This window comes from Neoarius graeffei, chromosome 23 (genome assembly GCF_027579695.1).
Source record: "Neoarius graeffei isolate fNeoGra1 chromosome 23, fNeoGra1.pri, whole genome shotgun sequence".
Taxonomy (NCBI): domain Eukaryota; kingdom Metazoa; phylum Chordata; class Actinopteri; order Siluriformes; family Ariidae; genus Neoarius; species Neoarius graeffei.
In genome coordinates this window covers 2,623,500-2,911,857 of record NC_083591.1, presented here as the reverse complement: position 1 = coordinate 2,911,857, position 288,358 = coordinate 2,623,500, and the positions used below count along the sequence as shown (strand labels likewise).

The window sequence follows — 288,358 nt, the reverse complement described above, 5'->3', positions numbered from 1 at the left end:
GAGCATTTTTATTTTTTGCAAATTCGATCAATAAAAACTTTATACAAAACGCCCGACAAAATCATTTCCGCTTAAACAAACCAGCGAAATGACAGTCGCAATTTGTGAAAAATGCGATAATAATAATAATTCTTGAAAAACAAACAACAAAAAAAGATACTGTATGTTCTTACCATCAAATACTTTCATTCCATATTTTGTTGCTGTCAGTAACGGCTCGGAGAACACGAAGTTGGAGCGGCCTTCAAACATGGCCGCTCTGGACTACAAACCCCAACAACCACAGCGCCCTCTGTCACCTGACTATTAGTCACACCACCTGTAGGTCATCATACAATCAGCAACACACCGATATACTGTAAGTCCCGCTCTCAAACCATCTCCTTGCGAAGTATTGTTTGGTGTTCTCTCCCACTCATACCAAGCCATTTGTTTTCTGATAGCGTTCTCAGTGTTTGACCTTTATTCCCATTTCATCCCGACCTTGCCTTATTGCCTGCAGCTCTGTTCGTTGATCACCCGGCCCTCGTTAGTTTTCCGACACCGCTTCCTGAATGCTGATTTGGATACCTTTGACAGTTTGCTCAGCCCCGGTCTCCTCTTCACCTGCATCCATAAGTGCCTGCCTTCTGACAGTTGCTTTTTTTGTGATTTTTGGGGTTTTGTTTTCGAGTAGAGTTTTTATTTCATTCTCAGTTGGTTCAGCAACACAATCCGCCATTTTGTTTTTCTCTACTCATGGTATATGAGCTGATATCTTAGTATGTGTTTAGAGAAGCCAATCAGAGCGCCCGATTGCTCATATCCAGTGAATGTTGGACGGAATAATTTACGGTATATAACATTTTATAAATTAATTCATTATAAATGCGTGATTCGTTGAAAGTGTTACTAGAAGTGTTGCCTTACATTTATTTTACAGAGCAACTTGTTGTCTGTTAAAGGTCCAACAGTCAAATTTTTTTTTATTCGATTATGTACTTTTACAAGTAAGATATGTAGGTACGGTTTAAACACAAAAACAAACAAACAATGGATTAAGCCATGGCTTTTACAACATTCGCCGAGAAAACCCAGTTGGAAAACTGACTTCCGGTCCGGAATACTTGTTTGCATTTGGATGAGGATCTTCATGAGGAAATGTGGGAATAATTTGAATGTCTGAAACTGTTAAAGATCTAATCTTGAAAAAAATAAAAGACTAATCTTACCTAATGCACCTTTAAACAGATTATTCTTATTAGATTACGTTCATTATGTCTTATATTAAATATAGTTAGTTTTTTTTTCTTTTTTATCAGACATCTAGTTTTTAGGTTTGTTTACCTGACATGTTTCGACGTACGACTGTCGTCTTCCTCAGAGTGTCACCGGATGTTAATTAGTGACGCATCTTTTATCAGCTGATGTTTCTGAAGGCGTGGCCTTGGAGGCCATGGAGATCCGTAAGCGAAGCCCGAGGACCATCAACCGGGATGAGGGAGCATACATGCTCTCCCACACCTGGAGTGCCATCTTGCAGGGGACGAACAGACAGTAGAAGGCGTGACCGACCTGTCAATCCAGACAGGAAGGCCACGCCTTCAGAAACATCAGCTGATAAAAGATGCGTCACCAATTAACATCCGGTGACACTCTGAGGAAGACGACAGTCGTACGTCGAAACATGTCAGGTAAACAAACCTAAAAACTAGATGTCTGATAAAAAAGAAAAAAAAAACTAACTATATTCTTATTAGATGCGCAAGTTTTCGAAGCTCCGCAACGCATTCCGGCCATAACTCAACATCAAGTCAGACAATTCTGTACGATGTTTATGCAGTTTGTGTACAATCAGGAAAAGGTAAACTCATGCTATCATTCAGTCCTCCCTCCCTCCCCCACACTGCAGGCGATGCCAATTTTTCTTTTTCAGAAACATCAGAAGCGTAAAACAGCACATTACATTCCCTGCCTCAGCAAAATTCCCCTCTTTGAATCTAATGAGGAAAAACTTCACAGGAGATTTCACAGAGGCGGCGATACATATCGGAAAATTAGTGCATCCACCCTCGCTACAGAAGAGGAGGAGGCTTCTTGGAGGTGAGCCAGGTCGTTTTTTGCAATATGGCGCAAAGACAAAGTGAAACACTAGAGAGAAGAAAAGCTCGTAAACATAAATAGGGCTTGGAAGATGATCTGAAGATGTTGCGTTTTTTGCTCATCAGTGAGTTAATGGAGCGAGAGCTGCAGATCAGTGTATCGGAGTTTCAAAGTGTGCTTTAAGTCTTCAACTTTCACTTTCTGAGAAGCCCATATTCATAAATCCTTATAACTGTGCTTATTCATTCTATTCCTTCGATAACCTCAAATAACGCCACAGCAAGCTCGAATAATCTGCTTGGAAATGATGTTATAACACCAATGTCATGTCTTTGTTTTTTTTTTTTTTCATTATTCATTATCATTATAATAACGATCTGTGAATATTTATACAGCAAAACTAATATTTATTAACAGTGATCAAAACGTGTCCTCAAGTGATTCAAGTAATATTAAATTATTAACTGAGGTAAGCTGGATGACATCATTTATTTACAAAAAAAGCTAAAAATAGCTTCATTTTTATGTTATAATATGGAAAGATTAAATTCAAAGCAACATAAATACACAAATGTAATGTTAAAATTAAAGCATCAGCACTGGGGATTGTCTAAAAGCTTGACATAACTACAACGTCACTCTGAAACGTACGTATCGGCTGTTAATGCCCTCGAAAACCCTCTGCAACGGCGTTAACTACAAAATTATACAACTGTCTGAAACAACTAATTCATTTCTTTTTTTTTTCCTTTTTAAGTCCACACACATCCTAATGAGGACACTGTAGGGCATTGCTTTGTACTGAATGGATGCAGTCATGAATTTTTAGGATGCGCTGGATCAAGTGCTATTCTCTCTGCAGCTGAAGGATAAATGTGGAAGCCGTTTTGTGAAATTAATTCATATATCATATTGGCGCTTTTTAAAATTTTTGTATTTTAAAATTGTCTCCTGCTTTTGTTGTTTTATATAGTAAAGGGAAAAAAAGGACTTTCTTCTTCAGTCCGTATTTTCTATCCCCGATTTTTTTTCTGTGTTTAAAGGTGAGCATTTGGGTTTATAAAAGTTAAAAAAGAAAAACTCAAGTCTGAACTACATGCAGGGAACTTTAATAATCATTCATTATTAGAGCATTTAGAGGCATTATTAGAGTAAAATGCTGACATGGAATCATTACCAAAAAAAAAAAAAAAGGGTCTAGGCTGTGAATAAAAAATATATTTTTTTAATAACCTGATTATTCCAAATTCCTGTCTGAATTTGAGTCTCCTTAACATTCAGGGCGAGTCTGTGCCTCTGCCTGATGGGGTAATGAAGCCCACACCTCCTACTGTAGAAAACACTGTTGAATAAAATACAAACCCTGGCTGATTTTTTCCCTCTTGTTGTATTATAAGGTTGCATTAGCATAGCGAGGTTAGCAAGCACAGCTGCAAACCAGTGCAGTGCTTAACAAGCTGTTTCTCACCTTGTGCTTGCAGAATCCCAAAAAGGATGGCTCTGACTGCTTTTAATTTCTGCAAAACCAGAATTTTAATCATCTACTGCCTACACGTTATCAAGATCCAGCTCCATCAATCTCGTAGTTAATCTTCCACTAAGCTCTCAGAGAGAGAGAGAGAGAGAGAGAGAGAGAGAGAGAGAGATGGGTGAATTTTATACTCCATATACAGAACAGTCACAAACTTCACAAGAAATTTCCATGAGGTTTTTGGGCACTTTGTGTTTGTGCTTCACACATTTTTCACATAGCATGGGTGTGTCTTTATTCGAGGGCCAAGCACCAAAGATGCATTGTATTATTATTATTATTATTATTATTATTATTATTATTATTATTACACTTTGGCATGGGGGTCTGTTGGTAAGTTCACTCTGCAATGCCATGTCATACAAATGCGATTCCACTTTCCACTGATTTTTTTTTTTTTTTAGGTCATGCTATAACGTTTTCAGCCATACTGGACTTTCCACCACTTTCTATTTCTTCATAAACTGTTTTTTGTTTGGTTTTTTTGTTTTTTTCCACCTCTTGTCCAACAAATTTGGTCCATCATCACCAGGTGTGGTTCACAGCATCATAAGACCTTTCAATAACCCAATATGTGAGATTTCATCCATGATTTGCAAACGAATTAGACAGCTAAGACTACGTTCAGACTGCACCCTGAAACGACCCATATCCGATTTTTTTGCCCATATGCGACCTGTATCCGGTTTGTTATTGACAATCTGAATGACACAGATCCGATTTTTTCACATGCGACCCAGGCCGCTTGGATATGTGGTCCTAATTCCGATGCATATCCGATATTTTCACATGCGACTGCAGTCTGACCGGACAGGTCGCATTCATGCGACCTACACGTCATCAACAAGAGACAAACGTCACTATTCTGCATTGGCTAATCCCGCCTCTTTGGTGGAAAACAACAACATTTGTACAGTTTTCAGAATTTAAATAGACTTTTATAGAATTAATCAAGCTAATGGTGGATTTGGTAGGGACCTGGATGTTGATCTGTTAGCCTGATTAAATAAAACAGTTTCTATAACTGATTTATAACTTAAACCATCCTGTATTACAAGATTATAAGATTGTTCTGGAAATTTCCAGTAATTTGACACCTTCGGTCTCATTAGTCTGCTGCCCACATTAATCAGATTATTGTGTGAGTTCCGCCGCCGCCACAAAAACCACATCGCCAGGTCTCGCCTCGTCTCCATCGCAAACTGCACTGGTGTTTCTGCACCTTGAGCCAGCGCTGAGAGAAGTTGCAGAATTCAGCTGGCTATAAACAATCTAAATAAATATTTATAAAAATGTAGAAAAAGTTTATTAATATGACGAAATAAATATGTGCAAATTATTAAGCCTGAATTAAGAGTTTGGTAATACAGCGGCCGTATCCCAAATGACTGCCTACTGAAGCTCGAGTGCACTATATAGAGTTTAAAAATCCATTACTTCCTAGTAACATGTAGTGCACTTATATAGAAATTAGAGACACATTTAGGAGTCAACCCTCGTTACCAGGCTACACGTTTTCATTTCAGTTCAGAAACAAAAACACACACGAGACCTCACACTTTAACACTAACCAGATAATTAAACAAACAAACAAACAAAAAAATCATTAAACTTGAAGAGTGCGCTTTTTTTTTGTTTACATATTACGTAGATGTGCTTATTACGTGTCAATTTGCGCATGCGGGACACTTTTGGGTCGTTTTCCATTCATATTGGAGATCGCATACAAGTCTCAGATAATTGGTAATGTGAACGGCCTAACAAAAAAATCGGATTTCACAACAAATCGGATATGGGTCGTTTCAGGTTGCAGTCTGAACGTAGTGTTAGTCATCAAACAGGAAGTGAGGGCATTATCTCGTGCAACACTTTTATGTACTGACACCAAATCTGTTGTGTGTATATATATATATATATATATATATATATATATATATATATATATATATATATATATATATATATATATACTGTATATCCTATCCACATTCACTGGATATGACCAATCGTGTGCTCTGATTGGCTATATTCTACTACAAGGATATCAGCTCATATACCGTGAGTAGAGAATAACAAAATGGCAGAGCGTGTTGCTGAACCAACCGAGGATGAAATAAAAACTGAAAACAAAACCACAAAAAATACAAACAAACAAGCAACAAAATATGGAATGAAAGTATTTGATGGTAAGAGTTTATATTTTTAATTATTTTTCAAGAATTATTATTATCACATTTTTTTCACAAATTGCCTCTGTTATTTCGCCGGTTTGTTTACATTCTAAGCGGAAATTATTTTGTCAGACATTTTGTATAAAGTATTTTTTTATCGGATTTGCAAAAAATAAAAATAAAAATGCTCCATTTCTGAAAATCCAGTGAATGTGGATAGAATAAAACAGTTATTCCACTCAATCTCATCATACATGGATTATAGACAACTCAGTGCTACGCGCCTCATCAGCTATCAGCTCATGTACAACTTGATTCCATGGAATAACTGTTACAGTAATTTTTTTTTTTTTTGCGGTGCGGTTTCCATCAAATCCTGCGCTCTGATTGGCTGGCGAGCGGGTCCATATCCTACGTTACGGACCCCGGTTACGGACCTCTGGCGACTCGCTCATTCACAACAACAAACATAGTAGCATTTTTTGTCAACATTTCTTTTTTTAATAAGATTTATTTATAAGATTATCAAAAATCTTATAAATTTTTGCCAGCATTTCTCAGGAGAATAGCATTAATTTTACAGCATGGATAGCGATAACGACAGTGTTCACAGCAAAAGCGAGTTTTACTACCCTGAGGAAGAAGAAATAAAAGAAAACATTTCAGGAGAAAGCTAAAAACCTCTAACTTGCTAACGCCGAGCAAAAACATGGCTGAATCCTGAATGACTCAATTTTGTATAAATAGGGGACTACATAGGCGGCAAAATGTAGTTTTTTTCCTGCCATGGAAGTGCACTTGTATACCGAGGAGGAAGCCATTTGCATTACAGCCGTGAATGAGGATTCAAAATGGCGGCTCGGCTCGGTTTTCCCTTTCGGGCGTTCTCGATTTCTGTTAGAATTTGGTAAAGAAAAAAATAAATATATTATTTACCAGCTTAAGGTCGGTCCGTATGGTGAAATACCGTGACCTCGGCCTTGAATACTGACCTCGGCCCAGAGGGCCTCGCTCAGTACTTTCAAGACCTCAGTCACGGTATTTCATGATACGGACCTCCCAGCTGGTAAATAACATATATATACCGTATATATTTAGCAACATGACCTAAAATGAGTTCATTTGAAAGTCAAAGCCACTGAAAACAGGAAGTAAGGAAATATCTCAGGAAAAGCTTGACATGTTGCTGATGCTTGGCCCCTTTAATCGCTTCTTGCAGCTGCATTTTTCACAAGTAACTTTATCACCTTGTTAGTTTTTTACCTACCACAACTTTCGGAGGATGTTTACCTCCACATGTTTGTCTGTTCCCAACATAACTCAAAAAGTAGTGAACGGATTTGGATGAAATTTGGTGGACGCTTTATCATCCTCACTTTAGGTGATTTTGGTGTTGATATGGATAACACGTGGCTTGGTGGAGGAATGGACTCTAGTCGACCAAGTGCCCTTCTAGGTCTCATATGTATTTTAAATGATTTGTACAGTACTGTACAAAAGCCTTGGCACCCTGTTATTTTTTTTATACAAACTTTGTTCTAGATTTCTATTTTATGACTTCTACACTCATTATCAAGTCAAAACATTACGAAAACATTTTAGAGTTCCAAACGTTTGCTTTTTTCCAGCACAAAATGAAATGCTACAGAAAAAAAAAAAGTTTGTATCTGAGCAGCGTATTCCATAAGAGAGCACTTATGAAAAAAGAAAGCATAATGAAGGCTGCTGGGTTTTGGTGTAAAATGAAGAAGTGAGTGTGACAGTCAAAGTGTCCAGAAGAACTGTGGCTGGTTCTGTAAGATGCTCAGGAAAACCTACAGATCATTTCCACATAAAACTGACCTCACTGGACCTCAGACAGATTTATTTTTTTTTTAAGCAAAGGAGATTTCATCTCACACCAAATATTGATTTTGTTTCATTATTATGGCTTACTGATTATAGTATTTTTTATGTTGAAACATTTCATTTTCATTATTTTAGGCCATTTTTGGTCGACAGAATTTCTTCACATGTGCCTCAGACTTTCACAGGACTCTACTGTATAATGTATCTCGACACTTTCTTGACACGTGATTCATTCATTTTCACATCGTGTTGCTCAAACATTGATCAGTGTATAAGATAAACTGCACTTTCACATGTTTATTGACGTTACTTATATAATCATGTCAAATGGAAGTGATTTTTTTTCTTTCCTCTAGGGGTTTAAGGTTCTGAAGGGACGTGAGGTCTGAGGCCCGCCACTTTGTCAGAACCTGCACCATTACACAAAGAAGGCTATTTTTCTCCTTATTGTTCTCCTTTTCTTCCTCCACAATGGCTGGCGTGTGCTCACATCTTGCCTTCTTCCAGCAGTTATAATGAGACACTCCTGTCACAGCCGACGGTTTGATCCAGCTTTGAGAACGTGCCAACTCCGGCCATAGTCCAATTAAAATCTTTTAGGTGGAGAGAGAAGAATGACTGAGATCTCATCTCCACTCTGACACCCCACGCTCCAGTGACCTTCGGCAGGATAGCATGGATTTCGAGCCATGTTTGTCACTCGCTACTGTCTCCACCTGTCTGGTGCTTCCACTTCTCCTTTCCTGTCCTTTCCTTTCCCAACCTTTCCTGTCCTATTCCCTTCTCTTGCATAAACTTTCCTTTTTTATCCTATCTTCTCCCCTTCTTTAATCACATCCCTTTCCTTTCCTTTCACATAATGTAAAAATACCATTCTCATAAAATCAAGTAAAAATAAAAAATATATATATATATAGTTAAATGCTTCATTAAAAATATAACAGAATTTTTTTCTCTTTTCTATTCAACCTCATTTCACTGAGACATCTCACTTCTTCTTCTTCTTCTTTCATTTATTATGATGTAATCTCAGCTTTTATGCATTCAGCTCTGTCGAAAAACCCCTCACCCTCCATAAATATCATCCTTTTATGCATGCGGTTCTCTTTAGGACAGAATTCAGATCTTAGTTTGAAGGAAAAAAACAAAACAAAAACCTGACATTCCCATTCAGGACACAAGAACCTGAACCGGATCTTTCCCTCAGGCAGGCGTGAGTCCAGCTTCCAGCCACTGCACTGCACATATTTCATTGCATATTTATCAGTCTGGTTATTTATTTAGCTCTTATTTGTTTTGCGGATGAACAAGCTGACCGAAACGTCCTGTTTTTGCTCATTAGCGTCATAATACTGGCTGAGTTTTATTATGTGTCATCAGCTCGTTATTTTTCATTATTCCTATTTGGATCTGCTTTGTTACACTTCCACTTGAGGACACATCGCTTCCGTGAACATTAGTGCTCAGTCTCACCAACCCACCCACCCCCTCACTCCCCAGAACGACCTTGGGATCTCGAAAGGCGCTATAGAAATTTAACTTATTATTCTTATTATTCCTGAAACGTGATTCGTTCTCCTTTCTCGTCCATTTTTACTCGACTGCTGAGCTGAAAGGATTCTTTTTGCTATTAATATCATGATAAATATAATTACAGGCAGAAGCTGTTCTGCTCTGCGACACTTCATCATTACGGGTCATTACCTTTGAGCATGGTGCTATTAGAATTTCAGTGCACAGTTTCCTTTGAGTTGTGTTATTACCCCTATGGGGCAGCTTACACATGGCAATTATATCTCATGTGTCTTAAAATATCTCACGAGGTTGGAGCCGAGTGTAGGACGGAGACACCTGGACGGACAGGAGATGGTGCACGAGATGAATGCACCTGTATAAATTCAAATAAACTTAACCTTCTTGTCCAAAGGTAACCCTACGTTCACGCTAGTCAGTAAAGTCACTAAGATCACTTGTAGTTTATCCTCGTGGGTGTGTAACGAGTGCTACTTTTGTCGCTTGTTGCAGCATCAATTAAATAACACACCGATCACTGTTAAAATCGGTTGCTTGATTTACATGTTACATGTTCAACTTCGCACTAGCTTCATTGGCAGATTAGCAAAGCATGCTAGTTGTACTAGCCATGTACCGTACGCTCACCAGAGGCGCAAAAAAAAAATCGGTTCCTTCCTTATACAAGCTTTACTTGTGCACATTTAATGAGAGGCTAGATACGACAGGGTAAGGTGAAATCACAGTTATATGATTAAAATCATTTACTAAAATGTTTCTAGTTGCTTGGTAATTAATATGCTTAACTAGCTTGCCAGAGATTATTATATAAAATTAGCTATCACTTTTTCACCTAGGCAGTTACAGTGGTGCTTGAAAGTTTGTGAACCCTTTAGAATTTTCTATATTTCTGCATAAATATGACCTAAAACATCATCAGATTTTCACACAAGTCCTAAAAGTAGATAAAGAGAACCCAGTTAAACAAATGAGACAAAATATTATACTTGGTCATTTATTTATTGAGGAAAATGAGCCGATATTACATATCTGTGAGGGGCAAAAGTATGTGAACCTCTAGGATTAGCAGTTAATTTGAAGGTGAAATTAGAGTCAGGTGTTTTCAATCAATGGGATGACAATCAGGTGTGAGTGGGCACCCTGTTTTATTTAAAGAACAGGGATCTATCAAAGTCTGATCTTCACAACACATGTTTGTGGAAGTGTATCATGGCACGAACAAAGGAGATTTCTGAGGACCTCAGAAAAAGTGTTGTTGATGCTCATCAGGCTGGAAAAGGTTACAAAACCATCTCTAAAGAGTTTGGACTCCACCAATCCACAGTCAGACAGATTGTGTACAAATGGAGGAAATTCAAGACCATTGTTACCCTCCCCAGGAGTGGTCGACCAACAAAGATCACTCCAAGAGCAAGGCGTGTAATAGTCGGTGAGGTCACAAAGGACCCCAGGGTAACTTCTAGCCAACTGAAGGCTTCTCTCACATTGGCTAATGTTAATGTTCATGAGTCTACCATCAGGAGAACACTGAACAACAATGGTGTGCATGGCAGGGTTGCAAGGAGAAAGCCACTGCTCTCCAAAAAGAACATTGCTGCTCATCTGCAGTTTGCTAAAGATCACGTGGACAAGCCAGAAGGCTATTGGAAAAATGTTTTGTGGACAGATGAGACCAAAATAGAACTTTTTGGTTTAAATGAGAAGTGTTATGTTTGGAGAAAGGAAAACACTGCATTCCAGCATAAGAACCTTATGTCATCTGTGAAACATGGTGGTGGTAGTATCATGGTTTGAGCCTGTTTTGCTGCATCTGGGCCATGATAACTTGACATCATTGATGGAGCAATGAATTCTGAATTATACCAGGGAATTCTAAAGGAAAATGTCAGGACATCTGTCCATGAACTGAATCTCAAGAGAAGGTGGGTCATGCAGCAAGACAACGACCCTAAGCACACAAGTCGTTCTACCAAAGAATGGTTGAAGAAGAATAAAGTTAATGTTTTGGAATAGCCAAGTCAAAGTCCTGACCTTAATCCAATGGAAATGTTGTGGAAGGACCTGAAGCGAGCAGTTAATGTGAGGAAACCCACCAACATCCCAGAGTTGAAGCTGTTCTGTACGGAGGAACGGGCTGAAATTCCTCCAAGCCGGTGTGCAGGACTGATCAACAGTTACCGCAAACGTTTAGTTGCAGTTATTGCTGCACAAGGGGGTCACACCAGATACTGAAAGCAAAGGTTCACATACTTTTGCCACTCACAGATATGTAATATTGGATCATTTTCCTCAATAAATAAATGACCAAGTATAATATTTTTGTCTCATTTGTTGAACTGGGTTCTCTTTATCTACTTTTAGGACTTGTGTGAAAATCGGATGATGTTTTACGTCATATTTATGCAGAAATATAGAAAATTCTAAAGGGTTCACAAACTTTCAAGCAACACTGTAGCTTTTGGACAAATCCTTAATTTATTCACTGACCCATAGGACAAGTAAAAGCTCAAGTGTGCTGTCCAGTCCCATGTTTTGTTGGCTAACTGATTAAAGTAACATACACTAGCTAATTAGCACTCTTTTAATGTTAGCTCACACATTTTAACTTCACCATTTAGGCTTCCAGGCAACAAAATGAGGGACTGGGCAGCACTTTGGAGTTTGGACATGCCCTATAGGCTAGCTAATACGTTTAGGGAAAAGAAATAAAACAGTGCATGCTAACTGAAGCCTACTTTCACCCTGATACTGAAGCAAGGCTTATATATTTATTTTAAGAATGCTTTTTTTTATTTTGGACCCTTCAGTATTTATGACCAAGCTGTTTTTGCAGATTTCCTCACAGGCAGCATTTCTACCACCCACACTGGCTCTTTGGCCAGACTGCTTCTTGTTGCAACCTTCCAAATTATTCCAGCACTGCAAGCTGTTGCGTCGTATCCTGTGGGATTCAATCAGTAATGCAGGTCCCTCGCCTGAGAAAATTTCTTGACTGACACTGTTCAATTGCTCAGGCTGTTTCTACGAGGAAGTGGAAAAGCCTTACGCCCACTGCTGCTGCTCAAGCTGGCTCTCGTGTGTGTTACGCTAAAAACAGCAGCTGGGTTTCTGACAAGACTCAAACTGCACTGCCTGGAAAAAACAACCTCAGCCTGTTAATGCTAATTATTAAATGTGGTGACACACACACACACACACACACACACATATGCATGCATGAAACATGGGCATACTAATGATTACATATGTCATTTTACATAAGGGAAGGGACAGAAATATTGTGAAAAGGTCTAAATGTAGACATTCACTGAGGAAAAAAGTAAGCAGTTAGCACATTGCTGTCATTTCAATTCAGTTTTATTTTTTATAGCGCATTTAAAAGTGGACATTGTTACAAAGCAGCATTACAGAAATTTATAAGTTTCAGATATCATCTCATCTCTCATCATCTGTAGCCGCTTTATCCTGTTCTACAGGGTCGCAGGCGAGCTGGATCCTATCCCAGCTGACTACGGGCGAAAGGCGGGGTACACCCTGGACAAGTCGCCAGGTCATCACAGGGCTGACACATAGACACAGACAACCATTCACACCTACGGTCAATTTAGAGTCACCAGTTAACCTAACCTGCATGTCTTTGGACTGTGGGGGAAACCGGAGCACCCGGAGGAAACCCACGCAGACATGGGGAGAACATGCAAACTCCGCACAGAAAGGCCCTCGCCGGCCCTGGGGCTCGAACCCAGGACCTTCTTGCTGTGAGGCGACAGCGCTAACCACTACACCACCGTGCCGCCTAGTTTCAGATATAAAATTTATAAATTTATCCCTAATGAGCAAGCCTGAGGTGATGGTGATGAGGAAAACCTCCCTGAAAGGCCACAAGGAAGAAACCTTGAGATGAACCAGACCCAAAAGAGAACCCATCCTCATCCTCAGCTGGGTAACACCGGATAATCATCATCATCATCCTTTATTAGTCCATGCAAGCATGGGTTTGACTGTCATCTGATGCTTTTCCTCCATTCGACTTGATCTTGTGCAAAGCGACTGGATATTCCTTTGGATCCTAGATCATGATCAACAACTTGACACCAGGTTTTCCGAGGGCAGCCACTACCCTTGGAACCATTCACCTCCAGGCAGTGGACATTTTTCAACCAAACCAACGTAATCAACAGCATTGTACCTCATTTTCAATAGAGTCAATACTGACAAGACTCCTCAGTTCATCACAAGGTTTCATCTCCTCCTTCTGGAAGGAGCCACACATCCAACATACCATGGCCATTTCATTATGATGAAGTCTCTGAGCATCCTCAGCTTTTAATGGCCATGCTTCATGGTCATTCTAGGGAGGTTGTTGAGACAATTAGCAGGAGGAAGATTGATGTCTGTTGTCTGCAGGAGGTGAGATGGAGAGGTACTGGTGCTGGGCTGGTTTCTGGCAAAGCCACTCAGTACAAACTGTTTTGGGTTGGGAAGGATGATGGTAACTCTGGTGTGGGTATACAGCTCGTAATAGTGTGATTATAAATAACTTGCTTCTATAACCGTGTGCTATATGATCAAAAAGTGCAATTGTGGAACCAGGAAATTAATTAGTTTTAACATGAGGTTTATTTTGATGAAATTATCAACTGTTTACTGATGGAGACTTGAGTCCAGGACTGTCTGTAGTAATTTCAGTCCAAAAGTCATGGCAATTGTAGTTCTAGGCCATGGTAGCAACACTGTGTCATTTGCAGTCCAAGGTGTATCTTTAGGTCTTTTGGCTGTCCACATGGGGCTGTCCTCAGGAGGAGCGAGGTGATGATGAGATGAGATGAGAACTCCAGGCAGGAGGAGGGCATCAGGATGGATGGATCAGGCAGGTCTGGAGAGCACAAGGGGTCACTGGTATCTCAGGAGTGGCATGTGTAGCTTGAGAGAGAGAGAAACAAACACAAATAAAGATTAAGTACAATGTACAAAATAAAAGGGGAGAGCCAGAAGGTAACACAGACATGAGGGAGCCCCGGGACATAAAGCAGCAGCCACTCCACCGTCAACAAACCTGAGTGAGCGAGTGAGAGTGGGGGGACGACAGCATCCATACATCCCAGTTTACCAAAACACTCTCTGCCTGAGGATCCTCCAGATCTACTCCTTTACCTCATAAACACTATTAACACAAGGCTTGACTAAACAGATATGTTTTCAGCCAAGACTTAAACACTGAGACTGTGTCTGAGTCCTGAACACTACCTGGAAGGCTGTTCCATAACTGTGGGGCTTTGTAAGAGAAGGCTCCGCCCCCTGTTGACCCCTTCACTATTGGAAGTACCAACAAATATCCTGCATCTTTTGAACTAAGTAGGCATTGCAGATCATCAAAGACCAGACAATCGCTCAGGTACTGTGGCGCGAGACCATTCAGTGCTTTAAAGGTCAGTAGTATTTTATAATCAATGCAAAATTTGACTGGGAGCCAATGCAGTGTGGTTAAGACAGGGGTGATGCGGTCATATCTTCCAGTTCTAGTAAGGACTCTCACTGCTGCTGCTGCTGCTGCCATTTTTACATCAGCAGTTACAGCCTTTTTATTTATTTTCTGTTTATCTCACCCTGTTCACACCTGATTATCAGGATTAATCCCATTTATCACCAACACACCTCCCACCCCACACACACTTTTCCTTCACAGTGATGCATTTGTATGATTTGTTTCAGAGAGACTACAAGGGTTTTTTTTTTTTTTTTTGGTATTTGTGATCCCAATGCCAAACTAAGTCACCTACTGTTGTATTAACTGCACACTCATGCTACGAGGTAAAAAAAAAAAAAAAGTCATATGCACATTTTCACTGCTGATGTAAAAATGGTACATTGTAAAAAAGAAAAGAAAAATGGGTCTCCGGATCAAGGGCGGCTGGTGCATAAGGGCGATTGGGCGACGCACTGCCAAAATGAAAAAAAAGTTTTTTTAATTTTTTTAAAACAAACTTTCACCAGTAAGGCGGCACGGTGGTGTAGTGGTTAGCGCTGTCGCCTCACAACAAGAAGGTCCGGGTTCGAGCCCCGTGGCCGGCGAGGGCCTTTCTGTGTGGAGTTTGCATGTTCTCCCCGTGTCCGCGTGGGTTTCCTCCGGGTGCTCCGGTTTCCCCCACAGTCCAAAGACATGCAGGTTAGGTTAACTGGTGACTCTAAATTGAGCGTAGGTGTGAATGTGAGTGTGAATGGTTGTCTGTGTCTATGTGTCAGCCCTGTGATGACCTGGCGACTTGTCCAGGGTGTACCCCGCCTTTCGCCCGTAGTCAGCTGGGATAGGCTCCAGCTCGCCTGCGACCCTGTAGAAGGATAAAGCGGCTAGAGATAATGAGATGAGATGAGATGAGATGAGACTTTCACCAGTGCTGCTCGAGGCTGTTTTAATCTGTCTCTGGGTATCATTGTCCAATCAGGGTGGTCTTGCTTCTAGAGTACCGCCCCTTTTGGGGCGATTTCAGTCACGCTGAAAATCACCCAAGAGTTCACTGATAGAGTCCCATGTTAATATATTTTTTTTCTCCTGACTGACACTTCAATGCAATCTCTATGGGTTCCGGGGGGGGGCTTGCCCTAACATGCGTAAGTCACTGCGAAGCGCGGCAAAGTTGTGTTCGATCCGCTCAGTTTCTGAGTGAATGGATGCGGGAAGCAATTCAGTGCGGTCCTTAAAAGAAGTTCCATTTAGTCAGCAATCAAATCGAGCTAAATTGGCAACAAAACAAACTGGACCCCCTCGACCAAATCTAAACATAAAACAAATTTCGACAAGGGGGGGGGGAATCATATATTCGAGGTTTTACTTCAACATGGTCCCAGCACAAATCCTGGCGAGCTGGTTGCGAGGATGCCTCAGCGGTTTTCTGCTCCCCCTGCTTACTTTCCCACCCTGGAGGGGCTCCACGGACAACACTGCTTGGACAGTCACTGGAGTTTCGGACATGCGTCATTTGTCGGAGAAAATAAAAAAACATGAGTCATCAAAGATTCACATGGGCAGCTGCCTGAAATTTTCAACTTTTGGGAGAGTGAACATCACTACACAGCTGGATGAGGGCTACAGGCTAGCAGTTCACCACCACAACGATGAGGTGAGCAAGAACAGGCACATATTAAACCGGCTCACCCAATGCGTGAGATTTTGTGGAGTGTTCGAGTTAGCTCTACAAGGCAAAGACGAAACTGAGGGCTCCAGTCACCGTGGTGTTTTTCTGGGTTTGGTTGACTATTGACTTGCTACCCAGGTCAATTTACTTCAGTCCTGTGGACATTTATGGTCCGTGTAGACATAACGGGGGAAAATTGCCCCCCCTGAAAAAAAATTCAGGAGCCACCACTGCTCTGGATCAATACCAAGAAAACAGAAACTATGAGTGTAGGAGAACAAGCTGATTTTTACATCAATGGACAGAAATTTACCAAAGTAGATCACTTCAAATATCTTGGAAGCTACGTCAGCAACAACTTCAAGTTAGACAAAGAGATCAGTGTGCGCATCCAAGCTGCCTCATGTGCTGTTGGTAGGCTCAGAGACAGAGTCTTTAACTGTAGAGGACCAACAACCGAAACTAAACTTAAAGTGTATAATCACTGTGTTATACTAGTGATGTTGTATGGAAGCGAGACTTGGGCTCTATACTGCCGCCATATCAAAAATCTAAGAACTATCCAGCAAAGACATTTTAGATCCATTCCCAAGGTTAAATGGGATGACAAACGATGACGTTCTAGACTGCGCTACATCTGAAGACATTGAAATCACACTTATTAGAAATTGACTGTGTTGGGTGGGACATGCTGTATGCCTGTCAGATGGCCGGTCAGTCAAAGCACTGTTTTATGGTGAACTAGCTGAAGGCTCTAGAAAGATTGGTCACCTCCTTTGTAGATATAAAAATACTATCGAGGATATCGTGAAGCGTGGTGATGCACTCCACAAATGGAAGGATATTGTAACTGAGAGGCCAAAATGGCAGAGGTGCATTTATGACATATGCAAAAAGATTGATATGAACAGAAAAGAAGATAACAAAAGGAAAAGAGCCAAGCACCATGAGAAGAGAGCTTTGAAAGGAAATAATCAATGAATGAACTTTGTACCATTAATTGACTCTCACCAGAAACATTCACATCCATATCTATAGCCATAAGATACATGTACGGCTAATTACCACGTCTCCTGTACTGTAATTCCTCTTCTGCATTGGGTCCTAGGCGTATATTATGCTACTAGGCATATTATTTACAACATTAGCTAGTTGATCTCATCTCATTAGCCACTTTGTCCTGTTCTACAGGGTCGCAGGCAAGCTGGATCCTATCCCAGCTGACTACGGGCGAAAGGCGGGGTTCACCCTGGACAAGTCGGCAGGTCATCACAGGGCTGACACATAGACACAGACAACCATTCACACTCACATTCACACCTACGCTCAATTTAGAGTCACCAGTTAACCTAACCTGCATGTCTTTGGACTGTGGGGGAAACCGGAGCACCCGGAGGAAACCCACGCGGACACGGGGAGAACATGCAAACTCCACACAGAAAGGCCCTCGCCGGCCACGGGGCTCGAACCCGGACCTTCTTGCTGTGAGGCGACAGCGCTAACCACTACATCACCGCACCGCCCTAGCTAGTCGATTTAAAGCAAATCAAATTAGCTAGCTTCCAAAGGTTGCCATGGAGAAGACCAAGTATTGTTTCACTTCGCTTCTGTACAGCTGTAAGTAAAACGCTTTTTCCAGTGTGTCAGAATCTATCGTTGTGAAGAACCGATAGCAGCTGATTATCAAGAATAACGTATTGGAAAAAGAGCTGATATTTTCACTCACCCAGCATCATCTACAGACATTTTTTATTTCACCTAGCTTGCACTTGCAATGAAAATAAGTTTTAAAAAAGCTTTTTAAAAAACAGCACTGTACATTTAACATACTGTATATCGTTCCACAGCAATAGTTAAGCATTAGCGTCATGTTTTGTTTCACTTCCTCACAATAAGAGTATGGACAAAACTTCATCTTTTTTTTTTCTTTTCATCTAATCTGCCTTCTGAATCTCTACCCAAATCCCACCAGGCTCGTTTAATTGCTGTTTTCTGAACACCGCACTGTAAATGCCACGGTACCCAGGAGGATTTGAGCATCGATGCAAACCACGTTGCCTGCTGTGTTCACTCTTTCCCCTGCTCTAGAGCTCATTTTCTGCGATCTGCACCCACTAACTTTCCCCATGGCGCTGATGCGGAATCCTGCAGAGCCGAAACAGTCAAATAAACAATTCTCAGGGAAAAGAGTATGCATTATTTTTCACGGGTCATGTCTGATTTGATAGGACGCCTCACATCGAGGAAAATTCAGCTTATTATAATGCGGTTCAGGGGCTTTGAATACATTTAGGAAAGATTAATAGGCATCATTATTTCTGTTCTTTTTTTTTTTGCTGTTGCAGCTCTGTGTGACTTTGATATGCAGACAATTTGTTAATGCATGAGGATGAGTGTGATGGTTTTTTATATCAAGAACAATGTCTCTAATATACAAGTTCCCCAAATGTTAAAGTTCCTTTTTCATCATGTCATGTTACGCCAAAGCCAACAAAGCTTCACATTGATAATCAGAAATGTAATAATGAGCGCTCGAATGCTAATGTAAGACAGAACACGCACACATTTCTTTCCACTGATGAGCTGGTTAATAAGAGATGTTTCTGTGGAAGGGCTGATTGGCTGATTAATGAGGGCTTAAGATGGAGTAAGACACAGAAAGTCAGAGAGTGTGCAAAAGTCAGAGAGTGAGATATAAAGAAAGTGGGCAGCTTATTAATGCAATTGTGAGGCAGTTTGGGAAAGTTGTCGGATATTATCGAGACCTTTTTTTTCACTGTCAGAGTTTTCCCAGTTCCTGTCATGGTTCCCATGACAACAATCTCCATGTGTTTGTTTAGGATTCTGATGAAACCCCACTGTCTTGTCATTGTTTCATTTTCCTGATGATGCTCACCTGCTCCCTGTTTCACGCTGATTAGATTTTTACATTTTATGATTGCTTTCGCAAATCGTAAAAAGAATTTTTACGAGGTCAGACAGATAACGACAAAATTCTGTCAATGTGAGAAATTTTAGATTAAAATCTCACCATGTGAGACGTCTGAGATGATGAACATGTTGGATTTTCATTACATGTGCCTCTTAGGACTTTTTCACATCTCTTTTTTTTCTTTTGTGAATTTTCTTTTTCCACTTGTTTTCCAGGGTGGCACGGTGGTGTAGTGGTTAGCACTGTCGCCTCACAGCAAGAAGGTCCTGGGTTCGAGTCCCAGGGCCGGCGAGGGCCTTTCTGTGTGGAGTTTGCATGTTCTCCCCGTGTCCGCGTGGGTTTCCTCCGGGTGCTCCGGTTTCCCCCACAGTCCAAAGACATGCAGGTTAGGTTAACTGGTGACTCTAAATTGAGCGTAGGTGTGAATGTGAGTGTGAATGGTTGTCTGTGTCTATGTGTCAGCCCTGTGATGACCTGGCGACTTGTCCAGGGTGAACCCCGCCTTTCACCCGTAGTCAGCTGGGATAGGATCCAGCTCGCCTGCGACCCTGTAGAAGGATAAAGCGGCTACAGATAATGAGATGAGATGAGACTTGTTTTCCATTTTCACTCTTTGGTTGTGGTCCGTGTACTTTTTCGTTCATTCATTATTCTATTTTGGAAGTCACATGAGAAATGAAAAAGGACTTATTTATGAATTTTTACACTTGTGTATGACTTGTGAAATGGAATCCAGAGCCATGTTTTGATGTATTTATAGTTCTTGAAAATGAGTCATTGAACAGCAGAAAAAGGGAAAAAGCAATTTTGCAAAATGCCGTTCTGAATTGCGTTTTAGTTTATTTAGAACTTAGGTTTTGGGTGACCTGGAAGCCTAAGCTTGTGGGCGGGTTGGGAGCGTTATGGTTTGTTTATTCTCATCCGCATGACATGGCGTCTTTGGAGGCATATTCCTACTTAATTTGCGAAATGTTGCGAAGGCATGCTACGCATGCAGATATTTCATGTACTGCATAGCATCCATGATCCATGAACCCGCTGGAGGTCGATCTATCGTCGTCGTCGTCGTGTGTTGTAAGTGAGACATGAGTGAGCACGAGCCAGGCGGTGTAATTTACTTCCGGGTGAAATATAGGATCAGTCAAATGAAATTCAATAATGGAATAAATGAATATTACAAAATAAGAAAACGATCAGAAATGTTGTCCACTTTTCTAATACTACTATTTGATGATGGCAATACATGTCGAAAACAAAATAGAGCCATTTCTGCTTGTATTCTTTTAAATAAAACACCAAGCTGCACCCTTTTTTAAATTTCATCTTTCATTCCAAAATAGAATAATGAGTGAACAAAAAAGTACATGGACCGGGGTTGTGTCCAGTATCGTTTTATTCTCTTCTCCAGCTCTGTGAAAGATCGATATCTTCTGGGCTTCTGGGGGAGTGTTTTTTGTTTTGTTTTGTCTTGTTTATCGTGATTCTCATTGACTTGAAACTCAACTGCTCACAGGAAACTAATTTAAGTTCGAGTTTGATTGAACTGTTCATGCCTTAAATTATCTATATTGTGTTTTAAGTCATTAGACACTTTAATGGGGCGAATTTAGGAAATTTATCAGGAGCATTTTGATCTTGGGGACATTCATACTGAAGATTATACACTTGTGTTCAAAATAATATCAGTCCAACATGACTAACCAGATCAATCACTGTTTTTGGTGGAAATTATATTACTACATGGCAAATAATTTACCAGTAGGTGTAGTAGAGTCATAGAAAACCAACAGACCCAACATTCATGATATGCATGCTCCCGAGTCTGTGTAATCGAATAATTAAGTGAAAGGGACGTGTTCAAAATAATAGCAGTGTGGAGTTCAATTAGTGAGATCATTCATTCTGTGAAAAAACAGATGTCAGTCAGGTGGCCCTAATTTAAGGATGAAGCCAGCACATGTTGTACATCCATTTCTCTCTGAAAACCTGAGAAACATGGGTCGTTCCAGACATTGTTCAGAAGAACAGCGTGCTTTGATTAAAACGTTGATTGGAGAGGTAAAACGTATACTGTAAAGAAGTGCAGAAAATGATGGGCTGCTCGGCTAAAATGATCTCCAGTGCTTTAAAATGGACAGCAAAGCCAGAGAGACGTGGAAGAAAACAGAAGACTACCATTCGAATGGATCGAAGAATAGCCAGAATGGCAAAGACTCAGCCAATGATCAGCTCCAGGGTGATCAAAGACGGTCTGAAGTTACCTGTGAGTACTGTGACGATTAGAAGACGCCTGTGTGAAGCTAATCTATCGGCAAGAAGCTCCCGCAAAGTTCCACTGTTAAAAAAAAGACATGCTGAAGAGGATACAATTTGCCAAAGAACACATCAACTGGCCTAAAGAGAAATGGAAAAACATTTTGTGGACTGATGAAAGTAAAATTGTTCTTTTTGGGTCCAAGAGCCGCAGACAGTTTTTCAGACGACCCCCAAACACTGAATTCAAGCCACAGTGCACTCTGAAGACAGTGAAGCATGGTGGTGCAAGCATCATGATATGGGGATGTTTCTCTTACTGTGGTGTTGGGCCCATTTATCGCATACCAGGGATCATGGATCAGTTTGCATATATCAAAATACTTGAGGAGGTCATGTTGCCTTATGCTGAAGAGGAAATGCCCTTGAAATGGGTGTTTCAACAAGACAACGACCCCAAACACACCAGTAAGCGAGCAGCATCAGGGTTCAAGACCAACAAAATGAAAGTTATGGAGTGGCCAGCCCAATCCCCGGACCTTAATCCGATAGAAAACTTGTGGGGTGACATCAAAAACGCTGTTTCTGAGGCAAAACCAAGAAATGCAGAGGAATTGTGGAATGTTGTCAAATCATCCTGGGCTGGAATACCTGTTCACAGGTGCCAGAAGTTCTCAGAAACCGTGGTTATACAACTAAATATTAGTTTAGTGATTCACAGGAATATTAAATCCTTAAGATTTTTTCAGTTTATACAGTAAATATTTGGAGTTTGTAATGAAAAATGCAGACACTGCTATTTTTTTTTGAACAGCCCAATGTTCATTTTTCTTCATTTTCTGTAAAGTAATTAAAATATTGATACATTTGTCTTCATGTTTTGATGTAGAATATAATGTGCAGTGTTTCCAATGCATGGAAATAAAAACTATTATAAGGATTTTGAGCTTTACTCACGTTTTTAAACACACTGCTATTATTTTGAGCACAACCGTAACAGATTTCCAGTCAGAAAACATCATAAATGAACTGTTCAAGGGACGCAAGCTCCATGTTCCACTCAAAATAACCTCAATTAGCATGTTTAACATCATGAATTCATCATCTCTTACTAAACAATAAGATCTCCTGAACTTGTAATAAGTGTGATGAATGTTGACATCATCACTCAGTTTCCTGTTTGTTTGTTTGTTTGTTTGTTTGTTTGTTTGAAAAAAGGAAAAAGTTATTTTTGCAATAAATCTACAGTATATCTAGACACGTGTAAATTTTGAAAAATTGGATTCATGGTTCTTAAGGAACCCTTAAAGTTTCTAGGTAGAACCCTACAACAAAGTGTTTCTCTATCAGGACGAGTTCCACAGAGAACACGTTTTTTTTGGAAGCTCCGAACCAATAATGATCAAAATGATCCCTTAAATATCTCTCTTTTTGAACAGTGTATTCATGAATAAATTTTGAACTGTTAAGGATCATTTGGGGGCGGCACGGTGGTGTAGTGGTTAGCGCTGTCGCCTCACAGCAAGAAGGTACTGGGTTCGAGCCCCGTGGCCGGCGAGGGCCTTTCTGTGCGGAGTTTGCATGTTCTCCCCGTGTCCGCGTGGGTTTCCTCCGGGTGCTCCGGTTTCCCCCACAGTCCAAAGACATGCAGGTTAGGTTAACTGGTGACTCTAAATTGAGCGTAGGTGTGAATGTGAGTGTGAATGGTTGTCTGTGTCTATGTGTCAGCCCTGTGATGACCTGGCGACTTGTCCAGGGTGAACCCCGCCTTTCACCCGTAGTCAGCTGGGATAGGATCCAGCTTGCCTGCGACCCTGTAGAAGGATAAAGCGGCTTGAGATAATGAGATGAGATGAGAAGGATCATTTGGTTGTTCTTCAGGAATGTTCTATCAGCACTACTCTATGTAGAGTAGAACCCTACAGCAAAGTGACTCCCTATCAAGAAGAGTTCAGAAAGGGACATAAGCTTCTTTTGTTTTTCTTTTAGGAAGAACCCTTAAGTATGCATTGATCTCTTGAAGAGGGTATGTGTTATCAAGTGTAGTACCGTTAAGGTTCCTGGTCCTTTGGTTGTCTCTCTGAAGGAACCAGTTAAGGATCTTGGTAGAACCCTATATCAGTGTGCCTGAAGGCTAGTTTGGAAGTAAAGAACCCTTAATTGTCCAAGGAATCATTAAGAACCCTTGAAGAACCCATCCATGTGGATGTATGAACACCATTAGAATCTTCATGTTTCTGTATAGAGGGCGGCATGGTGGTGTAGTGGTTAGCACTGTCGCCTCACAGCAAGAAGGTCTGGGTTCGAGCCCCGTGGCCGGCGAGGGCCTTTCTATGTGGAGTTTGCATGTTCTCCCCGTGGGTTTCCTCTGGGTGCTCCGGTTTCCCCCACAGTCCAAAGACATGCAGGTTAGGTTAACTGGTGACTCTAAATTGAGCGTAGGTGTGAATGTGAGTGTGAATGGTTGTCTGTGTCTATGTGTCAGCCCTGTGATGACCTGGCGACTTGTCCAGGGTGAACCCCGCCTTTCACCCATAGTCAGCTGGGATAGGCTCCAGCTCGCCTGCGACCCTGTAGAACAGGATAAAGCGGCTACAGATAATGAGACGAGATGAGATGTTTCTGTATAGAGCCTTACAGCAGTGTTTCCTGATCAGAAAGGGTTCTGAGTAGAATGCTATAAGAACCCATCTTTGAGTATCTGAACAAATGTATAATCCTGAAGGGTTCTTCAGCTGTTTCTGTGATGAAACCCAAGAAAATGTTAACATTAACTGCATGAAACTTAAGCAGCGTTATCCAATAAACCAGTAAATCAACATCATTTCCAAGCGTACAGTATGGATGAACAAATTTCAATCTCTGAAGGGTTCTTTGGTTGTTGCTCTGGGTGAACCCTTAAATGTTCTATGTGGAGCCATAAGGACCCTTAATTACTGAATAAACCCTGAAAGAACTCTTGAAGAACCCTTTTTTCGATGTATTTGGGAAAGTGTGTGGTACAAACTCCAAATTATTGCTTATCGAGAATCAGTCTGGAGATATACAGTAGCTACTTGTAGTTTGGTACTTGACTCATTAAGGGGTCTTTAAGGGCTTGTTAAGGGTTCTTTTGAGGGTTCTTTGGATAATTAAGGCTGCTTAGCTTTCTTAAAAGCTTTTTTTTTTCTACCTGGAGCTCTGTGTGATGAAAACTCGACATGATATTTGATATTTAGTTTGGGTGTAATTACATGTGCATCAATAAAGCACAGGTGAACAGAACAGAAGAGCATGGAACACAGAGAGAGAGAGAGAGAGAGAGAGAGAGAGAGAGGCAGACAGGGGTGTGACTGGATGATAGCGCAGAGCAAACAGAACTGCTGGAAAGCAGGCAGAGCTTCTCTCTCTCTCTCACACACTGTCTCTCACTCTATCTCTCTCTGTCTCTCTGATTTATTCTCCCTGCCACATCGTTCCTCTCGTCCTGTGAACGTGATACGCAGAAATACACACGGACGAGGACGAGGACGTCGCCAGGAATCTCCCAGAGCCAAACAGTCGTCTGCGTCCAGCTTGTCTTTTTCACACAGAGCTCTGAAGAAACGGAGGAAGTGAACAGGTAGGGCGCGTTCCTTCTCCTCCTGTGCACTGAGGCACGGCATTGGAAATGGGCTCCGAAGTCTATTGCATTTCAATGATTTTTAGTCATTAAAAAATATTTTCAAGTTAAAACTGTTATCTGTTTGTTTCAATATTTATTTATTTGTGCTTTTTTTGGGGGGTGAGTAAATTAATTGATGGACATGTTGCAGCCTCACAGCTCCAGGTTTGACCCTGAGCTCCAGTTACTCAAACTCCATGTTGAGTTTTGCACGTTCTCCATCTTCTTCTGGGTTTCTTTTGGGTTCATCAAAGTTCTCCGGTTTCTTCCCACATCCTAATACCATGCGAGGAAGTGGCTTGTTGACTCTAAACTGCACCCTCGGTGTGTGTGTGTGTGTGTGTGTGTGTGTGAGAGAGAGAGAGAGTGAGATGCAGCCCAGTGTTCTTGGGAGAGACTCCAGCTTTACTCCAACCCTGACCAGGATAAAGCGCTTCCTGAAGATGAATGAATGAATGAATGAATGAATGAATGAAGATTGGAAAACAGGCACCTAAGCCTGTGTTGTGTCGTTCTGACGCTGTTCAGTGGTGTAACATCAGGAAGCAGATTTCAGGACTGTGTGGATGGATGTGTTTTCACCTCCGCTTCCATGTGATAATTGCATGAGAAACATGTGCATATGCCTTTTTTCACTGTTAAGTATTGCATGTGTGTGTGTGAGTGTGAGTGTGAGAGAGAGAGAGAGAGAGAGAGAAGGAGAGAAAGCATATTCGATCCTACATGCAAACGATGCCTCATTAGTCCAGAACTTTGTGAAACACTTGCAATACAAACCATGTTGTCTGCCAGCATGCCTTCTGCTGCTCGAGCATGAAGCGAATTTGTGTCGACACCGAATCCCTGCCAGGCGTCGGGCATCTGGCCTCGTCTCTGAGAGTAAGCTTTTCCAAAAGGAAAAAAAACACACACACAGACAGGAAGCAGCTTACAACAAGAACCCAGAGCGAGATCTTGATCTAGAACCATTCACCTTTTACTCTGGACTCGAGAACAATCTTTATCTGAGGTTAGGTGTGCAGATAAGAAGCGCTAATCACAGGTGGCTTGTGGGCTTTATTACATTACATTACATATAAATCTGAATGAAATGTTAGCTTGAGCCTAAATCGGTGCAGGGAGGAATCGTGAACAAGTATCGCGTAGGAAAGATGTGATGATGATGATGAGGAGGAGGAGGAGGAGGTGGTTTGACTGGACAGTCAGGTTTGTCCTGATGCTGTTTGTTTGCAACCCAGCAACACTTTGACTCTCAAGCTAATATTTCACGTTGTTCATATGATACTTTAGAACTCACAACTTTGATTCAAATTAAAGCGAGACGGCCTTTCGATTTCATAAACTCTGTGAAATTTAGTTCCGTTTGAAATGTGGTGATTGCATACAGTACATGTCAACCTTTGGTCAATCAAACCTGTATAACCAACCTCCAAAATCCGTATTTCCCTTATAAAATCTGTATAAGATGCAAATTAAAATAATTTACCTAAAATTTGAATGATAATTAACAATGATATATCCCAGTTACTTTTTATTCAATATTAATAACAATAAACCTTCAGAATGAATACAAAGCTCCAATGTTCGACAAAAACACAAAGTGTTATCAGCGTAGTTACGAAGGAAATACTTCGTTGTCTGGAGACAGGTTTCACCGAGCGGCTATTATGCGCGAGACTTCATATTAGCCACAAAGTCAGGAAAATCTGTTCGTAAAATTACGTTATAATGACCAAATACAATGAAAAGTATTTTTCCAGTCTCGCCTGTGAAAGGTAATCCCATGTGATCTCGTTTGGACGGTAAACCTGTTGGTACAGTTAAACGCAGCACATGAATGAGGCATCTTTATTCTCGGCTACTGTCTAGACGCTATACCAGAGACGGTTGAAGAATCTCCACTTTGCCACATCCAATATGGCGGCGAGGATGACGTATGATTCTACGAAGAAGGCGGCGTCTATGTTTATATGTCTATGACTTCCCGGTTGGTGGGATTCTCGCAACGCGGTGTGCGCATGATCAAAAGTGGAACGAAGTCTCGCTACCACAAGATAACGCGCGATTTCATAAGACTCTTTACTGGCTGTCTGTGGTGTACAGTACGTTTGTAAATGTTATGCGCTCTTTTATCATCGTGGGAATTGATTATAGCTCTAAATAAATATTGAAGTTTTTTTAAAGAATCTGTATAACTTTATTTATACGCCCATATACTACGTTTATTGAATCAAATCCGTATAAAATACGGACATTCTGTATAGGTTGACATGTATATGATTGTGATATCTGTTTATTTCTGTAATATCTCAAAATATCAGGCCATTCTGTGGCTGGGAAGTTATTTAATTTGAGGGGATTAAAGCAAATAATGTGCATGAAATCGCTCGCTTGGCGCAGTCAAGCAGACAGAGGAAGTCCGTGTGCGCATGCGCAGGTTTACCTTCTTCTTCTTCTTTTGGGTTTTACGGCAGCTGGCATCCACAGTGTTGCATTACTGCCATCTACAGGTTTCCCTTTGAGCGTGCACTGACAGTTCCATCATTCTGTCGCTAAACGAACAGCTGATCACACCGAGGTGCTCGCTGAGCGCCAATATTTATTAGTTTGGTCCTGCGTTTCCTTTCCTTCATATAGAACATAACGTCTTTTCTTCTCACTTTCTGTTACTGTAGTCGTTCTTTCATGTTTTATTCGCACACTCACGTCCTCCATTTTTCTCTCCTGTTTCAATGCCTTGCGTGAACGTGGAAAGCCCACCACGTGACGTGATGCATGTCGTAGTATCTTGAATTGGGTCATGGTGAAGCAGGAAAAAATAACTGAGAATTTAGGGCCACGTGAGTCTAAATACATTATTTGATCTATTAAAAAAACAATAAAATTAGAAGTCTGTGATTCGAATTCTGTAGCTTTCATTCACTAAACAAAAATAACTGGGTGTCTGGAAAATTCTTTTCATGACCTACACTTGAAAAATCTGAAAGGCAGTACAGCTTTAATAAAATAATGCCAGCGTCTTAAGCCGAGCGGATATCAGCTACGTGTACAGCCCACTTTAAATTCATCATTGTATCAATAACAACTGATCATTCAGCCCTGGAGATCGACACCGTCTCTGATAAACATGAACATGCTGGAAAATAAAAATCTTTCCATGCACTTTTAAAATGATAATAATATTAATGTTTTTTTTAATGAATTAATTCATTAACAGTGTCATATTTATGTATTTAATATTGTCCTCCAACAGAATTTGATCTTTTTTTTTGAGAATATGTAAAGTCAAAATCATACATTTCAGCATTACTGTTTCTAACTGTCAGCCCAGAGAGCTGCTGGATTTCTTCTACTGTATGAGAAAAACATTCTTAAGTTCAAGGTCAGTGTTGTATGTACGGTAACACCTCTTTTTTTTATTCAAACTCCGCCCACTGTGTGCTAACACTGCATTCATTGGTAGGTTGTAAGTCATGATTTCCAACCTCCAAATATGAAGGAAGAACCAAAGTACCGGTAAAAGCTCCGTTTCTTATCTGAGGGTCAAATGAGTTAAACTTTATATACACAAGTGTTAGATTTCGCTCAGTCTATAACCCTGACGATACAGTGTTGAAGACGACAAATAAAGCATCGCCTTCAATTTAAAGGCTTCATTTAACACTAATTAAATAGATCATTCTTCTTCTTCTTCTTCTTCTTCAGGACGAGCTAGCTCGGTTTGTCATAACACAGCCGCCTTCTCCAGGACTCCCGGTCGCTCATGGCAAAAGGCAGGTCGTCCGGCTGACAGCACAGGTCCTCGGTTAGCTGGTCGATGTAGGTTTTAGGTGGCCGACCACGCGGTCGTTTGCCATGGGTTGGGTCCCATAGCACCAGGTCGGCCGCCAGCTCTCTCTTGTTACGCCAGCAATGGCCAGCAAAGCGTAGTCTTTGTTGGCGGATCGTGCTTGTGACAGGAGGAATACTTCCATATAGCTCTTTGTTGGTTTTATGGTCTTTCCAGGATACATTTAAAGCAGCTCGGAGCATTCGTGTAAATGAGCCATCAATCCTTTTCTGGAGTTTAGATGTAAGAGTCCATGATATTGAACCATATAAAAGGACAGACTCGACAGTGGCTCTGAAGAAATTCCTTTTGAGCTTGTCAGGAAGGTCGGATTTCCATATTTGACTCATTCCGTTGAGAGCACCCCATGCCTTGCCAATTCTGGTGTTAACATCCTTTTCGGTAGAAGCTATATGGCTGCCCAGGTAAACAAAATCATCCACTTGTTCCACTGAATCACTGCTTAGGCTTTTCACGCCAGTCGATCCGTCTTGATTTAAACACATGAACTTTGTCTTATCGGCGTTGACATAAAGGCCGATTTCTTGGGCTAGATTCTCGATGTGATGAAGAAGAGAAACAGCGTTTTCCAGGTAGTCAGACAATACTGCTAAATCATCAGCGTAGTCTGCGTCTGTAATCTTCTGTGCAGGGTAACGTCTGCTTCTCCGTTCTTTTAGAGTAAAACCGAGCTCTAGGTTTACATCGAGGGCCTTTCTCAGAACATAGTCAAGGCAGATGATGAATAAGAAAGGAGCCAGGGTATCTCCTTGCAGGACTCCAGCCGTGATATCAAAGAAAGCTGTGTCTCCATCGGGAGAGCGAACCATCGACCGAGTATTCCTATACAGCATCATAATGGCATCGACTGTTTCACTTGGTATCCCATATGCGATCAAAATTTCCCTCATTTTTCCACGATGAATTGAATCAAAGGCTATCAAAATAATCAAAATAGATCATAATACACCATTTTATGTGAGTTAACATCAATACAAGAATAAGAAAGGACCCAGAATGGATCCTGGTGGAGCCTCGAGTGAGTTTTGATTCCATTTCTATAAATCCTCAATTATTTTTTAAGGTTAGTGCTCAGGACATGATGTAAAGTTTAAATGATGTTCTGACTGAGGAATATAATCGAGACACATGCCTTTATTTAGTGCGTTACAGGAGACTGTGAGTTTTACCATCTGGAGTCAGAGCAGCGTGAGGTTTTTCATGGTGTAGAAGTCTGGCTTTGTTCTATAGTGAGTGTAGGAAGAGTAGAATGAAAGAGAAGTCTGGACACCGGGTTCGTGATGGTGCAGTAGCACAAAACATTGTGGTATCACTTTGAACAGGTTTTGATTTTTAAGCCCATGTCCTCATGCTACAAAACTTCTGTTCATTCCCTCTTCAAGTTTGAAGAAATTAAAACAAACAGGTAGCTTTCTCACTTCCCCAGAACTTTTTAATCAGCTCCAATCAGCTGATATGGGTATTTTTGAGTAGAAATGTGGAAGAAATTTGCTCAGGATTCTTCAGTTGAATTAAAGCTAGGTGAGAAATGATGCCTGGTATGAAGAAGAAGCTGACTGAGCACTCAGAAAATATTTACCTGGTGTAGGTAGAAACTTTTTCAAAGAGTTTACATCATAACAGGATAACCGTTATTATTCTATCCACATTCACTGGATATGTGCAATCGTGCACTCTGATTGGTTACTCTACTACTAGGATATCAGCTTATATACCATGAGTAGAGAAAACAAAATGGCAGAGCGTGTTGGTGAACCAACCGAGGATAAAATAAAAACTCTACTTGAAAACAAAACCACAAAAATTATCAAGTATTTAAAAGAATCAGAAATAGCTAAAAGAATATAGTTTTTTGTTTGTTTGTTTGTTTGTTTCCCCCTCAATATCTCCTGTTCCACACTCCAGCCCAGTCGGTGGTGGTAACGCACCTTTAAAGGTCATAGGCAAGGGTCGGAGGTGAAATGTAGAATATCAACTTTACTGTCTAGAAGAACGACCCAAAAAGCGAATTCAATCTTCCTGGTGTCTAATTTGCACCCTTAAATTGAATAAAATGCTTAAAATATATTGTTTTGTCCAATTTCCGAAGGTTTGTTTACATCATACTTCTGCGCACTGACCGCCAGGGGCCCGTCGTCGTGACGTCATTTAAGCCAAACAGACCGGGAGCAGCTCTGTGAACCGAGTGCACGTTTAGGAGGTTCATTTATTTAACCACTTTCTAAATATACTTTATTTTTTTTTGCTGGAGAGAAACATACAGGGCTAATTTTCAACAATTCAATAATAACATATAGCAGGACATTTAATGGGGTTCCCCACTGATGTGCACAGGGGCGCGCACACACACACACACACACACACACACACACACACACACTCACTCCCTGTAATAGAACGTGGATTTGTTTATATTGCTAATATAATTTATTGCTAATATTAATACAAGCATTCTACTATTTATAGCCTACTCTAAACACACAAACATTAATCATGTTAGTCAATAGCATCTTAGCATGCTGCAAATCAGCTTCAACTTGGTGGCCGCTTTATTTGGAACACTTGTGTAAACCCATGCGCAGACATTTACACTGAGCACGGCGGCCACTGTCATGTTAGCAGGCTAGCAGTTAGCATGTTAGCTGTGACTAATCAACTTCAACTTAATGGCCACGTTATTAGGAACACGTGTGTCTGTATAAACACGCACATATATTTAGCATGCAAATGGCATGTGAACCGTTAGCATGTTAGCATGCCCGCAGGTACCATTTTAGCGGTGACAAATTAACTTCAGCTTAGTGGCCACTTCATTAGGAACACATGCGTTCGGACATACATACACACACGCAGACATTTATCATGTTAGTCAATAGCATGTTAGCATGCTGGCAGGTAGCCGTGACAAACTATCCCTTTTGTCTCATTTCCACAGTGATTGTACAGGATCCCTCAGGATTCTTTACTTGAAAAATTGCAAGCAAAGGTAAAAATGTTTACCTCCAATCTTCTCCTTTTTGCTTGAGCGTTTCTGATCCGTTTCTTCTTTGACTGTTTGCTTTTGTGCTCAAATTTTGTTGGAACAGCGTCAGGTTTGAGCTTCTCTGTCCAACACTGACACCTAAACTCTCCAACAGATGGGGATTCTTCAAAAATGAACCTCCTCGAAGTGATCGGAGCCCAGAGCGGCGTATTTACCCGGCTGCCAACCCTCTCGCTTCACACGTGCAATCCACCCTCTCCGCCTCTTTTGGAAAACAGTAAAAACGTCTTCCTGAACCGGTCCCGTTGTTACAGTTCACTGCACAACAATAAGGCATGGTGTTTTTTTTTTTTTTTGGAAATTCCCGAACGCACATCTGCAATCAAGCCGAACGCCAATGAAAATACACGGAAGTGGACTCAACTCAAGCGGTTTGTTTGGCTTAAATGACGTCACGCGCCGAGTGGTCACGGAAATAGTCGACAGAAATTCGCCGCGATCCGTGCTAACTTATTTTAATTATTACTGATTAACAATACTTCTTGGGACCAGAAGAAAATTACAGAGGGTTTTTTAACATATAAAGTTTCAAATGTGCATAAAATTAAAACCGTTGCTTATGAGCTTTAAGTTGGTTCACCAACCACCAAAACCCATGAAGAAGAAGAAGACCCCCCCCAAAAAAAGCAGAAAATAAATATGGAATGAAAGTATTTGATGGTAAGAACATATCTTTTTTTCACGAATTATTAAAGGTCTCATTGCATCGTTTTTTTCATTAATTGTGCGGCGGTCTCTCGTATGAATGAATGCCCTGTGAGCCGGTTTTGGTGAAAAAAATGCTGTGGTTCTCCTGTTTCAGGCTGTTCTAGTTTGGTGGAGGAGCGGGTGGGGAGAGAACAACAGGATTTCAGCTCTTACTCATTAATATTCTCATCTCATTATCTGTAGCCGCTTTATCCTGTTCTACAGGGTCGCAGGCGAGCTGGAGCCTATCCCAGCTGACTACGGGTGAAAGGCGGGGTTCACCCTGGACAAGTCGCCAGGTCATCACAGGGCTGACACATAGACACAGACAACCATTCACACTCACATTCACACCTACGCTCAATTTAGAGTCACCAGTTAACCTAACCTGCATGTCTTTGGACTGTGGGGGAAACCGGAGCACCCGGAGGAAACCCACGCGGACACGGGGAGAACATGCAAACTCCACACAGAAAGGCCCTCGCCGGACCCGGGGTTCGAACCCGGACCTTCTTGCTGTGAGGCGACAGCGCTAACCACTACACCACCGTGCCGCCCCTTTATCAAATTTGCAAAAGATAAAAATAAAAATGCTCTGTTTATGAAAATCCAGAATGTGGATTGAATAAAACAGTTATTCCACTCAGTCTTGTCGTACATCGCGTATAGTCAACTCAGTGCTACGTGCTTCATCGGCTATCAGCTCATGTGCGACTCAATTTTGTGGAATAACGGTTAAATATAATCTGCTAAATGCTTAAAAGTTCACTATTGTGGTACTGAATTTAGTTGAGTTTTAAATCCAAAACCATCTTAAATCTAGAAGCAGCGAAGTCACATTGACGGGTTCATTTCCAAAACCTGTGAAGTCCATTTTAGTCCAGAGAAAAATCTAAAATAAATCTAATCACTTACAGTTTCAAAATTTGTGCCAAGATGGACCTAATTACCATTCGTACAAGTAAAACGATATATTTTAGAGATGTTTTCAAAATATCATACAGTCTTGAGACACGTTTCCTCAAACTGAAGCTCATGCATCGGAGTAATTTCTTTGAAATGAATCCTAACAATGGGAAATAGTAAAAACAATGTTTTGTAAGCCACATTAATGACACACTGAGGAAGTATTTTAATCTCCATACTCAAAATCAGCATTTTTTTTTCTGAAACAAACCATACTGTAACATGTTCATGGAATCTATTGGCTGAAGGACTTAGCGAGATTCGAACCAGGTCGCAGCTGAGACTTCGCAGATTTTGGATACAATATAATTTTGGCATCGACTCCTAATGTTGGACTTCAGCGGTTTGTGATTGTAAGACTTATTTATTCGGATCTTTGGGAATAAATAAGTGGAAATAAACCCTTCAATTCAATTAGCTAAAAAGAAACAAATAAATAAATAAAACCCCTGAAATCTGTGCACTTACCGTACCGTACGTATCTCTCCACGCAGTGCGAGCACAGCTTTCAGAGTTCACACATGCAAACTCTGCCTGCAAGGTTTTGCGAAATCAGGAGTGTGACCTGCTGTAACACCGGTGATAATTATACACAGTCTCACTTCACAGAATCTCTGACTGTTAAGAGCAGTGAAAAGTGAGAGGAAAAAAAGCAACACGCTGAATTCCATACTCGTAAAGATGCTCTGCTTGTAATCGGTGCAGACGTAAAAGAGTATAATGTAGTGTATTAAACATGGATCGACGCAAACAATGATTTAATTAACTTTATATCATTAATCATTTACAGTGTGTGTTTAAATGTGTGATTGTTCTGCGTGTGTGTGTGTGTGTGTGTGTGTGTGTGTGTGTAATGGAAACCCAGTGCTAATGTATAATTACTTCACATTTTCCAAGTGACTGTTTATCAGACAGTAATGAATGCACGATGGTTTTGCTGACTTTCGCTACGTTCACACTGCAAGGCTTAATGCTCAATTCCGATTTTTTTGTGAAATCCGATTTTTTTGTGAGGTCGTTCACATTAACAAATATATGCGACTTGTATGTGATCCTCAGTATGAACGAAAAGCGACCTAAAAGTGTTCCGCATGCGCATTGCAGGATACGACGACGTCACACGCAGTGAGCATGGCCAGTGTTTACGGAAGTAAAACCGCCCGGTTGCGGTATGACTCATCCAATCTAGCTTGAATAGCTGCATCCCCCCAAATGGAAATCAGCTCCCTAACCTCTGCGTCCTTCCATTGAGAAGATTCAGAACCTTCACAGCCCGAAGCGTCCCTCGCATTGATGTCATGCGCAGGGGCGCAGATACGTTTTTTGAACTGGGGGGGGGGGGGACAAAAAACTGGGGGGGACAAAGCTGCCAGCAAACCAACCCCAACCCCGATATGCCTGTCAAACTTGTTGTTAGTAACCACAGCAACCAAGCTCGAGCTCGCAACCTGTGCAGTCTGCGCAGCTCAACCAACCGAATATCAGTCTTTGTTTTGTTTTATGTGAGTTGTTGCAACTATATGTATACACTGCTGTGCACCTCAATAAACCGAATGGTAATTAGTCTTTTGATTTTTCCGTGAGGTTTGCCTTATGCAAAGAAAGACAGCATATACGTTTTTCCTCCCTATAAGTAGGGGGGACCGAACGAGGTGAATTTAAATATGACTCGTCCCCCCCTCTATCTGCGCCCGTGATTATGCGCCATGTTGTTGTAACTTTTTTGAGAGACCCGCCGCCTACTTCAGCGCAGAATAGTGACGTTTGTGGCTTGTTGATGACGTGTAAGTCGGATGAATGCGACCTGGCGGTTCAGACTGAAGTCGCATATGAAAAGAGCGGATAGGAATTGGAATTAGCACCACATATCCAAACGGCCTGGGTCGGATTTGAAAAAATCGGATCTGTGTCGTTCATATTGTCAATAAAAGATCGGATACAGGTCACATATGGGCGAAAAGATCGGATTTGAGTCACTTCAGCCTGCAGTGTGAACGTAGCCTTTGTTGGAGGAGGTTACGTTTTCGCCTCTGTTCGTTCTCAGCGTAACACAAAAAGTACTGAACAGGTTTTGATGAAGTTTGAAGGAACGGTGAGCCCTGGGCTGAGGAACAAGTGATTGGATTTTGATGCAAATCTGAATCTGTGTCTTGGCGAAGGTGTGAACTCTACTAGGTGCCCTTCTAGTGTTTCATCTCTGATGGTATAGTTGGATGTTTTGGTTTCAGTGAATCCACTAATGATATCAATCCACTGGTAGCTTGTTCCTTGGTCAGGTCTTCATCTGTCTTGCGATGGGTCTGCCTGCTCACAATCTCTTAATCATTGTTTGGTGGAACGTAGGACTCAGTGTCATTTAGTTTGATCCTTCCCCATGCACAAAGCTTCCCCATTGCAATATCATAATCCAATCCTGGATACAGCTCAAGATTGTTACCCAGCATCTTCAGGATGTTTAGTCTTGGGTGTCCAACACCTCTAGAGCCATGAGGGGGAACCCAGTCTAGCAGGAATTTAAGGAGCCTGCCATTGGACATTTGTGCCACGTGCCCAAAGTCAAGGAGATGGCAGTAGGTTATGCTGATTCCCAGGCTACAGTGACCAGTTCTCCTTCTTATCTCAAGGTTTGAAATGTGATCATGGAACTGTACCTTTAGGATTCTGCGCAGACATTTATGATGCCATGCTTCTGTCATCAGACCCCTGCAGCTCATCCAGAATGCTTCAGCTTGCCTGGTCTACAACCTCCCTCGTTCTTCCCATGTCACCCCTCGGCTTACTGACTTGCACTGGCTACCTATCGCAGCTCGCATCAAATTTAAGACATTAGTGCTAGCTTACCAGGCTCTCAAGGGGTTAGGGCCAGCATACCTCCAGAGTCTGAGCCACCCCTACATGACAGCCAGATCCCTGTGGTCTGCTACTACTGGTCACCTGGTCCCTTCTCCTCTCTGCTCAAGACTGCTGTTTGTCTTGGCTCCCTGTTGGTGGAACGACCTTCCCATTGAGGTCAAACTGAAGACTCATCTCTTCAGGCTGCACCCCTCCCCTTCTTCCCTGCCCACTGTGTAACTGCCTTTCGGTCTTGACTCGCCCAGGCTGTGTACGGTCTCGCCTGGGTTTAGCTGTTTTGAGTTTTCTCTTTAGTTGTACTTTATATGGTTGGTTTGTTTGCTTGGGTGTTTGAGTTTTGGTATTTCAACTGAATATTACACGAGGTTTTGCTGGCACTCGTTCAGGTGCCACTAGAACTTTCTTGTCTAGGAGTTCAGCACTTTGTGGACCTGACTTTTGCACTCGTTGTACATCACTCTGGATAAAAGCATCTGCAAAATGCCATGTAACGTAATGATGGAAGGCGTCCAGTCAATGTAACTGCTGTTGTTTTAGCGCCCAGGTGACGCAGCCATAGATAACTGTAACTTAGATAACTGTAATAACTCCACAATCATATATTTTGATTTTGGTATCAAGCAATATCCCTCTGTTCTTCCAAATGTTATTGTGTTGAAAGCACTCGATGCTAGACCGATCCTAACATTAAGTTCTTTATCAATGGAGCCATCGCTGGAAATACTGGATCCTAGGTAGCGGAAATGATTGACTTGTTCTCAGTGTTCTCCAGCATCTTGGAGAAGTGCTAAGGGCACTGGTTATGGAACTTTCCAATAAGCATGGTCTTGGTCTTGTTTACGCTGACTTGCAGGCCAGCTAACTTACCAAAATTCGCGATATGAGTGGTGGGTTTGTGAAGTCCGGCAGCAGAGCTGTCCAGAACGACTGTGTCATCTGCGTAGTCTGTGTTGGTAATGTAAACAGCTGGGTACCGGAAACTCCTACAGTTTTGGAGAAGAAAGGTGCTTAAAAAAAAAGTAAAAACTTTCATGACGTAAGGTGGGAAGTATGAGGTCCGTCACTGAAAGAACCCCTGAAGTTAAATCTACAACTCTACCAGCTTTCCTTGACAGCTCAGCTTACATTCTTCAGTCCGTTGTCCCTTAAAGTTCCTAATAATAGAAAGACTGAAGCCATTAAACCCTTAAACCTCCCTGAAGCTCCCTCCAAGGCAAGTGTCACACAGTGATTTTTTTTCCCTTACTCTCCAATTCTTATAAAATAGCTACTTGAGCATCATAACCCAATGTAAAAGTTTCTGAAATGAGCTCCATAACTGCCTCGGCTCGACAGGGAGGCTGGATGGGTCGCCGCTAGGCTGATATTTAGTTCTGATTTTCTACTTGAGTGCTTTTGACATATTTTTATTTCTAAAATGACAGTAAAAGGAAAAAACATTAAAGTTTCAGTTCCACATTTAACTCTGCTTTCAGAGCCTGTGCTGTGAGGAGGTTTGAGTCACGCTGACTGAATCAATAACAACGGGAGAAGAATAAAGACAGGAGCAAGAGTGAAAGAGGAAAGGTGACAGGAAAGTAATCCACAGCAAATCTGTACTTGTAGCGTTTGGTGTTCTGGCTGTTAAAGCACAGCAATTTGCAAATGAATGCATAAATTAAAAGGAATATTTAATTTATTAAAGAGTGACACGTCATAGTTTTACACTAGTTACATTTAAACTTTTGTTCCTGTTATTATAAACTTTAAATAAATGCCTGATAAAAAATAAATCACCACATCGCCAAATATACATTTTGATTCGTTAAAAAACGACACGTTTCTTAACATCTGTTTAACAAGAGCCTTTGATTTTATGGAGTGTCTGCCTTAGAAATACATCTGAATGAGCTGTTGCTTTGGAAACGATGTATTAATATACCAGTGGCAGCTGGTAGTCTTTCAAACAGGGGAGGCTGGTCGGTTACGATATTTCCAGATTTTAAAAGAAAAAACACATCAATTTTGCCCATACTCTTGCCTCTGATCTGGCTGATTGTTGGCAGGGTCACAAACTGTGAAATAACAGGTTCTTTTGGCCCATTAGCCTACTGTCCAATATACATGATGGTGGTGTTGGGGGGGGGTATATTTTAACATTTTATATTTTAAAATTGTGGCATGTTGTTTAAAAATTGATCATTATTGAAAGCAGCTCTTTGTCAGGAACCTCAGCAGTAACAGCAGAGTGTTCTGGAATAGGCACAAGCACTGACCTTGGGGAGCCAAACATAGAGCTGGGGGCCACACATTTCATTCAATGACACTTTCCCTATATTTTACTTATTTTGACTGAGAAATGTTTTATTGACAATTTTGATAACACTTCACTTTTAATCCAGGTCTGTAGTGTGAAATGTTCTCGGCTGTGTTTTTGTTTAAAAATGTTTTCCAAACTGTAGCTGTGTTTAATTCATATCCAGAGAAATATATATTCCAATATAATATACTCAGCATAAACATTTTAAATAGATTCTATATTTTTGGTCCATCCATGACATATTACTAAAGTAGCCTATTTACTGTTGTTGATGTGGGTCACTTGCTGTTAGCCAATTCACTTTCTCGTACCAGGAGAGCTGAAAGGAACGAGTATTATTCCCTACCTTTTTCACCAAGTCAATTTGAGGCGTTGGTCTACCCTGCTCTTTAATTTTAATTTTTTCCTCGAAAGGAAGACTGGAAAATGGCTTCGCCAAAATTAAATCAGCAATGCTTGGCATCCGTGCGCAGCTTTCTTGCTAGCTGACTAGCCCCCTCAAGTTCAAGTTCAGTCACTCAAATAAACAAAATTTCTGGAACTAAGATAGCAAACTTGACAACACTATATTTACACTTTATTTACAATGAAAATATATACAAACTAAAAAAGCTGGTAGAAACCGTATGTAATGAATGAAATCGAAATGTAAGCTGATCTCTTACAATACACCACAGCACTTGGGAATCCGCACGGGACTGAACTGAAATTCACTGCTGCCTGTCTATAGTTGAAACGAGCTGTCAATCAAAGAAAATATCCGTCCGCTTTCACCAATCACCAGTCTCCTCGCGGAAAGCCTTGCCATGTCCCTCCCACTGTGAGGCTGGGAGTCCGGTGGGCGGGCGTTTTCGCAGTATTTGTCCAATAACCGTCTTGCATTTTGAGATTGAAAAGCGCAGAGCTCCCAAATGCCATTGAAGTGCACTGAGGCTGGGCTGCATCGCGCTGTCACGAGGGGAAAAAACTCATGCACACATTAGGCGAACTGGGGAAAGTTATAACGGAATGATTTTGCACTGTAGTTGGGTTGAACACATATATTTCTATGATTCTGGATCTGAAATAGCAATGTTATAAGGTCGGCTATAACATAAGCCTAGCGCAAGTCATCCTACACGATGTTCGTCATTTTTAGAGGAGGCTGAGCCTCCCTCGTTGTCTTAGAGCAATCGCCCATGTAATATACATAAACATGTCGCTCAGCTAAACATGTGACAGCTAGAGCTACGTGGAGTGATACAACAATAATGCACATGTTCTGACCAATCAGGATTGACAGCTCAGCAGCGCAGTGGTATGAATGCTAAAGAACACACACTCACATAAGGAATTAATGTTTTAATTAACAGTAGGCAAACACAAGTGCACGCTGACATCAGTAACCAATCAGATAAAACTTGGAAACATGGAATGTTTCACCATAACGTCCCGCATTACTGGAAATACACGGAGGGTCTGCTGACCTCATGTCATGATTATGGAATGACATCACCAGCTATCTCAGTGTCTTCAAAATATTTTATCTCCGAGCCGTCTCGCTAAACCGTGTTTATTTCCAGCGTTTTCACCATTTGTTCCCAATGGGTTCCTCTGAAAACATGCCTCATGGCCAAACTAATAAAGAAGGAAATAACAATCAAATTAAATAAACCAGAGATGGAAAGCAAAGATGGCACCGGGGTCTAAACAGAGCCCCTTGCTTCCACCTGATGGTGGTGAGAGGCTATGGGGCTAATTTTGGCTAATTTCCACTCCAACACGGTTGATTCATCACTCCACAGGGCAGCTGCTTCTATCACTCACGCTCTCATTAATCAGCGGTGAAGCTGCAGGTCTGTGAGTCAGTGCCAGAGTAAATACGGCTGCGCTGAAGACGCCATCGTCAGCAAGACGCCAGGCTAACGTGGGCGGATGCTAATACTGAGAGCCAAAATTAAGCTTTCGTTTCTGTGCTGCGTGATTTTCTTTTCTGATATAACCCTGTTACATCAAACACTAACGCGACCGGAGCGACCCTCCATAACGGAAGCTCCATGTTGTGCTAATGTTGTGAAAGCTGTTTTTGGAGAAATCCAGTTTACAGAAAATGACAACAATGCAGGTCACCAAATTTCAGCTCAATCAGACTTCCTGCAAAACAGGTGTTTTAGAAAGGATGACCATGCCCCAAGAGGTGAAGATGGCAGAAGTAAAAGCCTTACAGAAGTTATAAAGCTGTACAAAGCCCACACTAGAGTCTATAAATTTGAACTAAACATCATCTTACAAATAAAAAAATATATATATCGGTGAATTTTTATAGAAAAATAATCAACGACATGGTGGAGCGATGAAGCGGTGTTACTCTTACCACACCCAAGTTGATTATTTTCCAATAACACTGGACACCTGATGATGTTTACATACTTGCCCTGATGTGTTTTACTACTCTTACGCAACACCAAAAAATAGCATCTCATACTTTTTATCCATTTATAGTTACACTTAAAGCGAGACGGCCTTTCGATTTCATAAAACCTGTGAAATTTAGTTCCCTCTGAAATGTGGTCATTGTGATATTTAATTTGAGGGGATTAAAGCAAATAATGTGCATGAAATCGCTCGCTTGGCGCAGTCAAGCAGACAGAGGAAGTCCGTGTGCGCATGCGCAGGTTTACCTTCTTCTTCTTCTTTTGGGTTTTACAGCAGCTGGCATCCACAGTGTTGCATTACTGCCATCTACAGGTTTACCTTTGAGCGTGCACTGACAGTTCCATCATTCTGGCACTAAACAAACAGCTGATCACACCGAGGTGCTCGCTGAGCGCCAATATTTATTAGTTTGGTCCTGCGTTTCCTTTCCTTCGTATAGAACATAACGTCTTTTCTTCTCACTTTCTTTCCGTTACTGTAGTCGCTCTTTCACGTTTCATTCGCACACTCACGTCCTCCATTTTTCTCTCCTGTTTCAAATTTGTATCCCACAATGCCTTGCGTGAACGGGGAAAGCCCACCACGTGATGTGATGCATGTTGTAGTATCTTGAATTGGGTCATGGTGAAGCAGGAAAAAATAGCAGAGAATTTAGGGCCACATGAGTCTAAATTCATTAATTGTCCTTTTTTAAAAAAAAACTAATAAAATTGCAAGACTGTGATTTTAATCCAGTAGCTTTCAGTCACGAAACAAAAATGATTAGGTGTCGGGAAAGTTATTTTTATGACCTACACTTGAAAAATCTGAAAGGCGGTCTACCTTTAATGTTGTGGAACGTCCGAGTTCCTTTTCTCAAACAGTCCTCACAGCACTGTAGTCAGTTAAAATATGTCAAGGACGGATAAGTCGTACGTAAAAGAATTTGATTAATTGATCCGGGTCTCACAGCGCAAACAGCAACGGTTAAGAGGAATAACCAGAGGAAGAGCAGAAGGAAAGCAGATAAATACACGGAATACAAAAGAGCAAGTTTTTACTGACAAATATTACGATTGCAAAAATGATGCCTGAGGCTAAAGAAGTAGAATGATTAAAAAATAATAAAAGGTTTAATTGAAAAGCAAAACATTGCTGCTTCACAGCTCGAGGGTGTGAACATTGCTGCGTTTGCGTGTTCTCCGTGTGTCCATGTGGGTTTCCTCTGGGTCCTCCAGCTTCCTTTCGCCTCTCAGAAACATGGCAGGAGGTGGATTGGTTGCACTAATGGTGTGAATAAGTGTGTTTGGTGACCTGCGATGAACCCATCCAGGTTTTATTCCTGTCTCACTCCAAGTATTCCGGATCCAGATGCAATATGCATGTTTTATTTTGACCACGTGTTCATAACCACAGAGTCTGTAGCTCGAGTGCAGCAGCGTCGCTCAGGTGTTGGTTAAAATGTAAAATTCATAAAAGTTTGAGAAGTAAAAATTTGACATATACAGTGATAATGTGTGCTTATACACTCACTGGACACTTTATTAGGAACACCCCTACACCCATCCACCTGCTGTTTGATGCGGTTCTCTAATCAGCCAATCCAAATCAAGAGCTTGAATGAATGAATGAATGAATGAATCCTTTATTATCACTGTTACCAGTGAAATTGTCCATCAACCTGTCCTTACAGAGGGGGAACAGGACAGGAAGACAGGGATAAAAGAAAAGAAAAAGAAACACAGTAGTAACATGAGGAAAGATGAGGAAAAAAGAACACCCCCCACTATGCTCCTATCAGGAGTACAGTGTGGGAGCATTTAAAAACCTCCGCTCAAGCACACAATAACACAAGTACACTTTAAAACACAGGACTTGAGGGGGGAAAGGAGGGGGCAATCAGGGGTGGGGGGAGGGGTAAGGGGGTAGGAGGGGAGGGGAGGAGGTAAAGGTAACCCAGCACAAGCAAGCAGCTGTCCACTCCTGTAGCCATGAGGGCGTTGGTCATGCACCCGCTTGTCACACTGGGGGTGAAAAATGGCGACCACGGAAAATTGGGGAAGAAATGTGAAGAATGCAAGAGTGTCTCCCAGCAGTGACCTTCTGGGGGAAATGTTTCCCAGCAACGGCCTTGATCGAGGCCGGTGCTGTTCAGGGAGCCGAATGTCGATAAGATAGAGATTGTTTGGTCTTTCGAACAGATGCAGTCTTTACACGTCCACACCACTCGTCCATATCTGTCCATTTCGTCCATATCTGTCCATTTCTGTTCAATTCAATTCCATTTGGTCTCCGAAATACTTATTCCTTGCAAAGCCGAAAGCGTCTCCAAGATGACAACCATGTTGTGGTTCAAGTTCTGCCACAGTCTGAGTGCTGACAGCTTTGCCCATCGCTTTAATCATATCGGGCAGCTTTGTGGGACTTTGAACAGCTGTCACCGTTGTCCGATTTCCTCGATATACCAGGGCAATGCCTAATCCAATCAGCAAAAGTCTGGGAATCATGGTTCTGAATAGGTAGATATCTCCAATGTCCTCCACAGACGTTCCGGCAGGACAGGTGGGTACAGTTAAGCTTCAGTTAATGTTTACAATGTTCAAACATCAGAATGGAAAAAATTGTGATCTCACAGTGAAGTGTGACTTTCTTTCTTTCACTGTGGTATGGGTGTTGGTTTGAGCCAGAGGAGTATTTTTGGTTTGAGTATTTCAGACACTGCTGATCTCCTTCCTGGGGTTTTCACACACAACAGTCTCTAGAGTTTACACAGAATGGTGCGACAAACAAAAAACATCAAGTGAGTGAGCAACAGTTCTGTGCTCTATATCCATCCTCCAGGAAGGATATAGTAACTCATATAATCACTCTTTCCAACCGTGGTGAGCAGAAAAACATCTCAGCATGCAATAACAGAAAGAAGAACACGTTGGGTTCCAGTCCTGCAGCCAAGAACAGGGATCTTAGAATCAACAACAAGTTCCTATTAAAGTGGCCGGTGAGTGTAAGTCGTAGATATTGACAGATATTTGTGTGTTGTTTACTAAACGAGTGCGAGTGCATCTCCTGATTGTGAAATGCCGCAGTGTGACAGAGTATCTCCAGTCACCTTCTCCTGCAAACACTGATTCATGAAAGCATCGTTCTGTGACCCTGACAAAGAAAAAAGCACTTACAGAAGAAGAATGAAAAAAGAAAGAAATGTACAGACTTGTTCAGAAGCAGTTTTCAGACGATTTAAAAAGCGATAGATGTCACGATGAGATGAGGAACACAAAGGACATTCTAAATGTCTGGGCTGAAGTCGTTCATGGTTTTCTGTTCTCTTTCACCCATCAGATGCTCTGAGTCATTTATTCATTCAGCTGCATGCAACACACACACTCTCCTATAGCTCGAAGGTTTTAGGTTCACTTATAAAAACACTGACATGGCACAAAAAGCTCTGAGTAAATCTGCCTGAAGGATGGAAAGGCTGCAGAAGAAACAGCATGGCTGGGACTTTCTCAGCAGTTTCGCCTTAAAAGCTCTTTTTCCATCCAAACACTTCACACTTCAATTTAAACATGTATCAAAAGCCTGTGTAAAGAAAAGTGCGAATCATTTTTATTGTGTTTGCAAGTTCTGGGACATTTTTATAAATAAATATTCTCCTAATATTGTATTTCCGACTCAACAGCTCGTCTCAACCAAATATCAAGAGCTAACATGATCGCTCGCTCTTCCAGGACACAGGGATATTATAACACGGGAAATTAAAAAAAAAAATACAGATGTTTTTTTTTTCTCTTAAAAGAAAAGCTTTTTTGAAATCATCCTAAACACACACACACACACGATCATTACTAAAAGCGTTTATCTTTTGTACGTGTTGTTTCACTTGAAACTCTGTGTACTGTTATTTAGTGTGATGTTTTGTTCATTGTCCATCTGAAGAAAGCCGTAAAGGTTCTATTATTCTTTTTGAACCCTACAACAAAGAATTTTCCAATCAGAAATAATTTCAAGTAGAAATTCAAGCTATTTTTGGCAAAGAAAAGCATATAGGACTTTTAAAATAAATGGTCCTAGTACTGAGCTTTGAGGTACTCCCCAAGAAACCAGAGCAACTCAGGATGTTTTTGTAAAGTCTTCATCAGTAAAAACATGCCTGATGTCTGAAGTTTGCATTTTAGTTTGGTAATTAAGCTCCAAGGCTAATTAAAGCTAAGGAATGGAAGCGTATTGCAACCAGATTAGCATGGTGTACTAAACATGGTTACTGATACAACACAGTTCACTACAAACACAGACAAAAGGACATCACTGAGCTAAAAACAGTCATAATGCAAAACCTCAAATGACTTTCATACTTACTGTATCAGTGTTCCTCCATGTGAGCATGGAGGCGTGGCTTATGGTGGAACTGTATTTTGGAACGATTCAAATAAGTGTATATATATATATATATATATATATATATATATATATATATATATATATATATATTTTTTTTTTTAATCAAACCGGACGCTATAAGCTACCGTTACTTTAACACTATATTAGTGTCGTAGCTTGGCTGAAGGATTTGCACTGAACTTTTGTCAAGATGCTTCTCATGATGTGTTCTTCGTAGAAAAGCGAAACAGTAGATAGAATTCTGTTTCCTGTTTCCCATCATACGTTTCCTCACCAACACCTTTCTGCTAAATGGTACCTGCGTATAAATGGCCAGAAGCTAACACGCTCTTCTGAAATATATAAGCCTGTCAGTGCTTGACTGCTAAATGCCATCCGGTGAACCAATATGGTTGCTCTCTTAAACATGGCCGGGGGAGAGCACAGCTCGAGACGCTGGGAAATGAGCAAGGTGGTGATGAATGGCTGTGATTAGTGACTCAGAGCATGTGGCTTTATGGTCTAGCAATGCTGCCGTTATCACTTAAACCTGAGGCGAGGCATTTTATCGCAGGTCTGAAGATTCAGCGAGGACTCACCGAACTATAAAGTCCACTTATGTATGCAAGAAAATCATTTACCTATAGGTGCCATTTATTTATTTATTTATTTATTTATTTAATTAAACTTGCGTCTGGCTTTTGTGGCATCATCAAGCATCGTGCACTGCTTCAAGATAAAGCTACTTTGCCATGAAGTGTGTGGTTCTACGGTTACGTTGGTTGTTCGTTCCTGTTAATACACTGTATTTTACCATCACACTAGTGTACAGTCACCGGACACTTTATTAGGAACACCCATCCACTTGCTGTTATATGCAATTAAAACAAATGTGTTAGTTTGGGGAAAATTGTGATCTCACAGCGAAGCGTGACTTTCTTTCTTTCACTGTGGTATGGGTGTTGGTTTGAGCCAGAGGAGTGTTTTTGGTTTGAGTATTTCAGAAACTGCTGATCGAGTCCTGGGGTTTTCAGACACAAATAACAGTCTCTAGAGTTTACACAGAATGGTGCGAAAAACAAAAAACAGACATTGAGTTGAGTGAGCGACAGTTCTGTGGGTGGAAACAAACATCTTGTTGATAAGAGAGGATCAGAGATCAGAAAATGGACAGATTTGAGGTGGTTCAAGCTTTTTTTGCCAGGATGGATATACCGTAGTAACTCATATACGACCGTGGTGAGCAGAAAAACATCTCAGCATGCAACAGCAGACAGAAGAACACATTGAGTTCCACGATCTTAGACTCAACAACAAGTTCCTATTAAAGTGGCCAGTGAGTGTGTGTCTTGTATGATGACGTGTGCCGTTTGAAGACTTGCTCCAGCTGGCTTTGCAAGTGTTCTTACACATCTACTGAGCCTCACCAATGTTCATGTTCAGGAGTGAATGAAGCGGAAATGCAGGAACCGCGCCTAACGAGCGTGTAACAGTTTGTGCAACGAGCCAGCTTCCTTCCTTACCTGTCTGATTGCTACGTCTCGGCCTTCATCCCATAAATACTGTACATCTGAGCAAATGATTTGGATTCACGTGTTCTGTTTCACCAGGAGTGTAATGCCTATTTCACTGTGATTCATTTCTTGTTCTCTTTTAATGATAACATTCAAACAGATACAGTGCTGAGCGTAAATGAGTGCACCCCCTTTGAAAAGTAACATTTTAAACAATCTCTCAATGAACACAAACAATTTCCAAAATGTTGACAAGACAAAGTTTAATATAACATCTGTTTAACTTATAACATGAAAGTAAGGTTAATAATATAACTTCGATTACACATTTTTCAGTTTTACTCAAATTAGGGTGGTGCAAAAACGAGTACACCCCACAACAAAAACTACTACATCTAGTACTTTGTATGGCCTCCATGATTTTTAATGACAGCACCAAGTCTTCTAGGCATGGAATGAACAAGTTGGCGACATTTTGCAACATCAATCTTTTTCCATTCTTCAACAATGACCTCTTTTAGTGACCGGATGCTGGATGGAGAGTGATGCTCAACTTGTCTCTTCAGAATTCCCCAAAGAAAATAATTTCTTGACACCACAAAGGTGAAGGCTACAAGAAGATCAGCAAAGCTTTAGTTATCAGTCAGAATACTGTAGCAAAAGTGGTACAAAAATGTAAGAAAGATCGAACTGCAACCATCTCACAGAGACGTCCAGGTCGTCCACGGAAGTTAACACCTTGACAGGAGCGTCTTCTGACGAGAAGCGTTGAAAAAAATCGGCATGCAAGTTCACTGCAGTTATCTAAAGAAGTAGAAAGCCAAACTGGGGTGACTATTTCCCGTGACGCAATACGGCGTACACTGCAGAGGAATGGCATGCATGGATGCCGTCCACGAAAGAAGCCTCTCCTAAAGCCCAGGCACAAAAAAGCCCACCTAGAGTTTGCCAGGGCCCATGCTGACAAAGATGAAGACTACTGGGACTCTATACTCTGGAGTGATGAGACCAAGAGAAATGCTTTTGGAACTGATGGCTTCAAAACTGTATGGCGTCGCAAAGGTGAGGAATACAAAGGAAAATGCCTGGTGCCTACAGTGAAACATGGTGGTGGCAGTGTCCTTATGTGGGGCTGCATGAGTGCTGCTGGTGTCGGGGAGCTGCATTTCATTGATGGCATCATGAATTCACAGATGTATTGGTCTATACTGAAAGAGAAGATGCTACCATCACTCCGTGCCCTTGGTCATCGTGCATTTTTCCAACATGACTAAACACACATCTAAGGCCACTGTTGGATTTCTGAAGAAGAACAGGGTGAAAGTGATTCAGTGGCCAAGTATGTCTCCTGATCTGAACCCAATCGAACACCCTATGGGGAATTCTGAAGAAATAAGTTGAGCATCACTCTCCATCCAGCATCCAGTCACTAAAAGAGGTCATTGTTGAAGAATGGAAAAAGATTGATGTTGCAAAATGTCGCCAACTTGTTCATTCCATGCCTAGAAGACTTGGTGCTGTCATTAAAAATCATGGAGGCCATACAAAGTACTAGATGTAGTAGTTTTTGTTGTGGGGTGTACTCATTTTTGCACCATCCTAATTTGAGTAAAACTGAAGAATGTGTAATCTAAGTTATATTATTAACCTTACTTTCATGTTATAAGTTAAACAGATGTTATATTAAACTTTGTCTTGTCAGCATTTTGGAAATTGTTTGTGTTCATTGAGAGATTGTTTAAAATGTTACTTTTCAAAGGGGGTGCACTTATTTACGCTCAGCACTGTATCTGTAATCGTGCACTGTGGCTGTACTGTAAATGCTGCAGTAAAACTACAGACTGAAACATCGTCTGCAACTCGTGTTTGAAATGTTTGCTATCCACAGAATTAGATGCAGAGAATTACATCATCAGTCAGGGTTTTATTAAAACCTCCTGCAGATCTGCTCTGTGATGATAACCAGAACAAGTGTTCACCTTTTCATGTGAGCCAGTTTAAGGTTGTTCAATTTTAAATCGAATGAAGGCTTTTCTTCCTCAAAAATATGAATATTCTTCATAACCATGGGTTTATTTTTTCTTTTTTTTTCTCCTGTCATGCTCTGCTGAAGTCTGAAAGCATTAGAGTGAAAGCCAGGCAAGCTGTGCCCTCCGACATCTGACAATAATGCATCATTACCCAAGGTTAGAGGTTTTTAAACTGCAATCCCAAACAATAGCTGTTGCCTGTATGCCGTGGCGGAAGGTTTCTCAGCTCCGAGGCTCTCAGCATGATGTGGCTCAGTGGAGAACTCCAAGCCTGACTTCTGACAAAGACCGAAAGCACCTGGAGGAACCTTCATTAGCTCCAATTTACATTAGCCCCCTTATTATACAGCGCTGCAGGGGGCCAAAACTTTTATCGAGGCTGGGTGACAGGCGTGATCAAAGTGCTTATTAGCATCTGACAGTCTCACTCGCATACATTAGTCATGTCCAGTTTAATATGAACATGAAGGATGGGGAAAGCTGAATTAGCATCAATATCATCTTTATTTATTAAAAATAAAATGGAGACGGAATTCCTCTGGCTTAAACAGTCAACATTAATATATACAAAATATACAATAGAAAAATATCATGTCATGTGATAACATGACGATAATCCATTTCATAATTGTGATGGAAATTCCGTCTCTTTCAGAGTTCAGTGAGTCAGACTATTTAACTCACCTCACCAATGAGTCGACTCTTTCAGCTCCTTAACTCTTATTTTCTTTTTTCAGATACATGATGTTTTCACCACAGAGGAATATCATGTGCTATTGGATAAATAAAGGGGAAAAAGAACTTCATTTGTTAAAAAAACCCCCTTCAAAATAAACGTCTCGTACATGGGAGTCGACTCTCAACGTTCGGCTGAAGTCGAGCCGAATCACTCAGGATGTAAAGTTATAATGTTAAAACTCTTACACGAGAAGGTGAACAAATCTGTATTCCAATATTTTAGTCTTATATTACAACCCCGATTCCAAAAAAGTTGTGACAAAGTACAAATTGTAAATAAAAACGGAATGCAATGATATGGAAGTTTCAAAATTCCATATTTTATTCAGAATAGAACATAGATGACATATCAAATGTTTAAACTGAGAAAATGTATCATTTAAAGAGAAAAATTAAGTGATTTTAAATTTCATGACAACAACACATCTCAAAAAAGTTGGGACAAGGCCATGTTTCCCACTGTGAGACATCCCCTTTTCTCTTTACAACAGTCTGTAAACGTCTGGGGACTGAGGAGACAAGTTGCTCAAGTTTAGGGATAGGAATGTTAACCCATTCTTGTCTAATGTAGGATTCTAGTTGCTCAACTGTCTTAGGTCTTTTTTGTCGTATCTTCCGTTTTATGATGCGCTAAATGTTTTCTGTGGGTGAAAGATCTGGACTGCAGGCTGGCCAGTTCAGTACCCGGACCCTTCTTCTACGCAGCCATGATGCTGTAATTGATGCAGTATGTGGTTTGGCATTGTCATGTTGGAAAATGCAAGGTCTTCCCTGAAAGAGACGTCATCTGGATGGGAGCATATGTTGCTCTAGAACCTGGATATACCTTTCAGCATTGATGGTGTCTTTCCAGATGTGTAAGCTGCCCATGCCACACGCACTAATGCAACCCCATACCATCAGAGATGCAGGCTTCTGAACTGAGCGCTGATAACAACTCGGGTCGTCCTTCTCCTCTTTAGTCCGAATGACACGGCGTCCCTGATTTCCATAAAGAACTTCAAATTTTGATTCGTCTGACCACAGAACAGTTTTCCACTTTGCCACAGTCCATTTTAAACGAGCCTTGGCCCAGAGAAGACGTCTGCGCTTCTGGATCATGTTTAGATACGGCTTCTTCTTTGAACTATACAGTGGTGCTTGAAAGTTTGTGAACCCTTTAGAATTTTCTATATTTCTGCATAAATATGATCAAAAACATCATCAGATTTTCACACAAGTCCTAAAAGTAGATAAAGAGAACCCAGTTAAACAAATGAGACAAAAATATTCTACTTGGTCATTTATTTATTGAGGAAAATGATCCAATATTACATATCTGTGAGTGGCAAAAGTATGTGAACCTTTGCTTTCAGTATCTGGTGTGACCTCCTTGTGCAGCAATAACTGCAACTCAACGTTTGCGGTAACTGTCGATCAGTCCTGCACACCGGCTTGGAGGAATTTTAGCCCATTCCTCCGTACAGAACAGCTTCAACTCTGGGATGTTGGTGGGTTTCCTCACATGAACTGCTCGCTTCAGGTCCTTCCACAACATTTCCATTGGATTAAGGTCAGGACTTTGACTTGGCCATTCCAAAACATTAACTTTATTCTCCTTTAACCATTATTTGGTAGAATGACTTGTGTGCTTAGGGTCGTTGTCTTGCTGCATGACTCATCTTCTCTTGAGATTCAGTTCATGGACAGATGTCCTGACATTTTCCTTTAGAATTCGCTGGTATAATTCAGAATTTATTGTTCCATCAATGATGGCAAGCCGTCCTGGCCCAGATGCAGCAAAACAGGCCCAAACCATGATACTACCACCACCATGTTTCACAGATGGGATAAGGTTCTTATGCTGGAATGCAGTGTTTTCCTTTCTCCAAATATAATGCTTCTCATTTAAACCAAAAATTTCTATTTTGATCTCATCCATCCACAAAACATTTTTCCAATAGCCTTCTGGCTTGTCCACATGATCTTTAGCAAACTGCAGATGAGCAGCAATGTTCTTTTGGAGAGCAGTGGCTTTCTCCTTGCAACCCTGCCATGCACACCATTGTTGTTCAGTGTCCTCCTGATGATGGACTCATGAACATTAACCTTAGCCAATGTGAGAGAGGCCTTCAGTTGCTTAGAAGTTACCCTGGGGTCCTTTGTGACCTCGCCGACTATTACACACCTTGCTCTTGGAGTGATCTTTGTTGGTTGACCACTCCTGGGGAGGGTAACAGTGGTCTTTAATCTCCTCCATTTGTACACAATCTGTCTGACTGTGGATTGGTGGAGTCCAAACTCTTTAGAGATGGTTTTGTAACCTTTTCCAGCCTGATGAGCATCAACAACGCTTTTTCTGAGGTCCTCAGAAATCTCCTTTGTTTGTGTCATGATACACTTCCACAAACATGTGTTGTGAAGATCAGACTTTGATAGATCCCTGTTCTTTAAATAAAACAGGGTGCCCACTCACACCTGATTGTCATCCCATTGATTGAAAACACCTGACTCTAATTTCACCTTCAAATTAACTGCTAATCCTAGAGGTTCACATACTTTTGCCACTCACAGATATGTAATATTGGATCCTTTTCCTCAATAAATAAATGACCAAGTATAATATTTTTGTCTCATTTGTTTAACTGGGTTCTCTTTATCTACTTTTAGTACTTGTGTGAAAATCTGATGATGTTTTGGGTCATATTTATGCAGAAATATAGAAAATTCTAAAGGGTTCACAAACTTTCAAGCACCACTGTAGAGTTTTAGCTGGCAACAGCGGATGGCACGGTGAATTGTGTTCACAGATAATGTTCTCTGGAAATATTCCTGAGCCCATTTTGTGATTTCCAATACAGAAGCATGCCTGTATGTGATGCAGTGCCGTCTAAGGGCCCGAAGATCACGGGCACCCGGTATGGTTTTCCGGCCTTGACCCTTACGCACAGAGATTCTTCCAGATTCTCTGAATCTTTTGATGATATTATGCACTGTAGATGATGATATGTTCAAACTCTTTGCAATTTTACACTGTCGAACTCCTTTCTGATATTGCTCCACTGTTTGTCGGTGCAGAATTAGGGGGATTGGTGATCCTCTTCCCATCTTTACTTCTGAGAGCCGCTGCCACTCCAAGATGCTCTTTTTATACCCAGTCATGTTAATGACCTATTGCCAATTGACCTAATGAGTTGCAATTTGGTCCTCCAGCTGTTCCTTTTTTGTACCTTTAACTTTTCCAGCCTCTTATTGCCCCTGTCCCAACTTTTTTGAGATGTGTTGCTGTCATGAAATTTCAAATGAGCCAATATTTGGCATGAAATTTCAAAATGTCTCACTTTCGACATTTGATATGTTGTCTATGTTCTATTGTGAATACAATATCAGTTTTTGAGATTTGTAAATTATTGCATTCCGTTTTTATTTACAATTTGTACTTTGTCCCAACTTTTTTGGAATCGGGGTTGTACATCATTAAGCTCTGACATTAGGAAGCTACAGTAAATTAACTGTCATTATTTTTTAGCTCATCTGGCCGACAGGTGATGAGTTTAATGCCATCATGTGTCATCAGTCGTCCATCCAGCAGCATCCACATTTCACAAAAATCGCTTCTTCTCTCTCAATTCTTCACCAATTTTTATTATTTTTGGCAGGACGGTAGGTCTGTCTGGGCTGCATATGGCTTCTATGCAAATTTGCATAATTGCAATTAATAATCAAGATATGGAGTAATTAATCAATCCCTAACGAGCAGTTTCCACACAAATTGCTTCTTCTCCCTCAATTCTTCACCAATTTTGATTCTTTCTGGCATGAAGGTCAGGGTACCTAGGGTGCATATAACTTCTACCCAGATTTGCTTTATTACAATTATTAATGAAGTTGTGGCCTTGAACCTGAAGGTGCATAACTCCATCGTTCTTCCAACACTACAGAAGCGAAACCTGGCTGACACTCGCCAAGCAGCTCCACGTTTTAGAGGTGTTCCATCAACAGTCCTTACGTCGCTTGCTCAGCATCAAGTGGTGGCATCACATCGCAAACACTGAGGTCCTCAGATGTGCAAAATTAACCACCATAGAGCTGATCATCCGAGGCAATAGGCTCCACTGGTTGGGCCATGTCTGCAGAATGGACAACACCCGGATGCCGAAGCAACTTCTCTTCGGTGAGTTAGTGCAGGGTTCAAGGCAGAGGTGGGGACTTGAGACTTGGGGACTTGGACTCGAGTCGACTCGAGTCACTGTTTTCATGACTTGTGACTTGACTTGACAAAACATGAAAATACTTGAGACTTGACTCGGACTTGGAAGTTTAAGACTCGGGACTTGACTTGACTTGACACATGATGACTTGAGTGACTTGAGTGTTTTTCCATCGTGTTTTTATTGTGAAAATAAAATGTAATATGCACATACTTCAGTAATTTTGATTGCACTGCCGTTGCGTTGTCACCGCCCTGTCCATCAGGCACGCTCTCTGCGTGGGCTATATACCGGCACGCCCCATGCCACGATGTGTTCACAGATTTCACATCATATCATCATGTCAGCCATCCCAAGAGTCATCACTTTCGGCTTCAAGGGCTACTGCCTAGAAGGTAAACGATGAACGGCGCAGTGCAAGATTTGCAACGTGACGATTTCTGACAGCCAGACCACGACCTCCAATTCTGTCCGGCATTTGAAGATCCATTCTGCCCAGTAAGTTTATTAATGTGTTGTTATTTGGTGATAGCAGCTAAACTCCTCGTTAGCCAATGTTAGCCACGAGAGTGAGCGGTAGGAGGATTTTAGCCGTTGCAGATGTAGCTAGGGATTCAGTTTATTATTGTGAAATTCTTATGTGAATGCTGGTAAGCAATGTAGTTACGTCAAGTTTAATGATATTGTATATCAGTAGTAGTAAGTTGATTGTGCACTTTGCAGTCGTGATGCTGAATAACATAAGCAGCTTCCTACCCTGTTGTTCTGTTTCAAGGTTAAGCTAATGGTCAGCTTGTGAGCATGTACACATTCATGAGCAGTACAAATTCGTGTAAGTGTGTTCGTGTACATTAGCCAGACTGTCCATAGGGCAGAGGCAGGGGAGTTTATCATAGCCGTTTGAAATAGCAGTGCAGCAACCTGCACATTTTTTTCGTCACACTACCCGATCAAAAAAGAAAAGAAAACTCCGTCCCACTGCCTATCATGCACTATTGAAAAAAGCGCCACGATCTGGATTCCCCGGCATGCCACTCGCTGTTTGAATACAGGCTAGCAGCAATACTGAACTCTGCAAAATAGGCTGACTGTGCGCGGGAGTCTCGGTTCCCGCTGTAACACAGTGTTACGAAAATAAATAGTGCAGTCATCCAAACCATGAATTTACATTTAGTATATCAGGCTACCAGGCCGCCAAAACAATGGTTTGAATGACTACAATTTAGAGAGCACAACTCTGTAACTGAACAGGTGCATTGGATATTTCCCAGTGAGGTCATTTAAAAAGTCTCTGGGTAATTGTTCAAGGAAAGCTGAATCCCACGCGCTGTCCTTTCCGTATTGTTCCCGAAACGTTGCACTTGTGGTAAGGAGGACAGTGCGTTAGCCACGACCGAAATGTTGTGAGCAAAGTTCCTGTGGAAAGGAATGCACGGGATGCATATTTCATTTAACATTTATTTTCGTAACAATCTATTATAGCGGGAACCAAGACTCCCGCGCCAAAGTCGTTCTATATGTCCCCGCTCCGCACAGGCTGAGGCAGCCTCGGAGAGCGAGAGAGCGCTTTTGCACACACCTCTGTAGCTTGTCATATGGGGTGAGATGATGCCACTTTTGCACGGGCGAACAGGTCTTCTTTTTGAGGCCTAAATTATGTCTGACACATTTCTCTATCCTTTGGGGTTTTTTTTTACTGGTGCAAACATACATCGAAGTCACTTCAGGTTTCTCCACGTGTATCTTATTAATAATAATCATCTCATCTGACGTGATTAGAGATTGGAGGAGCTCATGCCCGTGTTAACCCAAGGTGTCGTCCTACCCTCTTTTAACTACGCACATAACAGAATGCCAATTCTCTGCATGAGTAGGCTACCATAATGGGGTGTTTTTTTCATTAATTTTTGCATTTACTATTTATATGTACTTATTTATATATTGTTTAGTTTTATTTTATTGTGAAAAATGAGACAGACAGCTCCCTGAATTTTTCATCTTCCTTTGCTCTTCTTAAACTTCAGGGTGTACAATTACATTAAACATAGTGTGTACGGCATTAGACACGGTGTTCGACTTCGGCCCCAAAATTTCATTTCGGTGCATCCCTAATAATTAATTAGATGGTCTGTTACTGGATCAAGTAAAGGTGTTAGTAGCGGCTGCTGTTATTCCCATCACTGATCAGAAATAAATACAATATAAAAATGAATGAATGAGGCAGTAGTGTGTAGACCTGCAATTTGTGATGCAAGGCATCATGGAATCTGTTGTGCAGGCGAGAGTGAACTATGAAACATAATACTTATAACAAGTTAAAGCAGTAAAAAAAGAAAAAAAAAAACCGAAAGGTCAATCAACTAGGCTTAAGTTGTGAATAGGAATACATGGTAGAGTGTTTACACTATGGACCTGGCACCGATACCTCTGACTTTATCATAGCAAGCCAAGAAGTTCAAAATACATTACTCCTTCAAAATGACTCCTATCGTAATATGTTTTTATAACACTTTGTCTGTTTATTTTTCTTGTTGGCTGATGACAATGTGAGAAACTTAGTTGGCTTTCAATCTTGCAATCAATTTTGCCATCAATAAATAACTTTGTGACATTATTACTGTTTCGTTTTATTCCATGATGTATTTTACAGAACATGAGTATTTAAAATGCAAATATTTAACAGGTTGGGCACATGTGCCAGGGATGTTTACTGACATTTACTTATGTATTGCCTTTTCAATGTATTAAATTCATATTCTGCTGCTAAAATTACGCCAATACGCCTAAGGTGACTTGACTTGGACTTGACTTATTATAGGACTTGACTTGACTTGACTTGCCCAAGACAAAAAAGACTTGGGACTTACTTGGGACTTGAAGGTTAAGACTTGAGACTTACTTGAGATTTGCACATGTGTGACTTGGTGGGGTTGACCAAAGAAGCGCTGGAAAGACTGCATAAAAGATGACTTGAAGGCTTTTGTCTTCAACAGAGACTGGCATGATATTGCCCTTTGACAGAAAGTCCTGGCGCTCCAACATCTGTCGGGGAAAAGTGTTCTTAGAATGCAACCTCGAAGATCGCCAGCAAGCCAGATGGGCGAGACGGCATGGGGGGACCCCAATCATCAAACCTGATGTGGATTATCATGTCACATCACGCCTTAATGCCTTAAGCAGTTCAACAAAAATCGCTTCTTCTCGGTCAATTCCTTACCATTTTGGATTCTTCCTGGTAAATAGGTTGGTATTCCTAGGGTGGATATCGCTTCTATATATAGCTTGTATATAGTGTATATAGCTCGCAACATTTATTGTGCAAGATGGCCCACTTTAGATTGTTCCTTCTGGACTAGACGGGGCCGGAGTGAGCTACGCCATCATTGACGGTCTTGTTATTATTTTAATTCAAGATAATTAAGCTAGATATTGTGTAACTGAAACTGCTAGTAAGCTATCTGACATGAGCTGAATATGGAATAAAACACTCTGTTGAATTACTTTTAGAACCCCAAAGTTGATTATTTTCCAGCAACATCCTGTAAAAGGCCTGATGATTTTTTTTTATCCATACAGCAGTTTTCCAACATTTATATATTTTTATTTATTAAACAACGACACATTTTCCATTTAGAGATTCATTTAATGCTATAGAACGCCCATGAAACGAATTAGTTCCAGTCCTTGCTTTTGATATAGCAGTGATAAATGGTCTTTTCTCTCTCTCTCTCTCTTTCTCTCTTTTTTATTAATAAGATTATATACTGTGTGTGTATATATATATATATATATATATATATATATATATATATATATATATATATATATATATATATATATATATATATCCAGCTTGTCATGTTACTGAGAAACTGCATGAGAAAGCGTAAACTCTTCCATCCTGAAGTTGACACCAGAGACTCTTTCTCTAAACGTAAAAGGAACATTTCCTTCCAGAAAAGTTCACCGGATTATCAATTTTGTGATCCGTTTACGTGAATCAGTTGCAGAACGAGTCCCTGTGAACGAGCCGTTACTTTGGAAAATGTAACATACTAGAACGAGCGCATTAATATCCTGGTGCTGCTCTCAGAACCGCGAGTTGGCCTAGTGGTTAGTGTGTCCGCATCTCAACCGGGAGATTGAATTCTACTCACGGTTGGGTCACACCAAAGATCATCATAGAAATCAGATACAGATGTGAGTAGGGAGTCAAACTCTCGTGGTTGTCAGAGGACCAGCCCCCGACTCTATATAGGAACCGAGATCATTGGCGTCGCCCGGTGCACCTCAAGGGCTTGGTGAGTTTTGGATGGGAGGTTACCTGGGAAAACCAGGTCCTGGAACAGGAAGGACTTTAACTTTTGACTCCTCTCAGAACTGCTGTTTAGAGAAAATTAATCAACACCATCCAGAATCCATCAGCACACCGAGAGCCAGAAACTGTGACTTCGAATAAAAAGCGTCTCCTTGGTGAAGAACTGAAAACACTCCTGTTTCTGTGCTGAACTGAACTCATACAGACTGGTGTGGACTTTACAATCAAGAACATGTGTGATCATCATCTTCACAGCACACTTCAAGGAGCGAAGACATCTGGTGCCTGTGTTCATCCTGATCTAACTTTGTGTTAATGACATGAGATCACACACACACACACACACACACACACACTAGTGGTTGAAAGTTAAGCATTAAAACACTACCTAAGGGCAACGATCAGAGTGTTTTTGACACTGTGGGCGATAAATTCCATTTTTATTCATCAGAGCTGAATAAATTCCTGGTTAAATAAAGAAAACATGAAGCTTGCTGAAATTATACACGCAACAAATATTCTCTGAATCTAAATATGGCCTGTTAGTTCACGCGTGAGTTGGAACACGTGCTTTGCACTTTTCGAGTGGATTCATCAGATTCATTAAAACTTTCTCAACATGTTTGATCTGAAACGAGGAAACAGGTTTATAAAAAGAGACGACAAGATCAATGATCTTAAAGCGTGTCTCCCTCCCGTTGAAACTTTCTGTGTTGAAAAAGACTCATATATTGACGCCATTAAACGAATAAATACCTTCAAATGGTGTATATATATTCCAAAATAAAGAAAATGAAATAGTTTTTGGACCCCCCCAAAAAAGGCGCAGTGATAGGCCTACGAATGATCGCGAAAAAATGAGGTCACGACCCGAGGTCACGTGATCGATCTGACCTCGATATATATTTAGCTGGAGTGAAAATGGCAGAACGAAAGAAGATAGGGAGGCCAGAAAAGTTCAAAACAGATAGCGCGAGGAAAAAGGCAAGAGTGGTATATAAAGCGGCAAGATATCGTATAGACATTGGACCGGTTTCGGAAGAGTGTATACGGCGAAAGGAGGAGATGGGGATGAAAACCCACGCGGATTTCGCAGCATTTCTACTGAACAGGTACATTTTGAAGTTGAAGTTTTGTTTATATGCTCTCGAACACGAGTGTCGTTCTTTTTGTCTACATGATATAACAATCTCTGTATCCACAATATATCATCTGTCTATCTTTATTCATCAAAAATAAACTATGTGTAAATTCTGATTAAGAATTACATAATCAAAGTCGTAGCCTAGTCAGTTTCAGATTGATTGGCGACTCCACTCATTACTGATTACAATATATATATATATATATATATATATATATAGTCTAGTATTTACACTGGGCGGCACGGTGGTGTAGTGGTTAGCGCTGTCGCCTCACAGCAAGAAGGTCCTGGGTTCGAGCCCCGGGGCCGGCGAGGGCCTTTCTGTGCGGAGTTTGCATGTTCTCCCCGTGTCCGCGTGGGTTTCCTCCGGGTGCTCCGGTTTCCCCCACAGTCCAAAGACATGCAGGTTAGGTTAACTGGTGACTCTAAATTGAGCGTAGGTGTGAATGTGAGTGTGAATGGTTGTCTGTGTCTATGTGTCAGCCCTGTGATGACCTGGCGACTTGTCCAGGGTGTACCCCGCCTTTCGCCCGTAGTCAGCTGGGATAGGATCCAGCTCGCCTGCGACCCTGTAGAACAGGATAAAGCAGCTAGAGATAATGAGATGAGATGAGATGAGATGAGATGAGATGAGATGAGTATTTACACTGACAGGCTGACTAACTCGTCATAACTAACACGTTACATGTGATGTGCAGGGTGAACATATTTAGAAATGATTGTAATGTATCGTGTAGATACACTGATAGATTTGGTCAATCCATAGTATATATACTTAGATATTGTATTATATCTATTACTTGTGACTGCTGTTATGAATAGTTATAAATGTGGTCGATGTCACGGTTCCGCGACAGCACGTGTTTGTTTATCGGCAGATAGTGACCTGGATCTTTACTAGGTCGGAAATGAGTGATTCGGCGCTATAATACTACGTGGGCAAAAAGTAATCCCTTTATTCGAAAATTATTTTTTATTTCTAGTCGTTTATTTACGCTCACATTTGATCATTTATGATAATTTTCATACAAAAGAAAATACACGAAGTTTCAACGGGCAGGAGACTCGCTTTAACTGGAGATGAGAAATTATGCTCAGGACAGAAAGATGCTTCCACCACCATGCTTCACCGTGGCGAATCCGTACGTTTTTATTGTGTATACCCCCCTGCTTTAATATTATGGGCTGTTTTGGATTTATTCATGACATAAAATCCCAGTCAGTCTTTACATCTGCAACAAAGCAATACAATTACAGTGTAGTGCTGATAGCAAGTGTGGACACTCAAGTGAAAACGAGTGTCGATGTGAGAGTAATTCAGCATACGGCACAATTTCATCCTTTTATCTTTTATTTGCTGAAGTGGAAATTTCAGAGTCTGTTCTATTTCCTGTTTCACTCGATTCATCTCACTTGTCTGTTTTCTTTTTTGTTTTGTTTTTTACTTCTTTGTGTGTGTGTGTGTGTGTGTGTGTGTGTGTGTGTGTGTGTGTGTGTGTGTGCGTGTGTGTGTGTGTTTTTAGAAGGAAAGATTTGGATTCATGTATTCCTATTCCTAATAAACTGTTCACAATGCACCACTATAAACCATCACACGGTCATATCTGGACTCTCGACAGAAAATCCATGTTTTATTTTTTTGTTTTTTTCTCCATGTTTCTTGTAACCCGATCCAAATTTATGAATTTATGAACATGTCATGGAGAGAGTGTCCAGTGTTTAGTGCAAATGTTACCAGAACATCGAGTCCTGTCAGATTTTTAATCTCGCTGCTTGTGTTTTGAACGTGTCCCATCTCAGCAAAACATCATCCATGTGTGATTATTAATAAACAGGAAGTGAGAAGGATCCCTCCTGGTAATCAGAGTGAAGTCACTCAGTGTTCCATATTTGCCCAAAATTCATGAACAAGGATGAAGTGGTTGTTGAAAATAATCTAAAATGCACATTATGGATCTGTGGATCAGTATAACACTCTGACGAATACGAATCTCCAATTAAAGCTCGTTATTTATGAGTGTTGACTTTTTTTAATTTCAGTATGTCTTCAAGATGTTATAAAATTCAAATTTACAGCTTTAAAAAGTGCTCACATTGGAGACTCCTTCCATCAATGTTAAATAAACATCTCCTTCTGGAAAACTCCACTGTGTCAGTGATTTATATCCAATTATTTCACTTTCAAAGCCTTAACGAACACCTTCTAACCAATCAGAATCCAGAATTCTACTTCCTTTGTGTGTGTGTATATATATATATATATATCGTCACTCAACGGCCACTTTAACTGGAACGTGTTGTTGAGTTGAGTTATTGAATGCTTGCCAGCAGAAAGTCAGACCTGTTCCCAGTGCATGTTGGACTCCGGCAGGGCTGCCCTTTGTCACCGGTTCTGTTCATAATTTTTATGGACAGAATTTCTAGGCACAGCCAGGGGCCGGAAGGAATCCTGTTTGGGAACCACAAGATTTCATCTCTGCTTTTTGCGGATGATGTTGTCCTGTTGGCTTCTTCAAACCAGGACCTTCAGCATGCACTGGGGCGGTTTGCAGTCGAGTGTGAAGCGGCTGGGATGAGAATCAGCACCTCCAAGTCCGAGGCCATGGTTCTCGACCGGAAAAGGGTGGCTTGCCCTCTCCAGGTTGGTGGAGAAGTCCTGCCTCAAGTGGAGGAGTTTAAGTATCTCGGGATCTTGTTCACGAGTGAGGGAAGGATGGAGCGTGAGATCGACAGGCGGATCGGTGCGGCCTCCGCAGCGATGCAGTCGCTTTACCGGTCCGTCGTGGTGAAGAAGGAGCTGAGCCAAAAGGCGAAGCTCTCAATTTACCAGTCGATCTACATTCCGACTCTCACCTATGGTCATGAGCTTTGGGTAATGACCGAAAGAACAAGATCGCGGATACAAGCGGCCGAAATGAGTTTCCTTCACAGGGTGGCTGGGCGCTCCCTTAGAGATAGGGTGAGAAGCACAGTCACTCGGGAGGAGCTCGGAGTAGAGCCACTGCTCCTCCACATCGAGAGGAATCAGCTGAGGTGGCTCGGGCATCTTCTTCGGATGCCTCCTGGACACCTCCCTGGGGAGGTGTTCCAGGCATGTCCTCCCGGGAGAAGGCCCCGGGGAAGACCCAGGACACGCTGGAGGGACTATGTCTCTCGGCTGGCCTGGGAACGCCTCGGTGTTCTTCCCGAGGAGCTGGCCGAGGTGTCTGGGGAAAGGGAAGTTTGGGCTTCCATGCTTAGACTGCTGCCTCCGCGACCCGGTCCCGGATAAGCGAAAGAAGACCAGACGAGACGAGATGAGTGTTGTTGAGTCTAAGATCCCTGTTCTTGGCTGCAGGAGTGGAACCCAATGTGTTTTTCTGTTTTCTGTTGCATGCTGAGATGCTTTTCTGCTCACCACGGTTGTAAAGAGTGATTATATGAGTTACTATATATCCTTCCTGGAAAAAAAAAGCTCGAACCACCTAAAATCTGTCCATTTTCTGATCTCTGACCCTCTCTTATCAAGAAGGCGTTTGTTTCCACCCACGTGATGTTTTTTGTTTTCCGCATCATTCTGTGTAAACTCTACAGACTGTTGTGTGTGAAAACCCCAGGAGGAGATCAGCAGCTTCTGAAAAACTCAAACCTCATACTCATCTGGCTCAAACCAACACCCATACCACAGTGAAAGAAAGAAAGAAAGTCACACTTCACTGTAAGATCACAATCCCCCCATTCTGAATAGAGACCTGCATCAAACAGGAGGTGGATGGGAGGGTGTTCCTAATAAAGTGGCCAGTGAGTGTATAAATATAAAATAACTGGTTTGAATTATTTATTTTGCTGATAAAATTCTGTCCAGAATCAAATCCCGTCTCAGCTACGATGTGATCTTTGCTCCATGACCAAATTATTCACAAGATATTATCCAAATGTCACGTTATACAAGAGGATGAAAAGAGCAGCTCCGTGATCAGAAATATTTCCGATCCTTTCGTCCATGAGATCTGACGGCGGCCGCTCTAACCAGATTACGATTACGTTGCTGATAACATCTCGTAGCGCAAATCAAATCTAATTAGTATTTGCCTTCAGACATGAAAGTGTCAGGATGTGGAGTTTGATTCATTTCATTTAAGTTCACTGGGGAAAAAAAAAACAGTGAAGGAGGAAAGATGATAATTGGTAGAAATCAATGACTTGCAATTCCAAGTTCATTACACTGATTAAAAAGTGTACGAAGCATAAATTCTTACTCCCCACCAGTGCTTTTAGATCACTCCAAATGGCAGCATCGGAGGATAAAAATCTTCAATTAGAATCTCACTAGTTAGTCATTCAGGCTACCAGTTATTTCACATCCTTCTAATTAGAGCTCAACACATCTGATTATTCTTCTAGTTAACTGAACTGCGTTCACTGCCTTCTCTCTCTCTCTCTCTCTCTATCTATCTCTCTATCTATCTCTCTCACTGCTTTTTTCCTCACATTCACTAAATTGTTCCATTCTGCCGTGTGCAAGCATATGACTTACATCCTACGCAGTTATTATCCTGATCTCTCTCGTCTGTTGCTCCTCACACATCTCTGACATTTCCACACTTAACCACCAACATGTCAAGCGTGAACATATGAACTGAACTTTTTCCACTTTTCCAGCTCCATCTCTGCCATCTTGACCACTCCTGAGCTTAGAGCTGTAAATATGAACCGGAGAAATAACGATGTCGATATAAGGGCCCGTTTACACGAGGACGCTGTCGGGTTTACAAAAACGACTAAATATTTTATCGGAAGTGCCTTTCGTCTACACGGGGACGGCGTTTCCGAGGCTGAAAAACGGAAAAAAAATTGAAAACGCCTTCCAGAGTGGATAAATTAAAAACAGCCCCCGTTGCATATCCGTCTAAACTACCCAATACGCGAAACTCTGCTCGGATCTGCTCACGTCAGGTACGCCTTTACGTCATACATATGTCATATACTGCACATGCCAGCCCGGGAAGTAAGAAAGTAAGTAAAAAAGTAAGAGCATGTCTGATTACATCGATCCAACGGACCTTCAAGCTGCTCTGGCAGCTTTAATAAACGTCCAGGAGTCCTTCGAACATCTATACCGAATCTGCACATATACCGTTAATGAACAGAGGCGGGTATAGTATGCTCTTACTTTTTTACTTACTTTCTTACTTACCATAGCCAGAGTAGTCAAAGTTTTCGCGGCGCAGATGTGCAGATCAGACAAGACGGAAGACGTTGCGCATGCGTGCAGACATAGCGGCGGTCTTTCACAGCACCACCTAGCCGCCTGGCATGCACATCCAATTGAATTCCACACATTTATTCGTCACCGTATAGACGCAGATTTCCTCCTTGAAAACGGTCGTGTAGACGCGGAAAAAAGTGAGAACGAAAACGGACTTTTGCGTTTTTGTTTCAGACCGTCCCCGTGTAAAGTGGGCCTAAATCTCCATCCTGAAACATGTTAAACATGTTTGTATTGAAATATTTGTGGTGTTTACAGATTCCGGTGTGAATGTATTGGTCGGTGCAGTATTCTTGTTATTTCTGTGAGATGTCAGTGGTTGTGCATCACACTGACGTCATGCTGGTTTTGTTAACGGAGTTACAAACATAAAGGAAAAGGAATAACAATCAGATTTCACTCTTAGCTCTGAAATCTCCTCTTTGGCACCATTTTCCAGCAATGTTTAACATATTAGTAGGCATGTTCTGACCAGGACAACTTTTTCATAGTTCTTAGGACTGTTACAGGAAGTTCTGTCTGTACTGTAGGAACTGAGAACGATTGTAGTTCTTAGAACACTGTTTTGAGGGACTTTTTTAGTTCTTATTTCAGGGTAGGTTCTCTCCTAGCACAAGAGGAACTATGAGGGATGTACGTAAGTGCACGGTGACTGATCTGTGTAAATCAATTTAAAATATTGTCTGTGTAAATAACAGCGCTTAACGTTAGCATTAAAAGAAAAGAAAAAAAACATGGATAAATGGACCGACAGTTGCCCCTTTTCCACCAAAGCAGTCCCAGGGCTGGTTCGGGGCCAGTGCTTAGTTTGGAACCGGGTTTTCTGTTTCCACTGACAAAGAACTGGCTCTGGGGCCGGAAAAAACGGTTCCAAGCTAGCACCAACTCTCTGCTGGGCCAGAGGAAAGAACCGCTTACGGAAGCGGGGGGGGGGGGGGGGAGTTGTTAAGACCAACAACAATAGCAAGATCGCGAAAGGTCGCCATTTTTAAGCGACGAGAAGCAGCAGCTGTACAAACGCGAAGTCATCCATTATTATTGTTGTTGTTGTTGTTGCTGCTGCTTCTTCTCCGTGTTGTTGTTGCTATGATGTTTGCACCAAGGTTTATACAAACACAGCAATGTAACTGACGTATACAGCGACGTAACTGACATATACAGCGACGTAATGACGTGGCTCCGCTTAGCACCCCAAGCTATGGAAAAGCAAACTGGTTCTCAGCTGGCTCGCAAGTTGAACGAGTTGTGAACCAGCACCAGCACTGGCCCCGAACCAGCCCTGGAACTGATTTGGTGGAAAAGGGGTATCTGAAGTCCAGGCTTTATTGATCATATATGCAATGGAGGAAAGACAAACATGATTCTGACACATCCATCCATCCATTTTCTTCCACTTATCCGAAATCGGGTCATGGTGACAGCAGGCTAAGCAGGGTATTCCAGGTGTTCCTCTCCCCAGCAATGCTTTCCAGTTCCTCCTGGGGGATCCCAAGGCACTCCCAGGCCAGATGAGATATATAATCTGTCCAGCATGTTCTGGGTCTACCCCAAGGTCCACACCTGGGAGCAGGAAACCGGGGCCTCCTCCTGGAGCCAGACCTGGGAGGGGAGCTCACCGGCGAATGTCTGGTGGCTGGGCCTTGGCCCATGGGGCCCGGCCGGGCACAGCCTGAAGAAATTACATGGAGCCACCGCCATGTGGGCTCATCACCCACAAGGACAGGCACCAGGGTCAGGTGCATTGTGAGCCAGGTGGCAGGCAAAGGCAGAGCCTGGGCATGCTGATCCTCAGCAGCGCAGACAGACTAGCATCTAAGCAAAATATGAAAATCATAATTATTAATTAAACTATTTTTATGATTGTGTAAGAAAACCCTTGGCCTATGAAACAATCCACATGAAAATATTAAACATTTTAACCAACCATCAACTATTTTCCACCACAAATTCATCACGCTTTATAATGTAAAATAAAGAATTTACTGTCAGCGCGTAACACTTCCTGGTCTCCCCGCATTCTACGGAGCAGTGGAACGAGCCGTTTCTATGGAAACATGCGAACGAAACACGACAAACAAAAGTGGACAAGTTTAAATCCTATTGTTGCTGGTTTGTTGTTTCACAGCAACACAAGATACAAGAACATAGTGGACAAAACACATTTCGTACGAAAACATCAACAAACTATTGATGTCGCTACAGCAACCATCAACCAAAAGCGCTTGACGGTATGTAGTTCTCGGAGGAGATCCGCAGGGAGTAGTTCCTCTGAACAAGTCCCTAGTTTGGCCTGAACAGCATTGTGGGTAATATAGAAAACTAAAGTAACCAAAGTGATACCTGTCCATGAAAGCAGTTTAAGCTAAAAGAACATTCAGTAACTGTTAGCGCCGTCTGCTGCCTAAGAGGTGAATTGCAATTGACAAGCCTTCATCCTCCTTATAACAGATTATAATACATCTGACCAGCTATCTCTATGCCACTTGTCTGCCACATTGATTGTCTTTTAAGGAAAATGGGTGGACCTGAGAAGCTCTGTTTAAAACGTAGATGGAGCTCATTTCAAGAAATTAAGCCTGAAATGCAAAAACTAGCCAGGCTTCTTGCTTTGCAGTATTGTGAACGACGGGTCCATGATCTCGCCTCTGAGCTCAAATCCCAAAGACACCACAGTCATGTGTGATCAGGAGTCCAAGAGAGCAAAAGCAGCCATGCTGTCTGGGTGGGAGGGGCAAACTCTTTCTTCCCTGTCAATCACAGCAGCATTACCCAGTTGTGGGCGTGTATGAGCTCGTGTATGTGGAAGCAGGCGGATAGCACTTGCCTCCGAGTGTAATAGCAGAGGTTGGAAAAGGTGCAGTTGGCTGGCTTCATGTGTCTCTGAGGAAGCATGCATTAGCCTTCATTAGAGATCAAAGAAAGTGTTTAAAAAGGAGAACAATCTCATTGCGTTTGTCAGTATTATTGATTTATTCTTAGTCATTTTCATCCTGAAAGCTGGGAGGTGAAATAGCGTTGTAATCTGTTATCACTTTTGATTAGCATCTGCTAATCAGTGTTTTATATTCTGTTTTACCTTCCTTCACCTTCTTAATCCCAAAATTAATGAGCGACAGAATTGAAGGTAAGACTGATATCGAGGTGCCAGCACTCTCTCTCTCTCTCTCTCTCTCTCTCTCTCTCTGACTAAATGGATTGCTTTATATTAGACTCATTCTTTCATGGTTATCAAAACGTGGAGCTCTAAATCATGTTATACAAGTTTCATATCTCTTGTCATAATGCCACACTGTGCATATAAAAACCATTAAAGACCATGGATTTGTGAAATTGAAGGGCAACAAAAGCTCTTTATCCACAGAGTCCTCTTTAGTTCTGTAATAAAGCAAATAATTTGTATGAAAATGTTCACCAGAAACACTCCAGCCAGTCAATTAATGTCACGGAACATCACTGTGGAAGTAAATCAAGGCACTGAGTAAAAACACCTTCCTTCAGGTTCAGGTAGCTTCTCTCCCAGCAGATCGGACTGAGCTCAGCGCTCTAATTGGTTTGAGAGGTTGGTGAAACCGCTGTCTGCCATTCACAATTAAGGAGAACGAGCCAAACAAGCTCATCTGCAGACACAAACTCATCTCCACAGGTTCGGTGCTCAACAACATGGGAAAACTCGCTTTCTGTAGTTAGTAAGCATCACTGTGTAAGATCACGTCAAGCTTCTTCGGTTTGTCTCTGTTGGGAAACTTGGAGGTTGTTTGTTGAAGCATCCAGTGGATCTGTGAGAAGCTAAACATGTGAAAAGTGTTCCTCCAGGATGGGCAAATTATACATTCAGTAGTTCATTAAAAGTAAACGCTCCCAGTCGGATCACATGACCACAATCTCATGATTTCATGAATATAGCTAGTCAACATAGTTTAGTAGGTCGCTTTGATAATGTTACTGAATAATGTTATTATTTTGGGTAAATAAGTGGTGCATTAGGCAGCACGGTGGTGTAGTGGTTAGCGCTGTCACCTCACAGCAAGATGGTCCGGGTTCGAGCCCCGTGGCCGGTGAGGGCCTTTCTGTGCGGAGTTTGCATGTTCTGCCCGTGTCCACGTGGGTTTCCTCCGGGTGCTCCGGTTTCCCCCACAGTCCAAAGACATGCAGGTTAGGTTAACTGGTGACTCTAAATTGAGCGTAGGTGTGAATGTGAGTGTGAATGGTTGTCTGTGTCTATGTGTCGGCCCTGTGACGACCTGGCGACTTGTCCAGGGTGTACCCCGCCTTTCGCCCGTAGTCAGCTGGGATAGGCTCCAGCTCGCCTGCGACCCTGTAGAACAGGATAAAGCGGCTACAGATAATGAGATGAGATGAGAAGTGGTGCATTAAGTCAAAATTGTGATTAAATGTTTGACCCAATTTACCTTCACCTAAACTCCACCCTCACCTTTGGTGACCCAGGGATGGATTTTACCCCATAAAATATGTGCAGGATGTGCACATTTCCACTTTGCTAGACGTTCGGTGCATAGAACTTCTCGTACATTGTCGATAAAGCTTGTATCCATCAATCCTCCCATTCCATTTCTTCTCCCATGCTCATGTTTACAACTCTGAACTATTTGCAACACTCCAACAACTTTATGCAACAAGCCAGGACGGCCTGTTTTGACCTAGCCTGGAAAATAGCTGTGCCTAAAGCAGAAGATCTTTGGAGGTTCAGCACAAATCAGTTGAATGTGCAGTTTTATGTTTTTGGTTGGGTTTTTTTGCAAAGTTGCAGTGAGGACGAATAAGCTGCATTAGCCATGTGACCTTGGTAAAGCACAGCAGCTGGCTCGGGTCCAATTGGATAAAGCAGGTAATGAAGGGGTGCTGAGAGGGCCAGCCAGAGTAATGGACCATTTGACCAAAGGCAAGCACTTAGCGCTGAAGATGAACGGGAGGCTTCAGTGTATTATTGTGTGAGCAAAGAGAATCAAGAGAATCAAATTCATCATGCATCAATGTACACTGCACTTTAAAATTGCTTTGCTGCTGCCAATAAAATGCTCAAGCAATTCAACTAAGAGGTTGGTGCCTTCTCCAAAACCAGATCCTGTCTTAGTGAGGACATGGGTATTGTTCCGTCACTTTGGAAGATATGTAAGGAATAAAATACTCCATGTCAGGCATCAAACCTTAAAGTGCTATGTAAATGTCAACTTTTTTTTTTTTTTAGATTAATTGATGTATCCTTCATACAATTAGTGGTTACGATATAAAAGAAAATGAATGGATTCAAATAACCTGTGATTTGTAGCTGCACTATGCTCAGAGCTGCTGTCATTGACTACTTTCCCATTACCCATAATGCTTTGTGCCGGGGGGTTTAACCAAAACATAAACAAACTAAAACATGGCGTTGCACACTGACAGGAATCTTTCGAACTTAAATCTCTCTAAAATCTTCAAAGAAGTGTCAAAACTAATTAAACCAAAGCTTAAAGAAATCTGCAAAGCCTTTTCTGTGGACTTCAAGAAATCAATCAGTAAAAAAGCGCTTGTAAATATTGTATCAAACGCTTTGAACATCTCTACTTTGGGTGATAGTCAACAGCCTGCTTTGTCTGTCAACACGGGTGTTCCAACAATTACTGACCTACAGAAGTTAAAGCGAGACTGCCTTTCAATTTCATGTGCAGGTTTACCTTCTTCTTCTTCTTTTGGGTTTTACGGCAGCTGGCATCCACAGTGTTGCATTACTGCCATCTACAGGTTTCCCTTTGAGCGAGCACTGACAGTTCCATCATTCTGTCGCTAAACGAACAGCTGATCACACCGAGGTGCTCGCTGAGCGCCCATATTTATTAGTTTGGTCCTGCGTTTCCTTTCCTTCGTATAGAACATAACGTCTTTTCTTCTTCTCGCTTTCTTTCCGTTACTGTAGTCGCTCTTTCACGTTTCATTCGCACACTCACGTCCTCCATTTTTCTCTCCTGTTTCAAATTTGTATCCCACAATGCCTTGTGCGAACTGGGAAAGCCCACCACGTGATGCATGATGTAGTATCTTGAATTGGGTCATGGTGAAGCAGGAAAAAAATAACAGAGAATTTAGGGCCATGTGGAAATAAATTCATTAATTGTTCTATTTTTAAAAAAAGTAATAAAATTGGAAGTCTGTGATTCGAATTCTGTAGCTTTTGGTCACTAAACAAAAATAACTGGGTGTCGGGAAAATTATTTTTATGACCTACACTTGAAAAATCTGAAAGGTAGTCTACCTTTAAAAGATTGGCAGAAGAGCTGAGAAAGATCAGCACTGATCATAGAAGAATCCACAGTGAAATGGTCTTTGCTAGCTGCTGGTTATGACAAGAAAGCCGTAAGAAAATACAGAACACTTCGTGTACAGGAACACAAGCACAGAATTCACTCAGTCAAGTAAGGACTGTAAACACAGCAGAACTGTCAATTTTATTTTTAAATTTTAAGGTGATTTTGATTTCCTTCACTCTGATTTGAGCTCATACGCGACCAGATGACGACAATCTTTGGGCTGTTACAGGAAGCTGTTCAGGCTACAGGGTCAAATACTACATTCGATCTACCTACTGTCCGTAAACACTAAAAGGTGAAGTGCATGTAAGCTTACTGACACTGCATCATTTGTGCTTTGTTTTGCGAGTTGATCCTTCAATAAACTCGTCCTTTTCAGTTCTTTGACTTGTCCTTGTTTTTCAGTTTTCACACTTTTTATGACTAAACACAAAAACAGAGAGGTTGTAGGCTTCGTGACTTGGATCATCAGACTTTATTCCACCACTGAAGCATGTAGAACACGGTCGTGTGCTGTCTGTAGGCAATGCCGGGGTGGCCCTATATTTAGCCGGGACCATCCCCGGCCCAAACCATCAATGGTGGCCTGCTTGGAGCATGGGGAAAATAATTTTCACTAATTTTGGTCACTGATCTTATTCTTGCATTAATCATCAATTCAACTGCACTCTGCATTTTCACATGGCAGCCCAGACGCCGACAGCATCGCAGCAGATTAAATAGGTGCTACCAAATAAGGAAATTCTCCCCTCCCCTCTATTGCAGTTGGTTTGGTCCAAGACTCCTCCTCTGTATTGCGGGGAACTTAAACAACATTGGCGCGAAACAGCGCGCGTCAGTGATGGAGGGCAGAAAGAGGCCAGGTGGAACCGAAAGGGCGGAGCTTAAAAAAAGGAAGGAGGTGGGGTGGCAGCAAAATGTGCCAAATTGACAGATATGTTCTCAAGACCAGCTGGTAGGTTACGAAAGATATGGAGTATGATAACCCTGTTTGTCGATTTTATCAGTCTATGCTAGGCCTATAATGTGTCAATAGTTTGCGATGTCAATTCAGCTTTTTGATGTCATGTGAAATCTCGCAATTTACACGGTATAGATGTGGTGTATGTCTTAATTCTAAGAAGAACCGGACATTGCTTTACATCCCAGTTATTAACAATTTTAGATGAACAGGTCCCAAATGTGCTGTTGCGCGTTATTTCCTCATCCAGCCTATTTCATCTCGCTGTCACACCGTGCATTTCCACAGGCGTGCGCACATTGTGGTTATGAACACATAGGCCTAGAAGTCATATTTGATGTTAAATAATTGTTGTTAAATATATAACTTAGAAGAGGTGTATGCGTATGCCAATATTCTAAGCAGAATCGAACACTTGCTTTAGCCTACATTTCATTTAACCATTTTTGAGTTGCCTAATGCACCCTCACGCTTTATCTGCCGGTTGCTGAGTACCCAGCATTGTTGATTTGCCATTATTTTCGAGGCGTATGCGGCATGTAATGCACAAGCATTGGTTCAAATGCACGCGAGATGGGTGCTTTCGTTATTTTAAGACTATGTGACTAAAAATGTGTTGTGTAATTCGTCTTAAATAACGCGAAACAATCAGCCATACTCGCTGCTTCGCTATTTGGAGTGGCAGTCAGCTGGATTTCGCCCCCGACGTAAAAGTTCATTCCCACACCCGGGCCAAAGATGCCGATTTCTGAAGATGCATGTCCTTTGGATGTGTTTTCAAATATTTTCACTAAGGAACTTTGGGACATGTTGGTGACACAGATAAATGTATATGCGGATTAGACACGCGGCCACACACCATCCAATTTTAAGTGGAGCCCCATCTCATACTAGATGAAATCGTTCGTCGGTCTCTGCATTACGTTTGTGGTCATTAAACTACCGCGTAATGGAAGTTTTATTAACCCTAAAGTAATGCAGAGAACGACGAACAACATACATTGTCACTACCTGAATTTAAACCAAATAAAAAGCATTGTGAAAGAACAGTTATTTGTTGTATCTTTTTTAATGTACTCAAATTCCTCCTCCATTTCAAAGTGGCCTTAATGTGAATTAAACTCCTGGACTGAAAACAGGGCCCACTCCGGCCCTGTCTGTAGGTGTAAAATTTTGACAGCGAATTCTGTCTAACCCACGCTTTTCGATGCGTAGACTCTTTAGGTACAGTATTCTATAAAACTTTAAATCAGAAAAAGCCATTTTAATCCGGAATTCAACCATGCTGTGGTAATAATAACACGTTAACCCATGCTATTTGATCTAAATGCATGTTTGATGATTTCTCCAGGGAGCTGACCTGTCTGAAGAGTCGAGATGGATGAACTGCATTCACATTATTGATCAGTAAAGTAGGATGTATTATCCAAATAAGGAGGGTGCTGATGGTGGCCTACTCTATCTATCTATCTATCTATCTATCTATCTATCTATCTATCTATCTATCTATCTATCTATCTACAGCGATGGGAATAACGGCGTTAGAAATAAACGGCGTTACTAACGGCGTTACGTTTTCAGTAACGAGTAATCTAACTAATTACTTTTTATATCGTTATAACGCTGTTCCCGTTACTTACAATAAAATACTATGCATTACTTTATTAAAGCTGTTTTCATCTGGCACGCTGCTCGTTCAGCCTTTCTTTACTCTGCTTTCGTGTGGGGCGGGGAGACGCGAGACAACGGCACAGTAAGCCAATCAGAGTAGATTTGGACAACATACGTAGGTAGGCCACGCCTACTGCACTACTGCGCACTCTCAATCAGAAGACACAGCGATGGCGAGCGGTCAGCCCAGCACTGCGCTTTCACATTGGAAATACAGCCATTGCTTTTCATTACTTGAAATAAAAGGCAAAAATGTGTATGTGCAATGCACATTATGTCGAGGAACAAAGCGTTTGTCCTCATCAATGGCCAGTAATTAGTAATAATTTTAATAACTACAAAAATATATTAAATTTGATCGATGTCTTCTCACATTGTCCCACAAAAATATTAATATAGTGTAGATAACGTTACTGATTGGTTCTGTTAAGTGTCCATTTCAGTCATTAAACACATTTAACATTCACTTTTATTATGATTACACTAATTGAATTTGATTTTTTTTGAGGGGGAACAAAATGTAACGGAATAATTACTTTCCCTGGTAATTAGTTACTTTTATGACAAAGTAACTCCGTTACTAACTCAGTTACTTTTTGGGAAAAGTAACTAGTAACTATAACTAAGTACTTTTTGAAAGTAACGTGCCCAACACTGTCTGTCTATCTATCTATCTATCTATCTATCTATCTATCTATCTATCTATCTATCTATCTGTATTCTCAGTGTGGTTCTTTCCTAACGTTCATTAAATTGTTCCATGCTGCCACGTACGGTACAAGGTGATGGCTTATATCCAAAGCAATTATCATCCTCATCTCTTTCCACTATTCCTCCTCACATATCTCTGACATTTCTATGTTTAACCACCAAGATGTCAGACATGAATGCATAATGTGTTCTTTGCCTTTTTAAACCTTGCAAAATCCATAACATTCATCACTTGTCAGTTGCTACATCTGCATCTTCGAGATCACTATTGTGTTTGAGGCTATAAATAACCCTGTTGCAAGTTATAAGAACTCAATCACTAATAATGTGCCTATAAATATTCTGTTTTAGATGTTCAACACTTTTCTTCTCTGGATGCACAGCAGGCACATACTAACTGCTTCATTTTAAAATAGCTTTGTGCTTCATAGCTTGGCTTGTCACGGCACACAATGTGCGTGCACTAGTCACATTTTTTCTTTTAAATTGTAACTTGTACTACATTACAGGCATTTAGCAGAGACTCTTATCCAGAGTGATGTATAACATTCCCAGAGCAGCCTACGGAACCTGGGGAGGTGCCTTGCTCAAGGGCACTTCAGCCATTCCTGCTGGTCCAGGGAATCGACCCAGTAACCTTTTGGTCCCAAAGCTGCTTTTCTAACCATTAAGCCATGGCTTCCCCATTTTTGATTGTGTATCAACTTCTTGGTAATATTCTTAGACCTTGAAATATTTGATGCTGAAGGTAGAGACATAACCCAGATCCTGTGTCTCCTCAGAGAAGGGAGAGATTCTCCCATTTTGCCTCAATACTATTGGTATCTCCAGATCCCATGTGTCTGAAAGTCTATTGTGAGCCTTAGCCATTGTTGCAGCACCAGTATCCCATTATAAAAATCTGACAAAGGTCTGTAACAAGGTGACAGAGCTGACACCATATGACCAGGACTGATCTATGGTCTCAAGCTTCTTGTTGATAAAACATGGAACAATACCTTCCTAGTCCTAGTCGAGCAAACCAAGGAAAAAAGTACTGCATCGAGGAAGGGCAGGGGGGGCATTCTTGGATTAATGACTGAGCCATGAATGAGGAGGTGGCTGATGCTACCTTTTTCATTCCTGCCTAGTAACCAGGCAGATGCAAGGATACAAGGTCTATTCCAGGTCACACTTCTACTGAGCCTGTAAATTCTTTTGGAATCAGAGCTACAGTAATTTTAGCACCACCTGCAGGCAATAAGAGTAATCAGTAATGATGTTTGGCTTGAGCAGTGCCCATCCATTCAGCTTCTTGAACATAGATAAAATCCTAACCAAAGAAGTCTCTGGAATATGGACCACTGCCACACCAATGAAAGCTTTAGAACATGGACTCATTATTGAAGCCTCCTAAACATCGAGCAGTGCTTCAACAATGAAACATGGACCAAAGAAGTATCCAGAACATAGACCAGCACTCCACCAATAAAGACTCTGGAATGACTATCCTATTAATTAAACCACTGGAACATAAACTAATGCCCTCACTTAAACCAATTCCTCATCCATGAAACCTCTGGAATGTGGATGAACTTCTCAGGAACATGCTTGGACCATTGTGGTCAGGTTCTTGACTACCTCCTGGTATATGAGATAAGAACCTGAGCTACATGAAAGCAGTATTGAGAAGTTTAGTGCTGCACTGAAAAGCATTTCTAGCTGGATCCCAAAGAGCAGTAGGAAAGGATTTGGAGAAGGTTCAGGTAGTCCTGCACTTTCCAAAATGGCCTCAGTGACCTTCCATACTTTTTTAAATTGTTGCCAAACTTCTACCAATGATTCATACATATAACCTTGGCACCAGGGCTGGTCCCAAGCTCCTCTGAGGGAAGTTTTCCTGCCTCCAGATATTACTGTGAAATCCCATCACTGTGGTTCACTGTAGAGCAGTATGAGAAATCTTGTCAACATCAAGGTGACCTGCTAAATTGCTCCCTTGTGGATAAATGTCAAAGAAATTGTCTCCTACAGAGCAGAACTATGAAGCTAGGAACATTAATCTGGTCCAGAGGGAGAGTATTCCATCGGTATGTGGTCTTCATGGACCATCGGGATCTAAAGTACATCTGGAAAGTGCAGCACCTCATTGTCTGCTGTCTAACTTCTAAGTTTATCAGTGTTTAATTATGTACATTAATAGAGTTTTTCTTAGAACTTCTTGTGTACAAGCTGTTTCTTTTATACCTCTATTTACTTTGTCTCAAAACTGGAAATCTATGGCACATACATAAGCATATAAAATGGAAACTATATGACTCATGGGTCAGTTCGAATTCAATGATGATTAGTCTTTAACGACTTCTCTGCTTGATTAATTGCATGAATTAAATCACTGATAGTGCTGTCCTAATTTCAAACCATTGTATCAGTACAATGTAATCATTATTTTTAAAATCTGAGAACATTAATAGCACTCATTTTCACAGCTAGAACATCATTTTGCTATGATGTATGGTTGATAATATAAACATAAATACTATCTGCATCATCACTGAGCACACCTGATCATTTGCTAAGTGGCCTACAACAATGGTGTGCTTTCAAGAAGCTGAAAACATAATAAACCACAAGATAAGTGTCTATTCATGCAAATCAATAGATGCTTTTAACAGTCAGGTGAATTATATATATACAGCTCAACACCAGGGAAAGCAGAGCTTCACCAAGACCTCGTATTGATGAATAATGGTGGCCAGACCAAGGGGTTAATTTCTGTAATGACTGAAATTCAAGAAACAGACAATCTCATCAGGACAAAAGAAAAGATAATGGTATGGTGTGGTCCTCCAAGCATTTCTTAACGATGATGTTCCAGAAGTCTATTCTATTATTTATTTATTTATTTGTTTGTTTGTTTGTTTTTTATAAAACTCTATTGACGATCCATGTCATCTGAACTACTACCCTCATCTCTTTTCACATCCCTCAAACTAAAACCCCATCACGCTCACCACAAGCGTCCCTCAGGATGAATCTCGGCTCAGAATGTGATTTGTTCCGAGTGCTCTAAAAGCACAGCCTGGAGTGATCGGTGGACCTGACATGCCACCAAACGCATAACACATTGATCACCAGTCTGTCTTGTTACGCTGACACAAACCCGCTGGTGTGGACAAGTCCAAGCGTGTGGCTCTGCTCTCGGCTATCAGCCAGACCACCCCGGTGATTAATCCGCGTCCCGGCAGGCGTCAGCGTCCTCAGAAACCGATTCATCAATCACACGGACAGCTGGACTGTCTTAGCCCAAGGACCTCTGCACTAAGTCCATGTAATTGTGTGTTCACGTCCAGGTGTGAAGCGTGACTCTGACAACATGAGGCTGAAAATATACTGCTCCTTACTGATATTCATTAAAAAAAAAGGTTTATATCCTTAGGACAAAGTGAAAAAAAAAGAAAAATAATAAATGTAACTTGACATTTCGGTGAAGGATAAATCACTTATTTATTTCAACATTCTGTGAAACTCAGTTGTTATGTATCAATGACTAGAAAGAACATGACCCAAAACAAATTAATACATGAAGACGAATAAGACTAGGCATTCATTCCATTAGGGCAAAAGTAATGGCTCCCTCTAAAAGGAGGAAGAGGTGTTGGAAAATTTAACCCACACCAAGCTGAGGAGGTGACAGTTCACCGTTTAGTCCTCATTTTATCTTCTTCAGCTTTCCATGAGCTTTGCCTTTTATGGAGTTTTGCATGTGGTACTTCATGGATGATTGGTGTTTATAAACAAAAGAATATGAAGAAAATCAGCAAACTTTTGACACACTTTATGAAAAAATTCATTTCTCGGTTTCAAGTGTTTTGACGATAGATGCTAACTGAATACCAACATTTTCGGTTTGAGATATGGATTGGAAAAGGTCTAGTAATAGGCTAAATGGTCTTAGATTAGTTTTAGAATAATCTCAAGAATATATACTAGAGATGCATTATTTAAAACATATATATAAAACATCTTAATATTAGATAAATTTGCCTTTATTCAAGATATTTTTACTGAATTAAAGTGTAACTCGATGTACATTTTCTTTTGCATTCATCAAGCATGGGGGTACAAACTTTTGCACTAACATACAGTATAGTGATACTTGTGCTGTGCTGAAGGTAAAGTCCTGTTTAATTTCCTTCATTTATTTTTCAAAGCTCCTTGACAATGCTTCATCATCGGCTCCTTCATGTCACTTCACTTCGAGTCGTGACCTGTGAGCTTCTGACTGAAGCCGATGGTTAGATGTTCCACACAATGATATTCCTTGCAGCTTCTCTCCACCTCCATCGATTACAGACAATGATGGCTGAGGTTAAGACAAGTGAAGTGATAGAGGATCAAAAGCGGCAGGTAAAAACAATACTCAGACCTTTGAGTGCATGTCAAGACCAGGTAAAGAGAGAGAGAGAGAGAGAGAGAGAGAGAGAGAGAGATGGTGAGAAGAGCTCAGGCCAGTTTTCATTTCAACCTTCACATAGGTCCAGGGGTAAAGAAGAAAGAGACGTCTGTGAAATAATCAACGCATGACCTTCGCTCTGAGCAACAGCAAAAAAAAAACTTAAAAAGATTGCTTTCTTGGCTCAGCATGCCGACTACAGTTGTACCGGGGCGGAGTCACAGCAGGAAGTTACTGCGGGATACTGAGCATGGCCTGGGTTACATCTGCTTCGTTATCTGGTCTGTGTTGAAGTGTGTTTGTGTCACGACACAGAGAAAGGATTTTTAAATCGCAGGTTTATATTAATGCATAATCATTTCTAAAATAACAGCTCATCCTATTCATTTGTGGGAAAATTATGGTTTCTCGGTCACATGTCAAGCTGAAAAGAGAAGCTGGAGAGAGAATGAATGTTCTCATTATAGCTGCTATAATGTACATAAGAACTTGTTGTGCAGACATTCCACAAGCATAAATGTAACTATAAATGGATAAAAAATATTTGCATATTGTAATGGTTGTGGTATAAGAGGCATAAAATACTTCAGGATGTGCTGTTATCGGAACAGAAAGAACTTCAAGGTGATAATAATAATAATAATAATAATAATAATAATAATAATAATACAACCCCGATTCCAAAAAAGTTGGGACAAAGTACAAATTGTAAGTAAAAACGGAATGCAATAATTTACAAATTTCAAAAACTGATATTGTATTCACAATAGAACATAGACAACATATCAAATGTCGAAAGTGAGACATTTTGAAATTTCATGCCAAATATTGGCTCATTTGAAATTTCATGACAGCAACACATCTCAAAAAAGTTGGGACAGGGGCAATAAGAGGCTGGAAAAGTTAAAGGTACAAAAAAGGAACAGCTGGAGGACCAAACTGCAACTCATTAGGTCAATTGGCAATAGGTCATTAACATGACTGGGTATAAAAAGAGCATCTTGGAGTGGCAGCGACTCTCAGAAGTAAAGATGGGAAGAGGATCACCAATCCCCCTAATTCTGTGCCGACAAATAATGGAGCAATATCAGAAAGGAGTTCGACAGTGTAAAATTGCAAAGAGTTTGAACATATCATCATCTACAGTGCATAATATCATCAAAAGATTCAGAGAATCTGGAAGAATCTCTGTGCGTAAGGGTCAAGGCCGGAAAACCATACTGGGTGCCCGTGATCTTCGGGCCCTTAGACGACACTGCATCACATACAGGCATGCTTCTGTATTGGAAATCACAAAATGGGCTCAGGAATATTTCCAGAGAACATTATCTGTGAACACAATTCACCGTGCCATCCGCCGTTGCCAGCTAAAACTCTATAGTTCAAAGAAGAAGCCGTATCTAAACATGATCCAGAAGCGCAGACGTCTTCTCTGGGCCAAGGTTCATTTAAAATGGACTGTGGCAAAGTGGAAAACTGTTCTGTGGTCAGACGAATCAAAATTTGAAGTTCTTTATGGAAATCAGGGACGCCGTGTCATTCGGACTAAAGAGGAGAAGGACGACCCGAGTTGTTATCAGCGCTCAGTTCAGAAGCCTGCATCTCTGATGGTATGGGGTTGCATTAGTGTGTGTGGCATGGGCAGCTTACACATCTGGAAAGACACCATCAATGCTGAAAGGTATATCCAGGTTCTAGAGCAACATATGCTCCCATCCAGACGACGTCTCTTTCAGGGAAGACCTTGCATTTTCCAACATGACAATGCCAAACCACATACTGCATCAATTACAGCATCATGGCTGCGTAGAAGAAGGGTCCGGGTACTGAACTGGCCAGCCTGCAGTCCAGATCTTTCACCCATAGAAAACATTTGGCGCATCATAAAACGGAAGATACGACAAAAAAGACCTAAGACAGTTGAGCAACTAGAATCCTACATTAGACAAGAATGGGTTAACATTCCTATCCCTAAACTTGAGCAACTTGTCTCCTCAGTCCCCAGACGTTTACAGACTGTTGTAAAGAGAAAAGGGGATGTCTCACAGTGGGAAACATGGCCTTGTCCCAACTTTTTTGAGATGTGTTGTTATGAAATTTAAAATCACCTAATTTTTCTCTTTAAATGATGCATTTTCTCAGTTTAAACATTTGATATGTCAGCTATGTTCTATTCTGAATAAAATATGGAATTATGAAACTTCCACATCATTGCATTCCATTTTTATTTACAATTTGTACTTTGTCCCAACTTTTTTGGAATCAGGGTTGTAATAATAATAATAATAATAATAATAATAAATCCTGCTATTTTCAAGTGTAGGTCATAAAAATAATTTTCCCGACACTCAATTATTTTTGTTTAGTGACTGAAAGCTACTGAATTTGAATCACAGACTTCCAATTTTATTAGTTTTTTTTTAATAGAACAGTTAATGAATTTATCTCCACGTGGCTCTAAATTCTCCGCTATTTTTTCCTGCTTCACCATGACTCAATTCAAGATACTACATCATGCATCATGTAGTGGGCTTTCCCCGTTCACGCAAGGCATTGTGGGATACAAATTTGAAACAGGAGAGAAAAATGGAGGACGTGAGTGTGCGAATGAAACGTGAAAGACCAACTACAGTAACGGAAAGTGAGAAGAAAAGACGTTATGTTATATACGAGGGAAAGGAAACACAGGACCAAACTAATAAATATGGGCGCTCAGTGAGCACCTCGGTGTGATCAGCTGTTCGTTTAGCGACAGAATGATGGAACTGTCAGTGCACGCTCAAAGGGAAACCTGTAGATGGCAGTAATGCAACACTGTGGATGCCAGCTGCCGTAAAACCCAAAAGAAGAAGAAGAAGGTAAACCTGCGCATGCGCACACGGACTTCCTCTGTCTGCTTGACTGCGCCAAGCGAGCGATTTCATGCACATTATTTGCTTTAATCCCCTCAAATTAAATAACTTCCCAGCCACAGAATGGCCTGATATTTTGTGAGATATTACAGAAATAAACAGATATCACAATCACCACATTTCAGACGGAACTAAATTTCACCGATTTTATGAAATCGAAAGGCCATCTTGCTTTAAGATCTTTTACATTTTCATCATGAGGAATTTGGGAATTTTGTCTGCACTATAAGAACCACAGGGAACATTTTGCTTCGAAATCTGGAATCATTAAACACCCAAAGAACTCTCAGGGAACCATTTTGTTCTCAGACTCAAGCATTTCAGAAGAAGCCGTCCTTTTTCTTGGATCAGACATATTAAAGTTGGACAGAAATGAAGTCTTCTGTCTGCACCAGTTACTGCAGCTCACGTTATTATTATTCATCATGAGGAGAAAAAATGAGACGGTGCACCGTAGTGAATGGAGGATATTACAATTTGGGATGAAAATAAAAAAAAAAAGAATTTCAACTTGCCTGAAATGTGAATAAGAAACAAAATCAGGATATCAATTTCCTTCAGACGATGTTCAGTTAATCATGATAAATATGGATTCGTACAAATTAATTTTCACAGCATTCGGCGTGACTCAGAGCGGCGTGGTAAAATCTGCTTCTCTACAAACATTTACAAACATGAGATACATGCAGGGTTATGTTTTTATATCATGTAACAGAACATGCCATGAACCACAGTACAATAAGTATAAATATACATACAGTCAAAGATTCCATATTTCTTCAATTTATTAACAAGTGTTTAAACGGAACCCAAACCTCTGAAGGGGTGAGGGCTGGGAAAGTAGTTGTTTCTATGGAAACACAAACCCTCTTAACATCTTTGGAATAAAAAAAACATTATATTTACACACCATGCTTATTTATTATGCAGTCAGTAAGAGAAAATAATAGAAATAGTTTGACATAAATACACTGAAAGCCCCAACGTACTTTCCTTTCAAAAAAAAAAGGATCTGTCATTAAATAAGCATTTACCAACAGCAGATTCTAGAACATACAATTTATTTCTAAATAAAGCCATAAAACCTCTGCGTTCCTGCCTGATCAGGACTGTGTGGGCGTATCAGATTGCAGAATAATTGGCAGGTAATATATGAAAAAGCACAACTCATGAAACTGCTAGCGTGAGGAAAGTGTGTAGGAATGACAGCGCTGGTTACGTTTTTACATGTGTGGTGTTTCAGTGTGTTTTATACCAGAAAGCAGCAAAATGAGGTACAATTGTGGGTTTTGGGTTACAACAGAGCAAGTTCCAGCTCATCTCATCTCATCTCATCATCTCTAGCCGCTTTATCCTTCTACAGGGTCGCAGGCGAGCTGGAGCCTATCCCAGCTGACTACGGGCGAAAGGCGGGGTTCACCCTGGACAAGTCGCCAGGTCATCACAGGGCTGACACATAGACACAGACAACCATTCACACTCACATTCACACCTACGCTCAATTTAGAGTCACCAGTTAACCTAACCTGCATGTCTTTGGACTGTGGGGGAAACCGGAGCACCCGGAGGAAACCCACGCGGACACGGGGAGAACATGCAAACTCCGCACAGAAAGGCCCTCGCCGGCCCCGGGGCTCGAACCCAGACCTTCTTGCTGTGAACAGCACTAACCACTACACCACTGTGCCAAGTTCCAGATCGTTAAATAAAATAAAATAAAATAAAATACAAGTAGATGAAGTAGTGGTGAAGACATTGCTCACCATTCAGATTCACAAGAATGTTTGTTTTATTTTGATTGGGTCTTGAAAGTAAAATGTTGCACACATCGTCTTGTGATTTTGGTTTCAAGTCTTACAGAGTTGAATGTATCATTCGTTTACTCTGTAATGGTAATTAAAACAAAATGGAGCAACATTGAAAAGTGATTTTTCTTTTCAAAAAAAAGTATTGTGATTTAATTATTATCTCCAGCAAGAAGGTTAAGTCTTAGGTGCATTTTTTTGTTTATTTGTTTGTTTGTTTGTTTGTTTGTTTGTTTGTTTGTTTGTTTGACCATGAGCAGGATTGTGCAAAACCTACCAACCAGATTTCCATGAAACTTGGTGGAAAGATGACGCATGGTTCAAGGAAGAACCCACTACATTTTGGAGCAGATCTGACTCATGGGACGGAGCCACGAAATTAGTTTCTCTTTTGCTAACGGTGCAAGATACAGCATTGGCAGAAGTCTGCGCTTGAGAATGCCATACATCATAAAATCCAGTAGATGGTGGTAAACTTCAATAGTGACAAAACATAACCAGTGTAGAAACATGATGACCCACATTCACGGGTACCTGTGATCCTGTCTGACGGCATGGAACGGATCCCTACACAGATATACTCACACTTATGCGTTTTCTTACGAGAAGCCTGGGTTCAGGGAACCTGCCAGAACGTTTGTGGAGGACATTGAAGATATCTACCTATTCGGAACCATGATTACCGGACTTTTGCTGATTGGATTAGGCATTGCCCTGGTATATCGAGGAAATCAGACAATGGTGACAGCTGTTCAAAGCCCCACAAAGCTGCCCGATATGATTGAAGCGGTGGGCAAAGCTGTCGGCACTCAGACTGTGGCAGAACTTGAACCACAACATGGTTGTCATCTTGGAGACGCTTTCAGCTTTGCAAGGAATAAGTATTTTGGAGACCAAATTGAATTGAATTGAACAGAATGGACGAAATGGACAGATATGGATGAGTGGTGTGGACGTGTAAAAGACTGCGTCTGTTCAAAAGACCAAACAATCTCTATCTTATCGACATTCAGCTCTCTGAACAGCACCGGCCTCGATCAAGGCCGTTGCTGGGGCAACATTTCCCCCAGAAGGTCACTGCTGGGAGACACTCTTGCATTCTTTGCATTCCTTCCCCAATTTTCCGCAGTCGCCGTTTTTCACCCCCAGTGTGACAAGCGGCTGTGTGACCAGCACCCTCATGGCTGCAGGAGCAGATGGCTGCTTGCTTGCACTGGGTTACCTCTACCTCCCCTCCTACCCCCTTACCGCCTCCCCCCCACCCACCCCTGATTGCCCCCTCCTTCCCCCCCCTCAAGTCCCGTGTTTTAAAGTGTACTTGTGTTATTGTGGCTTGTGCGGAGGTTTTTAAATGCTCCCACACTGTACTCCTGATAGGAGCATAGTGGGGGGGTGTTCTTTTTTCCCTCATCTTTTCTCATGTTACTACTGTGTTTCTTTTTCTTTTATCCCTGTCTTCCTGTCCTGTCCCCCTCTGTAAGGACAGGTTGATGGACAATTTCACTGGTAACAGTGATAATAAAGGGTTCATTCATTCATTCATTCATTCATAATAACGTCGGTGGCAAAAACACATGGTTCAGTTTGATGCCCCATATGATTATGTTGTTTTAGTTATAGTTGTTTTGTTTTGTCCTAATTGCTGATCCGATTCTATTTTGTCATGTTCTCTTCTGTGACCATTCTATTCTCTATGTTCTATCTTAATGTACATTATCTTGTCAAATTCTATTCTATTCTTTTAGTGGGTGTGACTTTAAACTGCAACCGGTGGTGAGGCTCAGGTCCAGGAGGACTTGAGTATTGGGGAAAGTGGAGTTACACCTTAATCACCATTGCTCCCAGGTCTGCTCTGACCCAGAGTGGTAGCACCTGCCTGGGTTCCAGCTATGGGTTAAATAGTACATCGCCAATGAGGCGCTGGCAGCAGGGTGCTTTTCAGTGCAGTGTGGCAGATGAACCCAACAGGGTCAATGGTGCACCACCAGATGGCAGGCAGAAGAGCCACTCAAATGGCCAACGGATGGCATCACTCGGCAAGTCAGTTGTCACTGCAGGGCAACTTCCATACCCGTCAGGTCTGTGGCACTTTTGTGCACTACTTGGCATCAGGTCTGGAGGGCCAGAGAGACGACATGATGGGGGCACAACATCGTTTGTCTTACCTTACTGTGTAAGAGAGGAGAAGGAGAATAAGAGAGGAGAATAGTATAGAGAACTCACAAGGCCAGACATTCCATGGATGGCTCTGTGGCGGGCCTCGCAGCCCACCTGCGTTTCTGCGCATCCTAATGAAGCAGTCATCATCGCAAGCGATGGACAGCCAACAACATTGATAGTCATTTTATGGGTGCTGGTTATTCTGTTCTAACTCAATACTGTACCAATTTCAATCTTTTTTTTTCCCCTATAAATATTTGAAACCAGAGAAATGGGGTAAATGGGCTCAAGTTAAAAAATCCCAGAGTTTTCCTTTCAGTATAATGAGACCCAGATGAGTTTGACACCGCTGCTTGAGAGCCAGTGCAAGAAGACATCCTCTGGTTTAATTACACACAAATGAATCATTTCCCTGCTGGTATTTGAGTCTCTCATTGCTGCTAATGGTGTTGTAGTGTGTTTTCCACTTCCAGCGCACTCATTTCACCTTAATGAAGGCCTCATTAATGAGCTGATAAAAACCCTATAATGTTCAGTGAAGAGGGAGGAAAGCATCCAGACTGGGAAGCGTGACTAAAGCTAGCATGCAGCTCAGCACTAACTGCAGCTTTAATTACCGTACCACTATTCCAACAACAAGTTCTGACAGAAACATGGCTCATGAGCTTAAACATATAGTACATAAAGAAATGCATGTGACATATCATCGTTAATGAGATGGAATGAAATGTTATATGATTAATTTTGACACTGTTTACCAATCGAGATAAATTACGCCAGCTGGGTTTGCTTATGCCTGATCGTTTCTTTTCTTATTTTTCCTGAAAGTGGTTCTTCTTCTTCTTCTTCTTCTTCTTCTTCTTATCACATCCTGACAAACACTTTCACACAATCAGATAACAGCAGAACGAGTAAAGTGAGCCGCTGGGTAAAATGAGCCGTGTATTTCGAGCAGACTTTCACTAAACAAATCATCTGGCAGCGTTTACAGGAAAACTCACAGTGAAATAGTTCAAGAGAGAACACGAGTGACGGGATTTTTCCTTTGCCATCACTGAGTGAGTTCTATCTCTCAGATTCAGGACGGTTTGTAATGCTGTTAAGAAACGAGAACGAGGAATGAACATTCAGATCATGTTGAACAGCTCTGATGGGTGAGGTTTAGAACTGGACAAATCGATACCATGATTGTTATGTTTGTTAAATTGATGCACAATGGGGAAGCCATGGCCTAATGGTTAGAGAAGCAGCTTTGGGATCAAAAGATTGCTGGTTCAATTCCCTTGACCAGCAGGAATAGCTGAAGTGCCCTCAAGCAAGGTGCCTAACCTCCAAATGTGTGTGTGTGTGACTGATCGACCACATGAGTGAGATTAGTAAAGCTGAAAAGCAAAGCATGAAAATAAAAGGCTGTGTTAACATCACTTCCTGCCTGCCATGCTTCAGTGTTCCACCCACATCAGGGGTTTGCTACAGTGGCCTTCCCTGGCCCCACCCTCCATTCACAAACCAATGCTTGGCCATGCCCCCATTGCCACAATTATCACTTACAAAGCACTGACACTGGAGACTCCTTCCATAAATGTTACATAAACTTCACGTTCAAATAAGAAACACTCTAAATATGCTGTTACTATAGAAACGGCAATGTTAGTACGAGTGCATTAATATAAACCGCACGAGCTGCTGCTATTGGAAATGAATCAACACCTTCTGACCAATCAGAGTCCACCATTCAGCAGCGGTGTGGTGTCACAGTAAACACATATTCGCTAGTACAGGAGTAGCTTTAATAGTAGTGTCAGATTCCAAATAAAATATTTCCTGAAGCATTTCTGGGAGTCGGTAAAGTAATTTGTCACCTCAGGGATAAAGTGGAAAAGTAGTGGTGTTGCTATGGCAACCTGGACAGTGCCAGTGTCTGTACGTCTGTGCACGTTTTTATTACCTCACCCACAACGGAGTCAGCGGAGCGCGGTATTGTATAATCAGTGCGGTTTGTTTGTTTGTGTGTTTGTCTATTAACAATCTAGCGTCTAGACGGTTGCACCGATTGACTTCAAATTTTCAGGGTAGGTGGGAAATGGTCCAAAGATTACCTGATTAAATCTTGGGGGTAATCAGGTCAAAGTGAAGATCACCGGAAAGGTCAAAATCATTTTCTTGCGATAACTTTCTTCAAATTCATCATTTTGACTTCAACTTAGAACCAAAATGTGAATCGTTCAATTCTGCTTCCAACCATATGCTGCATGATGGGGTAGCTTGGACAGTCTCCATAGCGGTTGGGGGTTAAAGGTCGGGGGGTCAAGGTCATCAGTCAAAATAACATATTTTCCATTATAACTCAAAAACGGTTGCCGATACACAGATGTTTACTATTATGAGCATATAGGAACTCCAATATGGCCTTTCATTTGGCACCATGATCTTTGACCTTGATTGACCTTGAAAGCTCAAACTCAAGGTCACGGATTTTCAGAGAGCTATAACTTGAAAACAGTTGATGGTAGACAGATGTATTTACCATTATCAACTTACAGGAGGTGCCATATGGGCTTTCATTTGGCACCATGATCTTTGACCTTGAGTGGCCTTGAATGCTCAAACTCAAGGTCATGGGTTTTCAAAGGGCTATAACTTTAAAATGGTTCATGATAGCCAGATGTTTACCATTATCAACATATAAGAAGTCCCATATGGGCTCTCAGTTGCCGCCATGACCTTTGACCTTGAATGACTTTGAAATGTCAAACTCAAGGTCATGGATTTTCATAGGACTATAACCGGACAGCTGGTGATTGAGAAATATTACCATTATCAACATATAGGTGTAAAATAAGTGCTGCCGGGCGAGGTTTGTTTTGCCTGGCAATATTTGTTTTTAAAATCATTTTCAACCTTCAAGGGCTCTAATTATTATTATTATTATTATTGGGCGGCACGGTGGTGTAGTGGTTAGCGCTGTCGCCTCACAGCAAGAAGGTCCGGGTTCGAGCCCCGTGGCCGGCGAGGGCCTTTCTGTGTGGAGTTTGCATGTTCTCCCCGTGTCCGCGTGGGTTTCCTCCGGGTGCTCCGGTTTCCCCCACAGTCCAAAGACATGCAGGTTAGGTTAACTGGTGACTCTAAATTGACCGTAGGTGTGAATGTGAGTGTGAATGGTTGTCTGTGTCTATGTGTCAGCCCTGTGATGACCTGGCGACTTGTCCAGGGTGAACCCCGCCTTTCGCCCGTAGTCAGCTGGGATAGGCTCCAGCTTGCCTGCGACCCTGTAGAACAGGATAAAGCAGCTACAGATAATGAGATGAGATGAGATTATTATTATTATGATTATACAAACTCACAATCTTCTCAAACTTTTTTTTTCTCCAGACGGTGAGTCACAGGATTATTCTGACTGTACAGCAGTAATAATGGTTGGTCTGATCAAGACCAGATTAATATCATGTCTTCTGAAACTTCAGTACCTCGGTACCAGCAGGGCCTCGGAAATAGATTGTGTCCTACTGCATCCATCCATCATGTCTGAATAATGCTCCAGTGTGGAATTTCAATGCGATATTTATCCCCAAACTGGAAAGATATGAAGCACAGGGCCGTGGACCTAATTACAAAAGCGATGGAGAGCTAGAGCGTGAAAAGATTCTGGATGCATCTAATAGGATTGAGTATTAATCACAGCAGGCAGACTGTTGTGTAAATGTGAGAAAATGTGATGAAACAAAACAGCAAATGCATGGTATAAAATGAAAAAGAAAAAAAATATTTCATTTCTTGTCTGACATGTCAGCTCAATCATAACAGCAGTCCTCGTAGAGCCTCCTGATTAGTTATAATCGGAAAGCATGGCGCTGCATGGAGTTATCAATATTTTCCCTCTCATTTCATAGAGACTGAAATGACATTGGTGCCCTGACACCCACTCTGCCCAGCGTCGAGTGAAAGATGCGTCGCTTTTCCATCTGACTCACCACCTTGTGAATTATACCTTCATATTCTGCAGCGATTTGGCTGCGATTTTTCCCCCTCTGACATCTGATGTGTGCTCAGTGATGCAATTCAATTTCTCACTGAGGAACAAATGAAAAGAGATCTCTCCCTCTTTCTAATGCAGATAGATTCCTATTGGCATGCATCCACGGGGCATCGTTTATTTCTTAAATAAACGCCTCCCTGATGGCAGCAGATCTGATGAATGACAAGAACTTTAGGGTGATGAAAGGTAGCAGGAGGCGGGCTGTGCAATCAATCGAATGGCATCATCTCAAAGACTGTAATATCACACAATTAGACTTTACATCCTGCTGACTCGAGTTCACATCAGTCCCTGGGTAGATTTCCGTCCGAGTATTGCACTGATTCTAATCTGATTTCTGCTCAAACGCATTCTGGACGCCTTTCCATCAGAGAGCAACAAATCATTCATAAATCATTAGTAACTATTATCCAAGCTCTTATTTAATCATTATTATCGTTATAGTAATACGTTAACCTTCACAAAAGCAAGTCGCTTCTCACTTGTGGGCGTGGCCTGTCCTGTCCAATGTTTATTTCCAATAAGAAGCAGCAAGATCTAAAATTTAAATGCCTCAAAAGATGAAACAAATAAAAGTTAATAACGCACTAGCAATGTGAAAATTGTGAAAAATTCTCTGAAACAGCCAAAAAATAAAACTCTAAACTTGAGTCTACTGCAACTTTAATCAAACATGATACAAAATGTTCAGCTTTAAACACAGTGCAACTGCTAGAAAAAAATAATAAATACAAAGGTGTAAATTTGCCAATTTATGTCACACAAATAAGTTTTAAAAACAGACAATGATTGAGCTAAAAGTATTCGAGTCCGTTTTTCCAAAGCATAGCCACTGGATCAAGCGTTTTTCCATTTCATTCGTTTCAGGACTCCTTTGAGTATGATATTTTAATCACCAGGTTTGTAATGGGGCGGCACGGTGGTGTAGTGGTTAGCGCTGTCGCCTCACAGCAAGAAGGTCCGGGTTCGAGCCCCGTGGCCGGCGAGGGCCTTTCTGTGTGGAGTTTGCATGTTCTCCCCGTGTCCGCGTGGGTTTCCTCCGGGTGCTCCGGTTTCCCCCACAGTCCAAAGACATGCAGGTTAGGTTAACTGGTGACTCTAAATTGAGCGTAGGTGTGAATGTGAGTGTGAATGGTTGTCTGTGTCTATGTGTCAGCCCTGTGATGACCTGGCGACTTGTCCAGGGTGAACCCCGCCTTTCGCCCGTAGTCAGCTGGGATAGGCTCCAGCTCGCCTGCGACCCTGTGGAACAGGATAAAGCGGCTAGAGATAATGAGATGAGATGAGGTTTGTAATGACATTCATTAAGTTCTTGCCTTGTTTAAAGGAGAACTGAAGACAATTTTTTTCTTATCAAAATTCTATTTATCTCATTTTATTAAATATCGGAATGCATGTTTGATCGCTATTTTGTCGCTGCTATAGCAAGTTCTGAGTGTTTGAAACATGCTCTGTAATATATCAGTCCATACGGTATGTCAAAGCAACGGCCGTAAACGAGATGCGTTGAGACCTGTGCGAGACATCGTAGGAGGGAAGTAAAACGTACAGCGGAAATCAAAGTGACCAACATCTGCCAACGTTGTCACAAGACGCGCGCGCCCTCTTTCGAATGCTGACGTAATCAAGCCAGAAGTTTTCCCTGTGTCTGAAATCACTCTCTACTCACTATATAGGGCACTATATATATATATATATATATATAGTGGGGACACCATTTAATAAAAGGCAGCGGCAAAGAAGAAAGGATTCAGCCTTGATTTAAAAGAACTGAAAGCTGCAGGTACTTTGTATTGATTAACGTGTGAAATGCGCTCAGTATAATATGGATTTATCACAAAAACACTGTACATGCATGTATTTATTATTTTGAAAACCCACCAGCCGACTGATCTGGCACGTTTTAATTGTGCGACAGTAACGACGTAAATACCAGCACGACGGATTAGTGTCCAAAAGCGTTTTTTCATTTTACCAATGGTTCAAAGTCATGGAATAATCTCCATCACTGATGAAGCTGGCAAATCTCGAAATTAATCTAAACTGGAATGATATGGCGATCTGGCCACTGTGTAAACAGTTTTCAAAATGGCGGCGCTGACACTTCACGTTTGAAGTCTCGCACAAGTCTTGTGAAGATCGTGAGGATAAGCGACACCTGCTGTGGCCATACGAACTACATTCAACATGGCTAAAAACCGAAAAGGCCGATAAGTATAATATAACATGCCAATGTGAGTCACGTCTCGTCTCGTCTCGTCTTCTTCCGCTTATCCAGGACCGGGTCGCGGAGGCAGCAGTCTAAGCATGGAAGCCCAAACTTCCCTTTCCCCAGACACCTCGGCCAGCTCCTCGGGAAGAACACCGAGGCGTTCCCAGGCCAGCCGAGAGACATAGTCCCTCCAGCGTGTCCTGGGTCTTCCCCGGGGCCTCCTCCCGGGGGGACATGCCTGGAACACCTCCCCAGGGAGGCGTCCAGGAGGCATCCGAAAAAGATGCCCGAGCCACCTCAGCTGGTTCCTCTCGATGTGGAGGAGCAGCGGCTCTACTCCGAGCTCCTCCCGAGTGACTGTGCTTCTCACCCTATCTCTAAGGGAGCGCCCAGCCACCCTGCGAAGGAAACTCATTTCAGCCGCTTGTATCCGCGATCTTGTTCTTTCTGTCATTACCCAAAGCTCATGACCATAGGTGAGAGTCGGAACGTAGATCGACCGGTAAATTGAGAGCTTCGCCTTTTGGCTCAGCTCCTTCTTCACCACGACGGACCGGTAAAGCGACCGCATCACTGCGGAGGCTGCACCGATCCGCCTGTCGATCTCACGCTCCATCCTTCCCTCACTCGTGAACAAGATCCCGAGATACTTAAACTCCTCCACTTGAGGCAGGACTTCTCCACCAACCTGGAGAGGGCAAGCCACCCTTTTCCGGTCGAGAACCATGGCCTCGGACTTGGAGGTGCTGATTCTCATCCCAGCCGCTTCACACTCGACTGCAAACCGCCCCAGTGCATGCTGAAGGTCCTGGTTTGAAGAAGCCAACAGGACAACATCATCCGCAAAAAGCAGAGATGAAATCCTGTGGTTCCCAAACAGGATTCCTTCCGGCCCCTGGCTGCGCCTAGAAATTCTGTCCATAAAAATTATGAACAGAACCGGTGACAAAGGGCAGCCCTGACGGAGTCCAACATGCACTGGGAACAGGTCTGACTTACTGCCGGCAATGCGAACCAGACTCCTGCTCCGTTCGTACAGGGACCGGACAGCCCTTAGCAAAGAGCCCCGAACCCCATACTCCCGAAGCACCCCCCACAGAATACCACGGGGGACACGGTCGAATGCCTTCTCCAGATCCACAAAGCACATGTGGACTGGTTGGGCAAACTCCCATGAACCCTCGAGCACCCTATGAAGGGTATAGAGCTGGTCCAGTGTTCCGCGACCAGGACGAAAACCGCATTGTTCCTCCTGGATCCGAGGTTCGACTATCGGTCGAATTCTCCTCTCCAGTACCCTGGAGTAAACTTTCCCTGGGAGGCTGAGAAGTGTGATTCCCCTATAATTGGAGCACACTCTCCGGTCCCCTTTCTTAAAAAGAGGGACCACCACCCCAGTCTGCCACTCCAGAGGCACTGTCCCCGACCGCCACGCGATGTTGCAGAGGCGTGTCAACCAAGACAGCCCCACAACATCCAGAGACTTGAGATACTCAGGGCGGATCTCATCCACCCCCGGTGCCTTGCCACCGAGGAGCTTGCAAACCACCTCAGTGACTTCGGCTTGGGTAATGGACGAGTCCACCTCTGAGTCATCAGCCTCAGTCTCCTCAGTGGAAGACATGACGGTGGGATTGAGGAGATCCTCAAAGTATTCCTTCCACCGCCCGACAATGTCCCCAGTCGAGGTCAACAGCTCCCCACCCGCACTGTAAACAGTGTTGGCAGAGTACTGCTTCCCCCTCCTGAGGCGCCGGACGGTTTGCCAGAATTTCTTCGAGGCCGACCGATAGTCCTTCTCCATGGCCTCCCCGAACTCCTCCCAGTTACGAGTTTTTGCCTCCGCAACTGCCCGAGCTGCAGCACGCCTGGCCTGCCGATACCCGTCGGCTGCCTCAGGAGTCCCGGAGGTCAACATGGCCCGATAGGACTCCTTCTTCAGCTTGACGGCATCCCTTACTTCCGGTGTCCACCACCGGGTTCGGGGATTGCCGCCACGACAGGCACCGGAGACCTTGCGGCCACAGCTCCGAACAGCTGCGTCCACAATGGAGGTAGAGAACATGGTCCACTCAGACTCAATGTCCCCCGCCTCCCTCGGAAGCTGGGAAAAGCTCTCCCGGAGGTGGGAGTTAAAGACCTCCCCAACAGAGTGCTCGGCCAGACGTTCCCAGCAGACCCTCACCATACGTTTGGGCCTGCCAGGTCTGTCCAGCTTCCTCCTCCGCCAGCGGATCCAACTCACCACCAGGTGGTGATCAGTTGACAACTCAGCCCCTCTCTTCACCCGAGTGTCCAAGACATAGGGTCGGAGATCAGATGACACGACTACAAAGTCGATCATCGACCTCCGACCTAAGGTGTCCTGGTGCCACGTGCACTTATGGACACCCCTATGCTCGAACATGGTGTTCGTTATGGACAAACTGTGACTAGCACAGAAGTCCAATAACAAAACACCACTCGGGTTCAGATCGGGGAGGCCGTTCCTCCCAACCACGCCCCTCCAGGTGTCACTGTCATCGCCCACGTGAGCATTGAAGTCCCCCAGTAGCACAATGGAGTCCCCAGTCTGAGCACCCCTCAGTACCTCTCCCAGGGACTCCAAGAAGGCCGGATACTCTATACTGCTATTTGGCCCGTAGGCACAAACAACAGCAAGAGCCCTCTCCCCAATCCGAAGGCGCAGAGAGGCGACCCTCTCGTTCACTGGGGTAAACTCCAACACATGGCGGCTGAGCTGGGGAGCTATAAGGAAGCCCACACCAGCCCGCCGCCGCTCACCATGGGCGACTCCAGAGAAGTGGAAAGTCCAGCCCCTCTCGAGGAGCTGGGTTCCAGAGCCCAAGCTGTGCGTGGAGGTGAGCCCGACTATCTCTAGCCGGTACCTCTCAACCTCCCGCACAAGCTCAGGCTCCTTCCCCCCCAGCGAAGTGACATTCCATGTCCCAACAGCCAGCCGCTGTGTCCGGGGGTCAGGTCGTCGAGGCCCCTGCCTTCGACTGCCACCCAATCCACACTGCACCAAACCCCTACTGCTACCTCTGTGGGTGGTGAACCCACAGGAGGTCGGGCCCACGTCGGCTCTTCGGGCTGAGCCCGGCCGGGCCCCATGGGCAAAGGCCCGACCACCAAGCGCTCGCATACGAGCCCCAACCCCGGGCCTGGCTCCAGGGTGGGGCCCCGGCTGCGTCCTACCGGGCGACGTCACGGTCCTGGATTTTTTCTCCATAGGGGTTTTTTGGTGAACTGCTCTTGGTCTGGCCTGTCACCTAGGACCTGTCTGCCTTGGGAAACCCTAACAGGGGCATAATGCCCCCGACAACATAGCTCCTAGGATCATTCAAGCACACAAACCCCTCCACCACAATAAGGTGGCAGTTCTAGGAGGGGATGTGAGTCACGATAAAAGGTTAATAAAACTGAAAACATAATTGAATAACACGTTAGTATAGGTAATCATATGGGGCCGAGTAAAATTCAGGATTAATTTCATGAGTGATTTCTAAGTTTTGAAAATTTCAAAACTTCGAAATCACGAGTGAAATTGATCCTTCATTTTACGAGGAACCATATGGTTACTTGTTTATAATATATAGGGCCAAATTCATTCTTTGGAAGCCATTCAAGTTCACAACATTTGTCATTCACATTTTCTGAACCAATCTTGCACGTTTTAATCAGTTTCTAAAGTATCTTTCATTATGACACAGCAACACGACACGAGGATTTTGAAAGTGGTTTACAAAATTTTATTGGAACTTCTTTCCAAAAGCTGATTGCTAAATGCAAGAAAACTCTGTGCTTGATCTAAAAAGAATAGCCAATAGCATTTCAGAAATACGGCCCCATTTTAAGGAAAAAAGCCCTCCTTGATTGACCAATCAGAACTGAGTAATTTGGCCCTATGTATTATAAATTATTTAATAAAGCAAGTTTAAAAATGACTTCAGTTCCCCTTTAAGTCGTACTTGACACACCGTTAATATTCTGTCCACATTGACTGAGATTCATCAGAACCTTAAAAAAAGCACATTATGGTGTCCCACAAGGGTGTGATTTAAGCATCTTTCTTTATTCCTAATTAATTCTCAACGATAATGTTTCATTTCTGAACACCGATGATACATTTATTTGTTATCAGTTCAGTCGGATTCACCAGAAGATCTACGCAAAATGTAACACTATAAAAGCTGCAACACATAAACATAAGATGAAGAAGAATGTCTTTCTGTTGAATTATGCTCAAACCTAAATGCGCTGATTTCAGTCGAGAACAGAGGCGTCATGCTGTGAGCAAATCGTCTTGTGGACTGTTATTGATCGATTCTTCCACTAGGGGGCAAAATAGAGCAAAATATGTTTCATTAGCAAGCTGAAATCTAGACACTGTAACCGTGTTTCTTTGCAAAATAACAAGACGAAGGGTTTCGCAGTAATGGAGTGAATACTGATACTTAAATCTTACATTTTATATTTTTTATTATTCATTAATTTTGCTGTGATCAATGAGACGGGTGATGAGTCTGTCTGCTGCACTCGGACACTGTCTCGCTGTCTCGCCGCCACGTCCTGTGAAGCCACTTTAATCCGCTACATGTATCTGCAGAGCAAGGAGAGAACTTTGCGATGCTCACAAGTCTGATCATCAATAACCCACCTTCCTCAGTTTGGTCCGCTGTCTCACGGATCATTACCCAGTGAGATGAATCTCACGCACCTCTTCACCCCGACTGCCTCACACCCCAACCTTGCTGTCAGCTCACGCCGATGATGTGCTATTACTGCCTGAGAAATCATTAGCAGATCTAACGCTCTTGCTTTTTTTTCTCTCCAAACAGCTTCTTTACTGGCTTCCCGTTCCTGCCGCGGTGCTGGTGTAAACGATGTTTCAGAAATTACGCTCTGATGCTTTCGCTGCTTGCTCCCTGAGACTGAGCAGATGATCTTTCGGGAGCACGGATCATCATTAGGGCAGCTATTAATGTTAGATCAGGAGGAAAGCAGCACATGTTGTGTCTTAATTCTTGCTGGAATCGCAGGAGGACAGACGTCACGGTGGGACACAAGGTGATGGATGTTCTAACCTTTAGAACGGAGCTCATTCTCATGCCTGTGTTTAGTTTTGTTTTCGAATAGCACTTCACATTTTATTCACAAGACATTCGAAGATCTTGGATATGCAGCTAATTACAAACACAAAGAAGCAGAGGTGGACAAAGAACCCAACTTCATAACTTAAGTCAAAGTACAGATCCCACTGGTCAAATGTGACTCCGATACAAGTGAAAGTTGTCCAGTCAAATTTTTACTTAAGTTAAAATACTGAAGTACTTGCTTTTAAAAATACTTAAGTATGAAAAGTACATTTTCTGTCAATGCATTGTTGTATTATTGCCACAACGCTTACAAAACCTAACGCCGTTACCAAAGACAGAAATGTGAATTCGCAAAATGAACGCATGCTGTGCATCATGCCGGTTTAACGTTAAGCTAGCTAGTCAGTGAAACTCCACCTGACATGCTAGCAAACTCTTTTCAAACTCGAAATTATATTGGGTAGCTAACGCTACTAGAAAAGAAAGATTTCTACATTCTGTTTATTTGCCAAGATTATGCTAAAACATATTTCTGAAAGGACTTCAGATAAGTTAACGTTATTCATGTTAGCGTAACTCTGTTTATACACGCTAACTAACAGTGTCCAAGTTAACTAGCTATGTGTAAACGTTAGCTGTGGACAAGGCGATGGCAGCTTGGCAGGAAAATCCATAGAAAGTCATTTGACTAACCAGACTGTTTCACTATTGCAATGTTATCACTAGCTCTAAAAGCACCATACATGTCAACCTATACGGAATGTCCGTATTTTATACGGATTTGATTCAATAAACGTAGTATACGGGCGTATAAATAAAGTTATACAGATTCTTTAAAAAACTTCAATATTTATTTAGAGCTATAATCAATTCCCACGATGATAAAAGAGCGCATAACATTTACAAACGTACTGTACACCACAGACAGCCAGTAAAGAGTCTTATGAAATCGCGCGTTATCTTGTGGTAGCGAGACTTCGTTCCACTTTTGATCATGCGCACACCGCATTGCGAGAATCCCGCCAACCGGGAAGTCATAGACATATAAACATAGACGCCGCCTTCTGCGTAGAATCATACGTCATCCTCGCCGCCATATTGGATGTGGCAAAGTGGAGATTCTTCGACCGTCTCTGGTATAGCGTCTAGACAGTAGCTGAGAATAAAGATGCCTCATTCATGTGCTGCGTTTAACTGTACCAACAGGTTTACCGTCCAAACGAGATCACATGGGATTACCTTTCACAGGTGAGACTGGAAAAATACTTTTCATTGTATTTGGTCATTATAACGTAATTTTACGAACAGATTTTCCTGACTTTGTGGCTAATATGAAGTCTCGTGCATAATAGCCGCTCGGTGAAACCTGTCTCCAAACAACGAAGTATTTCCTTCGTAACTACGCTGATAACACTTTGTGTTTTTGTCAAACATTGGAGCTTTGTGTTCATTCTGAAGGTTTATTGTTATTAATATTGAATAAAAAGTAACTGGGATATATCATTGTTAATTATCATTCAAATTTTAGGTAAATTATTTTAATTTGCATCTTATACGGATTTTATAAGGGAAATACGAATTTTGGAGGTTGGTTATACAGGTTTGATTGACCAAAGGTTGACATGTGTGAAGCACAGACAACTTCGTTGCAAGCTTTCTCTTGGAATAAAATGTTTACATCCCTCAATATGCTTCTGCAAGTTGGACTGCGAGTTTTTGTAGGCCGTGATGTGGTTCGTTTTCGGCAAACAAAGCAAACATCTCATCTCATTATCTGTAGCCGCTTTATCCTGTTCTACAGGGTCGCAGGCAAGCTGGAGCCTATCCCAGCTGACTACGGGCGAAAGGCGGGGTTCACCCTGGACAAGTCCAAAGTAAACATTTAAAATGAAATGAATCTTTAATCCTTTCAGAAAACTGAAACATGGGTTCATGGGCCATGAGTGCGTGCGTTCCCCAGAAGAACCGCCTCCTTCCATTCTGCCATCAACTGATCGTGTTAAATAATGCTGCTGAGAAATCACTGAACTTGATTTTATACAGTCTGTGGACGTGACGTGACCTTAGCGATTACTGATAGACTGTCTCAGTGTCACCTGCGAAAAAACCAATCACATTTCAGAAAAGAAAACAAAAAAAAACATCCACTTTTAAAGCTGCTTCATAGTAACGAGTAATGAGGACCGTGACAGAAATGCTGTGGAGTGAAAAGTACGATGTTTGTCTTTCAAATGTAGTGAAGTTAAAGTCATACGTTTCCAAAGAAAATAATACTCAAGTAAAGTACAGATACTCAAAAAGTGTACTTAAGTACAGAACTCAAGTAAGTGTACTTCGTTCCTGTCCACCTCTGCAAAGAAAGCACATGGTGAAACAACATGGACGTTTCAGATACGGTCGAATATTCATGACGGTCTGCTGTTCATGTTTCCAACGAGTTCATTTTGCTCGATCATAACAGCACTGGTTGTAAAAAAAAAAAAAAAAAAAAGGTCTCAAAGCATTTTTGTTTATTTCTTTCTCATCGCTATTTCTCAAGCCGAAGTGCCTCACTGTAAATGCACCGCCATCGACTTTATGCTTTGGCATTGAAGTAAGTTTTGTAATTTGGACTCGTTGGCTTGCTGCAGGGCTAAATACACTGTGACATCGCTCTACACAGATGCCAGATTAAGAGATCGGATAATGGGCCCCTGTCAGTGCCACTCATTTTAAATCTTCTCAGTAGCCCGAGTCCAGAAATCGCTCACTGTCACATCTCTTTACATTCATCCTCAGCCATCGACTTGCGATTTTGATGATGAGGAGGAGGAAGAGGAGGATGATTTGTCCAGATGTGTTCACTGTCGAAAGATCCTGATTGCTCAAAGTGTCAATTATGGCATCACATGCTCATGGGGTTTGCTCAAGTGCTTCTGGAAAGATCTTTGCTCAGGAAGGATTCGTCCTTCAGCCAGGTTGAGATCAGTTCTAATCATACAGGCGTTAAACACACACACAATCTCCATGATGCTACATTCACACTATCAAGCAACAAAACATCGCTCGTTTTCTCAGCAACACACGGCATTTTTGAATTCTTGGATTTCCCTACGTCACAAACAATCGCCTCGGATGTTTCTTCGGACCTGTCCTACAGCGCGTGTGCATCGACGTTTCGACTCTCACAACTCCTGCAGTTCGCTCCTGTTTACTGCTTGACACATAAACAAAACAACCATGGTTTCGTCTTATTCTATCATAAACAATCTTTCACTAAATGTGCCGATAAAGCGAGCAGATCCTCGGTGTAGCAGCCATAAATACTTTTTTTTTTTTTGCTTTTCATTATGGTGTCAGGGGCGGCACGGTGGTGTAGTGGTTAGCACTGTCGCCTCACAGCAAGAAGGTCCTGGGTTCGAGCCCCGTGGCCGGCGAGGGCCTTTCTGTGTGGAGTTTGCATGTTCTCCCCGTGTCCGCGTGGGTTTCCTCCGGGTGCTCCGGTTTCCCCCACAGTCCAAAGACATGCAGGTTAGGTTAACTGGTGACTCTAAATTGAGCGTAGGTGTGAATGTGAGTGTGAATGGTTGTCTGTGTCTATGTGTCAGCCCTGTGATGACCTGGCGACTTGTCCAGGGTGTACCCCGCCTTTCGCCCCTAGTCAGCTGGGATAGGATCCAGCTCACCTGCGACCCTGTAGAACAGGATAAGCGGCTACAGATAATGAGATGAGAATGGGATTATGGTGTCAACTTTATGGGTTTTGGTTTGTGTTGTTTTCATTTTATTGGTTACTTCTGGACATGGGTGTGGTGCTGGGCGTGGGCGGTGCACAATTGGGAGCCTTAATTAGCCTTACCTGACACCTGTGCTTCAGTTCAGTTTGGTGTGGGGTGAGCACGGGGAGGGCTATCTTTTGTGTACCGCACATAGCACATCACATGGACTCACCTAAAACTGCTGTTCGTTTGGATGTTTTTTTGCTCTGCCCTGTACTTGGAAAGACTACTGGAGTTTAAATGAATTGGAGAGCAATAAACTACAGAAACGGGAGTAATCATGTGGACATTGGATTATTGAGTGCGCGTAAGACAATTGTTTCCCCTGCTTAGCCCACCGCGGCTTCTGAACATTTGGTTAGTTGGATCTGGTAGCCGCAATACTCGGTGTGTCTGTGAAGCTCATACAAAGCCGAGCACAAAACACGTCAATCAAACATAAATATATTTCAATTGTTTAAATCATATTGTTAATCATATTACTAAAAAAATAATGCTAGACAAGCCACACCCATAAGCGACAACCACACCAGTCATGCAATCTTTTCATAGTTATGTTTAAACCCTTAATTTAGGCTGAGGGTGATGCTAATTTCTCATTGGTTATTGTAGCATTATTTGTAACATGCAGGCAAATTAGCATTACTCCTGTAGTAGCATAACATGTCTGCCATAAGTACGTTCAGCAAAGGCTATAACAAAAATTCATAATGTGCTGTTTGATGCTTAGTGGTATAAGTGACATCACCAGCAAGAAGCAACTGCAACAAAATAAACAAACAAACAAATAAATAAAGCTAACACACACATGCTAATGCTAGCATGATAAATAGACTGCTTGCCAGTGACCATAGTAGCACACCTTCCTCATGGGCAAATTACAATTAGGCAATTTTTTTTATGTAAATTTCTATTTTCCTTGGTGATATAATTCATCTGCTGGAGGCAAATGTAAACAAGCAAACAAATAAACAAACAGGTCATATAGTGACAATGTTCTGAAACATTTTGCTTTCCAATCACGGCTTCTACAATTGTGCAAAAGCTTAAAGGAGCAGCTTTGGGACCAAAATGTCACCAGTTCAATTCCCTGGACCAGCAGAAACGGCTGAAGTGCCCTTAAGCAAGGCACCAAACCCCCAACTGCTCCCCAAACTGCTCTGGGTGTGTTGTACGTCGCTGTGGAGAAGAGCATCTGCTAAATGCTTGTAATGTAATGTACTTAATGTCATTATTGCTGGAGTGGATATGTTAGCACCTAACTAGGTAGTGCCAATAAAACACTAAAAAGTAGGCAAATTATGCTAATGTGAAAGTGTTGATCTTCACGCTACATCATTTCGCTACGTCGTTTGTCACAGCACCTGCTAAAGAGCAAAGTGTTGTCTTATAGTCCATAAATAATCTCAAACTCATTTTATAAATCATTCACTGTTAAGTTTGTAATTCACTTTATATGTGGAAATGACCATGACTCTAATAGTGGCATGATTACTGTAAAAATGTGTAAAAAAAATTAAATTTAATAATAAATAAATAAATAAATACTTTTTTTTAAGGACACATTTAACTAGAAGGACACCTGGTAGACTAGAATCCATTCCTCCACCAAGCCACATGTTATCAACATGAAAATCACATCACTTGAGCTGAGGATGATACTAAAGCTGTCCACCAAATTTCATCCAAGTCTATTCACTACTTTTTGAGTTATGGTAGGAACAGGAAAAAAAAAAATCCTGGATCCGTATACATATTGGGATTTGCATGAAAATGTAGTCGACTGTTCCTTGACCCATGGATCACCTTTCCTTCAAATTTCATCCAAATCCGTTCACTATATTTTTAGTTACTTTGGGAACAAACAAACGCAGGTGAAAACAAAACCTCCTCTCACACAGTCAGTGGAGGTAACAACAACAAAAAGGATATGTATGTGTTATACTTAATTAATTCACGGTACCTGCTAGAAGGCAAAAACACATCTTAAAATTCTGAAATCTTTGAATTTACTGTACAACCTAATAATCGTTGCTCTGTCAGATCACTGCTGCTAAGCAATGCTAATTTTCACTAGCATGGCTAAAAATGATCCGGGTCCTTCCTGTGTTCCTCAGGTCTATATAGCGCATCATGGGAACCTGAAACAGATGTACCCCAGCTGTGCATTTGCTTAATATGACATGGAGTATTGTAGCATGGGGGGGGGGGGGGAGGAGACTGTGTGTGAGGTGGGGTTAGAACATAGAACCCCGGGAAGACAGATACACTCCCACATGATCACCTGCTCGAGGACATTCTAGCAGAGAGAACTTCATCAGGAGAGCACAAGAACAACAACAACAACACGGGCTTCAGAAAAGTAATAAAGAAGATTAATAACAGGAGAAACAGAAAACTGTACCATCTTCAAATCCCTAATGACTGCAGGAGGCTTTTCAGACATGTAGCAAAAAAGAAAATAGGAAATTAAGTTGAAGTGACAGAGCAAGTGAACTCTCTCTCTCTCTCTCTCTCTCTCCCTCGATCACTAACATACTAAATAAAGAAATTCTCAATTTATGCAAATGCTTCGCCAATTAGAAGAAATACACTCATAACGTCCAACACACTGCTATACAATAACAGATGCTGCTAATATCATGATAAGTGCATTTAATAGAATGGGGGGGGGGGGGGGGGGGGTATGGGACACCAATTAGACCTTTAAGGAAATTGGACTAAAATTAGACTAAAATTTGACTACAATGAGACTAAAATTGGACTAAAATTAGACTAAAATGAAACTAAAATTAGACCAAAAAAAAGTTTGTACTTTCTAATCAGATACAGTGAGGAACAAGTTAAATTAGTTAATATTAAACACATAATGAATTCTAGCATTCATTCAGAAATAAAATTTAAACATCTTTATATCTTTACACCATTTATTTAATTATATTTATATATTATATCTTTATAATGTCTTCAGTATTTTTTATCTTTTTTATTATTTTTTAAATCAAGCGCACAGTACAAAATATTAAAATAAATCCATTAAAGCTTCACTTCTAAGAAGCCAAAATTATCAATTCAATTTGAACAAATCCAGAAATATTGGCACCCCATAATCACAACTGATGAATGGTTTGAGAAAGCAACTGTTGCACAAAGGTTTGTTTGTTTGGTTGGTTGGTTGGTTGGTTGGTTTGTTTTTAAATAAAATCCACTCTAAAAATAAAAATGAAATACATATTTGCTTTTTTACTGTCATATTTCATAAAAATATAATGCACAGAAGAAATTATTGATTAGTTATTTATTTATTTTTATTTTATTTTTTAAATAAGTGTTTTATGTCCAAAACATATATGGTAAAATCTTTGATGTTGAAAAATAAAAATTGTTGTCTTTGGGGAAAAAAAAATATACATTGTAGAACATGTAGAAGAAGAAAATGTATAAATATTTTTAAGAGGTCAAGTAATCAGACCTGATGTAATCAATTAATTGATTAATTAATTTGATTGATTGATTGATTGATTGATTGATTGATTAGTAAAATTTAATCATGTTCATTATAAAATGTCTTAAAATATTAAACTCGAATTAAATACTAATAAGCTGAAAAATTACTTGTGTTTATAAATGTATCAAAAAAAGCACTCATTTTTAATGAGGGGCACCAATACTTATGAAATTAACATATTTATTTTTTTTTATTTCACTGTGAAATATAAGTGTGTGAGTGTGCTGTAGCTGTGGCACGTCATCCCTCTGTCTTTTTTTTCCATCAATGTTGCTTGTTTCGCTAATAACTGCGGTAACAATAAAATTCAGTCTGAGTTTCATGGCGATAAAATCTATAAAATAGAGATGGCCTAGTGGGAGGAGCCTTGCTCAGAATGTCTCGCTGAGTTTAGAATCTGTGAGGTGAATAAAAATATCAGGGTTTATGGTCTGTTTTTTTGTCGGAAAGTGACCTGAACGTTTAGCGTTGTTTAGCATGCAGCACACGGTGCTAACGCTCCTCTCAGAATTCACTGCACTTTTCTGTTTCTTCTCAGAGTTATTCATTTTTAAACAGCACCAACATGCAGCAGGAACTGAATGACTTCTGCAGAAAAGGAGCCCCAGGCTCAAGAGGAAAATCCACACTGGTTAGAAAGAAAGCAAATTTTTTTAAATTATTCATCAGGGCTTTTTTTTTTAGATACTGATTGAGCAGCGCTAATGTGTCCAGCAGTGAAGCCTTAAAACTGAAACCTTGGAACAATCAGGCAGGTAGAGACACCGAGGGAACTGTAGCGTGAGGATGATGTTCCCAAACAGCATTCATGAACATTCATTAACTTTAATTAACTTAAAATGTAACTTTTATATTTATATTTATTAGGGATTCAAGCACCAAAATCTGAGCTGAAAATTTTATTCCCTGCATCATTGGACTAATCTGTAATTCGATTTCTAACCAGAATATTATTCATCTGTCATCTTTCCATTCTTCTTTTAAATGTAACTACAGTAGGTAAGAACCGGCCACTGGAGGTGTTTGAGTCTCAGTTCTTGGACCCCACAGATTGTGGAATGAAGCTATTTTATAATCTGTTTTATTCAAAGCAAAATTCATGTGAGAGAGAATCAAATCCAAGCCCAGATCTGAGTGCTTAAAGGGTTTAAACTTTTGCCTAAGACCCCCGACATTGGCTCTCTGGGAGAACAAACAACCTTTGAGGAACCTTAACCGTTAATCTACACTGGCACAGCAGCAAAAGGTCAAATGTAAATCTTTTCAATCTTTCCTTCATTCAGTGCGTTTACATGCACATAGAGAAAATCGAATTTCTGCCGTTGCTCGACTGAAATCGAAGTTCTAAATGCCATGGAAACACCTTAGCTCGGCTGAAATTGAACCGAACTTGATTTCTTGTAATCGAGCTACACAACCTAGATTATGCGATTGTAGCCGAGCTACTTAGTGCATGTAAACCCTATCGAGCTACGTAGTCAAGCTACTTACTTCAGCACTGCCCCTTCCGGAAGTGACGAGTGACGAGACCACAAGCGGGAAACACGACAGCCTCGGTCGGCATGACAACAGTAGTAGCGAGCAGCAGAAGAGGTCAGGAGGAACAAACGAAGAAGAGAAAATGGCAAGCAGAAACTTGCACTTCTGGAGCAATGAGGAGACAGAGTTCATGCTCATTCAGCTTAAGGAGTTGAATATATTAAAATTCATGGACGGGAGAAAAACGCGCAATGGAGAACACGGAACTGATAACTTTGTTTACACTCTTGAATAGCTCTTCTTCATGACGACAACAACCGGAAGTGTACCAACACGATGGGGCGTCTAGCGCCACCTGTGGATCGGGTGCACAATGTACCTCACATAATAGCTCGATTTCCTTGTGTGCATGTAGGATTGGATTTCTCTGGCACCCCTGCTGGGACCCTTAGCTCGATTACCGACAGCAGCTCAATTTGGATGTGCATGTAAACATACTGATTGTCCTTTTGAAGGAACCCTTAAAGGTTCGATGCAGAATGCTACACTAGGGTTGAGTCCAATTTAGGAGGATGGGAATCCTTAACTGTACAAAGAACCCATCGAGGAACCCACAGAAAGGTCCAAACCTAGGATTTAGTACAAGGATTCTTCCTGAGGACACTGTGATTGGAACCCACTGAAGGTCATCCCGAGAGGAACCCACTGAAGAATCCCTTCTCTAAGATTATCTGATACATGCAGCACAAGAAAAAACATCCAAATCTAGAACCTATGAGAATTCTTCTTGAGGACACTATGTTAGGAACTCATTGAGGAACCCTTGTAGGAACTAAAGGGCCAAATCTGGAACCTGTAAGGATTCTTCAGGACAGCCTGAGAGGAACCAATTTAAGAACTCTTGAATAATATATTGGATATATACCATGTCCTCAGGGGGATTGAAATATTGAGAACCCTTATGGCTTCTTGAGGTCAATGTGATTGGAACCCTTTCCAGTATGTTTGAAGAACCCATCCATCCATTATGTGTAGCCGCTTATCCTGTTCTACAGGGTCGCAGGCAAGCTGGAGCCTATCCCAGCTGACTACGGGCGAAAGGCGGGGTACACCCTGGACAAGTTGCCAGGTCATCACAGGGCTGACACATAGACACAGACAACCATTCACACTCACATTCACACCTACGCTCAATTTAGAGTCACCAGTTAACCTAACCTGCATGTCTTTGGACTGTGGGGGAAACCGGAGCACCCGGAGGAAACCCACGCGGACACGGGGAGAACATGCAAACTCTGCACAGAAAGGCCCTCGCCGGCCACGGGGCTCGAACCCGGAACCTTCTTGCTGTGAGGTGATAGTGCTAACTACGACACCACCATGCCGCCCCCCACCAGGAAGATATTGAAAAAAATGGTGTAAAATGGTGCATTCTCCAGCATTCTGAGTGCCATACCGTATTTGAAGAACACTGATCAACAAATCAGACTGATGTACTTCACAAAATGCTTTTCACCTCACCTTGATGCTTTGATGCTGGACGATCAGACGACCAAAACTTGTCATCAGAGCAAACCTGTTTTTCTTCAGAGTTTTCATTGTTCATGATCACCAGAGCATGTTTGGTTTTTACAAATAAATGCCGGCACAATTTGAACCAATGGAATGGCACGATAGGATAGAGCGATACAATTTAGATTCAACATCATTATCACACCATTGCACTGGCTCTTGGCTTCATGTAATATGATGATGTGACACTGTTTACAGTGGATGTGGGGGTAATGGTTAGCAAAGCAGCTTTGGGACCAAAAGGTCACTGGTTCAGTTCCCTGGACCAGCAGGAATGGCTGAAGTACCCTTGAGCAAGGCACCAAACCCCCAACTGCTTTCCCAGGCTGCTCTGGGTGTGCTGTACATCGATCTGGATAAGAATAAGAACATCTGCTAAATATCATTAATGGAATGGAATCAGTGGCGTGCACAGACATTTTGGGGGGCAAGTGCTCTGGGGGGGAAAAGGGCACTTTTTTGCGCATGTGGAACACCTTATTATAAAAGTCTGAGATTTAACCCTCCTCTTGTGTTCGGGTCGCCACTGACCCGTTTTAGTTTTTAAAGGTGTAAAACAACCACTTAATGTTAATTTATTACATCAAGGCTTTTTGACTTTGCCAGGAATCTCTAGTTGAACAAAATAGGAAAATAAATTTTTGTTTTCCTAAATCTGAAAATGGTCTAGCAAAAAATATAATACTTGTGTGCAGTTGTTTCTGTATGCGACGGGCTACTTCACGACAAAATAATTACAGCTTGGGCTTAGAGGGCAAACAATACATTTTCACTCGATTCATGTGTTACCTGGCTGGTGGGGCAGGGGAAGAGCTGACTGACTGCCCGATGTGTTGTCTGCGCTACGACAAGGCCGTGGCTTCCAGGACGCTATGCTGCTGCAACCTCACATTGAATGCACTGCACGCTTGTTCACGTGACAGAGCAAGAGAGACAGAGGTCCGGTGTGTGTGCGGAGGGGGCACACATCGGGACATTATTTTCACACACGCTTTTAATGCCGCGGCTTTTCTAAAAGATCATGTCGACATTGGCCTCAGTAAACTGTAAAAAAAAAAATTCAAAAGGGCACTTTTTTGGACAGAGGGCAGAGGGGCAGGTGCTTGAGCACCACCTCGTGTCTATCTGTGCACGCTACTGAATGGAATGTATAGAACCTATGCGTATCCCCTGTGCTGAAAACAGCTGAAGCGAGATCAGAAGAGCAAATCCAACAGCGTTCATTGATTACTTTGTAACGTGGTATTTTTTAGAACTAAAAACAGCAGACGGTATTCACCTGTCAAAATCGGTAGGCTGCCACATGAATTGGTAGAGTTGGCAAGTATGTTATGCGTATGTATAACTTTCAAGAGTTTGCTTTCCAGACTAACGGACATCCGTACAGATTCTGTTGGATGTTGAGTCGCAAAGCACGAGTGGACCAGCTGCTGTTGTGAGAGCTCACGAAAGCCGCTCGAGTGTTAGCATGTGTTGTTTGTTTAGGTCGAGTGGATCCTGTGTTGCCGTGTGATTAATGGTGGCGGTGCCCGCGGTGTCGTGCTTTAGCTCTGTAAAGGGACTGAGAACAGCAATTAGAGCCATCAGGCCACGGAACCCTGTTGAAAATTCATTCACAACCAATTGAGATAAATCGACTGTGCCACAAATGAGGTTCCTGTCTGGGTGAATTAAAAGGGAAGGGACAAGAAGAGTGAAGAGAGAAAACACTTGACACGCTGAAAAGTCGTGAGCTATGGATTCTGATTGCTAAATCCGGTGTTGATTCATTTTCTACGACAGCAGGTCTGACATTAGTGTTAATCATTGCACATGTCCTGATATGATATGATATGATGTTTCCATAGTAACGGCTCATTTGCGGGGACTCGAACAGCAGACGTTCTACATAAACGGATAAAAAAAGTGTAGTTTTCTGTAAGGAGATGCTCACATCACATATATGGAAGGAGTCTCCAGTGTTAGTGCTTTGTGGTAAAACTTCTAACATCTTCAATATCTTCAAAGTTGTGGGGGTTTTTTTAGGTTTCTTGGATTTTTTTACTACGAAATAAAATAAAAATTGTAATTGGTGTGGTGTAAATCTGCTTCGTCACACCATCCTGCTGCTGATTATTATGACACCGACTGTTTTATCGTTTTATTAACATTCAGTCCAGATAATGCAAGGGTTCTTTGGAAGTGACTCTGAAAAGGAACCTGTCTGTTTTAGATTCAGGAGAACATTTAAGAGTTCTTCCAGAGGTACAAAATCAAAGAATGCTTAAAGATTCTGGATTTACGGTAGCTTGCGAGCTTGTTAGCTTGCCAGCATGTTGTAAACCATCACCATTTACATGCGTTTTTTTGGCTTTATTTTTATTTATAATGAAAAGAAATGACACAAGTTTAATGAATACATCTTCACAACATTTTGCTGCCAAAATGCCTTAAAAACATGTTTTTGCTTTGTTATTATGGGTCGCTGGGTGCATCTTTATTCCTGAAAAATAAACCAACTCTGTTTTTAAATGAAGCAGCACACAAGAAAAGTGCAGAAAAAGTCAAAAGGTTGAGTAAAGATGCGGATCAGGACGGCAACCTGCGCTGAGCTATGCTACACTTCCGAGCAACGTCTCCTTCACTCAGTTCCTCAGAGTTCTTCAGTTCTGCAGACAGCTTTTTTTTGGGGGGGGGTCTCTACAACCCACAACAGAGAGAGAGAGAGAGAGAGAGAGAGAGAGAGAGAGTCATCATTCACAGGAAATAAAAGCAGAACATTTTGAAAGCCAAGTGCGGAGGAAAGAGTAAAATCAGTGAGAGGAAAGTTTCAGTTGTACATAGCAGGATACCAGAGGAAACAAAGAAAAAAAAAACAGCAACAACAAGAAAAGAGTCGATTCAGTGTCAAACGTCAAGGTTGTCTGCTTGCTGAACAAAAGAGGGAATTATTTTGGTATCTGTGCAGCAAGTCTGTGATCTGAAATATAACCTGATTCGTCTTTACCACAGGAAAACATCCAGGTTTACGGATATGACAATATATTTATTTATGCACATAATGATAAATGGGGGCGGCACGGTGGTGTAGTGGTTAGCGCTGTCGCCTCACAGCAAGAAGGTCCTGGGTTCGAGCCCCGGGGCCGGCGAGGGCCTTTCTGTGCGGAGTTTGCATGTTCTCCCCGTGTCCGCGTGGGTTTCCTCCGGGTGCTCCGGTTTCCCCCACAGTCCAAAGACATGCAGGTTAGGTTAACTGGTGACTCTAAATTGAGCGTAGGTGTGAATGTGAGTGTGAATGGTTGTCTGTGTCTATGTGTCATCCCTGTGATGACCTGGCGACTTGTCCAGGGTGTACCCCGCCTTTCGCCCGTAGTCAGCTGGGATAGGCTCCAGTTTGCCTGCGACCCTGTAGAACAGGATAAAGCGGCGAGAGATAATGAGATGAGATGAGATGAGACGTTGTTCTTTCATAACAGTAGCTCTGCCTCGTCACATGACCTCAGTGTTGATTAATTTGCCAGCAATTTTTGTTTATGAAAGACAATGTCATACTTTTTATCCATTTATGGTTATGCTTAATGCTCCTGTTGTCACTTATGTTATAGCAGCGATAAACAGTAGTTCCTGCGCAAATGTCTCTTTTTTTCTGGCTCTCTTTAGCGGCGTTTACACAGGCAGCAGGAACAAGTTGCGCCCAAAACAAATTGCTCCCACTTTTCTTCATGTTTACACGCTCACTCTCTATCAGTGGCAAACCAGAGGTTAAAGACATAAACACGAAAAAGAGAACATGTGCAAATCAGTGATCAGAAGCTTGTTTTGAACCTGCTTTATTTTCCTCTCGCTGCTCATTTCTGTTTAAACGCTCAGTGATTTGGCTGTAAATTGGCTCACTGCGGCACGATTTCTCCAAATCCAACCTGGGAACTGCGTCTCAGCACAACTGGATGAGGATAAGAACTTCTCCTTTAGTCCAGTTATGAGTGCGATTGGTTTGGGAATCACTTCACTCCATCGTTTAAAGGCGGAGAAGTTTGATAAGGAAAAGCAGAGGAGAAGAAGACGTGCTTTGTTTGTGTGTGAGATTCTGAACACGTCTCCTGACTGTGCTGCTCTCTTCTAACAGGAATTTGCTGAAGAGCGGTCATGTTCAGATGATAAATGACCAAGATGAGCATTACTGCACACACATAAGCCCCTCCTACTTGCCTCCGATTGTGTTTAGACAGTAAACACGAATAAGTTGCACCCAGAACAGGATGTTCCAGAACAAGTTGGACCACCTTGTAAAGTGGAGCAAGTTGCACCCATTGGTGTCAAATTGTTCTGGAGCAAATTGTGTTTAGACGGGTAGTTGAGTCAGGGCAGCTTGCTCCAGTGCTAGTGCCCATGTAAAAGCAACTTTATCATCTCATCTCATTATCTGTAGCCGCTTTATCCTGTTCTACAGGGTCGCAGGCGAGCTGGATCCTATCCCAGCTGACTACGGGCGAAAGGCGGGGTTCACCCTGGACAAGTCGCCAGGTCATCACAGGGCTGACACATAGACACAGACAACCATTCACACTCACATTCACACCTACGCTCAATTTAGAGTCACCAGTTAACCTAACCTGCATGTCTTTGGACTGTGGGGGAAACCGGAGCACCCGGAGGAAACCCACGCGGACACGGGGAGAACATGCAAACTCCACACAGAAAGGCCCTCACCAGCCCCAGGGCTCGAACCCGGACCTTCTTGCTGTGAGGCTACAGCGCTAACCACTACACCACCGTGCCGCCCCAACTTTATCATTAATAAAACAAAAATGCAGCTTGTCATGCTCTTGAGAAATCACAATAAATAAATAAACCTTTTTTCTTCTGACTGTTACAAAGCACTGACACTGGAGACTCCTTCCATTATGTAAACTAAAAGTCTCCGTCCAGAAAACTTCACCATGCTGGAGTTCACATCTGCTTTCGAGAAAATCCCCATGAATGAGCGGTTACTATAGAAACGATAATGAATCAGCACAAGTGCATATAGTGTCCTTTTTTAATATATTATTATCCAACAGCTCTGTGGCATTATCACTCTCACTGGATATGAGCAATCGCACGCTCTGATTGGCTATTCTACTACTAGGCTATCAGCCCATATACCATGAGTAGAAAAAGGAAAATGGCGGAGTGCGTTGCTGAACCAACCAAGGATGAAATGAAAACTCTACTCGAAAACAAAACCCCAAGAAATACAAAAAAATTAAAAAGCAACAAAATATGGAATAAAAGCATTTGATGGAAAGAACAAATCTTTTTAAATTATTTTCCAAGAATTATTATTATTATTGCATTTTTCACAAATCGCTCCTGTCATTTCGCCGGTTTCTTTACATTCTAAGTGGAAATGATTTTGTCGGACGTTTTGTATAAAGTTTTTATTTATTGATTTTGCAAAAAAATACAAATAAAAATGCTCTGTTTCTCAAAATCCAGTGAATGTGCATCGAATAAAACAGTTATTCCACTCAATCTCTTCATACACGGACTATAGACAACTATCAGCTCAAGTACGACTCGATTTCGTGGAATAGCGTTTATTATTCAGCAGCTTGTCCTGAAACTCCTTTCTTGTTTCAGACGCGTCCTTCAGCGCACCCTGCACTGCACCGCACCTCTGTCACATCATTCATTTCTCATGTCCCATCTGCTCCGTCTCTCATCTCTCCGTTATATCTGCACCCCAGTGAGCCATCAGACGGAGCTGTAACTCATACACATTTGTTCAGCTGTCTATCACGACACCGTCTGCACATCGGAACATCTTCTCAGCTGAAAGCCGTCAAAAGCATGGCACTGAGATATGTGAAGATTTGTTGAAATAAATGAGTTCTTCTCATCTCGGTGTGGAACATGAGGTCTAACACGAGGGGTGTAAAGATGCAGCAGAAATAATCAGGAAGTCTCATGTTTGTCCTTGTAAACACACACACACACACACACAAAATAAGTTGTCAGGAAACTGATAAAGAGTCCTGGGCAGGTTTGTGTGTGGTGTGAGGTAATGCATTCTTCTGCAAGCCTTCCCTGTTTACGCCTCATTAAGCAGCGAGCTGCGTAATGGAGAGAAGAGAAAGCACTTAAACAGGGATCCGATGGAGCTGGGTTCTGTCACTCAACGACAGCACGATGACACTTCCTGTTTTATATCCAATCAAGATAATAACACACCTTCTGTTTACTCTCTCACGGAGCCTTTAAATTACATTTTATAGATTTTTTTCAAAATGGCCACCTTGTGTGTGAGCTGTGCATTTTGTTATTGATTTTTTCTTCCTTTTTTTTAATGTGAAATGTCAAGGAGGTGGTAGAAGCACACATCAGTGACAGGTTGTTGAAGCGTGACTAAACCCAGACAGCGGTGGCACGTAACACAAGATGGATGGACTGATCAACTGACTGAGTGACTGTGTGACTGTAAGAGACAATTATGTTCATATATGTACCGGTACGAGCTTCCACTCTAACAGAGTCAGGAAATAACATCACCTGGATCTGATATAATCTAATCCACTGAGGAATTTCAAGGAGCAGTTCGGAGAGGAAAGGCGTAACTGCCGGCTTGTCGTAATCCATGATTATTCAATTTGCTAACATAATTTTAACTAAAGCTCACTTCCCTGAATTCCAGGTCGGCATTTAGTGTTCGGCTGTAATAATATTATTTGACACCCAAATAACACGCACTCCTGTAGAACTCTGTTTCAATATCGAGAAAAAGTTTTGTTTTCATATTACTGAAATAGAGTCACAAATAGCAATTACAGCTGGACTGCCTTTCAGATTTTTCAAGTGTAGGTCATAAAAATAATTTTCCCCGACACCCAATTATTTTTGTTTAGTGACCAAAAGCTACAGAATTTGAATCACAGACATCCAATTTTATTAGATTTTTTTAATAGAACAATTAATGAATTTAAGGCCACATGGCCCTAAATTCTCTTCTGTTTTTTTTTTTTCCTGCTTCACCATGACCCAATACAAGATACTAACATACATCATGCACTATCACATGATGGGCTTTCCCCGTTCGCACAAGGCATTGTGGCAGGGGCGTCAGAAGCATTTTTAATGTGGGGGGGACACACTAGCAGGGGTCCTCCCCCAGAAAATTTTTAATTAATTAGATGCCATTTCCTGCATTCTGGTGTATTTTTAACAGGTTGTTAAACACGTAATTTTACCTTCAAAAGTCACTTAATTCAATGACTATTTTAGAGACTCAACAATAAGTCCTCATTCAACTCGTCCATATATTCATCAACCTGTTTTTAAACCCACTGCTCTGCCCAAGATAATGAGATGACTGTGACACAATTTATCACCAACAGTGACTTGCCTGCGACCCTGTAGAATAGGATAAACTGGCTTGAGAATGACTTTATGGGTGCATTTTACTTTTTATTTTGTGTTTCCTTTTTTATTTAGTTTTAGATGTAACACAACATGCCGCTCTGCCAAGCAATAGTGACACTCGACTGTCTGTTTAAAAATAAGAATATTCATAATTTCACACAATGAACAGGCATGACATGGCATCATGCAAACTTCATAACACACAATCACACTGTGTCGGGCAACGGTGACACATAAAAAATAACTTCACACAATGAACAGGTGCAATTTTGTTCACCACCAACAGTGACTTTAGTGGGTGCATTTTACTTTTTTCACACAAAATCACACTGTGTCAAGCAATGACACATAAAAGAGAACTTCACACAATGAACAAGTGCAGTTTTGTCAACCTACATGCAATGATGGTGCTACAGTAACATTTACAGATCAGTATAACAAATAGATTTATAGATATAACTCCTTCTTACATTGGTGCCACCACAATTTCTACCACTTCATAACTTTTATCCCCCTTTCCTTCATAATCCACCTGGAATAACATCCATCTCTCTCCATCGCTTTCCTTTCCACTATTCCTTCCCCAGACACTGATTTCCCATCTTACTTTCCAGAAAACTGCCAAAGACCAGACAAAACAAGTTCTTCAAATCACAACAGGGAATCAATAAATATCGTCAGAGCAGACTTGACCTCATTCTTGGCATTACAGTAAGGTCGGCCTACTGGGGTTGAATTAAATGATAGCTAACATTAAGCTAGCTGATACATCTCCTAACATTGACTAGCCAGCTAACTGCACTAACATTTCCATTGTGGGGAAATTTTGTCCTGTGGGGAAATTCTGACTGACTTTCCGCTGCTTTGTAAAGAATGTCCTTATGTCCATTGTGTCTGGGGAGGAGCAAATACTGCAAACAATTCATCATCAACCAAGAATACCCCATTAGGCTAAGCTTATTTCATTGTTTAGTTGAACATTAATTTAACGTGGCCTAGGGTTAATTTTGAGGGCAGATAACAAAAGAATAAGGTTTTAGCAAAAGCTAGACATTGTGAGGTGGCAGTGGGGCTGACGTCACCTCCTCCACTTTCCAGCAGCTGCACCAACATTTCTCTGCTTGCACTGAGATTCACTCGCGTGCGGTGAGTTGTTGTCAGTAACGCTCGGAAAACCCAGAGTGGATTTTCAGTGGTCTGTGTATTCTCTTATCGATCAAGTGGAATGGATTCTTTCACGAAGCAATAGAAACGGCGCTGGGTGAACTCATATTTTATGTTAAATGTGTGTGTGTGGGGGGGTCCAAATGAAGAATTATGAAATGTGAGGGGGACACGCCCCCTTCACATTCAATGGTGGCGACGCCCATGCATTGTGGGATACAAATTTGAAAAAAGAGAGAAAAATGGAGGGCATGAGTGTGTGAATGAAACGTGAAAGGCCGACTACAGTAACGGAAAGAAAGTGAGAAGAAAAGACGTTATGTTCTATATGAAGGAAAGGAAACGCAGGACCAAACTAATAAATATGGGCGCTCAGCGAGCACCTCGGTGTGATCAGCTGTTCGTTTAGCGACAGAATGATGGAACTGTCAGTGCACGCTCAAAGGGAAACCTGTAGATGGCAGTAATGCAACACTGTGGATGCCAGCTGCCGTAAAACCCAAAAGAAGAAGAAGAAGGTAAACCTGCGCATGCGCACACGGACTTCCTCTGTCTGCTTGACTGCGCCAAGCGAGCGATTTCATGCACATTATTTGCTTTAATCCCCTCAAATTAAATAACTTCCCAGCCACAGAATGGCCTGATATTTTGTGAGATATTACAGAAATAAACAGATATCACAATCACCACATTTCAGACGGAACTAAATTTCACCGAGTTTATGAAATCAAAAGGCCGTCTCGCTTTCAGGAGCCCACGGATGATTTTGTCAGCATTTTTTTTCTATCATTAATCAGTCAAGCATAGCACCAGGTGGCATGGTGGTGTAGTGGTTCGCACTGTCACCTCACAGCAAGAAGGTTCTGGGTTTGAGCCCAGTGGCCGGCGAGGGCCTTTCTGTGTGGAGTTTGCATGTTCTCCCCTATGTGAAATAGTGATGTTATGGAGAGAAACGTTCGTCCAAGTTCAGCCTGTTGGTGGCACTACGTCCCAAAATTGGTAAGACTTTTGAAGACATGCCAAATCAATGTGCTACAGTAAATTTTGTAAATGGGATATGATAGACCGAAGAAGAAGAAGAAGCAGAAGACATCACACCATGATAAAGCTCCATACCACTTCAATGCTTGGACCCCGAATGGGATTCTCATGAGATAAAGTGGTAGTAACATTTTAAACTTAAACTGTAAGTATACACTCACTGTACACTTTATTAGGAACCCCATCCACCTGCTGTTTTCTGCGGTTCTCTAATCAGCCGATCCAAATCAAGAGCTTCGGTTAATGTTCACAATGTTCAAACATCAGAATGGAAAAAATTGTGATCTCACAGTGAAGTGTGACTTTCTTTCTTTCACTGTGGTATGGGTGCTGGTTTGATCCAGATGGACTGGTTTGAGTATTTCAGAAGCTGCTGATCTCCTGGGGTTTTCACACACAACAGTCTCTAGAGTTTACACAGAATGGTACGAAAACAAAAAAACATCAAGTGAGTGAGCGACAGTTCTGTGGGTGGAAACAAACACCTTGTTGATAAGAGAGGGTCAGAGGGAAATGGACAGATTGGGTCGAGCTTTTTTGCCAGGAAGGAACTCATATAGTAACTCATATAATCACTCTTTACAACCGTGGTGAGCAGAAAAGCATCTCAGCATGCAACAAGAGAAGAACACATTGGGTTCCAGTCCTGCAGCCAAGAACAGGGATCTTAGAATCAACAACATGTTCCGAATAAAGTGGCCAGTGAGTGTATTTCCTATCTAGTGCACTTAGACAGATGAGTATATTCAGCTGTAAATATACTTAAAACCTTGTGTACTTTTCTCCAAATATCCAACACTGTAAGAACACTGAAGTGAACATCTAGTACACTTTTATCTCAGGACATTTTCACACTTGCATTATTTTTACACACTTGGAGCCATTTCGTGCTGAGATAGTGGAGCATTTGCTGAAGTGTGAAAGCTGTTTTCGAGCAGTCCAAAAAACTGATGTTTTAATAAAGTGGTGTAGACCACATTAAGTGTGGAAGCTCATCTGCTCTCAGCTCCAGTCTCCAGATGGTGGAGAAAACCAGACGTCACAGGACTGGAGTTGTGAAATTAGTTCATCTTCACGGTGATGGTGCTGAGTGTCACGAAAACTGTCACAGCGTGAACGGTGACATGAGAACAGTTCGTCATTCGCGTGTATTTCTGTACAGTGACATGTTATGTGTCCAAAAAGTGCTGTTCATCACAGTTTCAGACCTGCATGCACACTAAAGCTCCCTTTAGTGATATTTCTTTTAAGACTTCTTTTATGTATCTTGATTGTTAATTTTCATTTTGTAAGTCGCTTTGGATAAAAGCGTCTGCTAAATGAATAAATGTAAATATGTAAATGTAAATACACACACGTGACATGACGTAATCAGTTCATGGTTCGGATCGAATTGGAAGCAAACGTGCAATTCTAAGCTCCGCCCCCAAGCAAGCTCAGAAGACTGTTTAAGCGTAAAACACCTTTAATATCCTCAAACATGTGAGGATATCCCGCTGTAAGAAAGTAGAAAGCAAGTGTAATTTACTTCAAGTGGACTGTGAACTGCTAAAATATTAAAATAAACTTATATTTGTTTTTATCTTTTTTATCTTTTTTATCTTATATTTGTTTATATTTGTTTTTAACTTATATTTAATATTTGTTGTGTACTTTTCTGTAAACATGTATTCCTTTAAAGGTCCCATGGCATGAAATTGTCACTTTCTGAGGTTTTTTAATGTTAAAATGAGTTCCTCTGACCTTCTTAAGTCACCCCAGTGGCTAGAAATTTCATAATGTGTAAACCAAACTATGCCCAACATTTGAGAATGGCGCGTCAAAACGGCGCCTTGATAAACTCTTCCCTTTACTACGTCAGCAAGGGAGATGATCCCCACGCCCCCCCCTCTGGATTCCCACCCACTGTATGGATTGCCCGCCCAGTTGTAGTGAGGAGACCATAGAGGACACAACAACATGGCATCACCTAAGTGAGCGAAACATGGAAATTGCGCTGTACATGGATGTGACAACACAGAAAAGAGTCTGTTTTTACTGCCGACGGGAGAGCCCCTGAAGACGCAGTGGCTTAATTTTATTTACTTCAATAATACGCCGTCAAGTCTACCTAAGACGGTGTATGTTTGTCGGAAGCATTTTCCTGAGGAATGTTTCCACAACTTGGGACAGTACAGGGCAGGTTTTGCACATCAACTGTCACTGAAGCCTGGGTCCGTACCAAGCATCCCTGCCGCATCAGCCACAAACACCGAACAAGTAAGTGTATAACTGGTTGTTTTGCCATGTTTTAAAATCGGTGTGTTAGCCTAGCAATGGCTACATTAGCTGTGCAGCTAACTGCTTCCTGCAGTTAGCCAGGTAATCTGCGCTACAAAACTAAAGAGCATGCAGCATGCTCTGTTAAACTGAGTTTAGTCTGGAAATTGACTGTAACTTATGAGCTTATGTTTGACTATTGCTCTGCAATGCATGTCTTCTGTTGGATAAGCGCTATGTTGCTGTAGGTGCTGCTTCTATCCTCTTTGGTTATGGAGTGCGTGTTCAAGCCTAGGGTGTTATACGTTCGTAAACTACCACTCCGAACACTCTCACTCTCTGTTCTCTGTGTCACGTTGAGTTTACGAAAGGAGTCAGAGGGAGAACGGGGTTTTGTCTTAGCAGCGTGGCTACAGGCGCTGATAGCAGCGAGTATATGTGTGCGCAGCTTGGTCAAGCCCCTCCCTCTCCCCCCATGGCCCGCCCCCACCCTCTACCCTTCCCCGCCTCCTGCTTCTCATTAGCAAAACGACGCACTGGGAAAAGCGCTGAAATGGGGCTTTCTCCCAGGAGGCTATATTTACGTGCCGAGGGTTCATTTCGAGAAAGGCTGCGGATATAACATCCGGAAACCTCCACGAGCCAGTTTAAAGCATCAACAAACCACCATGCCATGGGACCTTTAAGTTATGCAGTTTCATTGTTCACAAAGTAAACGTGATCTCCTTCTGTAACCCTAAAAGCCAGTACACACCTGAGATTCATGATGGGACAAACTGGAATGACTGGAAACCAGCAACTTGTTGCAACAAAGCATTTTTGACTGCTTGCTACGGCACTCACATTTCCATAACAATGCCTTCGTTACACCATTTGTTGTTAGCTTTGTTAACGTAGCCAACTTCAGAATGAATTCAAACATAGTAGTTGCTAACTGATTGACAGTGATGGCTACTGTTGTTATAAACATGCAGCACAGACGCATCACTGAGTAAACAACAAACACATAAACAAATAAACATTTCATTTTATACTAAATGACAAATCGGTCACGTCGGTTTATTTGTATCATGCTTTTAACAACAGACATTGTTGCAAAGCAGCTTTATATAAAATTAAAGACTTTAAACATAAGCAAATTTTATCCCTAATAATTTATCTATCCCTGATGATCAAGCCTGAGGTGATGGTGATGACTCCCTCAGACGCCACGAGGAAGAAACCTCGAGAGGAACCAGACTCTAAAGGGAACCCATCCTCATCTGGGTGATAACAGATAGCGTGATTATCAATGTCTCGCTTCTATAACTGTGTCCTGTAGAGTCACAAAGTACAACTGTGTAACCAGGAAATTCATTATAGTTTAACAGGAAGTCTGTTTTGTTAAAGTTATAAACTGCTCATCAATTGATGGAGACTTGAGTGCAAAACTGTTCATTCTGACCGCAGTCTGAAAGTTACCGTGGTGATTGTAGCCCTAAAGCATCATAGCAAAACCGTAAGTGTTTTTGCAGAGCCGACTTCCAAGTGCAACTTTCAACTGTCCATATGAGGCCGTCCTCCACAGGAGCGATGTGATGAGAACTCACTCCATCCAGAAGTAGGGCATCAGGATGGATCAGGCAGGTCTGAGGAGCAGAAGAGCTCAGCACCACTGCTGTCTCAGAATCGACATGTAGCTTGACAGAGGGACAGACAGAGGGAGAGACGGGGGGGCACAGATTGTTAGGTTATCAGCCAATAGGATTTCAGAACCATCTTATCCCTGGTGAAAAATAAATGTACACTACCGTTCAAAACTTTGTGTTTTCCATGAAAAGTCACACTTTTATTTACCACCATAAGTTGTAAAATGAATAGAAAATATAGTCGAGACATTTTTCTGGCCATTTTGAGCATTTAATCGACCCCACAAATGTGATGCTCCAGAAACTCAATCTGCTCAAAGGAAGGTCAGTTTTATAGCTTCTCTAAAGAGCTCAACTGTTTTCAGCTGTGCTAACATGATTGTACAAGGGTTTTCTAATCATCCATTAGCCTTCTGAGGCAATGAGCAAACACATTGTACCATTAGAACACTGGAGTGAGAGTTGCTGGAAATGGGCCTCTATACACCTATGGAGATATTGCACCAAAAACCAGACATTTGCAGCTAGAATAGTCATTTAGCACATTAGCAATGTATAGAGTGGATTTCTGATTAGTTTAAAGTGATCTTCACTGAAAAGAACAGTGCTTTTCTTTCAAAAATAAGGACATTTCAAAGTGACCCCAAACTTTTGAACAGTAGTGTACTTTATTGTATTTAAAGTATATTCATATTTTCAATAGTATATTGAAAATGTACTTACACAAATTGTACTTTTTGTAAATATATAAAAAGTATACTGACATCACGCTTTCACGCTAACACTTTTAACACACTTTAAAATAATTATACTATATTACACTTTATAGAAATATATTATACTAAAATATACTTTAAGTGAAAGTTATGTGTAATTTAGCACATAAAAGTACACTAAATACACTTCAAGTTGCACTTTTCTACAATTTAATTACAATTAAAATATATTTAGTACAAAATTAGTTGTTCCAAAATAGCATGCCTCACGTTAACTAATCATAAACACACGAAGTATATTGATGATTAGTGTGGCTTCAAGTACACAAAAGTATGCTAAATTTTAGTACACTTAGCACATTTATTTTTCACCAGGGATCAGGTGTGAGGATTTGGTCAGATGGGCAGAACAATGTCTCTGTCTCAGGCTGGGGAGCCATCCGGGCTGCAGCCGACTCCCCCCGGCGGGAGAGGAAATCCGTCATGACCATCTGCGCCCCCAGCCTGTGGACCACCTCGAATTTAAATGGCTGAAGTGCCAGATACCAATGGGTGATCCGCACGTTGGCATCCTTCATGCGGTGGAGCCACTGCAGGGGCACATGGTCTGAACAGAAGGTGAAAGGGCGCCCCAACAGGTAGTAATGGAGGGTGAGGACCGCCCACTTGATGGCGAGGCATTCCTTCTCTATCATACTGTACCTGCCCTCGCGCACCGACAGCTTCTGGCTGAAGTACAGCACAGGACATTCCTCCCCTCCACCTCCTGGGACAGAGCAGCCCTCTGTCCGGTGCGTCCATCTGCAAAATAAAGGGGAGAGAAAAATCAGGGGAGTGTAACAGTAGCCCCCCACACAGTGCAGCCTTTACCTCCGAGAAAGCCCACTGGCATTGCTCCGTCCACTGGACCGGATCTGGTGCTCCCCTTTTAGTGAGATCAGTCAACGGGCTGGTGACGTCCGAATAATTAGGTATAAACCTACGATAGTAGCCAACCAGCCCCAGGAACTGTCTCACCCCCTTTTTGGTCTTGGGCCTCGGGCAGGCCGCAATCGCTGCTGTCTTATTGATTTGGGGATGCACCTGCACATTGCTCAAGTGGAAACCCAGATACCGTACTTCCACCTGCCCAATCACACACTTCTTCGGGTTGGCGATGAGACCCGCTCACCTCAGCAACCTAAGGACAGCCCTCAGGTGTTCCAGGTGCCGCGGCCAGTCATTACTGTAAGTAATGATGTCATCTAGGTAGGCGGCCACGTAGGTGGCGTGGGGGTGGAGGACCCTGTCCATAAGCTGCTGGAATGTAGCAGGCGCCCCAAACAACCCAAAATGAAGTGTGACAAACTGGTGTAAGCCAAACGGTGTGGAAAAGGCCGTTTTCTCTCAGGATAGAGGAGTCAAGGGGATCTGCCTGTATCCCTTTGTCAAATCGAGTGTCAAATAAAAATGAGCCATGCCTAGTCGATCGAGCAGCTCGTCAATACGAGGCATTGGGTATGCGTCAAATTTAGACACCGCGTTGACTTTTCTATAGTCCACACAGAACCAGACCGACCCGTCGGCCTTGGGAACCAAGACCACCGGGCTGCTCCAGTCACTGTGGGACTCCTCGATGATGCCCATTTCAAGCATGGCCTCGAGCATGGCTTCAAGTTCTTCCCGAACCACCTTTTTTTTGTGTTTGGGCAGTCAGTAAGGGCGGCTGCGCACTACTACCCCCGGGGGCGTCTCAATGTGGTGCTCTATGAGGTGGGTGCGGCCGGGCAGGGGCGAGAACACGTCAGAAAATTCTGTCTGCAACTGGGTGACCTCCGTGAGCTGGGTCAGGGAGAGGTGGTCTCCACAGGGAACCGGAGCAGTGGGCGATGTAAATTTTCCCTTTTGGACCTCCAGCCCCAGCTCCGACTTCTCCGGAACCACCGACACCAGCGCCACGGGGACCTCCTCATTCCAACGTTTTAGCAGATTGAGGTGGTAAATCTGTAATGCCCCATCCCTGTCCGTTCGCCTCACCTCATAGTCGACGTCCCTGACTCGCCGTGTGACCTCAAAGGTTCCTTGCCACCTGGCGATCAATTTGGAGCTCGACATGGGCAACAACACAAGTACTTTATCTCCCAGTGTGAACTCCCTAAGGTGCATGCCCCTGTCGTACAGACGGACTTGACGTTCTTGGGCCTGCTGTAAATTCTCCTGGGTTAGGTGCATGAGTGTGTGGAGTTTGACACGCAGGTCAAGAACGTATTGAATTTTGTTTTTACTAGTTGGATGTCCCTCCTCCCAATTTTCACGTAGCACATCCAAAATGCCACGTGGCTTACGCCCATATAATAATTAGAACGGGGAGAACCCCGTGGAGGCTTGCGGGACCTCTTGCACTGCGAATAATAGGGGCTCGAGTCATTTATCCCAGTTACGTGCATCTTCGCTTACTGTACAAATTTTCTAATTATATTTTTGAGGGTGCGATTAAACCGGTCAACTAAGCCATCCATTTATGGGTGATAAACACTGGTGCAGATAGGCTTAATTCCCAGTAACCCATCCAGTTTGCGCAGTGTGCGTGACATGAATGTAGTGCCTTGATCAGTCAGAATCTCTTTGGGGATTCCGACTCGGGAGATGACGCGGAAGAGCGCTTCTGCAATACTATGTGCTGAGATATTGCAAAGAGGCACTGCTTCCGGATATCGCGTTGCATAGTCCACCAGAACTAAAATAAAGCGATATCCTCGTGCTGACCAATCTAATGTCCCGACAAGATCCATCCCAATTCTTTCGAACAGGGCCGCGATTAATGGCAAAGGGCACAAAGGCGCTTTTGGAATAGCCGCGGGATTTACTAACTGGCATTCGCGGCATGCCATGCACCACCTACGGACATCACTGTGAAACCCTGGCTAATAGAACCGGGCCATTATTCGGGCTAGTTTCTTATCCTGCCCCAAATGTCCGGCCATGGGATTAAAGTGAGCTGCCTGGAATATGAATTCCCGGTGGCTCTTTCGGATTAAAAGCTGGGTTATTGGTTCCTTATTCTGAGTGTCCTGCGTCACTCAGTATAATCTATCTTTAATAATGGAGAAATAGGGGGAGGGCGGTGTGGCTTTTGGCTGGAGAGTTTGACCATCAATTAATCTCACTTGGTCAAATGCATGCCGCAGAGTCTCGTCTCGTGACTGCTCTAACAGGAAATCCACAAGGGAATCCCCGAGAGGGGGAGGAGGGGCAGGCTGCTCCTCACTCTGACGTGGTGGTGACGTAGACGGCTCTGTGACAGCCGCTCCCGCCAATGCCACTCTGGGACCTCCCCTCGTTAAACTATGGCAGGCCCCACTCTTCACTAGATGTGCCATTAATTCCCCAAATCCTGGCCAATCAGTCCCCAGAATTATCGAGTAGGTAAGGCGAGGATTAACCGCCGCCTTTACTCTAAATTTTTCCCCTCGAAATAGAATGTGGACAGACACTAAAGGGTAGTTGTGAACATCCCCGTGCACACACAACACCTTCACCAATTATGCTTTCCCCACTGCCTCGTCATGCACCAGGCTTTGGTGGATTACGGTCTGATTACAGCCAGAGCCCACCAAAGCCTGATACATATCCCCTTGGATACTCATTGGTATGCGATACGCTCTGGCCTGATCGAGGGCAGTCCCTGGTGCGTCGGGGATCTGGACCACCGTGCCCACCTCCATCACCGAGCACTGATGCTGGAGGTGTCCTGGTTCCCCGCAGCGCCAGCATACTGGCCCAGGCTTTCCCTCTGCACCGGTGTTCCAGATATCAATCACCTGAGGGGGAGAAGACACAGACAAGGAAGTAGGAAATGGGAGGGCACCGCAGGTGTGGCGGGCCAACTGGAGTGGAGCCGACCCCCGCCTCCGCGGTGGGGGAATGGGGTGAGGATGGGAAGCAGAGGGAGAGGGAGAGAGAGAAGAGAGGGGAGAAGAGGAGACATGCTGTCCTGTCATTGGGACGGCTGCCATATGGTCTCCGCCAGCTCGATCACCTGATCCAGCGATGCCAGGCGATGGCACTGGACCCACTCTGCTGTTCCTTCCGGAAGTCGGGTGACGAATTGTTCCAGCACCACCAGGTCGATGATTCCCTTGGCGTCGCAGTTGTTGGCCCTCAGCCACCGCCGCCAGGCGTCCCGAAGTTGCTGGCCAAACGCGAACGGCCGGCCGACCTCCTCCAGGCACAGTGCACAGAAGCGCTGCCGTTGCTGTTCTGGAGTGCTACCAATACATTGGAGGACGGCCCTGCGGAGGTCTGTGTAGACCAGTTGGCTGTCGGCAGGGAGCTGCAGCGTGGCCAGCTGCGCTTTGCCCATTAGCAGAGGGAGGAGGCGCACCATGCGCTGTTCCACCGGCCAACCCCATGCCTCTGCTGCCTGCTCAAAGAGAGCGAGGAAGGCTTCAGGGTCATCATGCGGACCCATCTTTGTTAGGGTGAGGTGGGGAGGGTCCGCGGCAGTGGTAGTCATGGACCCCGCTGACGTGAGCAGGTGCTGGAACGCCTGCCGATCTTCCTGCTGCGCCAGCACCAGGGCTTCGAAGCGTTGTTCCTGCTCCTTCTAGAGGGCAATCAGCGCCTGATGCTGGCTCTGTTGGGCCGTGGCGAGGGCATGGACCATGTCCTTGAAGGAGGAGGACTCCATGGGACTGTCTCCTTCTGCGCTCCGATCCCAGGTTTCAGCACCACTGTAGAATCAGAGCAGGTGGGTGGAGCACAGAAGCATGGCAAGCCAGAACTGAGTTCTCAGAAACTTTTTATTTTTAATGATATATATGTAGCTTTTCAGCTCACTCACTCTCTCACACGCACACACACATGCATTCTGGTCGGGAGAGAGCTCCCTTTCTCTGCTCTCTCTCTCCCATAGGGCGCGGTCACTGGGGGAGATACACAAACACAGGTTAATTCACATCAGGTACAGTGATACTACCACTTACCTTCCCTGACTCCACCCTCCATTCACAGACTGACACTTGACCACGCCCCCGCTGCCACAGGCAGTAATGCAACACTGTGGATGCCAGCTGCTGTAAAACCCAAAAGAAGAAGAAGAAGGTAAACCTGCGCATGCGCACACAGACTTCCTCTGTCTGCTTGACTGCGCCAAGCGAGCGATTTCATGCACATTATTTATTTTAGTCCCCTCAAATAACTTAAATAACTTCCCAGCCACAGAATGGCCTGATATTTTGTGAGATATTACAGAAATAAACAGATATCACAATCACCACATTTCAGACGGAACTAAATTTCACCGATTTTATGAAATCGAAAGGCCGTCTCGCTTTAAATCATAAACATGTTAAAAAAAAATCTGAACAGAATCACAACTGAAGTGGAAGGCAGTGTTTGTAAACCATGTATCTGTGATCTCATTCGCAATTAATTCATCAGCAACGATTAATTCACGCCACTGCAAGCTCGTCTCTGAGACGGTCTCGTCGTGTCGCAGATCTTTGGTGTGAATTTGCTTTAACTCTTTAAAACTGATTACAAGTTTGCTCGTGGCAATTCGTACACATTTATACTTTTGCTGATTCACTTCACGTTGATATTGAGGATCATGTGGGCGCAACGGAACGTCTCTCGATTAGCCACTGTAGCACTGTGGAAATGTTTCCACGTGAACCAATCAGGATATTCTGGTGTATTTTGGAGTTACTGATTTGTATTCACAATGCTTACACATCTACCTACCTACACCCCCCCCCCCCCCCCCCCACACACACACACACACACACTCCTCCTGTATTTTTGATTTCTTTCATATCAGTAAATGATGAGGCGCGAGATTATGGGCTTTTACAGAATGGTTAAACCCACGTGTTCGATTAGCTGTCTGAAGCTGTCACACCTGACACACACTTCACTGTGCCGGCATTACGGGGACTTCAGAGGGTCAAGTGGTTCTCTGCTTGCTGCGTGCACTTTATCGCCTCTTTATCGCCTCTTTATCGCCTCTGGCCTGATGCTGAACTCAGTCCCCAGAGCTTGAGAGCTGCGAAATTCTCTTTATAAAATAATCAAGCATTTGTGTAAATAGAAGGATATAAATAGAATGGAGAGATATCACTGAATACAAATTGATTATTCAGAATGAGCACATAATACGCTTTAAATAGGAATCACACGCTACGTTAAAGCCACGATACGAGACGTAGCTCAATACAGGCCGCACGGGACGACAAATTATTGGCACGAATAAATACGTTTATTTTGTACAGGCAGTAAATTAAACCACTGCAATATTAATACACTGTATTGGAAGTAAAGTAGATCAGGATTTATGATAGAGGGTATCATTTTCCCCGTTTTTTAAAATCAACGCTGTTTTAAATGATTAGGCACTTAGCATGATGAGCATCTTCAGAGTAGCGTCTTCTTCTGCTGTCTGACTTCCACCTGAAACACACGAGTGCATCACACTTAACCAGTTTACCTGTACATTTTTATCTTGTATATTTCCTCATCTCACTGTAATTAATTTCTGCTTCTGTCACCGCCAGGACAGCACACGACCCGCTTCTGAACGGTTGTTGGTGCGAGTGTGACTTACATCAAGTGCAGCACGCAGGCATTGATTTTCGCTCGTGTTTCAGAGCACAAGTCATCAGCAAACCCGCTGATATTATACATCCTACATCACCAATCATTTGTACTGCAATATTCCAGACAGCCATATTCTGTCTCCATTCTGAACAAGTACAGACATGAATCCAAGGAGCGTGATTCGGTTTTTCTTCAGAAAGTTCCACAGAGCAGCTGCTTGAGGTTAGAGGTGACAGAACACAAGTTAAAAAAAAATGCACAAGTAGGAGGTTTTCACTTTCCTGAGCACGAGGTATGAAGATACGAAGCTGTAGAACGGCGTGACAGGAAAAGTTTTATTCCTTACAACAGTGAAAGAGCTGTAGGGTTTGATCGACAGAGAGGGAAGATGTGTAAGAAGGAAAGACAGGAAAAGGCTTTAAAAATGTAGGAAAGAAAGCCAGAGAGAGAAGAAGAAGAAGAGATCTAAAGAGGCAGAGAGATGATGACTGAGAGAGAGAGAGAGAGAGAGAGAGAGAGGATGGATTTCAGCAAAAAGCAGAAAAAGAAACTGAGAAAAGGAAAGAAAGAGGGAAAAGAAAGAGTGAGAGAAAATGGTTGACTGAGAAATGGAATGAGAGAGAGAAGGATGAAAATGATTATGAAAGAAAGAGGTGGGTAAGAAACATGGAGTGAGAGAGAAGGTGAAAAGATAAAGAGAGTTTGAGAAATGTATAGAGAGAGAGAGAGAAGGATGGAGAAAAAGTGATCAAAAGAAGTGAAAAGGCTGAAAGAGGCTGAGGAATGGAGAGAAAAAGAGTAGAATTAAAAGAAAGTGAGCATACAGTGGTGCTTGAAAGTTTGTGAACCCTTTAGAATTTTCTATATTTCTGCATAAATATGACCTAAAACATCATCAGATTTTCACACAAGTCCTAAAAGTAGATAAAGAGATCCCAGTTAAACAAATGAGACAAAAATATTATACTTGTTCATTTATTTATTAAGGAAAATGATCCAATATTACATATTTGTGAGTGGCAAAAGTATGTGAACCTTTGCTTTCAGTATGCGGTGTGACCCCTTTGTGCAGCAATAACTGAAGCTAAACATTTGCGGTAACTGTTGATCAGTCCTGCACACTGGCTTGGAGGAATTTTAGCCCGTTCCTCCGTACAGAACAGCTTCAACTCTGGGATGTTGGTGGGTTTCCTCACATGAACTGCTCGCTTCAGGTCCTTCCACAACATTTCCATTGGATTAAGGTCAGGACTTTGACTTGGCCATTCCAAAACATTAACTTTATTCTTCTTTAACCATTCTTTGGTAGAACGACTTGTGTGCTTAGGATTGTTGTTTTGCTGCATGACCCACCTTCTCTTGAGATTCAGTTCATGGACAGATGTCCTGACATTTTCCTTTAGAATTCGCTGGTATAATTCAGAATTCATTGTTCCATCAATGATGGCAAGCCGTCCTGGCCCAGATGCAGCAAAACAGGCCCAAACCATGATACTACCACCACCATGTTTCACAGATGGGATAAAGTTCTTATGCTGGAATGCAGTGTTTTCCTTTCTCCAAATATAACGCTTGTCATTTAAACCAAAAAGTTCTATTTTGGTCTCATCCATCCACAAAACATTTTTCCAATAGCCTTCTGGCTTGTCCGTGTGATCTTTAGCAAACTGCAGACGATCAGCAACGTTCTTTTTGGAGAGCTGTGGCTTTCTTCTTGCATCCCTGCCATGCACACCATTGTTGTCAGTGTTCTCCTGATGGTGGACTCATGAACATTAACATTAGCCACTGTGAGAGAGGCCTTCAGTTACTTAGAAGTTACCCTGGGGTCCTTTGTGACCTCGCTGACTGTTACACGCCTTGCTTTTGGAGTGATCTTTGTTGGTCGACCACTCCTGGGGAGGGTAACAATGGTCTTGAATTTCCTCCATTTGTACACAATCTGTCTGACTGTGGATTGGTGGAGTCCAAACTCTTTAGAGATGGTTTTGTAACCTTTTCCAGCCTGATGAGCATCAACAACGCTTTTTCTGAGGTCCTCAGAAATCTCCTTTGTTCGTGCCATGATACACTTCCACAATCATGTGTTGTGAAGATCAGACTTTGATAGATCCCTGTTCTTTAAATAAAACAGGGTGCCCACTCACACCTGATTGTCATCCCATTGATTGAAAACACCCGACTCTAATTTCACCTTCAAATTAACTGCTAATCCTAGAGGTTCACATACTTTTGCCACTCACAGATATGTAATATTGGATCATTTTCCTCAATAAATAAATGACCAAGTATAATATTTTTGTCTCATTTGTTTAGCTGGGTTCTCTTTATCTACTTTTAGGACTTGTGTGAAAATCTGATGATGTTTTAGGTCATATTTATGCAGAAATATACAAAATTCTAAAGGGTTCACAAACTTTCAAGCACCATTGTAAAAGAGAGAAGAGGAGGGTAAGAAATGAGAGTGAGACAAAGAGAGAGAGAGTTATGAAAGAGTCAGAGAAAGCTCACAGGAACACTATTAAAGGTTCACAATTTTCTCTCCAATCTGCAGGAAACTGCTATACGCCGTCTTCTGCATACATGAGCTCACAGACACTTCCAGTTGGCTCATGTCGCATGACTGACAGGAGTGACAGTATGCCCCTCCCACCCAGAGAGCACAACAAGCCTTGTTCTCTGGACTCTCGGCTCATTCAGACTCGTGATCTCTGGACGATAGGGAGAAGGAGAACGCGTTCCTGTTGATATATACGCCATGATGACGTTCATTAACGTGAACGTACCGCGCTCGTTCGTTCAGCCTCAGTAACTCGCGAAACAGATCCACGTGATGTAATTGTGTTCCAGCCTGACTGTAAAGTCACTGGAGTTATAATGCAGTATACAGTACACTGCTGGTCTCACGATGAAATGCAACAGCGTGAGTGTGAAAGCAGCCGTCTGTAGCTACGAATCACTAAGGCTTAGCGTGCGACAAGAAGCGCATTTCCAAACGGCAGGAAGTCCCGTTCATCTGTGAATCACACTGTGGGAGGTGAACGATGGCGTGATGGAGTTTGCTTCCCCCACACAAGGCAGCCTCATTTTACATAATCTCACCTCAGGCCCACCTGCCAGGACGCAGGCAGGACCGTGGAAAGAAAAGAAAAATAAATAAACAGTCGGAAATGATAAATGATGGGTCTGTGCAGAGGGAAGGAGGGAGAGAGTGAGAGGAGTGATGGATAGAGCCGGCAGACAAGGATGAAGGCCGGGGGGCTCGAGGCGTTGATGTGTACAACGCCGTTTTTTCCCAGGAGCTCTTCACTGAGAGTTTTTGTCCTGTCAGAACGAGCTAACAGGGATGAAGAAAGAAAGAAAGAAAGTCAGTCCGTCCATCCCTCCATCAATCCATCCCTCCCTCTCTCCCACATCAATACTGATCATTAGGGAGCCGTAAAACAAATAACGCCTGAGACCCACAGCAATCACCTCCTGAAAATAAGTGCAGTTAGTGATGTGCTGCTGAATCCTGGACTCTGATTGGTCAGAAGGTGCCGATACTTTTTCTTTGACCTATTTCTAGAATGCAACGACAAATAGACAAAAAGCAAAACATCATATTATTTTATAAAGAATTGTGGGTAGAACAGGATAAAGCGTCAAGAGATAATGAGATGAGATGAGATGAGATGAGATGAGATGAGATTGTGGTAGAAAAGGAATAAATCTCTAAACACAATGAAACGCTTCAGGATGTGCCGCTGTAGGAAAATAATCAACTCTGTTTCATCGCACCAACACTGCTGATGATTTTCCCGTCACGGCACAACACGCGACTTTATTCTTTACAAAAGTGAAGGAGCTGCAGGGTTTGATGGACAGAGAGGGAGGATGTGTGAGAAAAGATGCATGAAAGGAAGCCAGACAGAAACAGAAATAAGAATAAAAGAACAGAGGGAAGAGAGGAGAGAGAGTGATCTAAAAAGGCAGAGATAGAGAAAGAGAGAGAGAGAAGGGTAAGAAATGTGGATGGACGGAGAGTGATGAAAGAGGAAGGTTGACGGTTGACTTGGAAAGAAGAAGGACAGTGAGAAAAGAACTGTGGAGAAACCAACAAAAAGCGAGGGATGACAGAGATAGAAAAAGCAAGACATGCAGAGAAAGAGAGGGATGAAAAGGTAGTGTGAGGTTGACTGAGAAATGGAGAGAGAGAGAGATGAAAACATGAAGAAATGGAAAGAAATAGAGACAGAAAGAAGGTGATGAACGAGGTAGAGAAATGTTGATGACGAAAAGAAAGATGACTAGAGAGAAATAAAGAATAAGAGAGAAGAGAGAGGAAAGGGCATGGTGTGGAAGGGGAAGAGACAGAAGGATGAAAGAAGGAGAGAAAAGGGCTGACTGAGAGATGAGAAGAATGAGAGAGAGATCTAAATAAGGGAAGAAAGATGAATGGAGGAATGAAGAGGAGAACTGAGTGAAAGTGGGAATGAGAGAGAGAGAGAGAGGATGAACGCAAAAGACGAAGGGGTTGAGAAACGTATAGAGAGTGATGAAAGAGGTAGAAAGTGTGTGTGTGTGTGTGTGTGTGTGAGAGAGAGAGAGAGAGAGAGAAGTAGCCTACTTGTCCATGCGTGAACGCGCGCGCGCACCCGGCCAATCAGCTCTCCTCTCCTGAGCTGCGGCTGGATGGCAGATGTGTGTGTGTGTGTGAGAGAGAGAGAGAGAGAGAGAGAGTGGACTGTGAACACACACACACACACACACACACACCTTTTGCAGATGTAAAGACAGAAGCGCAAGGTAAGGGTCCGAGCTTGTCTCTCTCTTTTTTTTTTTTTTTTTGCATGCGCGCGCGCGTTCTGGGTTGCTGTTCTTTCCGGGAGCGCGCGGGGAAAGTGTGTGAACGAATGCGTGTGTGTGTGTCTGTGTGTGTGTGTGTGTGTCTGTGTGTGTGTGTGTGTGTGTGTCTGTGTGTGTGTGTAGAATGTGTGAAGATGATGTAGAGAAAAATATGCAGGGAATGAGGAAATATGCGCGTGCATCATCATCACCATCATCATCATCATCACCATCATCACCATCATCATCATCATCACCATCATCATCATCACCATCATCATCATCACCATCACCATCATCATCATCATCATCACCATCCCGCACTTTCTCTGGAATCGGTGTCTGTATGAAGGCGCGCGCGCAGAAACACAGCTGGGCTTTTGGTGTCCAGCTGCTTCCAGTCGGAATGAAGATCAACTCCCTGAGCTGGGAGAAGAGAAGAGAAGAGAAGAGAAGAGAAGAGAAGCACATGGCGTGTTATTGAAAAAAAAACTATATCAATATATCTCCATCTATCACTGTGTGTGTGTGTGTGTGTGTGTGTGTGTGTGTGTTACATTCCCATAAAGTGTGCACGAGGCGCATGACGTGCTGAAATAACTGCATGTTGACCCTGAGAAATGATGGAGAGATGGAGAGATGATGGAGAGATCAAGGAGAGATAATGAGATGATGGAGAGATAATGAGATGATTGAGAGATGATGGAGAGCTGGAGAGATAATGAGATGATTGAGAGATGGAGAGATGATGGAGAGCTGGAGAGATAATGAGATGATTGAGAGATGATGGAGAGATGATGGAGAGCTGGAGAGATAATGAGATGATTGAGAGATGTACATTTGTGTGTAGATGTCTCTCAGGTGCCTGATGTTCTGTATTTTTTTAAGCGGAAGTGAAGTTAATGTGATGATCAGATCCCGTCTCGGTGTGATGCATTGATTTTTCCGCCACCTTGTTTGATTGCACACGCAGTTGAGTCTTTTTTTCTTTCTTTCTTTCTTTTTTATCTGTCTTCAGGTTTAGTGCTTTAGAGCCGCGGTTATGTCAGTGTGCCAAAACAGCACCTAAGAGCCTCTCTGAAGTCCATCTCGGTGATCTAGTTCATGTCTGAATGCTGTAAAATGAGCTATCGACTTCAGGGTTTACATAAAGGAAAAGAAGAAGAAAGAAAGAAAAGAAAAGAAAAAAGTGCACGCGGGCTGGGAGCTGAGAAGTGCACGAACAGATCATGAGCTTCTGCACTTGTCCCAAAAAAAAAGAAATATCGCATGAAGTGCTGATTTGAAATGAGTCACGTGATCACTTGATTGACAAGATTGAACGTGCACGTGTGCGTGTGTGTGCGCGCGTGCGTGTGTGTGTGCGTGTGTGTGTGCATCTGTGTGTGTGATTGTTTTTCCGAGCAAACAACACATCTGGAACATTCCACATTACAGTGATGCATCAAACTCACAGGATCAGAGCGATACGGTTCAAGATTTTCACAGTATGACAAACTGGTCTACAAAAATATCACGGTTTTACAATATCACCTCCCCCCCCCCCCCCCACACACACACACACAAAAACATAAGCCAGTGGTAAAATTTTTATGACAAAGCATTTATATAGAAGTTTCTTTGCACATCCTTGTATGTAACAAAAATAAAAGACGGGATTCGTTTTCCAGATGTAGGTCTCTGGAAATGTTGGTATCTGTACTAATTATGATTATGATCGATTTGCATAATTTGTGATAAATTATCTATCTATCTATCTATCTATCTATCTATCTATCTATCTATCTATCTATCTATCTATCTATCTATCTATCTCATCTCATCTCATCATCTCTAGCCGCTTTATCCTTCTACAGGGTCGCAGGCAAGCTGGAGCCTATCCCAGCTGACTACGGGCGAAAGGCGGGGTACACCCTGGACAAGTCGCCAGGTCATCACAGGGCTATCTATCTATCTATCTATCTACAGTATCTATAAGAGAGATGGGTGCGTCTTCATGATGTCCTCATACTCGTATTAATACAAACTGATTGTTTTATCCTTCATTAGAAACACTTGTTGTAAGGGGCGTGGTCATGCAAATTGCACACAATCATTAGCGTGTCGTGTGTGTGTGTGTGTGTGTGTGTGTGTGTGTGAGTGAGCGAGCAGTACTTGTGCTATAAGAACATGATAACTTATGTAACATCACTTCTCCTGTGAAACATCATCTGTAATGTTATCCTTCTGCATTTTTAACTTCGATGATGAGAGATGAAGAATGAAGAGCAAATGATATCATGACAGAGACGATACTGTATATAATACCTGGAGTCCATTTTCCATATCCAATCATTATCTGTAGCTGCTTATCCTGTGCAGGGCCGCGGGGGAGCTGGATCCTATCCCAGCTGACTACGGGCGAAAGGCGGGGTTCACCCTGGACAAGTCGCCAGGTCATCACAGGGCTGACACATAGACACAGACAACCATTCACACTCACATTCACACCTACGCTCAATTTAGAGTCACCAGTTAACCTAACCTGCATGTCTTTGGACTGTGGGGGAAACCGGAGCACCCAGAGGAAACCCACGCGGACACGGGGAGAACATGCAAACTCCACACAGAAAGGCCCTCGCCGGCCACGGGGCTCGAACCCAGAACCTTCTTGCTGTGAGGTGACAGTGCTAACCTGGTTATTTACTGCTCATTTTCCAGAAGGTCAGATATGGTGTAATATTTTGGATTATTTCCATAAAAAAGGGTGTATTTGAAGAAGACTAGAATCTCAGAGATGCTCTGGTAATAATTACATGATGCACCTCCTCGTGGAAAATGAATCCAGTCCGAATAGGGCGTTAAAATAAAGCTATTTTAAAGAAAAAGGTTTCCATGCAATCTCTTCCACCGAACCTCGTTTATCAGTCTTTTAGTGAAACAAACTGAAGTTAAAATTTCAAACAGATTTACAAAAGTTTCAGATTTTCTTCATGCTCCTGTGTGTGTATGATGAACATCAATTGCCTGTAAATCACCAGGTGTGTGCACGCTGCAGTAGAGGTCTGCGCGGGACAGAATTTTCAGTCCCGCTCCCGCCCGCTCCCGCATTGTGCAGTCCCGCTCCCGCCCACTCCCGCATTGTGCAGTCCCGCTCCCGCCCGCTCCCGCATTGTGCAGTCCCGCTCCCGCATTGTGCAGTCCTGCTCCCGACCGCTCCCGCATTGTGCAGTCCCGCATTGTGCAGTCCCGCTCCCGACCACTCCTGCACTGTGCAGTCCCGCTCCAGCATTGTGCAGTCCCGCTCCCGCATTGTGCAGTCCCGCTCCCGCCCGCTCCCGCATTGTGCAGTCCCGCTCCCGCCCGCTCCCACATTGTGCAGTCCCGCTCCCGCCCGCTCCCGCATTGTGCAGTCCCGCTCCCAACCGCTCCTGCATTGTGCAGTCCCGCTCCCGCATTGTGCAGTCCTGCTCCCACCCACTCCCGCATTGTGCAGTCCCGCTCCCGCCTGCTCCCGCATTGTGCAGTCCCGCTCCCGACCGCTCCCGCATTGTGCAGTCCCGCTCCCGCATTGTGCAGTCCCGCTCCTGCCCGCTCCCGCATTTTGCAGTCCCGCTCCCATCCGCTCCCGCATTGTGCAGTCCCGCTCCCGACCGCTCCCGCATTGTGCAGTCCCGCTCCCGCTTTGTGCAGTCCCGCTCCCGCTCGCTCCGGCATTGCGCAGTCCCGCTCCCGCCCGCACCCGCATTGTGCAGTCCCGCTCCCGCTCGCTCCCGCATTTTGCAGTCCCGCTCCCATCCGCTCCCGCATTGTGCAGTCCTGCTCCCACCCACTCCCGCATTGTGCAGTCCCGCTCCCGCCTGCTCCCGCATTGTGCAGTCCCGCTCCCGACCGCTCCCGCATTGTGCAGTCCCGCTCCCGCATTGTGCAGTCCCGCTCCTGCCCGCTCCCGCATTTTGCAGTCCCGCTCCCATCCGCTCCCGCATTGTGCAGTCCCGCTCCCGACCGCTCCCGCATTGTGCAGTCCCGCTCCCGCTTTGTGCAGTCCCGCTCCCGCCCGCTCCGGCATTGCGCAGTCCCGCTCCGGCCCGCACCCGCATTGTGCAGTCCCGCTCCCGCCCGCTCCCGCATTTTGCAGTCCCGCTCCCATCCGCTCCCGCATTGTGCAGTCCCGCTCCCGACCGCTCCCGCATTGTGCAGTCCCGCTCCCGCATTGTGCAGTCCCGCTCCCGCCCCCTCCCGCATTGTGCAGTCCCGCTCCCGCCTGCTCCCGCATTGTGCAGTCCCGCTCCAGCATTGTGCAGTCCCGCTCCCGCATTGTGCAGTCCCGCTCCCGCCCGCTCCCGCATTGTGCAGTCCCGCTCCCGCCCGCTCCCGCATTGTGCAGTCCCGCTCCCAACCGCTCCTGCATTGTGCAGTCCCGCTCCCGCATTGTGCAGTCCTGCTCCCACCCACTCCCGCATTGTGCAGTCCCGCTCCCGCCTGCTCCCGCATTGTGCAGTCCCGCTCCCGACCGCTCCCGCATTGTGCAGTCCCGCTCCCGCATTGTGCAGTCCCGCTCCCGCATTGTGCAGTCCCGCTCCTGCCCGCTCCCGCATTTTGCAGTCCCGCTCCCATCCGCTCCCGCATTGTGCAGTCCCGCTCCCGTCCGCTCCCGCATTGTGCAGTCCCGCTCCCGCCCGCTCCGGCATTGCGCAGTCCCGCTCCCGCCCGCACCCGCATTGTGCAGTCCCGCTCCCGCCCGCTCCCGCATTGTGCAGTCCCGCTCCCGACCGCTCCCGCATTGTGCAGTCCCGCTCCCGCATTGTGCAGTCCCGCTCCCGCCCCCTCCCGCATTGTGCAGTCCCGCTCCCGCCTGCTCCCGCATTGTGCAGTCCCGCTCCCGCCCGCTCCCGCATTGTGCAGTCCTGCTCCTGCATTGTGCAGTCCCGCTCCCGCCCGCTCCGGCATTGTGCAGTCCCGCTCCCGCCCGTTCCGGCATTGTGCAGTCCTGCTCCCGCATTGTGCAGTCCCGCTCCCGACCGCTTCCGCATTGTGCAGTCACGCTCCCGCCCGCTCCCACATTGTGCAGTCCCGCTCCCGACCGCTCCCGCAAAGAATTATGATTTTCAGTCCCGCTCCCGCCCGCGCCTGCCATATTTTGTCCCGCTCCTGCCCGCAAATCCCGCATGATGCAGACGTTTGCATTATTTCTCATGAAAGTTATTGTCATTGGCTTGGGGAATTAAACATGCTGAGCTTAGCTGAGTTCTCCACTGACCGATCCTTCACCTACCGTAGCACACGTAGCGAGGGTGCGTGTTGCCAGGCACCTCTTTTTAAAGCAGCACTTACTTCTGAAGCACTGTGAGCTTCACTAGAGGAGCTCTGCTCTTCTGCCATGATCGGAGATCTCAAACACGGAAGAGCGGAAAGGAATCGGAAATGTACGCGAGATTAGACCACATCCGCAAATTTAGGCATCTTAAAATGTCTTTATTAATGCCAAATAAAATATCCAGCAAAAATTATATATGATAGACATAAATTAATAATTTATAAATTTTATTTTAAACACATTTTTAGTTAGCGGGACTGCAGCTTATCACCTCTCCCGCCCGCTCCCGCATTGTGCACTCCCCCTCCCGCCCGCGTCTGCAACGAGCTTTCAAAATTTGTCCCATGCCGCACCGCTTTGCGTCGGGTCCCGCGGGACTCCCGCGGGAGTGCAGGGCTCTACGCTGCAGCTCATTTCCATGTAGTGACTCATGCAGAGCTGTTTATAAAGCTTAAAAAAACTGTTTTTTTCCCCCGCTGGAAATTAATAACCCCCTCCATCAAAAAAAAAAAGTTTGTTATGTTCGCAAGAAACCAACATAAGCATAAACAGCTTCACCTCTGACTGTGACAAAGCGCTGACACTGGAGACTCCTTCCATTAACATTACAGAAAACATTTCCACACAGTTTTAATTCCTTTATGTGGAGAAATAGTACGATGAATTCAGTTCTGCTGTAATAGAAAATGAATCAACACCTTCTGATCAATCAGAATCCAGAATTCAGCAGCATCAGTATACAGTACACACACACGGGTTTGATTTGTGTTCTTTCAGGTTTCAGTACATTAAACCAAGAAGTGAAGAACAGGGTACAGCTCTTTGACTCCTGTTCTGACGATCTGAGCTCATGTAGGACTGCAGAAGTGTTTGCACGACCCCCAGATACTCGGACAAATCACAGTGGCTCCGATTCTTCGCTCGTGACTGAAAGGTTGTGAGTGCAAATCTCTCAGATCCGAGATCGGCCCCTTGGATCAGACCTTTAACCCTTGACTGCACGGTTCCGTGCTCGGCTGATCTGGATCCAACCTTGATCTGGATAAAGTCGCCTGCCAGATGAATAACTGCAAATTAAAGGTCTGACTATGAAAGAGTCTCTAATGGAGAATGATTTAAGGCTGTTGTTGCAGTGGAGCTGCTGCTCTCAGGGTCATTAATGCATTCAGCTTTAACTGTTTGAGTTCATCACATTAGTGATTTGGTTCAAATGTTCCACATTAACCCCCTGGCTAAAGGTTAATGATGTTCAACATGTAATTTACATTCCTGGGGAAAAAAAAAAAAACGTACTGAGGGCTATTTTTTGTTTCCGCCAGTTTCAGGGAAATTCCTATTCCTGATGAAGGCAGAATTATAACCTCGTGCTGATGGATTCTGGATTCTGATTGGTCAGAAGGTGTGAACAAACTTTTAGTTTAAAGTTAATAGTAGTACTAGGCAAGGCAAGGCAAGTTTATTTCTATAGCGCATTTCATACACAGTGGCAGTTCAATGTGCTTTACAGAAGTAAAAGCAAAACAGTAAACAATAGAAAATAAAATTACATAAAATAAAGGGGGAAGAAGAGAGAAAGTTCAGTAAAAACAGCAGAATGAAATGGAATAAAAGTTAAGTAAAGTTTAAGACATGTAAAGATGATGATATTTATCAGTTAGCAGAAAGCATCTGAGAACAGCTTGGTCTTTAATCTAGATTTGAAGCTGCCAACAGCAGGAGCATTTTTGATGTCCTCTGGCAGTTGGTTCCATAGCTGTACTGCATAGTAGCTAAAAGCTGCTTCACCACACTTTGTTTTAACAACAGGTTTTAACAGTAAATTTTGCTGCTGTGATCTGGTAGATCTGATTGGGTTAGGCCGCTGCAACATATCAGAGAGGTAATTGGGCCCTGTACCATTTAGAGATTTGTACACCAGCAGCAATGCTTTAAAACCAATTCTGTAGCTTACTGGAAGCCAGTGAAGGGACCTTAGAATTGGAGTAATGTGCTCTGTTCTTTTTGTTCGTGTGAGAACCCTCGCCGCTGCATTTTGAATCACCTGAAGTCGTTTGATGGTCTTTTTTGGCAGGCCTGTGAAAAGGCCATTGCCGTAGTCAACCCTACTAGAGATGAAGGCATGTATACATTTTTCCAGATCATTTTTTGACATAAGTCCTCTTAGTTTGGAAATGTTTTTTTAGGTGATAAAATGACAATTTAGTGATTGCTTTCAGGTGACTGTCAAAGTTTAGCTCGCTGTCAATGAAAACACCAAGATTTTTAACCATTTCTTTTGCTTTAATCCCCTTTGTGTCAAGAATAGTGGTAATCCTGAGTCTTTCATCTTTTTTCCCAAATAGAATTACTTCTGTTTTATCTGTGTTCAGCTGGAGAAAATTTTGTGACATCCAGCTATTGATTTGATCGATACACTGGTAGGAACATTCAAGGGGGGCATAATCATTAGGTGATAGAGCAAAATAAATTTGGGTGTCATCTGCATAGCAGTGATACAAAATTGAGTTGTTCTTGATAATTTGTCCAGGTGGGAGCATATAAAGGTTGAATAGTAATGGTCCAAGGATCGACCCCTGGGGGACACCACAGGTCAAGGACATTGATGTTGAGGTACAATTTCCCATGGTAACAAAGAAGCTTCTATCTTTTAAGTATGATTTTAACCAATTGATAACTTTACCAGTCAACCCAACCCAGTGTTCAAGTCGATATAGCAGTATGTTGTGATCAACAGTATCAAAAGCTGCACTGAGGTCCAGTAACACCAGGACCGATGTTTTGCCTGCATCAGTATTAAGACGTATGTCATTTATAACTTTAATCAGCGCTGTTTCAGTGCTATGATTGGCACGAAATCCTGACTAAAAGTTATCAAAACATCTGTTTGATATCAAGAAGGCAGTTAATTGATTGAAGACAATTTTTTCAAGGATTTTCCCGATGAATGGTAGATTTGATATTGGCCTGTAGTTGTTCAATACTGAAGCATCTAAATTAATCTTTTTAAGTAGGGGCTTTACAACGGCTTTTTTCAGGGACGCAGGAAAAATGCCAGTCTCTAGGGATGTATTTATGATCTGAAGCACATCTGTAATTATAAGGTGAAGAACAGACTTAAAAAAGTTGGTGGGCAGAATGTCCAATTCAGATGCAATTCAGATGTTGAGGAACTGAGATTTTGTACAGTTTTTTCAAGAGTCTCATAATCAATCAAACAAAATTTTGACATTGTGTTGAAATTGTCTGTCTGTGTCACTGGTGATTGCAGCTTTTCAATTATTTGCAACTGAGATATATTATGAGCAATATTCTGCCGTATTTTATCAATTTTACCTTTGAAGAAGGATGCAAACTCATTGCATTTATTAACTGAGAGAAGTTCAGGTGCTAATTGTGGTGGGGGATTAGTTAGCTTCTCTAACTCTTTATTTTCTTCTCTTCATTTTGAAAATAGCACACGGGCATTGTTCATTCCTGTTGATGATGTTGGAGAAGAAAGACTGTCTTGCTTTACTAATTTCATAATTATATTTACAAAGCATCTCTTTATGGATTTGATAATGGATGTGAAGTTTAGATTTGCTCCATTTTCTTTCAGTCTTCCTACATTCTCTCTTTAGCAATTTAACAGCTGGGTATTGCTTCCATGGTGCTTTCTGCTTATCACTGACTCTTTTGATTTTGAATGGAGCAATATCATCCATATTCTCATCTCATCTCATTATCTCTAGCCGCTTTATCCTTCTACAGGGTCGCAGGCGAGCTGGAGCCTATCCCAGCTGACTACGGGCGAAAGGCGGGGTACACCCTGGACAAGTCGCCAGGTCATCACAGGGCTGACACATAGACACAGACAACCATTCACACTCACATTCACACCTACGGTCAATTTAGAGTCACCAGTTAACCTAACCTGCATGTCTTTGGACTGTGGGGGAAACCGGAGCACCCGGAGGAAACCCACGCGGACACGGGGAGAACATGCAAACTCCACACAGAAAGGCCCTCTCCGGCCCCGGGGCTCGAACCCAGGACCTTCTTGCTGTGAGGTGACAGCGCTAACCACTACACCACCGTGCCGCCTCATCCATAATTTGGGTCAAATTTAAATAAAAAATTTCCAGTAAGTCGTCTACAGAGTCTGACATTTTGGTTGAGATCCGTGAGAGAGCTTGCTCAAAGAGAACACGTGTTGTCATTTATGACTCTCCTACCCATAGTTGTTGAGCTGTTCTGAATGTGAGGAGACATAGAAACATCAGAGAAAACACAGAAATGATCAGATAAGACCAGGTCAACAACAGTAGTAGAAACAATAAGACCCTTTGTGATAACGAGGTCAAGGGTATGACCACGAGAGTGGGTCGGCCCCTGTACATGTTGTACTGGGTTGAAGTTGTCAATAAGTGCAAGTAGTTCTCTGGCATAAGTGTTTTCAGGATTATCTACATGCAAGTTAATATCCCCAGATATAATAAGACAATCAAACTCTAAGCAAATGACTGACAACAGTTCACCAAACTCTTCCAGAAAAACTTTGGCTGAATGTCTCGGAGGCCTGTAAATAGTTAATAACAGTATGTTAGGAGAGCATGTAACAAGTGCACATAAGTGTTCAAAGGATGTAAAATCACCAAGTGAGGACTGTTTACATTGAAAAGAGGCTTTGAATATATTTGCGATCCCTCCACCTTTCCCATGTCGGGTAACACTCATAAAATTAAAATTTGGGGGAGCTGCTTCAATAAGGGTGGTAGCAGTCTTTGCTTGATCCAGCCATGTTTCAGTTAGAAGCAAAAAATCAAGATTGTGTGTGCAAATAAGATTGTTAATTAAAAATGACTTGTTTGAAAGTGATCTAACGTTCAGAAGAGCTAGCTTTACAGAAAGTCTAGAAGTAATATCCGCTTGGGTGCACTGTTGTTTTGAAACAGGAAGGAGACTAGACTGGTTTACCCCCTGGGTTAAATATGCTCTATGTTTTCTATTTCTTATCAACACAGGAATAGAGAATGGCATAGGCATACTGGGTCCCAGCCTGTTTTCAAAACTACACCCAATGCAGGGACCCACAGCACATCATACAAGACTATCTGTATGTTCCATGAGGTTGGGAGGGGGAAGGATTGGAGATGTCATGTATTTTTTAGATGGTGAAAAAGATTGGTAGCCAGCTGAAAGTCCTGGACGAACACAGTTCAGTCTGTTGGTTGATCTTCGATGAACTGGGTACACTGCTTGTTGCGAATGATTTGGGCTGGAAAAAGAGAGTGCAGCCATTGGCAGCAATCTCTGCATACTTTTAGGGAAATCCATGCAGGGGGGACACAGAGATGGTACTATCCATCCATCCATCCATCCATCCATCCATCTATTATCTGTAGCTGCTTATCCTGTGCAGGGTCGCAGGCAAGCTGGAGCCTATCCCAGCTGACTTTGGGCGAGAGGCGGGGTTCACCCTGGACAAGTCGTCAGGTCATCACAGGGCTGAGTACTATACATTTTAAATAAAAATGATGTAACCGTCACTGCTCACATGCATCCTTTACGTTGGCATGGATGTTAATCGGTACATCCAGTGATAATGTTGTTCATCCTTCGGGGTCAAAGACTTCAATGTGGTGGGTGGTGGTTGTGGATGCGGAGGTGACTGATGAGGCTAATCTGGGCTTTGAAGGTACACCGACATGTCGGGCACACATGGGTAGGTGCTGTAGTGGGTGTGGTGATACAGTAGTTCGAGCCTTCCACGCAGCTCGTTTCTTCTGGGCCTCAGCAATGCATTTCATCTCTGCTGCACGTGCACCACTGGTGAGTTTTTCTCGCCATGCTGGACAATTGTGAGCAAACACCTCCTAGGAGTTGAGATTGATTTCTATGGTTTTGAGGGACACTTTGAGATTGTCCTTGAAGCATTTCTTCTGACCCCCAGATGAGTGCTTGTCTCGGCACAGCTCTCTATACAACAACTGTTTGGACAGTTGACTGTCTGGCATCCTGACAACATGGCCGGTCCATCTGGCTTGGGCTTTCTGCAGAAGAGTGTTAACGCTGGGAAGTCCAGCTCATTTTAGGACCTCTGTGTCTGGGATCTTGTCCTGCCACTTGATATGAAGGAAATTGCAAAGGCAGGTCAAGTGGAAGTGAATGAGCTGCCTAGCATGCCTGCTGTAGACAGGCCAAGTCTCACAGACATAAAGTAGGGTGGTAAGTATCACAGCATGGTAGACCTTCAGCTTAGTGGTAATGCTGAGCCCTCTCCCTTCCCAGACGTTCTCACAAAGTCTCTCGAAAGCAGCGCTGGCCTTTGCGATCCTGTTGTTCACCTCAACATCTATGTTCACTGCTCAGGAAAGGGTGCTGCCCAGGTCAATGAATTTATCTGTACATCCACTAGAGGGCAGCTCAGAGTCAAATGTTTCTGATAACATCCAACGTAGCGACAGTGCAGGAGGTCATAATGTTAATGTAGCTGTTAAGAAAGAGTAGTGTAGATCAGGGCTTTCCCCAGAAAAAAATATCAGAGCAGTGCTATTGATGCAGAACCCAGTCTGGTGGGCTGGCTGCTAGGGGGTCTGGGGTCATGCTCCCCTGGAAAATTTTAAAATTATAGCCTTTGGGGCGTCATGGCTCAGGTGGCTAAGGTGCCATACCATAAATTCGGGGACCCGGGTTCGATTCCAACCCGAGGTCATTTCCCGATCCCTCCCCGTCTCTCTCTCCTGCTTATTTCCTGTCCTGTCTCTACACTGTCCTATCCAATAAAGGTGAAAAAAGCCCCCCCAAAAAATCTAAAAAAAATTATAGACTTCAAATGGTGCATTCTGGTGGCATCTAGAGCTGATTTAGGCACAATTCAACATAATTAGATTTGCTGTTTGTTTGTTTTTTTTTACCTTGTCAAATATACAACCCCGATTCCAAAAAAGTTGGGACAAAGTACAAATTGTAAATAAAAACGGAATGCAGTAATTTACAAATCTCAAAAACTGATATTGTATTCACAATAGAACAGACAACATATCAAATGTTGAAAGTGAGACATTTTGAAATTTCATGCCAAATATTGGCTCATTTGAAATTTCATGACAGCAACACATCTCAAAAAAGTTGGGACAGGGGCAATAAGAGGCTGGAAAAGTTAAAGGTACAAAAAAGGAACAGCTGGAGGACCAAATTGCAACTCATTAGGTCAATTGGCAATAGGTCATTAACATGACTGGGTATAAAAAGAGCATCTTGGAGTGGCAGCGGCTCTCAGAAGTAAAGATGGGAAGAGGATCACCAATCCCCCTAATTCTGCGCCGACAAATAGTGGAGCAATATCAGAAAGGAGTTCGACAGTGTAAAATTGCAAAGAGTTTGAACATATCATCATCTACAGTGCATAATATCATCAAAAGATTCAGAGAATCTGGAAGAATCTCTGTGCGTAAGGGTCAAGGCCGGAAAACCATACTGGGTGCCCGTGATCTTCGGGCCCTTAGACGGCACTGCATCACATACAGGCATGCTTCTGTATTGGAAATCACAAAATGGGCTCAGGAATATTTCCAGAGAACATTATCTGTGAACACAATTCACCGTGCCATCCGCCGTTGCCAGCTAAAACTCTATAGTTCAAAGAAGAAGCCGTATCTAAACATGATCCAGAAGCGCAGACGTCTTGTCTGGGCCAAGGCTCATTTAAAATGGACTGTGGCAAAGTGGAAAACTGTTCTGTGGTCAGACGAATCAAAATTTGAAGTTCTTTATGAAAATCAGGGACGCCGTGTCATTCGGGCTAAAGAGGAGAAGGACGACCCAAGCTGTTATCAGCGCTCAGTTCAGAAGCCTGCATCTCTGATGGTATGGGGTTGCATTAGTGCGTGTGGCATGAGCAGCTTACACATCTAGAAAGACACCATCAATGCTGAAAGGTTTATTCAGGTTCTAGAGCAACATATGCTCCCATCCAGACGACGTCTCTTTCAGGGAAGACCTTGCATTTTCCAACATGACAATGCCGAACCACATACTGCATCAATTACAGCATCATGGCTGCGTAGAAGAAGGGTCCGGGTACTGAACTGGCCAGCCTGCAGTCCACATCTTTCACCCATAGAAAACATTTGGCGCATCATAAAATGGAAGATACGACAAAAAAGACCTAAGACAGTTGAGCAACTAGAATCCTCCATTAGACAAGAATGGGTTAACATTCCTCTCCCTAAACTTGAGCAACTTGTCTCCTCAGTCCCCAGACGTTTACAGACTGTTGTAAAGAGAAAAGGGGATGTCTCACAGTGGGAAACATGGCCTTGTCCCAACTTTTTTGAGATGTGTTGTTGTCATGATATTTAAAATCCCCTAATTTTTCTCTTTAAATGATACATTTTCTCAGTTTAAACATTTGATATGTCATCTATGTTCTATTCTGAATAAAATATGGAATTTTGAAACTTCCACAGCATTGCATTCCATTTTTATTTACAATTTGTACTTTGTCCCAATTTTTTTGGAATTGGGGTTGTACAAGGGGCGAGATTAAAGGGCAAAATTAGATTTGAAATGAAAACACTGGAAACAATCAATTCAGAGAAACATAAAATTTTATTGCACAATAAAAAAAATGCAGAATTTTGAACAATATATCAGCTGAAATTAGAATATTAGCAATATGGCTGTCAACTACAGACTTGCAACCCAACAGACAAAAGTCACTCACAAAAGCCTGCAGTATTGTGCCAGGAAGAGAATCGAGGTCAAATCATACAACAGCGCCATCTAGTGACCAGCGTCTAGAATGTGGTTTTATGTAAGGTTGCGAATGGCAGTCAGTGCATGCAGTGAAACCCTTTATTTTCACTCCTGGGTCGAGTCCCAGGATCGTCTTGACCTATATATTGCAATATCTTCCTATTTCTATTGTTGTTACTCATTTTCAGAGAGGAATAAGAGATATTTAGCTGCGAAGAGTACGCTGCATTGTTCAGTTTATGGTATTGATTTTTTTTTTTTCTGGTGTGCAAGTGACAGCGCGGCGCTGACGTCACACAGCATAGCAGAGCACTGCGTATCCGCACTTTGGGGAAAGTCCTGTAGATGAACGCAAAGTGTAGATGAGCCAAAGGACCTGTGGTACAGTATAATCTGCCTGTACTGTACATGATTTCCCAGAATTCCCCAAAGCAAGCTGTAAATCACTTTTAATGTATTATACGGGTTCGTATGCAGCACTTTATGGTAGAGAATTGTAATTCTTTACAGTGTAGACAGTTTAATACCAGCGCTCACTTATGAGTGAACGTAAACATCTGGTTATCTTGAACAGCTGAAGCATATCTGACTATTTGCCAAACGCTTGCCCTCAGATTGAGTCATAATTAAGCAATGCATCTCGTTTGGCATTTCACCATTGACATATATACACCCTGGCAGCTGTCTTCACCAATCTGATTCCAGGAGGTGGATGAAAAATGAAAAATGATAGCACGCCTTCGTTTAAGAAATCTACTGATTACAAAAACTCAAACTAAATGAGAAACGCAACATCTGGGAGGAACTTATCACTAACAGCACAAACAGCTGCTGTGAAATCGAGCATTAATTTGGAGCAGAGCGGAAGAAAGGAGTAAAATGAAGCAGAGTTAGTGTTCACATCCCAAAGTTGATTATTTTCCAATAACAGCATGTTCTGAAGTGTTTTATTTCTGCTTATAACATAACGATTACAATGTTTTAGTTATTTTTAAAAAATGACATACTTTTTACTTTAAAACTTAATTTGTGATTTTAACAGAATTTGAGGAATAAAATAAATCTAAGCTCTCTGATTAGGGCTGGGCGATCGACCCAAAATAATATCACGATGTTTACAAGACGATATACGATAGGACTGAAATAGATATACAGTATAAAGGAATTATTTGATCTCATCTCATTATCTGTAGCCGCTTTATCCTGTTCTACAGGGTCGCAGGCGAGCTGGATCCTATCCCAGCTGACTACGGGTGAAAGGCGGGGTACACCCTGGACAAGTCGCCAGGTCATCACAGGGCTGACACATAGACACAGACAACCATTCACACTCACATTCACACCTACGCTCAATTTAGAGTCACCAGTTAACCTAACCTGCATGTCTTTGGACTGTGGGGGAAACCGGAGCACCCGGAGGAAACCGACGGGGACACGGGGAGAACATGCAAACTCCGCACAGAAAGGCCCTCGCCGGCCACAGGGCTTGAACCCGGACCTTCTTGCTGTGAGGCGACAGCGCTAACCACGACACCACCGTGCCGCCTGGAATTATTTGATATGTTATTTAATTATTTAATTTGGTGTGTATTTGCTATTTAAAAGTAATAAATAAAAATGTTTCGATACACACGGTATCAAAAAATATACAGTATATTGTGGCATCATTTATGCATCATGATACCAATATTATATCGCCATATCATATCGCCCAGCCCTATTTGTGAAAATATAGTTCACGGCCAAAATGTTCTGTTCTGTTTGATGTCAGGAGGCCGTAAGTGAAGGTCTGAACTCGGGCTTCACTCATTTGATGGTTTATTTTTATTTATTTTATTAATTGGAAAAGTTTTCTTTTCTCCGCTCAGCCTTTTTATTTTTGTTAAGTCCATTAGCGTTCTCTCTTTCTAACCAGCATTGCTTTGTTCATCATCTTAGCCTTGGCCATTCTCAAGGTCTTTTCACTTTTCTCTCTTTATCCATTTGTTTAATCAATTCTGTTCCATTTTTAATGAAATCATTGCATGCTAATTAAAAAGTGCCAGCGAGACCAGACTCCTACGCTGTTTTTATGTTGCAGACAAGACTGGTGCGTAAATCAAGGCCGTGTCTGGAATGGAGCTCATAAATTGTTCATTCCAGAGAAGTCTGGAGATCTCACAGATATGTTCTGTGAGAATACTCACTGTCAAACTGTCTTCATCACCTGGAGGGAGAACACAAGCACTAAGTGTGCATTAGATATTTAGTACTCACGTCTTACTTCTTGAGACAAATTACATAGGAAGGTTATTCAAGAACTTGTCCTCTTTTTACGGTACCTCACTGGAAATTGGTGGGTTTCTTGTACAAAAGTTTACCAAACACAGGTTGGTGCTTGGAAGCTGGAGTTACATTATTTCCTTTATTATTTCCAGAGATAATATATCGGCACCCCTTTACTCCATGCATCAGTGAAAAAACATCATAGATGCACCATTCTGCAGGTACAGTACATATATCATTTGGGTAATGGTTTATTCTCAGTACAGCAGTGACACTGATATGTTCGTGTTACTGTCATGTGGTGTTGGTACAAGTGGACCATCTAGAGTAGTGCTGAGTCCTGAGAATAAACCATAAACCAACGCCCGAATCATACCTGCTTAGTGGTGGTGCCATTTCAGTCATAAAAAAAGGCACGAGGTGCCAATACTTTATGTAGCACAACACATCAACTGCAGTCAATAATTGGAACTGAGTATCTAAACGAATGCTGTTTTACCCTGTAAATTTATATGCAAAAAAATATATATATATCCATGGTCATCTTGAATGAGAGTGACAGAATATTACAGGATTCTGATTAGTCAGAAGGTGTTGATTAATTTTTTTTTATTAAGATCAGCTAATTTTAATATGTTCTCATTTCAGATATGTACAGAGGATGTTTCAGATAAATGAATAATTAAATAACATTTTGTAATTATTGATTGGTGGTTTTACAATCATGGAAGGAGTCTCCAGTGTCAGCGCTTTGTAACTTTACGTTTTATAACGTAATTGAGATCAGGAACTCACTTATGTCAGGGATGTTCCAGAACATTACAAATAACTATTGAACAGTTATTCCACAAAATCGAGTCATACATGAGCTGATAGCCGACGAAGCATGTAGCACCAAGTCACCTATAATCCATGTACGATTAGATTGAGTGGAATAACTGTTTTATTCTGTCCACATTCCCTGGATTTTAAGAAACAGAGCATTTTTATTTTTTGCAAATTCAATAAATAAAAACTTTATACAGAACATCCGACAAAATAATTTCCACTTAGAATGTAAACAAACCGGCAAAGTGACAGGAGCAATTTGTTCAGCAAGTTGGTTCAGCAACAAGCTCCGTCATTTTGTTTTTTCTCTACTCATGGTATATGAGCTGATAGCCTAGTAGTAGAGTAGCCAATCAGAGTGCGCGATTGCTCATATCCAGTGAATGTGGATAGAATAAAAATAGATATACAGTATGATGGTGTGTTATTCTTTAATAAATAAAAGACTGTAATCATTGGTAAACTGCTGAGGTATAAGAGGAATAAAACACTTAAATGCATGAGCAGCTATGTCACTGTCAATAATAATAATAATAATAATAATAATCACAAATCAACACAAGATGCTGGTTAAGAAATATCATTGTATATGTATTTACAAGTAACTGCTAAATCTCTAGGCGGCATGGTGGTGTAGTGGTTAGCGCTGTTACCTCACAGCAAGAAGGTCCGGGTTCGAACCCCGTGGCCGGCGAGGGCCTTTCTGTGCGGAGTTTGCATGTTCTCCGGGTGCTCCGGTTTCCCCCACAGTCCAAAGACATGCAGGTTAGGTTAACTGGTGACTCTAAATTGAGCGTAGGTGTGAGTGTGAATGGTTGTCTGTGTCTATGTGTAAGCCCTGTGATGACCTGGCGACTTGTCCAGGGTGAACCCCGCCTTTCGCCCGTAGTCAGCTGGGATAGGCTCCAGCTTGCCTGCGACCCTGTAGAACAGGATAAAGCGGCTACAGATAATGGGTGGATGCTAATTCTCTAACTGCTAATGTGCAAAACAAAGAGAAAGTAATCCTGTCTGAATACAGCTCAAAATCTCTATTTTTAATAATAATGTACAATCCGGCTTGAAGAGCTTCTGATATGATTAAGGCATTGAAATATTGAATTGATTTAAAATGAACATTTGCACTGTTTTAAAAACAATTGTGCTTTTCACTACATTTACAGAGAGATGATTCAGGAAGCGAAAAATGTCCCCAGCATTGGGATATACAAAAGCAGAGGAGTGAGTAAAGCTAGAAGCAGACACACAGCACAAAACATCTGGTTCTGTGAGGAATGATCTTACAGGTCCTCGTCCTTGTGTCTGTCCTCAAAACTGGCAGATTCAACAGGTAGCTCATTACAGAAAAGAACGAGGGACAAAGACAAGCAGAGAGAGAGAGAGAATGGACCACAAGCATCTTAATGAGAAACAACAAACACGTCCTTGGATGGACCAGTGAGTGATTATAGAAGCATTACAGAGGGCAGACACTGAGCACATTCAGCACTGAACGCAAAACAGTGCTCACGGAAGGCAGCAAGCGAGCAGCTCAGGGGATGATTTATTCTATAAAACGGATGCTTTTTTTTTTACAATTTGAGATTTTACAAATACAGCTGGACAATACACAGGTCAGCATTAACGTTAAAACCACCTGCTGAATATTGTGCAGTTCCCCTTTGCGTCACCAAAACAGCTCCTCTTTTTGCCCATTTTTCCTGCTTCCAACACATCAACTTTGAGAACTGACTCTTCACTTGCTGCTTCATAGCTTGCTTGCATATGACCTAACGTTGCTGTGGCTAAAGTTCAGACAGGGTTCAGGAAGTGATTTTCTACGCAAGAAGTCTCATCTCATCTCATTATCTCTAGCCGCTTTATCCTTCTACAGGGTCGCAGGCAAGCTGGAGCCTATCCCAGCTGACTACGGGCGAAAGGCGGGGTACACCCTGGACACGTCGCCAGGTCATCACAGGGCTGACACATAGACACAGACAACCATTCCCACTCACATTCACACCTACGCTCAATTTAGAGTCACCAGTTAACCTAACCTGCATGTCTTTGGACTGTGGGGGAAACCAGAGCACCCGGAGGAAACCCACGCGGACACGGGGAGAACATGCAAACTCCACACAGAAAGGCCCTCGCCGGCCCCGGGGCTCGAACCCAGGACCTTCTTGCTGTGAGGCGACAGCGCTAACCACTACACCACCGTGCCGCCTACGCAAGAAGTGATTTTTCTATTACAAGCATTCCTGTCAAAATACTGAAGGTTTGCATTGTTTACCGTTACTCAAATCAATCAAACCGAGAAACGGCGAGGAGTTAATGTTGTGATTTTTCTGTTTACACCTTTCTCTTGTAATATCGTCTAAACTGGTACAGTACGGACTTTTGTCCATGTCATCCATTCTGCTTTTCACTTCCTGCCCCCCATCTGGATTTCGAGCATCACATGACCATAAACAAACCCTTAAGAGGTGCCAAAATCAGTGTCCTTATGGCAATATAATAATATTGAGCTCCTTTTCCACTGACTTGAATGGTGATAGTTCACGTACTGTACAAGTTCGCTTTTCTAAGGGCCCGTTTACACGAGGACGCTGTCGGGTAAAAACGACTAAATATTTTATCGGAAGTGCCTTTCGTCTACACGGGGACGGCGTTTTCGAGGCTGAAAAACGGAAAAAATTGAAAACGCTTTCCAGAGTGGATAAGTTAAAAACAGCCCCCGTTGCATATCCGTCTAAACTACCCAATACGCCAAACTCTGCTCGGATCTGCTCACGTCGGGTACGCATTTACGTCATACATATGTCATATACTGTACATGCCAGCCCGGGAAGTAAGAAAGTAAGTAAAAAAGTAAGAGCATGTCTGATTACATCGATCCAACGGACCTTCAAGCTGCTCTGGCAGCTTTAATAAACGTCCAGGAGTCCTTCGAACATCTATACCGAACCTGCACATATACCGTTAATGAACAGAGGCGGGTATAGTATGCGCTTACTTTTTTACTTACTTTCTTACTTACCATAGCCAGAGTAGTCAAAGTTTTCGCGGCGCAGATGTGCAGATCAGACAAGACGGAAGACGTTGCGCATGCGTGCAGACATAGCGGAGGTCTTTCACAGCACCGCCTAGCCGCCTGGCATGCACATCCAATTGAATTCCACACATTTATGCATCACCGTATAGATGCAGATTTCCTCCTTGAAAACGGTCGTGTAGACGCGGAAATTTCGTTATGTGAGAACGAAAACGGACTTTTGCGTTTTTGTTTCAGACCGTCCCCGTGTAAAGTGGGCCTAAGTTGCTAAAGGTTGTCACTGTAAGTGGTGTATTCATTCGCCTGCTTTAACGTACACACTGTTTTAATAGAACCCTGGTGTGTTCTCCCACTCAGTGTGGTTCTTTAGTCAGGTGAGAGTGCTCGGGTCCAGGAATATCTGAGCAAGGTGATCTCAATCCACTTGCAGATGAGCTCGAATGAGAAAGTGATTTGACTCTGAATCTGAATTGAATCACCTGCAGGAAGTGAATCAAGCAGCGTTTTGCATCGTTTTTTGCTAGACCTGTATGGAATCAATTTTGTGCCAAAATGTTCATACAATACTTTTGAAATATCAAACAGAAACAACAAATCAAAATACAAAAAAACAAAAAAAAGTTCATTTTTTTAGACTGGCAAACAAATTATTCGTGTAATCGTGCAAAATATCAGTCTATTACTCTTCAGAAATCTTTTATTTTTGTTCTGCGTCTTTCTCAGTTTTGTCTGACGTAATTTATTTTGGTTGCGATTCCAGCTTTCTCGTTTGCGCTCCCTGACTTTTTGCTTGCAGTTTTGGCACAAACTTCACGTGTGGGCGGGCTGTCCAGGAATGCATTCCCATTGGGTAACTTGTGTTTGACTGACAGCTATGCTCAGCCATTCCCCCGGAGGCTGTTGCGGCCATTCCCTACTCAGATTTTGGCGGACTGTTTGACGAGTGACCGATCCATTGACGGTAAACAAGGATCGAGTGGACTTCAGTGGCGACTATGATATTGAATTTACACTTTGTTGAATTAATTCAGTATCATAGTCGCCACTGAAGTCCACTCCATCCTTGTTTACCGTCAATGGATCAGTCACTCGTCAAACAGTCCGCCAAAATCTGAGTAGGGAATGGCCGCAACAGCCTCCGGGGGAATGGCTGAGCGTAGCTGTCAGTCAAACACAAGTTACCCAATGGGAATGCATTCCTGGACAGCCCGCCCACACATGAAGTTTGTGCCAAAACTGCAAGCAAAAAGTCAGGGAGCGCAAACGAGAAAGCTGGAATCGCAACCAAAATAAATTACGGCAAACAAAACTGAGAAAGACGCGGAACAAAAATAAAAGGTTTCTGAAGAGTAATAGACTGACACTTTGCACGATTACACGAATAATTTGTTTGCCAGTCTAAAAAAATGAACTTTTTTTGTTTTTTTGTATTTTGATTTGTCATTTTTGTTTGATATTTCAAAAGTATTGTATGAACATTTTGGCACAAAATTGATTCCATAGACCTGAGCTGCTAAACTCTGCCAAAGGACAGAGCTGTAGCGCTGCAGAAATGTCAAGTGGTCTGGAGATTTGGACCAATGAAACAAAGAAAAAATAAAAATAAACCTTGGATGTGGAACACAAAATGTTTCAGTCTAGGTTTCAGCCGTAGATGAACCTTTTTGGAATCAAAATGCAAGGAATGAATCAAAAGAATTCATATGACTCTGATTCAGACTCAGGAAATGAACCACCAAGCGTGAATGCACTCTGAGGCTCTGGGTATTATCTTGAGATTTGCTTCTCATTAATGCGGTCTGAAATTTGTGTGTCACTGACACAAATTCAGGACCCAATGTTCCAATAAGAAATGGCTGTAAACGTCGATTTGGCGTTCTGCACCGCTCATCCTGATGGCTCCAGTACGCTGTTCGTTTGCAAATCTTTATGATAATAGTGTTTCCTGAAAATAGTCGATGAATGAAAATGAGAATGATTTGCCATTTAGAGGCTTTGATGCCGATGGCTGATTACCATATCACTGAATCATCTGGAATTTACCAGAACGTGGTGAAGAATGTACTGAGTGGCCTGATTGTTGCTTTGTGTTTCAGAGCTCTTCGTTTTACGGGTCATCAAGCCAGCTAAGCGCATGATGTCCATACATCTCTCGGCTGCTGATTAGCGTGACTCTCAGGGCCGAGCTCGCAGCGCCTGGCATTTCTGGGTTTCTGATTATGGTTCTCAAGACATGATGTTTCTCATCGGTTAGGTTTCTGAGGAGTGGCAGCTTGTCCATTGGGGCAGTTCGTGCAGAACTACAAATGCTTATCTTCATAAGCATTTGAAGTGAAGTCCTCATTCAGTCCGTACATTTTAAATTTGGCTTAATCCTAATTTGGTTTAATTTAATACTCCTGACCTTTTTTGAGTGAACAAAGATTTCAGAAAGTGTTGCTGTTTCACAGATATGAGGTGATGTTCTGTTGATTTGCTCACCTTCCTAGATGTTGTGCAATCATATAAGTTGTGATTCTGATGATGCGTGAAATCCAGATGGGGCAGGAAGTGAAAAGCAGAATGGACAAGATGGAGGAAAGCCCATATTTGCTAGTTTCAACAATATTTGATCGATTTTATTTGACCAACTGTAAACGATGCAAACCTTCAGCATTTTGAATCGTTTGTGGATAGATCGTGCTTCCAATGTAGAAAATTACTTCCTGATCTCCATCAAGGGGCGGCACGGTGGTGTAGTGGTTAGCGCTGTCGCCTCACAGCAAGAAGGTCCTGGGTTCGAGCCCAGCAGCCGACAAGGGCCTTTCTGTGTGGAGTTTGCATGTTCTCCCCGTGTCCGCGTGGGTTTCCTCTGGGTGCTCCGGTTTCCCCCACAGTCCAAAGACATGCAGGTTAGGTTAACTGGTGACTCTAAATTGAGCGTAGGTGTGAATGTGAGTGTGAATGGTTGTCTGTGTCTATGTGTCAGCCCTGCGATGACCTGGCGACTTGTCCAGGGTGAACCCCGCCTTTCACCCGTAGTCAGCTGGGATAGGCTCCAGCTTGCTTGCGACCCTGCAGAAGGATAAAGCGGCTAGAGATAATGAGATGAGATGAGATCTCCATCAAGCTATTGCAGCTGATGCACTGCCTTGTTTAGCTCTGCTAACCTTGTGGTCAAACATAGGAACTGCAACACATACTAATAGAAGCCCATTGGGGCAAGACTGAAGCTGCTTCATGCCCCAAACTGGAACTAAATTCAGGCAGAGGTATAGTTAGAGTTATCTGTGTCATGGGACCGGGCCCTTAACAATAAGCTTGTTGGTATTAATGTTGTCCTGCCTTATCAAAGTCTTTGGTCACCATCTGCTCCTGATGCTGCTTCTGTGAGAACCTTGTAGACGTTTGCTAGATTTTCTGACCAAGTCTGTCAAAGGCTTGGAGTTGTTGTTTGGTTCACTTGTAAATTACTTGGTCAAAACATTTCCCAGACGAACAAGCATAATAATAAAGATCTCTCAATCTTGGTCTCATGCATGAGGTTGTCAAATAATGAAAGAATAAAATGCTTCATTCCACACTTCATGTTCATCATAGCGTAGGCTGAAAGACCTCTTCATAAAAGTTTTTTTTTTTATCTACCGAGCTTGTCTTCTGACAGGTGATCTTATTCACAAGAACACTGCCAGAAAACAGACATCTTGCTATTCCTGAGAGATTAAAATTCCTTTCATGTGTTGTGCTTAGATCTTTGTCACAACATAGAGAACATTCAACTGTCAGTTCATGATACGCAGGGAAGAATTCCTCTCATATTGCAGTAAGCACCTGGGATTTCACCTCAGCGTTTCTTTGAATATCAACTCTCAAAATATATCTCGAGGTGGGGAAGGGAAGGCGCTATCCTACAGCTCAAGCAAGATGTCTCCAATAGATACAGGGCTGTGGAGTGAAGATGATGATGGAACCGTGGAGGAGATTCAGAGAGATTTTGTTCTGAAAACATCTAGAGTTCTGTTTATGACAATTCTACAGGACGTTTGAAATGTACAGCACTGAGGAATTGAGATAAATGATATTGTACTGGACTTTGAAGAGGTTATAACCCTGGGAGAGATCATAAAAATGTCTCCAAGTTTCCTAATAGCATACACTATATAGCCAAAAGTATGTGCACCCTTAACCACACCCATATGTGGTTCTTCCTCAAACAATTGCCACAAAGTTTGAAGCACACAGTTGTATAGAATGTCTTTATCTCGTCTCATCATCTGTAGCCACTTTATCCTGTTCTACAGGGTCGCAGGCAAGCTGGAGCCTATCCCAGCTGACTACGGGCGAAAGGCGGGGTACACCCTGGACAAGTCGCCAGGTCATCACAGGGCTGACACATAGACACAGACAACCATTCACACTCACATTCACACCTACGCTCAATTTAGAGTCACCAGTTAACCTAACCTGCATGTCTTTGGACTGTGGGAGAAACCAGAGCACCCGGAGGAAACCCACGCGGACACGGGGAGAACATGCAAACTCCACACAGAAAGGCCCTCGCCGGCCACGGGACTTGAACCCGGACCTTCTTGCTGTGAGCCGACAGCGCTAACCACTACACCACCGTGCCGCCCCAGAATGTCTTTGTATGTTGTAAAATTAGTTCCCCTTCACTAGAACTAACAGGTCCAAACCTGTTCCAGCATGACAATGCTCCTGTGCACAAAGCGAGCTCATGGTGACATAAGACATAGTGTTTTAAGGTTGGAGTGGAAGAACTCGAGTGTCCTGCACAGAGCCCTGACTGAACTCAACCCAACTGAACGCCTTTAAATGAACTGGAACTGAAACTGGAGCCTCATCAACATCCCAACATCAGTGTCTGATCTCACTAATGCTCTTGTAGCTGAATGAACACAAATCCACACAGCCACAACCCAAAATCTTGTAGAAAGCCTCCCCAGAAGAGAAGAGTGGAGCTTATTATAACAGTAAAGGGGAATAAAATCTGGAATGGGATGTTCAACAAGTACATATGAATGTGAAGGTCAGGTGTCCACAAATTTTGGCCGTAGAGTATTTTCATGTGGCGGCACGATGGTGTAGTGGTTAGCGCTGTCGCCTCACAGCAAGAAGGTCCGGGTTCGAGCCCCGTGGCCGGCGAGGGCCTTTCTGTGTGGAGTTTGCATGTTCTCCCCGTGTCCGCGTGGGTTTCCTCCGGGTGCTCCGGTTTCCCCCACAGTCCAAAGACATGCAGGTTAGGTTAACTGGTGACTCTAAATTGAGCGTAGGTGTGAATGTGAGTGTGAATGGTTGTCTGTGTCTATGTGTCAGCCCTGTGATGACCTGGCGACTTGTCCAGGGTGTACCCCGCCTTTCACCCGTAGTCAGCTGGGATAGGCTCCAGCTTGCCTGCGACCCTGTAGAACAGGATAAAGCGGCTACAGATAATGAGATATAATGAGATGAGTATTTTTATGTCATATCACCCGCTCCTAATGATCACACCAATTACACCATACTATACAGTGTATGAACTCATAACATCATTGCCTTTTGTAATGTACCCTTTTATATATGCATCAGAGACCTGTTTAAGATTCAATTCTATGCTTCTTATAAAGAAATAATAAATGCCATTTATTTTATAATTCTATATAGTGTGCCATATATGTACAGTATGTTCAATATAAGATGCAATGTTTGGACAATGTCTTACATATGTGACATTGACATTAATCACATTAAGTTTAAATGTATGGCGTCTTCACCCGATGTAGTTCCCATTTCTAGAATAGAATACAATAGAATAGAATTGTAGTTCCCAATTATAGACACTCAAAAAAGACCTGTTTTGGATTCAGGTCATAAGAACTGTATAAGAAATTAATGAACAACTTTAATACACTCTGTAGTGCACTCCATCAATGTATAAGCTATGAAATGATGGTCAGGATTTTCTATATGTGCACTATGTAGGTTATGGATTTACAGCTTGTCCACCTAAGTTGATAAAGTTGTGCACTATATTTCTATTAGTCCTGAAAATTCACGCCCCACTGCCAGATTGTACAGTGGAGGCTTGGCTTGGCAAATACGATCGCTGCTATTATGGCAGAACAGCTGTTCCATCAAAAATGCATTAGGTGTTTTACTGGGTGGCTAACCAGCAGCAGATTATTCTGGGTCTGGCTAAAAGGATTCGTACTTTTCAGACAGAGTCTACCCAAGTGCACATCATGACGAATATAAAATAAAATCAGCAGGGATGCCCCCTGACACTGTTGTTTAGAGGGGTCTTTGGATGGCGGGGGCATTCCCTAAAGTGTTTTATCATTCTGTTTTAAGAATGATCTGAGATTATTCTCAGAAACAGTTAAGGATTGTTAAAGGTAAGTCTGTAATATAAAAACAGCTCACATTATTGCATGATCAGTTGCTCTTATCCAGTCTCAATCAATGATTATATAAGTTCATGCCCCTTCTTCCCAACACCCGATCCCGAGACCATATCAAACCTCCTCAAAGAATGAGCAAATTCAATTGAAAATCCTCCTTCTCCTTTATACATTTCTTACTTTTCTCAATCCTTACTGTCTTTCTTACCTTCCTCTTTTCTCCCAATTCATCAGCAGTCTTTTATCTTCATCTTTTGGCTTGCTCATTATTCTGTCGTCTAACCTGCATATTCCCGGTAATCAACCCTTTTCCTTGTCCTTCTTGGTAATTATGTTAACATTCATAATCTTATCTGTTTTAAAAAATGTGTGTGCACTGTATGATAATCGGAACCACTATCTAAATATGATTAACCAGAAAAATAATCCCATAATTTTCTCCTATCATTCCTTCATTCATCAGAACTGTCCATTCATCTCTGTTTCAATTTGCCAAAAGCACAACCAGTTGACTCATCATCTCTGTCTTCCCACAGATGTTTTATGATGTGCCTGTGGTGATCCCTTGGTGGAATCCCTCTCTCCAACGAGATGTGACCTCCACAGCCCTCAGCCATCTCTCCAGGATGTGAATACAGCTTGTCGGCTTTCTGTGGGTATCAGGGTTTAAAGCACAAGGATGGATTTAAAGCATAAAGATGAACATGTGGTGCACTGAACTGGGTGGCTGGGCCTGATCTCCGTCCTCAGGCGGCCTCTCTTTAACATGAGAGCCTGTTTGAGCTCTCTGCTGCTGGGCCTCTTTGCGCTCCAGAGGAGCCTCGGCAGTCCATCTACAGCAGGCCTTGGCTTAAACACACACTCTCACAACCGAACCAGACTTCCTGTGGGCCCAGTCCTAAACACACACATCCATAACCGAACCAGACTTTCTGTAGGCTCTGTCCTAAATGCACACTCACAAAATCGGACTAAACTCCCTGAGGGAGGGAAGGACCCCCATCACCGGCCCAAGAGGGGTTGGGTGTGGAATCAGTTCTATGTTTTGGAGGAGCACATTGGACCGGAGCCGCAGTATGTCGGAAAGGTAAGCGCTGTTAAAGTCTAGAGATTTTAGTAAACACTCCTTTTGAACACCAGCTCATTCACAAGGACTATGGAGCGGTTGTGAAATACATGGAATTTTAAAAAGTGTTGTTATTATATACAAAAGAAAAATGTTGATATACTCAGATTTTTGGTAAGTAAAATTAAATTAAATTAACATTTAGTTAACTGGAGACAGAAGGAGTCTCCAGTTTCAACACTTTGTCAATCATCTTCAGGATAAAGGAGTTTATGTTTTGCAGTTTCTTGTTAACAATCTGTTTTTTTTTTTAACTCATCCGGCTGCAGGGCAGGCAGGCCAGATGATTAGCAGGCTTGATGAGTTTATGCATTACATTGGTGGCATTTAGCAGACGTTCTTATCCAGAGTGATGTACAACATACAGAGCAGCCTGGGGAGCAGTTGGGGGTTCGGTGCCTTGCTCAAGGGCACTTCAGCCATTCCTGCTGGTCCAGGGAATCAAACTGGTGACCTTTTGGTACAAAAGCTGCTTCTGTAACCATTAGGCCATGGAGTCCCCCTTATGCGATCACACATCGTCCGTCGTCCAACCATCATCCGTTGTCATTGTCTGTCCACAATTTGCAAAAATCGCTACTCCTCCTACAGGATTGATCAGATTTTGATCAAACTCACATACAATGTTCCCCAGGTGGGTCTGCATAAAAGTTGTCAAGATGGTGGTGCCACCTGCCATATTTATGGGTGTTTTGGCTGGTATGAGCTACAGCCTCATCGAGGTTCTTTTTTTTTTTTTTTATTAAATGCAACTACAAATGAATAAAAAAGACGACATCATTCTTGAGTAAATTTTAAAAAAGTGTAATTGTTGGAAAATTGCTGTGGTATAAGAGGAATAAAACATGTGGGGACATGCTTTGATAGGACCTTCAGGGTGCTAGCGGTAACTCTTTCATCACACCACTCTGTTGTTGATTATGTTACTAAAACAGCATGACACAGAGTGGGTTATGTGCAGGGCTTTGAACCGGTTCAAGGAACGAAAATGAAAACCAGGAACTTTTTCTATTTCACATGGAACAGAAACGAAACCAGAAACTTTATTATTTTTTATGTTCCGGAACAGAAACGCTTATTAAAAATAATGGTAACCGGTTAATACCGTTTTATATTTCGTTCCTCAAAGTTTCCGTAGCCTACAAATAAAAAAGTCATTCTTCTCCTGCGCAAGTTTCTATGACCTGCTGGGGTTCACTTCCTGTGTGACGTTCGCTGACTGAATGGAGAGAGCGGGAAGGTGGACTGCTATCATGTCTCCACGTGATAATAAGTGAGTAAGTGCATTACTGAGTGTCTGAGCAAAGAAGAGCCTGAACGTTGCAACCTCCCTATTGGCTGTTTGTAAAAATGTATCAGTTGTTGCCCTTCCCACGGGAATCATTGCGGGCTCGAGAGACGAGACCTGACGAGTTAGTTCGTTGGTAGCAGAACAAAATGTCTGGACACAAATCGGGTTTTCAGAAAAGGAAAGAAAATAAACGGAGGGTCGAAAATACAAAAAAGGAGGCAGAAAATGCAAAACGAGTTTTAAGGTAGGACAAATGGTTACTAACTTTTTAAGGCAGCCCGCTGTGGCTGCAGGCTTTCAGCTGTGTCATTGAATGGTTACTTTTCTGAGGCAGCCCGCCGTGGCTGCCTGCAGCCTTATTTATTATAGCCCATTTAGTTAAAATAGTTGATATAAAATGTTTATAGTTATAGTTATGTGATGTTTGTCCTGATTTAGACTGGTGTTTTTTTTGGGGGGGGGGGTTGCGCGATGTTGCACCCGGGTCCAGATTAGGGCAGAACCGGCCCTGGCTACATTTCAGGTGTAGTTTGTTTTATGTATGTATGTACTTGCATAGATGTGTACTTGGTCTTCCAATATGGCGCCTAACAAAATCTCGCGGCGCAGTGACGTCATGCGGTAGCGCTCTATAGGGCCTGACTAGCCTTTGGTAACACACTAAACGAATTATCTTTCATTTTTGGCACTTTTTCTGTTCGTGTAGATGGGAAGACATACTGAGAATCCAAATCGCCAACATTTGAAATAATAATTGTTTTGAATTATTTCTTGTCTTATTTAATGAAGGCTGTAATAGAATTAGCCTACATTTGGCTTAAGCTGGATGAGACAGAGACATAATTTTATAGCCATTTGTTAAACAGCTGACAGGGAACGTAATTAACCGTTCCGGGAACGAAATTTTTTTGTTCTAACCGGTTCGGGAACGTCTATTTAATGGTGGAACCCAAAACCGGAAACGTTAAAATTCCGTTTCTGTTCGGAACGAACCAATAGGAAAAAAATTCTGGTTCAAAGCCCTGGTTATGTGTATCGTAATCAGCTTGTTTTCACGCTCAGAACGGTCACAACTGTTGAATAAAATCAGGATTGTTCAGTGCTGTTCACTGTATTACATCCGAACAGTGAGAGCAGGTTGTTTGTTCACATAAAGCACAGCTGGTTAAACCTCGAACATCTGCTTTTTTGTACATCAACTGCCCTTTTTGTCACTTGGGATATTTTTACATCGAGTTAATTTTCCCCATTTTCCCCCAAATCTCATTAAAATGCAGCCTGTTACCCTGGGTGTTGACTTTACTCTTCTGACAGAGGGCTGGTAAACGTCCGTTGGCATGAGGCTCTTGATATCATGATGTTTTCTCACTAATGTTCTTGTTCCGGCACAGCAGAGGAAACAAACTCAGAGATTAATTCCTGCTTCTGTTCACTGCATGTTTTTTTTTTCTGATATTCAACATTTATTCAGAAAATTGAGTAATTAATTAGGTTTTGCTTTTCGTAGACCAGAGAACAGGACATCATTATTAGGAGTCGCAATAACAAATCTGGTTATTTTAATCTGTTTATTTCTGTCTCTGGCTCATAAAAAGCTTGTATGCAGCAATGAAGCTGCTGTGATAATTACAACAAGGACGTTTGTTCTGGTTCAGCCCAAACCTCGTGATTTATGAGACGGAAAAAGAGCTCACTGCTAATTTTGTTGCACACTGCTTGTTATAACTGTTACAAAAAAAACCACATTCATTTTCATTTCACAGAGCGAGGCACATTTTAACACGTTATTCCGTGGAACTGTAGTAAACCCGTGATGACGTGAACAAGGTCGGATCACGTGTGGAAAAAAGTTATTCATGTGAGAAAGTCACCATTGAAAATAAATGATTTGAAAATAATGAAATCGTATAAAACTTACTTATGAAAGTAAATGAATGAATATGTGATCATGTGTGAAAAAGAATGATTCGTGTGAGAAAATTACAACACAGGAAAAGAAATAAATAGTTCTATAGCTTGGGGAATAAATGATATGAAAATAAACAAAATCACTTGTGAATGTAAATGAATGAAAATGAACGAAACATGTGAAAAACGAATCCTGTGATTCCTTTGTAAGGAGAAATGATGTTCCAGATGTTTCTGGGATCCATGCTGAGGCTCGGTGGGAGTCTGACTGAACATGGTTAAGACAGCGTTTGATGTTGACGTGTGTGTATGTGACGTGAGGGTTAGCCGAGGTCGCGTGTCCACGCCTGCGTCTCTCAGGTACAGGGGCAAGTGCAGAGATGTGAGCTTTATTTCCTAAACCTCATCTGACAGAAGTTTTAAGCCCCTCAAGAGAAACTCACATGGTTACGTCTCCTATCAACTCTCTTTACTGCGTTTTAGTGCCGCGCCCTCGCCGTATCCTCTTCCACACAGACACGCCGTATCTCCAGCCTGAGTTCCGACCGGCAGGAAATGAATCTCACGCCACTGAGATCACGTGATGGAGCCAAATGAGCTGCAGAGCCGAGCTGCTTCCCATAATGCTCATTATTGAATTTTAATAGATACCGGGTGTCGTTTTTTTCCAATTATAACAGACGTATTCAATAATGTGTGTGTGTGAGAGAGACAGGGAGATAGAGAATGAGAACAGGAGACAGTGAGAGAAAGAGAAAGAAAGAAAGACAGGGCAATACAGAGAGAGAGAGAGAAACATACATATGGACAGGGCAATACAAAGAGAAAGAGAGAGAGCAATATAGAAGGAGAGACAGAGAGAAGGACAGAGAGAGGGAGTAAGACAAATAGACTGAAAGAGAGAGACAGGGAGAGATAAAGGTAGAGACAGAAGAGACAAAGTGATAGAGAGAGAGACAGAGATACACAGAGACAGGGCAATACAGAGAGAGAGAGAGAGAGAGAGAGAGAGAGAGCAATACAGAGAGAGAGAAAGAGAGAGAGGGTAATACAGAGAGAGAGAGAGAAAGAGAGAGAGGGTAATACAGAGAGAGAGAGAGAGAGAGAGAGAGAGAGAGGGCAATACAGAGAGAGAGAAAGAGGGGGTAATACAGAGAGAGAGAGAAACAGACAAACAGAGAGAGAGAGAGGGCAATGCAAAAAGAGAGAGAGCAATACAGAGCAACAGACAGACAGAGAGAGAGAGAGACAGGGCAATGCAGAGATAGATAGAGAGAGAGAGAGAGAGAGAGAGAGAGAGAGAGAGAGCAAAAGACAGACACAGAGAGAGAGAGAGAGAGAGAGCAATAGACAGACAGAGAGAGAGAGAGAGAGAGAGAGAGAGAGACAGGGCAATGCAGAGAGAGAGAGCAATACAGAGCAACAGACAGACACACAGAGATAGAGAGCAATATAGAAGAAGAGACAGAAGGACAGACAGAGAAAGACAAAAAGACTGAAAGAGAGAGAGACAGGGAAAGATAAAGGTAGAGACAGAAGAGACAAAGTGATAGAGAATGAGAGAGCTTGAGACAGACAGAGAGAGAGAGATATGATCAAGACTCCATGTTAGCTTTCAAACTAGAACAGATTTATTAATAATGTCCCTTGAAAAAATGTAGGGATTGAGATCCAGATGTTTATAAACCGATATAGAGAGAAAGAGACGGACATTGCATCGTAAAGGCCAGAAACTCCGCCTTGTTCCAGTCAACAGCCAATCAGAGAACAGCCAATCAGATGGCACCTAGTTTTGCGCCGGGGCTCGAGCTCATCACAGGATCAAGTGGCATCCGAATGAGACAAATATTCTCTCATCACACACCTTCAGGGACTGGAAACACACACACACACCTCTCAGTGATCTCACAAACAGGCTGAGACGAGACGAGACGAGACGAGACGTGGGTTGGGTGTGCATTAAAAAAAACAAACATGTCTGACCTCAAACTGAAGATGGCGATGTGAAAGTGTGTCATATTAAAAAAACCAAAAAATCGTCTTGGGAGTCTTGTGGGTTAGACGCCGAACAGGGAGAGCATTTCCTAAATAAAGCAGGAAAAGTTCCATATACAGTGCAGACGGCTGTTTGGAGTTCTCTCTCGCTTTATTTTCTCAGAGAAAAAACTCAGCTGAGCAGGAACAGGAGAGGATGAGTTCAAATCCCAGAACTGATTGGTTAATTAGACAAAAAAAAAAAAAAAACACGCAGATTGTTGTGTTACCAAGAAACAGCACAGAAGCGTAAACTCCGCTGTCCTGAAGATGTCAGAAAGCTTAGTTACAGATTTCATAACTTCACTTGTGACACTGGAGACTCCTTCCATAAACATTCAGTAATCAACATCTGAAAGAAAATCTCAGATCAACACGTACATTTTGAAACCATAATATTTGAAGGACTGTAGAGCTGCTGTTATTGGAAATTAATCAACGCCTTCCGACCAATCACAATCCAGAACTCCACAGTTAAATATTAAACTCCTGACAGGTTCTAGATATTAAGAAGAAAATATTGAGAGATAATTCTGAGTTTGTACCGCACGCTTACCACGTTAATGTTTACGCTGTGAGAGAAAAGGCTTCTGAAGTAAATAAGTTCTAGTTGTAAACATTTTGGTCGTAAATTAGGGCTTTTAGGGTTCTACATAGAAACTTTAACGGTGCTTCGAGAAGAACAATTGTAGAACCCTTAAAGGTTATAAATTTGGTCATATATATAATATATAATAAATGCACTTTTAGAAAACAAACGGGTCATTGGATAATTAAGGTTTCAGTTACGCTGTTTTCACCAACATGAACTAGGTGCTGGTTCTGGGCCGTGTTGGAGTTGGTTCTTCTTGTAAACCTTCTAAGAAATGGTTTGCTTTTCCACAAGTGAGAAAGCCACCATGGAGCCACGTCATCACATCACTGTTTACATCTCCGCTTTCCCAGCAACACTTTGGGCCCAGCACAACAACAACAACAATAACAATGGAGGACTACAGGATTAGTCAGACGACACACTACACTAGCTCTGTTTTCTTAAAAACGGCTCTCACAAAGTTTTTTTGTTTTTTGGTCATGATAATCCCACCCTCCGGCCCCTGAGGTTCTTGGTTCTAGACCAGCAAAGGCACTCCTGCCTTTGACCTGCCTTAGTGGTACGGGGTAAGAGACGGTTCTAGTTGGAACCGTTTCTGATTTCATTTTTGGACGGTTCTGTTCAGGGTTCTGTATTTTTAAGAGTGAATACAAACCTTCTAAACCACACCAGAGTATAAACACATGAAATCACGTTTAATTATTTTTTTAATTTTATTTTTATGTTCTGAACAAAAAAAGTCATATTTTCTCCGTATATTCTCTAAAGTTATTTCCTGCCCTCATCTGAAGGTCATTACTGATTATTTCTCATGCTGATATTAGTTTTATTCGATAAACAACAACATAAAACTTTTTAATAAGTTTTTAGTATTTTTCAGAATTAAACAATAAAAATGATATTCCAACAATCAGCTCGCGGAGTGAAAGAACAAAGTGTTTATCAGAGATTTTTAGTTTTAAAATGCAAATACACTCATGTTTAATCATATTTCATTTTAATATTCATAATCAAAGAGCAGACATTCATTGGGTGTGTGTTTAAACCCTTTTGACCGATCAAGTTTGTCCTGAAACCAAGATGAATAAAGAATAAAATGATTTAATTACAATATTCGATATTAAAAATTAACTCATTTATTTTCTTTTGTTTCTTTTTTGTCTCCTGAGCCGTAATTTCCTGTGAAGCTTGTAGTTAATCATCAACCTTCATTATAGTCTTTAAATACAAAAAACTGAGACTGACAGATACAGAGGCCACACCTCCTTCATTGTGACTGACAGATACAGAGGCCACACCTCCTTCATTATGACTGAAACAGAGGCCACACCTCCTTCATTATGACTGAAACAGAGGCCACACCTCCTTCATTATGACTGAAACAGAGGCCACACCTCCTTCATTGTGACTGAAACAGAGGCCACACCTCCTTCATTGTGACTGAAACAGAGGCCACACCTCCTTCATTATGACTGAAACAGAGGCCACACCTCCTTCATTATGACTGAAACAGAGGCCACACCTCCTTCATTATGACTGAAACAGAGGCCACACCTCCTTCATTGTGACTGAAACAGAGGCCACACCTCCTTCATTGTGACTGAAACAGAGGCGACTAAATGTGGCAGCAAAATAAAGGACAAAATGAAACAAAGTGTGTCTGCTACACTGATCAGTGAAGAAGGTGTGGCCTCTGTGTCAGTCTTAGTGAAGGAGGTGTGGCTTCTATATTTGTCAGTCTCAGTGAAGGAGGTGTGGCTTCTATATCTGTCAGTCTTTGTGAAGGAGGTGTGGCCTCTGTGTCAGTTTTCGTGAAGGAGGTGTGGCTTCTATTTTTGTCAGTCTCAGTGAAGGAGGTGTGGCCTCTGTATCAGTCTTAGTGAAGGAGGTGTGGCCTCTGTGTCAGTCTTCGTGAAAGAGGTGTGGCTTCTATATCTGTCAGTTTCAGTGAAGGAGGTATGGCCTCTGGGTCAGTCTCAATGAAGGAGGTGTGGCTTCTACATCTGTCAGTCTCAGTGAAGGAGGTGTGGCCTCTGTGTCAGTCTTAGTGAAGGAGGTGTGGCCTCTGTGTCAGTCTTAGTGAAGGAGGTGTGGCCTCTGTGTCAGTGTTAGTGAAGGAGGTGTGGCTTCTATATCTGTCAGTCTCAGTGAAGGAGGTGTGGTCTCTGTGTCAGTCTCAGTGAAGGAGGTGTGGCTTCTATATCTGTCAGTCTCGGTGAAGGAAGTGTGGCCTCTGTCAATCTCAGTGAAGGGGGTGTGGCCTCTGTGTCAGTCTCCGTGAAGGAGGTGTGGCCTCTGTGTCAGTCTTAGTGAAGGAGGTGTAGCCTCTGTGTCAGTCTTAATGAAGGAGGTGTGGCCTCTGTGTCAATCTCAATGAAAGAGGTGTGGCCTCTGTTTCAGTCTCAGTGAAGGAGGTTTGGTCTCTGTGTCAGTCTCAGTGAAAGAGGTGTGGCCTTTATATCTTTCAGTCTCAGTGAAGGAGGTGTGGCATCTGTGTCATTCAATGAAGAAGGTGTGGCCTCCTTATTAGCCTTTTTATTTCAGTAAAATCTAGTCGCAATCCTGAGAACACACAGTTATCTTTAACCATGTCATTTTAAATCCTTAACATTTTTAACACACACCACTGAATGTCGGTTATTATTTATTAATCACCCCCAAAAAAACCATAATGAATAATTGATCATATGTTTTTTATTCCACTTTATCTTTTGCAGAAATCTCTCTTGGATATGTGTAGGAGGATGTGCTAAACACACACACACACACACACACACACACACACACACACACACACACACACGAGTACCTGGTTAAAATATTCACTTCCTGCTGTAACATCAGCTCGGATTTCAAATTGCATTATAAATGATGAGGCTGGTATGAGACAGCAGACGCAGGAAGAGCTTAAGAAGTTTTGTTCAGAGCTACACCCTGAAAAGGTTAAACACACACACACACACACACAGACACACACACAGAGCATTGTGAGGTAACGCTGTTATCAACGAGCCGTCTGCACTTTGCATTTGTTACGGAGTGTGTGCTGTGGGATTGTCGGCTAAGTGCCTAGCTCAAGGGCAAAGTAACACGAACACTCCTGAGGGACTCGATCTGTCAGGCCTTTGATTTCTACTCCATCACCCGAGCCGCTGCAGCGTGTGGCATGGAAGCCATCCAACCCCGATTTTAACAACTTTTTTTTTTTTTTACCCCCACTCATTCCAATGGAGAGAGAAAATGAAAATGCAGGAATTTGTTTGCGGTTCCACTTTGTTTGTGCATGCAAAATTTCCTATACGCTGCTGTTAACAAATAGATTGGCTTTTCATCTCTTTGGCACCAGCATGCACAGAGAAACAAACAGCTTAAGCTTTGCTCTTAGCAATATGCTCCGTTTCTCTCTATTCAATCTCCTTGGTAACAGTCTGGCAGCTCGAGCGAGTGAATAAGGGCAGAAAGAAAGCAAGTGTGCACTGAAGAGATGCAGTTGAGGTAAAAAAAAAATAATAATAAAATAAATAAATAAATATTACACAAGTCTAATTTTCAACATAGTAGCATCACACTGACCATCTGCTTCAGCTCAAATTATTCCTGTGTTTTCACTTATCGAGTCCAGATTGCACAGATGTCCCGTGTTCCTGTGCCAATTAGGACCATTTCTACATTATTCCTAAATAAAATGCAACTTTGGATGAATTGTGGTCATCACTAGCAGGGTGTGCACTATTTTCCAGTCACAAGTTCACTCTGGAGTCATAAAATGTAAAAAAAAGAAGAAAAAAAGTCTGGTAAGTAAACAGATGATAATGCTAATGCTGGCTGTTTAGCATTAGCTTATAAAGGTTGGTAAGTGTATAACATGACCGACAGTGTTAAAGCTAGACTGCCTTTCAGATTTTTCAAGTGTAGGTCATAAAAAGAATTTTCCCCGACACCTAATTATTTTTGTTTAGTGACTGAAAGCTACAGAATTCAAATTACAGACATCCAATTTTATTCTTTTTTTTTTTAAACAGAACAATTAATGAATTTAAGGCCATGTGGCTCTAAATTCTCCGCTATTTTTTGCTGCTTCACCATGACCCAATTCAAGATACTACGTCATGCATCATGTGGTGGGCTTTCCCCGTTCACGCAAGGCATTGTGGGATACAAATTTGAAACAGGAGAGAAAAATGGAGGACGTGAGTGTGCGAATGAAATGTGAAAGACCGACTACAGTAACGGAAAGAAAGCGAGAAGAAAAGACGTTATGTTATGTACAAAGGAAAGGAAACACAGGACCAAACTAATAAATATGGGCGCTCAGCGAGCACCTCGGTGTGATCAGCTGTTCGTTTAGCAACAGAATGATGGAACTGTCAGTGCACGCTCAAAGGGAAACCTGTAGATGGCAGTAATGCAACACTGTGGATGCCAGCTGCTGTAAAACCCAAAAGAAGAAGAAGAAGGTAAACCTGCGCATGCGCACACGGACTTCCTCTGTCTGCTTGACTGCGACAAGCGAACGATTTCATGCACATTATTTGCTTTAATCCCCTCAAATTAAATAACTTCCCAGCCACAGAATGGCCTGATATTTTGTGAGATATTACAGAAATAAACAGATATCACAATCACCACATTTCAGACGGAACTAAATTTCACAGATTTTATGAAATCGAAAGGCCGTCTCGCTTTAAAGAATGTATAACCTCGACATAAACATTTTCCCAGTAGGCCTTGACATTGATAGCCTGACAACCTGCATCACAGATTACATTAATTTCTGTATTGAAAACACTGTGCCAGTCAGGAAGGTACGGTGTTTTCCCAACAATAAACCCTGGGTGACCTCTGAACTAAAAGCCCTATTAAATGAGAAGAAGAGGGTTTTTAAATCTGGCAATAAGGAGGAGATGAGGAGAGTGCAGAGGGAGCTGAAGAGGGGGATAAGGAGAGGCAAGGACAGCTACAGGAGGAAGCTGGAGGAGCGCCTCAAGGGGAGCAACACTGGAGAGGTATGGAGAGGCCTGAAAACCATCTCTGACCACACAAAGGACAGTGGGAGGGGCCCTGTATCTGGGGGCCAAGACTGAGCAAATGAGTTGAATCTCTTTTTCAACAGATTTGACTGTAGCACCCCACCCTCCCCCACTCACCATAGTCCTGACCGGTCTGTGATATCACCCCCCCCCCCCATAATACCTCTGACACCAACAGCTCCCTCCTCACACCACATCACCCCCCTCCGATCCCTGCCAGACCAATCCACACACGCCACCCCCAACCTCACTCTACAGGACTCACACCTCGGCTGCACCCCTCGCCTCTCCATAACAGCTGATTAGGTGTTGAAGGAGCCAAGGAGGATCAAGACAAGGAAAGCTGCTGGCCCTGATGGTATCAACTCCAGACTGCTTAAGGACTGTGCAGATCAGCTCTGTGGGATTCTTCTGTACATTTTCAACCTGAGCCTCAGTCTGGATAAAGTTCCACTTCTGTGGAAAACATCATGGTGTGGTTCCAGTTCCCAAGACTGCGCACCCCAGGGAGCTCAATCACTTTTGGCCAGTAGCTTTAACGTCTCACCTAATGAAGATCACGGAGAGGACTGTTCTCGCCCACCTCCGACACCTGGTGAACAGCGAGATGGACCCCCTGCAGTTCGCATATCGACCGGGCATTGGTGTGGATGACGCTGTCATTTACCTGCTACACTGGTCACTTTTGCACCTGGAGGGCACTGGGAGCACTGTGAGAATCATGTTCTTTGACTTCTCCAGTGCTTTCAACACAATCCACCCATCACTGCTTAAGGGGAAGCTGGAGGGAGCTGGTCTTGACTGCCACCTGGCTGCATGGATCATCGACTACCTCATTAACAGACCGCAGTATGTGAGGCTCCGCAACTGTGTGTCTGATGTGGTAGTCTGCAGCACAGGGGCTCCACAGGGTACAGTGCTCTCTCCTTTCCTCTTTACACATCTGACTTCAGCTACAACATGGACAGCTGCCACCTCCAGAAGTTCTCAGATGATACAGCCATCGTTGGACGTGTGTCAGAGGGGGACGATCTGGAGTACAGAGAGGTCATCACGAACTTTGTTGCCTGGTGCGAACTGAACCACCTGCGCATCAACCCCAGCAAGACAAAGGAGGTGGTGATCGATTTCAGAAGGACGGTTCCTCAAATTGCACCTGTGAACATCCAGGGTTTGGACATTGAGATCGTGGAGGAGTACAAATACCTGGGTGTTCACCTTAACAACAAACTGGACTGGACTAACAACACAGATGTCCTGTACAAGAAGGGCCAAAGTCGTCTTCACCTCTTGAGAAGACTGGGGTCTTTTGGTGTGTGCAGGACACTGCTTAGGACTTTTTATGACTCTGTGGTAGCATCAGCGATTTTCTACGCTGTGGTCTGCTGGGGCTGTGGAAGTTCAGAGAGGGACAGGAAGAAACTTAATAAACTGGTCAGAAGGGCTGGCTCAGTCTTGGACTGTCCTCTGGACTCCATTGAGGTGGTGGGTGAGAGGAGGATGTTAGCCAAGCTGACCTCAATCATGGATAACCCCTCTCACCCCCTACATGAGGCTGTGGGGGCTTTAAGCAGCTCTTTTAGTAGTAGACTGCTACACCCACGGTGTAAGAAGGAGAGATACCGCAGGTCATTCATACCTGCTGCTGTCAGACTGTAGAACACCCACAACTTGTAAGGTAGCACCAATAACCTGTTTGTCATTATATTTGCACTACTTCACCACTACTACCTCTGCCATCTGTCATCGATGCAATTATTATGTGCAATAATATAGACCCGAAACTATTTTTATGCATACTTATATTTATATATATTATTTATGTATATATGTGTGTATATATACAGAGTCTACCTGTAATGTACAATTTTTCCGAGCCTCTCGATAAGGCAATTTTTCTATACTTTTTCACGGTAGATAATGCAAATAGCCCTCTGTATTTAATCCTTCGTTTGTCTAATTTTTATTTCAGTTTTATTTGTTATCTGTTTGACATTTTCTTGCTACTGTAACGTGAATTTCCCCAATGTGGGATGAATAAAGTGAATCTAATCTAATCTAATCTAATCTAATCTAATCTAATCTAATCTAATCTAATCTAATCTAATCTAATTCCTGTCCAGAATGCAGCACTTCCTGTCTGACTACAGGACAATCTCACGTCGAAAGGAAGTATTTTTCCGACAGAATCATATTCAAAGAAAACATCCTTTGATTAAAACACATACTATATGGAAAGAACAGAACGTTATTAACTGTTCTTTTACAACCCCGATTCCAAAAAAGTTGGGACAAAGTACAAATTGTAAATAAAAATGGAATGCAATAATTTACAAATCTCAAAAACTGATATTGTATTCACAATAGAACATAGACAACATATCAAATGTCAAAAGTGAGACATTTTGAAATTTCATGCCAAAAATTGGCTCATTTGAAATTTCATGACAGCAACACATCTCAAAAAAGTTGGGACAGGGGCAATTAGAGGCTGGAAAAGTTAAAGGTACAAAAAAGGAACAGCTGGAGGACCAAATTGCAACTCATTAGGTCAATTGGCAATAGGTCATTAACATGACTGGGTATAAAAAGAGCATCTTGGAGTGGCAGCGGCTCTCAGAAGTAAAGATGGGAAGAGGATCACCAATCCCCCTAATTCTGCGCCGACAAATAGTGGAGCAATATCAGAAAGGAGTTCGACAGTGTAAAATTGCAAAGAGTTTGAACATATCATCATCTACAGTGCATAATATCATCAAAAGATTCAGAGAATCTGGAAGAATCTCTGTGCGTAAGGGTCAAGGCCGGAAAACCATACTGGGTGCCCGTGATCTTCGGGCCCTTAGACGGCACTGCATCACATACAGGCATGCTTCTGTCTTGGAAATCACAAAATGGGCTCAGGAATATTTCCAGAGAACATTATCTGTGAACACAATTCACCGTGCCATCCGCCGTTGGCAGCTAAAACTCTATAGTTCAAAGAAGAAGCCGTATCTAAACATGATCCAGAAGCGCAGACGTCTTCTCTGGGCCAAGGCTCATTTAAAATGGACTGTGGCAAAGTGGAAAACTGTTCTGTGGTCAGACGAATCAAAATTTGAAGTTCTTTATGGAAATCAGGGACGCCGTGTCATTCGGACTAAAGAGGAGAAGGACGACCCGAGTTGTTATCAGCGCTCAGTTCAGAAGCCTGCATCTCTGATGGTATGGGGTTGCATTAGTGCATGTGGCATGGGCAGCTTACACATCTGGAAAGACACCATCAATGCTGAAAGGTATATCCAGGTTCTAGAGCAACATATGCTCCCATCCAGACGACGTCTCTTTCAGGGAAGACCTTGCATTTTCCAACATGACAATGCCAAACCACATACTGCATCAATTACAGCATCATGGCTGCGTAGAAGAAGGGTCCGGGTACTGAACTGGCCAGCCTGCAGTCCAGATCTTTCACCCATAGAAAACATTTGGCGCATCATAAAACGGAAGATACGACAAAAAAGACCTAAGACAGTTGAGCAACTAGAATCCTACATTAGACAAGAATGGGTTAACATTCCTATCCCTAAACTTGAGCAACTTGTCTCCTCAGTCCCCAGACGTTTACAGACTGTTGTAAAGAGAAAAGGGGATGTCTCACAGTGGGAAACATGGCCTTGTCCCAACTTTTTTGAGATGTGTTGTTGTCATGAAATTTAAAATCACCTAATTTTTCTCTTTAAATGATACATTTTCTCAGTTTAAACATTTGATATGTCATCTATGTTCTATTCTGAATAAAATATGGAATTTTGAAACTTCCACATCATTGCATTCCGTTTTTATTTACAATTTGTACTTTGTCCCAACTTTTTTGGAATCGGGGTTGTATTTCATGGAAACCTGGAGCAGGAATGTGAGATCATTTCTGTACAGAACGAACCAAAATGAAAAATTAGTCGTTTCTAATCTCGCTTTAAACCCAGGAATATTAAAAGTGGCAGTCAGCGAAAAACAAAAATGGAAGAATTACTAAATATTAACTTGTGCTCACACAAAGACTGACTCCCTCATGCTACTGCTTCACTCCAAAATCCAAAGGGACATCACTTCCTGTTCCTCTCTGGAACAGTTCCTGCATTACTGCTGAATTAACATCATACACCTTTCAGAGATAATAAATTACACACTGGACCATTTTGAACATTATACAGTTCATTCGATATTCTACAGGCTACTCGCTGAACAATCATACACAAGTAAAAGTCGTGCTACATTTAAAAAAAGGTGTGACCTCACCGGCCACTTTAATAGGAACATGTTGTTGATTCTAAGATCGCTGTTCTTGGCTGCAGGAGTGGAACCCAATGTGTTCTTTTGTGTTCTGTTGCATGCTGAGATGTTTTTTTCTGCTCACCACGGTTGTAAAGAGTGATTATATGAGTTACTATATCCTTCCTGACTAAACTATGCAACCTTAAAGCAAGAGAGAATTTTTAGCTCATCTGTCTGTAAGCCAGGCCAGGTGAGCTCATGCGATCATCCGTCGTCCACTGTCGTCGTCCGTCCACAATTTACAAAAATCTCTACTCCTCCTACAGGATTGATCAGATTTCGATCAAACTTACATACAATGTTCCCAATGTGGGTGTGCATAAAAGTTGCCAAGATGGTGGCGCCACCTGTCATGTTTACAGTTTTGTGGGTGTCTGAAATTTTTAGGTGACTCGTCACATTAATCATAACTCTTTGTAAACTGCTGGGACGTTTTCACTGAAACTCACCCAGAAGACTCTAAAGACATATTCCAATAGGAGTTGTTCACCAGGTGGCACCACCTGCCACGGATGAGGTTACAGAGGGGGTCGCGTGAAATTTCACAAAAATCGCTACTCCTCCTACTGGATTGATCGGATTTCAAACTCTCACACAACCACAGAGCTCCAGCCTCATCGAAGCTATATTTTAATATGTGAACGTGAGGATGGTGAGCATTGAAATAAACCAGTATGAATAGCGCTCATGATAATTATCACTTCAATCGCTGCTTTAATTTGACCAAATTGCTTCAATGTTATTCATTATTCAGCAGTGATTAGAATAGCCCTTGATCCAGAGCAGTCTATTAATTTGCATTTTATTTGTTTACATTGTTCTTTGAGAGTTATAGACTAAATTGAGGTCATGAAAGAAATCGTAACGTGTGCTGGATGTTGCCTGATTTATTACTGTTTTATGTTCAATTTATAGCATGATGTGAGCATTTTTGTTTTGTTTAAAAAAAAAAAAAAAGCCGATGATTTGAAGGATAAGCTGACCGAGTACTCGAGTACAAAAACATCATGTATATTCAGGAAACATTCTCAGCAGAGTATGCACATCACATATCTTTACAACATACTCGTGCTTGGTGTAATCCACATCCAGCCGCTGTGCATTCGTCATTTTCATGCGTATGTATGTGAAGAGGATAAAGATGTGGAGTGTGATATCACTCAGCTGCAGGCTGTTCTCACTGCTCGAGAGATACCGATCAGCCACTGAGGCGAGTCCGAGTCCCAGATAAAAACCCAGCGAAACCAATCACCTTTTTCCACACGATCTGCACCGTGTGAGTGTTATAGATCGGGGTCTTGCTGCAGTGTAAAATTGACCTTTTGTGCCAGACGGCGCTGTAATTTGTGGTCAGCGGATGCGGCGTCCGAGTCTTGATCTAATCAGGAGGTGCTTTGTGGCGTGGACGGCGTATCGGATAATTGAAGCGTTTCCTTTCTCCTGCCTCTTATCACGCAGGAGAAAGGAAACACTTCGATTATTCACACTCCTTGATGTATACCTTGTTATGAATATCGATATGCCGTTAAACAGGAACTGTCGGGACGGGATCGATGTTGCTAACCGAGCGAGGAATCTGTAATGAGGAGCTTGTTATAACATTATAACAGGATGACAAGTTTCACTTTCACACACACACACACACACACTCTGCAAATATGCATTCCTATGCCTTTATACATTTCAGTACATTTCTGCAGTGAAAACAATTGAATCAAATGCTAAATTTAACCTTCACCACTTGATTAGCGAACACAGCAAATAGGATACATGTTTTAATTAACTTCTTATGCACCACTGGTTTACCTTCACAGCACAGCGAATACAATTATACAATAAAAAAAATCATTTTCCAAGCAATTGACACTAATTGATGACTGCACAAGGCAGCTATTATGCTGTTATACTCACACTAGCGTAGCACACAGTGCTGACAAGGATGCACCGTGTTTTTTAAGGAATTTTAGTTTAAAACACTCAATTATCAACAGAATGTGGAGAAATAAGTTTTGACATGATGTCAAAGACGTCTACGTACTGTGTTGCAGAGACATCTATTGAAGTCAGCATGCTAACCAACCAACCCCCAAGACAGGGTGATCTGTCCTGTCTTGTAATACCACGTTGTACCTCAAGAGGCGATAGTGAGTCAGTGTAGTCACTCTTGTCTTGCTTTCTAAACTCTTTTAACCACAGCTGTATCGAGTTCCAGACAGTCGCTAATGTGTGCTGAAAAAGTTGCTTGATTTGTATCCAAGCTCTTTTTTTGAATTAAATTTGCTAAAGGTGACAAAAAATGACCAAATTTAGTGACATGGTGTCTCAGTTGAACAGGAAATGGTTACTGGTGTCAGACTTAATAAGCAGACAGAAGCAAGAAGACGCAGACTTAGAATTGGTGTTACTTTCCACCATTGGAGACAGCTCCTGGTGAATAAAGGGACAAAGTTTGATACTGAACTCGTAACAGTTCTTCTCATCTGGTAAGTAAACAGATGATAATGCTAATGTTGGCTGTTTAGCGTTAGCTTATAAAGGTTGCTAATTGTATAACATGACTGACAGTGTTAAAGGTAGACTACCTTTCAGATTTTTCAAGTGTAGGTCATAAAAAGAATTTTCCCGACACCTAATTATTTTTGTTTAGTGACTGAAAGCTACAGAATTCATATCACAGGCTTCCAATTTTATTAGTTTTTTTTATAGAACAATTAATGAATTTATCTCCACGTGGCCCAAAATTCTCCGCCATTTTTTCCTGCTTCACCATGACCCAATACAAGATACTACATCATGCACCATCACATGGTGGGCTTTCCCCGTTCACGCAAGGCATTGTGGGATACAAATTTGAAACAGGAGAGAAAAACGGAGGACGTGAGTGTGCGAATGAAACGTGAAAGAGCGACTACAGTAACGGAAAGAAAGCGAGAAGAAGAAAAGACGTTATGTTCTATACGAAGGAAAGGAAACGCAGGACCAAACTAATAAATATCGGTGCTCAGCGAGCACCTCGGTGTGATCAGCTGTTCGTTTAGCGACAGAATGATGGAACTGTCAGTGCACGCTCAAAGGGAAACCTGTAGATGGCAGTAATGCAACACTGTGGATGCCAGCTGCCGTAAAACCCAAAAGAAGAAGAAGAAGGTAAACCTGCGCATGCGCACACGGACTTCCTCTGTCTGCTTGACTGCGCCAAGCGAGCGATTTCATGCACATTATTTGCTTTAATCCCCTCAAATTAAATAACTTCCCAGCCACAGAATGGCCTGATATTTTGTGAGATATTACAGAAATAAACAGATATCACAATCACCACATTTCAGACGGAACTAAATTTCACCGATTTTATGAAATCGAAAGGCCGTCTTGCTTTAATTTTGGATAAATTAGCTGTTTTATATATATATATATATATATATATATATATATATATATGTGGTTCTGAGCAGTTAGCATAGCTGTATCTGACTAGCTCAATTCACTCATCATCTATTTAGCTACCAAACTCAGCCAATTTTATGTCGCAAACAAACCTGGCAGACTGACCTCGTTTGGAATTCAGAACAGATCTTTAGTCTCATTGACAACAGCACAAACCATGAATAAAAGAAAACATTCCAAGTGGCATTGATAGATGGGTTTGTTGTGGTTGTGTTCTTGCTAAAAACCAAGGTTTTTTTATTTTTATTTATTTATTTATTTATTTATTTATTTAACTGATGATTGTAAAGTTACATCGTATAAACCCAGTTGTCAATCAACAACAAAAAAATAGCTTCATGCTCTATTCATGAGTGATAATTCCATGTGAGTGTCAGTGATGTGTTTGGGGGGAGGGGGACGAGGTGGAGTTTCCTTGTTTCTTACGATAAGGGTGGACACCCCGACTTTCTGGTGATGTATTGCCCCCTTTTGGTTTGGAGTGTGAAGTGGCTAATTATTACATATGGCACCTTTAAAACTCAGCCTGTACGTCTCATCTCGTCTCATTATCTGTAGCCGCTTTATCCTGTTCTACAGGGTCGCAGGCGAGCTGGAGCCTATCCCAGCTGACTACGGGCGAAAGGCGGGGTTCACCCTGGACAAGTCGCCAGGTCATCACAGGGCTGACACATAGACACAGACAACCATTCACACTCACATTCACACCTACGCTCAATTTAGAGTCACCAGTTAACCTAACCTGCATGTCTTTGGACTGTGGGGGAAACCGGAGCACCCGGAGGAAACCCACGCGGACACGGGGAGAACATGCAAACTCCGCACAGAAAGGCCCTCGCCGGCCACGGGGCTCGAACCCGGACCTTCTTGCTGTGAGGCGACAGCGCTAACCACTACACCACCGTGCCGCCCCAGCCTGTACGCGTTTCATTATTTTTAAAGAATCATTTGTTACATGATTCAGTTATTTTCATGATTGAATTCTTTTCACATGATTCATCAGACATGACTCGTTTCTTATAACATGATTTTTTTTCCCCCCACAAGATTTTTACTCACAGTTCATTCATATTTATGTTTGTTTTTGGCCTAAATTCATTTCATTCCAAATGTGATTTTTGTTCACAATTCATTTATTTTTAGACACGATTCATTTTTGCACTTGAGTCATTCAAGTCCACGGGAGTTTAACATGTCATTTATTTCCATGTTTTTGTTTTTTTTTACGTCATAAGATTTATTTCATTTCATATGATTTTTCAACATATTTCAGTTATTTCTACATTTGATTTTCACCTGACTCATTTATTTTCCCAAATGATTCACTTAATACCTGATTAGTGAATCACTGTTTTCTTTATGATTCACTCATTAATTCTACATGATTCATTTATGTTCATTTTCACATGGCATGTGGCTTTATGTTCAGATGTCATTTTTCATGATCATCACATGTTCACATGTAATCGCATCACGATCATCACTGATCACTGGTGTCGCGCGTTTACTTGAGTTCACACGTGCAGATGTTGCACCTTCGTGCGTTTTTGTTCACATTTGATCATGTCCTACTCACATCATCATAAACCCGCGGTGAAAAACTTACCATGACATGATCTTTCCGTAAATGTCGTGATGGTATTTGTTACAACTTTTCGGATATGAGTCGACTCATTAAGAATCTAAGAGTTGATTCATTTGTGAACAAATCATCTTTGCTATATGCACAAGTTCAGATCTGAATCCTCTCCTGCTGTGTGGGTCCGAGGAGGCTGGGACAGGATTCAATGAAGGTCTCACTGTGTGTGTGTGTGGTAAGGGGGGGATGCATGACAATTCCCATGACTCCCATGCATGGAATGGGATCTGCAGGTGCGGAGAGAAAGTGGGAAAAGTGTTGGCCTTGCACACATCTCTGTGAAGGTGAACGTTCCTCGTAGCCACAGGGAGGAACTTTAGAAGGTCAATGTCGTCCTGACTAATTGCTCTCTGTTGTGGGATTTTAGCGGTAGCCAAGATCCAGAGATGCACTCTGTGTGCGTCTGTGAGAGAGAGAGAGAGAGAGAGAGAGAGAGAGAGAGAGAGAGAGAGAGATCAGCATGCCAAGTTATTATATTGCTGTTTTTTTCCACCCAGGGACGTGCTCTGGCAGATCGTATTATTCGGCTTTTTGGATCAAGCTCATTCCTAACCCGAACCCTCTGGAGTGATCATTTGCGAATAAAATGGCAGCATGGATCATTGGATAAGTAACCTGAAAACGATCATGTCTCTCGAGCGATTCACACTTTCTTTCAGCTTCGTGTTCACCCTCAGGCTTGTTGTTGGCACGAAGCTGCTTAGCTGTAAATATGTTTGCTGTAATTATGGATCGTTACAAAAAAATCTTCGTGTTAATGCTCTGTTGTTTCCCATCGACAGAAATTTGAAACATCTCACTTGCTTGATTTTCTCTGTTTAGATACAGAAGAAGACGTGTGATATTACTGCGATAGCACGTTTGAAATCTGCATAAAAGATTCATAACCACTTATTACCACTGAGGAAGTGGATAAAGGCAAAAGAAATGCAAATCACACACACACACACACACACACACACACACAGATGCAGGCCGCGGGCTGTAGGTTTCTCTAATGTTCCAAACGCAGTAATAATTTCCTGTCAGCTGGTGAACCGGCACCGTAATTTGTTCATCTTGAAAGAAATCATGTCCCGTAAACGTTCACTTTAATGAGTGTGAGATAAACAAGTACGAGTTTGATGCATCAGCTGAGACAACGTCTTATCAAATATCGAATATCAAACACACGTTTTCTTGTCTTGTTTAGAAAACAAATTCTGGATAATTAAATTATTTAAAATGGAAAAACCACAATCGGAAAAATTAATATCAGACACGTCCTACAGCACTACCGATAATAAACGAGTCCATCATGAGAAACATTGCCAGTGTTTGTTCAAAGCATAGTTTTTGGCTCGGAGGAGAAAGATGCGGCTGTGCTTGGCGCTTACCGATTTCAGCCTGAGACGTGATGTTGGCGGAGTGAAGTCTCGTTGGGGAGTGTCTATAAAATGACTGACAAGAGATCCATTTTTAATTTTTTTTTTTTTTAACCATGACTAGCATATTTTTCAGGTTAAGTCCCTTGGACACCAACACTAAACAAATTAACAGCTTTAAGATGTTCTTAAAGGATCCTAAAGGTGTGCGAAATGCTAAATTTCAGTGTATTTACTGATAACTTTAAGAATTCTTATCGTATAATTTTAAGTGACTTTCCATGACTTATTAAAGATAACGAAATGCGTTAAAAAGAACGTTTGATATGTCACTTTGTTAAAATTAATAAATTTAACATTTAAATGGACTTAAAGTCACTACTCATTTTAAGAACACCAATAAAGGGTCTGAAAGTCACTCGTATATTTAATACATTTAAAAAGTTCAGTGAAGGTAACTTAAATACACCACGAAATTTAAGGTTCCTTTAACCTCCTAGGGCCTAGCGGTCACATGCGTGGACAGCACTTTTTAGAAATTCAGAACAAGAATCCACATATGTGGACATACTTTTTCTCAAAAAGTACATCTTATCAAAGATGATGCTTAGTTTTTATTCTAATCAGGTTCTAATAAGCCCAAATAGCAAAGAGAAATAAAAAATGCATGTAAAAAAAACAGCTTGGGTCTTAGGAGGTTAAGGTTTAGATTAAATGCAATTAAATTCACATTTTCACTGAGTGCAAGGCCAAATTTTCAAACAAATGATTCGCACAAAATCACACAGGTCATTAAATACATTTTCGTGAAATCTGATATGAAGGGAAAAAAAATTCTGATCCGTTTAGTTTGTTTGCAAAACAAGTGTTTCCAGGCAAAACAAACCGCGCCCGGCAGCACTTATTTTATACCTATATGTTGATAATGGTAATATTTCTCAATCACCAGCTGTCAGGTTATAGTCCTATGAAAATCCATGACCTTGAGTTTGACATTTCAGAGTTATTCAAGGTCAAAAGTCATGGCGGCAACTGAAATCCCATATGGGACTTCTATATGTCAATCATGGTAAACATCTCGCTGTCATGAATCATTTTAAAGTTATAGCCCTTTGAAAACCCATGACCTTGAGTTTGACCTTTCAAGGTCAAAAATCATGGTGCCAAATGAAAGCCCATATTCTTATATGCTCATAATAGTAAGCATCTGTCTATTGGCAACCGTTTTTGAGCTATAATAGAAAACATGTTATTTTGACTAAAAGGTTGACCTTGAAAATTTGAAGTCAATCGGTGCAACTGTCTAGACGTTAGATTGTTAACAGACAGACAGACACTGAAACAAACAACCTGATTACAATACCTCACCCTGCTGACTCCGTCGTGGGCGAGGTAATTACACATCGGATGATGATCACGTGACTAATCAAATGAGGCCAAAATATAGAAACTTGTCTTCCCTTATGTCGTCTCCTCACGTGAGGATCCAGGAGACTCAAGAAAGCCTTGACTCCACCACAGTCATCCTCAAACACTGTCTGATCCTGTCATGGTACAGTTTCAGTTCTTAAACGAGATGCTGGGTTTCCTCAAGACCTTCCCTTTCTGAAAGCATGTCTATAATTATTGTCTTCATCACTACTCGACGACTCCATCGTTCACTCTGGACACTGTTGAGAGTCGCGGTGCGAAACCAGCGTGGAATGAGCACAAAAGAGAACGCAAACTATTAAAAGCTTGACGTCGGACTCGGCGTGTGTACGCCGTGTGTGAAAAATCGCAGACAAATTTTTTGCATTTTCATATCATAATTTCGTGTCGTATCCGGTGTGTAAAGGAAGTTATTTGTTCAAGTATGAAGTAAAAAAATGAGCCATTACGCCTTTCAGTGGAAAAATGACTTTCTACCTGTTCTCCTTCCTCACAGCTTTATTTTTCTCTCCACCGCACATACCATCAGAGTGGAACTTTGAATAGCGCTGATTAAAGCTGTTATAAGGTTAGTGTTTTGGGAAATGTAGCGCACTCGCAGTGAGAGAATGACGGCGTGAATCAGTCCACACTCCTTCACCTCTCTGCTCATGTTTCATATTCAGCTCTACTTTATTCCAGCCAGGCACCAAAGGCTTTATCCTTAAAATGTCAGAGGAACTGAATGTCTGCGCTCTGGGTTCCAACGGAGACGAAAAAATACAACAAACCTTTTACGCTGATGGGGCGCGAAAAAGCCCTTGTGTTGGAGATGTTGCTGAGGCTGGAGAAGATCTCATCTCATCTCATTATCTGTAGCCGCTTTATCCTGTTCTACAGGGTCGCAGGCGAGCTGGATCCTATCCCAGCTGACTACGGGTGAAAGGCGGGGTTCACCCTGGACAAGTCGCCAGGTCATCACAGGGCTGACACATAGACACAGACAACCATTCACACTCACATTCACACCTACGCTCAATTTATGCCGCTTTTCCACTTCCAACGCGGCTGAGTCGGGCCGAGCCGTGCCGTGCTGAGTCGAGCTGAGCGGGGCTGTTGGAGTTGCATTTCGACTACAACCGCGCTGAACCGTGCTGGCTGGAAGTGGGTGGACACATTGGGTGGAGTTAGCAAAAGTGGGTGGACGTCATGTGATGTCGTTAGGCGGTGCAAACGGTGACATCAGTGACCTTTTAAGCGGTTGTCTCACGACCCGGATAGTAAACAATAAACATGGAGGACATGGAGTCGTTAGTGTTGCTGGTCTTGGTGCTGTGGCTTGTTGTCACCGACAACGCCAACAGATACTGGCAAGAGCGTATAGATGAGGCGAGGCGCATAAGGCTTCAGAAATTCTCGTAATTCGTAATTCTTCTTCCGGGTTTACGGTGTTTACAGATCCCAGCGTGCTCGCGGGGCGTGTGTGGGCGTGTGAGGACACTCCTCCTCACCAATCAGTGCACAGGGGAGTGTCTGCTCACGCCCCCAGCCTCACTCGGCTCGGTTTGGCTCGCTTCAGCCCCACTCCAAAACCGTGCGAGTTTTGGGTGCTGAGCAGGGCTGAAGCGAGCTGAGTCGTGCTGTTCTAAGGTAGTCGAAACGCGAGCCGTGTCGGGCTGAAGCGAGCTGAAAAAAGGTAGTGGAAAAGGGCCATTAGAGTCACCAGTTAACCTAACCTGCATGTCTTTGGACTGTGGGGGAAACCGGAGCACCCGGAGGAAACCCACGCGGACACGGGGAGAACATGCAAACTCCGCACAGAAAGGCCCTCGCCGGCCACGGGGCTCGAACCCGGACCTTCTTGCTGTGAGGCGACAGCGCTAACCACTACACCGCCGTGCCGCCCCTGGAGAAGATTCTGGAACAAAAATAAAGTTTCATAAGGAGAAGTGTTGGATACTCTCACAGTCGGACAACTGTGGAATTTAAGTGACCCAAGAAAAAAAATCAGAATATAGAGTAAATATACAGTAAATCCTGTTTATATTCCGTGCTTAATCCTGATTGGTCAGTAGCTGTTGATTGATTTCCTGTAACAGTAGCGCAGGTTTATACTGTATTATTGCGCTCATTCTACAACTAATATGTTATCGTTTCTATAGTAACAGCTCGTTCAGAGGAATTTTTGAGAAAATAATTTTGTCAAACTTGTCGAAGGTTTTCTGTAAGGATGCGTTTATAGCGGAGCAGCTCCGTACTTATGAGAATATGGTAAAGCATCGACCTGATTTATGGTGGTTTTTGAGATCATACAACGGACCACCACAGGGAACCCGATCATAAGCACAAGGCACTTATCTCATAAACACTTCACCGCCAGACAACGAGATGTATATCTTTATTACATCAGATAGATGGGTTTTGAAACAGTGCTTATTTTTATTTGTTTTTGAAAAAGTTACATGGGATTATTTACTAAAACATTTTACACTCACCGGCCACTTTAAGCGGAACGTGTTGTTGAGTCTAAGATCGCTGTTCTTGGCTGCAGGAGTGGAACCCAATGTGTTCTTCTGTTTTCTGTTGCATGCTGAGATGCTTTTCTGTTCACCACGGTTGTAAAGAGTGATTATACGAGTTCCTTCTTGGCAAAATACCCCGAACCAATCTGTCCGTTTTCCTCTGACTTCTCTGATCAACAAGGTGTTTGTTTCCACCCAATGTTTTTTTTTGTTTTCCGCACCATTCTGTGTAAACTCTAGAGACTGTTGTTTGTGTGTGAAACCCCCAGGAGATCAGCAGTTTCTGAAATACTCAAACCAACACTCATGCCACAGTGAAAGAAAGAAAGTCACACTTCACTGTGAGATCACTATTTTTTCCCGTTCTGATGTTTGAACATCGTGAACATTAACTGAAGCTCTTGATTTGTATCTGCGTGATTTGACGCATCGTGCTGCTGTCGAGGGATCGGCTGATTACAGAACTGCAGGTGGATGTAGGGGTGTTCCTAATAAAGTAGCCAGTGAGTGTATTTATTCATTATTAATGTAACATTTATGGAAGGAGTCTCCAGTGTCAGCACTTTGTAACAGTCAGAGGTAAATCTGTAACTTTTCCGACATCTTCAGAACAGCTGGTGAGGAAACGACTGTTTATAGCTGCTATAACGTAAGTAAGAACAGGAAGTCACTTATTTCTCAGATGTTCAACAACATTAAATGCAACTACAAATGGGTAAAAAGTCAGACCTCATTCTTGAATCCATTTTTTCAAAAAAAAAAATGTAAAAGTGTGTGTGTTATACCTCTAAAAGAGGGAGAGAAGAATCACGGAGTGATTTGGTATGGTCTTTCCTCATCTTGGCTGTTTATTGAAAATTTTACTCAAATACAAAACTATAGTTCAAAATCAGGGGCGGCACGGTGGTGTAGCGGTTAGCGCTGTCGCCTCACAGCAAGAAGGTCCAGGTTCGAGCCCCGTGGCCGGCGAGGGCCTTTCTGTGCGGAGTTTGCATGTTCTCCCCGTGTCCGCGTGGGTTTCCTCCGGGTGCTCCGGTTTCCCCCACAGTCCAAAGACATGCAGGTTAGGTTAACTGGTGACTCTAATGCCGCTTTTCCACTACAAACGCGGCTGAGTCGGGCTGAGCCGTGCCGTGCTGAGTCGGGCTGTTGGAGTTGCATTTCGACTACAACCGTGCTGGCTGGAAGTGGGTGGACACATTGGATGGAGTTAGCGAAAGTGGGTGGACGTCACGTGATGTCGTTAAGCAGCGCAAACAGTGACATCAGTGATCTTTTAAGCGGTAGTCTCACGACCCGGATAGTAAACAATAAACATGGAGGACATGGAGTCGTTAGTGTTGCTGGTCTTGGTGCTGTGGCTTGTTGTCACCGACAACGCGGACAGATACTGGCAAGAGCGTATAGATGAGGCGAGGCGCATAAGGCTTCATAAATTCTCGCAATTCGTAATTCTTCTCCTTCCGGGTTTGCGGTGTTTACAGATCCCAGCGTGCTCGCGGGGCGTGTGTGGGCGTGTGAGGACACTCCTCCTCACCAATCAGTGCACAGGGGAGTGTCTGCTCACGCCCCCAGCCTCACTCGGCTCGCTTCGGCTCGCTTCAGCCCCACTCCAAAACCGTGCGAGTTTTAGGGGCTAAGCAGGGCTGAAGCGAGCCGAGTCGTGCTGGTTTTTGGTAGTCGAAACGCGAGCCGTGTCGGGCTGAAGTGAGCTGAAGCGAGCTGAAGTGAGCTGAAAAAGGGTAGTGGAAAAGGGCCATAAATTGAGCGTAGGTGTGAATGTGAGTGTGAATGGTTGTCTGTGTCTGTGTGTCAGCCCTGTGATGACCTGGCGACTTGTCCAGGGTGAACCCCGCCTTTCGCCCGTAGTCAGCTGGGATAGGCTCCAGCTTGCCTGCGACCCTGTAGAACAGGATAAAGCGGCTACAGATAATGAGATGAGATGAGTTCAAAATCATATTCAGAATAGACCAGGCGTTAGTCCAATTCCTTGCCACGTTAACATTAACAATTCACTTGCCAAGAGGTTTATACCTTAAAACACTTAATTCACCTTTTGAATTGCAATTTAGCCTACAGTCTAACATTTACCAGCTTCTTCGATGTAGCTGGTCAATAACATGGCTAAAACTAGTTAACAAGGCTATAACGGTATGCTGGGGTTACTGTGGCAGGCACGCCAACAACATATTACACTTTCAACATCACGAAAATCCCTAAAACTCATACACTTGCACTCTAGTATATCACCACAAAATGGCGTCGGCACGCCAAGGAGTGTTGATGCCGCTAAAATTTCTCTTTTTGCGCTCGTTCACCAACATTTAACATTCAAACAGTTACACATATTTCTCGAACTCCTGTTCAACATTACTCTAAACACTTCATGCTTCAAACAGAAGACAACATGAGTGGATTTTACCTAAAAGAGGGAGAGAAGAATCACAGAGTGATTTGGTATGGTCTTTCCTCATCTCGGATGTTTATTGAAATGAGGAAATTACCATGATCTCCCTAGCTAGATGGGCAGAGACCAAAGCAATCGATCACAGATCACAGTCGGCCCATAATAGAATAGGAGTAGAATGCCTCAAACATCTTAACTTTTAACACAAGCCATCTTCTAACCAGTACAGTGTTTTAACCTTACTGAGGCTACATCCACATGACAACGGCAACGAGATGTTATTTAAAAAAATATCGCGTCCAAATGGGCAACGATCAGTAAAATATCAGGTCCATATGGCAACGCAACGCTTGCTGAAAACGATGCAATACACATGCCACACCTCTAGGGGCGCTGTAAGACGGTCCCTTCGGAGACACCAGAACAATAGAAGAAGTAAGGACGCATGCGCATAAACTATTATGCGCGAGACTTCATATTAGCCACAAAGTCAGGAAAATCTGTTCGTAAAATTACATTATAATGACCAAATACAATGAAAAGTATTTTTCCAGTCTCACCTGTGAAAGGTAATCCCATGTGATCTCGTTTGGACGGCAAACCTGTTGGTACAGTTAAACGCAGCTAATCTTTATTCTCCGCTTTGACCTATCCAATATGGCGGCAAGGATGACGTATGATTCTACGCGGAAGGCGGCATCTTTAATGGTCCGGAATAAATTGAATGCTACACGTTGATGGATTAATTTGTTGTTTCTCACCTGTGAAAGGTAATCCCATGTGATCTCGTTTGGACGGTAAACCTGTTGGTACAGTTAAACGCAGCACATGAATCTTTATTCTCCGCTTTGACCTATCCAATATGGCGGCGAGGATGACGTATGATTCTACGCAGAAGGCGGCGTCTTTAATGGTCCGGAATAAATTGAATGCTACACGTTGATGGATTAATTTGCTCTTCTACGCCCTTTTTGAGGAATGTATTGTAGGACTTAAACCAACATCTGAAGAGGTGAGATCGCTCCTTTTTTTCCCTATTTTTGCTGGCGGGATTGACTCTGCCCTAAGGGCAGAGTCTCTCTCTCTCTCTCTCACTTTGCACCATTACACAATAAATATTCACAGTGAAAATATTTTGTAAGCGCGTTTCATGAACCAAGTTATAGGATTTGTTGACAACTCGCATCGCATCGCAATGAGATCATTGGCACTACTGGTGTTAAGAATCAGACCATTTCATAAATGAATATTTTGCTGTAGAGCTGCAGTGTTTGTACAATTGCATGTTTTTGCTTCACTATTACTGTCACTATTCTGCTTCTTGCATTACTACTGTGAACTAACACTGAACATAATAATAATAATAATAATAATATCCAAGCTCGTGTTTCACTCTCACTAGTGCTCTGTAAGGCTTTTTCCTGGTGATATCCTGGTGATATTCGTTACACTTCTACCCGGCGTGAAGCACTCACAGTCATGTGGTTGTGACGTCATCATAAACAAATCCGTTCTACTCATCCAGACGACTTCACAACGGCAACGTTGCCAGATCTTTCCACTCTGGAACCCGTTCTCAAAAAGATTGCGTTTTGGGCACCCAAAACGCCGGTGCCGTGTGGACGCCAGGCCTAAACGATAAGCAATTGTATCGGAGTCACCTGAATCCGTTGCCGTGTGGACAGGGCCTGAGTTTCAATAACAGTATTTTAAACTTGATGAGTTTCCATAATCCACAGATCAATAGTTTGCTCCTCTTCTAAACGCAAAAGAAATCCATTACTTAGGCCTGTCTCTTTTAGCTTGTAACACGTGCTCTTATAAGAAAATAACTTCAGGCTGATAAGACTGTCTCAACTCCATCATCGATTATTTTCCTACATCAGCATGGCACTGAGTGTTTTATTCCTTGCTTATACAACAGGGCATAAAAAGATCTTCTCCAAAAAAGATGTTTTACTGCATGTGAGTGTGGAGGGAAATCACCGAGGGCTCTGCAGATGCTGTTAGAGTCGTCTTTTCTGCGCAAGGAGATAAACAGTCTCTGTATACGAGGCGAGGTGAAGGTTTTGCAGGTGAAATATTAAAAAGAAAAACAAAATCTTCACCACTGAAACACGTGGAACCTGTTTAGAGTGCCGTCTTATTTGCTTGGGAGAAAAGCAATTTCTTTCCAACTTGTTGCGGTCAGTTTCACAGAGGTGCCTTTAAGCTACGATCAATGTGGTTCTTTTGTCTTTGGTTTGTTTTTAACACTTGCTTGCAATTTTATTGCACTAATAAAAACAGAAATAATTCCACACCCGAGGCAACCGAACGCTCCGAAATGAGTTCCTAGAACATTTCTTGATTTCTGAGATAACATTATTTAATTAAATCTGTATTTTCTTCTCAGCTGTAACAGAACGGCGCTGCAGCTCGATGTAATGGCGCTTCTTTATTGGAGCTGTTCCACAAATCATAGTCCAGATCAATGGCTGGGTTCAAGCCCGAGTCAGACATTTGTCATCAAAAGCAAATCTGTTACCATAAATCCAGAAGGCAGCGTGGGTGGGGTTGGGATGAAAACAAGGGCTAGAACTGAATACTGAAAAATACATATTTTAAATAAAATATACAGTGCAGTCCAGATACACTGATAATATTCAACTGCAGAGATTCAATTTTTGAGTCTTTTTAATGATTTGATTCATTTGAGTCAGTTCAGTTAACTGAGTCGTTCAGATTTGTTCACTGATATGTTCAGTTTGCCAAAATATACAGTCTGTTCAGGCTGCTGTCTTAAGCTTGAGTCATAAAATAACTTATAACTGCTGTTATTTTGTGTTATTTTACAATAAAACGTGTATGCCCTGTTTAGAAGATTTTTTTTTTAAACCCGGTTAATACACATGACTACCGCATGCACAGGAACTCTGGAACTCTCCAGCTCTGACCAAACGACTCCCTGAATAATCTGAATCAGCTGATTCGCTGAATAAGAGAGGAGTGAGTCTCTGTCATCACTGAAAGATTCACTGAGTCAACTCTGATTCACTTGCCAAATGAGACAAGAGCGAATCTCTGTCATTACCGAAAGAGTCACTGAGTCAACACTGATTCACTCGCTGAATGAGACAAGAGCGAATCTCTGTCATTACCAAAAGATTCACTGAGTCAACACTGATTCACTGACTGAATGAGACAAGAGCGAATCTCTGTCATTACCAAAAGATTCACTGAGTCAACACTGATTCACTGGCTGAATGAGACAAGAGCGAATCTCTGTCATTACCAAAAGATTCACTGAGTCAACACTGATTCACTCGCTGAATGAGACGAGCGAATCTTTAGATTAGATTAGATTAGATTAGATTAGATAAAACTTTATTGATCCATTTGGGCGGGATTTACTCGCTGAATGAGACAAGAGTGAATCTCTGTCATTACCAAAAGATTCACTGAGTCAACACTGATTCACTGGCTGAATGAGACAAGAGCGAATCTCTGTCATTACCAAAAGATTCACTGAGTCAACACTGATTCACTGGCTGAATGAGACAAGAGCGAATCTCTGTCATTCCCGAAAGATTCACTGAGTCAACACTGATTCACTGGCTGAATGAGACAAGAGCGAATCTCTGTCGTTACCGAAAGATTCACTGAGTCAACACTGATTCACTGGCTGAATGAGATAAGAGAGAATCTCTGTCATTCCCAAAAGATTCACTGAGTCAACACTGATTCACTCACTAAATGAGACAAGAGCAAATCTCTGTCATTACCGAAAGATTCACTGAGTCAACACTGATTCACTCGCTGAATGAGACGAGTGAATCTTTAGATTAGATTAGATTAGATTAGATTAGATTAGATTAGATTAGATTAGATTAGATAAAACTTTATTGATCCCTTCGGGCGGGTTCCCTCAGGGAAATTAAGATTCCAGCAGCATCATTACAGATAAACAGAGAAAAGAAATAGAGAAAACTCATCTCATCTCATCTCATTATCTCTAGCCGCTTTATCCTTCTACAGGGTCGCAGGCAAGCTGGATCCTATCCCAGCTGACTACGGGTGAAAGGCGGGGTTCACCCTGGACAAGTCGCCAGGTCATCACAGGGCTGACACATAGACACAGACAACCATTCACACTCACATTCACACCTACGCTCAATTTAGAGTCACCAGTTAACCTAACCTGCATGTCTTTGGACTGTGGGGGAAACCGGAGCACCCGGAGGAAACCCACGCGGACACGGGGAGAACATGCAAACTCCACACAGAAAGGCCCTCGCTGGCCCCGGGGCTCGAACCCAGGACCTTCTTGCTGTGAGGCGACAGCGCTAACCACTACACCACCGTGCCGCCCATAGAGAAAACTTCTAGATAAATTAAAATAAATTTAGTATTTACATATACAAATATAAAAAGAATAAGATATGGGGAAGAGAGGGAGGGGGGAAAGGTGGGGAGAAGGGGGGTGGCGGCAGGAGAGATATTGGACTTTATATTGCACATTATATTGCACATTGTCCAGTATTGCTTATTGTCAGGTTAGGCTACTGCTCCTTCCCATCCTCTGTCCTCCTGTTACCCCTCCTCCCCCCCAGAGAGGAGTTGTACAGTCTGATGGCGTGAGGGACAAAGGAGTTTTTAAGTCTGTTCATCCTGCACTTGGGAAGGAGCATTCTGTCACTGAACAGGCTCCTCTGGTTGCTGATGACGGTGTGCAGAGGGTGACTGGCATCATCCATGACGTTCAATAGTATGTCCATAGTCCTCTTCTCTGCCACCATCACCAGAGAGTCCAGCTTCATGCCGACCATAGAGCCAGCCCGCTTGATCAGTTTATCCAGCCTGGACATGTCCTTCTTGGATGTGCTGCCAACAAACAGGACACTGGCGACCACAGACTGATAGAACATCCACAGGAGTTTCCTGCAGATGTTAAAGGACTGCAGCCTCCTAAGGAAGTATAGCCTGCTCTGTCCCTTCCTGTATAAGTGTTTGGTGTTGCAAGTCCAGTCCAGCTTGCTGTCCAGCCACAGCCCAAGGTACTTGTAGGAATCCACAGCCTCCACCTCGACTCCCTCGATCAGAACTGGTCGTGACCTTGGTCTGGACCTCCCAAAGTCAATGACCAGCTCCTTGGTCTTCGAGGTGTTGAGCTGCAGATGGTTCCTGTTGCACCACACAGCAAAGTCCCTCACCAGGCTCCTATACTCCTCCTCTCTGTCATCACTGATACACCCAACGATGGCTGTGTCATCGGCAAACTTCTGAATGTGACACAGCTCCGAGTTGTAGCAGAAGTCTGCAGTGTACAGGGTGAAGAGAAGAGGGGCCAGCACCGTGCCCTGGGGTGCTCCGGTGCTGCTAATCACAGTGTCAGACGTGATGTCCTTCAGCCTGAAGTACTGTGGCCTGTCAGTGAGGTAGCTGGAGATCCAGGTGACCAGGCAGGGGTCCACTCGCATCCTGTTCAGTTTGTCCTGAAGCAGTAGTGGCTGGATGGTGTTGAAGGCACTCGACAAGTCCAAGAAGAGGATCCTCACTGTGCCATTTCCCTTATCCAGATGCGAGTGGGCTCGGTGTAGCAGGTAGTGGATGGCGTCTTCCACACCGACACCTGCCCGGTACGCAAACTTCAGACAGTCCTGGGCATGTTGTACCTGGGGTCTGAGGAGGCTGAGGAAGAGACACTCCAACGTCTTCATCAGATGTGAAGTGAGTGCCACCGGTCGGAAGTCGTTCAGCTCGCTGGGCCGATTCTTTTTGGGAACTGGAACGATGATGTCTTCCAGAGGGTGGGCACTCTCCCCAGCTGCAGGCTGAGGTTGAAGATGCGTTGGAGTGGTTCACCCAGTTCAGCAGCACAGGTCTTCAGTAGTCGGGGACACACCTTGTCCGGGCCTGCTGCTTTCCTGGGGTGAAGCTTCCTCAGTTGACCTCTGACCTGGTCTGCAGTAATGCATGGAGGAGTCTCTGTTGAGGTGGGGGAGGAGGGGGAGGAGGGGGCTGCTGTGATGACTGGGGGGAGGTGTGTTGAGGGAAGAAGGAGAGATGGCTGCAGTGAGGGAGAGGGTGGGGGGGACGTGGGCTGGTTTAACCTATTGAAAAAGTCATTCAACTCATTTGCCCTCTCCACTGTCCCCTCAACGACTCTGGTCTTTGTATTGTGGCCTGTGATGGTTTTCACACCTTCCCAGACCTCCCTCATGATGTTCTCCTTCAGCTTCTGCTCCACATTCCTCCTGTAGCTGTCCTTAGCTTCCCTCACGCAGCATTTTACCTCCTGCTGTGCTGCTTTCATCACCTCCCTATCCCTGCTCCTGAAGGCGGCCTTCTTCCTGTTGAGGACAGCTTTGATTTCCTGTGTTACCCATGGCTTGTTATTAGGGTAACACCGTACAGTCTTGGCAGGGGAGACCACATCTGTACAAAAGTTGAGGTAATCCGTCAGACAGTGTGTCAGGCCCTCTATGTCCTCACAGTGTGGGCTAAGCAGCACATCCCAGTCTGTGATGTCATAACAGTCCCTGAGGGCATCTTCCATTTCAGGGGACCACCTCCTGATGGAGCTAGTTGTTGCAGGCTGCCTTTGAACCAGGGGGGTGTACTTCGGCTGTAGAAGAACCAGGTTGTGGTCAGACTTCCCTAGTGGGGGGAGGGGTGTGACTCTGTATGCATCCCTCACATTAGCATACAGCAAGTCACTTGTCCTGTTGTTCCTTGCTGGACAATCCACAGCCTGGTAAAAAGCAGCCAAAGTAGAGTCCAAAGTAGCGTGATTAAAGTCCCCAGAAATGATGATAAATGCCTGAGGGTGCTGTGTCTGCAGCCTTGCTGTGACAGAGTGAATCCTCTCACATGCAGCGGCTGTGTCTGCCCTCGGAGGGATGTAAACACAGATGGTGATCACGTGACTGAACTCCCTCAGCAGATAATATGCTAGCCTGCGGCTAATGGCGAGCAGCTCCAAGTCCGGGCAACATAAAACTGTCTTTACGGAGATATGTCCCGGGTTACACCAGCGGTTGTTAACATAACTGATGAATCCCCCACCTTTGCTTTTCCCGCATGTATTAGTGTCTCTGTCAGCTCTCACAGCAGTGAATCCCCGCAGGTCCACATCAGCATCCGGTACAAGGTGTGTTAGCCATGTCTCCGTAAAGATAAATAAGCTGCTCTCCCGGTAAATCCGCTGGTTGTTCAGAGCGGAAAGCTTGTCGACTTTATTTGGCAGCGAGTTCACATTCCCCATGATAACGGAGGGAATGGATGGTTTGTAGCACCGCCGGTTGTCTGCTAGCCTAGCCTTTAGCTTAGCTCTAGCCTTGTAGCCCCTGGGTTTCCTCCTCAGCTCCGCCGGGATGGGGTGTCGTATCCTGGCTCGTCCCATTGTTTTCAGGGCCAGCAGCTCCTCTCTCGAATAAGTGAGAAAACTGGCTCCTGGTTGCGTGTTAAAGTTAAAGATATCCATGTTATATAGTAAAACACACTATGTCTTCGTAAGAAAAGCAGAAAAGTAAAAAAAAAAAAGGTGGAAAAAAAGAGGTTTAAAGAGCTAAAAACTACAGAGCTACTGGAGAGGCAGCCGTCTCACACAGCGCCATAGAATCTCTGTCATTACCGAAAGATTCACTGAGTCAACACTGATTCACTGGCTGAATGAGACAAGAGCGAATCTCTGTCATTACCGAAAGATTCACTGAGTCAACACTGATTCACTTGGTGAATAAGAGAGGAATGAATCTCTGTCATTACTGAAAGATTCACTGAGTCAACACTGATTTGAGAAGCAAATCTCGGTTATGAATAAAATGATTCACATACTGATTCAAACATTGACTCACTGAATGAACGAGAAGCGAATCTTGGTGATGTCTGAAAAGATTCACTTTCTCAAACACTGATTCATTGAACAAGTGAGGACAAAATCACTGAAAGATTCAAAGAGTTAACACTGACAAGGAGCAAATCTCAGTCATGACAGAGAGACTCACTGAGTCAACACTGAGTCGCTGAATAAGACAGGAGTGCATGTCGATCATGACAGAAAGATTCACTACTCAAATACTTATTCAGAAGGTTTTATGTTTGGAACTCTGTGAGACAGAGTCCCGACGCATTTATCCGACTCACTTCGCCGCAGTTAAAACATGCAGATGTTGGTAATAAAATGATGGAAGACTTTCACAGGAAACCTGTTCACGGTGAGGAATAATAGCTCGGTATTGTGTTCAGATTTTTGTAAAGGAGGTTTAAGTACAGCGGTTGCTGCTGCTGTCTGAAACATTTCAGTTTTAATTTCACAAATTCATGGCAAAAGGTTTTCACAAACGAGCAGGTTGACTGCTCCGAGTCCTTTTAACATGCAGCCTTTCTTTTCAAAACGTTCAGTTATTTAAAATATGGACAGGTTTTGTTGGATCAGGGCTGAGAGAAGCAAAATACGTTACTCGTATAAATTTACAGTAGATTTCCTTTGTGTTCCATCTCACCTGTGGATTTCTGGATTCTGAAGTTTATTATTTTCTTAAAACCGCACTTCCTGAAGTGTTTTATTCTTTATTTTAGGTATGCTTTATATCTATTGTGTCATGATTACTGTATGTAATCCACTACAGACTCGTTCATTTCCTCTGTCCTTCTGCAGCTGCACTCCAACTCGGATAAGGGTGATGGCTTGGTGCGGTATCTCCTCTCAGGAGAAGGTGCCGGCACCATTTTCACCATTAATGAGTCTACAGGAGACATTCATGCCACCAAGAGCCTGGACCGTGAGAAGAAGAACCACTACGTCCTTCACGCTCGCGCCGTCCACAGCATCACGCACCGCACCGTGGAGCCCGAGTCCGAGTTCATCATTAAGGTTCAGGATGTGAATGACAACGCACCTACCTTCCCCAACGGCCCGTTCACTGCCTCCGTACCTGAGATGGCCGACATCGGTGAGTGTGTGTGTGTGTGTGTGTGTGTAAAAAGAGAGGAAGCTTTAGGGAAGAAAGTAGATGATAGTGTGATGGAGATAGAGTGTGTGTGTGTATGTGTGTGTGTGTGTGTGTGTGTGTGTGTAGGAAAGAAAGGTAGGAAAAAAACTAAAAAATAAACAGCAGTGAGATTAAAAAGAGGCAAAACATCATAAAAACACAGAGAAACAGAAAATATTTTATTCTGGACTTTAAAGGTAAACTCTGTCCTGAAACACATTAAACCTGTTTATCGTGGTGTCGTATCGGCGGCACGCGTCCTCAAACAAGCTGCTCACCCTGCCGCTCCGGTGGTGCTGAACAGACAGCGCCCACCATCTCGACACGCTCTGTTGTGGCATTTCAGCGGCACCGGTGTTATGGACTGACAGCACGCGCGGGACCAGAGGGCGGGTCCTGCTGACTCTGCTCAGCTGGAGCGTGCTAATGATCTCCCCTCTGTGAGGCACCGAGGGAGTATAAAAAGGCAATGCTGCAGTCCACAACAAAGTAAAGTCAATCTCGCCATACGGCGCGTCCTAATGCCCAAGTCCTATGCTTCCAGACAGCGGGAACGAGAGCCTCCGACGCCCCAGAGATGCTCCAGCAAGCGAGAGCCAGCCGCCCAGCCTCCACTTCACGCCCTCGAGTCCCAACCCAGCACCAAGAGCACACACACACACACACACAGACACACACACACACACACGTTCACCGCAATCTCACTTTGAAGAAAAGAAATACAGAGCACTTTCTTCTGCACCATCCCACTGCCTCCCTAGCCGGTTTCCAGCACCGCTCTGTGAGAGCTTACATGATATTTTAATGTGTGTGATGTGTTTCGAGATTCTGGTGCTAATTTGCTAAGTTAGCTCGATGGTGTGTCACTTTGAAGTTGTTATTGCGAACGCTGTTACAACAGCGTTTAATAGGATAATGTATTTTTCACCAGTTTCACAGATCGCTGTTCGCTCCAGAAAACAAAAGAGTTCCAAAGACATTTAAACATCATATTAATGCAAGATGGAGACTCTTCAGGTGAAATATCTCATCTCATCTCATTATCTGTAGCCGCTTTATCCTGTTCTACAGGGTCGCAGGCGAGCTGGAGCCTATCCCAGCTGACTACGGGTGAAAGGCGGGGTACACCCTGGACAAGTCGCCAGGTCATCACAGGGCTGACACATAGACACAGACAACCATTCACACTCACATTCACATCTACGCTCAATTTAGAGTCACCAGTTAACCTAACCTGCATGTCTTTGGACTGTGGGGGAAACCGGAGCACCCGGAGGAAACCCACACGGACACGGGGAGAACATGCAAACTCCACACAGAAAGGCCCTCGCTGGCCACGGGGCTCGAACCCGGACCTTCTTGCTGTGAGGCGACAGCGCTAACCACTACACCACCGTGCCGCCCCTCAGGTGAAATAAATTAGCTAATATTATAATGTCCGAGTCGAGTAGGTTATGTCCATGAACGCTCATATTTGTACTTTTCAGAGGCGTTATGTGTGTAAATGGTTGTAACATTAAAAAAAATCAGTGATGTCAGGATCAGTATCGATGAGTACCAAGAAACAGTCTGGAACAATGGTACTGATTAGAGATCCAGGTTCAGCATCGACCCGATAACCAACAACAATTTTAAAAAATAGTGGAAATTGAAGGAGGAAAAAAGAATGAATTTGAGCCAATTTGATTTGTTTTGTTCTTGGAAATGTTTACATTAACACACCGGAATTATTTTTAATCTACACTCACTGGAAACTTTAATAGGAACATGTTGATTCTAGGATCCCTGTTCTTGGCTGCAGGACTGGAGCCCAATGTGTTCTTCTTTCGGCTGTTGCATGCTGAGATGCTTTTCTGCTCACCACGGTTGTAAAGAGTGATTATATGAGTTCCTTCCTGGCAAAAAAGCTCGAACCACCTCAAATCTGTCCATGTTCTGATCTCTGACCCTCTCTTATCAACACGGCGTTTGTTTCCACCCACAGAACTCTCGCTCGCTCACTCGATGATGTTTTTTGTTTTCCGCACCATTCTGTGTAAACTCTACAGACTGTTGTGTGTGAAAACCCCAGGAGGAGATCAGCAGTTTCTGAAATACTCAAACCTCACACTCATCTGGCTCAAACCAACACCCATACCACAGTGAAAGAAAGAAAGTCACACTTCACTGTGAGATCACAATTTTTCCTGTTCTGATGTTTGAACATCGTGAACATTAACTGAAGCTCTTGATTTGTATCTGCATGATTTGATGCGTCGTGCTGCTGTCGAGGGATCGGCTGATTACAGAACTGCAGGTGTATGTACCGGTACTGTATGGCTGGCCTGTGAGTGTATCGAGTGTATCCTGGCCGGGTGGGTCTCGATTTCAGCTCACACTCAAAGATTCCAGATTGGAAAAGAATAAACAATCTCTCTAGTATTGATGCATCCCAAGGAAAGACCCCATCGTTAAATGTATATCAAGTGATGATGTTGCTCATCAACAGGTTTGGGGAAGCAAGAAAGGAAGCAGTGATACAGACAGCGTGTCTAACAAGCCAAGAGACAGAAATAAAATGAGACGAGAAAACAGGAAGCGTAAGTAAGGAGAGTAAAGACGGCAGAGGGACCTGTCTGATCCAGGAACTGCTCATGGCTTTATTAGCTGGGTCATCAGTTTGTGACGGAGCACTGCAGCATCTTTTTCCACGTCTCGCTTGTTTGCAGATACAATTTATGAAATCTTGGCGCGGTTACAGAGAAAGAACCTCAAGAGAGCATTCGGCTTTTGAAAAACAGTTTCAGCCGAGGAGTAAAAACTGTTGTTTCAGCAGCATGCTGGATCAGCCCCGTACACGGCACATTTCACATGCTGAAAAAACCTTTTAGCTTTAGCGTCATTTGTGCTGACGCAATGATCCTCTAGCGCCATTCCTTGGATTGTTTCCCATTTCTCGAACGCTGCTGTTTAAGCTGAGCAAAACACAACACCTGCTTACCTGCTTTTCATCTAAGCAAGTCTCGTCGAATCCGGCTGATAAATAACTCTGCAGGAATGTGTTAGGAAAGCACTAATTGTGTGCAGACCTTTTCCTCCCCCTTGCCATCGATTAGCCAAGCTCAGGCTCGAAGAGCTGAGAAGTGATCAATTCTTCACAACCCTCTCCGAGCACACACACACACACACACATCAAAGCACTCCCATTGAACTGCCTACTTCACCAACTGGATTTACCGAACCCACTCAGAAAAAAAAAATATATGTTGAGAATTACGAAAGAGAATACATAAGCGTTTCAGATCGAGTTCACTCTCTGAGGTCTCCAACGCAGAACACTGATGGATGGAATGATTTGTTTGAGTTGATGGAACATTCCCTGGCCGAACAGATCAGCAAGAACTGCTGGAGACCAAAGGGATACATTTTTATCTGCTCGACTAATCCCCAAGAGGAAATTATTGTTTTTTTCTCCCAGACATGTGGTTCAGAGTGCAGGCTTTGCTGTGCTACAGCGCTCCTGGAGCTGTTACACTGAGAGTTAAGGACTTTACTCAATCATGCAGTGGAGCTCTGGGAGGTCTGGGTTTGAACCTATAATCACCCGGTCACCAGGTCTGAAATTCCCGAACTGCCTGAATTTTTTCTCTTTGTGTCAACATTTGGTTTATTGAATGTGAGAGCGGCTCAGAACTGTGATACAGAAATAGCAGTGGGTTCGATGATTCCACAGAAGAGCTTTTTCTGTCTGTCTGTTGATTTGTTCAGGAACGTTGTGTATTTTTATTATTTTCTGGCTAAACTGAACGAATATTTCCCTACCAGATTTACCGTACAAACGTTTCCCTGTACTCGTGTTTGATAGATGCCAATCAGCCATAAATTATCCCATACATTTGGAGTTTTGCCTACAAAACTTCAAAGAAAGCTGAAGATGACAAAATGGAGACTAAACATGATAAAATGGCCTCCGAATCACGGTGCATGCGAAATGTTGGCCAGTTACCTACTCAGTAAGGTTCTTTGGAAATCTTCAGTGGTAGGTTAATCTCTAACATGGACCTCAAGCAGGCTTGTAGTACTCGAGTCCAACTCGTGCCCTAATTTTAAGGACTCGTGACTTGACTTGGACTTGAGCACTGATGACTCGGACTTGGACTCGGACTCGTGCATTAACTGCATTTGGACTCGTAAATTGGAGACGAGGACTCTGATTTTTTCTTTATTTTTTTGTAACATGCCATAATAATTTGTCACAAGATATTTATATCTACATTAATTTTTATACTAATTTTGTCCAAGAGAATGCACATTCACCTGTTCATGCGTCATGTTCTGCAACAAACTAACGTTAATGGCGCTAAAATGCCTGGAGAGACGCCGCTAGGATTGTCCACTTTGCTTACAGACTTCTCGTGCAGTGGGAAAAAATGCACTGCTACTGAATGTGTTCCACATGTAGAAGAACTATCGAGGAGACGATGGGGACTAGGGTGCATCAGTTGCCCTCACTTTCATAAAATCTGATGCATTTTTGTTCGGGTGTTCCTTTTCACCAATAAAGACATCCTGTAAAATGTTTTGACCATATTCAAAAGTCTAATGGTGGCACCATGAGGTTCATTTTTTGCCAAAAAACGCTTATTTTATGTTTTCGTGTAAGGTTTGAATCACAATGTTGGACTCCATTTATTGATTTCTTGTGAGCCAGAGATGATGTTAAGAACCTTTGCAAGGGATTGAGAAGCATTAATGTGATTCATAATACATTTGTATTGTTTAAAAGTAGTCGAACAATGATTCAATGAGCAGCTAAAACTCAAACTGTGCTTGATAATATATTTAGAATATGTACTAAAAATGTATATCTAAGATATTTGGTATACTCTATAAGGTGCCATAATGTTTCATGAAAAGTGATCGAAATTTTGTCATAAAAGTCATAAAATAGCAGCTTTTTCCATAACTTTGAGCTCCTGGTGCCACCATTAAACTTTTGAATTTTGTCAAAATATTTCACCCAGTGTGTTTTCTTACCAAAAGGAACATAAAAACAAAAATGCATCATGATCGGAGGAACTTTTCATTTTTAGGGGGCAACTGATGCACCCTAATGGGGACGACCTCGAACTTCAATCGTCATTTGGTAAGACTCCACCCAGAGAAGGAAGTGACACGCTACAGTATGTTCATTGCTCTGTTGATAGTGGGCGGGGCTTGCTGAGCGATGAACAAGCTTTTTACCTATAGTCTATTAACTAAAACGAGGCAGTCGAGCAGTAACGTTAGTCCAACACAGTAGCAGAGACACTTTCACATAAAGGCAGCAACAGACACCGTCACATGGTGCGGATGGAGTCTTGTTCTCGGACTCGACTCGAAATGTTCTTTAATGACTCGTATTTGAACACTGGAGACTTGAGACTGGACTCAGACTCGAGGTTTAGTGACTTGACTACAACACCGACCTCAAGTGACTTCCAACTGACAGGGTAAGAACGGTTGGTGTGCCCCTTGGAGCACTTCCATTGTTTACAACTACCACCACCTTGGGGCATGAAAGATTTGCACAAATTCAACCCGCTCACTCTAAACTACTTTACGTCTTTATTTTCTTCTCCATAGGAACGTCGGTTATCCAGATCACTGCCACAGATGCTGATGACCCCACATATGGAAACAGTGCCAGGATAGTCTACAGCGTCCTGCAGGGCCAGGCATATTTCAGCATCGACCCGAAAACTGGTGAGCAGAATCAGAGCATGCCTTCTTCTTCTCCCTAATCGTGCTATCTATATATAGAATCACTCTTTCCCTCTGTTATTCTGACTTCTACCAGTAGCCAAGCAGTTCATTTTCAATATAGTGCTTTCACTAATCACTTGCCTAAGATATGAACTGTAATATATAGGGTTAACGGGGACAATCAGGTGCTTGGACAGAAAAAGCTGTCACTTGTCTTTTTTTTTTGAGTTAAGATGTAGACACTAAAAATGTTGGCAGTAGAAAGGTTGCGATGCCCATCAGTCAAGAATAACAAGGGCTCTATTGTTCGAGAGTCTCGTGTCTACACTGAATGAAAACTCTCACGTGGCAACTTTTTTACATCCAAGTGCCTGTCTAGTGGCATCCCTAATAAATATAGTTACCTGATTTTTTTTTTAATTTTGATTTTTTCTTTTACTGTATGCATATCTAACATTAGCGAATAAGCATGTAACGATATATCATGATGATAAATTGTGATATAAAGTTATAACTATTTGAAACGATGAAATAAAAAATGAATCACAATGATGATCAGGTTGCGTAATCGCTTAGATTTTCCTCGCTGTAACTGGATTGTTTGGACATCAGAGGTTGCAATAATGTACCATATACAGAATGTTAAGTGCAATTCTACACGTAGCCTTCTTAGGCCTTTAATTTGTTGTTTTTAAAGCGAGACGGCCTTTTGATTTCATAAAATCAGTGAAATTTAGTTCCGTCTGAAATGTGGTGATTGTGATATCTGTTTATTTCTGTAATATCTCACAAAATATCAGGCCATTCTGTGGCTGGGAAGTTATTTAATTTGAGGGGATTAAAGCAAATAATGTGCATGAAATCGCTCGCTTGGCGCAGTCAAGCAGACAGAGGAAGTCCGTGTGCGCATGCGCAGGTTTACCTTCTTCTTCTTCTTTTGGGTTTTACGGCAGCTGGCATCCACAATGTCGCATTACTGCCATCTACAGGTTTCCCTTTGAGCGTGCACTGACAGTTCCATCATTCTGTCGCTAAACGAACAGCTGATCACACCGAGGTGCTTGCTGAGCGCCCATATTTATTAGTTTGGTCCTGCGTTTCCTTTCCTTCATATAGAACATAACGTCTTTTCTTCTCGCTTTCTTTACGTTACTGTAGTCGGTCTTTCACATTTCATTCCTACACTCACGTCCTCCATTTTTCTCTCCTGTTTCAAATTTGTATCCCACGATGTCTTGCGTGAACGGGGAAAGCCCACCACGTGATGCATGACAGAGTATCTTGAATTGGGTCATGGTGAAGCAGGAAAAAATAGCGGAGAATGTCGAGCCACTGTGGTTTTGTGTGATTGTGTACAAATAAATAGAACAAGAAATCATTGCGCTCTCTCTCTTTTTACAGACTGCAGAAAGATAAAGAAAAGAGAACCAAATAGAGGGAGTACAAATGTTTATCAGTTTATTAAGAAAAGGAAGATTTGTTATTAACTTTTTTAATCAAAAGTATATTTTTGTTAACAGGCTCCAACTCTGCAAATGTGGGGAAATACTGTAATTATTGTTGGTTATTAAGAAAATGAAACAAATTAATTAAATAAAATTGAATTTAGCAAAGGAACTTTGAAGTTGATAAAGAATAGGAAAATTGATTTGTGTTTGTTTTTTTGGGAATGAAATTTTCTTTGCGTAATTTTTTTTCAAAAATATCATGGGAAAATTGAACTGCAAACCCAATATCGTGAATTGAATTGAATTGAATTGCGAACTGGCTGAATTGTAACATGCCTCTTATCTAACACACATTAATAGATTTTATTGTACATTTATGAACTCAAAACATTCAGTATTTACAGTGACAGGAATCAAGAGCACATCGTTCTTTCAAGCGGGAAAATAAAGATGTGAGATCACTGATGTGAGACGGTGGGAAGGGGGCGGGGCTTTCGAGGGGGTGTTAATTAAAAGTGGAAGGCTCACAACATTCAATCAGTCCTGATTCACGTTTCAAATAAGTTTTATTGACTCTTTAAGACTCAATACGTTCTTATTGACTCTTTTGCGTATGTTTGAGTGATAACTTGTAGCAGTAAAGATGAAATGTTCGGTTCCCAGTCAAACTGGGTAAAGCTTGGCTTCTAATCACTAAAGAGCCCCATGACACACCCAAAAGCTTGTGCCTCATATTCCTGAGTCGATTGTTGGAAATATTCGATAAGCAGACACCAGTGCTCATCATAAAAGTCAGCTTCTGTGTTTTCTCCAGCAGAAAAGTAATCAGCGTGTGAGTCAGTCCACTGCAGCAGCTCCTTAAGACCAGAGCATCAGGGATCCCATTAAACAACCTTCTTATTGTGCTGGTTATTGTGCCGGCCTCTGCAGACTATAATTGACGGCCTCTGTTATTGTAGAGGGCCTTTCAGCCTTGCTGTTCTGTGCTTCGAAAGAAATAAGAAGAGCCTCTGAGTGGTCTCCTCCCTCCCACGAGCAAAATGCATCTTTTGTTGCCTTGTCTTTGTGAAAATAGAATCCTGGTAAATGTCTGTATACCCCTTTGAGTGCATAAAGTGGACGGATTTTGTGTGTGTGTGTGTGTGTGTGTGTGTGTGTGTGTGTGTGTGCAAAGACAGTAACAGATGGTATGTAAAATGCAAAAGAGAGAAAGAGATAGATCGTATTGGGTGAGCAAGAGAGAACGAGCATTGATTATCTGTTGAACTGGACTTGAACCTGTCCGTAAAGGTCTAATCTAAAATTCCGGTGATGTTTCAGGGAGAATGATATTGCTCTCTTCTGTACGGTAAGCCATCAAAAGTGAATGACCATTTCAAGCTGTTGTGAGAGAAAATGGTTCGCATTGAGCATAAAGGATATGAGTGTGTGACATAAATGTATTTCTCTCCTATTGTTTAAGGAGGCTTTTCATGACAAGTTCAAATAAAGCACACTAAATGGTGTTAATACGAACCAGAATATAGCAGATAATATAATAGAAAAACAGAAGATTGTATAATAGTAGACCGACTTGTGAAAAAGGCTGATGTGTGTTTCGTATCAGGATGAATGAGACTAAGACGGCACAGAGCCTTCTTTTTTTTATTTATAAGTCAATCTTTGATCATTCAGAAATCATATAACAATACTGAAGACGATGAATATGTTTACTAACAATCTGATTGATAGATAGATAGATAGATAGATAGATAGATAGATAGATAGATAGATAGATAGATAGATAGATAGCATTATGGAAGCATAATAGTCAGAAATTTGTTAGCTGTGTGGCCAGTGATAGCTAGCTACCTTTACTTTCATGATATTAAAGGTAGACTGCCTTTCAGATTTTTCAAGTTAAGGTCATAAAAAGAATTTTCCCCGACACCCAATTATTTTTGTTTAGTGACCAAAAGCTACTGAATTTGAATCACAGACTTCCAATTTTCTTAGTTTTTTTTTTAAAAATAGAACAGTTAATGAATTTAGAGCCATGTAGCCCTAAATTCTCCACTATTTTTTCCTGCTTCACCATGACCCAATTCAAGATACTACGTCATGCATCACATCGCGTGGTGGGCTTTCCCCGTTCACGCAAGGCATTATGGGATACAAATTTGAAACAGGAGAGAAAAACGGACGGCGTGAGTGTGTGAATGAAACGTGAAAGACCGACTACAGTAACGGAAAGCAAGAAGAAAAGACGTTATGTTATATTCGAAGGAAAGGAAACGCAGGACCAAACTAATAAATATTGGCGCTCAGCGAGCACCTCGGTGTGATCAGCTGTTCGTTTAGCGACAGAATGATGGAACTGTCAGTGCACGCTCAAAGGGAAACCTGTAGATGGCAGTAATGCAACACTGTGGATGCCAGCTGCTGTAAAACCCAAAAGAAGAAGAAGAAGGGAAACCTGCGCATGCGCACACGGACTTCCTCTGTCTGCTTGACTGCGCCAAGCGAGCGATTTCATGCACGTTATTTGCTTTAATCCCCTCAAATTAAATAACTTCCCAGCCACAGAATGGCCTGATATTTTGTGAGATATTACAGAAATAAACAGATATCACAATCACCACATTTCAGACGGAACTAAATTTCACCGATTTTATGAAATCGAAAGGCCGTCTCGCTTTAAATCAGAACAGAAACGTGGCATGGTAGCAGGTTTCCCCCAAAAATGACTATAAAATGATCACACAGTGAACTTCTGGTCAAATCCAAAATATAATTTAGTAATCTCCATACAGGACACTTTTTCAATGGAATAAAAATGTGTTCTATTCCTTTCTAGCGAGTTTCATTCATTTGGTTTGATAGCATGCAATATTGTTAGCATATTGCTGATCCTATGTGTATTACATCATTCTATGCAATGGAGAATGAGCATTGAATATGGTTTACGATATTGCATGGTTGTCAAGACAACATGATGTCACACATCGGAGACGTAAAACTTCTGCGCTAGCGAGCGACTGGGACAATTTGAAAACAAACATGGCCGCCAGGTTTGCTTTGTTACAAAATACGGAAGATTTTGAGAGAATTTTGAAAGTGAAAGATGCGTTGAACACCCAAAAGGAATGTGTATGAATAATAATATTGGCTCGATTTTTTTTCATGGTCTATCAGATATATTCCATTCAGCTACTCATCTTTGATTCGTTCAGTATCATGCTCGCTGAATGGAGTATATCTGATAGACCATGCAAAAAAGCCAGACAATATTATTTACAGTAAATGTCTAATCTTATTTCCCGAAACACAAAAACGATGTTCGTAACAGTTGCCTTAAAATTATCCGTGTACCAGTTAGGTATGTAAACCTCAGGCTTCCACATGATATGATACAATATGATTTTCATATTTGATGATGCCACTTCATACAATATGATATGATACAATTCGTTGTCATCACCTCCGAACGATATCCGACAGAACTTTGTTTAGAATCGTGACTTGGCTGACCGTTAATTCAACAATTAATGTTCATAAGTGATGTAGAAACCTATTTGTCGAGTATCATAGTTAAGGTGTAACTTCACCCCCAGCTCTGAGGATAACTCCACCCACTGAGTAATTTTGAAAAATGCTAAAACGTTCTGGGCTGAGGAATGGGGGTGGGGCGAGGTGGGAGGGGTATATAAACTCCAATGAGTCTTGAGCATGAAAATGAGCATGGTTTCACAGACTCCCACTGAAGGGCGGGGCTGGGGGAGGTGCTTAGAGGGCAATAACGTTCTTTTTTTTTGGAATAAATTTCCTGACATGGAGAACAGTCAACTCAACATCAGCATCGACCTTGCAACGTTCAGGGAGAGTTTAACCAGTAGATGACTTTTGAATCTTTTTCAACACCAATTTTTATAAAAATGTTCATTTTGTTAATATTAACACCAACACTGATGTGTTTCATCACAGTACAGTTATAACACTTAGTTTACAGCTAAAAAAAACACATTCTTGTGTCCAGTACACCTTTAAATCACTTGTGCATCAGTTTAAAAATAAGACTTACAGTGGTGCTTGAAAGTTTGTGAACCCTTTAGAATTTTCTATATTTCTGCCTAAATATGACCTAAAACATCATCAGATTTTCACACAAGTCCTAAAAGTAGATAAAGAGAACCCAGTTAAACAAATGAGACAAAAATATTATACTTGGTCATTTATTTATTGAGGAAAATGATCCAATATTACATATCTGTGAGTGGCAAAAGTATGTGAACCTCTAGGATTAGCAGTTAATTTGAAGGTGAAATGAGAGTCAGGTGTTTTCAATCAATGGAATGACAATCAGGTGTGAATGGGCACCCTGTTTTATTTAAAGAACAGGGATCTATCAAAGTCTGATCTTCACAACACATGTTTGTGGAAGTGTATCATGGCACGAACAAAGGAAATTTCTGAGGACCTCAGAAAAAGTGTTGTTGATGCTCATCAGGCTGGAAAAGGTTACAAAACCATCTCTAAAGAGTTTGGACTCCACCAATCCACAGTCAGACAGATTGTGTACAAATGGAAGAAATTCAAGACCATTGTTACCCTCCCCAGGAGTGGTCAACCAACAAAGATCACTCCAAGAGCAAGGCATGTAATAGTTGGCGAGGTCACAAAGGACCCCAGGGTAACTTCTAAGCAACTGAAGGCCTCTCTCACATTGGCTAATGTTAATGTTCATGAGTCCACCATCAGGAGAACACTGAACAACAATGGTGTGCATGGCAGGGTTGCAAGGAGAAAGCCACTGCTCTCCAAAAAGAACATTGCTGCTCGTCTGCAGTTTGCTAAAGATCATGTGGGCAAGCCAGAAGGCTATTGGAAAAATGTTTTGTGGATGGATGAGACAAAAATAGAAAATTTTGGTTTAAATGAGAAGCGTTATGTTTGGAGAAAGGAAAACACTGCATTCCAGCATAAGAACCTTATCCCATCTGTGTGGTGCTAGTATCATAGTTTGGGCTTGTTTTGCTGCATCTGGGCCAGGACGGCTTGCCATCATTGATGGAACAATGAATTCTGAATTATACCAGCGAATTCTAAAGGAAAATGTCAGGACATCTGTCCATGAACTGAATCTCAAGAGAAGGTGGATCATGCAGCAAGACAACGACCCTAAGCACACAAGTCGTTCTACCAAAGAATGGTTAAAGAAGAATAAAGTGAATGTTTTGGAATGGCCAAGTCAAAGTCCTGACCTTAATCCAATGGAAATGTTGTGGAAGGACCTGAAGCGAGCAGTTCATGTGAGGAAACCCACCAACATCCCAGAGTTGAAGCTGTTCTGTACGGAGGAACGGGCTAAAATTCCTCCAAGCCGGTGTGCAGGACTGATCAACAGTTACCGCAAACGTTTAGTTGCAGTTATTGCTGCACAAGGGGGTCACACCAGATACTGAAAGCAAAGGTTCACATACTTTTGCCACTCACAGATATGTAATATTGGATCATTTTCCTCAATAAATAAATGACCAAGTATAATATTTTTGTCTCATTTGTTTAACTGGGTTCTCTTTATCTACTTTTAGGACTTGTGTGAAAATCTGATGATGTTTTAGGTCATATTTATGCAGAAATATAGAAAATTCTAAAGGGTTCACAAACTTTCAAGCACCACTGTACTTTAACACGCAGCTTCTTTGTCCTTTTCAATAAAAATAAGCCATTTTGATGCTAATCGTCGCATCGATTCATTTCAGTCGATCGTATCATTATGGCATTGTTCCACTCCAGTCCCAGTGTTTCATTATCTACGTGATTATGAAGAGTTATCACAGTTTTCCATGGACTTTTTCAGACATGGCATGGCGTCCGTTCCTGGTACACTGGATATCAATCTCGCAGGTTGCTTCAAGCCTTTTCACTTTGAAAGGAAAATCTTTCATGCTACAAAGAAAGCATTCCTCATCACTCTCATGGCCAGAGAGTGTATGGATTTCTACCTGATCGATAATTCTCGGCTATCGTGTTCTGAGCATATACAGTTTGTTGCAGAGCATATAAATAATTTTCACAATGAGGCGTTTATAAATTTCCTGGGCTCATGCTGTCAGTTCCCTCAGGAACCTATTAGCATGAAATGGTGGATTAGACATTTCCCACAGAGGCTTTCTGGGAAGATTCCTGGGAGCGAGTAATCCCCTCAGGATATTTTTGTCCCTGGGCTGTGTATTCCCTCGGCTACGGGTATCACGTACCTGCTGAGTTTAACGACGGTAACAGGTAGAGGTCATGATCAAGGCTGCTCGAGGTTGAGGTGTCATATTTGCAGGGTTCGACACGGATGAGTGGCAAGTTTGATGGTTTAGAAGAAGGCTGATTTGGTTTTTTTTCCCCTGGAGCAGTGTATAAATGTGAGCATCCGTGTGTGTTCGTGTGTGAGCATGTGATTGTATGAATCATATTCAGGATAAAAACAAAATGATAAAAAAAGAAGAGGTACAGTGCTGATAGAGGCTCATGTTCCTTTCACACCATGTTGTAGAATAATTATTCGACAAAAACAAAGTCAAGCTCAGTCAAGTGTTTTTCGTGTTACATTCATTTTATTACAAGAGAATTAAAAAAAAAATCTTGTTTTGATGAGAAAACGTCACATTATTATGAGAAAATTATGAGCATTTTGTTACTGCAAGATGCTGGTAAACATCTTGTTATTACCAGGGTTAATACAGTTAATGAAAACTAAGACTAAAAATAAAACTAGCAGTGAAAAAAATTTGGTTAACTGAAATAAAAAAGCATTAAAAAAACTACAATGAACAATTCAACACAAATGAAATAAATCACAATTAAAATCAGCTTCGTTTTCATTTTCTTTCATTTTCTCCTTAAAACAGTAACTCACTACTTCCAGTAGGGGCAGTAATGTAACGTAACATCCGCTACTGTAAAACTCCGAAGAAGAAGATGTTTATCGGACAACACCTGATAAACTAAAACCAACACGAATGCTAAATAAAAACTAAACTAAAACTAGTCAAATCCTCAAAACTAAAACTAAAAAAATATGAACTACGTACGAAAAAACCCCCACAAACTAATAGACTAATTAAAAATAAAAACTCTTGAAAATTTAAAAACTATAATCACATAGTTTATAGTTTGTACTATGACAAAAACATAGCTTTACGACAAGATCTCGTAAATACGAATAAAAGCATCTGGCTTCTCTGAGAAAAAACTTCGTTATTACGAGAAAATATCTTGTCCAAGAAAGTATCTCATTCTGCACAAAAGATCTTATGAATACAAGGAAAGTGTCTCATTAAAATGAGAAAAGCATTTTGTTATTTTGCTACTGAGATACGTAACTGATACGTAAGTGTAAAAATATTAAATTTTTTTTTTAGAATGCCATGATGTCTTCTTGGAGTAACACGTACGAGGCCAAAATCAAGCGAATGAATAAAAACCGATGAATTTAAACACTGGATTAAATCTTTATAACTAACAGCTGTTCTTACACACGAACACACTTTCATCACGAGACTCCGATGGAAATGCCCTGGACACGTTCCTGTGTTTTTGCCGTGTCTGGATGAGAGGCGTGTGATGTTCCATGAGCCTCAGTGTGTCGTGGTTCCATCGTCCATCGCTTGTCAGAGCTCAGTCCATATTAAACTCATGATGGATGATTTTTATCAACATCGCCAATGAGAGCCCCTCCCCCAACCCAACCCCTCCCCCCGTGCGATCCCCTCGAGCGCTGGTGTTATGAGCTAACTCACCTTGACAGCATCGCACAGGCTGCTGATCCCAACTGAGAGCTTCTCAGAAACTGTCCAATGCTTCTGGGCTGCTCTGCTAAATGCGAGAGAAGTTCTCGCCCTGTTCCGCCTCGCTGTCTGACCTTATTTTCTCTCTTCACTCTCTCTCCGCCTGTAGCGAAAACACCGAGGGACTATTTAACACGAACATTTTGCTTTTTGCACTCAGTGTTGCGCTGAAACCCTGCGAGCTGGCAGGTGAGATCTGCTCAGGATGTGTGAGGTGGCGTGTGTGAGGCGTGCTCTGGGGCTGAACGTGAGCGCACGTTGATTCGCTCTGGCGTGTGTTCGGAGCTGTTTGTGTCAAAAGTTATGCAAGCTTTTTAAAGCGATTTTGTAAAATAAAATTAACTTTTTGTCATGTTGGTTTGCAGAAATATTTGCAGCATTTTTCACAATATACAATAAGCATCATATATCTACACTCACCGGAAACTTTAATAGGAACGCGTTGTTGATTCTAAGATCGCTGTTCTTGGCTGCAGGAGTGGAACCCAATGTGTTCTTCTGTTTTCTGTTGTATGCTGAGATGCTTTTCTGCTCACCACGGTTGTAAAGAGTGATTATATGAGTTACTATATCCTTCCTGTCCATGTTCCTCTGACCCTCTCTTATCAACAAGGCGTTTGTTTCCACCCACAGAACTGTCGCTCACTCACTCGATGATGTTTTTTGTTTTCCGCACCATTCTGTGTAAACTCTACGGACTGTTGTGTGTGAAAACCCCAGGAGAAGATCAGCAGTTTCTGAAATACTCAAACCTCACACTCATCTGGCTCAAACCAACACCCATACCACAGTGAGAGAAAGAAAGTCAGACTTCACTTTGATTGAGATCACAATGTTTCCCGTTCTGATGTTTGAACATTGTGAACATGAACTGAAGCTCTTGATTTGTATCTGCGTGATTTGACGCATCGTGCTGCTGTCGAGGGATCGGCTGATTACAGAACTGCAGGGAACAGAACAGCAGGTGGATGGAGCATTGTTTTTATGCCCAATCACCTGTTTACTGATATCATCGAAGTTTTCCGTGTTTTGTTGCGTTTCTTGGTAAACTAAACACCAATTTAGTGAGCGAACCAAGCGCTGCCATACTGGATGATGTCACTAGCTCGGTGATTTGCTGAAACTGAGTGTTGGCGGGCGGCACGGTGGTGTAGTGGTTAGCGCTGTCGCCTCACAGCAAGAAGGTCCGGGTTCGAGCCCCGTGGCCGGCGAGGGCCTTTCTGTGCGGAGTTTGCATGTTCTCCCCGTGTCCGCGTGGGTTTCCTCCGGGTGCTCCGGTTTCCCCCACAGTCCAAAGACATGCAGGTTAGGTTAACTGGTGACTCTAAATTGAGCGTAGGTGTGAATGTGAGTGTGAATGGTTGTCTGTGTCTATGTGTCAGCCCTGTGATGACCTGGCGACTTGTCCAGGGTGAACCCCGCCTTTCACCCGTAGTCAGCTGGGATAGGATCCAGCTCGCCTGCGACTCTGTAGAACAGGATAAAGCGGCTACAGATAATGAGATGAGATGAGATTTGTTTGTTTGTTTCGTTCAAGATTCATTTTGCTTGCAGTGAAAATAAAAAGATAAGTAAAGCGAAGTAAACAAAACAAAAACAAACTGCATGTTTCTCAGTTTTACTTCATAAAGCATGAGTGACGCTACTACAGCTCACTCACTCACAAAAATATTATAACTTCTTAAAGTTGGTCAAAATGTGCATTATTCTTCTACAATTCCGAATTCTGAATATTTGTTTAACACTATGAAATTATTTTTCAGTCATGATGTCATGGATTAAAGTTTTCCGTCGTGTGACGGATTTCCGTCAGCTGAACTCTCCCAAGGCCAAATGTGAGGTCGGTGCTGATCCGAGAAGAATTAAAATGACGGGTGGTTGGGTAGAGATTGGGTTATAACACTGATGTGTTGCAACACCATCAACTATCAGCAGGGTTTATTTAACTTTTTTGTTTTTGAGCCATGCTTTGTGTCGTTCATTTCCTAGGTTTGATCATGTTTAAACGTTCTCTGTCTACGGTGCGGCATTAAAAAAACATGCGCTGTCAAAATTGGTAAAATACATTCCCATGTGCTTGGCATGCTTGTGTCTGACCATTTCTGTTTTGTATTAAATTAAATCTTGCCAAAATGACTTAGTTCAAACCTGGAAATATAGAAATAGAGCATGTTAAAAAATAAAGCCCGGAAAGCCCGCTCCTCTGCTTCAGCCAGACTTGAAGACCCGACGGTGCAATGCTTGCAGACTGTCAGAAGTAATTAGACCTAAATTTATAGCTAACAAATCAGCAGATGCCCCAACAATTATTATTTTCGTTAGGCCAGTGTGTAAGGTATGTTAGAACCGTGCCTTATAGCCTACGTTGTATCACAATTTAAAGGACGTTTGAGGAGTTGGAGGCTGCGAGCGCAATGATGTTCTGACATGCGCTAAACTTTATTCCCTGAAAATCATACACCAGCGTTCAATGCCCCAAACAGTCAAAATGTCTAGAAGACTATGGTTAAATAATAATCATAGCCTAGTAAGTTAAATTACGTCAAAACATCTGTTTCTGGCCTATGAAATGATGGAGGAAAATGAGAACGAACGCAAAGTAGATAGCAGCCAACTTCACGCGATCTTTTAGGGAACTTAACACTCGTGTTGGCCACAATATTTCTCTTAATAAAATCTTGAATTGTTTTTGAAGTCGTATTCAACACAAAGTAAGGTCAAATTATAATTTTAATGTAAGCGAAGATCCAAACTTTTTTCTATATTGACGTCGAGCATAGAGGAGCATGTCATTCTGCTTTCGGTTTCGGCAGCATGGATGCGCTTTACATGAAAGAAGGCACTGATGTGTCTGCCATCGATAAAGGTGTAAAAAACAAGTGGAGGTGGGCTTGGCTGTACGAAATAGGTGAAAACGGAAAGCCATTTAGTTCATGGTGCAAAAAACTAAACATTCCAGGCGCTTGCATTTGTGTGGTTTGCCACAAAAAAATAATATACGGAAGCAATGGAAAGAAAGTGCAATAAATTGACTATATTAATTCATTAATTAATTGATAATAAAGTTATCAGTTCTAAGTTAACCATTTTCAGAATTTCATCGAAATCCACCCATAACCCCCCCCCGTAGAATTTCATCGAAATCCACCCATAACACCCCCCGTAGAATTTCATCGAAATCCACCCATAACCCCCCCGTAGAATTTCATCGAAATCCACCCATAACCCCCCCCGTAGAATTTCATCGAAATCCACCCATAACCCCCCCCGTAGAATTTCATTGAAATCCACCCATAACCCCCCCCGTAGAATTTCATCAAAATCCACCCATAACCCCCCCCGTAGAATTTCATCGAAATCCACCCATAACACCCCCCGTAGAATTTCATCGAAATCCACCCATAACACCCCCCCGTAGAATTTCATCGAAATCCACCCATAACACACCCCCCCGTAGAATTTCATCAAAATCCACCCATAACACCCCCCCCGTAGAATTTCATCAAAATCCACCCATAACCCCCCCCGTAGAATTTCATCGAAATCCACCCATAACCCCCCCTCGTAGAATTTCATCGAAATCCACCCATAACCCCCCCCGTAGAATTTCATCGAAATCCACCCATAACCCCCCCCCCGTAGAATTTCATCGAAATCCACCCATAACACCCCCCCCGTAAATTTTCAGTCAAAATATTTTTTTTGCTTTAATCCATGTGATGTTCCTCCGCATTCACATAATATGACCCAAGTCATGCTAATTTTAGCTACTTTAGCTTTTCTATCACTAAGTATAATAACAATGTCATGTTATTTTCTGACCGACAAATTCACAATGATTTTAGTTTAAGGAATAAATATCTAAAATTTTCAGATAAAAATCAGTTTATAGAGCTGATCTGTTATCCATGTTGTAATTTTGCATAGCTTTGGAGTAAATTAGGACAAAAGTATTTGTCACGAAACTTATTTGAAAGATCACAATCACAACCTTCGCTTTGTTTCATTCATAGCTTCTGCTGAAAATGTAACATTTGTGTGTGTGTGTGTGTGTGTGTGTGTGTGTGTGTGTGTGTGTGTGTGTGTTTATCCCTAAATGCATTACACACTCATTGATCTGTATTTATGCTTTGAGAACACATTTGTCCCCAAGCGCCGGTTCCTCTCTGCAGCGCCTCATCAGAATTTATGACTCACTTCTCCAATTGATGTTATGGCTGCATTTTAAATGTGGAGCCTTCAGAACGGTCGGTCTCATGTCGTTCAAGGTTATATCGTCAACTGTAAAATAATGAAAAAGGAAAGCTGGCTAACCTTGGCCGTGAAACTCGAGTACTGTAATATATTAAAGCGATACAAGAGTCAGGCGCTGGCTAAATTGAACATGCTTTATAGCTTTGAATAAAGAAGCTATTTGTCGCAATCTTATTTCCTGCACTTATCTTTTATCAGGTCACTACTTAGCTAAAAAGATGATATTACAGAAATGGTGTGTGTGTGTGTGTGTGTGTGTGTGTGTGTGTGTGTGTGTGTGTGTGTGTGTGTGTGTGTGTGAAATGCTCTTCTTTGTGAGTTAAAACTGGAGCCAGAAACTTCCTGCAGCTATTGATCAGCGAGACAGCCAGTGGTTCCGGCTGCTGCACCATGCTAATCAGTTTTCGCTTCAAGGCTTTTGTGGACTTTGAACCGCCTGTTTTCTGTTGGCTGAAACTTTATGCTATGTTCCTTCATGTGTCTCAGCTTCAGTTTTCTCACAGTTTGTGCCTGTTTTCTCTTTTTCAAACCAAAATCCTCTTCATCCCAAGATGATAAGTTTCTAAATCGCTAATTTGGCTCTGTGTTATGCTAGCAGGTCTGTTCTTGCTCTTGGTTTGTTGTGTGTAATAATCTCGATGTACAGTTCTCTACTTTATGACTGAGGCCAGAACACATTCTTAGTTTTATCTCCAACCCGAAGCAGAAGTTTGCATTTGTGTTTCACATTTTAAGCCAACTTTTGACAGTTTCTTCTGCGAAGAGCAGCTTATACTGGAGCTTTTACAACAACATTCTTAAAATGTTCATGAAAAAAAAAAATCATTTAAGTAGGCGTATCAGACTCTCGCTGGCTGTGGTGTGAAAATTGTCCATGCAGACACTTATCTAAGTTTCCAAATCTGTCATTGCTTAACTCTTGAATATTTTCTACCATGAACACTCTCATTAAAAAGCTTATAATTTCTGCTTTCCACAGAAATATATCTGGTAAAGATCTGTTCAGTGCTTTGGGAGGAACGGCAGGTTGAAGTCGGTACAACAGAGTAAAAACTCTGCTCGTGTGACGTCAGGAAACTGCCGGCGCTTTTCTTTTTGAGTCACGGAAAAGCGCTCTCTCTCTCTCTCACTCTCTCTCTCTCTCTCTCTCTCTTCTGATTGGTTTCCCACTGGATTACTCGTCAATATCAATCAGATCACTTTTATAGGGATGTTCACTTGCTCTCACTGTTTCTGATGAAGGATTCAGCACAATTTTCTGTCTGCTAATTTTGATTTTATGATTCACGGGAGACTTTGAAATGAGTTTTCATAGCTTTACCTACTTATTTTTTCAAATCAAACTGATTCCTGTAAATAAATAACTATTTTAGAATATAACTGGAGTTGTTTTGATGAAAAATATTGAGATCTTAGTGGTCGGAGTGATATTTAAAAAAAAACAGAAGTTAGAAATGCAGGTGTCAATTTCAGTTGAGTTAATGTGAATTGTTTATTGGATGTGGATCAGACAGTTTTTTTCGAGGTTCGCCTTGAAAGTGGTGAATATTAATCGAAATAATCATTAATATCCTTTCATATAAACACTAGTAGGCCTTACTGAGAAATTCAAAGGCCTACAGAGCACAGAGGGGATTAGAAATAATCTTTTATTACTTTTTTTATTGAGTGTACCGATTTAACATTTCACCTAATTAGCATAATTAATACTAATTAAATAACAATTTGCATAATTGGTTTTGACTAATTTTTCAAACTTTCTATTCAAGATACAACCATCTATGTGCTGCCAATTTCCATGTAAATATCTTGAAAAATAGAAAAGTTATTAAGAAAAACATTTGATCTCATTGGTTAATGAGGCCCATTTTGGACCATGTGATCCTCAGACAGAACATTACGGCAGTTTTCTAAAAGTTAAGCCGGTTTTTCAATCTTTGATTTGTAATATTTCAAGAATGGATAAACATATTTTAATTCTGTAAAAAGTATGTTGTTCTGCATTCAATTCTCAATTTAACAAGTGCAGTTTCAAGTAATTTGGTGTAGCAGTTCGTGTAGGTGGGTGGAGCACAGAAGGACGGCAGGACAGAACTGCTTTCAGAAAACTCTCTTTTATTTAGCTTTTCAGCTTTTATCTCTCTTCCCACACACTCAGACACACGCACACACATCAGCAGTCTGGTTGTGGAGAGAGCTCTCTCTGCTCTCGCTCTCTCTCCTTAAATAGGGCGCGGTCACTGGGAAGACACACAAACACATTAACGACAGGTGTAGTGATTCTGCCACTTACCTTCCCCGACTCCGCCCTCCTGTCACAGACCGATGCTAGACCACGCCCCTGCTGCCACATACCCCCACCGCCTGACTCAGGCCAGGCAGCCGTCCGGCCCGCAGCCAACCCCCCCCGACAGTAGAGGAAGTCCGCCACAACCATCTGCGCCCCTGGCCTGTGGATCACCTTGAAGTTAAAGGGTTGGAGTGCCAGATACCAACGGGTGATCCGCGCGTTGGCATCCTTCATGCGGTGGAGCCACTGGAGGGGAGCGTGGTCCGAACAGAGGGTGAAAGGGCGTCCCAGCAGGTAGTACTGGAGGGCGAGGACCGCCCACTTGATCGCCAGGCACTCCTTCTCGATGGTACTGTAGCGTCCCTCACGCACCGACAGCTTCCGACTAATGTATAAGACTGGGCGATCCTCCCCCTCCACCCGCTGGGACAAAACGGCCCCCAGCCCTCTGTCCGACGCATCCGTCTGCAACATAAAGGGGAGAGAAAAGTCAGGGGAGTGTAAAAGTGGCCCCCCACACAGTGCAGCCTTTACCTTAGAAAAAGCCCACTGGCATTGCTCCATCCACTGGACCGGATCTGGTGCCCCCTTTTTAGTCAGATCAGTCAGCGGGCTGTTGACGTCCGAATAATTAGGTATAAACCTACGATAATAGCCAGCCAGCCCCAGGAACTGTCTCACCCCCTTTTTGGTCTTGGGCCTCGGGCAGGCCGCAATCGCTGCGGTCTTGTTAATCTGGGGACGCACCTGCCCGTTGCCCAAGTGGAAGCCCAGATACCGTACTTCCACCCGCCCAATCGCACACTTCTTCGGGTTGGCTGTGAGACCCGCCCGCCTCAGCGACCTAAGGATGGCCCTCAGGTGTTGTAGGTGCCGCGGCCAGTCATTACTATAAATAATGATATCGTCTAGGTACGCGGCCGCATAGGTGGCGTGGGGGCGGAGGACCCTGTCCATCAGCCGCTGAAATGTAGCGGGCGCCCCAAACAGCCCAAAAGGAAGTGTGACAAATTGGTGTAAGCCGAACGGTGTGGAAAAGGCCGTTTTTTCCCGGGATAATGGAGTCAAGGGGATCTGCCAATAACCCTTTGTTAAATTCAGTGTCGAGTAAAAACGAGCCGTGCCTAGCCGATCGAGCAACTCATCAATACGAGGCATTGGGTACGCATCGAATTTAGACACCACATTGACTTTTCTATAGTCTACACAGAACCGGACCGACCCGTCGGCCTTGGATACCAAGACCACCGGGCTGCTCCAGTCACTGTGGGACTCCTCGACGATGCCCATTTCGAGCATGGCCTCGAGTTCTTCCCGAACCACCTTTTTCTTGTGTTCGGGTAACCTGTAAGGGCGGCTACGCACTACCACCCCTGGGGGCGTCTCAATGTGGTGCTCTATGAGGTTAGTGCGGCCGGGCAGGGGCGAGAACACGTCCGAAAACTCGGTCTGCAACTGGGCAACCTCCGCGAGTTGGGTCGGGGAGAGGTGGTCTCCACAGGGGACCGGAGAGGGACTTGATGCTAATGTTCCTCTTTGAACCTCCGGCCCCAGCGCCGCCTTCTCCGGAACCACCGACACCAACGCCACGGGGACCTCCTCATTCCAGAGTTTGAGTAGGTTGAGGTGGTAAATCTGTAGCGCCCCACCCCTGTCTGTTCGCTTCACCTCATAGTCGACGTCCCCGACCCGCCGTGTGACCTCAAAGGGTCCTTGCCACTTGGCGACTAATTTAGAGCTCGATGTGGGCAACAGTACGAGTACTTTCTCTCCCGGTGCGAACTCTCTAAGGCGCGTACCCTTGTCGTACAGGCGGGTTTGCCGTTCTTGGGCCTGCCGCAAATTCTCCTGGGTTAGGTGTGTGAGTGTGTGGAGTTTTGCGTGCAGGTCAATAATGTATTGAATTTCATTTTTGCTTGGTGAAGGTCCCTCCTCCCAATTTTCTCGCAGCACATCTAAAATGCCGCACGGCTTACGCCCATATAATAATTCAAACGGGGAGAACCCCGTGGAGGCTTGGGGGACCTCTCGCACTGCAAAGAGCAAGGGTTCGAGCCATTTATCTCAGTTACGCGCGTCCTCACTTACAAATTTTTTAATTATGTTTTTAAGGGTGTGATTAAACTGTTCCACTAAACCGTCCGTTTGTGGGTGATACGCACTGGTGCGGATCGGCTTAATACCTAATAACCCATACAGTTCGTTCAGTGCTCATGACATAAACGAGGTGCCTTGATCAGTCAGAATCTCTTTCGGGATTCCAACTCGGGAGATAACGTGGAAGAGTGCCTCCGCAATACTGCGTGCTGAGATATTGCAAAGAGGCACTGCTTCCAGGTATCGCGTTGCATAGTCCACTAGAACTAATATAAAGCGGTACCCTCGTGTTGACCGATCTAATGGCCCGACGAGATCCATCCCAAATCTTTCGAACGGGGTCTCGATTAACGGTAGAGGGCACAAAGGCGCTTTTGGAATGGCCGCTGGATTTACTAACTGGTATTCGCGGCACGCCGTACACCACCTACGGACATCGCCGCGAATCCCCGGCCAATAGAATCGGGCCATTATTCGGGCTAGTGTTTTATCCTGCCCTAAGAGTCCAGCCATGGGATTAAAGTGAGCCACCTGGAATACCAATTCCCGGCGGCTCTTCGGAATTAAAAGCTGCATGACTCGCTCTTTAGTTTGAGTGTCCTGCGTCACTCGGTATAATCTATCCTTCATAATCGCGAAGTAGGGGAAGGACGGGGTGGCGTTTGGCTGGAGCGTTTGACCATCGATTACTCTCACTTGGTCAAACGCATGTCGCAGAGTCTCGTCTCGCGACTGCTCTAATGGGAAATCCGCGAGGGATTCCCCAATAGAGAGAGGAGGAGCTGGCGGCTCCTCACTCTGACGCGGAGATGACGTAGACGGCTCTGTGACAGCTGCTCCCGCCAAAGCGACACCGGGACCTCCCCCTGTCAAATGGCAGGACCCACTCTTTACTAAGTGTGTCATTAAATCCCGAAATCCCGGCCAATCAGTCCCCAAAATTAAAGAGTGGGTAAGGCGAGGATTAACTGCCGCCTTCACTATAAATTTTTCCCCTCAGAAAAAAATGTGGACTGACACTAAAGGGTAGTTGTGGACATCCCCATGCACACACAACACCTTCACCAATTGTGCTCCCCCCAATGCTTTGTCTTGCACCAGGCTTTGGTGGATTGAGGTCTGATTACAGCCAGAATCCACCAACGCCTGATATGTATCCCCTTGGATACTCACCGGTATGCGATACACTTCGGCCCGATCGAGGGTGGCTCCTGGTGCGTTGGGGATCCGAACCACCGCGCCCACCTCCATTACCGAGCACTGCTGTTGGAGGTGGCCCGGTTCCCTGCAGCGCCAGCAAACCGGCCCGGGCTTCCTCTCTGCACTAGTGCTCTGGGGCTCACTCACCTGAGGGGGGGGGGGGGGGGAGAGACAGACACAGAAGGGAGACATGGAAGGGCACCGCGGGTGCGGCGGGCTGGCTGAGGTGGCACCGGCCCCTGCCTCCGCGGTGGGGGAATGGGGCGAGGAGAAGACACAGGAGGAGGAGAGAGAGAGGAGAGAAGAGAAGAGGTCGTCTGCGGTCCTGCCGTCGGGACAGCCACCAGATGATCCTCTGCCAGCTCGATTGCCTGATCCAGCGATGCCGGGCGGTGGCACTGGACCCACTCTGCGGTTCCCGCTGGTAAACGTGCGATGAACTGTTCCAGTACCACCTGGTCGATGAGTCCCTCGGCGTCGCAGCTGTCGGCCCTCAACCACCGCCAGCAGGCGCCCCGGAGTTGCTGGCCAAACGCGAACAGCCGGCCGACTTCCTCCAAGCGCAGAGCGCGGAAACGCTGATGTTGTTGCTCCGGGGTGCGTCCCACCCGCTGGAGGATGGCCCGGCGAAGGTCCGTGTAGGCCAGCCGGCGGTCGGCGGGGAGCTGTAGCGCGGCCAGCTGCGCCTCTCCCGTTAGCAGGGGGAGGAGGCGCGCCGCGCGCTGTTCCACCGGCCACCCTGAGGTCTCTGCTACCTGCTCAAAGAGTGTGAAGAATGCCTCGGGGTCGTCCTGTGGGCCCATCTTCGTGAGAGTGAGGGGGGAAGGGCCCGCGGCGGTGGAGATGGTGGACCCCGCCAACGGGAGGAGGTGCCGGAACGCCCGACGATCTTCCTGTTGCGCCAGCACCAGCGCCTCGAACCGTTGTTCTTGCTCCTTTCGGAGGGTGAGCAGCGCCTGGTGCTGGCTCTGTTGGGCCGTGGCGAGGGCGTGGATCAGGTCGGCGAAGGTGGAGGACTCCATGGGGCTGTTGTCTTCTGTGCTCATTCCCGGGTTTCGGCACCACTGTAGCAGTTCGTGTAGGTGGGTGGAGCACAGAAGGATGGCAGGACAGAACTGCTTTCACAAAACTCTCTTTTATTTAGCTTTTCAGCTTTTATCTCTCTTCCCACACACTCAGACACACGCACACACATCAGCAGTCTGGTTGTGGAGAGAGCTCTCTCTGCTCTCACTCTCTCTCCTTAAATAGGGCACGGTCACTGGGAAGACACACAAACACATTAATTAACGACAGGTGTAGTGATTCTGCCACTTACCTTCCCCGACTCCGCCCTCCTGTCACAGACCGATGCTAGACCACGCCCCCGCTGCCACATTTGGATTGAATTTGAATTTTCACCTGATATACCTAATTTAGTCAAATAAAAGCTTGTCCAAGGCAAACTTCACTAATTAACAAACGTTTATCTTTTTATGTATGAGCATATCTATATGCTTATTTTTATTAGTCATTTGAAGTTGTGATTGTGGAACAGGCTCAAAAACTCTGATAAGTAGAGAACTGACATTAAATGCGCTGAATTTAAAAAAAAGTGTCTTGGAATCCATTCAGAACTTGCATTAAAATATTAATTTTACATCAGTGATCGAATTAATCTTTAAACAATTCGTCATCATTCGCTAAAACAGTTCCAGCTTTAGCTACAAATAAAACATTGTCAAATTTAGCTTGAAGCACATTGTTTATTTTCAAGGAAAATACTGTAGTTATTATACTATAAATATATATACAGTACCAGTCAAAAGTTTGTACACCCTAATCTACTTGTTCATAGCTTTTTCCCTATTGTGACTATTTTCTACAGAACCGAAGACATCAAAACGATGAAATAACATTTGGAACATACATGGAATAATGTCATAAAACCAAGACATGTTTGATGTTTTAGATTCTAAAATAAAGTATCCACTGTGTACCTTGATGACGCTTTGCGCATTATTGGCATTATCTTAACCGGCTTGATGAGGGAGTCACCTGGAATGCTTTCGAATTAAGAGGTGTGTCTCGTCAAAAGGTGATTAGTGGATGAGTTTTTTGCCTTCTTAATGCATTTGAGATCAAACAATAAATAGTACAACCCCGATTCCAAAAAAGTTGGGACAAAGTACAAACTGTAAATAAAAACGGAATGCAATAATTTACAAATCTCAAAAACTGATATTGTATTCACAATAGAACATAGACAACATATCAAATGTTGAAAGTGAGACATTTTGAAATTTCATGCCAAATATTGGCTCATTTGAAATTTCATGACAGCAACACATCTCAAAAAAGTTGGGACAGGGGCAATAAGAGGCTGGAAAAGTTAAAGGTACAAAAAAGGAACAGCTGGAGGACCAAATTGCAACTCATTAGGTCAATTGGCAATAGGTCATTAACATGACTGGGTATAAAAAGAGCATCTTGGAGTGGCAGCGGCTCTCAGAAGTAAAGATGGGAAGAGGATCACCAATCCCCCTAATTCTGCGCCGACAAATAGTGGAGCAATATCAGAAAGGAGTTCGACAGTGTAAAATTGCAAAGAGTTTGAACATATCATCATCTACAGTGCATAATATCATCAAAAGATTCAGAGAATCTGGAAGAATCTCTGTGCGTAAGGGTCAAGGCCGGAAAACCATACTGGGTGCCCGTGATCTTCGGGCCCTTAGACGGCACTGCATCACATACAGGCATGCTTCTGTATTGGAAATCACAAAATGGGCTCAGGAATATTTCCAGAGAACATTATCTGTGAACACAATTCACCGTGCCATCCACCGTTGCCAGCTAAAACTCTATAGTTCAAAGAAGAAGCCGTATCTAAACACGATCCAGAAGCGCAGACGTCTTCTCTGGGCCAAGGCTCATTTAAAATGGACTGTGGCAAAGTGGAAAACTGTTCTGTGGTCAGACGAATCAAAATTTGAAGTTCTTTATGGAAATCAGGGACACCGTGTCATTCGGACTAAAGAGGAGAAGGACGACCCGAGTTGTTGTCAGCGCTCAGTTCAGAAGCCTGCATCTCTGATGGTATGGGGTTGCATTAGTGCGTGTGGCATGGGCAGCTTACACATCTGGAAAGACCCCATCAATGCTGAAAGGTATATCCAGGTTCTAGAGCAACATATGCTCCCATCCAGACGACGTCTCTTTCAGGGAAGACCTTGCATTTTCCAACATGACAATGCCAAACCACATACTGCATCAATTACAGCATCATGGCTGCGTAGAAGAAGGGTCCGGGTACTGAACTGGCCAGCCTGCAGTCCAGATCTTTCACCCATAGAAAACATTTGGCGCATCATAAAACGGAATATACGACAAAAAAGACCTAAGACAGTTGAGCAACTAGAATCCTACATTAGACAAGAATGGGTTAACATTCCTATCCCTAAACTTGAGCAACTTGTCTCCTCAGTCCCCAGACGTTTACAGACTGTTGTAAAGAGAAAAGGGGATGTCTCACAGTGGGAAACATGGCCTTGTCCCAACTTTTTTGAGATGTGTTGTTGTCATGAAATTTAAAATCACCTAATTTTTCTCTTTAAATGATAAATTTTCTCAGTTTAAACATTTGATATGTCATCTATGTTCTATTCTGAATAAAATATGGAATTTTGAAACTTCCACAGCATTGCATTCCGTTTTTATTTACAATTTGTACTTTGTCCAAACTTTTTTGGAATCGGGGTTGTAAATAATAAAAATACAAATAAAAATAGCCCTATTCCAATCACAACTGTAGTAATCCATACAGTGTTATGTCAAGAACTGAACAACTAAGTAAAGAGAAAAGTTGTCCATCATTAATTTAAGACATGACGTGACTACACATTTATAAACACTCTCTAAACACACAGACTTGGTGAAGTGTACGCGCTGTACTGAGTGTCTCACATTACCAAGCCTTATTATATGTGTATTACCTTTCTGGTTTTGACTTTGTTTTGTGGATTTGGAGTCCACCTTTTGTCTTTACCTCCGCCGTTCTGTTTGTGACCATTGTCCATTTCATGACCCTGCTTTTCTTTGTCTTACGTTTTTGTCCTGTTTGCCTGCTTGTTTGTAAATAATCACCCTTCCTGCAATTACATCCATCATTCATCTGCTTACACACACACTAAGGCTACATCCACACGACAACGGCAACGAGATTTTATTTAAAAAAATATTGTGTCCACATGGGCAACGGATCAGTAAAATATCAGGTACATATGGCAACGCAACGCTTGCTGAAAACGATGCAATACACATGCCACACCTCTACGTGCGCTGTAAGACGGTCCCATCGGAGACACCAGAACAATAGAAGAAGTAGACGCATGCGCATAAACCCCTTCTTCTACCCGGCGTGAAGCACTCACAGGAACAAACACACAATAACAAGAAGAAGATGGCTGCGACTACGCGAGGAAATCGTGCCTTCTGTGTGTACAAATTAGTTTTATTAGTGTGCATAGTTTTATATAACTTAATTTTCTTATTGTGTGTGAACATTTTGAAAAGCATTTTTATATAATTTATATAACTTTTTATATTGTGTGTGAACATTTTGAAAAGCAGTCTTATCCAATAAAAAAAAGAAATTCAAGAAATGGTTCAGTTACTTGTTTATTTAAAAGAAAAGCTGTATACAAAAGTGAATGCAATGCAGTGGTTCATACAAAACAGCGAGAGTGCTGCTTGTTCTAGTCATGTGGTTGTGACGTCATCGTAAACAAATCCGTTCTACTCATCCAGACGACTTCGCAACGGCGCTGTTACTAGATTTTTCCACTCTGGAACCCGTTCTCGTTTTGGGGCACCCAAAACGCCGGTGCTGTGTGGACGCCAGGCCGAAACGATAAACAATTTTATCAGATTCACCTGAATCTGTTGCCATGTGGACAGCCTCTAAGGCCAAGTTTACATTAGACCGTATCTGTCTCGTTTTCTTCGCGGATGCACTGTCCGTTTACATTAAAACGCCTGGAAATGCCGGGAAACGGGAATCCGCCAGGGTCCACGTATTCAATCCAGATCGTGTCTGGTCCGGTGCTGTGTAAACATTGAGAATACGCGGATACGCAGTGCTGAGCTCCAGCTGACGTCGTCATTGGACAACGTCACTGTGACATCCACCTTCCTGATTCGCTGGCGTTGGAATCACACACACAGCGGCTCAGTCCCGAATCACTGCTCGTGCGCTTCACTCGCGCGCTCTGTGAGCTGCGCAGGGCCGGAGTGCGCACCCTCCAGAGGGCACTCGCTGTTCAGGGCGGAGTGATTTGGAGCGCAGGAGGAAGCGCTGAGCCGCACTGAGGTTTATTTACACATTTCAACCTCCTTCAGGTGCTTAAACTCAGTGAGAACATGAACATCACAGCCAGGTGTGTTTATCTGCTGGAGAAGGTGTTCGCTTGCCATCCTTCCACTTGCAAGTGGTGAGTGACTTGCGCATGCCCAATATGCACTGGGATCATGTGACGTGCCGTCTAATTAGTCATGTGATTAGCGTATCTGTGTATTGGCATTGCTGTGTGCACGCGAATCGTTTTAAAAACTTTAATCTCATGATCCGCTGATTCGAAATAATGTAAACAGGACCTAAGCCATGCGCTCCTCTTTCCCCCAGAGACAAACAATCAGGAATTGAGTCAGCAGTCAAGTTAACAATACGTGTTTACACCATAAAACAAAGGCTTAATGAGCCTCACTTAGGTGTCGATTGCAAACAGTTATCAAGAACGGTGATCAAAGGATCGATAAAAGGACGAAATGACTGCTGATAACTCTAAATTTACCACCTAGTTAAAGCACGCCAGTGGTGTTTTTACACCCACCCCCCACCCCCCACCCCCCGCTTCACCCAGCCCTGCCCTGCAGCCCGACATAAAATGCATCATCGGTGATTTGCAACACATGAACGAACTGACATAGTTCATTCTGATGAAGATTTAGAAAACAAAGCAAGTCAGTATGTGGACATTGACAGTGATACACCGGTAACCACTGTCATTTCCATAACAGATGAAGAAATCAATCATCACCTCCGTTCATGATCCTTTCACTCAGGCTACATCCACACGCCAACGGCAACGAGATGTTATTTAAAAATATATCGCGTCCAAATGGGCAACGATCAGTAAAATATCAGGTCCATATGGCAACGCAATGCTTGCTGAAAACGATGCAATACACATGCCACACCTCTAGGGGCGCTGTAAGACGGTCCCTTCGGAGACACCAGAACAATAGAAGAAGTAAGGATGCATGCGCATAAACTATTATGCGTAAGACTTCATATTAGCCACAAAGTCAGGAAAATCTGTTCGTAAAATTACATTATAATGACCAAATACAATGAAAAGTATTTTTCCAGTCTCACCTGTGAAAGGTAATCCCACGTGATCTCGTTTGAACGGCAAACCTGTTGGTACAGTTAAACGCAGCTAATCTTTATTCTCCGCTTTGACCTATCCAATATGGCGGCGAGGATGACGTATGATTCTACGCGGAAGGCGGCGTCTTTAATGGTCCGGAATATATTGAATGCTACACGTTGATGGATTAATTTGCTCTTCTATGCCCTTTTTGAGGAATGTATTGTAGGACTAAAACCAACATCTGAAGAGGTGAGATCGCTCCTTTTTTTCCCTATTTTTGCTGGCGGGATTGACTCTCTCTCTCTCTCTCTCTCTCTCTCTCTCTCTCTCTCTCACTTTGCACCATTACACAATAAATATTCACAGTGAAAATATTTTGTAAGCTCGTTTCATGAACCAAGTTATAGGATTTGTTGACAACTCGCATCGAGTTCGTTACACTTCTACCCGGCGTGAAGCACTCACAGTCATGTGGTTGTGACGTCATCGTAAACAAATCCGTTCTACTCATCCAGACGACTTCACAACGGCAACGTTGCCAGATCTTTCCACTCTGGAACCCGTTCTCAAAAAGATTGCGTTTTGGGCACCCAAAACGCTGGTGCCGTGTGGACGCCAGGCCTAAACGATAAGCAATTGTATCTGAGTCACCTGAATCCGTTGCCGTGTGGACAGGGCCTCAGTCAGTGAACCACAATAGTGACTCATAAGGAGAAATTTGTAAATTTCACATATAACGTGAGTGTTTGGTGTGACAAATGGCTCCATTTCAGTATTACAGTACAACTTTTGGTATCACAAACTATTTGGATGTCCCCAGCATTGTAGTTGAGTCACTAAACCTTGAGTTCGAGTCCAGCCTCGAGTCCCCACTGTTCAAGTCCAAGTCAAGTCAAAGTCATTAAAGAAAATTTCAAGTTGAGTCCACTGTTGATCCGAGTCGAGTCCAAGAACAAGACTCCATCCGCACCATGTGACGATGTCTGTTGCTGCCTTTATGTGAAAGCGTCTCTGCTACTGTGTTGGACTAACGTTCCTGCTCGACTGCCCCATTTTAGTTAACAGGCTACAGATAAAAAGCTTGTTCATCGCTCAGCAAGCCCCGCCCACTATCAACAGGGCAAATAACATGAGAGAGGGTTAACACTAGCTAGTTCATCGCTCAGCAAACCCCACCCACGATCAACAGAGCAATGACCATAGCGTGTCACTTCCTTCTCTGGGTGGAGTCTTACCAAATGGCGATTGAAGTTCGAGGTTGTCCCCGTCGTCTCCTCGATAGTTCTTCTACATATGGAACACACAGCAGTGCATTTTTTCCCACTGCACGAGAAGTCTGTATAAGCAAAGCAGACAATCCTAGGCGCGTTCTCTCCAGGCATGGTAGCGCCGTTAACATTAGTTTGTTCCTGAACATGACGTATGAACAGGTGAATGTGCATTCTCTTGCACAAAATTGGTATCAAAATTAATGTAGATATAAATATCTTGTGCCAAACTATTACGGCATGTTACAGAAAATAAAGAAAATATCCGAGTCCTCGTCTCCAGTTTACGAGTCCGAATGCAGTTAATTTACGAGTCCGAGTCATCAATGCTCAAGTCCAAGTCAAGTCACGAATCTTTAAAATCAGGGCATGAGTCAGACTCGAGTACTACAAGGCTGCACGTCCCCTAAGGAGTTCGTTACAGTGCGGTTGCAGTGTAATTTATTCAGAGAGAACTAAAAAACTGTGGTAATTATACTTTCAAGTTTACTTTTTGCTCCAGTTCAATCCAAAGCAAACAGACGATATATAAAGTCAAATTTTCATATCGTATATGTTTAATTCACTATTAAATCCAGTATGAACTTGTACTTATTTTATAAAATGCAAAAACTGCACTAAGTTTTTGCAAGAGTAACAGTTTCATTTGAGCGACAGAACATGGTTTAGTTTCCTGATGTTTTTATTGACTAGCATTTACTTTGCATATTTTAAGACAAGGTTTCAAACATGTTTAAGAATTTCGCCTTACAGATAAATGAAACTGTTCACATTTTTGCTGTAAAGGTCTCTCTGATTCACCTCTTTATGACTATCTTGCTCGATTGGTGGCGTAACATTTCAATTTTCCTTTTTTTGTTGTTGGAAATATGGATCATATATTACGCACTTTAACGTTCTGTGCTGAACCAGCTGATGATCCATGTGTTTTATGTTGAACCCAAGGGAAACATTCATATTCCTCTTTGTGAAAAAAAATGGCCCCTGTTCACGACTCTGCTATAAAGTCCACATTTTTTCGGTGCCGTAGTGATAGTGGAGTAATGAACATTTAGGCACAATGACTTATAAAATGACTTTGTGTCTCTCTCTGGACTCATAGGCCTCAAGGACTTCGGTGAACTTTTTCAGTACTGTAGAAAGTCGGATAGGACAAATACTTTGCCTAACGCTTGCATTAACTTTTTTTTGTCATTTCTTAATTTGAGAAATGTAACACATTAACATGCTCCGGCAGGAAATAGAGCTAATTATGCATTTCCGTAGGTCACACTGTATCTACATATCAAAGGCTGCACATTGGCATTTATTTCAATGTTAGCGTCTAATGACAAACCTGAGATCCTGAGGTACAGTATATAAAAAGCCCAGGCACTGATAATTAGTTCAGGCACTGTCAAAAAAAGATGGCTTTTCCTGGTAAATTTTGCTCACAGCAATGTGTCTGACTGAGGTTTGCTTCTAATTTCCAGGCGTATTTTCACGCTGGTCTACAGGAGTGTTGATTCCTCAGGGCTGGTACAGATGCAGTGCGTGAGCTTGACTTGTTTTTCTTTCCAGCTATCCTTCGGGAAAGTATGCGTTGGTGTGTATGAAGCCTAGAGAACCTGTTGACCTGTGTGTTAGTCAGTAATTGGGCATTGTGTGTGCGTGTGTTTAAGAGGCTTGAATTCACTGAGGGGTCACAAACTTTTTGCCAGGTTTCAGCTCTAGTGCTGTTACTTAATTAGAAAGTAAAGCTCTGACTCAAATGTCACAGTCCAATTAGTCTTTTGTTCCCTGCTGATAGAAATGAACACTCTGGTGTTGTTGTGTGATGATTTTATTTTTAGTTTTATTTATTTATTCTTTATTTTTTAATGCAGTACTTTAAACCTGTGGAGACCCCGAGTCCTAAAAATGCACTAATGCCTAAAGGGTCTGTATTAGAGCCAGCTTCATACTACAAATGAATAGCAAATTTACATTTCATGCAGAACATCAATTTGAGTTAAGAGCTGTCCTTCAAGCTCATGGTAAAGTTTCTCACACATTATATCATGTAATGAATGTTATAGAAGGTCAGTATTACATACATAAATGTGGCATTATGAAATAAATAATCGTGCAGATGATCTACAAAGTTTAACCAACAAACTAGCTTACAAAAAAAAAAAGCTTAACCATCTCTTGCTCACTCCACCTAAAAGTTTGACTAATCCCTCCCAGCCACCAGAAAGTCTGAGCAATCTCAGTTACTCCACTGAAAGTTTGACCAATCCCAGTTACTCCGCTGAAAGTTTGACCAATCCCAGTTACTCCGCTGAAAGTCTGGCCAATCCCAGTTACTCCACTGAAAGTTTGACCAATCCCAGTTACTCCACTGAAAGTTTGGCCAATCCCAGTTACTCCACTGAAAGTTTGACCAATCCCAGTTACTCCACTGAAAGTTTGACCAATCCCAGTTACTCCACTGAAGGTTTGGCCAATCCCGTCCAGCCACCAGAAAGTTTGGCCAATTTCAGTCACTCCACTGAAAGTTTGACCAATCCCAGTTACTCCACTAAAATTTTGGCCAATCCCTATTAGTCCACTGAAAGTTTGACCAATCCCAGTTACTCCGCTGAAAGTTTGACCAATCCCAGTTACTCCGCTGAAAGTCTGGCCAATCCCAGTTACTCCACTGAAAGTCTGGCCAATCCCAGTTACTCCACTGAAAGTTTGACCAATCCCAGTTACTCCACTGAAAGTTTGGCCAATCCCAGTTACTCCACTGAAAGTTTGACCAATCCCAGTTACTCCACTGAAAGTTTGACCAATCCCAGTTACTCCACTGAAGGTTTGGCCAATCCCGTCCAGCCACCAGAAAGTTTGGCCAATTTCAGTCACTCCACTGAAAGTTTGACCAATCCCAGTTACTCCACTAAAATTTTGGCCAATCCCTATTAGTCCACTGAAAGTTTGACCAACCCCAGTTACTCCACTGAAAGTTTGGCCAATCCCAGTTAATCCACTAAAATTTTGGCCAATCCCAATTACTCCACTGAAAGTTTGACCAATCCCATCCAGCCACCAGAAAGTTTGGCCAATCCTAGTTACTCCACAGATTTCATTAGATGCAACATTTCCTGCTGTTCTGCTTCCTCGTTTCCTCAAATGCAAGACCTCTCTTTTTTGATGGAACAATACACTGTATTTCTCCATCAACTTTTTAGAGGGTTCTTACATTCTGACCCGTGACCCTGCATTGACTGTCCTGGTGCGACACCTCATTTTCAAAACAATCAAAATATTTCAATCTTTTTTTCTCTTGGTTGTAGGAGTCATTAGGACAGCGCTGGCCAACATGGACCGAGAAACCAGAGAAATGTACTCCATCATCATCCAAGCCAAAGACATGGCCGGTTCTGTGGGGGGTCTTTCAGGGTCCACCACCGTCAACATCACACTCACCGACGTCAATGATAATCCACCCAGGTTTCCTCAAAGTGTGTGACGCTTCACTCTTTTCAAACCAGTCTTTGTTAGTTGTGTACAAAAGTAAAAGGTAATGCAGTCTGCATTTAAACCCAGTCCAAGATTCTGTTGTGTGTTCCAGAAAACTACCAGCTGTACGTCCCCGAGTCTGCTCAGGTTGGGAAAGCTGTCGGTAAAATCAAAGCCAATGATGAAGACCTTGGAATCAATGCAGAGATGGAGTACAAGATAACCAACGAGGAAGGGGTGGCCATGTTTTCCATCTCTGCTGACAGTGACAAGAGAGAGGGGGTCATCTCCCTGAAAAAGGTGTGAAAATGTTTTCAAATGTAGAAACTGTTGGGTTTTGATCTGTCTGTACCGAACGAGGTTGAATTGACGAGGTATGATCTCGGAATGTAGACCTCTGCCGCCTCACGGATCAATCCGGGAGCAAACAGTCACTGGCACAGACACAGCTGCTCAGAGATGAGTCTCAGTTTATTGTAGGACAAACATGAGGACATATTCACATTCGAGAGCATGTTGTAGTTGTGTGATTGGATGATGATGATGATTTAATTGACAAAGCTAAGTTATCTATGGATAACATAAATGGGTAATGAAGCATTACATCACTGGTTTAGACGACACTACTGTATGAAAGAAAAGAGACATTATGTACCATTACATCAGAGTCTTATGAAAAGAAAGACACTGCAGGTCAACATCACCTTCATGAAGCAGAGAGCAGAATATGTGAGAGAAGATAAATCTCAAGGATTTAACTAACCAAAACAAGTAGCGATCAGACCAGGCTGTTCCAGTTTCAAACACTCCAGACAAATATTTCTATCAGAAGCAAAATGAACACTTGGATGTGAACTTTTCCCTAGAATAACTGTGATTTGAAATAATAACCAACACTGAAACAAGCTGGGACAATTTTCCATCTCTGATTCATTTTAAAAACTGAAAAATAAAATATTTGTTAGAAGGTGTTGATTAATTCTCTGTAACAGCAGCTCTGACTGTAGTGCGGGTTTATATGAAAAGTAGACCGCCTTTTAGATTTTTCAAGTGTAGGTCATAAAAAGAATTTTCCCCGACACCCAATTATTTTTGTTTAGTGGACCAAATGCTACTGGATTTGAATCACAGACTTCCTATTTTATTATAATTATTTTATTTATTTATTTTAAATAGAACAATTCATGAATTTAGAGCTACGTGGCCCTAAATTCTCCACTATTTTTTCCTGCTTCACCATGACCCAATACAAGATACTACGTCATGCATCACATGGTGGGCTTTCCCCGTTCACGCAAGGCATTGTGGGATACAAATTTGAAAACGGAGAGAAAAATGGAGGACGTGAGTGTGCGAATGAAACGTGAAACACCGACTACAGTAACGGAAAGAAAGCGAGAAGAAAAGACATTATGTTCTATACGAAGGAAAGGAAACACAGGACCAAACTAATAAATATGGGCGCTCAGCGAGCACCTCGGTGTGATCAGCTGTTCGTTTAGCGACAGAATGATGGAACTGTCAGTGCACGCTCAAAGGGAAACCTGTAGATGGCAGTAATGCAACACTGTGGATGCCAGCTGCTGTAAAACCCAAAAGAAGAAGAAGAAGGTAAACCTGCGCATGCGCACACGGACTTCCTCTGTCTGCTTGACTGCGCCAAGCGAGCGATTTCATGCACATTATTTGCTTTAATCCCCTCAAATTAAATAACTTCCCAGCCACAGAATGGCCTGATATTTTGTGAGATATTACAGAAATAAACAGATATCGCAATCACCGATTTTATGAAATTAAAAGGCCGACTCTCTTTAATGCTCTCATTCTAATACATTATCGTTTCTATGTAATTGTTAATATTACATGTGAAGTTTTCTGTAAGGACACGTTTATTTAACATTGATGGAAGGAGTCTCCAGTGTTAGTGCTTTGTAACAGTGAAACACTGTGCAGGATGTGCTGAAATAGGAAAGTAATAAACTTAGGGCTGGAAAGAGTAACTCCAGTAACTTCATCATGTAGCTTTTTAAATAATTCCTAATCAACTGTTTTTCTCCCTGTACAGCATCTTGATTATGAGAAGAAAAAGGCTTATACTTTAAGCATCGAGGGAGCAAACACACACCTGGACCCTCATTTCTCGCACCTCGGCCCGTTCAAAGACACCACCACGCTGAAGATCATCGTCGGGGACGTGGACGAAGCGCCAGTCTTTCCTATGGATTATTACATTATGGATGTCTACGAGAACGCGCCAGCTGGCACAGACGTCGGCATCGTGACGGCTCAAGACCCCGACAACGCCAGAGGAAAAATCAGGTGAGAACAAATTAAGCAAATCATGTGCTGTGATGCGTGACATCCACGCTCACGGGATTAGTTTTGCGTGATTCAGCTGTTGACAGGTGACGTTGTGGTGTTGTGATGTTGTGGAATTGTCACTTCCTCTGTGTTTTGTCAGACTTCTAGAGCAGCGCATATCAAGCATGCAACACCGTGCACTGTTTAGCATTTTCCCCACTGTGTCCAAATCGCTAGCTAATTAGCGAAGCCCCTTGCGAGCTGAATCAGACGCCGCTGTCACGCATAAGCAGTCGGACTCTGTAAAGTATCACACAGGGAATGAGCTTTACCTTAATTTGGAGTAAACACAGAAGGAGAAAGGGCTGGAAAAAACAGATTTGAAAGATTGGATGGAGGAGCGATTAACTCCTCAGTGCTGAAAATGCTTACAATAAGTAATGGCACCCTCATTCACCTCCATGTTGTGGTTTTATTCATCTCAGTGTAATGTAACTGCTTCAGCTACTGATTCTAAAAATAATATAACCAACAACAGGGTGGTGTGATGAAGTGGAGTGATGTTGCTGATTATTTTCCAATAACAGCATGCCCTGAAATATGCTATTCCTCTTGTAAAACAGGAATTTTGTAATGATTTTGACATTCTTATTATTTATTAAAGAATCACACTCCAAAACAACTTATGTCGCCAAGAATCCAAGAAAGTCTAAACGCGTAAATCGTATGTCACAAAAATGTAAGTGGTAAATAAACATGTCCTTATAGAAAACAACGCCAATGATTACACATGTTTTTTGATTTGTTCATGTGGAGCATCTGCTGTACAAACGTCTGTGAAAAAGCTGTTACTAGAGAAACGATAACGTATTTGAACAAGACAAAGCTAGCTAAATCTGATAGCTACAGTGTGTGTGTGTGTGTGTGTGTGTGTGTGTGTGTGTGTTGCATGAACTGCTTTTGTTGTTGTTGTTGTTTTGCAAGTTGGTCTGACTTGCAATCTTTCTGTAAAAAAAAAAAAAGTCTGGAAACAACTGGATGTTCACTTGGAAAGCGACTCCCGTGTGTCCCAGTTTCAGTGCATTACCTCCGCTTGCTTATTCAGCATGGATTATTTAAATATTTAAATATGCAAATATCCGGCACACTCAGCAACTTCTCTATCATTTAATGAGATATCATTATGTTTACTTAGAAAAGCACAGATGAATTAGCCGTGCACCTTATGCAGGTACTCCATCGACGAGAGCGCAGACGGAGAAACACTTTTCAGTATCGATGAGAACAGCGGCCTCATTAAAACGACGGCAAGTCTGGATCGAGAAGGCGTGGCCTGGCACAACATCACTGTCAGTGCTGCAGAGGTTGGTAAGTAACTACACCGTCGATCCACAAAGCCACTTTAAGACCATATATGGGAATACGGGTGTGTCTGAGTGAGGAAATATAACTGCTCTTATGCCCCTTTTCCACCAAAGCAGTTCCAGGGCTGGTTCGGGGCCAGTGCTTAGTTTGGAACCGGGTTTTCTGTTTCCACTGACAAAGAACTGGCTGGGGCCAGAAAAACCGGTTCCAGGCTAGCACCAACTCTCTGCTGGGCCAGAGGAAAGAACCGCTTACGTCAGCGGGGGGGTGGAGTTGTTAAAAGAACAGTCCACCGTACTTCCATAATGAAATATGCTCTTATCTGAATTGAGACAAGCTGCTCCGTACCTCTCCGAGCTTTGCGCGACCTCCCAGTCAGTGAGACGCAGTCAGACGCGCTGTCACTCCTGTTAGCAATGTAGCTAGGCTCAGCATGGCCAATGGTATTTTTTGGGGCTGTAGTTAGATGCGACCAAACTCTTCCGCGTTTTTCCTGTTTACATAGGTTTATATGACCAGTGATATGAAACAAGTTCAGTTACACAAATTGAAACGTGGCGATTTTCTATGCTATGGAAAGTGCGCACTATAATGACAGGCGTACTAACACCTTCTGCACGCTTCGACAGCGCATTGATACCTTCACTCCTCTTCGGGAACGGCCAGCTCCATATCAATGCGCTGTCGAAGTGCGCAGAAGGTGTTAGTACGCCTGTCATTATAGTGCGCACTTTCCATAGCATAGAAAATCGCTACGTTTCAATTTGTGTAACTGAACTTGTTTCATATCACTGCTCATATAAACCTATGTAAACAGGAAAAACGCGGAAGAGTTTGGTCGCATCTAACTACAGCCCCAAAAAATACCATTGGCCATGCTGAGCCTAGCTACATTGCTAACAGGAGTGACAGCGCGTCTGACTGCGTCTGACTGACTGGGAGGTCGCGCAAAGCTCGGAGAGGTACGGAGCAGCTCGTCTCAATTCAGATAAGAGCATATTTCATTATGGAAGTACGGTGGACTGTTCCTTTAAGACCAACAACAATAGCAAGACTGCGAAAGGTCGCCATTTTTAAGCGGCGAGAAGCAGCAGCTGTACAAACGCGAAGTCATCCATTATTATTGCTGTTGTTGTTGTTGCTTCTTCTCCGTGTTGTTGTTGCTACGATGTTCGCGCCAAGGTTTATACAAACGCAGCGACGTAACTGACGTATACAGCGACGTAACTGACATATACAGCGACGTAATAACGTGGCTCCGCTTAGCACCGCGAGCTATGGAAAAGCAAACTGGTTCTCAGCTGGCTCGCAAGTTGAACGAGTTGTGACCCAGCACCGGCTCCGAACCAGCCCTGGAACCGATTTGGTGGAAAAGGGATATTAGTGGGCGTGCTTTTAAGACCATGTATGGGAATGTGAGTGTGTCTTTGTGTGAAGTGAAAACAGGTCTATGTTTGTGTCCCATTAATCATTAGCTATGTGGGCATGTCTTTGGGTGAAGTGTCAAAGTCCCTTCCCATGCCATGTGGCAGCACCGATCTCCATTTCCATAGCCCTCAGCGAGGATTACAGTGGGGGGGGGGCTAGTCCTCTTGTAACCACAAGAGTTTGACTCCCCACTCGCATCCGTATTGCAGTCAGTACCATTTTTCTGATGGTCTTTGGTATGACCCGACCCTGAATAGAACTCCCGATCTCCCGATCGAGAGGCGGACACGCTAACCACTAGGCCAACTCGCGGTTTGGGTAAAGCGTGAGCATCTTTAAATGGATGTTTCCTTCAAACCCGGTATAGGATTGTAGCTTTGTCTTGGAGTCCATATATAGAAGCAGGAAGAAAGAAGTCAGAAGCATTCATATACCGTACACTGTTATATTTTCACAGTTTGGGGATTAAACTAACTCGATTCACTGATCGCATTAACCAGTTAGCCAACTTGAGCAAACTGCTAACATTAACTGCTAACAGGATATTTCCATATATTTATACTTTAATAAGCTTTTCTGTTAATTTTAGTCAGCGAGCTAACATTAGCTAACATTCACCAGGTCACTAATATGAACTAATCTGACAGGATTTCTGAGAGAATTTTTAAGTCATAATGTTCACAATCTTTGCCACAAGTGTTAGCAAGCTAACTGCTAATATTAACTATCTAGCTAATACTATTTGGCAGCTATATAAAACCTGATAGCAGAGGAATTATGAGAATATTTTTAAAGACATTCATAAAACTTCATGATAGTCAATTCTATTATCAATAGCTGTTTAAGCTAGCTAAATAATTCAGCTAACTAAAGTGAACTAATTACCAACATTAGCCAGCTAGCTAACTTCATCTTAACGTCTGCAGAATATTTAATAGACTTTTTATTTCTTTTATATTTTTTTTCTTTCCTACTAGTCTTAGTCAGCTAAGATGAGCTAACTGCTGGTGTTATCCAGCTAGATAACATGAGGTAGTTGCCAGCGTTAGCTAGATGGCATACTAGCTAATTGCTAAAATAAATATTTGTAACCTTCACTGTTAACATGTCTAGATGATTAAATTAATGTGACAGGATATTTCAGATGCCGTGCAATTTTAAAACCTGTGTGTTTTCTGTATACCTGCTCAGAAACACCCATATACAGTATGGGCTCAAAGACACGCCCACAAAGACAGGCACTTCTTACTAGGCACAGCACTTGTAGCAAGCTTTCTTGACTTTTCTCTTTTAATATTAAATTAATAACTCATCCCTCGCATTCTGAACTTCGTCTCTGGAATACAGCAATAGTTTCCAAGTAGGCGGGGCTTAATAAAGGCTAAATTATTAATCCTATCAGGCGAACATTATCGCCATTTTGTTCAGGCACATTTATCTTGCGTTGACTGGAGCCGCAGGGAAGCTGTAACTATTATTGGCCAAAGCAAATTACTCACCAGGAGAGAGATGCATTATGGGATTGATGCTATTGCCATAGGTAACAGGATGCCATGATTAAAGTGGATGGGTTGATTGATTTCTTTTCATTCTTTCTTTCACTAGTGCTTATCTAAACAATCGCAATTTTCTTTGATTACCTTTTTCCCGTGGTGTAACCGGTGATACCCTCACCTGATCAATCACCGTCAGGAGTCATGTGATTAGAATGACCAATATCTTTTTTTGTTGCTTTTTTTTTTGCTGCTGTTCAGCATTTCGCAGTGTTCCAGCACCATCAGTTATCCCCTGTGCAGATACACGTGTGATGCAGAGACCATGTACAGCTAAAAACGTGAAAATAATCTTCACCAGCGATGCTGAAATATTCATGAAATTTACATTCACGCAGCTGCTGGGAGTCTCTGCTTCTCCTCTCAGCTCTGTGTGTTTGCACTCAGCTGATTTTATAAAGAAAGCTCTGGGGATTTTAAAATAGGTCCTGCAGGAAAAGACAGACATTCAGCTCACATGAGATTCAGTGGAACTAATGAATCATGATCGCTGTGTAAAATCCCATCACTTACACACAGAAATTAAGTGCATCATCACCATCATCATCACCATCATCACCATCATCATTTGTGAAAAATAAATCTGGAGTGCATTTTCATGACATGTTGACCTGTCAGGTTTTGACGATAATCATCCTGACAGAGAATTGAGCAATTTTAGGAAGCAATCAGCTTTGGGTGTCATGTTTGAAATGGAGTCTGGTTTGGTTCAAGATGAAAAGCCCTATTCAGACGGGATTAGTTTCCATGTGGAGGTGTGCTCGTGTCATTATTACTCTGAAAAAAGCAATACAGGAAGTGAAAATGTCTTGAATATGGGACAATTTATCTAATATTTCACATTAGGAGATTATTATAAATCAAAGATCTATCTATCTATCTATCTATCTATCTATCTATCTATCTATCTATCAGGGGCGATTTCTCAGAGACAACAAGGGAAGCCGAGCTTCCCCTAAAATTCTCTCCCCAAACTGCGGCATCTATGACGTTGAATTCTCATTAAAACAATAACTTGCATAACATAATATATGCCCAAGATTGTATTTACGTTCATAACTATCCTGTAACTTATTTGAGAGATGTCTGACGAACTTGCAGTTCGCTACGAGAATCACCTTTGCTGCCAGGCTGTAACCAGCATTGCCAGATACTGCTGACGTTTTCCAGCCAAAATATGTTCAAAACCCACTAAAATGCACTTAAAACAGCCCAATCTGGCAACACGCTGTAACCTTTCTTATTTCAGTGGGCTCTATGGCTGGCAGCCGGGTATCCGTTGCAGTCTATGAGACGGCTCTGAACAGCCAATTTCGGCTAGTTGTTATGGGTTAAAATCGACAAAATCGTTACTTTCAGGGAAGCCGGGCTTCTCTGGGACTAAACGAGACAGTGGGAGGGGCAAGAAGCCGGGCTGATGAAGGATTATTGCAGGTAGTGAGGAGGGCGGGCTCTGTACTTCGGCGTCAGCGAGGAACACGGAAGTATGATCAGTCAGTCCCTAGCGGATGTTGAGAAAGTGCAGTCGTGTGCCAAAGCGCTGTCCGAATTTCTTTTCATATAAACGTTTCTTCTCATTGATGTCTCTGTACATTACTCTGTAAATAAATGTAAATATTACTCGTTGTGCTGTGTTAACTTTCATCCATTCTATCAGTTTGATCATTCGCAAATTCACTCGTTTATTTCATTTGTAGTTCAATCTGGTTGTAGGCTAGCTGGAGCCTTATTGGGATCTGCAGTGCTAGCTGCTAACAGAAATTGGTGAAGTCTCTGGAAAGCACAACCAGCTATGTTACGAACCCATAAAATTGAAAAAATGGGAACACAACATAAGAAGCCCAGGAGACGGCGATTTCAAAAGTAAATGTTTTTTTTTTAATGCTCTTGGAGAAAGGGTTAACAAAAAGGCGTCAATAACGGCCTGCGAGTCGTAAAATTCAACTTAAACAATCCCTCCAAAAAAACGAAATAAATAAGGGATTCTTACACACACGTTTTGAAAAAGGAAAAATAAAACAGCGTCTTACCAAAAATACAAAAGCGGCTACAAAAGCGTTATTTAACAAAAATAGCCCCAGAAAGCCCCAGAATGTGCCCACTAGCTGGAAGAGACAGTGTCGCAGGCGAGGCTCAAAAGCGAAAGAGCAGAGGATCCGAGAGCGGAGAGAATCCACCCAGGGGGACTGGAGTCTTTTATTGGCGGCACCGGCCAATCGGGTGGCTCCGGCACCCAAGGCGCACCTGCAGCGAATCACTCTTAAGGAAAAAAAAACACAGCAACCACATGGGCAAACAGTAGACGCAACGCAGCATCTAGGCTACGTAACACCCCCACCCTTAAGAAATAAATTGAAGGGTGAAGACATTGCAAAAAAAAAAAAATATATATATATATATATATATTTTTTTTTTTTTTTGTGAAACCGACTGCATAAATATAAAAACTCAGATCTTCCCCACTAACTATACACACAAATCTACCTAACAGTAGACCCTAATCTTCGGGCAGCCGTTGTGGTGGGTACTTACGCACCTTAAACCCATAGGCCGGTAGAACTACCCAGTAACAAGTAGTTGCCCAAGCCTTGGTGGTGCCCCCGAGACAACTGCTCGTAACCACGTGACCGCCCAAAAACAAGAAAGGCAAAAAAAAAAAAATGTACCCACCAGAGTACATTCTGAACCTTTCAGGGGAAGTCTGCATAAAGAGTAAAGGCATATACAATTAGAGTGTTTCACAACAGTTTCAAATCACACAATGATATATTTAACAGGTTTACATTACAGGAAGAAAAGAAAAATGCAGCCCGACAATTTATTATTAATTCCATTTAACAATATAACTAAACCCGGGATAACGCGTCAGCCACGACATTATCCCGACCACGAATGTGTTTAATGTCAAGGTTATAGCCCTGAAGCACCAGACTCCAACGCATTAACCTTTGGTTGTTGTTGCACATACGGTTGAGAAATGTTAGAGGGTTGTGGTCTGTGAATACGGTAACCTTAGCTGCCCCGCCAACATATACCTCGAAGTGCTGTAGAGCCAGCATGAGCGCAAGCGCTTCTTTTTTGATGGTGGAATAGGCGCGTTGGTATTGATTAAATTTGCGTGAGTAAAACCCAACAGGATGGTCCAGACCATCGTTGCCCACCTGAAACAAGACAGCACCCGCCCCTAAATCGCTTGCATCCACCGTAATAGAGAAAGGCATGTTAAAGATAGGCGCGGCCAGCACAGGCACAGTAGTGAGCAGCGCTTTGATTGATTCAAAGGCGGATTGACAGGGTGTATCCCAGTCAAACACATGCTTTGTGCTGAGCATGTCAGTGAGAGGGGCAGCAATGCTCGAAAAATTTCTACAGAATGATCTGTAGTAGCCCACCATGCCCAGGAAACGGCGCAATTCACGTCGTGAGGTTGGAGGTGGAAAGTTCAGAATTGCTTCCACTTTGGCAAGCACTGGATGAACTTCTCCACGTCCAACAACTTTGCCGAGGTACACCACGGTGGCCTTGCCAAATACGCACTTGGCTAGATTCACTGTCAAGTTCGCATTAGACAGTCTTTCAAAGACGGTGGCAAGATGTTCCACGTGAGCCCGCCAGGTGGCGCTATACACAATCAAGTCGTCTAAGTACGCCTCACAATTAGACACACCATCAAAAATTCGATTAACTAATCGTTTAAAGGTGGCTGGGGTGTTTCGAAGACCAAAAGGCATGCACACATACTGTAGAAAATGATCAGGTGTAACGAAAGCTGAGATCTCCTTACCACGCTCGGTTAAAGGGACTTGCCAATATCCCTTGAGGAGGTCTAGCTTGCTCACATAATTGGCCGAACCTAGGCGGTCAACACAGTCATCCATTCGAGGCAAGGGGAAACTGTCTGGCTTGGTTACTGCGTTAACACGCCTAAAGTCGGTGCAAAAACGGAACGTACCGTCAGGCTTGGGAACTAATAGACATGGGGAACTCCACGGGCTACTACTTGGCTCAGCAATTTTGTTTTCCAACATGAAGTTCACCTCCTGTCTAAGTATTTCACGCTTTAATGGATTTGCGCGATACGGGTGTTGGCGGATTGGCTTTGAATTCTCGACATCAATGTCATGCACGATAGCGGTGGTACAGCGAGGGATGTCAGAGAACAGCCCTTCGTGGGACTTCAGCAAAGCAATCAAGTCAGCTGACTCGGATTTAGCAAGGTGGGAAAAATAAGAGGGCAGATCGCTAAGGATTTCAGAATTTTTAAGCCTCCCTTCAACTAACTCAACAGGCGGGCCAGGAACGTCGGGAGGCTGGTCAGAGAGAACAGCGGTTGCACATGAAGCAGAGAGAGTGGCAAGTTCAGCACCACATGACCCGGACAGTTCCCCTTTTGTATCAGTGCTTACTGCGGCGGCTGTCAGTTTTCGTGCCCGGTAGGCTTTTAGTCTGTTAATGTGACACAGCCTGGTTACCTTTTTGCGATCGGGGGTGGCAATGACGTAATTTAAGTCACCAACTTTTCGCTCCATGCGATAAGGGCCCGCGTAGCGCGCTTGTAAAGCAGAGCCGGGCACTGGCATTAAAACCATGACTTGGTCACCAGGGGAAAAATGGCGAGAGACAGGTTTTCGGTCGTACCGTTTTTTCATTCGTCCCTGAGACAACTCAAGGTTCTCTTTTGCCAGTTGGCAAGCCCACTTCAACCTGTAACGCATTTTTGAGACATAATCATTTAGGTCATGATAACTGGCCGTCTCAGTAAGCCACGCATCTTTGAGAACCTTCAATGGCCCACGCACAGTATGCCCAAAGACTAGCTCCGCAGGGCTAAACCCTAGACTCTCCTGAACCACCTCACGCAAGGCAAAGAGGCACATCGGCACTCCCTCGTCCCAGTCACGTTCAAACTCAAGACAGTACGTTTTTAGCATTGTTTTGAGGGTTTGGTGAAATCGTTCAAGCGCACCTTGTGACTGGGGGTGATAACTACTTGATGTAACGTGTTGAACCGCTAGTTGTTGCATGACTTGCCTGAATATCTTAGACAGAAAATTTGTCCCTTGATCTGTCTGAACGACTTTTGGGAGACCAAACACAGAAAAAAAATTCAAAAGCGCCTTCACGATGACCGGGGCTGTAATTTTCCTTAAGGGAACGGCCTCGGGGAAATGCGTGAGGCTGCACATGATCGTGAGTAGGTACTGATTTCCCAGCTTAGTTCTAGGCAGAGGACCCACACAGTCTAAGATTACATGCTCAAATGCTTCAGAAGACACGGGGATTGGCTGTAGGGGAGCAGGCGGAATTACTTGATTAGGCTTCCCTACGACTTGGCACAGGTGACATGTCCTACAGAACCTTATGACGTCACGTTTAATTCCTGGCCAGAAAAAATGTTGTAGCACTCGGTCGGAAGTTTTATTGACACCCAGATGTCCCTCAAAATGGTGGTCGTGAGCTAGACTTAACACTTCATCCCTATAAACTGTTGGCACCACAATTTGATTAACAACATGCCATGTATCATGCACAGGGGCAGTCAAAGGCCGCCATCTGCGCATCAACACACCATCCTGTATAAAATAGCCCGGAGGTTTCACATCATTATCACATTTCGATGTGGCCTCGGACAAGAGCGGTGTCAGAGAGGGATCGTCTTTTTGCTCTTTAATTAGCTGCTCGCGGCTAAGGGGGAGTTTAGACGTGACTGAATGAGAACCGCGAGGCGATGAGACACTGCTCATTAACGGATGAGCAAGGAAAGTGTCTCTTAAATCCACCATAACATCTGGACTGTCACACTTATAGTGCTGCGCCATGGCGCGTGTAATTACGGTGGATGGATAAACTTCAGGGACAACAGCGGACGGACGAACACCTGAAGACTGTGGAGATACTATTGGCCAAGGCAAAACTTTCCCACCGGCGAGATCATTCCCCAGCAGCATTGCTACACCTTCAACGGGGAGACAGGGGCGAACCCCCACAACTACATCACCAGTAACTAAGTCGGACGAAAGGGACACCTTATGCAAAGGGACATTAACGAAACCCATTTCAAATCCTCGTACGAGGACATCATCTCCAGTATATGTACTGTCGCTGAAAGGCAACACCTCCTTAAGCAAAAAACTTTGTGAAGCACCGGTATCGCGCAATATTTTAATACGCACACATTCGCCGGGCACTCCAGGTAAAGCGACAGTGGCATCTAAAATAAACGGCGCAAAAGACCCACTTGGGGATTTGTCTGCATCTGAATCAGATACATTTATTTCGTCCTTTTTAGAACTGGAAACACATAAACCAGTCTCCGTTTTGACTGGTGAAGCGGGATAAGTTTGATTTTTACGCTTAAACCTGTAACAATCAGCCATGACGTGGCCCTTTTTCTTACAGTAAACACATGTTGGAACTGTGTTTCTAGACACCTGGCTGACTCGGCTAACGCTCGACTGACGGGGCGGGGAAGGCATGCGACCACGCACCGGCCCTTTAATGAGCCCACTTTGTTTTGAAGAGCTAGTTTTTCCAGTGAGATCACGTTTATGAGCAAGAGCATATTCATCCGCTAGCACGGCTGCTCTGGCAGATGTTAAGTCTTTATGCTCGCTCAGGTAGGTGGCGACGCCCTGTGGAAGTCCATTGGTGAAGTCTCATCTCATCTCATTACCTCTAGCCGCTTTATCCTTCTACAGGGTCGCAGGCAAGCTGGAGCCTATCCCAGCTGACTACGGGCGAAAGGCGGGGTACACCCTGGACAAGTCGCCAGGTCATCACAGGGCTGACACATAGACACAGACAACCATTCACACTCACATTCACACCTACGCTCAATTTAGAGTCACCAGTTAACCTAACCTGCATGTCTTTGGACTGTGGGGGAAACCGGAGCACCCGGAGGAAACCCACGCGGACACGGGGAGAACATGCAAATTCCACACAGAAAGGCCCTCGCCGGCCCCGGGGCTCGAACCCAGGACCTTCTTGCTGTGAGGTGACAGCGCTAACCACTACACCACCGTGCCGTCCCCGTTGGTGAAGTCCTCTACTATAATTAAGTTGCGAACCGCCTCAAGGGTGGTGACATTTTGTGACTGCAACCAACGGTCAAAGAGGATTTCCTTCTCCCTAACAAATTCCACATACGTCAGCGAGTCGGGTTTTGAAAATGACCGGAATTTTTGCTGATAGGCTTCAGGAACGAGCGAATATATCCTAAGTACCGCCTGTTTGACCTTCTGGTAATCAGAAGCGTCTTCTAGTGGCAAAGAGGAATATGCTTCCTGGGCCTTACCAGTAAAAACACATTGTAATACCATTGTCCAGACCTCGGGTGGCCATTTTAATGTAGTAGCCACACGCTCAAAGTGATTAAAGAATTTATCGACTTCTTTTTCATTAAACGGTGGAACTACACGTATATTTCGAGCCACGTCAAAATCATGCCTGGATGGTACGCCAGCTGCCCTAGCCTGCAACTCCAGTTCCTTTAAGCGTACAGCGTGATCGTGTTCCAGGTTTTTTAAACGGAGCTCATGCTCCCTCTGCTCTCTTAATTTAGTTTGCTCCCATTCAAGCTCCCTCTCTCTCAGCGCTAGGCGCTTCCACTCGAGTGAGCTTTTAGTGGGAGTGGTCGGAGGTTCAGGGGCGACTTTCTCGACTTCGCCAAACACACCTTGGCTATACAGCGCGTCGATAAGCTGCACCTGCAACTCACTTTTAGTGATACCCCCACGAACATCAACTTTATAATGCCCTGCAACACGTAGAAGCTCATCACGAGTTATACCAAGCAGCGCTTCCTGCGTTGGTGCTTTAACAAACTCATCTAGGTTAAGCATAACTACGGTTAATGGCACACACAAAAAAAAATACAACTCTAAACAGCTAGTAGGCACCAGCAAAGAATACAAACCTACCACATGGGACGGAGAAAGATTCGCAGCGAGGACGAAACACAAGGGGTGTTTAAGGAAGCGCAAAAAGCCTCAAAAGCGGATCTAAAACGTAAGGTGACTTACGCACAAGCAAGGACTAAATTTTGATTATTAATTAATTAATAAATCAATTAATTCTCTCCCGGACGAGCCCCCATTTATGTTACGAACCCATAAAATTGAAAAAATGGGAACACAACATAAGAAGCCCAGGAGACGGCGAGCCTTTTACTGGCGGCACCGGCCAATCGGGCGGCTCCGGCACCCAAGGCGCACCTGCAGCGAATCACTCTTAAGGAAAAAAAAACACAGCAACCACATGGGCAAACAGTAGACGCAACGCAGCATCTAGGCTACGTAACAAGCTAGTATGACAGGGTCACAGACCATTTTCTGGAAAAGGAGCGGAGGGCAGAATTTGTGTATAAATAGTGTGCATCATATAATGTTCATGAATGTGAAGTGTGTATATTGTTCAGTAATGTTAAGAGAATGGTGGGCTCTGTGTTATAGGTTATACCTGGGTATAATATTCAAGGTTCTGTGTGTTGCATAGCCTACCTGGTTATGAATTTCCAGACTGTGTTGCAGAAGATGTTCAAGGATGTGTTGCACAGCTGGGTGTTGTGTTAAAGACTCTGTGTTGCATATCAGGGTATGATGTTCAAGGCTCTTCGTTGAATAGCCAGTGATTTTTGGATGTTTGATATTTTTGATTAAGGATATGAGGCACTAGCCTGGCAAGCCAGACTATAACATGAAATGTACAAGCAAAAATACTTTCTGCCACTAGGTGGGGTTGTCTAGTTCACTATGCTAATGGGGCACACCTTTCTATGCTTTGATATCCGGCCTACAGGTTTTACGATGAATACGTAAAATGGGCTTCCCCTGTTTTAAAAACCAGCAGCCGCCACTGCTATCTATCTATCTATCTATCTATCTATCTATCTATCTATCTATCTATCAATAGAATAAGACAAGCTTGAAACAAGTCAACATATCTATAATTTTATATTCCTTTGAAAATCAATTCAGTAAGATAAAAATTAGTTGAATTTGCATATATTCGAAAAAAATTTTACTTGCAAAGATATAATTTTTTGCAGTGCAGGACATGAGCTTAATGCTAAACAGCTTGCGAACATGAGCCAAGTGCTAATGTTATCTAGCTAGCTCACAAACTAATAACACTCACTGCTATAATTGCTAGTGTTAGACCACTAGCTAATTTGACAGGATTTTTTTTAGAGAGAGATTTTAGTCATTAAAAAAACCTCTAACAATATTTACTGCTAGCTTTAGAGCTTTAGCCAGCTAACATAAGGTAACTGTCAGCATTAGTCAGCTTGCGAACATGATCCAAGTGCTAATGTTATCTAGCTTGCTCACAAGCTAAAAACACTCACTGCTAATTGCTAGTGTTAGACCTCTAGCTAATCTGACAGGATGTTTTGTTGTTGTTGTTGTTGTTGTTGTTGTTGTTTTTGAGAGAGAGATTTAAGTCATTTTTAAAAATGCTAACAATATTTATTGTTAGCTTTAGTGCTTTAGCCAAACATAAGGTAACTGCTAGCATGAGTCACTTTGCTAACATGAGCTAAACACCAACATTATTCAGCTTGCTAACGTGAGGTAAATGCTAACATTCATCAGCCAGTATGATGAGCTAACTTGACAGGATTTTTTGAAAGATCTTTTAAGTCATAGTTGTAGATGTTTGTAATCTTTATGGCTAGTGTTGGCCAGCTAACATGAGCTAACCGCTGTTTTAACAGTAGCTATCTTCTTTGTAGCTGAAATATCTTCAAAGCTGCTGTTATAGGAAATTAATCAACACCTTCTGACCAGTCAGATCTGAGAATTAAGCAGTGCCATGGGTTTCATGAATACTGTAAATAATCAGACATGCGGACGCCAGGAATATTCATCTGGAAAACTACTTCCGTGTGTGTGTGTGTGTGTGTGTGTTTCAGACAATCCCAAATTAGTGAACTCCGTCCCCGTGACAATCCAAGTCCTGGACGTCAATGACAACACGCCGTACATCCACACTGACGGTGACATCATCATGTGTGAGAGCACCAAAGCAGGCCAGGTAGGTTGATCACTCCAAACTCTCTCTCTTTTTTTCCTTTCTTTCACTTCACTCTCCAACACTCTATTTCTCCTTGTCACGCGTTCATCTCTCATCTATTCTCTGAACAGCTGGAAAGCCTCTCTTGCTGCTCTCACTGCTGTCGCACTCTCATTTTTCTCTCTGCTCCCTTTTCTTTGTCTAAATCTTTAACCATTCCACAAACACTCTATCCCTCTTCTGTCTTTCATTCCACTTCTCCTTGCCAACTTATAAAAGCATACACACTGTCCCTTTATATGTCTGACACCATCAGGCTTGGATTTATCTGTGGCTCTGCAGACTTCCGAAGCCTACTGAATCCATAAATAATTCAGCGTATCCAGTGTTCAGGAGCAGATAGTGGCCCACACTGAGGTCCGGAAAATGCTAATCGTCACACTTTTTGCGATTCAGGACCGTGCGCAAATGAGCCGAGCTCGCAGAGCTGCCGTGTTCCTGACTCTTGGACTATCTTTTTCCCATTGAATGATGATCACTAAACATGGAGGATGAGCCGAACGGATCCTGCATGTACGACAGTTTATTATTTACCTGCTTTCTTGCTTTCCGGACAGACAAACTCCAACCGGTGACACATTTGTGATGTTAAACAGTTATACAATATGGACGGAATAAAACACTCAGTGTTGTGGTGTTACAGAAAAATAATCCACAGCGTGGTGGTGTGATGAAACTGAGTTACTGTTAAAGTCTTATAGCCAACAGTCATAACTAAAGAATGTCACTTTGTACTTTTTATATCAACATTTAATGTTGAGGAACATCCACGAAGCAATTTAGTGTCTGTTGTCACATACATTCTAGCAGGGATAAACAGAGAAACCTGAAACACCTACTAACAAAAATGTTGGAAAACTTTACAAAGTTCCAGCTTCACCTCTGACTGTTACAAAGCGCTGACACTGGAGACTCCTTCCAGAAATGTCACAAACACGTCTCCTTACAGAAAACTTCACCATATCTACAGTTACACACCATTTTATCTGGTCATAATGTGGAGCGTCCACCGTACAAGTCCCTGTGAACGAGCTGTTGCCATAGAAACAATAACGTATTAGAACAAGCGCATTAATATACACCTGCGCTACTGTCAGAGCTGCTGTTATATAACATTATTATCCATACAGGACACTTTTTCGATGGAATAAAAACACGTGTTCTGTTCCCTTCTAATGGGTTTCATTCATTTGGTTTGATAGCATGCAATATTGTTAGCATATCGCTTATCCTACGTGTATTACGTCACTACTCAGTGGAGAATGAGTGTTGAATATGGTTTACGATATTGCACGGTTGTCAAGACAACATGACATCAATCAAATCAATCAATCAAATTTTATTTATAAAGCCCTTTACAATAACCAAAAGGTACCCAAAGTGCTTTACATCAAAGCCATAAAACAAAACACCAAAACACATAAAAACACAGGTTTTGACTGCGGAAGGTGCCACCGTGCTGCAGATTACCAAAAGCCTTTCAGAAGTACATGAAATAAAACAGACGAAACGAAGCACCCCTCAAAAACAAGGCTCCCCTAGTCAGGATTGTATGCCAATCTAAAAAAGTAGGTCTTCAACTTTGATTTAAAAAGGCCGGGATCAGTAGTGGTGCGAATGTCGGGGGGCAGATTGTTCCACAGTCTGGGAGCAGCGACAGCAAAAGAACGATCACCCCACTGTTTATATCTTGACCTTGGAACTTCTAACAGAAGCTGACCCGAAGAACGCAGGATCAAGAACGTGACCCATGATCACGAATAGTTAAAATCTCAGATAAGTAAGAGGGAGACATCACACATCGGAGATGTAAAACTTCCACGCTAGCGAGCGACTGGGACAATTTGTAAACGAACGTGGCTGCCAGGTTTGCTTCGTTAAGTATGAAAGATTTTGAGAGAATTTTGAAAGAGAAAGACACATTGAACACCTGAAAGGAATGTGTATGTATGATAATAATAATATTGTCTGGCTTTCTTTCGTGGTATATCAGATATATTCCATTCAGCTACTTCTTCGACTCGTTCAGTATCATGCTAGCTGAATGGAATATATCTGTCAATCAGAGTCCAAAATTCAACAAGCGAAATGGCTAATGTAACAGAAAATTACTGTTCTTCTCTATAGCTAACCTCTATAGCGTACACCATCACTAAGGTCTAAAGTCCTTCCCACGCCATGCCCTGGTCTTGCCAGGCAGTCTCCCATCCCAGTATTAACCAAGCTGTAAAGGCACGTTGGGCGGTGCTGATCTCAGTTTCCGTAGCCCTCGACCTCTCACCTATACAGCTAGGGTTACAGTGGGGGGGCGGATCCTCTGGTAACCACAAGAGTTTGACATCCCACTGGCATCTATATTGCAGTGTGCCTTGCCAGACGGTAGTAGGTACTAGCTTTATGATGGTCTTTGGTATGACCCGACCATACACTACCGTTCAAAAGTTTGGGGTCACTTTGAAATGTCCTTATTTTTGAAAGAAAAGCACTGTTCTTTTCAATGAAGATCACTTTAAACTAATCAGAAATCCACTCTATACATTGCTAATGTGGTAAATGACTATTCTAGCTGCAAATGTCTGGTTTTGGGTGCAATATCTCCATAGGTGTATAGAGGCCCATTTCCAGCAACTCTCACTCCAGTGTTCTAATGGTACAATGTGTTTGCTCATTGCCTCAGAAGGCTAATGGATGATTAGAAAACCCTTGTACAATCATGTTAGCACAGCTGAAAACAGTTGAGCTCTTTAGAGAAGCTATAAAACTGACCTTCCTTTGAGCAGATTGAGTTTCTGGAGCATCACATTTGTGGGGTCGATTAAATGCTCAAAATGGCCAGAAAAATGTCTCGACTATATTTTCCATTCATTTTACAACTTATGGTGGGAAATAAAAGTGTGACTTTTCATGGAAAACACAAAATTGTCTGGGTGACCCCAAACTTTTGAGCGGTAGTGTAAGTAGAACTCGCGGTCTCCCAATCAAGAGGCAGACATGCTAACCACTAAGACAGCTCGTGGTCCTAAGGTACACCTCCATTTTTAAAGCAGTGCAGAATTTCTTTTTCTGTCAATTTCTGTCTTTTTGGCTCCATGCCAAGCATAAAGAACATGACAAAGAGAAACAAAGCAAGGGCACCCATGTCTCTTGAAGCGGTATCAGTAGCGAGTAACGAGCAAGAAAAGACTCCGTCGCAACCTGGAGCCCTTATTAGAAGCAGGAAGTGAAAGTCAGCGTGCGATTGAGTCAGTGTGAACGTTTAATCCTTCCAACTTGTGGTGGGCAAAGCCTTCCCCACGCCTACAGGTGAACTGCAATAATATATCTGTCTCAGGCATGACTTGTGTGAGAAAGCCAATTAGGTTAACAGTGTGACAGAACATCATCGCATGCATCTGCTTCCTGCAATCTGGGTGTCACGCTGGGCCAAACATCCTTTAATCCAAGAAGCTGAGAGAGCGTGAAGAGATTGCTGGATTAAATAGAAAAGAAAAGAAAAAGACAGGGCATGGCTTCAGTCACTGCAGTTAAATTGAAGTGTGATTGTGGCTTTTTTTTTCAGTTCTTTGTTGCTGTTCTGTGTCTTTGCAGGTCATCCAGACCATCAGGGCTATGGACAGGGACAATTTTGCCAACGGACGCTTTTCCTTCGCTCTGCCAGCAGATGTTCGGGCCAATCCAAACTTCACCCTCAAGGACAATGAAGGTATGAAAGTCAGAAATCAGAGTTCACAGTTCACCAAGAACATGGATAGTCAGCTGGACCACACATTCTCACACATTCTCATAGAGGTTGAAAGATTGTACAGTGTCAATACCAAGTTTTCCCCCATTTTTCTTCCCAATTTGGTAGCGTGCTAATTCCCACCCCCCAGCCAGCTAACAGTTACCAATCAGATAAGGTGACGGTTAACAGGTGCTATCGCCAAGACATTTGAATCTAGCTCGATCCATCTCATGCAGTATCACAGGGGCAGTTTAACAGACTCGGTGGAAAACGCTATCTACCCTCTTCCACATACATAAGCTCACAGACACCTGTGATTGGCTGGGGTCACTTTGATTGACAGGGGTGTGAGAGTGTGCCATCCCTCCCATCCAGAGAGCAATGACGCTTCCTTGGCTCCCAACCACATATGGCCATGGAATCATCAGAATACAAGCTTGTGATCTCCTGACAATAAGAACTTTTTTTTTTTATACACCACTTGAGAGCCAACAGAACCTTTGGTAGAAATGCGGTTTTTGGCCAGAGACATTGTACTGACTGGTTTGTTGATTGTACATGCTTTTACCACAAGACCTTGTCAAGGTTTTGACAAATTTATTCGCTCTTGGCAGCAGACCATCAATTAGTGTAGATTTTAGGGTTGACCCATAGACACGGTTCTAGCCGAGTCTGCAGAATTTCCAAAGCACCCATCATGGTGCAAGATAAGGGGGAGGAAACCTAGTGTTTACATCCTCATGATGAAAATGTCCCCTGTATTGGGACACCATACATGCATCTCATAGCACCATGCACTCACATTCACAGCACGGTCTAATTTTGCTTGGCTACACCAGCTACTGGAAAGTTTTTGCACAGTTGGAAGGCAGCAGAGAACCTGGAGGAAACCCACATGGACACAGAGAGAGCATGTACAACTGTGCACAGACAGTAACCTGAGATCAAACAGGGAACCCAGGAGGGGTTAGACAGCAACAATAACCACTGCACTACCATGCCCCTCTTATATCACATTGTTACTTCATATTTAATCATTAAAACTGAAACAGTGAGATGTTTTTCAATCAGAACACATAATATTGGAGAACGAAGAATGTCGGATTCTCTCACCTGATCACATCAAATCCAGGAGGGACTCTCGGCTCTTATCTTACTAATGAAATTCACCTCATGCGTGCCAAATCCCAAATGTTTGCTCTGAGTAAAGCATGACTGCCTCAAGACAAACATATTTAACATTGTGTGTTGTCACATAGATCTTTGCTCCTTCCCTCATCAAACCACACTCTTCTCATATCAAGGCCAGCGATGTTGTTGCCCTGGAAACCAGCTCTGTGATGCTGTTGCCTCATGGCTGATTTTTTTTTTTTCCTTTTTAGAGATGGTCAGACTGAAATGATTAACGTGCAGAAAGCAGACTGCTCCTTTAGAGGACTGAGAGAAAGAGGGAACGAGGGAATAGCAATGGAGGAGGCCTGAAGAGGGCTGTGAGGGTTTAACGAAGCAGTCTGGGAGATAAGAAACAGACGCTGAGAGACTCGGAGAGCTCAGAGTACTGCTGTCAGAGATTTTAGGGCTTTGCTTCAGTTTGTTTCTGTATTTTTTTTTCCTCCAACTGCAACTAAACGATGTCCCCATGGTAATAAAAAATAATATATATTACAGGTGGTCCTGTATATCTGACAGTGTCAGTGCAGGAGGCGGGGCCTCTGTGTCCTATGTGCCTCTCAGTCTCTGTGAAGCAGGTATGTCATATACATCTGTAAATTGTAGTTAAGGAGGTGTGGCTTATGCATAAGTAAATTCTAGTTAAGGAGGTGTGGCTTATGCATAAGTAAATTCTAGTTAAGGAGGTGTGTCTTATGCATAAGTAAATTCTAGTTAAGGAGGTGTGGCTTATGCATAAGTAAATTCTAGTTAAGGAGGTGTGGCTTATGCATCTGTAAACTCTTGTAAAGGAGGTGTGGCCTATGCATCTGTAACTCCTAGTTAAGGAGGTGTGGTTTCCGACTTAAGGAGGTGTGGCCTACGCATCTCTCAACACTGAATCGCTGAACAGTTTCAAATCAAACAGACTGTAACTGAACTTGTGACAGTTTTAATGTATTTTTTATGCTTTGAATTGTGACTCATACATGAAGTTTCTGATCATCTCATCTCAGAAAAAGAAATACACACAGTTAGTACGTGGGCTTGTGATATTGGAGAAGTTTTGCTGCTCATCCAAAGGGCTTCATTAATGTGAGTTGAACAGGGTCATGTGACTGCACACTCCACAACGCCGGGCATGAGCAGCAGTGAAATGAATTAGATTGCAGTTCCCTGCAGAAGAATTAATCACTCTTCTGATTCGGAGAAAATGGTAGCTGTTCAAATCGGCTTAACACTGAATGCAAATGAGAAAGCCTTGTTCACTGATGCTGTCAGAAAAAAAAAAAAGAGGCCACACCCCCTTCACTGTAACCACCTGTTATTGTACAAACTTGCACCTCTGTCCATGTCAGATTCAGCGAAGGAGGCGTGGCTTTTGAGTCTCTCGGTCGAAGGGATGGAGGCGTGGCCCCTGTGGTTGTCAGTCTTAGTGAAGGAGGCGTGGCCTCTGTGGCTGTCAGTTTTCATGATGGAAGCGTGGGCCCTGTGGCTGTCAGTTTTAGTGATGGAGGCGTGGCCTTTGAGTCTCTCAGGCTTTGCGATGGAGGTGTGGCCTCTGTGGCTGTTAGTGAAGGAGGCGTGGCCTCTGTGGCTGTCAGTTTTAGTGATGGAGGCGTGGCCTTTAAGTCTCTCAGGCTTTGCGATGGAGGTGTGGCCTCTGTGGTTGTCAGTCTTAGTGAAGGAGGCGTGGCCTCTGTGGCTGTCAGTTTTAGTGATGGAGGCGTGGCCCCTGTGGTTGTCAGTCTTAGTGCAGGAGGCGTGGCCCCTGTGGCTGTCAGTCTTAGTGATGGAGGTGTGGCCTCTGGCTGTGAAATTTAGTGAAGGAGGCGTGGCCCCTGTGGTTATCAGTTTTCATGATAAAAGCGTGGCCCCTGTGGCTGTCAGTTTTAGTGATGGAGGCGTGGCCTTTGAGTCTCTCAGGCTTTGCGATGGAGGTGTGGCCTCTGTGGCTGTCAGTCTTAGTGAAGGAGGCGTGGCCTCTGTGGCTGTCACTTTTTGTGATGGAGGCGTGGTTTTTGAGTCTCTCGGTTGAAGGGATGGAGGCATGGCCCCTGTGGTTGTCAGTCTTAGTGAAGGAGGCGTGGCCTCTGTGGCTGTGAGTTTTCATGATGGAAGCGTGGCCCCTGTGGCTGTCAGTTTTAGTGATGGAGGCGTGGCCTTTGAGTATCTCAGGCTTTGCGATGGAGGTGTGGCCTCTGTGGCTGTCAGTCTTAGTGAAGGAGGCGTGGCCTCTGTGGCTGTCAGTTTTTGTGATGGAGGCGTGGCCTTTGAGTCTCTCAGGCTTTGCGATGGAGGTGTGGCCTCTGTGGCTGTCAGTCTTAGTGAAGGAGGCGTGGCCTCTGTGGCTGTCAGTTTTTGTGATGGAGGCGTGGCTTTTGAGTCTCTCGGTTGAAGGGATGGAGGCATGGCCCCTGTGGTTGTCAGTCTTAGTGAAGGAGGCGTGGCCTCTGTGGCTGTGAGTTTTCATGATGGAAGCGTGGCCCCTGTGGCTGTCAGTTTTAGTGATGGAGGCGTGGCCTTTGAGTATCTCAGGCTTTGCGATGGAGGTGTGGCCTCTGTGGCTGTCAGTCTTAGTGAAGGAGGCGTGGCCTCTGTGGCTGTCAGTTTTTGTGATGGAGGCGTGGCTTTTGAGTCTCTCGGTTGAAGGGATGGAGGCGTGGCCCCTGTGGTTGTCAGTCTTAGTGAAGGAGGCGTGGCCTCTGTGGTTATCAGTTTTCATGATAAGCGTGGCCCCTGTGGCTGTCAGTTTTAGTGATGGAGGCATAGCCTTTGAGTCTCTCAGGCTTTGAGATGGAGGTGTGGCCTCTGTGGCTGTCAGTCTTAATGAAGAAGGCGGGGTCCCTGTGGCTGTCAGTTTTAGTGAAGGAGGCATGGCCTCTGTGCCTGTCAGTCTTAATGAAGAAGGCGTGGCCCCTGTGGCTGTCAGTCTTAGTGATGGAGGTGTGGCCTCTGGCTGTGAGATTTAGTGATGGAGGCGTGGCCTTTGTGTCTCTCAGTCTTTGTGCAGGATGTGCACTGTTGCAGCTTCTTGGCTTTGTTTTGTGTTTGTTTCCACAGACGTAGCACTGCGCCTCAGGGTGTTGCTGTATGTGAATATTTCAGACTTTTATCACATTTCTGTGAATCTTGTTTTGCACCATGTCACGTAACTCTGGTCTGTGAAGAGAAAGTCATGTATGATGAAGAAGAGGTGGAGGAGCAGGAGGAGGAGGAGGTGTACCTCCCCAGCTGTGTTTGTTTGCACACAGTAGTTGGCATGAAGAAGGAGACAGACGGCATCCTGAAGTAGAGATGTGCCCTCCCTCACTCCATCACCTGCTGTGCGTCTGCTCCTGAGAGACCGGAATCAGCGTCGCAGAGGAGATGATCGTGATCACACATCAGCTGCAGGGCTTAAGACGCAGAGAGAAGAAATTAGAACGAGAGGAGAGAAAGAATGAGTAGCAGGTGGACACAGGAAGAGGGAAGAGTGAGGACAAACCACAGAATGTCTTTCTATTCCCTTACTCGACACTCAGAGACTCCACTAACACTTCTGCCTTTTTAATGGAAAGTAGGTGGGGCTTATCTTGGGTTACGATTTACCTTGACCAATTACAAGACATTGTGATATTTATATTTACTTCCAGAACGGTGTTCCTGCTCTAATGGACTCTTCTGAGTAATATAGCCAATGAAAGCTAAACTACTGAGTGGAAGATAACATCGCATGTGGCTGCGAAGTGCACAGAGCTGCTGTGTTCCTCTATAACTGCGTCTTGTTCTGTGGAGGTTGAATCCTGTTTCCGTGCCGCTGTGTTTAGACGATTCAATGACTTTGCAGGCGGAATCTCAGACAGAGAGCTGTCAATCAAATCGAAATGAAAAGGAAAAAACAGGAAGAAGTGAAATCATGAAAAAGGAAAAGACAAGTAAGGAAGAGAATGTGAGACAAAAATAAATATATCAAGAAAGAAAGAAAGAAAACATGACAAAACTGAAAGACGGAAAAGTAGAAGAATTCTCATTTGAATATTAGACCACACCCACTGGGATTGGACTAAGCAGTGAATTAAGCTAAAGTTTAAGCAGTTTTTATCTTTAATTTTTTTGAATATGTAATATAACTCTCAAATTCAGTGTAATACAAATATACTTAATATTTTAACAAACTTTAAACAAAATAACAGCAGAGGAAAGGATTTCAGTAGGTGTGTGTGTGTGTGTGTGTGTGTGTGTGTGTGTGTGTGTGTGTGTTGGGAGTATAAAGCAAGGACACTTGTTGTATAAATCTTTGTACAGATTTATAGTGGGTGTGGCCTACTATATTTGTGTATATTACTGTATAGTGGGTGTGGCCTCGTATTTGTATTCGGTCACGTCCCTAATGTCCCCTCTGTCTCTAACAGACAGCAGTGCGAGTATCGTGGCCCGGCGCTGGGGCTTTAGTCGGGCCGATCAGGAGCTCCATCAGCTGGCCGTGGTGGTGTGGGATGGAGGCGAGCCGGTGCTCAGCAGCACCACCACCCTCACGCTGCGTGTATGTCCGTGCCAGCGCGGCCTCCGAGCCCCGACCTGCCAACCCCAGGCCTTCTTGTCCTCCGCCGGCCTCAGCACCGGGGCTCTCATCGCCATCCTGCTCTGCGTCCTCATCCTGCTGGGTAACAAGGAGTACTCGCATACAGTGATGCTAAAGCTAAAGACAAAAAAACAAAGCTCATACTTTTACTGTTTGTGCAAAGATCATTATTTTGTAAGATTTGCAATGAAAGATTCACTTCAGGCTTTTAAGCTGGTTAATAAATGCTGAACAAACTACAGTAAACAACTAGCCGCTGATGAGCATCAACTCCTAAAATACAGACCTGTAACAATTCTGTTATGAGCAAAGATATTTTTACTACTTTATTCCTGTATAACTTTTGTTTTAGTGAGCAAAAGTTTTTGTTGTATGAGTTGAAAGCATCTGTTTCACTTTCCTGAACTGAGATGAAAAGAAAAGTGCTAGCAGACACTGTCATCATGCTAATGATTAGCATGATTTCACTCACTGGATTTATATTTTTGGTGAATCTGTTCTTTTTCTAGCCAAGTTAGTGTTACTGTTTTGCTTACATGATTGTAATCACGGGGCTTGTTTGTCATTTCCTCTATGCTAATATCACGTCAAATAACTTGCATGATTCACTCACACGATCCGTAATCACGGCTAGTTGGTTTGTTTTAGCAATTCTAGCATTGTCCCTTTATTCATCCCCGTCACACTGATGTCAACAAGCCACATTTTGTCAAACTAACTGCTGGAATAAACTGTTGCTAGCATCTTGTTTTTGTTATCAGCAGTATTAGCATTTTTAGCGTAATTTGTGAATAGTATCTGGTATTCTTGTTTGCAGTAACAGATTTGTTGCTAATGTCATTTTCACTGTTAGCATTACTAGCATTCTTGTCACTTCTTTAATTACGTTGAAATAACTGAAGCGTGGGCGGCACGGTGGTGTAGTGGTTAGCGCTGTTGCCTCACAGCAAGAAGGTCCTGGGTTCGAGCCCCGGGGCCGGCGAGGGCCTTTCTGTGCGGAGTTTGCATGTTCTCCCCGTGTCCGCATGGGTTTCCTCCGGGTGCTCCGGTTTCCCCCACAGTCCAAAGACATGCAGGTTAGGTTAACTGGTGACTCTAAATTGAGCGTAGGTGTGAATGTGAATGTGAATGGTTGTCTGTGTCTATGTGTCAGCCCTGTGATGACCTGGCGACTTGTCCAGGGTGAACCCCGCCTTTCGCCCGTAGTCAGCTGGGATAGGCTCCAGCTTGCCTGCGACCCTGTAGAAGGATAAAGCGGCTACAGATAATGAGATGAGATAACTGAAGCGTTTAAAGTGATGTTGTTTGTACCATTTAATGCTAGTTGTTAGCCACCAGTTCGCATTATTTTCACACGTTAATTATAACATTAGCACTTTGTTTTGTCTTTTTGTTTCTCTCAGCCATCGTGGTGTTGTTCATTACCCTGCGGAGCAAAAAGAGCAAAAAAGAGACGCTGATCATTTCTGAAGAGGACATCAGGGAGAACGTGGTGACGTACGATGACGAAGGTGGAGGCGAGGAGGACACCGAGGCCTTTGACATGGCGGCTCTGAGGAACCCCGAGGCTGCGGCGGAGGCCCGTAAGAAACGGAAGAGGAGGAAGGAGGAGGCGCAGTGTGAGCCGTTCGGAGCTGTAGGGGTAGAGACGCTGAGTCCGTCCCTGTCCCTGCCCACTCAGGACATCCAGGAAGCGATCCAGCTGAAGGTAGTGGAGGCGGATCAGGACACAAGCGGGCCACCGTACGACTCGCTGCAGACGTATGCTTACGAAGGCCAGGGCTCGCCGAGTGGCTCCATCAGCTCTCTGGACCTTCCTGATCCTCCGTACGAACCCGACACACTCGAGCTGGATGCCTTGTGGCCTGACGTTCACTCGCTCGCAACGCTTTTCCACGAGAAAAGCGGCCAGCACACGCTCTAGTGCCGCTCAGTGTGTGTTTAAAAACCCTGACATCGTGTCTTTTTTCCTCATCAGTGGGTTTTTTTTTTTTTTTGGTCCAGATTTTCCGTGGGATTATTTTGACTCTTGTTTTTTTTTGGAGAAAAAGTGAGAAAATGCTAAACACAAGGCCCAAACAAAGGAAACTATTTTTCCTGGTGTATATTTTATATTGCTTAATAAAGTCCATGATTGCGGATAAATAAATCAAATTATATTTGTAGATTTGTTCTTTTCTACTGGGAGGTAAACAAAGTGAGTGAATCAAATCGCAACAGAAGGGATATTGGTGTGTGTACCTGTTTATCCTGCTCAATAATCCTCAGATATGCGCCTCTGAAATCAAAATTAGTGCTTCAGGGCTTCTTGCCTTTGCGTTCGTGATGGACACCAATACAATAATACACTACAATCTGGAAAAAAAAATATTTTATAGAAGATATAAGTTTTGAAGATATTCTTGTTTTTTATTTATAATTTTATAGTTTGTTACGTTCAGAGGAATCGATTACGAGTTCTCAGTGATTCATCCTGAACTCGTCTTTTGTTCGAACAATTCAATACTCTCAAGAAGATATAGGCCCCGCCTCCAGGGGGGGAGGTCTTGCTCGAGAGGAGCAGCTCATTACCAGTACACATGGCTTGTCAGGGTGTTTCTGGCTGTACATCTTGTTGCACACTGTTCTCTTTTCTAACCATCGCTTAGTGGAGAATAAATGGGTGGAGTTTAGTCGATGAAGAGGAAGAAGGCGGAGCTGGCAACTAAAGTAGCTCCTGTTATTTTGTGGAAAAGGCTCGCATTATAATCTGTTTGCTCTCCTCCATATTTAGCGAGTTTGCTAACCTGCTGTTGTTGGGGGTTTGGTGGATCTCGGACGCTGTTGGTTGACGTGTAAACCAGTCAAGAACTTCAATGTGACATCACTCTGACTTCCTGTTTCAAAAGGAAATGAATTTGGAATCGTGTAACAGCTGGAATTTAGAGCTCGGGTTAAGCTTTAAAGGGATAGTTCGGGATTTTTGACATGAATCTGTATGGCATCCCCATCAATAGTGTCGTGCAAACACACTGACTTACCCCTGACAGCATCCTGTGAGTCCAGTTCTTGTCCAGTTTTGGTCCAGACGAAAGTAGTCCGGCAAGTTTGTTGGGGTCACGAAAGTAAAACATTTTTCGTCTCAAAACAGTATGTGTTCAAAAGAGTGATATATTTGCATCACAAAACCGTTGTCAAATAAAAAGTCAGACCTCGAAATCGCTTGGCACTATTTTCTCTCCCTCGGTATCACTGCACGCTGCCGCCAGGTGACAGCCACGGCTGTTTCATTCATTGTTTACTAGTGATGGGAATTTCGGCTCTTTTTCGGGAGCCGGCTCTTTTGGCTCTTCTTACTATAAGGAGCCGGCTCTTTCGGCTCCTGAGATTTTATTTTTGATTTAAAGGAGTACGCCACCCCCAGATGAAATTGAGTCAGTCCCTGCAGTCCCTAGAGTTGGATGAGTGAGCCAAAGCGTTTTGTAGCCGACCCAGCCATTGTCCTGATCTATAAACGCCCCGGTTAGCTTAGCTTAGCTTAGCGTAGTCACTGTAATCAGGCGTGTCCAGCTAGCATTGTCGTTACAAAAGTGAATTAAATAACTCAAGATTGTTTATAATTATTTCTCATGACCTGTACATTCACATCGAGTACACATATCAATGCAAATTAACACGAAGGGATTTACTAGACCAATTTATATCTGGAACTATTTTCAGCCACAGCACAGGCAAAGCACCACTGCAGGCGCAAAGACACCGCGCAGCACCTGAAAACGGGTGCGCAGCGCCTGAAAACCCGTTTTCAGGCGCTGCGCGGTGTCTTTGCGCCTTCCTTTTCCTACCTATTCCTTTAATTGCTGCAATTAACTAGTTAATTCTGATTCTATTTCTCCTCTGTTATAATCTGTCCTGCTTTTGAAAAGATCCTCTCTGGGGGGACAGATGCTGCCACTATACACATCCTCCGTGCCATCACGTGTGTAAGCCGTGGATAGAGTGCAGCCTTGGTCTCCCACCAGCTTAGTGGGTCTGCGTTTCGCTGTCACCTGGCGGCAGCGCGCAGTGATACCGAGGGAGAGAAAATAGTGCCAAGCGATTTCGAGGTCTGACTTTTTATTTGACAACGGTTTTGTGATGCAAATATATCACTCTTTTGAACACATACTGTTTTGAGACGAAAAACGTTTTACTTTCGTGACCCCAACAAACTTGCCGGACTACTTTCGTCTGGACCAAAACTGGACAAGAACTGGACTCACAGGATGCTGTCAGGGGTAAGTCAGTGTGTTTGCACGACACTGTTGATGGGGATGCCATACAGATTCATGTCAAAAATCCCGAACTATCCCTTTAAATATGGCGGAATCCAGTTACAGTTATCGTAGCATCCCGTTTTTCTTCACATTTATTCACCTCATGCTACATTTACCATGCTCAGGTCAAAGGGCAGGCAATTCAACATAAATCACTGTTGTCAAAACCCTAGAAAATAACTTATTATAATTCCTGAGAACTGGAAGAATTATAATTGGATTACAGCAGCATTCTGTAGAAGGTAATTGGATTCAAATGCTTCACTGGGCACCTTTTATTACCTTCCCATGACTTATGAATCAACTGTGAAAAGTCTGTGTTTGCAATCTGGTCCTGATCAATTCCTCAGTCTCGCAGCATGCACACGAACAACATCGCTTTAATATCTGCTGCAGGGCCGCTGATGATGCTGCTGCTGCTGCTGATGAGGATGATGAGGATGCTTGTCGTGGACGAGGCAGGCTTTCATAAAGAGTTACGCAATATGAAAAAGATAACGACCAAAGAAGGATCCGGATATCAGAAAATAACACGAGACGGACAGATAACGCAACACAAAGCTGAGTCGTCTCACTGGAATTTCAAACACAAACCTGACTCTGATATATAGAGAAAAAACCTGTCTTTTTTTTTTAACTATTTATCTAACCTCACAATTGTTGCTATGGTAACACGTCAGAGACCGATATCCCAGTCTTTTCAGAAAGCGTTTCTCGCTGCGTAAATCTTTCTTATTTTCGAAGATGTGAGCAAAATGTGGATATGCTAAGCTGTTATTTTTGCCTGTTGCCATGGTTACGGTTTCCTAGTTAGAAGTGTCAGGAATGTTGAACTGCGTTTTTTCAAACATGAAAAATCTGACGTCAGAGGCTCAATATATAAGAAAATGCCAGCCAGTAATAAACAGCAGTTTTCATTGCCAGAGTAAATAATTACTGAATACCAAAACACACTCAGTTATTACTAGTTAGTACAAAAATTATTGAACAATTATTCACCGATATTCACTGAGCCTGAGGCGGATAATTGATTTTGTATAAATGCACAGGTGATTATTTTTAAAAAATATTTCAGACTTCAAAAGCAGCATGTAAATGTAATAACTTTGCAGCGCTGACTTGTGTCACTGATCTACCCCGAGTCACATAAAATACTTTGTTTGAAATCGATAAAATAAATCACAGCTCCACCTGACCTTTGAATAGTTTTAGACCAAACTTCGGAGCATCTTTAGTGCTTTTATTTTAGGAACAGCATTTTCTTTCATCATTTGTAATTCTTCCTCACTTACGGTGACGAAACGATCGGCCGCCGAGTCGCTCAAGGTGATTATCGAGGAATATAGGCGGCACGGTGGTGTAGTGGTTAGCGCTGTCACCTCACAGCAAGAAGGTTCCGGGTTCGAACCCAGCAGCCGGCGAGGGCCTTTCTGTGCGGAGTTTGCATGTTCTCCCCGTGTCCGCGTGGGTTTCCTCCAGGCGCGCCGGTTTCCCCCACAGTCCAATGACATGCAGTTAGGTTGACGTGGGGCGGCCTTGGGCTGAGGTGCCCTTGAGCGAGGTACCGAACCCCTGACTGCTCCCCGGGTGCTCTGGTGTGGCTGCCCACTGCTCTGGGTGTGTGCGCGTGTTCACTGCTTCAGATGGGTTAAATGCAGAGGATGAATTTCACTGTGCTTGAAGTGTGCATGTGACAAATAAAGGTTTCTCTTTTCTTTAGGATAGTATAAATACAGAGCTGAGTGTAGAAAATCGTGCGTGCTGATTGGTTGAGAGATTCGGACTATTTCTCGATAATCACCTTGAGCGACTCGGCGGCCGATCGCTTCGTCACCGTAAGTGAGGAAGAATTACAAATGATGAAAGACAATGCTGTTCCTAAAATAAAAGCACTAAAGATGCTCCGAAGTTTGGTCTAAAACTATTCGAAAGTAAAGTGGAATTGTGAGTTATTTTATTGATTTCATGTGACTCGATGTAGATCAGTGACACAAGTCTGCACCACATCGTTATTACATTTACATGCCACTTTTGAAGATTGTAATAAATTATTTTTAATACGATTTATTTTTTTGAAATGGTGACCTGTGTATTTTTACTAAAACAATTATCCGCCTCAGGCTCAGTGAATATTAGTGAATAATAACCTCTTCGACTTTGTCTCAGTTATTATTCACTGCACCTCACCTTCAGTGAATAATTGTTAAATCATCCGAATTTATCGACCAATCAGTGCGTGCAATTTCCTATAATCACCTGTGTATTTATATTAATATGTTGTTATCAAAACATACTTGGTTATTAACTGGTTATTACTGTGGCTTGCTCAGTTATTATCTAGTGATTACTATAACTAGCTCTGTTACTACCCTTATTACTGTAGCATTATCAGTTATTACTCATATATTACCACATGCTTGGTTATTACTGAAATCTGATCACTTAATACCCTGCTATTATGGAGTTATTCTCATTTATTACACTTTTTATAACATCCTCATTTATAACCTGGTTATTAATACACATGCTCTGTTATTACACAGTTATTACTACATCATGATCCCATCTTACCCAGTTAACTGATGCCCAATTCTGACCCTGTTATTACTGAAACAGGTTCTGTTATTGCCACATGATTCCTGAACTGAGTGCTGAGTTTTCACCCAGTGTCGTGTTATTTCTGAACATTTAAAGCTTTTTTTTTTTAAAATATGGCTTGATTATTTTTTTTAATGTATGAAACGCAGCAGCGCTGCAGCAGGAGCTTAAACAGGTTCCTGCTTTAAAAGCAACAGGAAATGCATGCAAATACTCGACAGTGTTTTATAAATCTCATGAAAAAATGTCAGTCTCGCAGTAAGGCTTCACTGTGGCTTTAATCAAGAGTGAGATTTTTTTAAAATATATTAAAAAAAATACGTTATTTGGATTGAGATCTGAAATGGAATCGTTAATAACGAGAAACCGAAAGCTAACATCTGTCATTCTGTTTCAGTAAACAAAATACACTTCTAAATAATAAATAATAAATATCATAGCAGCATAAAAGGTCACCTGAAATGAATTTTAAATCCCGCTTCACTGAGTTGATCCATTAATTAATAGGGATAAACATGTGTTCAGTGCTACAGGGGAAATAAATAATTTGCTCTTTCTCAATAAAAGTCACGCTCTATAATGGAAAACTAACAGGAATTACATCACCACAGCGTGTCCACAGGTACCGTAAAGTTTATTTTTCAAACAGTTTAAACAAACTTTAACATGTTAGCTTTTTGCTTAGCAAAAAAAAAAAGCTTGTTATCTATCACTAAATAAATGTTCTGTAATTTTTTTCCCATCATGAGTTCAAATTTCGCAACTTTCCAGGCAAATGTTATTGCATCATAAAATGTAAGAACCAATTAGGATCTAATATGCAAATGTGGTGCATGCAGGAATGATTGGTAAATCTTTCGAGGGAGGGGCTTGTCGCGCTGGATGTGTTTCTGATTTGAATATTTATACAACATGAATTGATAATATTTTTTTGTGGAAGCAGGACAGATAAAATTATCTTGAAATAATTATTTGAATGAAAACAGGTCTTCAAGAGACACTTTGGTGACTGTAAGAAATGTGAGTTCAACTTTAAAATAGTGTCTTTTTTTTTCTCAAATATATCTCTGAATAAATTGAACACTATTTCCAAAAAATTAGTGACAGAAAAGTCAAAACCGTGACTGCAATTTTTTTTCTTATTTCCAAAATATATAGAAACTCTAATTGGCTTTTTAAGGAAGAAATAAGAATGAGAAGTCACAGCTCGTCATATTACCAAAGTGGGATATAAACACAGGCTCGTCCTGATGAATAATTCATGAGGGTGTGATTGTATAAGGCTGTGCACTGAGGCCATGTGAAATCAAGCCATGCTGTTGCTGCAGCCCTCGAAGTGCCATGATGAGGACCAGAAAGAGCAAAGCGGCTGCTGGAACACACGTTTCACTTCCTCCCGCAGTATGGCTCGTCTTCATTGGTATTCAAGAGGCGGACATTTAATTAACGAATGTAATCGTTATGATAATAAGAGCGCATCTGGTCTTCGTTTTCATCTCACGTAATTCTGTTCGCTCTCCTCCGAGCTGCTAACTGTCACATGTGACGGCGTTGATAATCCCTCATTACCGAGGGGACAGGAGTGAGACAAGTCCTGGGTCAAAAAGTCAAAATACGGTCACGAGGAATGCTTTTCTTCGGCAAAAAGTCATACACAAGAAACAAAATGCTTTCAAATAAAACATTTCGGATGCAGCTGAACAGATGCAGCAAGCAACCAATTAGCATGAGATTGTCAGGAGCAAAGTAAAGATTTGTAGCTAACATCTCTGTTACGTGGCTAAAAGTGTTAGCATTGGTGTAAATATCACTCTTCTAGTAGTGTATTAGCAATCATTTTTAGCCAGCTGTCATTTTTAGCCATCATGCTAGCTTTTTAACTTTAAGCTAACCGTTTTTTTAAGCCTCAAATCTAAAATTTAGTAAAGAAAGTCTAACCTGGATTGTTCAGATTTGTAAATAATTTAGACCTAATACAGGACAAGCCAAAAAGCTGGGAAGTCTCCACACCAAATAATTTGAAAATTCCTGAGAAATGTGTCAATTAGAGTAAATTTCATGCCGGAGACAACATCGTAGACCTTAAAGGGTTAATAATTAGCCTCTTATTTGTGTGTATTTGATGCATGACCAAGTTAAAAGCGTTTTCCTGAATTATGAATTCTCCCATCAGCCACCACATCAATACAAGTCGGAAATAAACAACAAATAAACATGGCATTTGTTGTTGTTGTTTTAACATTAGCATGTTAATATAAGCTAATCTCCTACTTTCAGGTCAACACAACGATGAAAATCATTCAGAAACTATGAAAACTCATAAGCAGATGATTCTCTACCAGATACATGATCCCAGTGGAGATATACCACAAATGGCTATTGATTTATTTGCTAATAATAACAATAAAACAATAGAATTAGCAAAAACCTGACGACAGCCGATTCCTGAATGTTTTCGTGATATTCATAACAGTGTTGTGTGGAATGAATACGGTGATATGTTCGTGATTTGGGGATCATGAGAGGGTGCATTCAGAGTTGGTGACTTCAGTCCAAAAAGTTACGCCGATATTTACGCAGGAAAAGTTTCTCGTATTCAGAATCAGTTTACGCAGCTGCTTGATTGATTGTTGATTTCCTCTGAGCCATTCAGATTAATTCAGTCTCCCCTGTGTAGTTCCTGCCTCCAAGGTCGCCAGATCGTTCTTGAGTCAAAGCGTCCGAGACAGGTGTTTACAATCATTTGGACCACTTTCTTTAACCTTGACAGATTTCGGGATAGAAAATATGGACTGAAGAACAGAACAGAATAGGATTTGTTGCTTTGCTGTGAGTGAAATAAGTGAACAGGAGTCCAGTAGTCATGTTCCAGATGATCATATTAATCCCTGAAAATTTAGTTGAACAAAATGGCTTCCACTCTAATTATTGATCAGATTATAAAATACAGTGGTGATTGAAAGTTTGTGAACCCTTTAGAATTTTCTATATTTCTGCATAAATATGACCTAAAACATCATCAGATTTCCACACAAGTCCTAAAAGTAGATAAAGAGAACCCAGTTAAACAAATGAGACAAAAATATTATACTCGGTCATTTATTTATTGAGGAAAATGATCCAGTATTGCATATCTGTGAGTGGCAAAAGTATGTGACCCTTTGCTTTCAGTATCTGGTGTGACCCCCTTGTGCAGCAATAACTGCAACTAAACGTTTGCGGTAACTGTTGATCAGTCCTGCACACCGGCTTGGAGGAATTTTAGCCCGTTCCTCCGTACAGAACAGCTTCAACTCTGGGATGTTGGTGGGTTTCCTCACATGAACTGCTCGCTTCAGGTCCTTCCACAACATTTCCATTGGATTAAGGTCAGGACTTTGACTTGGCCATTCCAAAACATTAACTTTATTCTTCTTTAACCATTCTTTGGTAGAACAACTTGTGTGCTTAGGGTCGCTGTCTTGCTGCATGACCCACCTTCTCTTGAGATTCAGTTCATGGACAGATGTCCTGACATTTTCCTTTAGAATTCACTGGCATAATTCAGAATTCATTGTTCCATCAATGATGGCAAGCTGTCCTGGCCCAGATGCAGCAAAATAGGCTCAAACCATGATACTACCACCACCATGTTTCACAGATGGGATAAGGTTCTTATGCTGGAATGCAGTGTTTTCCTTTCTCCAAACATAATGCTTTTCATTTAAACCAAAAAGTTCTATTTTGGTCTCATCTGTCCACAAAACATTTTCAATAGTCTTCTGGCTTGTCTACATGATCTTTAGCAAACTGCAGACGAGCATCAATGTTCTTTTTGGAGAGCAGTGGCTTTCTCCTTGCAACCCTGCCATGCACACCATTGTTGTTCAGTGTTCTCCTGATGGTGGACTCATGAACATTAACATTATCCAATGTGAGAGAGGCCTTCAGTTGCTTAGAAGTTACCCTGGGGTCCTTTGTGACCTCGCCGACTATTACACGCCTTGCTCTTGGAGTGATCTTTGTTGGTGGACCACTCCTGGGGAGGGTAACAATGGTCTTGAATTTCCTCCATTTGTACACAATCTGTCTGACTGTGGATTGGTGGAGTCCAAACTCTTTAGAGATGGTTTTGTAACCTTGTCCAACCTGATGAGCATCAACAACGCTTTTTCTGAGGTCCTCAGAAATCTCCTTTGTTCGTGCCATGATACACTTCCACAAACATGTATTGTGAAGATCAGACTTTGATAGATCCCTGTTCTTTAAATAAAACAGGGTGCCCACTCACACCTGATTGTCATCCCATTGATTGAAAACACCTGACTCTAATTTCACCTTCAAATGAATTGCTAATCCTAGAGGTTCACATACTTTTGCCACTCACAGATATGTAATATTGGATCATTTTCCTCAATAAATAAATGACCAAGTATAATATTTTTGTCTCATTTGTTTAACTGGGTTCTCTTTATCTACTTTTAGGACTTGTGTGAAAATCTGATGATGTTTTAGGTCATATTTATGCAGAAATATAAAAAAATTCTAAAGGGTTCACAAACTTTCAAGCACCACTGGAGCACTCAATCCTATTGTTGTAAATTTGATTTGTTTACATCGTGCTCTGACAGCTGATTACGCGCACAACTTAATGAAGGCATTAGATACTTAATTGTCATCATAAATCAGTGTGTGTATTGTTTGGAAGCGACTTTCAGGAATTTTATTATTATTATTATTATTATTATTATTATTATTATTGTTGTTATATCTGTTATAAAGACGACATGCACAGTTTGAAGGATAAGCTTACCAAGGGCTCATCTGCTACACATACAATTTCATCATTTTATCTGTTAAAAAAAGTCAGAAAAAAACCTGATGATGAAGATGATGGTGTGTGTGTGTGTGTGTGTTGATGATCTTTTCCATTGAATGAACCATCGTAGCCACTCTCCTCCCAGCAGAAAACACGCTCATTTAGTGCTGCTAAACAATCGCAGCTAATCTCCTGAGAGTCTTTATCCTGTAAATTAGCTGCTGTTGTAAGGCGCACTGTAATTAAACACCGCATCCAATTCACGGTTCCTTACTTAATTTGCAGGGGGCACAAAGCAACCAGCAACTGCCAAAAAGGCACAAATGCCCCACAATCAGTGTGGGATTTCAAACCCGGTCAATAAAGCAGCTCTCAAATGGCGCTAACGAGATGGGGATCGTTGATGGATTACGGCAAATTAAATACTCGACAGTATTGAAAATCTGTGATGCCTTCAGAGGAGGATGTGAAAGCGACTTCATTCTGAGCGTAATGCTGATATTTAACATAATCCTGTTAGGGGCGTGAATGGAAGCGTCTAACTCGACACAATACGTCTCAAATCAACTCAAATGCTATTTTTTTTCTTTTTGCTCTTCTGAAACGAGCTAGATAGAACATCCAGACAGCTCCATAACGACTCAGGTGTTACAGCACATTAAACTGTTTCAGAAATAAAACCTTGTGCTAAGGGCGTGGATGTAATTAAAGATGATATATTCACACTGGAAAGGCTAAATATGGCTTCTTGTTCTGAATAAGGTTTTAAGATCATCCAGTGATGGATTTCTCCACATTTTACAGTTTTATCAAATATAAAAAGAGCAGGTTTTTGTTTTTGAGCACCCAAGATATGATAATATGGGGGAAATGTTCATATAAATATGCAGTACTGTGTAAAAGTCTTCAGCACCCTATGGGTTGTTGTTTTTTTCATATGAACTTTGTTATAGATTTCTATTTTATGACTTCAACATTATCGAGTCAAAACATTACAAAAACATTTTAGAGTTCCAAACATTCGGGGGGGAAGGGGGGGTTTGGCACAAAATTAAATGCTACGGAAATAAAGTTGGTATCTGAGCAGCGTATTCCATTATAAGAGAGCACTTTTCAGATTATAAAAGAAAACATAATGAAGGCTGCTGGGTTTTGGTGTAAAATGAAGAAGTGAGTGTGACAGTCAAAGTGTCCAGAAGAACTGTGGCTGGTTCTGTAAGATGCTCAGGAAAACCTACAAATCATTTCCACATAAAACTGCACTCACTGGACCTCAGACGGATTTTTTTTTTATTTTTTTTAAAGCAAAGGAAATTTCATCTCACACCAAATATTGACCTTGTTTAATTTATTATGGCTTACTGATCACTGTTTATAGTATTTTTTAATGTTGAAACATTTCATTTCATTATTTTTAAGCCATTTTTGATCTACAGCATTTCTTTACATGTCCCTAAGACTTTTGTACAGTACTGTATACATATATATTTTAATTTAATCATTTAGTTAGTTCGTTAGTTAGTTAGTTAGTTAGTTAGTTAGTTAGTTAGTTAGTTAGTTAGTTAGTTATTCATTTCGACTGTATTTTTTTATCTTAGGTGATATTACAGTGTTTATTTATTTCTCTATTGGGCGGCATGGTGGTGTAGTTGTTAGCGCTGTCACCTCACAGCAAGAAGGTTCTGGGTTTGAGCCCCATGGCTGACGAGGGCCTTTCTGTGTGGAGTTTGCATGTTCTCCCTGTGTCTGCGTGGGTTTCCTACGGGTGCTCCGGTTTCCCCCACAGTCCAAAGACGTGCAGTTAGGTTGACGTGGGGCGGTCTTGGGCTGAAGTGCCCTTGAGCAAGGTACTGAACCCCTGACTGCTCCCCGGGCGCTCTGGTGTGGCTGCCCACTGCTCTGGGTGTGTGTGTGTGTGTGTTCACTGCTTCAGATGGGTTAAATGCAGAGGATGAATTTCACTGTGCTTGAAGTGTGCATGTGACAAATAAAGGTTTATTTTTCTTCTTACATTTTAATATATGGGTAGCACGGTGGTGTAGTGGTTAGCGCTGTCGCCTCACAGCAAGAAGGTCCGGGTTCGAGCCCCGTGGCCGGCGAGGGCCTTTCTGTGTGGAGTTTGCATGTTCTCCCCGTGTCCACGTGGGTTTCCTCCGGGTGCTCCGGTTTCCCCCACAGTCCAAAGACATGCAGGTTAGGTTAACTGGTGACTCTAAATTGAGCGTAGATGTGAATGTGAGTGTGAATGGTTGTCTGTGTCTATGTGTCAGCCCTGTGATGACCTGGCGACTTGTCCAGGGTGTACCCCGCCTTTCGCCCGTAGTCAGCTGGGATAGGATCCAGCTCGCCCGCGACCCTGTACAGGATAAGCAGTTATGGATGATGGATGGATTGACTGATGATTGCATGCGGATGCAGTTTTATGTCCTGGTGGCCATTAAAAGTGCAGTTATGACTCTCTTCCCATTCCTTTAGACAGGGACGTGATCTTCTTAGCCCAAAATACCTGCCCAGGTGCATTACCAAGATGGCTGCCGAGAAGTGAGACTTGGCATAAAGACTTTGACTTTGTTTCATCCATCAGAAAGTGGGTGTAGCTGTTTCTCTAGAACATGCATGATATGATTGGTTAATATTAGTTTTCCCCGCCCACAAGTGCATGGTGATGTGTCAAGGCAGTGGAACTGGATGCACTTCAATGCACTATATGACCAGCAAATTAACAGCATTTTTTTTTAATTGTTTTGATTTGTCTTTCGTTTTATTAATGAAGATTTTCTGACAAGTCCAGGTTTGTGTTTTTGGAGTTTCATTCACCAGTTCACATCTTCAGAGGCTTTCTGGGAAGTGAAAAGACGGACTCCTCTCTACTGCACCTCTAACACGTCTCGATCTACACGATCTACAGATTACTCTGCAGTAAATATTCTGATTATCATCCCCTGTCCTTCAGCAGAACTTCAACAGAGAGACAGACTCGATGATGCTGCCTTGGTGAGAAATGTATTCGATCGGAAATGAGTCAGGATCTAACCTGTGGATAGAACACCATAAAACAGCTGGCGTCAGATCTGCCAAGTATGAAAGAGCAGTTTATGGGAATTTTGAGAAAAATGTAGGTCCAAACCTGTTCCAGCATGATGATGATGCCACTGTACACAAAGCAAATCTGAACTAAATCTGGAATGAGATGTTCACCAAGCACATGTGAGTGTGATGGGCAAGTGTTCACAAACTTTTGGACATATCGTGTACATTAGACAGGTTGGATTGTGTCAGGCTGCAGTGGAGAACAGTGTTTTTTATGGTTTTCATTTTATTGGAGTTGCCATTGGAATCCGTCAAAGTCCTCTCTATCATTAATTGTGAAATATTTCCAGATTGTTGTCATTTCCTGTCGTCTTTTCATTTGTGCAACTACACTCACCAGGCATACATCGAATGGTGTCACTTAGGATCGCATGCTGGATATCAGACAGATGTTCAATACACGTACGAGTATCGATATAAATGCCGATATAAATCCACAAGTACAAATGTTACAGAGAAAAAGCAAAACTCGAGTGAGAACAACGTTTGGACATTGAATTCAGCAGGGTGTGGTTTTTCCTGCAGGTTTGCCTCCTTTCTTTGTTTACTCACCTGTTTCTAACGAGCATCAGGCTGCACTGTTTTCCATAATGTCTCCTTTTGGACTGTTGAAACACTTCATCTGCAAACAACTGTACGTTCAACAGAGTCCCTTCATATTGACCTTTATAAAGGTTGTCTGGTCAAACCGCTGAGCGATATTCACGCTCGTAATGAGCACGGTGTTTGGCGGAGGAGGTGTGTTGTCTGAACAAAATGAACACATTAAATCAATGGTGAAGAAAATGACTGCAAAAGTCTTTTCATCATTAGCTAAGACCAAACATCGACTGAGGCAGTGTGAGGGGATCTGAGGGAAAGTCCTGAGCACTTCATCAAGCTTTAAATTCAAGCCAAAAAAAGTACAAAGAAAACGCAGGAGAAAATGATCTATTCAATGCACAAAGACAAAAAAAAACACCTTCAACATGAATCAGTGACTCAGTCTCAGTATTTATGATAAAATAAAATAAACTTTATTAACACCTGAAGGGAAATTCAATAATATTTATGATACGGTTCCTCTAATTCAGAGGAAAAGTCCAATACACACCACCCTTTTTATTACGTTTCCTTTGGCAATTTCCTTTGACAGCTTAATCAAGACCTTTCTCAAATTCAAATGCTAATTCAATCATGCATTTTGCATTGCTGATATGAATATGGATATTTTTAGGAATAGAACTGTCCTTATTCACTTTTTTTTGAGGAGATAAAAGCCAACTTTACTCCACAATTCATTTGTAACGTCTTCGAGGAATACAACGTCTCTACCTGGTGTGTCTGTAGATCAGCATGGACAAGAACTTTGACATTTTTCTCTTCACTGAAAACCTGTTCTCTCCAAACACACTGACAACAGAAGGTCAACTGTTGATCTCCGACAATGAACATTTATGCAAAACACCTTTTTTGACGTTTTTAATCTAAATCAATTTAAATCAAATGTGTGTTTTTAGAGATGAGACATTTTCAGAGGGAAGGATCTGGAGCTGAGAGGCTGTGATGGCGGATAGAGACCACAGAATCTTCAGGAAAACATAAAGTAACCAGAACTACTTTTTACAGTATCACTCCAGTGTTGGTAAAGTGATTAAAAGGAGGTGTGGCCTCTGTGTCTGTCAGTGTCAATGAAGGTGGTGTGGCCTCTGAACCCGTCAGTCACAGTGAAGGAGGTCTGAACATGTCAAAGCCCACTGAAGGAGGCGGGGGTCTGTGTTTCCATCAGTTTTAGTGAAGAACGTGTGGCCTTTGCACATGTGAGTCCCAGTGGAGGAGGTGTGGCCTCTGTATCAGTGTCATTGAAGGTGTGGCCTCTGCACATGTTAGTCCCAATGGAGGAGGAGTGCCTGTGCCAATGTCAGTGTCAGTGAAGGAGGTGTGGCCTCTGCACATGTTAGTCCCAATGGAGGAGGAGTGGCCTCTGTATCAGAGTTAGTGAAGGAGGTGTGGCCTCTGCACATGTGAGTCCCAATGGAGGAGTGGTGTCTGTGCCAATGTCAGTGTCAGTGAAGGAGGTGTGGCCTTTGCACATGTCAGTCCCAGTGGAGGAGGAGTGGCCTCTGTATCAGTGTCAGTGAAGGTGTGGCCTTTGCACATGTCAGTCCCAGTGGAGGAGGTGTGGCCTCTGTATCAGTGTCAGTGAAGAAGGTGTGGCCTTTGCACATGTTATTCCCAATGGAGGAGGAGTGGCCTCTGTATCAGTGTCAGTGAAGAAGGTGTGGCCTTTGCACATGTCAGTCCCAGTGGAGGAGGTGTGGCCTCTGTATCAGTGTCAGTGAAGAAGGTGTGGCCTTTGCACGTTATTCCCAATGGAGGAGGAGTGGCCTCTGTATCAGTGTCAGTGAAGAAGGTGTGGCCTTTGCACATGTCAGTCCCAGTGGAGGAGGTGTGGCCTCTGTATCAGTGTCAGTGAAGAAGGTGTGGCCTTTGCACATGTCAGTCCCAGTGGAGGAGGTGTGGCCTCTGTATCAGTGTCATTGAAGGTGTGGCCTTTGCACATGTTAGTCCCAGTGGAGGAGGAGTGGCCTCCATATCAGTGTCAGTGAAGAAGGTGTGGCCTTTGCACATGTCAGTCCCAGTGGAGGAGGAGTGGCCTCTGTATCAGTGTCAGTGAAGAAGGTGTGGCCTTTGCACATGTTAGTCCCAGTGGAGGAGGTGTGGCCTCTGTATCAGTGTCAGTGAAGGTGTGGCCTTTGCACATGTCAGTCCCAGTGGAGGAGTGGCCTCTGTATCAGTGTCAGTGAAGAAGGTATGGCCTTTGCACATGTTAGTCCCAATGAAGGAGGAGTGGCCTCTGTGCCAACGTCAGTGTCAGTGAAGGAGGTGTGGCCTCTGCACGTTAGTTCCAATGGAGAAGGAGTGGCCTCTGTTTCAGAGTCAGTGAAGGAGGTGTGGCCTCTACACATGTTAGTCCCAATGGAGGAGTGGTGTCTGTGCCAATGTCAGTGTCAGTGAAGGAGGTGTGGCCTCTGCACATGTCAGTCCCAGTGGAGGAGAAGTGGCCTCTGTATCAGTGTCAGTGAAGAAGGTGTGGCCTTTGCACATGTCAGTCCCAGTGGAGGAGGTGTGGCCTCTGTATCAGTGTCAGTGAAGAAGGTGTGGCCTTTGCACATGTTATTCCCAATGGAGGAGGAGTGGCCTCTGTATCAGTGTCAGTGAAGAAGGTGTGGCCTTTGCACATGTCAGTCCCAGTGGAGGAGGTGTGGCCTCTGTATCAGTGTCAGTGAAGAAGGTGTGGCCTTTGCACATGTTATTCCCAATGGAGGAGGAGTGGCCTCTGTATCAGTGTCAGTGAAGAAGGTGTGGCCTTTGCACATGTCAGTCCCAGTGGAGGAGGTGTGGCCTCTGTATCAGTGTCAGTGAAGAAGGTGTGGCCTTTGCACATGTCAGTCCCAGTGGAGGAGGTGTGGCCTCTGTATCAGTGTCATTGAAGGTGTGGCCTTTGCACATGTTAGTCCCAGTGGAGGAGGAGTGGCCTCCATATCAGTGTCAGTGAAGAAGGTGTGGCCTTTGCACATGTCAGTCCCAGTGGAGGAGGAGTGGCCTCTGTATCAGTGTCAGTGAAGAAGGTGTGGCCTTTGCACATGTCAGTCCCAGTGGAGGAGTGGCCTCTGTATCAGTGTCAGTGAAGAAGGTGTGGCCTTTGCACATGTTAGTCCCAATGAAGGAGGAGTGGCCTCTGTGCCAACGTCAGTGTCAGTGAAGGAGGTGTGGCCTCTGCACATGTTAGTTCCAATGGAGAAGGAGTGGCCTCTGTTTCAGAGTCAGTGAAGGAGGTGTGGCCTCTACACATGTTAGTCCCAATGGAGGAGTGGTGTCTGTGCCAATGTCAGTGTCAGTGAAGGAGGTGTGGCCTCTGCACATGTCAGTCCCAGTGGAGGAGAAGTGGCCTCTGTATCAGTGTCAGTGAAGAAGGTGTGGCCTTTGCACATGTCAGTCCCAGTGGAGGAGGAGTGGCCTCTGTATCAGTGTCAGTGAAGAAGGTGTGGCCTTTGCACATGTCAGTCCCAGTGGAGGATGAGTGGCCTCTGTATCAGTGTCAGTGAAGAAGGTGTGGCCTTTGCACATGTCAGTCCCAGTGGAGGAGGACTGGCCTCTGTATCAGTGTCAGTGAAGAAGGTGTGGCCTTTGCACATGTCAGCCCCAGTGGAGGAGGAGTGGCCTCTGTATCAGTGTCAGTGAAGAAGGTGTGGCCTTTGCACGTGTCAGTCCCAGTGGAGGAGGTGTAGCCTCTGTATCAGTGTCAGTGAAGAAGGTGTGGCCTTTGCACATGTCAGTCCCAGTGGAGGAGGACTGGCCTCTGTATCAGTGTCAGTGAAGAAGGTGTGGCCTTTGCACGTCAGTCCCAGTGGAGGAGGACTGGCCTCTGTATCAGTGTCAGTGAAGAAGGTGTGGCCTTTGCACATGTCAGTCCCAGTGGAGGAGGTGTGGCCTCTGTATCAGTGTCAGTGAAGAAGGTGTGGCCTTTGCACATGTCAGTCCCAGTGGAGGAGGACTGGCCTCTGTATCAGTGTCAGTGAAGAAGGTGTGGCCTCTGCACATGTCAGTCCCAGTGGAGGAGGAGTGGCTTCTGTATCAGTGTCAGTGAAGAAGGTGTGGCCTTTGCACATTTTCAGTCCCAGTGGAGGAGGTGTGGCCTCTGTATCAGTGTCAGTGAAGAAGGTGTGGCCTTTGCACATGTCAGTCCCAGTGGAGGAGTGGCCTCTGTATCAGTGTCCGTGAAGAAGGTGTGGCCTTTGCACATGTTAGTCCCAATGGAGGAGGAGTGGCCTCTGTGCCAACGTCAGTGTCAGTGAAGGAGGTGTGGCCTCTGCACATGTTAGTCCCAATGGAGGAGGAGTGGCCTCTGTATCAGAGTCAGTGAAGGAGGTGTGGCCTCTGAACATGTTAGTCCCAATGGAGGAGTGGTATCTGTGCCAATGTCAGTGTCAGTGAAGGAGGTGTGGCCTCTGCACATGTTAGTCCCAATGGAGGAGGAGTGGCCTCTGTGTCAGTGTCAGTGAAGGAGGTGTGGCCTCTGCACATATCAGTCTCAGTGGAGAAGGCACGGCCTCTGTGTCAGTCATTGTCAGTGAAGAAGGCGTGGCCTCTGTGCCTGTCAAAGGAAACCCATTTGATGATATTTTGAACATAAGTAAAAATATTAGCACGTTATTTGTTTGTTTTTGGTTTTTTTTGGTTTCATCTTTACAGCCGTATCATGAACATCAGCGAATCTGTCCACAGCTGCACTCTCTGGGATCAGGTGTCCTGGTCCCAGTCAATCACAAAAGATTTAATGTCACACCACACTCAATATTCTTGCTGAAAAAAAAATCGCAAATTCACACCCTTGCTTCCTCGCAGCCATAACCTTTCGTTTTTTCCTGCTGTATGAACAGCACAATGCAGTCACCGTATTTCCCACATTCATCAAATCCATGACTTGAATGAAGAGCTTGTGGATGTGAGGGACACAGGGGAGGGATGATGTTATTCAGCACAAAGAGCCTCACAGGATGGATCACTTCCTGCTAAATGTCTTCACAAAACCTCCTCTGGGACTGACACCATGTTAATTGTGTAGAGTCTTGCAGGTCCTCATGATTTACCATTTGCTCTCTTGATCATCTCATGGTTTTTGCAGCAGCAGGGTTTGGAGTGGCACCTGGAAAGCTGATGAGCATGTCTCGGCGATATTTTAATTATGAGAAGGTGAGGGGTTTTTAGCTTCTGTCAGGCTCAGAAGATGTAAACAACGGACTTTCTTGAGCTGGGTGGTCTGAAGCTTTAAGTGTCGGTCTCCTGGGGAAGTAGAGCAATGACAGACGGGTTGATATTGAAGATGGCAGCTGAAAAACAAACAAACACTGAGTTTAATTATCTGCTGCATGAAAGAGCATGGCTGAGTCAATATGGAGCTTGTCATTTCACATCTGCTGCTCGAGTTCGAGTCGCACTTGCAGAGAACAATGGATGTGAGCAGGTCATTGCAAAAAAAAAGTGATCGAAAGGAATGATAAAGATTTGGGTAAATATTAAAATAAGCTCCTGATGATGTCACAGACAGGAATTAGAACATTAGTCCATAAGCAGATGGAGATCATATGGACAAATCATTGATTTATTTTATTTTATTTAATTTGATGGTATATTTGTCAGGGACAATGCAGTGCACATTATTACAAATAAAGTCATGGCAAACCATGTCACAACCTGTATATGTGGTACATAAAAGGTTTCTCGACAGAAGGCTAATTTGCAGCCCCAGTCCCTTGTCAGGCTACTTATTATAAACAGGTGACATAAAACACTACATAAAACATAAAAATATATAATTGCATGTGACTTTGAGACATGCTTCACATAGCATTAAAATGTACAATGTGCAAAGAACATACAACACGTGTCTGTGTATGGACTATATTATGTTTGTGCGTGTGTGTGTGCACACATATCTATTGCTTGTAGTGCTGTCAAAAATGTCGCGTTATTAACACGTTAACTTGACTCAATTTTAATGGCGATAATTTTTTTATCGCGAGATTAACGCTCTGTGACATGATGTAGGTTTTTCATAAGCTTTTGAAACTGCCAGGAACTTGGAACGGAGACTTTGCTTAGAAAAGCGATAGCAGCTAGACTGTAATGCCACGCCCCACACAGCCAGAGTCCTCTGCCCTCCTTCCCCCCCCAAAGAACCAGCACGGGCAGGGCGCGCTAGTAGAGATGGGATTTATGGCTCTTTGATGGGATCCGCATCTTTGTGATCTGTTCTTTGAAAAGAGCCGTTCAAAAGACTGGCTCATTTGGCTCTTTTTAAATATTTATTCAGTTTTAAGAAGACAGCGTCTAAAGAAGCCAGATCCCTCTGAACTGTAAACTCAATGCTATCCCAGAAATCCTTCCTGTAATATGCAAATTTGGCCGCCTCTGATTAGACAGCGCGACGCATCAACAGGCAGAAAGTGTAAAAGTACAAAATGTGTTAAGTGAGCTGAAACAGTAAAGATCAGATTCAATGCAATATTGATCAATGAACAACTTAAAGTTAATATAATAGTGCACTTTATATTATAATCAAGCATGTCAAGCCTACCGTCACTGTGTAACCTGTCTCTCTGATTAGAGTTGTAGACTAACTCAAGCAGTAGATCACTTCACTCATGGTTCTTTTGCTAGCCCCGGTGCTCGGCTTAGGTTTCACTTTGCAGTGGCTGTGTCAAGACGTGTTATGCTTTGCAATAAAAAAAACATTGGTACAAAGCAAGCCCATTCACATTTTTATGCTGATAAGAGAATTACAATGGTTTTTCATGTGACAAAAATGTGCGATTAAATTGCGATTAATCGTGAGTTAACTATGACAGTCGCGACATTAATCGCGATTAAATATTTTAATTGCTTGACAGCACTAATTGCTTGTTATCATGATTACATTTTTGGTTTTCTTTAAGCCAGTGTTTCACTTTTCTATTAAATGTTTTCAGCTCAAAATGTGTTTTTATTTCAATTGGTAAGTCATTCCACAGTTGAGTCCCAATTACTGAGAAACATGACTGGCCAAAAGTGGTTTTGCACCCCTCTGCTATGCAATTGCCACTCACTGCCCCCCTAGTGGCCACCCTCCTTGCGCTTGTTTTTGTTACAAAAGGACAGAGTACAGCAGAAGCTAGATTATTTACACATTTAAAAATCAGTTTAAGAAAAGAAAACTTAACAAAACTGTCAAAACTTAAGAGCTTGTATTTCTGTAATATCAAGCAGTGGTGCCACCTTGTTGGTTTCTGGTCCAATATCTTCAATGCCTGTTTATACAATGACAAAACAGGTTTGGTCGTTGTCTGGGAGGCTTGGCTCCATACAGTGGTACAATAGGATAAGTGGGAAAGTATCATGGCATGGAAAAACAGTAAGGCTGCCTTAACAGGTATATGATGCCTTATCATTTTAAAACAATTCAAGTTTATTCGGAGAGTCGTAGTAAGTTTCTTAATATGTTTATTAAATTTAAGTTGAGAGTCTAAAATAATACCTACAAATTTAAATTCCTTTACTTCCTCTATAATGTCTTGGTCTATTTTAATTGAGCAACTGGCTTTCTTTCTTATAGAGAAGCACATAAATACAGTCTTTTTGACATTAAGGGTGAGGTGGTTGTCTGTGAGCCACTTCCATCTCCTTAGTCAGAATCTTTGCTGCTGCGCTTGATGTTCTAGCTGACGCATAAATTACTGTATCATCAGCATACATTTGACAGTTAGCTGACTGACAGCATGTTGGTATGTCATTTATGTATAAGCTAAAGAGCAGTGGCCCCAAAATTGAGCCCTGCGGGATGCCCATTGTTGACTGTAATGGCAGTGAAAGTTCAGTGTTTATTTTGACCCGTTGCTCTCTGTGCTCCAAGTATGATGCAAACCAACTTATTGCATGTTCAGAGAAATTAAAGGTGGTAAATTTGTTCAGGAGTATGTTGTGGCTCACCGTGTCAAAGGCCTTTTTAAGGTCTATAAACACGGCCCCCACAACATTACCCCTGTCCAGGCTTCTCTTAATGTTCTCTGTAAGGTAGCAGTTAGCCATTTCTGTTGAGTACCCTGGTCTAAAACCAAACTGTTTAGGGTTGATAAGATTGTTACTTTCAAGATGATCAATTAACTGCTCTGTAACAATCTTTTCTAAAATTTTAGAGAGAGCAGACAATGTAGAGATTGGCCTATAGTTACTTGCCTGGTCTTTTGCACCAGACTTAAAGATTGGTATTATAATGGCTCATTTCCAACTTTGTGGAAATTTGCCTACTCTAATTGAAAGGTTTACCAGATGTGTTATAGGTTTGACCAGTGCAGAGCAGTATGTTTTAATAAAGGCAGTATCCAGCCCAAATACATCCTTTGCCTTAGACAAAATTTAGTTTGCTAATGATTTTATGTACTTCTTCCTGACTCACCTCCTTAATTTGGAAGAGCTTTAATGGTCCGGACTTTGTGAGTAGAGATGGAATTACTGGTTCAAAATTCTCTGCAAGCTCTTCTACTGATCTAATAAAAAAAGTATTAAATTCATTTGCAATAACTAAGTTATCGGTGCTAAGTTATTGCCTGATTCTCTGTTTTACTTTTGTTTGCAAATTGTTGGAAACGGTGTTTGGTGAGTTTTCGGGCTATCATTATCATATTATGGTCAGAAAGCCCTGTTAGAAGATTATATGTTTTTACAATTCGCTCGGGTCTGTTAGTGACAATCAAATCTATCATAGTTTTGCTCGTTCGGGTAACCTTTGTTGGGCCCTTTACCATTTGCTGCAGACTGTATTTCAGTAGCAGCCTTTTTCATTTTTTCCCACGGCTTTTCTCTAACGAGTTGATGATAAAGTCACCAAGGAAAATAGATTCAGTATGGCTATTTACATGTTTGAAGAGTTTGTCCAAGTCGTCATAAAATGAAATGTCGTGAGATGGTGGATTATACAGGACTGCAATGTTAAAATTCATCTTCTCAGATAAAACAATGTTTAAAGCCATACATTCTAATGGTGTATTCAGTTTCACTTCATTACATTTCAAATTGTCCCTCACGTAGAGTAATACCCCCCTCCACCCTTGTTTACTCTGTCCTTTCTGTGACAGGTGTAACCAGGGACGTCAATCATACTGGTTGGAATGTTTCTGTGCAACCAAGTTTCGCTCAGGGCTAAAAAATCCAAGCTGGAGTCTGTTAACAGATGTTGAATCTGATCATATTTCAGCAGTACGCTCCGAATATTCAAGTGCGCACCCAAAATGCCCTTGGGTTTAGATGAAGGTTCCCAGATTACCCTTGCATGGTTTACAGTCTGAAAGAATCTGAGTTCACGCTGTTTTCTTACTGATTGGGCGACGTTACCTCTGTCATGTGAAACCCCATCTGTGCCGGTGAATGCTTCCGTCCCCGACCCAGAGCGCGGCTTCAAACTGTGCGGTCCATCCGCTGCACCCCCAACGAAAAGTTCAGTAGATGGGCCAGGATTCAACTGCACATCCCCAGCCAGGAGGATCAAAACCAGAAGTAAATAGAAATTATGCCAGAAGTCTCCTCTCCCGTTCTTTCGCCTCCCCAACATGCCGCGATGGCCCCCGCGGTGACCGAACCGCCCGGAGCACAGGTGAGTAGCAAAGTTGTTTTGTTTGCTTGGCTTTTCACGATGGGGTAGATCAGATTGTTTTATGAGCAAGTACATTGTAAAGTATCCATAACCAAAAAAGTTCAGTCCCGGCGTTTCGTTGTTTACCTGCTGTGCACCAGCTTGGTCTGTTTGATTTTGTTTGATTTTGTTGCAAGGTAGACCAGGTGGTGGTAGCGTCCATAGCAGGGGCCAACAGCAGAGCAATGGTGCGCAAATGTTTCTTTCCTCATTCTGTTTGATGTTTGACTGGTGTTTTTTCTTTTTTCTTAAACCAGTAGTTATTAGAAAAAATGCAACGACTATGCTGCCAACTAAGAACAAAATAACTAAGTAAAAAGGGATTTGAGTGGAGCCTGACAAACCACTCAAGCCTTCGGCAACCATCTTGAAATCAACAAACAAATAGAATAAATGAGCAAAAGCAAGAACATTGGCCTCTCTGGGAGAAAACGTCTTTCACAAACTGTTTTCAGAATCCAAAATATTCACACGTGGAAAGTTTCTCGTGTTCAGAGTCGGGTTCTGCACAAACTGAAGTTGATTTCCTGGATTTTATGTAAATTACTTGCATGTAGTTAACGTGTGCTGCTGGAGTCCTCGCAGGATAATAAAACCTAAACTTCTAAATCAGAAATATGAGCTACACTGAAAAGTCCTCATGCTTATGTAAAACTTTACAGATGCTATAAAATTTCCTTAGGGTGGGCGGAGCCAGACCTGTAATTAGCCCATAATTTATTTTATTCCATCCACATTCAGTGGATATGAGCAATCGTGCGCTCTGATTGGCTACTCTACTACTAGGCTATCAGCTCATATACCGTGAGTAGAGAAAAGCAAAATGGTGGAGCATGTTGCTGAATCAACTGAGGACGAAATAAAAACTCTACTCAAAAACAAAACTACAAAAATAAAAAAAAGCAACAAAATATGGAATAAAAGTATTTGATGGTAAGAATGTTTTTTTTTCAAGAATTATTACTATTATCGCACAATTTTTTCAGAAATTGCTCCTGTTATTTTGCTGGTTTGTTTACATTCTAAGCGGAAATGATTTTGTCAGACGTTTTGTATAAAGTTTTTATTTATCAAATTTGCAAACAATAAAAATAAAAATGCTCTGTTTCTCAAAATCTAGTGAATGTGGTTAGAATAAAACAGTTATTCCACTCGGTGCTACGCGCCTCGTTGGCTATCAGCTCACGTACAACTTGATTTCATGGAATACTTGTTAATTATACAACAGTTAGTTCCTGTCCACTAAATTAATTGGTTGAGCAGCGTTCCAATAGTGCTGATATTTCACGATAATCACAGTCCACTCATCCAAGTTACATTCCAATTCCAGGTTCAAAACGGTTACTATGGTAACCTTAGCAACATCATCAGCAGACATGGCAATGGTTACTTTTCAGGAATACACCTTTTTAATATAAAATATGAAAACTCAATAGATGAAGCTGAAAAAGAAGATTTTACTGGATGCACATTGAACAGGAACGTACAAATCATCGTGAGCCAGCTAGCCAGCAATGATTTCCGCTATTTCCATTCGTGGAGCAAAAATAAACAGAAAATTTGGCCACATTGTGTCCAAAATGTCACTTATTTATTTATTTGATATTAATTTGTTGTTTATAGAACTGTTGTAGGGGCGTCACGGTGGTGTAGTGGTTAGCGCTGTCGCCTCACAGCAAGAAGATCCGGGTTCGAGCCCCGTGGCCGGCGAGGGCCTTTCTGTGTGGAGTTTGCATGTTCTCCCCGTGTCCGCGTGGGTTTCCTCCGGGTGCTCCGGTTTCCCCCACAGTCCAAAGACATGCAGGTTAGGTTAACTGGTGACTCTAAATTGAGCGTAGGTGTGAATGTGAGTGTGAATGGTTGTCTGTGTCTATGTGTCAGCCCTGTGATGACCTGGCGACTTGTCCAGGGTGAACCCCGCCTTTCGCCCGTAGTCAGCTGGGATAGGCTCCAGCTTGCCTGTGACCCTGTAGAACAGGATAAAGCGGCTAGAGATAATGGATGGATGGATGGAAGAACTGTTGTATAAAAGCCATATCACACTCGAGGTCATGCTGTTGTACCAAATATGAGCATATTCGAGTATAACAGCACTTCCTGTCATGTGACATTCCTTAAATTATTAGGAATTTGTTCCACATACTGTTTCTAAGAACTAGAATAACTTTTGTGAAGCAAATAGATCTTCATGCCTGGTCTAACAATGACCACCAGAGGCACTATTATAGCAGCGTTATTCGGTTAAAACATGACTGACCTTGATTAAATCTAGTGCACAAAAATTCCACATGATGTATTGTTGCTGTCCCGCTCTGGCCTTATTATTCCCATCCCTGCGTAGCCTATATCCATCTCTCCCTGTGGTGAGCTCTTCATTTTACTGTCCACTCTTCCAAAATAAGCCTGCGAGCATTTCATTCTACTTCATATCCAGCCCAGTTTTGTTCTTCCACTACTGTTTCAGGAACTTTCCTGAAATAATAAAACCTGAATTTAGCGCAGAGTCAAAGGCAAAAACAAGGATATTGTGAATAATGAAGGAAAACTGTGTGTGTGTGTGTGTGTGTGTGTGGGGGGGGGGGGGGGGGGGGGGGGTAAACAAACATGTCATTTTCTTGACTCAAAAGTGCATAGTAAAGTAAAATGACTTGCCCTTGGTGCCAGAAACAACATCAGCAAGTTGTAGTATTTGTTTTTTTTTCTTTAAAGTCATATCAGCGCTCTCGCTAGTTCGTTAGATACCTAGCTAACTAGCTAACCACTAGATACAGTAGATGTATTGTTTCTATAGTAACAAATTACACAGGGGTTTGTATAGTAGATGCACTATATATGATACAGTAAAGTTTTCTGTAAATATTATATGGAAGGAGTCTCCAGTGTCAGCGCAAAGCTAAATCTGTAACTTTTTTCAGCGTTTTATGACACATTTGTTTAAGCTTTGTAGTTTCTTGGTCACACGACAAGCTGTGTTTTTTGTTTGTTTGTTTGTTTGTTTGTTTGTCTTATTAAGTTCAAGAGAGAGAAAAATGACAGACTGCTGAGGCAACAACTACGTATAGCTGCTTTAACATAATATAAGAACATTTTATGAGAATTAGCAGATACAATTTTTTTTAAATGCTTATGTTTATATATAAATGGATACAAATAGGCCATGTTGTACTTTAATCAATACAAAGTCGTATTCATTAGTGAATCATTGCTGACACAAACACTTTAAAAGCCTAACACGATAAACCCAAAAATATTTGGCAGCGATGAAGTTCCTAATTGAAACTCACCATCTGAAATGATTACATTATTCATTCATAGCTAAGCTTCTTAATTAAAAAGCTTTTAGCAGCATCCAAACAGCACACTCCATATTCTTGGCTCCAAAATGACTCTTTCTGCTCATTTTGCCCTCCTTTTTCTTTTACTGCAACTGGATGGTGGAAAAAAAACCCACCCCTTTATTCGTTCCCAATGAAAACTGTTGGATAAACAAGCTCGCCACTAAAGTGCAGTCCACATCTTACAAAGGGCACAGAGGTCCCCGAAAGTAATTACCCTCACAGAGAGCACAGAAAGGCAGCGTGTCATCAGTGGGCCAGTAATGAAATGGGCAATTATGTAGTTCATTATTTTTAATGCAGGC

At 42.7% G+C, this 288,358-nt stretch overlaps 1 protein-coding gene across 1 annotated transcript; it reads left to right on the top strand.

Annotated features, from left to right (window-relative positions):
• Positions 1 to 160,294: 160,294 nt before the first annotated feature.
• cdh18a (cadherin 18, type 2a) lies at positions 160,295 to 261,654 on the top strand. The gene is made up of 11 exons (XM_060905602.1): positions 160,295 to 160,615; positions 197,257 to 197,551; positions 203,195 to 203,314; positions 233,404 to 233,571; positions 233,682 to 233,869; positions 235,635 to 235,888; positions 237,102 to 237,238; positions 250,133 to 250,254; positions 253,882 to 253,996; positions 259,561 to 259,812; positions 261,134 to 261,654. Exons 1-11 carry the CDS (start codon positions 160,295 to 160,297, stop codon positions 261,652 to 261,654), a joined length of 2,493 nt encoding a protein of 830 aa, XP_060761585.1.
• Positions 261,655 to 288,358: the final 26,704 nt, after the last annotated feature.

Excerpts from the sequence above, each read along its gene's own strand:
- cdh18a (XM_060905602.1), top strand. The coding sequence starts at position 160,295 with ATGAGAGCCTGTTTGAGCTCTCTGCTGCTGGGCCTCTTTGCGCTCCAG. Across the intron at positions 203,315-233,403 it reads CAGCATCGACCCGAAAACTG|GAGTCATTAGGACAGCGCTG; the intron begins GTGAGCAGAATC and ends TCTTGGTTGTAG. Across the intron at positions 250,255-253,881 it reads AGAGCACCAAAGCAGGCCAG|GTCATCCAGACCATCAGGGC; the intron begins GTAGGTTGATCA and ends GTGTCTTTGCAG.